The sequence below is a fragment of the Carcharodon carcharias genome, chromosome 20 (genome assembly GCF_017639515.1).
Source record: "Carcharodon carcharias isolate sCarCar2 chromosome 20, sCarCar2.pri, whole genome shotgun sequence".
Lineage (NCBI taxonomy): Eukaryota > Metazoa > Chordata > Chondrichthyes > Lamniformes > Lamnidae > Carcharodon > Carcharodon carcharias.
Genome location: NC_054486.1, coordinates 110,598,007 through 110,881,052, shown reverse-complemented (window position 1 = coordinate 110,881,052; position 283,046 = coordinate 110,598,007). Strand labels below are relative to the sequence as shown.

The 283,046-nt window shown below is 49.9% G+C and overlaps 2 protein-coding genes across 2 annotated transcripts; one reads left to right on the top strand and one right to left on the bottom strand.

Moving 5' to 3' along the window:
- Positions 1–73,764: 73,764 nt before the first annotated feature.
- On the bottom strand, positions 73,765–124,740 carry LOC121292383 (coiled-coil domain-containing protein 170-like). The gene is made up of 13 exons (XM_041214232.1): positions 124,687–124,740; positions 124,381–124,457; positions 123,392–123,443; positions 118,319–118,575; positions 117,072–117,216; positions 115,028–115,213; positions 111,891–112,208; positions 103,780–103,980; positions 90,203–90,229; positions 88,227–88,400; positions 83,017–83,256; positions 79,917–80,153; positions 73,765–74,049 (listed from the first exon to the last, which is right to left on the bottom strand). Exons 1-13 carry the CDS (start codon positions 124,738–124,740, stop codon positions 73,765–73,767), a joined length of 2,253 nt encoding a protein of 750 aa, XP_041070166.1.
- Positions 124,741–144,485: 19,745 nt separating this feature from the next.
- On the top strand, positions 144,486–217,943 carry mthfd1b (methylenetetrahydrofolate dehydrogenase (NADP+ dependent) 1b). Its single transcript, XM_041214792.1, has 28 exons — positions 144,486–144,586; positions 157,806–157,890; positions 159,286–159,345; positions 160,994–161,047; positions 162,391–162,527; positions 163,799–163,899; positions 169,567–169,703; positions 171,049–171,160; positions 172,592–172,719; positions 174,463–174,560; positions 178,905–179,078; positions 179,187–179,323; positions 180,664–180,710; positions 181,510–181,617; positions 181,705–181,779; positions 182,397–182,499; positions 183,701–183,777; positions 186,291–186,431; positions 194,534–194,602; positions 196,342–196,453; positions 198,154–198,293; positions 200,818–200,859; positions 201,260–201,360; positions 201,763–201,940; positions 204,364–204,471; positions 205,022–205,174; positions 214,292–214,402; positions 217,655–217,943. The coding sequence occupies exons 1-27, from the start codon at positions 144,549–144,551 to the stop codon at positions 214,379–214,381; spliced, it is 2,805 nt and encodes a 934-aa protein (XP_041070726.1). The 5' UTR covers positions 144,486–144,548; the 3' UTR covers positions 214,382–214,402; positions 217,655–217,943.
- The last annotated feature ends 65,103 nt before the right edge of the window (positions 217,944–283,046 follow it).

Below are 283,046 nucleotides of genomic sequence, written 5' to 3'. Positions count from 1 at the left end.
GTGTGTGAGGGAGGAGTGTTTGAGGGAGGAGTGTTTGAGGGAGTAGTTAGCAGGAGGAGTGTTTGAAGGAGGAGTGTGAGGGAGTAGTGTTTGAGTGAGGACTGTGTGAGGGAGGAGTGAGAGATGCAGGAGTTTGAGGGAGGAGTGTGTGAGGGAGGTGTGTGAGGGAGTTGTGTGAGGGATGAGTGTGTGAGGGAGGATTATGAGAGGGAGGAGTGTTTGAGGGAGGAGTGTGTAAGGGAGGAGTATGAGGGAGGAGTGTGATGGACGAGTGTGAGCGAGAAGTGTGTGAGGCAGGAGTGTGAGGGATGAGTGTGAGGGACGAGTGTGAGCGAGGAGTGTGTGAGGGAGGATTGTGGGGGGGATGAATGTGAGAGGTGGAATGTGAGGGACGAGTGTGTGAGGGAGGAGTGTGTGAAGGAGGAGTGTGTGAGGAGGAGTGTTTGGGAGGAGTGAGCGAGCATTGTGAGAGGTGGGAGTGTGTGAGGGAGGAGTGTGTGAGGGTCAAGGGAGGAGAAGTGTGAGAAGGAATAGTGTGCAGGAGGAGTGAGGGAGGAGTGTGTGAGGGAGGAGTGCGTAAGGGAGGAGTATGTATGGGAGGAGTGTATGAGGGAGGATTGTGTGGGGGTTGAGTGTGCGAGGGAGGATTGTGAGGGAGGAGTGAGAGGGAGGAGTGAGGGTGGAGTGTGAGAGGGAGGAGTTTGAGGGAGGAGAATGTGAGGGAGGAGTGTGAGGGAGGAGTGTGTGAGGGAGGAGTGTGAGAGGGAGGAGTGTTTGAGGGAGGAGTGTGTAAGGGAGGAGTATGAGGGAGGATTGTGAGGGACGAATGTGAGCGAGGAGTGTGTGAGCGAGGAGCGTGAGGGATGAGTTGAGGGACAAGTGTGAGGGAGGAGTGTGTTGGGGAGGAGTGTGAGGGATGAGTTTGAGTGGGAGGAGTGTGTGAGGGAGGAGTGTGTGAGGAAGGATTGTGAGAGGGAGGAGTTTGAGGGATGAGTTTGAGAGGGAGGATTGTGAGAAGGAGGAGTGTGCGGGAGTAGTGTTTGAGTGAGGAGTGTGTGAGGGAGGAGTGTGTGAGGGAGGTGTGTGAGGAATGAGTGTGTGAGGGAGGATTGTGAGAGGGAGGAGTGTTTGAGGGAGGAGTATGAGAGGGAGCAATGTGAGGGAGGAGCGTGAGGGCGGAGTGTGAGGGAGGAATGTGAGGGAGTAGTGTTCAAGTGAGGAGTTTGTGAGGGAGGAGTGTGAGAGGGAGGAGTGTGTGAGGGAGGAGTGTGAGGTGGAGGAGAGTATGAGGGATGAGTGTGTGAGGAAGGATTGTGAGAGGGAGGAGTGTGCGGGAGGAGTGTGTGAGGGAGGAGTGTTTGAGGGAGAAGTGTTTGAGGGAGTAGTTAGCAGGAGGAGTGTTTGAAGGAGGAGTGTGAGGGAGTAGTTTTTGAGTGAGGACTGTGTGAGGGAGGAGTGAGAGATGCAGGAGTTTGAGGGAGGAGTGTGTGAGGGAGGAGTATGAGAGGGAGCAATGTGAGGGAGGAGCGTGAGGGCGGAGTGTGAGGGAGGAATGTGAGGGAGTAGTGTTCAAGTGAGGAGTTTGTGAGGGAGGAGTGTGAGAGGGAGGAGTGTGTGAGGGAGGAGTGTGAGGTGGAGGAGAGTATGAGGGATGAGTGTGTGAGGAAGGATTGTGAGAGGGAGGAGTGTGCGGGAGGAGTGTGTGAGGGAGGAGTGTTTGAGGGAGAAGTGTTTGAGGGAGTAGTTAGCAGGAGGAGTGTTTGAAGGAGGAGTGTGAGGGAGTAGTTTTTGAGTGAGGACTGTGTGAGGGAGGAGTGAGAGATGCAGGAGTTTGAGGGAGGAGTGTGTGAGGGAGGTGTGTGAGGGATGAGTGTGTGAGGGAGGATTATGAGAGGGAGGAGTGTTTGAGGGAGGAGTGTGTAAGGGAGGAGTATGAGGGAGGAGTGTGATGGACGAGTGTGAGCGAGAAATGTGTGAGGGAGGAGTGTGAGGGATGAGTGTGAGGGACGAGTGTGAGTGAGGTGTGTGTGAGGGATGAGTGTGTGAGGGAGGATTGTGAGAGGGAGGAGTGTTTGAGGGAGGAGTGTGTAAGGGAGGAGTGTGTGAGGAGGAGTGTTTTGGAGGAATGAGCGAGCATTGTGAGAGGTGGGAGTGTGTGAGGGAGGAGTGTGTGAGGGTCAAGGGAGGAGAAGTGTGAGAAGGAATAGTGTGCAGGAGGAGTGAGGGAGGAGTGTGTGAGGGAGGAGTGCGTAAGGGAGGAGTGTGTATGGGAGGAGTGTGTGAGGGAGGATTGTGTGGGGGTTGAGTGTGCGAGGGAGGATTGTGAGGGAGGAGTGAGAGGGAGGAGTGAGGGAGGAGTGTGAGAGGGAGGCGTTTGAGGGAGGAGAATGTGAGGGAGGAGTGTGAGGGAGGAGTGTGTGAGGGAGGAGTGTGACAGGGAGTAGTGTTTGAGGGAGGAGTGTGTAAGGGAGGAGTATGAGGGAGGAGTGTGTTGGACGAGTGTGAGCGAGAAGTGTGTGAGGGAGGATTGTGAGGGATGAGTGTGAGGGACGAGTGTGAGTGAGGTGTGTGTGAGGGATGAGTGTGTGAGGGAGGATTGTGAGAGGGAAGAGTGTTTGAGGGAGGAGTGTGTAAGGGAGGAGTATGAGGGAGGAGTGTGATGGACGAGTGTGAGCGAGGAGTGTGGGAGGGAGGAGTGTGAGGGATGAGTGTGAGGGACGAGTGTGAGCGAGGAGTGTGTGAGGGAGGATTGTGGGGGGGATGAATGTGAGAGGTGGAATGTGAGGGACGAGTGTGTGAGGGAGGAGTGTGTGAAGGAGGAGTGTGTGAGGAGGAGTGTTTGGGAGGAGTGAGCGAGCATCGTGAGAGGTGGGAGTGTGTGAGGGAGGAGTGTGTGAGGGTCAAGGGAGGAGAAGTGTGAGAAGGAATAGTGTGCAGGAGGAGTGAGGGAGGAGTGTGTGAGGGAGGAGTGCGTAAGGGAGGAGTGTGTATGGGAGGAGTGTGTGAGGGAGGATTGTGTGAGGGTTGAGTGTGCGAGGGAGGATTGTGAGGGAGGAGTGAGAGGGAGGAGTGAGGGAGGAGTGTGAGAGGGAGGAGTTTGAGGGAGGAGTGGGTGAGGGAGGAGTGTGAGGGTTGAGTTTGAGAGGGAGGATTGTGAGAGGGAGGAGTGTGCGGGTGGAGTGTGTGAGGTAGGAGTGTGAGGGAGGAGTGTTTGAGGGTGGCGTGTGTGAGGGAGGAATGTGAGAGGGAGGAGAGTGAGGGAAGAGTGTTTGAAGGAGGAGTGTTTGAGTGAGGAGTGTGTGAGGGAGGATTGTGGGGGGGATGAATGTGAGAGGTGGAATGTGAGGGACGAGTGTGTGAGGGAGGAGTGTGTGAAGGAGGAGTGTGTGAGGAGGAGTGTTTGGGAGGAGTGAGCGAGCATTGTGAGAGGTGGGAGTGTGTGAGGGAGGAGCGTGTGAGGGTCAAGGGAGGAGAAGTGTGAGAAGGAATAGTGTGCAGGAGGAGTGAGGGAGGAGTGTGTGAGGGAGGAGTGTGTAAGGGAGGAGTGTGTAAGGGAGGGGTGTGTAAGGGAAGATTGTGAGAGGGAGGATTGTGTGAGGGGTGAGTGTGTGAGGGAGGATTGTGAGAGGGAAGAGTGTGCGGGAGGAGTGTGTGAGTTGGGAGTGTGAGGGAGGAGTGTTCGAGGGTGGAGTATGTGAGGGAGGAGTGTGAGAGGGTGGAGAGTGAGGGAGGAGTGTTTGAAGGAGCAGTGTTTGAGTGAGGTGTGTGTGAGGGAGGAGTGTGAGAGGGAGGAGAGTGAGGGAGGGGTGTGTGAGGGAGGTGAGTGTGAGGTAGGAGTGTGAGGGAGGAGTGTTTGAGGGTGGAGTGTGTGAGGGAGGAATGTGAGAGGGAGGAGAGTGAGGGAAGAGTGTTTGAAGGAGGAGTGTTTGAGCGAGGAGTGTGTGAGGGAGGATTGTGGGGGGGATGAATGTGAGAGGTGGAATGTGAGGGACGAGTGTGTGAGGGAGGAGTGTGTGAAGGAGGAGTGTGTGAGGAGGAGTGTTTGGGAGGAGTGAGCGAGCATTGTGAGAGGTGGGAGTGTGTGAGGGAGCAGTGTGTGAGGGTCAACGGAGGAGAAGTGTGAGAAGGAGTAGTGTGCAGGAGGAGTGAGGGAGGAGTGTGTGAGGGAGGAGTGTGTAAGGGAGGAGTGTGTAAGGGAAGATTGTGAGAGGGAGGATTGTGTGAGGGGTGAGTGTGTGAGGGAGGATTGTGAGAGGGAGGAGTGTGCGGGAGGAGTGTGTGAGGTAGGAGTGTGAGGGAGGAGTGTTCGAGGGTGGAGTATGTGAGGGAGGAGTGTGAGAGGGAGGAGAGTGAGGGAGGAGTGTTTGAAGGAGCAGTGTTTGAGTGAGGTGTGTGTGAGGGAGGAGTGTGAGAGGGAGGAGAGGGAGGGAGGGGTGTGTGAGGGAGGTGAGTGTGAGGGAGGAGTGTGAGGGAGGAGTGTGAGGGAGGATTGTGAGAGGGATGAATGTGAGAGGTAGAATGTGAGGGACGAGTGTGTGAGTGAGGAGTGTGTGAGGGAAGAGTGTGTGAGGGAGGTGTGTGAGGAATGAATGTGTGAGGGAGGATTGTGAGAGGGAGGAGTGTTTGAGGGTGGAGTGTGTAAGGGAGGAGTATGAGGGAGGAGTGTGATGGACGAGTGTGAGCGAAGAGTGTGTGAGCGAGGAGTGTGAGGGATGAGTGTGAGGGACAAGTGTGAGGGAGGAGTGTGTTGGGGAGGAGTGTGAGGGATAAGTTTGAGTGGGAGGAGTGTGTGAGGGAGGAGTATGTGAGGGAGGATTGTGAGAGGGAGGAGTGTGCGGGAGGAGTGTGTGAGGTAGGAGTGTAAGGGAGGAGTGCTTGAGGGTGGAGTGTGTTAGGGAGGAGTGTGAGAGGGAGGAGAGTGAGGGAAGAGTGTTTGAAGGAGGAGTGTTTGAGCGAGGAGTGTGTGAGGGAGGAGTATGTGAGGGAGGAGTGTGAGGGACGAGTGTGAGCGAGGAGTGTGTGAGGGAGGAGTGTGAGGGACGAGTGTGAGCGAGGAGTGTGTGAGGGAGGAGTGTGAGGGATGAGTGTGAGGGACGAGTGTGATTGAGGTGTGTGTGAGGAATGAGTGTGTGAGGGAGGATTGTGAGAGGGAGGAGTGTTTGATTGAGGAGTGTGTAAGGGAGGAGTATGAGGGAGGAGTGTGATGGACGAGTGTGAGCGAAGAGTGTGTGAGGGAGGAGTGTGAGGGATGAGTGTGAGGGACAAGTGTGAGGGAGGAGTGTGTTGGGGAGGAGTGTGAGGGATAAGTTTGAGTGGGAGGAGTGTGTGAGGGAGGAGTGTGTGAGGGAGGATTGTGAGAGGGAGGAGTGTGCGGGAGGAGTGTGTGAGGTAGGAGTGTAAGGGAGGAGTGCTTGAGGGTGGAGTGTGTTAGGGAGGAGTGTGAGAGGGAGGAGAGTGAGGGAAGAGTGTTTGAAGGAGGAGTGTTTGAGCGAGGAGTGTGTGAGGGAGGAGTATGTGAGGGAGGAGTGTGAGGGACGAGTGTGAGCGAGGAGTGTGTGAGGGAGGAGTGTGAGGGACGAGTGTGAGCGAGGAGTGTGTGAGGGAGGAGTGTGAGGGATGAGTGTGAGGGACGAGTGTGATTGAGGTGTGTGTGAGGAATGAGTGTGTGAGGGAGGATTGTGAGAGGGAGGAGTGTTTGAGGGAGGAGTGTGTAAGGGAGGAGTATGAGGACGGAGTGTGATGGACGAGTGTGAGCGAGGAGTGTGTGAGGGAGGAGTGTGAGGGATGAGTGTGAGGGACGAGTGTGAGCGAGGAGTGTGTGAGGGAGGATTGTGGGGGGGATGAATGTGAGAGGTGGAATGTGAGGGACGAGTGTGTGAGGGAGGAGCGTGTGAAGGAGGAGTGTGTGAGGAGGAGTGTTTGGGAGGAGTGAGCGAGCATTGTGAGAGGTGGGAGTGTGTGAGGGAGGAGTGTGTGAGGGTCAAGGGAGGAGAAGTGTGAGAAGGAATAGTGTGCAGGAGGAGTGAGGGAGGAGTGTGTGAGGGAGGAGTGTGTAAGGGAGGAGTGTGTATGGGAGGAGTGTGTGAGGGAGGATTGTGTGAGGGTTGAGTGTGCGAGGGAGGATTGTGAGGGAGGAGTGAGAGGGAGGAGTGAGGGAGGAGTGTGAGAGGGAGGAGTTTGAGGGAGTTGAATGTGAGGAAGGAGTGTGAGGGAGGAGTGTGTGAGGGAGGAGTGTGAGAGGGTGGAGTGTTTGAGGGAGGTGTGTGTAAGGGAGGAGTATGAGGGAGGAGTGTGAGGGACGATTGTGAGCGAGGAGTGTGTGAGCGAGGAGTGTGAGGGATGAGTTGAGGGACAAGTGTGAGGGAGGAGTGTGTTGGGGAGGAGTGTGAGGGATGAGTTTGAGTGGGAGGAGTGTGAGAGGGAGGAGAGTGAGGGAGGGGTGTGTGAGGGAGGTGAGTGTGAGGTAGGAGTGTGAGGGAGGAGTGTTTGAGGGTGGAGTGTGTGAGGGAGGAATGTGAGAGGGAGGAGAGTGAGGGAAGAGTGTTTGAAGGAGGAGTGTTTGAGCGAGGAGTGTGTGAGGGAGGATTGTGGGGGGGATGAATGTGAGAGGTGGAATGTGAGGGACGAGTGTGTGAGGGAGGAGTGTGTGAAGGAGGAGTGTGTGAGGAGGAGTGTTTGGGAGGAGTGAGCGAGCATTGTGAGAGGTGGGAGTGTGTGAGGGAGGAGTGTGTGAGGGTCAACGGAGGAGAAGTGTGAGAAGGAGTAGTGTGCAGGAGGAGTGAGGGAGGAGTGTGTGAGGGAGGAGTGTGTAAGGGAGGGGTGTGTAAGGGAAGATTGTGAGAGGGAGGATTGTGTGAGGGGTGAGTGTGTGAGGGAGGATTGTGAGAGGGAGGAGTGTGCGGAAGGAGTGTGTGAGGTAGGAGTGTGAGGGAGGAGTGTTCGAGGGTGGAGTATGTGAGGGAGGAGTGTGAGAGGGAGGAGAGTGAGGGAGGAGTGTTTGAAGGAGCAGTGTTTGAGTGAGGTGTGTGTGAGGGAGGAGTGTGAGAGGGAGGAGAGGGAGGGAGGGGTGTGTGAGGGAGGTGAGTGTGAGGGAGGAGTGTGAGGGAGGAGTGTGAGGGAGGATTGTGAGAGGGATGAATGTGAGAGGTAGAATGTGAGGGACGAGTGTGTGAGTGAGGAGTGTGTGAGGGAGGAGTGTGTGAGGGAGGTGTGTGAGGAATGAATGTGAGGGAGGATTGTGAGAGGGAGGAGAGTTTGAGGGAGGAGTGTGTAAGGGAGGAGTATGAGGGAGGAGTGTGATGGACGAGTGTGAGTGAAGAGTGTGTGAGGGAGGAGTGTGAGGGATGAGTGTGAGGGACAAGTGTGAGGGAGGAGTGTGTTGGGGAGGAGTGTGAGGGATAAGTTTGAGTGGGAGGAGTGTGTGAGGGAGGAGTGTGTGAGGGAGGATTGTGAGAGGGAGGAGTGTGCGGGAGGAGTGTGTGAGGTAGGAGTGTAAGGGAGGAGTGCTTGAGGGTGGAGTGTGTTAGGGAGGAGTGTGAGAGGGAGGAGAGTGAGGGAAGAGTGTTTGAAGGAGGAGTGTTTGAGTGAGGAGTGTGTGAGGGAGGAGTATGTGAGGGAGGAGTGTGAGGGACGAGTGTGAGCGAGGAGTGTGTGAGGGAGGAGTGTGAGGGATGAGTGTGAGGGACGAGTGTGATTGAGGTGTGTGTGAGGGATGAGTGTGTGAGGGAGGATTGTGAGAGTGAGGAGTGTTTGAGGGAGGAGTGTGTAAGGGAGGAGTATGAGGACGGAGTGTGATGGACGAGTGTGAGCGAGGAGTGTGTGAGGGAGGAGTGTGAGGGATGAGTGTGAGGGACGAGTGTGAGCGAGGAGTGTGTGAGGGAGGATTGTGGGGGGGATGAATGTGAGAGGTGGAATGTGAGGGACGAGTGTGTGAGGGAGGAGTGTGTGAGGGAGGAGTGTGAGGGATGAGTGTGAGGGACGAGTGTGATTGAGGTGTGTGTGAGGGATGAGTGTGTGAGGGAGGATTGTGAGAGTGAGGAGTGTTTGAGGGAGGAGTGTGTAAGGGAGGAGTATGAGGACAGAGTGTGATGGACGAGTGTGAGCGAGGAGTGTGTGAGGGAGGAGTGTGAGGGATGAGTGTGAGGGACGAGTGTGAGCGAGGAGTGTGTGAGGGAGGATTGTGGGGGGGATGAATGTGAGAGGTGGAATGTGAGGGACGAGTGTGTGAGGGAGGAGTGTGTGAAGGAGGAGTGTGTGAGGAGGAGTGTTTGGGAGGAGTGAGCGAGCATTGTGAGAGGTGTGAGTGTGTGAGGGAGGAGTGTGTGAGGGTCAAGGGAGGAGAAGTGTGAGAAGGAATAGTGTGCAGGAGGAGTGAGGGAGGAGTGTGTGAGGGAGGAGTGTGTAAGGGAGGAGTGTGTATGGGAGGAGTGTGTGAGGGAGGATTGTGTGAGGGTTGAGTGTGCGAGGGAGGATTGTGAGGGAGGAGTGAGAGGGAGGAGTGAGGGAGGAGTGTGAGAGGGAGGAGTTTGAGGGAGGAGAATGTGAGGAAGGAGTGTGAGGGAGGAGTGTGTGAGGGAGGAGTGTGAGAGGGCGGAGTGTTTGAGGGAGGTGTGTGTAAGGGAGGAGTATGAGGGAGGAGTGTGAGGGACGAATGTGAGCGAGGAGTGTGTGAGCGAGGAGTGTGAGGGATGAGTTGAGGGACAAGTGTGAGGGAGGAGTGTGTTGGGGAGGAGTGTGAGGGATGAGTTTGAGTGGAAGGAGTGTGTGAGGGAGGAGTGTGTGAGGGAGGATTGTGAGAGGGAGGAGTGTGCGGGATGAGTTTGAGAGGGAGGATTGTGAGAGGGAGGAGTGTGCGGGAGGAGTGTGTGAGGTAGGAGTGTGAGGGAGGAGTGCTTGAGGGTGGAGTGTGTTAGGGAGGAGTGTGAGGGGAGGAGAGTGAGGGAAGAGTGTTTGAAGGAGGAGTGTTTGAGTGAGGAGTGTGTGAGGGCGGAGTGTGAGGGAGGAGTGTGAGGGATGATTGTGAGAGGGATGAATGTGAGAGGTGGAATGTGAGGGACGAGTGTATGAGGGAGGAGTGTGTGAAGGAGGTGTCTGTGAGGAGGAGTGTTTGGGAGGAGTGAGCGTGCATTGTGAGAGTTGGGAGTGTGTGAGGGAGGAGTGTGTGAGGGTCAAGGGAGGAGAAGTGTGAGAAGGAGTAGTGTGCAGGAGGAGTGAGGGAGGAGTGTGTAAGGGAGGAGTGTGAAAGGGAGGAGTGTGTAAGGGAAGAGTGTGTGAGGGAGGCTTGTGTGAGGGGTGAGTGTGTGAGGGAGGATTGTGAGGGAGGAGTGAGAGGGAGGAGTGAGGGAGGAGTGTGAGAGGGAGGAGTTTGAGGGAGGAGAATGTGAGGGAGGAGTGTGAGAGGGAGGAGTGTGACATGGAGGAGATTGAGGGATGAGTGTGTGAGGGAGGATTGTGAGAGATAGAAGTGTTTGAGGGAGGAGTGTGAGAGGGAGGAGTGTGAGGGAGGAGTGTGTGAGGCAGGAGTTTGAGAGGGAGGAGTGTGAGGGAGGAGTGTGTGAGGGAGGAGAGTGAGGGAGGAGTGTGAGGGAGGAGTGTGTGAGGGAGGAGTGAGAGAGGGTGGAGTTTGAGGGATGACTGTGAGAGGGAGGATTGTGAGAGGGAGGAGTGTTTGAGGGAGGAGTGTGAGAGGGTGGAGTGTGAGGGAGGACTGTGAGAGGGAGGAGTGTGCAGGAGGAGTGTGTGAGGTAGGAGTGTGAGGGAGGAGTGTTCGAGGGTGGAGTATGTGAGGGAGGATTGTGAGAGGGAGGAGAGTGAGGGAGGAGTGTTTGAAGGAGCAGTGTTTGAGTGAGGAGTGTGTGAGGGAGGAGTGTGAGAGGGAGGAGAGTGAGGGAGGGGTGTGTGAGGGAGGTGAGTGTGAGGGAGGAGTGTGAGGGAGGAGTTTGAGGGAGGATTGTGAGAGGTATGAATGTGAAAGGTAGAATGTGAGGGACAAGTTTGTGAGGGAGGAGTGTGTGAGGGATGAGTTTGAGGGAGTAGTGTTTGAGTGAGGAGTGTGTGAGGGAGGAGTGTGTGAGGGAGGTGTGTGAGGAATGAGTGTGTGAGGGAGGATTGTGAGAGGGAGGAGTGTTTGAGGGAGGAGTATGAGAGGGAGCAATGTGAGGGAGGAGCGTGAGGGCGGAGTGTGAGGGAGGAATGTGAGGGAGTAGTGTTCGAGTGAGGAGTTTGTGAGGGAGGAGTGAGAGAGGGAGGAGTGTGTGAGGGAGGAGTGTGAGGTGGAGGAGAGTATGAGGGATGAGTGTGTGAGGAAGGATTGTGAGAGGGAGGAGTGTGCGGGAGGAGTGTGTGAGGGAAGAGTGTGAGGGAGGATTGTGAGCGGGAGTGTGTGAGGGAGGAGTGTTTGAGGGAGGAGTGTTTGAGGGAGTAGTTAGCAGGAGGAGTGTTTGAAGGAGGAGTGTGAGGGAGTAGTGTTTGAGTGAGGACTGTGTGAGGGAGGAGTGAGAGATGCAGGAGTTTGAGGGAGGAGTGTGTGAGGGAGGTGTGTGAGGGAGTTGTGTGAGGGATGAGTGTGTGAGGGAGGATTATGAGAGGGAGGAGTGTTTGAGGGAGGAGTGTGTAAGGGAGGAGTATGAGGGAGGAGTGTGATGGACGAGTGTGAGCGAGAAGTGTGTGAGGCAGGAGTGTGAGGGATGAGTGTGAGGGACGAGTGTGAGCGAGGAGTGTGTGAGGGAGGATTGTGGGGGGGATGAATGTGAGAGGTGGAATGTGAGGGACGAGTGTGTGAGGGAGGAGTGTGTGAAGGAGGAGTGTGTGAGGAGGAGTGTTTGGGAGGAGTGAGCGAGCATTGTGAGAGGTGGGAGTGTGTGAGGGAGGAGTGTGTGAGGGTCAAGGGAGGAGAAGTGTGAGAAGGAATAGTGTGCAGGAGGAGTGAGGGAGGAGTGTGTGAGGGAGGAGTGCGTAAGGGAGGAGTGTGTATGGGAGGAGTGTATGAGGGAGGATTGTGTGGGGGTTGAGTGTGCGAGGGAGGATTGTGAGGGAGGAGTGAGAGGGAGTAGTGAGGGAGGAGTGTGAGAGGGAGGAGTTTGAGGGAGGAGAATGTGAGGGAGGAGTGTGAGGGAGGAGTGTGTGAGGGAGGAGTGTGACAGGGAGTAGTGTTTGAGGGAGGAGTGTGTAAGGGAGGAGTATGAGGGAGGAGTGTGATGGACGAGTGTGAGCGAGAAGTGTGTGAGGGAGGAGTGTGAGGGATGAGTGTGAGGGACGAGTGTGAGTGAGGTGTGTGTGAGGGATGAGTGTGTGAGGGAGGATTGTGAGAGGGAGGAGTGTTTGAGGGAGGAGTGTGGAAGGGAGGAGTATGAGGGAGGAGTGTGATGGACGAGTGTGAGCGAGGAGTGTGTGAGGGAGGAGTGTGAGGGATGAGTGTGAGGGACGAGTGTGAGCGAGGAGTGTGTGAGGGAGGATTGTGGGGGGGATGAATGTGAGAGGTGGAATGTGAGGGCCGAGTGTGTGAGCGAGGAGTGTGTGAAGGAGGAGTGTGTGAGGAGTAGTGTTTGGGAGGAGTGAGCGAGCATTGTGAGAGGTGGGAGTGTGTGAGGGAGGAGTGTGTGAGGGTCAAGGGAGGAGAAGTGTGAGAAGGAATAGTGTGCAGGAGGAGTGAGGGAGGAGTGTTTGAGGGAGGAGTGTGTAATGGAGGAGTATGAGGGAGGAGTGTGATGGACGAGTGTGAGCGAAGAGTGTGTGAGTGAGGAGTGTGAGGTGGAGGAGAGTATGAGGGATGAGTGTGTGAGGAAGGATTGTGAGAGGGAGGAGTGTGAGGGAGGGGTGTTTGAGGGAGGAGTGTTTGAGGGAGTAGTTAGCAGGAGGAGTGTTTGAAGGAGGAGTGTGAGGGAGTAGTGTTTGAGTGAGGACTGTGTGAGGGAGGAGTGAGAGATGCAGGAGTTTGAGGGAGGAGTGTGTGAGGGAGGTGTGTGAGGGATGAGTGTGTGAGGGAGGATTATGAGAGGGAGGAGTGTTTGAGGGAGGAGTGTGCAAGGGAGGAGTATGAGGGAGGAGTGTGATGGACGAGTGTGAGCGAAGAGTGTGTGAGCGAGGAGTGTGAGGGATGAGTGTGAGGGACAAGTGTGAGGGAGGAGTGTGTTGGGGAGGAGTGTGAGGGATAAGTTTGAGTGGGAGGAGTGTGTGAGGGAGGAGTGTGTGAGGGAGGATTGTGAGAGGGAGGAGTGTGCGGGAGGAGTGTGTGAGGTAGGAGTGTAAGGGAGGAGTGCTTGAGGGTGGAGTGTGTTAGGGAGGAGTGTGAGAGGGAGGAGAGTGAGGGAAGAGTGTTTGAAGGAGGAGTGTTTGAGCGAGGAGTGTGTGAGGGAGGAGTATGTGAGGGAGGAGTGTGAGGGACGAGTGTGAGCGAGGAGTGTGTGAGGGAGGAGTGTGAGGGATGAGTGTGAGGGACGAGTGTGAGTAAGGTGTGTGTGAGGGATGAGTGTGTGAGGGAGGATTGTGAGAGTGAGGAGTGTTTGAGGGAGGAGTGTGTAAGGGAGGAGTATGAGGGAGGAGTGTGATGGACGAGTGTGAGCGAGGAGTGTGTGAGGGAGGAGTGTGAGGGATGAGTGTGAGGGACGAGTGTGAGCGAGGAGTGTGTGAGGGAGGATTGTGGGGGGGGATGAATGTGAGAGGTGGAATGTGAGGGACGAGTGTGTGAGGGAGGAGTGTGTGAAGGAGGAGTGTGTGAGGAGGAGTGTTTGGGAGGAGTGAGCGAGCATTGTGAGAGGTGGGAGTGTGTGAGGGAGGAGTTTGTGAGGGTCAAGGGAGGAGAAGTGTGAGAAGGAGTAGTGTGCAGGAGGAGTGAGGGAGGAGTGTGTGAGGGAGGAGTGTGTGAGGGAGGAGTGTGAAAGGGAGGAGTGTGTAAGGGAAGAGTGTGTGAGGGAGGATTGTGTGAGGGGTGTGTGTGAGGGAGGATTGTGAGGGAGGAGTGAGAGGGTGGAGTAAGGGAGGAGTGTGAGAGGGAGGAGTTTGAGGGAGGAGAATGTGAGGGAGGAGTGTGAGGGAGGAGTGTGAGAGGGAGGAGTGTGAGAGGGAGGAGATTGAGGGATGAGTGTGTGAGGGAGGATTGTGAGAGGGAGAAGTGTTTGAGGGAGGAGTGTGAGAGGGAGGAGTGTGAGGGAGGAGTGTGTGAGGCAGGAGTTTGAGAGGGAGGAGTGTGAGGGAGGAGTGTGAGGGAGGAGTGTGTGAGGGATGAATGAGAGAGGGTGGAGTTTGAGGGATGACTGTGAGAGGGAGGATTGTGAGAGGTAGGAGTGTTTGAGGGAGGAGAGTGAGAGGGAGGAGTGTGAGGGAGGAGTGTGAGAGGGAGGAGTGTTTGAGGGAGGAGATTGAGGGATGAGTGTGTGAGGGCGGAGTGTGAGGGAGGAGTGTGAGGGAGGAGTGTGTGAGGGAGGAGTGTGAGGGATGAGTGTGAGGGAGGAGTGGGTGAGGGAGGAGTGTTTGAGTGAGGAGTGTGTGAGGGCGGAGTGTGAGGGAGGAGTGTGAGGGAGGATTGTTAGAGGGATGAATGTGAGAGGTGGAATGTGAGGGACGAGTGTGTGAGGGAGGAGTGTGTGAAGGAGGAGTGTGTGAGGAGGAGTGTGTGAGGGTCAAGGGAGGAGAAGTGTGAGAAGGAGTAGTGTGCAGGAGGAGTGAGGGAAGAGTGTGTGAGGGAGGAGTGTGTAAGGGAGGAGTGTGTAAGGGAAGAGTGTTTGAGGGAGGCTTGGGTGAGGGGTGAGTGTGTGAAGGAGGATTGTGAGGGAGGAGTGAGAGGGAGGAGTGAGGGAGGAGTGTGAGAGGGAGGAGTTTAAGGGAGGAGTTAGCAGAAGGAGTGTTTGAAGGAGGAGTGTGAGGGAGTAGTGTTTGAGTGAGGAGTGTGTGAGGGAGGAGTATGTGAGGGCAGTGTGTGAGGGATGAGTTTGTGAGGGAGCATTGTGATGGGAGGAGTGTTTGAGGGAGGAGTGTGTAAGGGAGGAGTGTGAGGGAGGAGTGTGAGGGACGTGTGAGGGAGGAGTGGGTGAGGGAGGAGTGTGAGGGTTGAGTTTGAGAGGGAGGATTGTGAGAGGGAGAAGTGTGCGGGTGGAGTGTGTGAGGTAGCAGTGTGAGGGAGGAGTGTTTGAGGGTGGTGTGTGTGAGTGAGGAATGTGAGAGGGAGGAGAGTGAGCGAGGAGAGTTTGAAGGAGGAGAGTTTGAGTGAGGAGTGTGTGAGGGAGGAGTGTGAGGGAGGATTGTGAGAGGGATGAATGTGAGAGGTGGAATGTGAGGGACGAGTGTGTGAGGGAGGAGTGTGTGAAGAAGGAGTGTGTGAGGAGGAGTGTTTGGGAGGAGTGAGCGAGCATTGTGAGAGGTGGGAGTGTGTGAGGGAGGTGTGTGTGAGGGTCAAGGGAGGAGAAGTGTGAGAAGGAGTAGTGTGCAGGAGGAGTGAGGGAGGAGTGTGTGAGGGAGGAGTGTGTAAGGGAGGAGTGTGTAAGGGAAGAGTGTGTGAGGGAGGACTGTGTGAGGGGTGAGTGTGTGAAGGAGGATTGTGAGGGAGGAGTGCGAGGGACGAGTGTGAGGGAGGAGTGTGTGGGGGAAGAGTGTGAGGGATGAGTGTGAGTGGGAGGAGTGTGTGAGGGAGGAGTGTGTGAGGGATGAGTGTGTGAGGGAGGATTGTGAGAGGGAGGAGTGTGCGGGAGGAGTGTGTGAGGGAGGAGTGTGTAAGGGAGGAGTGTGTAAGGGAAGAGTGTGTGAGGGAGGCTTGTGTGAGGGGTGAGTGTGTGAGGGAGGATTGTGAGGGAGGAGTGAGAGGGAGGAGTGAGGGAGGAGTGTGAGAGGGAGGAGTTTGAGGGAGGAGAATGTGAGGGAGGAGTGTGAGAGGGAGGAGTGTGACAGGGAGGAGATTGAGGGATGAGTGTGTGAGGGAGGATTGTGAGAGATAGAAGTGTTTGAGGGAGGAGTGTGAGAGGGAGGAGTGTGAGGTAGGAGTGTGTGAGGCAGGAGTTTGAGAGGGAGGAGTGTGAGGGAGGAGTGTGTGCGGGAGGAGTGTGAGGGAGGAGTGTGAGGGAGGAGTGTGTGAGGCAGGAGTGAGAGAGGGTGGAGTTTGAGGGATGACTGTGAGAGGGAGGATTGTGAGAGAGAGGAGTGTTTGAGGGAGGAGTGTGAGAGGGTGGAGTGTGAGGGAGGACTGTGAGAGGGAGGAGTGTGCGGGAGGAGTGTGTGAGGTAGGAGTGTGAGGGAGGAGTGTTCGAGGGTGGAGTATGTGAGGGAGGATTGTGAGAGGGAGGAGAGTGAGGGAGGAGTGTTTGAAGGAGCAGTGTTTGAGTGAGGAGTGTGTGAGGGAGGAGTGTGAGAGGGAGGAGAGTGAGGGAGGGGTGTGTGAGGGAGGTGAGTGTGAGGGAGGAGTGTGAGGGAGGAGTTTGAGGGAGGATTGTGAGAGGTATGAATGTGAAAGGTAGAATGTGAGGGACAAGTTTGTGAGGGAGGAGTGTGTGAGGGATGAGTTTGAGGGAGTAGTGTTTGAGTGAGGAGTGTGTGAGGGAGGAGTGTGTGAGGGAGGTGTGTGAGGAATGAGTGTGTGAGGGAGGATTGTGAGAGGGAGGAGTGTTTGAGGGAGGAGTGTGAGAGGGAGGAATGTGAGGGAGTAGTGTTCGAGTGAGGAGTTTGTGAGGGAGGAGTGTGAGAGGGAGGAGTGTGTGAGGGAGGAGTGTGAGGTGGAGGAGAGTATGAGGGATGAGTGTGTGAGGAAGGATTGTGAGAGGGAGGAGTGTGAGGGAGGGGTGTTTGAGGGAGGAGTGTTTGAGGGAGTAGTTAGCAGGAGGAGTGTTTGAAGGAGGAGTGTGAGGGAGTAGTGTTTGAGTGAGGACTGTGTGAGGGAGGAGTGAGAGATGCAGGAGTTTGAGGGAGGAGTGTGTGAGGGAGGCGTGTGAGGGATGAGTGTGTGAGGGAGGATTATGAGAGGGAGGAGTGTTTGAGGGAGGAGTGTGCAAGGGAGGAGTATGAGGGAGGAGTGTGATGGACGAGTGTGAGCGAGGAGTGTGTGAGGGAGGAGTGTGAGGGATGAGTGTGAGGGACGAGTGTGAGTGAGGTGTGTGTGAGGGATGAGTGTGTGAGGGAGGATTGTGAGAGGGAGGAGTGTTTGAGGGAGGAGTGTGTAAGGGAGGAGTATGAGGGAGGAGTGTGATGGACGAGTGTGAGCGAGGAGTGTGTGAGGGAGGATTGTTAGAGGGATGAATGTGAGAGGTGGAATGTGAGGGACGAGTGTGTGAGGGAGGAGTGTGTGAAGGAGGAGTGTGTGAGGAGGAGTGTGTGAGGGTCAAGGGAGGAGAAGTGTGAGAAGGAGTAGTGTGCAGGAGGAGTGAGGGAAGAGTGTGTGAGGGAGGAGTGTGTAAGGGAGGAGTGTGTAAGGGAAGAGTGTTTGAGGGAGGCTTGGGTGAGGGGTGAGTGTGTGAAGGAGGATTGTGAGGGAGGAGTGAGAGGGAGGAGTGAGGGAGGAGTGTGAGAGGGAGGAGTTTAAGGGAGGAGTTAGCAGAAGGAGTGTTTGAAGGAGGAGTGTGAGGGAGTAGTGTTTGAGTGAGGAGTGTGTGAGGGAGGAGTATGTGAGGGCAGTGTGTGAGGGATGAGTTTGTGAGGGAGCATTGTGATGGGAGGAGTGTTTGAGGGAGGAGTGTGTAAGGGAGGAGTGTGAGGGAGGAGTGTGAGGGACGAGTGTGAGGGAGGAGTGGGTGAGGGAGGAGTGTGAGGGTTGAGTTTGAGAGGGAGGATTGTGAGAGGGAGAAGTGTGCGGGTGGAGTGTGTGAGGTAGCAGTGTGAGGGAGGAGTGTTTGAGGGTGGTGTGTGTGAGTGAGGAATGTGAGAGGGAGGAGAGTGAGCGAGGAGAGTTTGAAGGAGGAGAGTTTGAGTGAGGAGTGTGTGAGGGAGGAGTGTGAGGGAGGATTGTGAGAGGGATGAATGTGAGAGGTGGAATGTGAGGGACGAGTGTGTGAGGGAGGAGTGTGTGAAGAAGGAGTGTGTGAGGAGGAGTGTTTGGGAGGAGTGAGCGAGCATTGTGAGAGGTGGGAGTGTGTGAGGGAGGTGTGTGTGAGGGTCAAGGGAGGAGAAGTGTGAGAAGGAGTAGTGTGCAGGAGGAGTGAGGGAGGAGTGTGTGAGGGAGGAGTGTGTAAGGGAGGAGTGTGTAAGGGAAGAGTGTGTGAGGGAGGACTGTGTGAGGGGTGAGTGTGTGAAGGAGGATTGTGAGGGAGGAGTGCGAGGGACGAGTGTGAGGGAGGAGTGTGTGGGGGAAGAGTGTGAGGGATGAGTGTGAGTGGGAGGAGTGTGTGAGGGAGGAGTGTGTGAGGGATGAGTGTGTGAGGGAGGATTGTGAGAGGGAGGAGTGTGCGGGAGGAGTGTGTGAGGGAGGAGTGTGTAAGGGAGGAGTGTGTAAGGGAAGAGTGTGTGAGGGAGGCTTGTGTGAGGGGTGAGTGTGTGAGGGAGGATTGTGAGGGAGGAGTGAGAGGGAGGAGTGAGGGAGGAGTGTGAGAGGGAGGAGTTTGAGGGAGGAGAATGTGAGGGAGGAGTGTGAGAGGGAGGAGTGTGACAGGGAGGAGATTGAGGGATGAGTGTGTGAGGGAGGATTGTGAGAGATAGAAGTGTTTGAGGGAGGAGTGTGAGAGGGAGGAGTGTGAGGTAGGAGTGTGTGAGGCAGGAGTTTGAGAGGGAGGAGTGTGAGGGAGGAGTGTGTGCGGGAGGAGTGTGAGGGAGGAGTGTGAGGGAGGAGTGTGTGAGGCAGGAGTGAGAGAGGGTGGAGTTTGAGGGATGACTGTGAGAGGGAGGATTGTGAGAGAGAGGAGTGTTTGAGGGAGGAGTGTGAGAGGGTGGAGTGTGAGGGAGGACTGTGAGAGGGAGGAGTGTGCGGGAGGAGTGTGTGAGGTAGGAGTGTGAGGGAGGAGTGTTCGAGGGTGGAGTATGTGAGGGAGGATTGTGAGAGGGAGGAGAGTGAGGGAGGAGTGTTTGAAGGAGCAGTGTTTGAGTGAGGAGTGTGTGAGGGAGGAGTGTGAGAGGGAGGAGAGTGAGGGAGGGGTGTGTGAGGGAGGTGAGTGTGAGGGAGGAGTGTGAGGGAGGAGTTTGAGGGAGGATTGTGAGAGGTATGAATGTGAAAGGTAGAATGTGAGGGACAAGTTTGTGAGGGAGGAGTGTGTGAGGGATGAGTTTGAGGGAGTAGTGTTTGAGTGAGGAGTGTGTGAGGGAGGAGTGTGTGAGGGAGGTGTGTGAGGAATGAGTGTGTGAGGGAGGATTGTGAGAGGGAGGAGTGTTTGAGGGAGGAGTGTGAGAGGGAGGAATGTGAGGGAGTAGTGTTCGAGTGAGGAGTTTGTGAGGGAGGAGTGTGAGAGGGAGGAGTGTGTGAGGGAGGAGTGTGAGGTGGAGGAGAGTATGAGGGATGAGTGTGTGAGGAAGGATTGTGAGAGGGAGGAGTGTGAGGGAGGGGTGTTTGAGGGAGGAGTGTTTGAGGGAGTAGTTAGCAGGAGGAGTGTTTGAAGGAGGAGTGTGAGGGAGTAGTGTTTGAGTGAGGACTGTGTGAGGGAGGAGTGAGAGATGCAGGAGTTTGAGGGAGGAGTGTGTGAGGGAGGCGTGTGAGGGATGAGTGTGTGAGGGAGGATTATGAGAGGGAGGAGTGTTTGAGGGAGGAGTGTGCAAGGGAGGAGTATGAGGGAGGAGTGTGATGGACGAGTGTGAGCGAGGAGTGTGTGAGGGAGGAGTGTGAGGGATGAGTGTGAGGGACGAGTGTGAGTGAGGTGTGTGTGAGGGATGAGTGTGTGAGGGAGGATTGTGAGAGGGAGGAGTGTTTGAGGGAGGAGTGTGTAAGGGAGGAGTATGTGGGAGGAGTGTGATGGACGAGTGTGAGCGAGGAGTGTGTGAGGGAGGAGTGTGAGGGATGAGTGTGAGGGACGAGTGTGAGCGAGGAGTGTGTGAGGGAGGATTGTGGGGGGGATGAATGTGAGAGGTGGAATGTGAGGGACGAGTGTGTGAGGGAGGAGTGTGTGAAGGAGGAGTGTGTGAGGAGGAGTGTTTGGGAGGAGTGAGCGAGCATTGTGAGAGGTGGGAGTGTGTGAGGGAGGAGTGTGTGAGGGTCAAGGGAGGAGAAGTGTGAGAAGGAATAGTGTGCAGGAGGAGTGAGGGAGGAGTGTGTGAGGGAGGAGTGTGTAAGGGAGGAGTGTGTATGGGAGGAGTGTGTGAGGGAGGATTGTGTGAGGGTTGAGTGTGCGAGGGAGGATTGTGAGGGAGGAGTGAGAGGGAGGAGTGAGGGAGGAGTGTGAGAGGGAGGAGTTTGAGGGAGGAGAATGTGAGGAAGGAGTGTGAGGGAGGAGTGTGTGAGGGAGGAGTGTGAGAGGGCGGAGTGTTTGAGGGAGGTGTGTGTAAGGGAGGAGTATGAGGGAGGAGTGTGAGGGACGAATGTGAGCGAGGAGTGTGTGAGCGAGGAGTGTGAGGGATGAGTTGAGGGACAAGTGTGAGGGAGGAGTGTGTTGGGGAGGAGTGTGAGGGATGAGTTTGAGAGGGAGGATTGTGAGAGGGAGGAGTGTGCGGGAGGAGTGTGTGAGGTAGGAGTGTGAGGGAGGAGTGCTTGAGGGTGGAGTGTGTTAGGGAGGAGTGTGAGAGGGAGGAGAGTGAGGGAAGAGTGTTTGAAGGAGGAGTGTTTGAGTGAGGAGTGTGTGAGGGCGGAGTGTGAGGGAGGAGTGTGAGGGATGATTGTGAGAGGGATGAATGTGAGAGGTGGAATGTGAGGGACGAGTGTATGAAGGAGGAGTGTGTGAAGGAGGTGTCTGTGAGGAGGAGTGTTTGGGAGGAGTGAGCGTGCATTGTGAGAGGTGGGAGTGTGTGAGGGAGGAGTGTGTGAGGGTCAAGGGAGGAGAAGTGTGAGAAGGAGTAGTGTGCAGGAGGAGTGAGGGAGGAGTGTGTAAGGGAGGAGTGTGAAAGGGAGGAGTGTGTAAGGGAAGAGTGTGTGAGGGAGGCTTGTGTGAGGGGTGAGTGTGTGAGGGAGGATTGTGAGGGAGGAGTGAGAGGGAGGAGTGAGGGAGGAGTGTGAGAGGGAGGAGTTTGAGGGAGGAGAATGTGAGGGAGGAGTGTGAGAGGGAGGAGTGTGACATGGAGGAGATTGAGGGATGAGTGTGTGAGGGAGGATTGTGAGAGATAGAAGTGTTTGAGGGAGGAGTGTGAGAGGGCGGAGTGTGAGGGAGGAGTGTGTGAGGCAGGAGTTTGAGAGGGAGGAGTGTGAGGGAGGAGTGTGTGAGGGAGGAGAGTGAGGGAGGAGTGTGAGGGAGGAGTGTGTGAGGGAGGAGTGAGAGAGGGTGGAGTTTGAGGGATGACTGTGAGAGGGAGGATTGTGAGAGGGAGGAGTGTTTGAGGGAGGAGTGTGAGAGGGTGGAGTGTGAGGGAGGACTGTGAGAGGGAGGAGTGTGCAGGAGGAGTGTGTGAGGTAGGTGTGTGAGGGTGGAGTGTTCGAGGGTGGAGTTTGTGAGGGAGGATTGTGAGAGGGAGGAGAGTGAGGGAGGAGTGTTTGAAGGAGCAGTGTTTGAGTGAGGAGTGTGTGAGGGAGGAGTGTGAGAGGGAGGAGAGTGAGGGAGGGGTGTGTGAGGGAGGTGAGTGTGAGGGAGGAGTGTGAGGGAGGAGTTTGAGGGAGGATTGTGAGAGGTATGAATGTGAAAGGTAGAATGTGAGGGACAAGTTTGTGAGGGAGGAGTGTGTGAGGGATGAGTTTGAGGGAGTAGTGTTTGAGTGAGGAGTGTGTGAGGGAGGAGTGTGTGAGGGAGGTGTGTGAGGAATGAGTGTGTGAGGGAGGATTGTGAGAGGGAGGAGTGTTTGAGGGAGGAGTATGAGAGGGAGCAATGTGAGGGAGGAGCGTGAGGGCGGAGTGTGAGGGAGGAATGTGAGGGAGTAGTGTTCGAGTGAGGAGTTTGTGAGGGAGGAGTGAGAGAGGGAGGAGTGTGTGAGGGAGGAGTGTGAGGTGGAGGAGAGTATGAGGGATGAGTGTGTGAGGAAGGATTGTGAGAGGGAGGAGTGTGCGGGAGGAGTGTGTGAGGGAAGAGTGTGAGGGAGGATTGTGAGCGGGAGTGTGTGAGGGAGGAGTGTTTGAGGGAGGAGTGTTTGAGGGAGTAGTTAGCAGGAGGAGTGTTTGAAGGAGGAGTGTGAGGGAGTAGTGTTTGAGTGAGGACTGTGTGAGGGAGGAGTGAGAGATGCAGGAGTTTGAGGGAGGAGTGTGTGAGGGAGGTGTGTGAGGGATGAGTGTGTGAGGGAGGATTATGAGAGGGAGTAGTGTTTGAGGGAGGAGTGTGTAAGGGAGGAGTATGAGGGAGGAGTGTGATGGACGAGTGTGAGCGAGAAGTGTGTGAGGGAGGAGTGTGAGGGATGAGTGTGAGGGACGAGTGTGAGGGAGGAGTGTGTGAGGGAGGATTGTGGGGGGGGATGAATGTGAGAGGTGGAATGTGAGGGACGAGTGTGTGAGGGAGGAGTGTGTGAAGGAGGAGTGTGTGAGGAGGAGTCTTTGGGAGGAGTGAGCGAGCATCGTGAGAGGTGGGAGTGTGTGAGGGAGGAGTGTGTGAGGGTCAAGGGAGGAGAAGTGAGAGATGCAGGAGTTTGAGGGAGGAGTGTGTGAGGGAGGTGTGTGAGGGATGAGTGTGTGAGGGAGGATTATGAGAGGGAGGAGTGTTTGAGGGATGAGTGTGTAAGGGAGGAGTATGAGGGAGGAGTGTGATGGACGAGTGTGAGCGAGAAGTGTGTGAGGGAGGAGTGTGAGGGATGAGTGTGAGGGATGAGTGTGAGTGAGGTGTGTGTGAGGGATGAGTGTGTGAGGGAGGATTGTGAGAGGGAGGAGTGTTTGAGGGAGGAGTGTGTAAGGGAGGAGTATGAGGGAGGAGTGTGATGGACGAGTGTGAGCGAGGAGTGTGGGAGGGAGGAGTGTGAGGGATGAGTGTGAGGGACGAGTGTGAGCGAGGAATGTGTGAGGGAGGATTGTGGGGGGGATGAATGTGAGAGGTGGAATGTGAGGGACGAGTGTGTGAGGGAGGAGTGTGTGAAGGAAGAGTGTGTGAGGAGGAGTGTTTGGGAGGAGTGAGCGAGCATTGTGAGAGGTGGGAGTGTGTGAGGGAGGAGTGTGTGAGGGTCAAGGGAGGAGAAGTGTGAGAAGGAATAGTGTGCAGGAGGAGTGAGGGAGGAGTGTGTGAGGGAGGAGTGCGTAAGGGAGGAGTGTGTACGGGAGGAGTGTGTGAGGGAGGATTGTGTGGGGGTTGAGTGTGCGAGGGAGGATTGTGAGGGAGGAGTGAGAGGGAGGAGTGAGGGAGGAGTGTGAGAGGGAGGAGTTTGAGGGAGGAGAATGTGAGGGAGGAGTGTGAGGGAGGAGTGTGTGAGGGAGGAGTGTGAGAGGGAGTAGTGTTTGAGGGAGGAGTGTGCAAGGGAGGAGTATGAGGGAGGAGTGTGATGGACGAGTGTGAGCGAGAAGTGTGTGAGGGAGGAGTGTGAGGGATGAGTGTGAGGGACGAGTGTGAGTGAGGTGTGTGTGAGGTATGAGTGTGTGAGGGAGGATTGTGAGAGGGAGGAGTGTTTGAGGGAGGAGTGTGTAAGGGAGGAGTATGAGGGAGGAGTGTGATGGACGAGTGTGAGCGAGGAGTGTGTGAGGGAGGAGTGTGAGGGATGAGTGTGAGGGACGAGTGTGAGCGAGGAGTGTGTGAGGGAGGATTGTGGGGGGGATGAATGTGAGAGGTGGAATGTGTGGGACGAGTGTGTGAGGGAGGAGTGTGTGAAGGAAGAGTGTGTGAGGAAGAGTGTTTGGGAGGAGCGAGCGAGCATTGTGAGTGGTGGGAGTGTGTGAGGGAGGAGTGTGTGAGGGTCAAGGGAGGAGAAGTGTGAGAAGGAATAGTGTGCAGGAGGAGTGAGGGAGGAGTGTGTGATGGAGGAGTGTGTAAGGGAGGAGTGTGTAAGGGAAGATTGTGTGAGGGAGGTGTGCGAGGAATGAATGTGTGAGGGAGGATTGTGAGAGGGAGGAGTGTTTGAGGGAGGAGTGTGTAAGGGAGGAGTATGAGGGAGGAGTGTGATGGACGAGTGTGAGCAAAGAGTGTGTGAGGGAGGAGTGTGAGGGATGAGTGTGAGGGACAAGTGTGAGGGAGGAGTGTGTTGGGGAGGAGTGTGAGGGATGAGTTTGAGTGGGAGGAGTGTGTGAGGTAGGAGTGTAAGGGAGGAGTGCTTGAGGGTGGAGTGTGTTAGGGAGGAGTGTGAGAGGGAGGAGAGTGAGGGAAGAGTGTTTGAAGGAGGAGTGTTTGAGCGAGGAGTGTGTGAGGGAGGAGTATGTGAGGGAGGAGTGTGAGGGACGAGTGTGAGGGAGGAGTGGGTGAGGGGGGAGTGTGAGGGTTGAGTTTGAGACGGAGGATTGTGAGAGGGAGGAGTGTGTGAGGTAGGAGTGTGAGGGAGGAGTGTTTGAGGGTGGAGTGTGTGAGGGAGAAGTGTGAGAGGGAGGAGAGTGAGGGAAGAGTGTTTGAAGGAGGAGTGTTTGAGCGAGGAGTGTGTGAGGGAGGATTTTGAGGGGGATGAATGTGAGAGGTGGAATGTGAGGGACGAGTGTGTGAGGGAGGAGTGTGTGAAGGAGGAGTGTGTAAGGGAGGAGTGTGTAAGGGAGGAGTGTGTAAGGGAAGAGTGTGTGAGGGAGGATTGTGTGAGGGGTGAGTGTGTGAGGGAGGATTGTGAGAGGGAGGAGTGTGCAGGAGGAGTGTGTGAGGGAGGATTGTGAGGGAGGAGTGTTCGAGGGTGGAGTATGTGAGGGAGGAGTTTGAGAGGGAGGAGAGTGAGGAAGGAGTGTTTGAAGGAGCAGTGTTTGAGTGAGGTGTATGTGAGGGAGGAGTGTGAGAGGGAGGAGAGTGAGGGAGGGGTGTGTGAGGGAGGTGAGTGTGAGGGAGGAGTGTGAGGGAGGAGTGTGAGAGGGAGGAGTGTGAGAGGGAGGAGATTCAGGGATGAGTGTGTGAGGGAGGATTGTGAGATGGAGAAGTGTTTGAGGGTGGAGTGTGAGAGGGAGGAGTGTGAGGGAGGAGTGTGTGAGGCAGGAGTTTGAGAGGGAGGAGTGTGAGAGAGGAGTGTGTGAGGGAGGAGTGTGATGGAGGTGTGTGAGGGAGGAGTGTGTGAGGGAGGAGTGAGAGAGAGTGGAGTTTGAGGGATGACTGTGAGAGGGAGGATTGTGAGAGGGAGGAGTGTTTCAGGGACGGGTGTGAGAGGGTGGAGTGTCAGGGAGGATTGTGAGAGGGAGGAGTGTGCGAGGAGTGTGTGAGGTAGGAGTGTGAGGGAGGAGTGTTCGAGGGTTGAGTATGTGAGGGAGGAGTGTGAGAGGGAGGAGAGTGAGGGAGGAGTGTTTGAAGGAGCAGTGTTTGAGTGAGGAGAGTGTGAGGGAGGAGTGTGCGAGGGAGGAGAGGGAGGGAGGGGTGTGTGAGGGAGGTGAGTGTGAGGGAGGAGTTTGAGGGAGGAGTGTGAGGGAGGATTGTGAGAGGGATGAATGTGAGAGGTAGAATGTGAGGGACGAGTGTGTGAGGGAGGAGTGTGTGAGGGAGGATTGTGAGAGGGAGGAGTGTTTGAGGGAAGAGTGTGTAAGGGAGAAGTATGAGGGAGGAGTGTGATGGACGAGTGTGAGCGAGGAGTGTGTGAGCGAGGAGTGTGAGGGATGAATGTGAGGGACAAGTGTGAGGGAGGAGTGTGTTGGGGAGAAGTGTGAGGGATGAGTTTGAGTGGGAGGAGTGTGTGAGGGAGGAGTGTGAGAGGGAGGAGTGTGCGGGATGAGTTTGAGAGGGAGGATTGTGAGAGGGAGGAGTGTGCGGGAGGAGTGTGTGAGGTAGGGGTGTGAGGGAGGAGTGTTTGAGGGTGGAGTGTGTGAGGGAGGAGTGTGAGAGGGAGGAGAGTGAGGGAAGAGTGTTTGAAGGAGGAGTGTTTGAGCGAGGAGTGTGTGAGGGAGGATTGTGAGGGGGATGAATGTGAGAGTTGGAATGTGAGGGATGAGTGTGTGAGGGAGGAGTGTGTGAAGGAGGAGTGTCTGAGGAGGAGTGTTTGGGAGGAGTGAGCGAGCATTGTGAGAGGTGGGAGTGTGTGAGGGAGGAGTGTGTGAGGGTCAAGGGAGGAGAAGAGTGAGAAGGAGTAGTGTGCAGGAGGAGTGAGGGAGGAGTGTGTGAGGGAGGAGTGTGAAAGGGAGGAGTGTGTAAGGGAAGAGTGTGTGAGGGAGGATTGTGTGAGGGGTGAGTGTGTGAGGGAGGATTGTGAGAGGGAGGAGTGTGCGGGAGGAGTGTGTGAGGTAGGAGTGTGAGGGAGGAGTGTTCGAGGGTGGAGTATGTGAGGGAGGAGTGTGAGGGAGGAGTGTGAGGGAGGATTGTGAGAGGGATGAATGTGAGAGGTGGAATGTGAGGGATGAGTGTGTGAGGAAGGAGTGTGTGAAGAAGGAGTGTGTGAGGAGGAGTGTTTGGGAGGAGTGAGCGAGCATTGTGAGAGGTGGGAGTGTGTGAGGGAGGAGTGTGTGAGGGTCAACGGAGGAGAAGTGTGAGAAGGAGTAGTGTGCAGGAGGAGTGAGGGAGGAGTGTGTGATGGAGGAGTGTGTAAGGGAGGAGTGTGTAAGGGAAGATTGTGTGAGGGAGGATTGTGTGAGGGGTGAGTGTGTGAGGGAGGATTGTGAGAGGGAGGAGTGTGCGGAAGGAGTGTGTGAGGTAGGAGTGTGAGGGAGGAGTGTTCGAGGGTGGAGTATGTGAGGGAGGAGTGTGAGAGGGAGGAGAGTGAGGGAGGAGTGTTTGAAGGAGCAGTGTTTGAGTGAGGTGTGTGTGAGGGAGGAGTGTGAGAGGGAGGAGAGTGAGGGAGGGGTGTGTGAGGGAGGTGAGTGTGAGGGAGGAGTGTGAGGGAGGAGTGTGAGGGAGGATTGTGAGAGGGATGAATGTGAGAGGTAGAATGTGAGGGACGAGTGTGTGAGTGAGGAGTGTGTGAGGGAGGAGTGTGTGAGGGAGGTGTGTGAGGAATGAATGTGTGAGGGAGGATTGTGAGAGGGAGGAGTGTTTGAGGGAGGAGTGTGTAAGGGAGGAGTATGAGGGAGGAGTGTGATGGACGAGTGTGAGCGAAGAGTGTGTGAGCGAGGAGTGTGAGGGATGAGTGTGAGGGACAAGTGTGAGGGAGGAGTGTGTTGGGGAGGAGTGTGAGGGATAAGTTTGAGTGGGAGGAGTGTGAGAGGGAGGAGTGTGTGAGGGAGTATTGTGAGAGGGAGGAGTGTGCGGGAGGAGTGTGTGAGGTAGGAGTGTAAGGGAGGAGTGCTTGAGGGTGGAGTGTGTTAGGGAGGAGTGTGAGAGGGAGGAGAGTGAGGGAAGAGTGTTTGAAGGAGGAGTGTTTGAGCGAGGAGTGTGTGAGGGAGGAGTATGTGAGGGAGGAGTGTGAGGGACGAGTGTGAGGGAGGAGTGGGTGAGGGGGGAGTGTGAGGGTTGAGTTTGAGAGGGAGGATTGTGAGAGGGAGGAGTGTGCGGGTGGAGTGTGTGAGGTAGGAGTGTGAGGGAGGAGTGTTTGAGGGTGGAGTGTGTGAGGGAGGAATGTGAGAGGGAGGAGAGTGAGGGAAGAGTGTTTGAAGGAGGAGTGTTTGAGCGAGGAGTGTGTGAGGGAGGATTGTGAGGGGGATGAATGTGAGAGGTGGAAAGTGAGGGACGAGTGTGTGAGGGAGGAGTGTGTGAAGGAGGAGTGTGTAAGGGAGGAGTGTGTAAGGGAGGAGTGTGTAAGGGAAGAGTGTGTGAGGGAGGATTGTGTGAGGGGTGAGTATGTGAGGGAGGATTGTGAGAGGGAGGATTGTGCAGGAGGAGTGTGTGAGGGAGGATTGTGAGGGAGGAGTGTTCGAGGGTGGAGTATGTGAGGGAGGAGTTTGAGAGGGAGGAGAGTGAGGAAGGAGTGTTTGAAGGAGCAGTGTTTGAGTGAGGTGTATGTGAGGGAGGAGTGTGAGAGGGAGGAGAGTGAGGGAGGGGTGTGTGAGGGAGGTGAGTGTGAGGGAGGAGTGTGAGGGAGGAGTGTGAGAGGGAGGAGTTTGAGGGAGGAGAATGTGAGGGAGGAGTGTGAGGGAGGAGTGTGAGAGGGAGGAGTGTGAGAGGGAGGAGATTCAGGGATGAGTGTGTGAGGGAGGATTGTGAGATGGAGAAGTGTTTGAGGGTGGAGTGTGAGAGGGAGGAGTGTGAGGGAGGAGTGTGTGAGGCAGGAGTTTGAGAGGGAGGAGTGTGAGAGAGGAGTGTGTGAGGGAGGAGTGTGATGGAGGTGTGTGAGGGAGGAGTGTGTGAGGGAGGAGTGAGAGAGGGTGGAGTTTGAGGGATGACTGTGAGAGGGAGGATTGTGAGAGGGAGGATTGTGCGGGAGGAGTGTGTGAGGTAGGAGTGTGAGGGAGGAGTGTTCGAGGGTTGAGTATGTGAGGGAGGAGTGTGAGAGGGAGGAGAGTGAGGGAGGAGTGTTTGAAGGAGCAGTGTTTGAGTGAGGAGAGTGTGAGGGAGGAGTGTGCGAGGGAGGAGAGGGAGGGAGGGGTGTGTGAGGGAGGTGAGTGTGAGGGAGGAGTTTGAGGGAGGAGTGTGAGGGAGGATTGTGAGAGGGATGAATGTGAGAGGTAGAATGTGAGGGACGAGTGTGTGAGGGAGGAGTGTGTGAGGGAGGATTGTGAGAGGGAGGAGTGTTTGAGGGAAGAGTGTGTAAGGGAGGAGTATGAGGGAGGAGTGTGATGGACGAGTGTGAGCGAGGAGTGTGTGAGCGAGGAGTGTGAGGGATGAATGTGAGGGACAAGTGTGAGGGAGGAGTGTGTTGGGGAGAAGTGTGAGGGATGAGTTTGAGTGGGAGGAGTGTGTGAGGGAGGAGTGTGTGAGGGATGAGTGTGTGAGGGAGGATTGTGAGAGGGAGGAGTGTGCGGGATGAGTTTGAGAGGGAGGATTGTGAGAGGGAGGAGTGTGCGGGAGGAGTGTGTGAGGTAGGGGTGTGAGGGAGGAGTGTTTGAGGGTGGAGTGTGTGATGGAGGAGTGTGAGAGGCAGGAGAGTGAGGGAAGAGTGCTTGAAGGAGGAGTGTTTGAGCGAGGAGTGTGTAAGGGAGGATTGTGAGGGGGATGAATGTGAGAGGTGGAATGTGAGGGACGAGTGTGTGAGGGAGGAGTGTGTGAAGGAGGAGTGTGTGAGGAGGAGTGTTTGGGAGGAGTGAGCGAGCATTGTGAGAGGTGGGATTGTGTGAGGGAGGAGTGTGTGAGGGTCAAGGGAGGAGAAGTGTGAGAAGGAGTAGTGTGCAGGAGGAGTGAGGGAGGAGTGTGTGAGGGAGGAGTGTGTAAGGGAGGAGTGTGTAAGGGAAGAGTGTGTGAGGGAGGATTGTGTGAGGGGTGAGTGTGTGAGGGAGGATTGTGAGAGGGAGGAGTGTGCGGGAGGAGTGTGTGAGGTAGGAGTGTGAGGGAGGAGTGTTCGAGGGTGGAGTATGTGAGGGAGGAGTTTGAGAGGGAGGAGAGTGAGGGAGGAGTGTTTGAAGGAGCAGTGTTTGAGTGAGGTGTATGTGAGGGAGGAGTGTGAGAGGGAGGAGAGTGAGGGAGGGGTGTGTGACGGAGGTGAGTGTGAGGGAGGAGTGTGAGGGAGGAGTGTGAGGGAGGAGTGTGATGGACGAGTGTGAGCGAAGGAGTGTGTGAGGGAGGAGTGTGAGGGATGAGTGTGAGGGATGAGTGTGAGTGAGGAGTGTGTGAGGGAGGAGTGTGTGAGCGAGGTGTGTGAGGAATGAGTGTGTGAGGGAGGATTGTGAGAGGGAGGAGTGTTTGAGGGAGAAGTGTGTAAGGGAGGAGTATGAGGGAGGAGTGTGATGGACGAGTGTGAGCGAGGAGTGTGTGAGGGAGGAGTGTGAGGGATGAGTGTGAGGGACGAGTGTGAGGGAGGAGTGTGTGGGGGAGGAGTGTGAGGGATGAGTTTGAGTGGGAGGAGTGTGTGAGGGAGGAGTGCGTGAGGGATGAGTGTGTGAGGGAGGATTGTGAGAGGGAGGAGTGTGCGGGTGGAGTGTGTGAGGGAGGAGTGTTTGAGGGAGGAGTTAGCAGGAGGAGTGTTTGAAGGAGGAGTGTGAGGGAGGAGTGTTTGAGTGAGGAGTGTGTGAGGGAGGAGTGAGAGATGCAGGAGTTTGAGGGAGGAGTGTGTGAGGGAGGTGTGTGAGGGATGAGTGTGTGAGGGAGGATTGTGAGAGGGAGGAGTGTTTGAGGGAGGAGTGTGTAAGGGAGGAGTATGAGGGAGGAGTGTGATGGACGAGTGTGAGCGAGGAGTGTGTGAGGGAGGAGTGTGAGGGATGAGTGTGAGGGACGAGTGTGAGTGAGGAGTGTGTGAGGGAGGAGTGTGTGAGGGAGGTGTGTGAGGAATGAGTGTGTGAGGGAGGATTGTGAGAGGGAGGAGTGTTTGAGGGAGGAGTGTGTAAGGGAGGAGTGTGAGGGAGGAGTGTGAGGGATGAGTGTGAGGGAGGAGTGGGTGAGGGAGGAGTGTGAGGGATGAGTTTGAGAGGGAGGATTGTGAGAGGGAGGAGTGTGCGGGAGGAGTGTGTGAGGTAGGGGTGTGAGGGAGGAGTGTTTGAGGGTGGAGTGTGTGAGGGAGGAGTGTGAGAGGGAGGAGAGTGAGGGAAGAGTGTTTGAAGGAGGAGTGTTTGAGCGAGGAGTGTGTGAGGGAGGATTGTGAGGGGGATGAATGTGAGAGTTGGAATGTGAGGGATGAGTGTGTGAGGGAGGAGTGTGTGAAGGAGGAGTGTGTGAGGAGGAGTGTTTGGGAGGAGTGAGCGAGCATTGTGAGAGGTGGGAGTGTGTGAGGGAGGAGTGTGTGAGGGTCAAGGGAGGAGAAGAGTGAGAAGGAGTAGTGTGCAGGAGGAGTGTTTGGGAGGAGTGAGCGAGCATTGTGAGAGGTGGGAGTGTGTGAGGGAGGAGTGTGTAAGGGTCAAGGGAGGAGAAGTGTGAGATGGAGCAGTGTGCAGGAGGAGTGAGGGAGGAGTGTGTGAGGGAGGAGTGTGAAAGGGAGGAGTGTGTAAGGGAAGAGTGTGTGAGGGAGGATTGTGTGAGGGGTGAGTGTGTGAGGGAGGATTGTGAGAGGGAGGAGTGTGCTGGAGGAGTGTGTGAGGTAGGAGTGTGAGGGAGGAGTGTTCGAGGGTGGAGTATGTGAGGGAGGAGTGTGAGGGAGGAGTGTGAGGGAGGATTGTGAGAGGGATGAATGTGAGAGGTGGAATGTGAGGGACGAGTGTGTGAGGAGGAGTGTTTGGGAGGAGTGAGCGAGCATTGTGAGAGGTGGGAGTGTGTGAGGGAGGTGTGTGTGAGGGTCAAGGGAGGAGAAGTGTGAGAAGGAATAGTGTGCAGGAGGAGTGAGGGAGGAGTGTGTGAGGGAGGAGTGTGTAAGGGAGGAGTGTGTAAGGGAAGAGTGTGTGAGGGAGGATTATGTGAGGGGTGAGTGTGTGAGGGAGGATTGTGAGGGAGGAGTGTGAGGGCGGAGTGTGAGAGGGAGGAGTGTGAGAGGGAGGATATTGAGGGATGACTGTGTGAGGGAGGATTGTGAGAGGGAGAAGTGTTTGAGGGAGGAATGTGAGAGGGAGGAGTGTGAGGGAGGAGTGTGTGAGGCAGGAGTTTGAGAGGGAGGAGTGTGAGGGAGGAGTGTGAGGGAGGAGTGTGAGGGAGGAGTGTGAGATGGAGTAGTGTGAGAGGGAGGAGATTGAGGGATGAGTTTGTGAGGAAGGATTGTGAGAGGGAGAAGTGGTTGAGGGAGGAGTGTGAGGGGGAGGAGTGTGAGGGAGGAGTGTGTGAGGCAGGAGTTTGAGAGGGAGGAGTGTGAGGGAGGAGTGTGTGAGGGAGGAGTGTGAGGGAGGAGTGTGAGGGAGGAGTGTGTGAGGGAGGAGTGAGAGAGGGTGGAGTTTGAGGGATGACTGTGAGAGGGAGGATTGTGAGAGGGAGGAGTGTTTGAGGGAGGAGTGTGAGAGGGTGGAGTGTGAGGGAGGACTGTGAGAGGGAGGAGTGTGCAGGAGGAGTGTGTGAGGTAGGTGTGTGAGGGAGGAGTGTTCGAGGGTGGAGTATGTGAGGGAGGAGTTTGACAGGGAGGAGAGTGAGGGAGGAGTGTTTGAAGGAGCAGTGTTTGAGTGAGGAGTGTGTGAGGGAGGAGTGTGAGAGGGAGGAGAGTGAGGGAGGGGTGTGTGAGGGAGGTGAGTGTGAGGGAGGAGTGTGAGGGAGGAGTGTGAGAGGGAGGAGTTTGAGGGAGGAGAATGTGAGGGAGGAGTGTGAGGGAGGAGTGTGTTTGAGGGAGGAGTGTGAGAGGGAGGAGATTGAGGGATGAGTGTGTGAGGGAGGATTGTGAGATGGAGAATTGTTTGAGGGTGGAGTGTGAGAGGGAGGAGTGTGAGGGAGGAGTGTGTAAGGCAGGAGTTTGAGAGGGAGGAGTGTGAGAGAGGAGTGTGTGAGGGAGGAGTGTGATGGAGGTGTGTGAGGGAGGAGTGTTTGAGGGAGGAGTGTGAGAGGGTGGAGTGTGAGGGAGGATTGTGAGAGGGAGGAGTGTGCGGGAGGAGTGTGTGAGGTAGGAGTGTGAGGGAGGAGTGTTCGAGGGTGGAGTATGTGAGGGAAGTGTGTGAGAGGGAGGAGAGTGTGGGAGGATTGTTTGATGGAGCAGTGTTTGAGTGAGGAGAGTGTGAGGGAGCAGTGTGAGGGAGGATTGTGAGAGGGATGAATGTGAGAGGTAGAATGTGAGGGACGAGTGTGTGAGGGAGGAGTGTGTGAGCGAGGAGTGTGTGAGCGAGGAGTGTGAGGGATGAATGTGAGGGACAAGTGTGAGGGAGGAGTGTGTTGTGGAGGAGTGTGAGGGATGAGTTTGAGTGGGAGGAGTGTGTGAGGGAGGAGTGTGTGAGGGATGAGTGTGTGAGGGAGGATTGTGAGAGGGAGGAGTGTGCGGGATGAGTTTGAGAGGGAGGATTGTGAGAGGGAGGAGTGTGCGGGAGGAGTGTGTGAGGTAGGAGTGTGAGGGAGGAGTGTTTGAGGGTGGAGTGTGTGAGGGAGGAGTGTGAGAGGGAGGAGAGTGAGGGAAGAGTGTTTGAAGGAGGAGTGTTTGAGCGAGGAGTGTGTAAGGGAGGATTGTGAGGGGGATGAATGTGAGAGGTGGAATGTGAGGGACGAGTGTGTGAGGGAGGAGTGTGTGAAGGAGGAGTGTGTGAGGAGGAGTGTTTGGGAGGAGTGAGCGAGCATTGTGAGAGGTGGGAGTGTGTGAGGGAGGAATGTGTGAGGGTCAAGGGAAGAGAAGTGTGAGAAGGAGTAGTGTGCAGGAGGAGTGAGGGAGGAGTGTGTGAGGGAGGAGTGTGTAAGGGAGGAGTGTGTAAGGGAAGAGTGTGTGAGGGAGGATTGTGTGAGGGGTGAGTGTGTGAGGGAGGATTGTGAGAGGGAGGAGTGTGCGGGAGGAGTGTGTGAGGTAGGAGTGTGAGGGAGGAGTGTTCAAGGGTGGAGTATGTGAGGGAGGAGTTTGAGCGGGAGGAGAGTGAGGGAGGAGTGTTTGAAGGAGCAGTGTTTGAGTGAGGTGCATGTGAGGGAGGAGTGTGAGAGGGAGGAGAGTGAGGGAGGGGTGTGTGAGGAAGGTGTGTGAGGGATGAGTGTTTGAGGGAGGATTGTGAGAGGGAGGAGTGTTTGAGGGAGGAGTGTGTAAGGGAGGAGTATGAGGGAGGAGTGTGATGGACGAGTGTGAGCGAGGAGTGTGTGAGGGAGGAGTGTGAGGGATGAGTGTGAGGGACGAGTGTGAGTGAGGATTGTGTGAGGGAGGAGTGTATGAGGGAGGTGTGTGAGGAATGAGTGTGTGAGGGTGGAGTGTGTGAGGGAGGAGTGTGAGAGGGAGGAGAGTGAGGGAAGAGTGTTTGAAGGAGGAGTGTTTGAGCGAGGAGTGTGTGAGGGAGGATTGTGAGGGGGATGAATGTGAGAGTTGGAATGTGAGGGATGAGTGTGTGAGGGAGGAGTGTGTGAAGGAGGAGTGTGTGAGGAGGAGTGTTTGGGAGGAGTGAGCGAGCATTGTGAGAGGTGGGAGTGTGTGAGGGAGGAGTGTGTGAGGCTCAAGGGAGGAGAAGAGTGAGAAGGAGTAGTGTGCAGGAGGAGTGAGGGAGGAGTGTGTGAGGGAGGAGTGTGAAAGGGAGGAGTGTGTAAGGGAAGAGTGTGTGAGGGAGGATTGTGTGAAGGGTGAGTGTGTGAGGGAGGATTGTGAGAGGGAGGAGTGTGCGGGAGGAGTGTGTGAGGTAGGAGTGTGAGGGAGGAGTGTTCGAGGGTGGAGTATGTGAGGGAGGAGTGTGAGGGAGGAGTGTGAGGGAGGATTGTGAGAGGGATGAATGTGAGAGGTGGAATGTGAGGGACGAGTGTGTGAGGGAGGAGTGTGTGAAGAAGGAGTGTGTGAGGAGGAGTGGTTGGGAGGAGTGAGCGAGCATTGTGAGAGGTGGGAGTGTGTGAGGGAGGTGTGTGTGAGGGTCAAGGGAGGAGAAGTGTGAGAAGAAGTAGTGTGCAGGTGGAGTGAGGGAGGAGTGTGTGAGGGAGGAGTGTGTAAGGGAAGAGTGTGTGAGGGAGGATTGTGTGAGGGGTGAGTGTGTGAGGGAGGATTGTGAGGGAGTAGTGTGAGGGAGGAGTGTGAGAGGGAGGAGTGTGAGAGGGAGGATATTGAGGGATGAGTGTGTGAGGGAGGATTGTGAGAGGGAGAAGTGTTTGAGGGAGGAGTGTGAGAGGGAGGAGTGTGAGGGAGGAGTGTGTGAGGCAGGAGTTTGAGAGGGAGGAGTGTGAGGGAGGAGTGTGAGGGAGGAGTGTGTGATGGAGGAGTGAGAGAGGTTGGAGTTTGAGGGATGACTGTGAGAGGGAGGATTGTGAGAGGGAGGAGATTGAGGGATGAGTGTGAGAGGGTGGAGTGTGAGAGGGAGGAGATTGAGGGATGAGTGTGTGAGGGCAGAGTGTGAGGGAGGAGTGTGAGGGAGGAGTGTGTGAGGGATGAGTGTGAGGGACGAGTGTGAGGGAGGAGTGGGTGAGGGAGGAGTGTGAGGGAGGAGTGTTTGAGGGTGGAGTGTGTGAGGGAGGAATGTGAGAGGGAGGAGAGTGAGGGAGGAGTGTTTGAAGGAGGAGTGTTTGAGTGAGGAGTGTGTGAGGGCGGAGTGTGAGGGAGGAGTGTGAGGGAGGATTGTGAGAGGGATGAATGTGAGAGGTGGAATGTGAGGGACGAGTGTATGAGGGAGGAGTGTGTGAAGGAGGAGTGTGTGAGGAGGAGTGTTTGGGAGGAGTGAGCGAGCATTGTGAGAGGTGGGAGTGTGTGAGGGAGGAGTGTGTGAGGGTCAAGGGAGGAGAAGTGTGAGAAGGAGTAGTGTGCAGGAGGAGTGAGGGAGGAGTGTGTGAGGGAGGAGTGTGTAAGGGAGGAATGTGTAAGGGAAGAGTGTGTGAGGGAGGCTTGTGTGAGGGGTGAGTGTGTGAGGGAGGATTGTGAGAGGGAGGAGAGTGAGGGAGGAGTGTTTGAAGGAGCAGTGTTTGAGTGAGGAGTGTGTGAGGGAGGAGTGTGAGAGGGAGGAGAGTGAGGGAGGGGTGTGTGAGGGAGGTGAGTGTGAGGGAGGAGTGTGAGGGAGGAGTTTGAGGGAGGATTGTGAGAGGGATGAATGTGAGAGGTAGAATGTGAGGGACGAGTTTGTGAGGGAGGAGTGTGTGAGGGATGAGTTTGAGGGAGTAGTGTTTGAGTGAGGAGTGTGTGAGGGAGGAGTTTGTGAGGGAGGTGTGTGAGGAATGAGTGTGTGAGGGAGGATTGTGAGAGGGAGGAGAGTGAGGGAGGGGTGTGTGAGGGAGGTGAGTGTGAGGGAGGAGTGTGAGGGAGGAGTGTGAGAGGGAGGAGTTTGAGGGAGGAGAATGTGAGGGAGGAGTGTGAGGGAGGAGTGTGTTTGAGGGAGGAGTGTGAGAGGGAGGAGATTGAGGGATGAGTGTGTGAGGGAGGATTGTGAGATGGAGAATTGTTTGAGGGTGGAGTGTGAGAGGGAGGAGTGTGAGGGAGGAGTGTGTAAGGCAGGAGTTTGAGAGGGAGGAGTGTGAGAGAGGAGTGTGTGAGGGAGGAGTGTGATGGAGGTGTGTGAGGGAGGAGTGTTTGAGGGAGGAGTGTGAGAGGGTGGAGTGTGAGGGAGGATTGTGAGAGGGAGGAGTGTGCGGGAGGATTGTGTGAGGTAGGAGTGTGAGGGAGGAGTGTTCGAGGGTGGAGTATGTGAGGGAAGTGTGTGAGAGGGAGGAGAGTGTGGGAGGAGTGTTTGATGGAGCAGTGTTTGAGTGAGGAGAGTGTGAGGGAGGAGTGTGAGGGAGGATTGTGAGAGGGATGAATGTGAGAGGTAGAATGTGAGGGACGAGTGTGTGAGGGAGGAGTGTGTGAGGGAGGATTGTGAGAGGGAGGAGTGTTTGAGGGAAGAGTGTGTAAGGGAGGAGTATGAGGGAGGAGTGTGATGGACGAGTGTGAGCGAGGAGTGTGAGAGCGAGGAGTGTGAGGGATGAATGTGAGGGACAAGTGTGAGGGAGGAGTGTGTTGGGGAGGAGTGTGAGGGATGAGTTTGAGTGGGAGGAGTGTGTGAGGTAGGAGTGTGAGGGAGGAGTGTTTGAGGGTGGAGTGTGTGAGGGAGGAGTGTGAGAGGCAGGAGAGTGAGGGAAGAGTGTTTGAAGGAGGAGTGTTTGAGCGAGGAGTGTGTAAGGGAGGATTGTGAGGGGGATGAATGTGAGAGGTGGAATGTGAGGGACGAGTGTGTGAGGGAGGATTGTGTGAAGGAGGAGTGTGTGAGGAGGAGTGTTTGGGAGGAGTGAGCGAGCATTGTGAGAGGTGGGAGTGTGTGAGGGAGGAATGTGTGAGGGTCAAGGGAAGAGAAGTGTGAGAAGGAGTAGTGTGCAGGAGGAGTGAGGGAGGAGTGTGTGAGGGAGGAGTGTGTAAGGGAGGAGTGTGTAAGGGAAGAGTGTGTGAGGGAGGATTGTGTGAGGGGTGAGTGTGTGAGGGAGGATTGTGAGAGGGAGGAGTGTGCGGGAGGTGTGTGTGAGGTAGGAGTGTGAGGGAGGAGTGTTCAAGGGTGGAGTATGTGAGGGAGGAGTTTGAGCGGGAGGAGAGTGAGGGAGGAGTGTTTGAAGGAGCAGTGTTTGAGTGAGGTGTATGTGAGGGAGGAGTGTGAGAGGGAGGAGAGTGAGGGAGGGGTGTGTGAGGGAGGTGAGTGTGAGGGAGGAGTGTGAGGGAGAAGTGTGAGGGAGGAGTGTGATGGACGAGTGTGAGCGAGGAGTGTGTGAGGGAGGAGTGTGAGGGATGAGTGTGAGGGCTGAGTGTGAGTGAGGAGTGTGTGAGGGAGGAGTGTGTGAGGGAGGTGTGTGAGGAATGAGTGTGTGAGGGAGGATTGTGAGAGGGAGGAGTGTTTGAGGGAGGAGTGTGTAAGGGAGGATAATGAGGGAGGAGTGTGATGGACGAGTGTGAGCAAGGAGCATGTGAGGGAGGAGTGTGAGGGATGAGTGTGAGGGACGAGTGTGAGGGAGGAGTGTGTGGGGGAGGAGTGTGAGGGATGAGTTTGAGTGGGAGGAGTGTGTGAGGGAGGAGTGCGTGAGGGATGAGTGTGTGAGGGAGGATTGTGAGAGGGAGGAGAGTGCGGGTGGAGTGTGTGAGGGAGGAGTGTTTGAGGGAGTAGTTAGCAGGAGGAGTGTTTGAAGGAGGAGTGTGAGGGAGGAGTGTTTGAGTGAGGAGGTTGTGAGGGAGGTGTGAGAGGGAGGAGTGTGTGAGGGAGGAGTGTGAGGTGGAGGAGAGTATGAGGGATGAGTGTGTGAGGAAGGATTGTGAGAGGGAGGAGTGTGCGGGAGGAGTGTGTGAGGGAGGAGTGTGAGGGAGGATTGTGAGCGGGAGTGTGTGAGGGAGGAGTGTTTGAGGGAGGAGTGGTTGAGGGACTAGTTAGCAGGAGGAGTGTTTGAAGGAGGAGTGTGAGGGAGTAGTGTTTGAGTGAGGAGTGTGTGAGGGAGGAGTGAGAGATGCAGGAGTTTGAGGGAGGAGTGTGTGAGGGAGGTGTGTGAGGGATGAGTGTTTGAGGGAGGATTGTGAGAGGGAGGAGTGTTTGAGGGAGGAGTGTGTAAGGGAGGAGTATGAGGGAGGAGTGTGAGGGATGAGTGTGAGGGACGAGTGTGAGTGAGGAGTGTGTGAGGGAGGAGTGTATGAGGGAGGTGTGTGAGGAATGAGTGTGTGAGGGTGGAGTGTTTGAGGGAGGAGTGTGAGAGGGAGGAGAGTGAGGGAAGAGTGTTTGAAGGAGGAGTGTTTGAGCGAGGAGTGTGTGAGGGAGGATTGTGAGGGGGATGAATGTGAGAGTTGGAATGTGAGGGATGAGTGTGTGAGGGAGGAGTGTGTGAAGGAGGAGTGTGTGAGGAGGAGTGTTTGGGAGGAGTGAGCGAGCATTGTGAGAGGTGGGAGTGTGTGAGGGAGGAGTGTGTGAGGGTCAAGGGAGGAGAAGAGTGAGAAGGAGTAGTGTGCAGGAGGAGTGAGGGAGGAGTGTGTGAGGGAGGAGTGTGAAAGGGAGGAGTGTGTAAGGGAAGAGTGTGTGAGGGAGGATTGTGTGAGGGGTGAGTGTGTGAGGGAGGATTGTGAGAGGGAGGAGTGTGTGGGAGGAGTGTGTGAGGTAGGAGTGTGAGGGAGGTGTGTGAGAGGGTGGAGTATGTGAGGGAGGAGTGTGAGGGAGGAGTGTGAGGGAGGATTGTGAGAGGGATGAATGTGAGAGGTGGAATGTGAGGGACGAGTGTGTGAGGGAGGAGTGTGTGAAGAAGGAGTGTGTGAGGAGGAGTGTTTGGGAGGAGCGAGCGAGCATTGTGAGAGGTGGGAGTGTATGAGGGAGGTGTGTGTGAGGGTCAAGGGAGGAGAAGTGTGAGAAGGAGTAGTGTGCAGGAGGAGTGAGGGAGGAGTGTGTGAGGGAGGAGTGTGTAAGGGAAGAGTGTGTGAGGGAGGATTGTGTGAGGGGTGAGTGTGTGAGGGAGGATTGTGAGGGAGTAGTGTGAGGGAGGAGTATGAGAGGGAGGAGTGTGAGAGGGAGGATATTGAGGGATGAGTGTGTGAGGGAGGATTGTGAGAGGGAGAAGTGCTTGAGGGAGGAGTGTGAGAGGGAGGAGTGTGAGGGAGGAGTGTGTGAGGCAGGAGTTTGAGAGGGAGGAGTGTGAGGGAGGAGTGTGAGGGAGGAGTGTGTGAGGGAGGAGTGAGAGAGGTTGGAGTTTGAGGGAAGACTGTGCGAGGGAGGATTGTGAGAGGGAGGAGATTGAGGGATGAGTGTGAGAGGGTGGAGTGTGAGAGGGAGGAGATTGAGGGATGAGTGTGTGAGGGCAGAGTGTGAGGGAGGAGTGTGAGGGAGGAGTGTGTGAGGGACGAGTGTGAGGGACGAGTGTGAGGGATGAGTGGGTGAGGGAGGAGTGTGAGGGAGGAGTGTTTGAGGGTGGAGTGTGTGAGGGAGGAATGTGAGAGGGAGGAGAGTGAGGGAGGAGTGTTTGAAGGAGGAGTGTTTGAGTGAGGAGTGTGTGAGGGCGGAGTGTGAGGGAGGAGTGTGAGGGAGGATTGTGAGAGGGATGAATGTGAGAGGTGGAATGTGAGGGACGAGTGTATGAGGGAGGAGTGTGTGAAGGGGGAGTGTGTGAGGAGGAGTGTTTGGGAGGAGTGAGCGAGCATTGTGAGAGGTGGGAGTGTGTGAGGGAGGAGTGTGTGAGGGTCAAGGGAGGAGAAGTGTGAGAAGGAGTAGTGTGCAGGAGGAGTGAGGGAGGAGTGTGTGAGGGAGGAGTGTGTAAGGGAGGAATGTGTAAGGGAAGAGTGTGTGAGGGAGGATTGTGTGAGGGGTGAGTGTGTGAGGGAGGATTGTGAGAGGGAGGAGAGTGAGGGAGGAGTGTTTGAAGGAGCAGTGTTTGAGTGAGGAGTGTGTGAGGGAGGAGTGTGAGAGGGAGGAGAGTGAGGGAGGGGTGTGTGAGGGAGGTGAGTGTGAGGGAGGAGTGTGAGGGAGGAGTTTGAGGGAGGATTGTGAGAGGGATGAATGTGAGAGGTAGAATGTGAGGGACGAGTTTGTGAGGGAGGACTGTGTGAGGGATGAGTTTGAGGGAGTAGTGTTTGAGTGAGGAGTGTGTGAGGGAGGAGTTTGTGAGGGAGGTGTGTGAGGAATGAGTGTGTGAGGGAGGATTGTGAGAGGGAGGAGTGTTTGAGGGAGGAGTGTGAGGGGGAGGAGTGTGAGAGAGGAGTGTGTGAGAGAGGTTTTTGAGATCGAGGAGTGTGAGGGAGAAGTGTGTGAGGGAGGAGTGTGAGGGAGGAGTGTGGGGGATGAGTGTGTGATGGAGGACTGTGTGAGGGAGGTGTATGAGGAATGAGTTTGAGAGGGAGTAGTGTGTGAGGGAGGTGTGTGTGAGGGATGAGTGAATGATGGAGGATTGTGAGAGGGAGGAGTGTGCGGGAGGAGTGTGTGAGGTAGGAGTGTGAGGGAGGGGTGTTTGGGGGAGGAGTGTTTGAGTGAGGAGAGTGAGAGGGAAGAGTGAGGGAGGGAGGTCTGTTTGATGGAGGAGTGTGTGAGAGAGGTGAGAGTGAGGGAGGCGTGTGTGAGGGAGGAGTGTGTGAGGGGTGAGTGTGTGAGGGAGGATTGTGAGGGAGGAGTGAGAGGGAGGAATGAGGGAGGAGTGTGTGAGGGAGGAGTGGGAGGGAGGAGTGTGAGGGAGTAGTGTGTGAGAGAGGAGAGTGAGGGAGGAGTGTGAGAGGGTGGAATGTGAGAGGGTGGAGTTTGAGGGAGGTGTGTGAGGGCGGAGTGTGAGGGAGGAGTGTGAGACGGTGGAGTTTGAGGGAGGTGTGTGTGAGGGAGGTGTGTGAGGGATGAGTGTGTGAGGGAGGATTGTGAGAGGCAGTAGTTTGAGGGAGGAGTGTGTGAGGGAGGAGTGTGAGGGAGGAGTGTGTGAGGGAGGAGTGTGAGGGAGGAGTGTGTGAGGGAGGAGTGTGAGGGAGGATTGTGAGGGAGGAGTGAGTGAGTGAGGAGTGTGAGTGAGGAGTGTGAGGGATGAGTGTGTGAGGGAGGATTGTGAGAGGGAGGAGTGTTTGAGGGAGGTGTGTGAGAGGGAGGAGTTTGAGGGAGGAGTGTGAGAGGGAGGAGTTTGAGGGAGGAGTGTGTGAGGGAGGAGTGTGAGGGAGGATTGTGAGGGAGGAGTGAGTGAGTGAGGAGTGTGAGTGAGGAGTGTGAGGGAAGAGTGTGTGAGGGAGGAGTGTGAGAGGGTGGAGTTTGAGGGAGGAGTGTGTGAGGGAAGTGTGTGAGGGATGAGTGTGTGAGGGAGGATTTAGAGAGGGTGGACTGTTTGAGAGCGAGGAGTTTCTGATGGAGGTGTATGGGAGGAAGGAGTGTGAGGGAGGAGTGTGTGAGGGAGGAGTGAGGGAGGGAGGTCTGTTTGAGGGAGGAGTGTGTGAGAGAGGTGAGAGTGAGGAAGGAGTGTGTGAGGGAGGAGTGTGTAAGGGATGAGTGTGTGAGGGAGGAGTGTGTGAGGGGTGAGTGTGTGAGGGAGGATTGTGAGGGAGGAGTGAGAGGGAGGAGTGAGGGAGGAGTGTGTGAGGGAGGAGTGGGAGGGAGGAGTGGGAGGGAGTAGTGTGTGAGAGAGGAGTGTGAGGGAGGAGTGTGAGAGGGTGGAATGTGAGAGGGTGGAGTTTGAGGAAGGTGTGTGTGAGGGAGGTCTGTTTGAGGGAGCAGTTTGTGAGAGAGGTGAGAGTGAGGGAGGAGTGTGTGAGGGTGGAGTGTGTAATGGAAGAGTGTGTGAGGGAGGAGTGTGTGAGGGGTGAGTGTGTGAGGGAGGATTGTGAGGGAGGAGTGAGAGGGAGGAGTGAGGGAGGATTGTGAGAGGCAGGAGTGTGAGGGAGGAGTGTGAGGGAGGAGTGTGAGAGGGAGGAGTGTCAGGGAGGATTGTGAGAGGGAGGAGTGTTTGAGGGAGGAGTGTGAGAGGGAGTAGTGTGAGGGAGGAGTGTGAGAGGGAGGAGTGTTTGAGGGAGGAGATTGAGGGTGGAGTGTGTGATGGAGGAGTGTGAGGGAGGATTGTGAGGGAGGAGTGTGTGAGTGAGGAGTGTGAGTGAGGAGTGTGAGGGAGAAGTGTGTTAGGGAGGAGTGTGACAGGGTGGAGTTTGAGGGAGGAGTGTGTGAGGGAAGTGTGTGAGGGATGAGTGTGTGAGGGAGGATTTAGAGAGGGTGGAGTGTTTGAGGGAGGAGTGTGAGAGGGAGGAGTGTGAGGCTGGAGTGTGTGAGGGAGGAGTGTGAGGGAGGAGTGTGAGGTATGAGTGTGAGGGAGGAGTGTGTGAGGGAGGAGTTTGAGAGCGAGGAGTTTCTGATGGAGGTGTATGGGAGGAAGGAGTGTGAGGGAGGAGTGTGAGAGGGAGGAGTGTTTGAGGGAGGTCTGTTTGAGGGAGCAGTTTGTGAGAGAGGTGAGAGTGAGGGAGGAGTGTGTGAGGGTGGAGTGTGTAATGGAAGAGTGTGTGAGGGAGGAGTGTGTGAGGGTGAGTGTGTGAGGGAGGATTGTGAGGGAGGAGTGAGAGGGAGGAGTGAGGGAGGATTGTGAGAGGGAGGAGTGTGAGGGAGGAGTGTGAGGGAGGAGTGTGAGAGGGAGGAGTGTCAGGGAGGATTGTGAGAGGGAGGAGTGTTTGAGGGAGGAGTGTGAGAGGGAGTAGTGTGAGGGAGGAGTGTGAGAGGGAGGAGTGTTTGAGGGAGGAGATTGAGGGTGGAGTGTGTGAAGGAGGAGTGTGAGGGAGGATTGTGAGGGAGGAGTGTGTGAGTGAGGAGTGTGAGTGAGGAGTGTGAGGGAGAAGTGTGTTAGGGAGGAGTGTGACAGGGTGGAGTTTGAGGGAGGAGTGTGTGAGGGAAGTGTGTGAGGGATGAGTGTGTGAGGGAGGATTTAGAGAGGGTGGAGTGTTTGAGGGAGGAGTGTGAGAGGGAGGAGTGTGAGGCTGGAGTGTGTGAGGGAGGAGTGTGAGGGAGGAGTGTGAGGTATGAGTGTGAGGGAGGAGTGTGTGAGGGAGGAGTTTGAGAGCGAGGAGTTTCTGATGGAGGTGTATGGGAGGAAGGAGTGTGAGGGAGGAGTGTGAGAGGGAGGAGTGTTTGAGGGAGGTCTGTTTGAGGGAGCAGTTTGTGAGAGAGGTGAGAGTGAGGGAGGAGTGTGTGAGGGTGGAGTGTGTAATGGAAGAGTGTGTGAGGGAGGAGTGTGTGAGGGTGAGTGTGTGAGGGAGGATTGTGAGGGAGGAGTGAGAGGGAGGAGTGAGGGAGGATTGTGAGAGGGAGGAGTGTGAGGGAGGAGTGTGAGGGAGGAGTGTGAGAGGGAGGAGTGTGAGGGAGGAGTGTGTGAGGGAGGAGTGTGAGGGAGGAGTGTGAGAGGGTGGACTGTGAGGGAGGAGTGTGAGGGAGTAGTGTGAGGGAGGACTGTGTGAGGGATGAATGTGAGGGAGGCGTGTGAGAGGGAGGAGTGTGAGAGGGAGGAGTTTGAGGGAGGTGTGTGTGAGGGCAGAGTGTGAGGGAGGAGTGTGAGAGAGTGGATTTGGAGGGAGGAGTGTGTGAGGGAGGAGTGTGAGGGATGAGTGTGTGAGGGAGGATTGTAAGAGGGAGGAGTGTTTGAGGGAGGAGTGTGAGAGGGAGGAGTGTGAGGGAGGAGTGTGAGAGGGAGGAGTGTCAGGGAGGAGTGTGAGAGGGAGGAGTGTGAGGGAGGAGTGTGAGAGGGAGGAGTGTGAGAGGGAGTATTTTGAGGGAGGAGTGTGTGAGGTAGGAGTGTGAGGGAGGAGTGTGAGGGAGTAGTGGGAGGGAGGAGTGTGTGAGGGATGAATGTGAGGGAGGCGTGTGAGAGGGAGGAGTGTGAGAGGGAGGAGTTTGAGGGAGGTGTGTGAGGGAGTAGTGGGAGGGAGGAGTGTGTGAGGGATGAATGTGAGGGAGGCGTGTGAGAGGGAGGAGTTTGAGAGGGAGGAGTGTGAGAGCGAGGAGTGTTTGAGGGATGAGTGTGAGAGGGAGGAGTGTGAGGGAGGAGTGTGTGGGAGGAGTGTGTGATGGAGGATTGTGAGAGGGAGGATTGTTTGAGGGTGTAGTGTGAGAGGGAGGAGTGTGAGGGAGGAGTGTGTGAGGGAGGAGTGTGAGGGAGGAGTGCGAGGGAGGATTTTGAGAGGGAGGAGTGTCAGGGAGGAGTGTGTGAGGGAGGAGTGTGAGAGGGAGGAGTGTGAGGGAGGAGTGTGTGAGGGAGGAGTGTGAGGGAGGTGTGTGAGGAATGAGTTTGAGAGTGAGGAGCGTGTGAGGGAGGAGTGTGTGAGGGATGAGTGTGTGAGGGAGGAGTGTGAGAGGGAGGACTGTGTGAGGGAGGAGTATGAGGGAGGAGTGTGTGAGGGAGGAGTGTGAGGGAGGAGTGTGAGGGACGAGTGTGAGGGAGGAGTGTGTGAGGGAGATGAGAGCGAGGTTTTTCTGATGGAGGTGTATGGGACGAAAGAGTGTGAGGTAGGAGTGTGAGAGGGAGGAGTGTTTGAGGGAGTTCTGTTTGAGGGAGCAGTTTGTGAGAGAAGTGAGAGTGAGGGAGGAGTGTGTGAGGGTGGAGTGTGTAATGGAAGAGTGTGTGATGGAGGAATGTGTGGGGGTGAGTGTTTGAGGGAGGATTGTGAGAGGCAGGAGTATGAGGGAGGAGTGTGATGGAGGAGTGTGAGAGGGAGGAGTGTGAGAGGGAGTAGTTTGAGGGAGGAGTGTGTGAGGGAGGAGTGTGAGGGAGGATGTGAGAGAGTAGTTTGAGGGTGGAGTGTGAGGGAGGAATGTGTGAGAGAGGAGTGTGAGGGAGGAGTGTGAGGGAGGAGTGTGAGGGAGGAGTGCGAGAGGGAGGAGTTTGAGGGAGGACTTTGTGAGGGAGGTGTTTGAGGTATGAGTGTGTGAGGGAGGATTGTGAGGAGGAGTGTTTGAGGGAGGAGTGTGAGAGGGAGGAGTGTGACGGTGGAGTGTGTGAGGGAGGAGTGTGAGGGAGGAGTGTGTGAGGGAGGAGTATGAGAGCGAGGAGTTTCTGATGGAGGTTTATGGGAGGAAGGAGTGTGAGGGAGGAGTGTGAGAGGGAGGAGTGTTCAAGGGAGGTCTGTTTGAGGGAGCAGTTTGTGAGAGAGGTGAGAGTGAGGGAGGAGTGTGTGAGGGTGGAGTGTGTAATGGAAGAGTGTGAGGGAGGATTTTGAGAGGGAGGGGTGTGAGGGAGGAGTGTGTGAGGGAGGAGTGTGAGGGATGAGTGTGAGGGAGGAGTGTGTGAGGGAGGACTGTGTGAGGGAGGTTTGTGAGGAATGAGTTTGAGAGGGAGGAGAGTGTGAGGGAGGATTGTGAGAGGGAGGAGAGTGTGAGGGAGGATTGTGAGAGGGAGGAGTGTGCGGGAGAAGTGTGTGAGGTAGGAGTATGAGGGAGGAGTGTGAGGGAGGAGTGTGAGGGAGGAGTGTTTGAGGGAGGAGTGTTTGAGTGAGGAGTGTGTGGGGGAGGAGTGTGAGAGGGAGGAGTGAGGGAGGGAGGTCTGTTTGAGGGAGGAGTGTGTGAGAGAGGTGAGAGTGAGGGAGGAGTGTGTGAGGGAGGAGTGTAAGGTAGGAGTGTGAGAGGGTGGAGTTTTGGGGAGGAGTGTGTGAGTGGGGAGTGAGGGAGGAGAGTGAGAGGGAGGTGTGTGAGGGATGTGTGTGTAAGGGAGGATTGTGAGAGGGAGGAGTGTTTGAGGAAGGAGTGTGAGAGGGAGAAGTGTGAGGGAGGAGTGTGTGAGGGATGATTTTGAGAGGGAGGAGTGTGAGGGAGGAGTGTGAGGGACGAGTGTGAGGGAGGAGTGTGTGAGGGCGAACTGTGTGAGGGAGGTGTGTGAGGAATGAGTTTGAGAGGGAGGAGTGTGTGAGGGAGGAGTGTGTGAGGGATGAGTGTGTGAGGGAGGATTGTGAGAGGGAGGAGTGTGCGGGTGGAGTCTGTGAGTTAGGAGTGTGAGGGAGGAGTGTTTGAGGGAGGAGTGTTTGAGTGAGGAGTGTGTGGGGGGAGTGTGAGAGGGAGGATTGAGGGAGGGAGGTCTGTTTGAGGTAGGAGTGTTTGAGAGAGGTGAGAGTGAGGGAGGAGTGTGTGAGGGAGGAGTGTGTGAGGGGTGAGAGTGTGAGGGAGGATTGTGAGGGAGGAGTGAGAGGGAGGAGTGTGAGGGAGCATTTTGAGAGGGAGGAGTGTCAGGGAGGAGTGTGTGAGGGAGGAGTGTGAGAGGGAGGAGTGTGAGGGAGGAATGTGTGAGGGCAGAGTGTGAGGGAGGTGTGTGAGGAATGAGTTTGAGAGTGAGGAGGGTGTTTGGGAGGAGTGTGTGAGGGATGAGTGTGTGAGGGAGGAGTGTGAGGGAGGATTGGGAGGGAGTAATGTGTGAGGGAGGAGTGTGAGGGAGGTGTGTGTGAGGGAGGAGTGAGGAAGGGAGGATTGTGAGCAAGGAGTGAGGTAGGATTGTGAGAGGGAGGAGTGTGAGGGAGGAGTGTGAGAGGGAGGAGTTTGAGAGAGAAGTGTGTGAGGGAGGAGTGTGAGGGAGGAGTGTAAGGGAGTAGTGTGTGAGGGAGGAGTGCATGAGGGAGGAGTGAGGGAGGGAGGAGTGAGAGCGAGGAGTGAGGGAGGATTGTGAGAGGGAGGAGTGTCAGGGAGGAGTGTGAGAGGGAGGAATGTGAGGGTGGAGTGTGTGAGGGAGGAGTGTGAGGGAGGAGTGTGAGGGACAAGTGTGAGGGAGGTGTGTGAGGGAGGAGTATGAGAGCGAGGAGTTTCTGATGGAGGTGTATGGTAGGAAGGAGTGTGAGGGAGGAGTGTGAGAGGGTGGAGTGTTTGAGGGAGGTCTGTTTGAGGGAGCAGTTTGTGAGAGAGGTGAGAGTGAGGGTGGAGTGTGTGAGGGTGGAGTGTGTAATGGAAGAGTGTGTGAGGGAGGAGTGTGTGAGGGGTGAGTGTGTGAGGGAGGATTGTGAGGGAGGAGTGAGAGGGAGGATTGAGGGAGGATTGTGAGAGGCAGGATTGTGAGGGAGGAGTGTGAGAGGGAGCAGTGTGAGGGAGGAGTGTGAGGGAGGAGTGTGAGAGGGAGGAGTGTGAGAGGGAGGAGTTTGAGGGAGGAGTGTGTGAGGGAGGAGTGTGAGGGAGGAGTGTGAGGGAGCATTTTGAGAGGGAGGAGTGTCAGGGAGGAGTGTGTGAGGGAGGAGTGTGAGAGGGAGGAGTGTGAGGGAGGAATGTGTGAGGGCAGAGTGTGAGGGAGGTGTGTGAGGAATGAGTTTGAGAGTGAGGAGGGTGTGAGGGAGGAGTGTGTGAGGGATGAGTGTGTGAGGGAGGAGTGTGTGAGGGAGGAGTGTGAGGGAGGATTGGGAAGGAGTAATGTGTGAGGGAGGAGTGTGAGGGAGGTGTGTGTGAGGGAAGAGTGAGGAAGGGAGGATTGTGAGCAAGGAGTGAGGTAGGATTGTGAGAGGGAGGAGTGTGAGGGAGGAGTGTGAGAGAGAAGTGTGTGAGGGAGGAGTGTGAGGGAGGAGTGTAAGGGAGTAGTGTGTGAGGGAGGAGTGCGTGAGGGAGGAGTGAGGGAGGGAGGAGTGAGAGCGAGGAGTGAGGGAGGATTGTGAGAGGGAGGAGTGTCAGGGAGGAGTGTGAGAGGGAGGAGTGGGAGAGGGAGTAGTTTGAGGGAGGAGTGTGTGACAGAGGAGTGTGAGGGAGGAGTGTGAGGGAGGAGTGTGAGGGATGAGTGTGTGAGGGATGAATGTGAGGGAGGCGTGTGAGAGGGAGGAGTGTGAGGGATGAGTGTGTGAGGGAGAATTGTGAGAGGGAGGAGTGTTTGAGGGAGGAGTGTGAGAGGGAGGAGTGTGAGGGTGGATTGTGTGAGGGAGGAGTGTGAGGGAGGAGTTTGAGGGAGGAGTGTGTGAGGGAGGGGTTTGAGAGCGAGGAGTTTCTGATGGAGGTGTATGGGAGGAAGGAGTGTGAGGGAGGAGTGTGAGAGGGAGGAGTGTTTGAGGAAGGTCTGTTTGAGGGAGCAGTTTGTGAGAGAGGTGAGAGTGAGGGAGGAGTGTGTGAGGGTGGAGTGTGTAATGGAAGAGTGTGTGAGGGAGGAGTGTGTGAGGGTTGAGTGTGTGAGGGAGGATTGTGAGAGGGAGGAGTGTGAGGGAGGAGTGTGAGGGAGGAGTTTGAGAGGGAGGAGTGTCAGGGAGGAGTGTGCGGGAGGAGTGTGAGGGATGAGTGTGAGGGAGGATTGTGTGACGGAGGAGTTTGAGAGTGAGGAGTTTCTGATGGAGGTGTATGGGAAGAAGGAGTGTGAGGGAGGAGTGTGAGAGGGAGGAGTGTTTGAGGGAGGTCTGTTTGAGGGAGCAGTTTGTGAGAGAGGTGAGAGTGAGGGAGGAGTGTGTCAGGGTGGAGTGTGTAATGGAAGAGTGTGTGAGGGAGGAGTGTGTGAGGTATGAGTGTGTGAGGGAGGAGTGTGTGAGTTATGAGTGTGTGAGGGAGGAGAGTGAGGGAGGAGTGTGTGAGAGAGGAGTGTGAGGGAGGAGTGTGAGAGGGAGGAATGTGAGAGGGTGGAGTTTGAGGGAGGTGTGTGATGGCGGAGTGTGAGGGAGGAGTGTGAGACGGTGGAGTGTGAGGGAGGTGTGTGAGGGATGAGTGTGTGAGGGAGGATTGTGAGAGGGAGGAGTGTTTGAGGGAGGAGTGTGAGAGGGAGGAGTGTGAGGCTGGAGTGTGTGAGGGAGGAGTGTGAGGGAGGAGTGTGAGGGACAAGTGTGAGGGAGGTGTGTGTGAGGGAGGAGTATGAGAGCGAGGAGTTTCTGATGGAGGTGTATGGGAAGAAGGAGTGTGAGAGAGGAGTGTGAGAGGGAGGAGTGTTCGAGGGAGGTCTGTTTGAGGGAGCAGTTTGTGAGAGAGGTGAGAGTGAGGGTGGAGTGTGTGAGGGTGGAGAGTGTAATGGAAGAGTGTGTGAGGGAGGAGTGTGTGAGGGGTGAGTGTGTGAGGGAGGAGTGTGTGAGGTATGAGTGTGTGAGGGAGGAGAGTGAGGGAGGAGTGTGTGAGAGAGGAGTGTGAGGGAGGAGTGTGAGAGGGAGGAATGTGAGAGGGTGGAGTTTGAGGGAGGTGTGTGATGGCGGAGTGTGAGGGAGGAGTGTGAGACGGTGGAGTGTGAGGGAGGTGTGTGAGGGATGAGTGTGTGAGGGAGGATTGTGAGAGGGAGGAGTGTTTGAGGGAGGAGTGTGAGAGGGAGGAGTGTGAGGGTGGAGTGTGTGAGGGAGGAGTGTGAGGGAGGAGTGTGAGGGACGAGTGTGAGGGAGGAGTGTGTGAGGGAGGAGATTGAGAGCGAGGAGTTTCTGATGGAGGTATGGGAAGAAGGAGTGTGAGGGAGGAGTGTGAGAGGGAGGAGTGTTTGAGGGAGGTCTGTTTGAGGGAGTAGTTTGTGAGAGAGGTGAGAGTGAGGGAGGAGTGTGTGAGGGTGGAGTGTGTAATGGAAGTGTGTGAGGGAGGAGTGTGTGAGGGTTGAGTGTGTGAGGGAGGAGTGTGAGGGAGGAGTGAGAGGGAGGGGTGAGGGAGGATTGTGAGAGGGAGGAGTGTGAGGGAGGAGTGTCAGGGAGGAGTGTGTGAGGGAGGAGTGTGAGGGAGGATTGTATGATGGAGGATTGTGAGAGGGAGGAGTGTTTGAGGGAGTAGTGTGAGAGGGAGGAGTGTGAGGGAGGAGAGTGAGGGAGGAGTGTGTGAGAGAGGAGTGTGAGGTAGGAGTGTGAGAGGGTAGAATGTGAGAGGGTGGAGTTTGAGGGAGGTGTGTGAGGGCAGAGTGTGAGACAGTGGAGTTTGAGGGAGGTGTGTGTGAGGGAAGTGTGTGAGGGATGAGTGTGTGAGGGAGGATTATGAGAGGGAGGAATGTTTGAGGGAGGAGTGTGTGAGGGAGGAGTGTGAGGGAGGAGTGTGAGGGAGGAGTGTGAGGGACGAGTGTGAGGGAGGAGTGAGGGAGGATTGTGAGAGGCAGGAGTGTGAGGGAGGAGTGTGAGGGATGAGTGTGATGGAGGAGTGTGTGAGGGAGGACTGTGTGAGGGAGGTGTGTGAGGAATGAGTTTGAGAGGGAGTAGTTTGTGAGGGAGGCATGTGTGAGGGATGAGTGTGTGAGGTAGGAGTGTGAGGGAGGAGTGTGTGAGGGAGGAGTGTGAGGGAGGAGTGTGTGAGGGAGGAGTGAGGGAGGGAGGTCTGTTTGAGGGAGGAGTGTGTGAGAGAGGTGAGAGTGAGGGAGGAGTGTGTGAGGGAGGAGTGTGTAAGGGATGAGTGTGTGAGGGAGGAGTGTGTGAGGGGTGAGTGTGTGAGGGAGGATTGTGAGGGAGGAGTGTGAGGGAGGAGTGTGAGAGGGTGGAATGTGAGAGGGAGGAGTGTTTGAGGGAGGAGTGTGAGAGGGAGTAGTGTGAGGGAGGAGTGTGAGAGGGAGGAGTGTTCGAGGGAGGAGTTTGAGGGTGGAGTGTGAGGGAGGAGTGTGTGAGGGAGGAGTGTGTGAGGGAGGAGTGTGAGAGGGTGGAGTTTGAGGGAGGAGTGTGTGAGGGAAGTGTGTAAGGGATGAGTGTGTGAGGGAGAATTTAGAGAGGGTGGAGTGTTTGAGGGAGGAGTGTGAGAGGGAGGAGTGTGAGGCTGGTGTGTGTGAGGGAGGAGTGTGAGGGAGGAGTGTGAGGTATGAGTGTGAGGGAGGAGTGTGTGAGGGAGGAGTTTGAGAGCGAGGAGTTTCTGATGGAGGTGTATGGGAGGAAGGAGTGTGATGGAGGAGTGTGAGAGGGAGTGTTTGAGGGAGGTCTGTTTGAGGGAGCAGTTTGTGAGAGAGGTGAGAGTGAGGGAGGAGTGTGTGAGGGTGGAGTGTGTAATGGAAGAGTGTGTGAGGGAGGAGTGTGTGAGGGGTGAGTGTGTGAGGGAGGATTGTGAGGGATGAGTGTGTGAGGGAGGATTGTAAGAGGGAGGAGTGTTTGAGGGAGGAGTGTGAGGGAGGAGTGTGAGGGAGGAGTGTGAGAGGGAGGAGTGTGAGGGATGAGTGTGTGAGGGAGGATTGTAAGAGGGAGGAGTGTTTGAGGGAGGAGTGTGAGGGAGGAGTGTGAGGGAGGAGTGTGAGAGGGAGGAGTGTCAGGGAGGAGTGTGAGAGGGAGGAGTGTGAGGGAGGAGTGTGAGAGGGAGGAGTGTGAGAGGGAGTATTTTGAGGGAGGAGTGTGTGAGGGAGGAGTGTGAGGGAGGAGTGTGAGGGAGTAGTGTGAGGGAAGAGTGTGTGAGGGATGAATGTGAGGGAGGCGTGTGAGAGGGAGGAGTGTGAGAGGGAGGAGTTTGAGGGAGGTGTGTGTGAGGGCAGAGTGTGAGGGAGGAGTGTGAGAGAGTGGCTTTGGAGGGAGGAGTGTGTGAGGGAGGAGTGAGGGATGAGTGTGTGAGGGAGGATTGTAAGAGGGAGGAGTGTTTGAGGGAGGAGTGTGAGAGGGAGGAGTGTGAGGGAGGAGTGTGAGAGGGAGGAGTGTGAGGGAGGAGTGTGAGAGGGAGGAGTGTGAGAGGGAGTATTTTGAGGGAGGAGTGTGTGAGGGAGGAGTGTGAGGAAGGAGTGTGAGGGAGTAGTGTGAGGGAGGAGTGTGTGAGGGATGAATGTGAGGGAGGCGTGTGAGAGGGAGGAGTGTGAGAGGGAGGAGTTTGAGGGAGGTGTGTGTGAGGGCAGAGTGTGAGGGAGGAGTGTGAGAGAGTGGATTTGGAGGGGGAGTGTGTGAGGGAGGAGTGTGAGGGATGAGTGTGTGAGGGAGGATTGTAAGAGGGAGGAGTGTTTGAGGGAGGAGTGTGAGGGAGGAGTGTGAGGGAGGAGTGTGAGAGGGAGGAGTGTCAGGGAGGAGTGTGAGAGGGAGGAGTGTGAGGGAGGAGTGTGAGAGGGAGGAGTGTGAGAGGGAGTATTTTGAGGGAGGAATGTGTGATGTAGGAGTGTGAGGGAGGAGTGTGAGGGAGTAGTGGGAGGGAGGAGTGTGTGAGGGATGAATGTGAGGGAGGCGTGTGAGAGGGAGGAGTGTGAGAGGGAGGAGTTTGAGGGAGGTGTGTGTGAGGGCAGAGTGTGAGGGAGGAGTGTGAGAGAGTGGATTTGGAGGGAGGAGTGTGTGAGGTAGGAGTGTGAGGGATGAGTGTGTGAGGGAGGATTGTAAGAGGGAGGATTGTTTGAGGGAGGAGTGTGAGAGGAAGGAGTGTGAGGGAGGAGTGTGCGAGAGAGGAGTATGAGAGAGGAGTGTGAGAGGGAGGTGTGTGAGAGGGAGGAGTTTGAGGGAGATGTGTGAGAGGGCGGAGTGCGAGGGAGGAGTGTGAGGGAGGAGTGTGTGAAGGAGGAGTGTGTGAGGGAGGAGTTTGAGGGAGGAGTGTGAGGGCGGATTGTGTGATGGTGGATTGTGAGAGGGAGGAGTGTTTGAGGGATGAGTGTGAGAGGGAGGAGTGTGAGGGAGGAGTGTGAGGGAGGAGTGTGTGATGGAGGATTGTGAGAGGGAGGATTGTTTGAGGGAGTAGTGTGAGAGGGAGGAGTGTGAGGGAGGAGTGTGAGGGAGGAGTGTGTGAGAGAGGAGTGTGAGGGAGGGCTGTGAGAGGGAGGAGTGTGAGGGAGGAGTTTGAGGGAGGAGTGTGTGAGAGAGGAGTGTGAGGGAGGGGTGTGAGAGGGAGGAGTGTGAGGGAGGTGTTTGAGGTAGGAATGTGTGCGGGAGGAGTGTGAGGGAGGATTGTGAGGGAGGAGTGTGTGAGGGAGGAATGTGTGAGGGAGGAGTGTGAGAGGGTGGAGTTTGAGGGAGGTATGTGTGAGGGAGGTGTCTGAGGGATGAGTGTGTGAGGGAGCATTGAGAGAGGGAGGAGTGTGAGAGGGAGGAGTTTGTGAGAGGAGTGTGAAAGGGAGGACTGTGTGAGGGAGGAGTATGAGGGAGGAGTGTGTGAGGGAGGAGTGTGAGGGAGGAGTGTGAGGGACGAGTGTGAGGGAGGAGTGTGTGAGGGAGGAGTATGAGAGCGAGGATTTTCTGATGGAGGTGTATGGGACAAAAGAGTGTGAGGTAGGAGTGTGAGGGAGGCGTGTGAGAGGGAGGAGTGTTTGAGGGAGTTCTGTTTGAGGGAGCAGTTTGTGAGAGAAGTGAGAGTGAGGGAGGAGTGTGTGAGGGTGGAGTGTGTAATGGAAGAGTGTGTGATGGAGGAGTGTGTGGGGGTGAGTGTTTGGGGGAGGATTGTGAGGGAGGAGTGAGAGGGAGGAGTGAGGGAAGATTGTGAGAGGCAAGAGTGTGAGGGAGGAGTGTGAGGGACGAGTGTGATGGAGGAGTGTGAGAGGGAGGAGTGTGAGGGAGGAGTGTAGGAGGGAGGAGTGTGAGAGGGAGTAGTTTGAGGGAGGAGTGTGTGAGGGAGGAGTGTGAGGGAGGATGTGAGAGAGTAGTTTGAGTGTGGAGTGTGAGGGAGGAGTGTGTGAGAGAGGAGTGTGAGGGAGGAGTGTGAGAGGGAGGAGTGTGTGGGGGAGGAGTTTGAGGGAGCACTGTGTGAGGGAGGAGTGTGAGGGAGGATTGTGAGGGAGGAGTGTGTGAGGGAGGAGTGTGAGGGAGGAGTGTGAGGGAGGAGTGTGAGGGAGGATTGTGAGGGAGGAGTGTGTGAGGGAGGAGTGTGAGGGAGGAGTGCGAGAGGGAGGAGCGTGAGGGAGGAGTGTGTGAGGGAGGACTTTGTGAGGGAGGTGTATGAGGTATGAGTGTGTGAGGGATGATTGTGAGGAGGAGGAGTGTTTGAGGGAGGAGTGTGAGAGGGAGGAGTATGACGGTGGAGTGTGTGAGGGAGGAGTGTGAGGGAGGAGTATGAGAGCGAGGAGTTTCTGATGGAGGTGTATGGGGGGAAGGAGTGTGAGGGAGGAGTGTGAGAGGGAGGAGTGTTCAAGGGAGGTCTGTTTGAGGGAGCAGTTTGTGAGAGAGGTGAGAGTGAGGGAGGAGTGTGTGAGGGAGGAGTGTTTGAGTGAGGAGTGTGTGGGGGAGGAGTGTGAGAGGGAGGAGTGAGGGAGGGAGGTCTGTTTGAGGGAGGAGTGTGTGAGAGAGGTGAGAGTGAGGGAGGAGTGTGTGAGGGAGGAGTGTAAGGTAGGAGTGTGAGAGGGTGGAGTGTTGGGGAGGAGTGTGTGAGTGGGGAGTGAGGGAGGAGTGTGTGAGGGAGGAGTGTAAGGTAGGAGTGTGAGAGGGTGGAGTGTTGGGGAGGAGTGTGTGAGTGGGGAGTGAGAGAGGAGAGTGAGAGGGAGGTGTGTGAGGGATGTGTGTGTAAGGGAGGATTGTGAGAGGGAGGAGTGTTTGAGGAAGGAGTGTGAGAGGGAGAAGTGTGAGGGAGGAGTGTGTGAGGGATGATTTTGAGAGGGAGGAGTGTGAGGGACGAGTGTGAGGGAGGAGTGTGTGAGGGAGGACTGTGTGAGGGAGGTGTGTGAGGAATGAGTTTGAGAGGGAGGAGCGTGTGATGGAGGAGTGTGTGAGGGATGAGTGTGTGAGGGAGGATTGTGAGAGGGAGGAGTGTGCGGGTGGAGTCTGTGAGTTAGGAGTGTGAGGGAGGAGTGTTTGAAGGAGGAGTGTTTGAGGGAGGAGTGTGTGGGGGGGAGTTTGAGAGGGAGGATTGAGGGAGGGAGGTCTGTTTGAGGGAGGAGTGTGTGAGAGAGGTGAGAGTGAGGGAGGAGTGTGTGAGGGAGGAGTGTGTGAGGGGTGAGAGTGTGAGGGAGGATTGTGAGGGAGGAGTGAGAGGGAGGAGTGAGGGAGTTGTGTGTGAGAGAGGAGTGTGAGGGAGGAGTGTGAGAGGGAGGAGTTTGAGGGAGGTGTGTGAGGGCAGAGTGTGAGGGAGGAGTGTGAGGGATGAGTGTGTGAGGGAGAATTGTGAGAGGGATGAGAGATTGAGGGAGGAGTGTGAGAAGGAGGAGTGTGAGGAGGAGTGTGAGGGAGGAGTGTGAGGGAGGTGTATGAGAGGGAGGAGTTTGAGAGGGAGTAGTTTGAGGGAAGTGTGTGAGGGCGGAGTGTGAGGGAGGACTTTGAGGGAGGTGTGTGTGAGGGAGGTGTGTGAGGGATGAGTGTGTGAGGGACGATTGTGAGATGGATGAGTGTTTGAGGGAGGAGTGTGAGGGAGGTGTGTGAGAGGGAGCAGTGTGAGAGGGAGGAGTTTGAGGGAGGAGTGTATGAGGGAGGAGTGTGAGGGAGGATTGTGAGGGAGGAGTGTGCAAGGGAGGAGTGTGAGTGAGGAGTGAGAGGATGGAGTGTGTGAGGGAGGAGTGTGACAGGATGGAGTTTGAGGGAGGAGTGTGTGAGGGAAGTGTGTGAGGGATGAGTGTGTGAGGGAGGATTGTGAGAGGGAAGAGTGTGAGGGAGGAGTTTGTGAGGGAGGTATGTGAGGGATGAGTTTGTGGGGAGGAGTGTTTGAGGGAGGAGTGTGAGAGGGAGGAGTGTGAGGCTGGAGTGTGTGAGGGAGGAGTGTGAGGGAGGAGTGTGAGAGACAAGTGTGAGGGAGGTGTGTGTGAGGGAGGAGTATGAGAGCGAGGAGTTTCTGATGGAGGTGTATGGGAAGAAGGAGTGTGAGAGGAGTGTGAGAGGGAGGAGTGTTCGAGGGAGGTCTGTTTGAGGGAGCAGTTTGTGAGAGAGGTGAGAGTGAGGGTGGAGTGTGTCAGGGTGGAGAGTGTAATGGAAGAGTGTGTGAGGGAGGAGTGTGTGAGGGGTGAGTGTGTGAGGGAGGATTGTGAGGGAGGAGTGAGAGGGAGGAGTGTGTGTGGGAGGAGTGTGAGGGACAAGTGTGAGGGAGGAGTGTGAGGGAGGAGTGTGTGTGGGAGGAGTATGAGAGCGAGGAGTTTCTGATGGAGGTGTATGGGAAGAAGGAGTGTGAGAGAGCAGTGTGAGAGGGAGGAGTGTTTGAGGGAGTTCTGTTTGAGGGAGCTGTTTGTGAGAGAGCTGAGAGTGAGGGAGGAGTGTGTGAGGGTGGAGTGTGTAATGGAAGAGTGTGTGAGGGAGGAGTGTGTGAGGGGTGAGTGTGTGAGGGAGGATTGTGAGGGAGGAGTGAGAGGGAGGATTGAGGGAGGATTGTGAGAGGCAGGATTGTGAGGGAGGAGTGTGAGAGGGAGGAGTGTGAGGGAGGAGTGTGAGGGAGGAGTGTGAGAGGGAGGAGTGTGAGAGGGAGGAGTGTGTGAGGGAGGAGTGTGAGGGAGGAGTGTGAGGGAGGATTTTGAGAGGGAGGAGTGTGAGGGAGGAGTGTGTGAGGGATGAGTGTGTGAGGGAGGAGTGTGTGAGGGAGGAGTGGGAGGGAGGATTGGGAGGGAGTAATGTGTGAGGGAGGAGTGGGAGGGAGGTGTGTGTGAGGGAGGAGTGTGAGAGGGAGGAGTGTGAGGGAGGAGTGTGTGAGGGAGGAGTGTGAGGGAGGTGTGTGAGGAATGAGTTTGAGAGTGAGGAGGGTGTGAGGGAGGAGTGTGTGAGGGATGAGTGTGTGAGGGAGGAGTGTGTGAGGGAGGAGTGGGAGGGAGGATTGGGAGGGAGAAATGTGTGAGGGAGGAGTGGGAGGGAGGTGTGTGTGAGGGAGGAGTGAGGAAGGGAGGAGTGTGAGCAAGGAGTGAGGTAGGATTGTGAGAGGGAGGAGTGTGAGGGAGGAGTGTGAGAGGGAGGAGTGTGAGGGAGGAGTGTGAGAGGGAGGAGTTTTAGAGAGAAGTGTGTGAGAGAGGAGTGTGAGGGAGGAGTGTAAGGGAGTAGTGTGTGAGGGAGGAGTGTGTGAGGGAGGAGTGAGGGAGGGAGGAGTGAGAGCGAGGAGTGAGGGAGGATTGTGAGAGGGAGGAGTGTCAGGGAGGAGTGTGAGAGGGAGGAGTGTGAGAGGGAGTAGTTTGAGGGAGGAGTGTGTGACAGAGGAGTGTGAGGGAGGAGTGTGAGGGAGGAGTGTGAGGGAGGTGTGTGTGAGGGATGAATGTGAGGGAGGCGTGTGAGAGGGAGGAGTGTGAGAGGGAGAAGTTTGAGGGAGGTGTGTGTGAGGGCAGAGTGTGAGGGAGGAGTGTGAGGGAGGAGTGTGTGAGGGAGGAGTGTGAGAGTGTGGAGTTTGAGGGTGGAATGTGTGAGGGAGGAGTGTGAGGGATGAGTGTGTGAGGGAGAATTGTGAGAGGGAGGAGTGTTTGAGGGAGGAGTGTGAGAAGGAGGAGTGTGAGGAGGAGTGTGAGGGAGGAGTGTGAGGGAGGTGTATGAGAGGGAGGAGTTTGAGAGGGAGTAGTTTGAGGGAAGTGTGTGAGGGCGGAGTGTGAGGGAGGACTTTGAGGGAGGTGTGTGTGAGGGAGGTGTGTGAGGGATGAGTGTGTGAGGGACGATTGTGAGATGGATGAGTGTTTGAGGGAGGAGTGTGAGGGAGGTGTGTGAGAGGGAGCAGTGTGAGAGGGAGGAGTTTGAGGGAGGAGTGTATGAGGGAGGAGTGTGAGGGAGGATTGTGAGGGAGGAGTGTGCAAGGGAGGAGTGTGAGTGAGGAGTGAGAGGGTGGAGTGTGTGAGGGAGGAGTGTGACAGGATGGAGTTTGAGGGAGGAGTGTGTGAGGGAAGTGTGTGAGGGATGAGTGTGTGAGGGAGGATTGTGAGAGGGTAGAGTGTGAGGGAGGAGTTTGTGAGGGAGGTATGTGAGGGATGAGTTTGTGGGGAGGAGTGTTTGAGGGAGGAGTGTGAGAGGGAGGTGTGTGAGGGATGAGTGTGTGAGGGACGATTGTGAGATGGATGAGTGTTTGAGGGAGGAGTGTGAGGGAGGTGTGTGAGAGGGAGCAGTGTGAGAGGGAGGAGTTTGAGGGAGGAGTGTATGAGGGAGGAGTGTGAGGGAGGATTGTGAGGGAGGAGTGTGCAAGGGAGGAGTGTGAGTGAGGAGTGAGAGGATGGAGTGTGTGAGGGAGGAGTGTGACAGGATGGAGTTTGAGGGAGGAGTGTGTGAGGGAAGTGTGTGAGGGATGAGTGTGTGAGGGAGGATTGTGAGTGGGAAGAGTGTGAGGGAGGAGTTTGTGAGGGAGGTATGTGAGGGATGAGTTTGTGGGGAGGAGTGTTTGAGGGAGGAGTGTGAGAGGGAGGAGTGTGAGGCTGGAGTGTGTGAGGGAGGAGTGTGAGGGAGGAGTGTGAGGGACAAGTGTGAGGGAGGTGTGTGTGAGGGAGGAGTATGAGAGCGAGGAGTTTCTGATGGAGGTGTATGGGAAGAAGGAGTGTGAGAGAGGAGTGTGAGAGGGAGGAGTGTTCGAGGGAGGTCTGTTTGAGGGAGCAGTTTGTGAGAGAGGTGAGAGTGAGGGTGGAGTGTGTCAGGGTGGAGAGTGTAATGGAAGAGTGTGTGAGGGAGGAGTGTGTGAGGGGTGAGTGTGTGAGGGAGGATTGTGAGGGAGGAGTGAGAGGGAGGAGTGTGTGTGGGAGGAGTGTGAGGGACAAGTGTGAGGGAGGAGTGTGAGGGAGGAGTGTGTGTGGGAGGAGTATGAGAGCGAGGAGTTTCTGATGGAGGTGTATGGGAAGAAGGAGTGTGAGAGAGCAGTGTGAGAGGGGGGAGTGTTTGAGGGAGTTCTGTTTGAGGGAGCTGTTTGTGAGAGAGCTGAGAGTGAGGGAGGAGTGTGTGAGGGTGGAGTGTGTAATGGAAGAGTGTGTGAGGGAGGAGTGTGTGAGGGGTGAGTGTGTGAGGGAGGATTGTGAGGGAGGAGTGAGAGGGAGGATTGAGGGAGGATTGTGAGAGGCAGGATTGTGAGGGAGGAGTGTGAGAGGGAGGAGTGTGAGGGAGGAGTGTGAGGGAGGAGTGTGAGAGGGAGGAGTGTGAGAGGGAGGAGTGTGTGAGGGAGGAGTGTGAGGGAGGAGTGTGAGGGAGGATTTTGAGAGGGAGGAGTGTGAGGGAGGAGTGTGTGAGGGAGGAGTGTGAGAGGGAGGAGTGTGAGGGAGGAGTGTGTGAGGGAGGAGTGTGAGGGAGGTGTGTGAGGAATGAGTTTGAGAGTGAGGAGGGTGTGAGGGAGGAGTGTGTGAGGGATGAGTGTGTGAGGGAGGAGTGTGTGAGGGAGGAGTGGGAGGGAGGATTGGGAGGGAGTAATGTGTGAGGGAGGAGTGGGAGGGAGGTGTGTGTGAGGGAGGAGTGAGGAAGGGAGGAGTGTGAGCAAGGAGTGAGGTAGGATTGTGAGAGGGAGGAGTGTGAGGGAGGAGTGTGAGAGGGAGGAGTGTGAGGGAGGAGTGTGAGAGGGAGGAGTTTTAGAGAGAAGTGTGTGAGGGAGGAGTGTGAGGGAGGAGTGTAAGGGAGTAGTGTGTGAGGGAGGAGTGTGTGAGAGAGGAGTGAGGGAGGGAGGAGTGAGAGCGAGGAGTGAGGGAGGATTGTGAGAGGGAGGAGTGTCAGGGAGGAGTGTGAGAGGGAGGAGTGTGAGAGGGAGTAGTTTGAGGGAGGAGTGTGTGACAGAGGAGTGTGAGGGAGGAGTGTGAGGGAGGAGTGTGAGGGAGGTGTGTGTGAGGGATGAATGTGAGGGAGGCGTGTGAGAGGGAGGAGTGTGAGAGGGAGAAGTTTGAGGGAGGTGTGTGTGAGGGCAGAGTGTGAGGGAGGAGTGTGAGGGAGGAGTGTGTGAGGGAGGAGTGTGAGAGTGTGGAGTTTGAGGGTGGAATGTGTGAGGGAGGAGTGTGAGGGATGAGTGTGTGAGGGAGAATTGTGAGAGGGAGGAGTGTTTGAGGGAGGAGTGTGAGAAGGAGGAGTGTGAGGAGGAGTGTGAGGGAGGAGTGTGTGAGAGAGGAGTATGAGGGAGGAGTGTGAGAGGGAGGAGTGTGAGAGGGAAGAGTTTGAGGGAGGTGTGTGAGAGGGCGGAGTGTGAGGGAGGTCTGTGAGGGAGGAGTGTGTGAGGGAGGAGTGTGTGAGGGAGGAGTTTGAGGGATGAGTGTGTGAGGGAGGAGTGTGAGGGAGGATTGTGTGATGGAGGATTGTGAGAGGGAGGAGTGTTTGAGGGAGGAGTGTGAGAGGGAGGAGTGTGAGGGAGGAGTGTGAGGGAGGAGTGTGTGATGGAGAATTGTGAGAGGGAGGAGTATGACGGTGGAGTGTGTGAGGGAGGAGTGTGAATTGTGAGGGAGGAGTGTGCAAGGGAGGAGTGTGAGTGAGGAGTGAGAGGGTGGAGTGTGTGAGGGAGGAGTGTGACAGGATGGAGTTTGAGGGAGGAGTGTGTGAGGGAAGTGTGTGAGGGATGAGTGTGTGAGGGAGGATTGTGAGAGGGAAGAGTGTGAGGGAGGAGTTTGTGAGGGAGGTATGTGAGGGATGAGTTTGTGGGGAGGAGTGTTTGAGGGAGGAGTGTGAGAGGGAGGAGTGTGAGGCTGGAGTGTGTGAGGGAGGAGTGTGAGGGAGGAGTGTGAGGGACAAGTGTGAGGGAGGTGTGTGTGAGGGAGGAGTATGAGAGCAAGGAGTTTCTGATGGAGGTGTATGGGAAGAAGGAGTGTGAGAGAGGAGTGTGAGAGGGAGGAGTGTTCGAGGGAGGTCTGTTTGAGGGAGCAGTTTGTGAGAGAGGTGAGAGTGAGGGTGGAGTGTGTGAGGGTGGAGAGTGTAATGGAAGAGTGTGTGAGGGAGGAGTGTGTGAGGGGTGAGTGTGTGAGGGAGGATTGTGAGGGAGGAGTGAGAGGGAGGAGTGTGTGTGGGAGGAGTGTGAGGGACAAGTGTGAGGGAGGAGTGTGAGGGAGGAGTGTGTGTGGGAGGAGTATGAGAGCGAGGAGTTTCTGATGGAGGTGTATGGGAAGAAGGAGTGTGAGAGAGCAGTGTGAGAGGGAGGAGTGTGAGGGAGGAGTGTGAGAGGGAGGAGTTTTAGAGAGAAGTGTGTGAGGGAGGAGTGTGAGGGAGGAGTGTAAGGGAGTAGTGTGTGAGGGAGGAGTGTGTGAGGGAGGAGTGAGGGAGGGAGGAGTGAGAGCGAGGAGTGAGGGAGGATTGTGAGAGGGAGGAGTGTCAGGGAGGAGTGTGAGAGGGAGGAGTGTGAGAGGGAGTAGTTTGAGGGAGGAGTGTGTGACAGAGGAGTGTGAGGGAGGAGTGTGAGGGAGGAGTGTGAGGGAGGTGTGTGTGAGGGATGAATGTGAGGGAGGCGTGTGAGAGGGAGGAGTGTGAGAGGGAGAAGTTTGAGGGAGGTGTGTGTGAGGGCAGAGTGTGAGGGAGGAGTGTGAGGGAGGAGTGTGTGAGGGAGGAGTGTGAGAGTGTGGAGTTTGAGGGTGGAGTATGTGAGGGAGGAGTGTGAGGGATGAGTGTGTGAGGGAGGAGTGTGTGAGAGAGGAGTATGAGGGAGGAGTGTGAAAGGGAGGAGTGTGAGAGGGAAGAGTTTGAGGGAGGTGTGTGAGAGGGCAGAGTGTGAGGGAGGTCTGTGAGGGAGGAGTGTGTGAGGGAGGAGTGTGTGAGGGAGGAGTTTGAGGGATGAGTGTGTGAGGGAGGAGTGTGAGGGAGGATTGTGTGATGGAGGATTGTGAGAGGGAGGAGTGTTTGAGAGAGGAGTGTGAGAGGGAGGAGTGTGAGGGAGGAGTGTGAGGGAGGATTGTGTGATGGAGAATTGTGAGAGGGAGGAGTGTTTGAGGGAGGAGTGTGAGAGGGAGGAGTGTGAGGGAGGAGTGTGAGGTAGGAGTGTGTGCGGGAGGAGTGTGTGAGGGAGCATTGTGAGGGAGGAATGTGTGAGGGAAGAGTGTGTGAGAGAGGAGTGTGAGATGGTGGAGTTTGAGGGAGGAATGTGTGAGGGAGGTGTGTGAGGGATGAGTATGTGAGGGATGATTGTGAGAGGGATGAGTGTTTGAGGGAGGAGTGTGAGAGGGAAGAGTGTGAGGGAGGAGTGTGAGGGAGGAGTGTGTGAGAGAGGAATGTGAGGGAGGAGTGTGAGGGAGGAGTGTGAGGGAGGAGTGTGAGGGACGAGTGTGAGGGAGGAGTGAGTGGGGGGTGTGAGGGAGGATTGTGAGAGGCAGGTGTGTGAGGGAGGAGTGTGAGAGGGAGGAGTGTGAGGGAGGAGTATGAGGGAGGAGTGTGAGAGGGAGGAGTGTCAAAGGGAGGTGTTTGAGGGAGGAGTGTGTGAGGGAGGAGTGTGAGGGAGGAGTGTGTGAGGGAGGAGTGTGTGAGGGAGGAGTGTGTGAGGGAGGAGTGTGAAGGAGGCGTGTGAGAGGGAGGAGATTGAGGGAGGAGTGTGTGAGGGTGGAGTGTGAGGGAGGATTGTGAGGGAGGAGTGTGTGAGGGAGGTGAGAGTGAGGGAGGAGTGTGTGAGGGAGGAGTGTAAGGTAGGAGTGTGAGAGGGTGGAGTGTTGGGGAGTAGTGTGTGAGGGGGAGTGAGGGAGGAGAGTGAGAGGGAGTTGTGTGAGGGATGTGTGTGTGAGGGAGGATTGTGAGAGGGAGGAGTGTGAGGGAGGAGTGTTCGAGGGTGGAGTATGTGAGGGAGGAGTGTGAGAGGGAGGAGAGTGAGGGAGGTGTGTGAGAGGGAGGAGTGTGAGAGGGAGGAGTGTGAGAGGGAGGAGTTTGAGGGAGGAGTGTGTGAGGGAGGATTGTGAGGGAGGAGTGTGTGAGGGAGGAGTGTGAGGGAGGAGTGTGAGGGAGGAGTGCGAGAGGGAGGAGTTTGAGGGCGGAGTTTGTGAGGGAGGTGTGTGAGGGATGAGTGTGTGAGGGAGGATTGTGAGGGGGAGGAGTGTTTGAGGGAGGAGTGTGAGAGGGAGGAGTGTGAGGGTGGAGTGTGTGAGGGAGGAGTGTGAGGGAGGAGTGTGAGGGAGGAGTGTGTGAGGGAGGAGTATGAGAGCGAGGAGTTTCTGATGGAGGTGTATGGGAGGAAGGAGTGTGAGGGAGGAGTGTAAGAGGGAGGAGTGTTCGAGGGAGGTCTGTTTGAGGGAGCAGTTTGTGAGAGAGGTGAGAGTGAGGGAGGAGTGTGTGAGGGAGGTCCATGTAATGGAAGAGTGTGTGAGGGAGGAGTGTGTGAGGGGTGAATGTGTGAGGGAGGATTGTGAGGGAGGAGTGAGAGGGAGGAGTGAGGGAGGATTGTGAGAGGCAGGAGTGTGAGAGGGAGGAGTGTGAGAGGGCGGGGTTTGAGGGAGGAGTGTGTGAGGGAGGAGTGTGAAGGAGGCGTGTGAGAGGGAGGAGTGTGAGAGGGTGGAGTGTGAGGGAGGAGTGTGTGGGGGGAGTGAGGGAGGAGTGTGTGAGGGAGGTGTGTGAGGGATGAGTGTGTGAGGGAGGATTGTGAGAGGGAGGAGTGTTTGAGGGAGGAGTGTGAGAGGGAGGAGTGTGAGGGAGGAGTGTGAGGGAGGAGGGTGTGAGGGAGGAGTTTGAGGGATGAGTGTGAGGGAGGAGTGTGTGAGGGAGGACTGTGTGAGGGAGGTGTGTGAGGAATGAGTTTGAGAGGAGAAGTGTGTGAGGGAGGAGTGTGTGAGGGATGAGTGTGTGCGGGAGGATTGTGAGAGGGAGGAGTGTGCGGGAGGAGTGTGTGAGGTAGGAGTGTGAGGGAGGAGTGTTCGAGTGTGGAGTGTGTGAGGGAGGAGTGTTTGAGGGAGGAGTGTTTGAGTGAGGAGTGTTTGAGGGAGGAGTGTGGGAGGGAGGAGAGTGAGGGAGGAGTGTGAGGAAGGATTGTGAGAGGGATGAATGTGAGAGGTGGAATGTGAGGGACGAGTGTGTGAGGGAAGAATGTGTGAGGGACGAATGTGTGAGGGAGGAGTGTGTGAGGCTCAAGGGAGGAGGAGTGTGAGAGGGAGTAGTGTGCAGGAGGAGTGAGGGAGGAGTGTGAGATGGAGGTGTGTGAGGGATGAGTTTGTGAAGGAGGATTTTGTGAGGGAGGAGTGTGTGAGGGAGCAGTGAGCAGGAGGTGTGTTTGAGGGAGGAGTGTAATAGGGAGGAGTGTGTGAGGGAGGAGTATGAGAGGGAGGAGTGTGAGAGGGAGGAGTGAGGGAGAGAGGTTTGTTTGAGGTAGCAGTGTGTGAGAGAGGTGAGAGTGAGGGAGGCGTGTGTGAGGGAGGAGTGTGTAAGGGAAGAGTGTGTGAGGGAGGAGTGTGTGAGGGGTGAGTGTGTGAGGGAGGAGTGTGAGTGGGTGAGTGTGTGAGTGAGGAGTGTGTAAGAGTTGAGTGTGTGAGGGAGGAGTGTGAGAGGTAGGAGTCTGTGAGGGAGAAATGTGTGAGGGAGGAATGTGTGAGGTAGGAATGTATGAGGTATGTGAGAGGGAGGAGTGTGAGAGGCAGGAGTTTGAGGGAAGAGTGTGAGGGAGGAGTGTGTGAGGGAGGAGTGTGAGAGGGTGGAGTTTGAGGGAGGAGTGTGTGAGGGAGGAGTGTGAGGGAGTAGTGTGTGAGGGAGGAGTGTGTGAGGGAGGAGTAAGGGAGGGAGGAGTGTGAACGAGGAGTGAGGGAGGATTGTGAGAGGGAGGCGTGTCAGGGAGGAGTGTGGGAGGAGTGTGAGTGGGTGAGTGTGTGAGTGAGGAGTGTGTAAGGGTTGAGTGTGTGAGGGAGGAGTGTGAGAGGTAGGAGTCTGTGAGGGAGAAATGTGTGAGGGAGGAATGTGTGAGGTAGGAATGTATGAGGTATGTGAGAGGGAGGAGTGTGAGAGGCAGGAGTTTGAGGGAGGTGTGTGTGAGGGCAGAGTGTGAGGGAGGAGTGTGAGGGAGGAGTGTGTGAGGGAGGAGTGTGAGAGGGTGGAGTTTGAGGGAGGAGTGTGTGAGGGAGGAGTGTGAGGGAGTAGTGTGTGAGGGAGGAGTGTGTGAGGGAGGAGTGAGGGAGGGAGGAGTGTGAGCGAGGAGTGAGGGAGGATTGTGAGAGGGAGGAGTGTCAGGGAGGAGTGTGGGAGGAGTGTGAGAGGGAGGAGTTTGAGAGAGGAGTGTATGAGGTAGGAGTGTGAGGGAGTAATGTGTGAGGGAGTAGTGTGTGAGGGAGAAGTGTGTGAGGGAGGAGTGAGGGAGGATGGAGTGTGAGGGAGTAGTTTGAGGGAGGAGTGTGAGGGAGGAGTGTGTGAGGGAGGAGTGTGAGGGAGGATTGTGAGGGAGGAGTGTGTGAGGGAGGAGTGTGAGGGAGGAGTGTGAGGGAGGAGTGCGAGAGGGAGGAGTTTGAGGGAGGAGTTTGTCAGGGAGGTGTGTGAGGTATGAGTGTGTGAGGGAGGATTGTGAGGGGGAGGAGTGTTTGAGGGAGGAGTGTGAGAGGGAGGAGTGTGAGGGTGAAGTGTGTGAGGGAGGAGTGTGAGGGACGAGTGTGAGGGAGGAGTGTGTGAGGGAGGAGTATGAGAGCGAGGAGTTTCTGATGGAGGTATATGGGATGAAGGAGTGTGAGGGAGGAGTGTGAGAGGGAGGAGTGTTCGAGGGAGGTCTGTTTGAGGGAGCAGTTTGTGAGAGAGGTGAGAGTGAGGAAGGAGTGTGTGAGGGAGGAGTGTGTGAGGGGTGAATGTGTGAGGGAGGAGTGTGAGGGAGGTGTGTGTGAGGGAGGAGTGTGAGGGAGGAGTGTGAGAGGGTGGAGTGTGAGGGAGGAGTGTGTGGGGGGAGTGAGGGAGGAGTGTGCGAAGGAGGTGTGTGAGGGGTTAGTGTGTGAGGGAGGATTGTGAGAGGGAGGAGTGTTTGAGGGAGGAGTGTGAGAGGGAGGAGTGTGAGGGATGAGTGTGAGGGACGAGTGTGAGGGAGGAGTGTGAGAGGGAGGAGTGTTTGAGGGAGGAGTGTGTGAGGGAGGAGTGTGAGGGATGAGTGTGAGGGACGAGTGTGAGGGAGGAGTGTGAGGGAGGAGGGTGTGAGGGAGGAGTTTGAGGGATGAGTGTGAGGGAGGAGTGTGTGAGGGAGGACTGTGTGAGGGAGGTGTGTGAGGAATGAGTTTGAGAGGGAGGAGTGCGTGAGGGAGGGGTGGTGAGGGATGAGTGTGTGAGGGAGGATTGTGAGAGGGAGGAGTGTGCGGGAGGAGTGTGTGAGGTAGGAGTGTGAGGGAGAAGTGTTCGAGTGAGGAGTGTGTGAGGGAGGAGTGTTTGAGGGAGGAGTGTTTGAGTGAGGAGTGTGTGAGGGAGGAGTGTGGGAGGGAGGAGAGTGAGGGAGGAGTGTGAGGAAGGATTGTGAGAGGGATGAATGTGAGGGGTGGAATGTGAGGGACGAGTGTGTGAGGGAAGAATGTGTGAGGGACGAGTGTGTGAGGGAGGAGTGTGTGAGGCTCAAGGGAGGAGGAGTGTGAGAGGGAGTAGTGTGCAGGAGGAGTGAGGGAGGAGTGTGAGATGGAGGTGTGTGAGGGATGAGTTTGTGAAGGAGGATTTTGTGAGGGAGGAGTGTGTGAGGGAGCAGTGAGAAGGAGGTGTGTTTGAGGGAGGAGTGTAATAGGGAGGAGTGTGTGAGGGAGGAGTATGAGAGGGAGGAGTGTGAGAGGGAGGAGTGAGGGAGAGAGGTTTGTTTGAGGTAGCAGTGTGTGAGAGAAGTGAGAGTGAGGGAGGCGTGTGTGAGGGAGGAGTGTGTAAGGGAAGAGTGTGTGAGGGAGGAGTGTGTGAGGGGTGAGTGTGTGAGGGAGGAGTGTGAAAGGGAGGAGTGTGTGAGTGAGGAGTGTGTAAGGGTTGAGTGTGTGAGGGAGGAGTGTGAGAGGTAGGAATGTGTGAGGTATGTGAGAGGGAGGAGTGTGAGAGGCAGGAGTTTGAGGGAGGTGTGTGTGAGGGCAGAGTGTGAGGGAGGAGTGTGAGGGAGGAGTGTGTGAGGGAGGAGTGTGAGAGGGTGGAGTTTGAGGGAGGAGTGTGTGAGGGAGGAGTGTGAGGGATGAGTGTGTGAGGGAGGATTGTGAGAGGGAGGAGTGTGCGGGAGGAGTGTGTGAGGTAGGAGTGTGAGGGAGAAGTGTTTGAGTGAGGAGTGTGTGAGGGAGGAGTGTTTGAGGGAGGAGTGTTTGAGTGAGGAGTGTGTGAGGGAGGAGTGTGGGAGGGAGGAGAGTGAGGGAGGAGTGTGAGGAAGGATTGTGAGAGGGATGAATGTGAGAGGTGGAATGTGAGGGACGAGTGTGTGAGGGAAGAATGTGTGAGGGACGAGTGTGTGAGGGAGGAGTGTGTGAGGCTCAAGGGAGGAGGAGTGTGAGAGGGAGTAGTGTGCAGGAGGAGTGAGGGAGGAGTGTGAGATGGAGGTGTGTGAGGGATGAGTTTGTGAAGGAGGATTTTGTGAGGGAGGAGTGTGTGAGGGAGCAGTGAGAAGGAGGTGTGTTTGAGGGAGGAGTGTAATAGGGAGGAGTGTGTGAGGGAGGAGTATGAGAGGGAGGAGTGTGAGAGGGAGGAGTGAGGGAGAGAGGTTTGTTTGAGGTAGCAGTGTGTGAGAGAAGTGAGAGTGAGGGAGGCGTGTGTGAGGGAGGAGTGTGTAAGGGAAGAGTGTGTGAGGGAGGAGTGTGTGAGGGGTGAGTGTGTGAGGGAGGAGTGTGAGAGGGAGGAGTGTGTGAGTGAGGAGTGTGTAAGGGTTGAGTGTGTGAGGGAGGAGTGTGAGAGGTAGGAATGTGTGAGGTATGTGAGAGGGAGGAGTGTGAGAGGCAGGAGTTTGAGGGAGGTGTGTGTGAGGGCAGAGTGTGAGGGAGGAGTGTGAGGGAGGAGTGTGTGAGGGAGGAGTGTGAGAGGGTGGAGTTTGAGGGAGGAGTGTGTGAGGGAGGAGTGTGAGGGATGAGTGTGTGAGGGAGGATTGTGAGAGGGAGGAGTGTTTGAGGGAGGAGTGTGAGAGGGAGGAGTGTGAGGGTGGAGTGTGTGAGGGAGGAGAGTGAGGGAGGAGTGTGAGGGAGGAGTGTGTGAGGGAGGAGTATGAGAGCGAGGAGTTTCTGATGGAGGTGTATGGGAGGAAGGAGTGTGAGGGAGGAGTGTGAGAGGGAGGAGTGTGAGAGGGGGAGTGAGGGAGGAGTGTGAGAGGGAGGAGTGTGAGCGAGGAGTGAGGGATGAGTGTGAGAGTGAGTAGTGTGTGAGGGTGGAGTGTGTGAGCGAGGTATGTTAGAGGGACGAGTATGAGAGGGAGGAGTGCGAGGGAGGATTGTGGGAGGGGGTAGTGTGTGAGGGAGGAGTGTGTGAAGGAGGAGTGAGAGGGGATGGAGTGTGATCAGTTCCGAGGGTGAATGGAGTGAGGGTCTCCTCTCTTTGCCAGTTCAGGTTTTGAAGGTCTGGATTGCGTTGGGGAAAGTTAATGTTCCTCCTGCTGGTTTCCCGGTTTCAGACACTGAGTAAAAGTTCCGGTTTGTTGTGTATTTTTCTGTCAGGAGAAATTAACTGGGGTTTGTTCAGAAAATGGAATGAGGGGATGTCTCTGTGGGGAGGTGAGAGGCTCAAACTCCACCGGGACACAAGAGGGGATCAGGCAGGCTGCTGGTGACAGGTTTATTGCAGCAGTTGGTTCTCTGATGTTAAAGTGATGTTTGGTTTGTCTTGTGGCCGTTCTTACCCCTCACGTTTCATCTTGTATAAAACAATCAGATGCTGCAGTGAAACTGCGAATCTCGGTGCTGCGGAATAGTTTACACAATGAGCACTTTGCACCTCACAGCGAGGGGCCTTTTGATGTGTAGTCGCTGTTGCACCAGTCGCAGAAACCAGCCTGTGCACAGCAAGATGCCAGAAACCGCCATCAGATAATGCCTGGATAATCTGTTAGTGGTGTTGGTTTTAGAGATAAATATTGGCTAGAAAACTGGGGTGGGGGAGGAGCTCCCCTGTTCTTGTTCTAATATTGCCATGGGATCCTTCACACTCATCTGGGACGGCAGGCGGAGTCTCTGTTTAGCCTAAAATCAAAGGACTGCGGATGCTGGAAATCCAAAACAGAAACAGAAATACCTGGAAAAACTCAGCAGGTCCGGCAGCAGAGACCAGCAGAGACCTGCTGAGACCAGCAGAGACCTGCTGAGACCTGCTGAGACCAGCAGAGACCTGCTGAGACCTGCTGAGACCAGCAGAGACCTGCTGAGACCTGCTGAGACCAGCAGAGACCTGCTGCCAGACCTGCTGAGACCAGCAGAGACCTGCTGAGACCTGCTGAGACCAGCAGAGACCTGCTGAGACCTGCTGAGACCAGCAGAGACCTGCTGAGACCTGCTGAGACCAGCAGAGACCTGCTGCCAGACCTGCTGAGACCTGCTGAGACCAGCAGAGACCTGCTGAGACCTGCAGAGACCAGCAGAGACCTGCTGAGACCTGCTGAGACCAGCAGAGACCTGCTGCCAGACCTGCTGAGACCAGTAGAGACCTGCTGCCAGACCTGCTGAGACCAGCAGAGACCTGCTGAGACCTGCTGAGACCAGCAGAGACCTGCTGAGACCTGCTGAGACCAGCAGAGACCTGCTGAGACCTGCTGAGACCAGCAGAGACCTGCTGCCAGACCTGCTGAGACCTGCTGAGACCAGCAGAGACCTGCTGAGACCTGCTGAGACCAGCAGAGACCTGCTGAGACCTGCTGAGACCAGCAGAGACCTGCTGCCAGACCTGCTGAGTTCTTCCAGGTATTTCTGTGTTTGTCTCAGTTTAGCCTCTCAGTTGAAAGCGGGCAGCCTCTCCGACACAGCAGCAGCACCGAGCACTCTCACCTGCAGTCCTGAAGGAGTAGCTGGGAAGAGACCCTCTGTGACGCCCTGTCAGTCAAACTGAGAGTGTTCCAGTAGCATTAACATACATACAGGCACAGGCTGACTTCTTGCCCAGTGAGAAACAGCATCCTACTTTTAACCCGGGCTGCTCATCACCCCCACCCCCACCCCCACCCCCACCCCCACCCTCACCCAAATCCGGTCCCATTTTAAAAGCGCAGTCTGGCCTGCCATTGATTATAACAGCATAAAGGGAGCTGCCAATTCACCAGGGCCTGACTTAGACTAGCACCCAGAATCACTCTCTGTGTGCGTGGTCTCAGCCAGCTCCTGGAGGGTTTACCATCAACCCCCACTGAAAATACAGGGTACAGGCTTACTTAGCAAAAGGGCCTGGTAGCTCAAGGTCCAAAACACACTTGGAACTGTGTGTATCTCTGTTCTTGATTTGAAACCTCTATAAAATGATGACAGATGCTGCGATTGCCATTGCGATTGGTTTTTTTTTAAGAGTTTGATTGTAAAATTCACTTAGAATGTTTATAGAGAAAAGCATCAACATACCCAGCACGCAGTTTATGAGCCAGAGACACAGCTAGGTACTTTACTTCTTCGAAACATGGACCTTTAAGATTTTTTTTATTCGTTTGTGGGACCTAGCCTTCGCTGTCTGGTCCAACATTTATTGCCCATCCCTAGCTGCCCTTGAGAAGGTGGTGGTGAGCTGCCTTCTTGAACCGCTGCAGTCCATGTGGTGTAGGTACACCCACAGTGCTGTTAGGAAGGGAGTTCCAGGATTTTGACCCAGCGACAGTGAAGGAACGGCCGATATATTTCCAAGTCAGGATGGTGAGTGACTTGGAGGGGAACCTCCAGGTGCTTGTGTCCCCATCTACCTGCTGCCTTTGTCCTTCTAGATAGCAGTTGTGGGTTTGGAAGGTGCTGTTGAAGGAGCCTTGGTGAGTTGCTGCGGTGCATCTTGTAGATGGTACACACTGTGCATTGTGCATTAGCGCAATATGCCTGAGGCTGCTTGATCTTTGACACCCATCTCTCAAACTCTTCACCTGAACGAGTCCTCACCCATGACAATGATCCTGTCACTGAGTCTCCAACACAGGCATCCTTTTCACCCCTCTCCTTATATTCACTTAGTTCTGTTGAAGGGTCATGAAGACTCGAAACGTCAACTCTTTTCTTCTCCACCGATGCTGCCAGACCTGCTGAGTTTTTCTAGGTAATTCTGTTTTTGTTCAGGCATCCTCATGTTGCACTTACTCTCGACCACATACCGGATTTCCAGTGACAGCTGGAAAAGTCATTTTGAGCTTTTCTTTTAACTTATACTCATTGAAAACGCTTCACTATGTTCGGTTTAGTTGATTTTTTTTGGTGTTAGCCACTTTAAAACTGATAGCTGGCTCTTTAACATGCTGGGCCTAACTGATAGATAAACGAGTTGAAACTTCAATGTGTTCCAACCTAAGAGAAATCAACATTGCGAATTAGTCAGTTTCCTGAGGCTCCAGATGTTCACGCTGATTTTAAACTGGCTGTATTCTAATGAGATTGGGGAGGAAACGAGCAGGTAAAGCATCTCATTTTAAAATTTTTTGGGGATATGGGTGTTGCTGGCAAGGCCAGTATTTATTGCCTGTCTCCAATTGCCCTTAAGAATTAAAATGCAGAATGTTCAGCTCCTGGCCCTGCTGAAGATGCCAGAGTTTCTCAATCTCAACTGTGCTGCCAGCAAAGACTGTGTGAATAAAAGTGCGAGGCACAACAGTCACCCCTTGTGCCTGTTAGTCCCTGATTACAAACCCACTCCGTCGATGGAAAAGGGACAGAGGGAGGTGAGGCTACTGACAGGGAAAGGGGAGAAACACACATACACACACACACATACACACACATGTACACACACACGTACACACACACATACACACACACACACACACACACACATACACACACACACATAAACACACACACGTACACACACACACAGACACACATACATACACACGTACACACACACGTACACACACACACGTACACACACAGACACACACACACATACACACACACACGTACACACACACACACACATACACACACACACATACACACACACACACAAACAGACACACACAAACATATACACACACACACATACACACACACGTACACACACACGTACGTACACACACACACATGTACACACACAAACATACACACACTCACGTACACACACGTACACACACATACACACACAATCGTACACACACACATACACACACAGACACACAAACACACACACATATACACACACACACATACACACACATACACACACACAGACACACACAAACATACACACACACACACATACACATACACACACACACACACACATGTATACACACACACATACACACACACACAGGCACCCACACAGACTTACGCACATACACACACATATACACAAACACACACACAAACACGTATATACACAAACAGACACACACAAACACAAACACATATACACACACACACGTACACACACATGTACACACACACACAAACACACACAGGCACCCACACAGACTTATGCATATACACACACGTATACACAAACACACATACAAACACGTACACACACACACGTACAGACAAACACATACACACACACACATACACACACATATAGACACACGTGTACACATGCATGCACACACACATATATACACACACATGTGTACACAAACACATATAGACACACAAGTACACACACGTGCATACACACACATGTACATGCACATACACATACACAAACACATGCACACACAGAGACACACAGACACATGTGCACACACAGACACATGCACACACATACACACTCTCTCTCACTCACACACACATGTACATGTACAGAAACACATGCACATATACACACACAGAAACAAACAGACATATGCGTACACGCACACTCAGACAAACACACACACACACACACACACACATAGACACACGTAGGGTAAAATGTTTAGCTGAGTGGGCTGGTGCACACTGACCTGCTCGAGTGCTAAATGACGCATGTTGACGTCAGGTGAGTGTCCCGACATCAATGTGCAATCGTGCGATATTTCAGTCAGTGGGAGCAGGAGGAGCGGGTGGGAGCGGTGGGAGCACCCGGGAGTGGGTGGGAGCGTGGGGAGCAGGGGGGGAGCGGGGGGGGGGAGTGGGCAGGAGCAGGCGGGGGCGGGGGAAGAGTGTGGGAGCGGGGGGAGGGGAGCAGGTGGGAGTGGGCAGGAGCGGGGGAGAGCGGGGAGAGCGGGGGGAGCGGGTGAGAGCAGGCGGGGGCGGGGGAAGAGGGTGGGAGCGGGGGGAGTAGCAGGTGGGAGTGGGCAGGAGCGGGGGAGAGCTGGGGGAGCAGCGGGGGGAGCGGGTAATGCGCCCACCAACAATTAAAAGGCCTGTTAAGGCCACTAAAGGATCAATTAAATAGAATTTTTCATTGCCCGTCCAATCTTACAGATGGTGGACAGGCTAAAAGGCCACATGGCCTTTGCACTTATTAGGAAACCACATCCACGGGTGGGATGAGGTTTCTTAAAGCAAATAAAAATAAAATAAAAAATTAAAATTGAATTAATAACATGTCCCTGTTCATGTGAGAGATGTTTGGGGGGGTAGGGACTTCCATTTGCTGTACAAACCCATTGTATTTCTCTCTTTCCTCTCCTGACTCTTGCTGGGACACAGCCCCACAGGTTCCTGCTGTCCTCCAATACCTCACCCTAGTCGCTATTCTTATCTGTGAGCTATTCAACCCCATGAGGCATCAGTGACTCCAGCCTCTCCCGATGATCAGTGACAGGAACCCTGCTGGATCTGAACTCATCTCTCCAGACCATTAAATCCAAGCTGCTAAGTTAGAATTCCACATTGGTGCCCTTCCCAGACCGAATAAGCTGAATGGGATAAGGTTAAGCTCAGTGAGATAGGATCAGGGTGCTTTTTTAAAAATATTTTTGGGATGTGGGCGTTGTTGGCAAGGCCAGGATTTATTGCCCATCCCTAACTTCCCTTGAGAAGGTGATGATGAGGCAGCACCTTCCAAACCCACGACCGCTACCATCTAGAAGGACAAGGGCAGCAGAAACATGGGAACACCAGCACCTGGAAGTTCCCCTCCAAGTCACTCACCATCCTGACTTAGAAATCAGCCGTTCCTTCACTGTCGCTGGGTGCAAATCCTGGAACTCCCTCCCTAACAGCACTGTGGGTGTACCTACACCACATGGACTGCAGCGGTTCAAGAAGGCAACTCACCCCCAACTTCTCAAGGGCAACTAGGGATGGGCAATAAATGCTGGTCCAGCCAGCGAAGCCCACATCCCATGAATGAATAAAGAAGAGGAAAGAGCCCCAACCTTTCCTGATAGTTACAACCTTTCAGTTCTGGCATCCTCCTTATAAATCTCTTCTGCACCTTCTCCAGAGAGACAATAGTCCATTGTCGACTGTCTGTTACTCAATGTCCTTTGTAAAGATTACCATAATCCCTCTGCCCCCTTTCCATGCCCATTCTGGTACTGAGTCACACCCACCAGCAAACTCCCAGCTTGGATGCCCGGTCTGTGTTGAGGTAACTGAGCTCAGAGAGGAGCTTTAAAATGGCCCTCAATTGCCTCTGCTGAAGGCTGGAACGGTCAACCAGGATTCCAGCCATTGACCGCCTTCCAGTGAGCGCTACTGGACATGTGGGTGTCAGCAGAGGGGAGGACTTGGTTCAGTGGTGATCCACAGTCCAAAAGTCTCACTGGATGGACAAAGGTGAAGAACTGAGACATATTACACAAACTGACAGATTTCTTTCAAAAAATAACATTTTGGGGTTCAGTATGTCAGTAATTGGAAGTTGGAGATGAGGAACTTCTTCCCTCAAAGAGAATCAGTCTGTGGAATTCTCTTCCCCAGAGAGCAGTGGAGGCTGGGTCATTGTTCATGGCTGAGATAGACAGATTTTTGATTGACAAGGAAGTCAATGGTTATTGGGATAGGCAGGAAAGTGGTGCTGAGACCAGATTCGAATCAGCCATAACCTTATTGAATGTTGGAGCCGGCTCAAAGGGTCAAATTGTCTGCTCTTCCTCTTATTTCTCTTGATCTTCTGATCATTATGATTGTATCCATGTGATACCAGTATGGAAGATGGTGAATTAAATGGACCTTGATTCTTTTATTATTGGCAATGCCTACATTAACATGCACTCACAAGGACACTTGCAAAAATCTGTATACATGTGATGACCATGGACACACACTTATCCACTCCCACATATATCAGGGGAGTGTTTGGAGGGGAGGAGGGGTTTGGGGGGGGTTGAGAGTGTAGCTGGGGGTACAGGGGCTTTAAACTATGTAGGAGGGAAATTCACCGGGCAGCCCTGCTGTAGTTCCTGAGCAGAGAGCTGGGTTGAGACCTGCGCTGGTCCCAGTCGGAAGGAGGGCTGGGTGCGGGCTGGAAGCCTACGTATCTGACTCCGATTCCATCGCTGCTGCCTCGCAGCGAGTTGTCCGAGTGGAGCGGTTTTGGGCTGCGGCTTCGCTGAGTCTGTACGAGGCTCTTCAACTGAAGATAGATCCTCTCGTCGGGAACAGCCATGCTGTTTGTGTCAAACCCCAGAGCTCTTGTTACAAACTCACGGAAATCCACCAACTGCAAAAACAAACATCGACATCAGACTTGGCTGAAGGTCACCAATCATCATTACTGTTTCCAATTCATTCTCAGATGTGAGCGTCACTGGAAAAATTGGCATTTACTAAGAGAGGCCAGTGATGTCCTTCATCTTGAACTGCTGTAGTCCGTTTGGTCCTGTCACTCTTTGCAACATCTTTTCTCAGTACAATGGAATGCACAGGCACGTTGCTGTGAATCTAGAGTCACATTGAGGCCCAGACCGAGTAACAGTGGCAGATTTGAAACAAACAAGATTCTGAGGGGGTGGGGGGGTGGGGGTTGACTGTGTAGATACTGAGGGGATATTTAGGATGTTTTCCCCTCACGGGGGAATCTAGAACTAGGGGGCGTAGCTTCAAAATTAAGGCAGAGATAAGGAGGAATTTCTTCTCTCAGAGGGTCGTTAATCTGTGGAATTCTCTTTCCAGAGAGCAGCGGAGGCTGGGTCATTGAATATATTCAAGGCTGAGTTAGGCAGATTTTCAATTGACAGGGGAGTCAATGGTTATGGGGGGGCAGGCAGGATATGGATTTAAGACAACAATGGCGGAGCAGGTTCGAGGTGCCAAATTACCGATTTCAGCTCCTATTCCTGATGATCTAATGCTCTTATTTCCTTTCCTAAAGGACATTAATTGCCCAACGCGTTAGTTGAGTGGAGTGTAAATTTGAACAGAGTGCTGGGAGTTGGGTGAGTGAGGGAGTCTTAATCTCTTTCTAAAAATCTAATTTTGTTTGTGTTTAACGTCTCACTTGAAATTTACTGTTTAAATTCTAAATTTCACCTAGGCTTAAGCTCTCCACTGGAGAGCAGCTGAAGTTAGTTGATTAAGGAAACTAACTTAAATTTGTATTTTCTGTACCTGGGCCTGAACTAACTCTTTCAGAGTCTATAAATACAGGTGTCTCGGTGCTCCCTAGCTCTAGAGTGCAATGTGAACAGAGTGCTGGGAGTTGGGTGAGTGAGGTGGAGAGGGGAAGGAGATAGACTCATAGACGTTTACAGCACAGAAGGAGGCCATTCAGCCCATCATGTCCACGCCGGTCAACAAAGATCTGACTACACCAACCCCATTTTCCAGCCCTTGGCCCATAGCCCCGGAGACTATGGCAATGGAAGTGAATATCTAAATGCTCCTTAAATGTTACAAGGTGCTCCTTTGCCTTTTCTAAATTTTTCACCCTGTAGGAATTGGTTCTTACTCTATTACAGGGGAAGAAGCTCACTGTTTGGTGATTATCTGGTGAGCGGTTAAGGTCTATTCTATTCCTAAGATTTAAAATAGTACAGGAGCTGGTGGAATGGTTAAGAAAACATATTAAAAAGGAAAACAAATAACTGAATGATATAATTAAGCAGCTCATTAAAAAACACATTAAGAATGGGCAGGACGGGTGATGTATCACAGCTGCAGCATGTGGAGCTCCAGGAAGTCAGTGTGATTCAGGGCAAACACGTCTGCAGTCAATGTTTGCAGCTCAAGCAGCTTCGGCTCAGAGTCAGTGAGCTGGAGGCTGAGCTGCAGACAGTGTGATGCAGCAGGGAGGGGGCAAGTTACCTCAACGCTTTGTATCAAGAGGCGGTCACACCCCTTAGGATAGGGTCTTCTGATTTGGTTAGTGGTCCGGGACAGGAGGGTGTGACTGTGAGTGAGGCAGGAGTGCAGGAGCCTCAGCCCTTGCAAATGTTTGACAAGTTTCAGGCTCTCTCAGCTTGTTTGGATGGGAGTGGGAGCTGCAGGATGAATGAGCAAACTGACCATGGCACCGCGGTACAGAAAGCCTTTCGAGTAGGGGGATGTCAGGAAAATGAAATAATTTTCATAATGTTATTGGAATTTATTGTAAGGATAGGAAGTGTGTGTGTGTGTGTGTGTGTGTGTGTGTGACTTAATTGAATTAAGGGCAGCTAGTCTGAAGGTTTTGATGTGTCAGAGGAGAAGCTAGATTTGAAATGTTAAATGGGTAAAGATGGTTAAGGTTGTAGAATGTGAGGTGTAAAAAGGAAAATTTGCATCTTTAGATAGACCCAAGTAGTGAATTTCAAAGAGGTGGAATGGTGTTATACCTGGCCAACAGAGGCTAAGCCAAACAGTGTGTTTATTTTTCCCAAAGCTTACTGATAAAATTGGTACAATGAAAGGTTTTTATTATTAGAAAAGTAGAGTTGAAAAGACACATTGGGACAATGGGATTTACATTAAAAAGGGAGAAACCTGTATAAAAGAGATGAGGTTATGTGTAAGGAAAGAAGGCGTTTTTAAGATCTGACACATGTGTGAAAAGCCTCCAGCATCTAAGCCTCAAGCTGCTGTCTACTAAGAACTGAATCTGAGAAAAACTCACTTTGAACTCGACTATTGAGGATATCGTGTTTCTTTGCCTGACTCATTTAAAATCTGTGTGTTTTACTGTTGCCTTAATGGGGCTGTAACTGGGAGTTAGATTAATCAGGGGAGCTGGGAGTTATCATAGTAGTAATTTGCAGACCTATGTATTGGCTTAAAATCATTTCTTCTATTAACAAAGGTTTAATTTAGTTTTGTAAGAAACCTATAAGACTCGGTGGCCTTATTGCTACTGAATTCAAGACATGCATCTCAAAATAAATACAACTTGTAAAATAGTTGTGGCAGTTGTTTCAAGTTTCCCTCTGGGATTTGAACAGCTCAGCATTTACCATCCGCTGTGGCATAACAGCGGAGCAAAAGAGAATGTAGTTTAGTAGGAGAGAGTATAGTGAGGAGGATTGACACTGTTCTCTGCAGCAAAGAGCAAGTCCAGACAGCTGTGTTGCCTGCCTGGTGCCAGGGTTCAGGACATCTACTCAGGGCTGGAGAGGAGCTTGGAATGGGAAGGGATGGGGGATTCAGTTGTCACAGTCCATGTAGGTACCAATGACATAGGCAGGACAAGGAAGGAGGTTCTACATTGTCAGTATGAGAAGTTAGGCACCAAATTAAGAAGCAGAACCTCAAAGGTAATAATATCCGGATTATTACCTGGGCCACCTGCAAAGTGGCATAGGGCAAATAAGATTAGAGAGATGAATGTGTGGCTTAAAGATTGGTGTGGGAGAAGTGGCTTCTGCTTCATGGGGCATTGGCACCAGTGCTGGGGAAAGTGAGATCTGTACCGTCGGAGCGGTGCTGGGAAGGTTTTAAACTAAGCAGTGGGGGCAAGGGATCAAATTTGGGAAGCTGTGGTAAATCAAAGAGTAGAGACAAGGCAAGAGAGACAAGTATTAATATGGTAAATTATAACAAACCATCACAGGAAGGGGCAAAGAGTATAAATCTTAGAGGAAGTCAGCAAATAAGGCTTGACGCTACAAAAATAACAGAAAGGACAAAACTAAAGGCTCTGTATCTGAATGCATGTAGCATTCGAAATAAAACAGGTGAACTGATAGGGTAAATAGAAATAAGTAAGTACGATCTAATAGCCATTACAGAGACATGGCTACAGAATGACATAGACTGGGACCTGAAAATCAAAGGACACATAATATTTAGGAAGGACAGGGTGCTATGAAAAGGTGAAGGGGTGGCTCTGTTAATTAATGATGGTATTAGCACATAGGGAAAATCACAGAATCACAGAATGTTAGAACTATTATTAAAGACATTATAGCAGGGCACTTAGATAAATTCAAGGTAATCAGGCAGAGTCAACATGGTCTTATGAGAGGGAAATCATGATTAATCCATTTATTGGAGTTCTTTGAAGAAGTAGCATGTGCTGTGGATAAAGGGGAACCAGTGTATGTGCTGTACTTAGATTTCCAGAAGGCATTTGATAAGGTGCCACATCGAAGGTTATTGCAGAAAATAAAAGCTCATGGTATAGGGGGTAACTTATTGGCACGGATAGAAGAGAGTAGTAGGCATAAGTGGATCATCTTCTGATTGGCAAGATGTAATGAGTGGTGTGCCACAGGGATCAGTGCTGGGGTCTCACTTTTTATAATTTATATAAATCGCTTGGATAAAGGAACTGAAGGTATGAGTGCTAAATTTGCAGATGACACAAAGAAAAGAAGTAAATTGTGAGGAGGACATAAGGAGGCTACAAAGGGATATAGGGAGGTTAAGTGAGTGAGCAAAGATCTGGCAAATGGACTATAATGTGGGAAAATGTGAAATTGTCCATTTTAGGAGGAAGAATAAAAATGAAGCTTATTACCTAAATGGTGAGAGATTGCAGAGCTCTGAGATGCAGAGGGATCTGGGTGTCCTAGTGCATGAATCACAAAAGGCTGGTATGCAGGTACAGCAGGTAATTAGGAAGCTCATAGAATGTTATCATTTATTGCGAGGGGAACTGAATACAAAAATAGGGAGCTTATGCTTCAGTTATACAGGGCATTGTTGAGACCACATCTGGAGTATACCATACAGTACTGGTCTCCTTATTTAAGGAAGGATGTAAATGTGTTGGAAGCAGTTCAGAGAAAGTTTACTGGACTAATAGCTGGAATGGGTGGGTTGTCTTATGAGGAAAGGTTGGACAGGTTAGGCTTGTATCCGCTGGAGTTAAGAAGCATAAGAGGCAACTCGGTTGAACCATATAAGATCCTGAGGAGTCTTGACAGGGTGGATGTGCAGAGGATGTTTCCTCTTGTGGGAGAATCTAGAACAACGGGTCACTGTTTAAAAATAAAGGGTCGTCCATTTAAGATGGAGATGAGGAGAATTTTCTCTCAGAGTGTTGTGAGTCCTTGGAACTCTCTTCCTCAAAAGGCGGTGGAAGCAGAGCCTTTGAATATTTTTAAGGCAGAGCTAGATAGATTCTCGATAAGCAAGGGGGCGAAAGGCAGGCAGGAGGTTACAATCAGGTCAGCCATGGTCATATTGAATGTGGAGCAGGCTCGAGGGGCCAAGTGGCCTATTCCTGCTCCTAGTTCATATGTTAGTTTGTTCTTATGAAAATTCGATAGTTTCATGGGCAGTTCTGCTGACCCCAGCTTCTCATTTCTCCTCTCAGCAAAATCCAACCCTTTGATGTCTAGTCTCATCAACAACAACAACAGCTTGTATTTATATAGCCCCTTTTACATAGTAAAACTTTCTAATTAGGTGCTTCACAGGAGCTTTATCAAACACAGTTTGACTCTGAGCTGCATGAGGAGATGTTAGAAGAGTGGACTTTTGTAGTATTGGGTGATGGGCTGTGGGTGTCACTGGCAAGATCAACATGTGTTGCCCATCCCTAATTGCCCTTGAACTGAGTTGCTTGCTAGGCTATTTCAAAGGGTGGTTAAGAGTCAACCACATCACTGTGGGTCTGGAGTCACACGTAGGCCAGACCAGGTGAGGATAGCAGATTTCCTTCCCTAAAGGGACATTAGTAAATCAAATGGGTTTTTAATGACAATTGATGATAGTTTCATGGTCACCATTAGTGAGACTAGTGTTATATTCCAGATTTATTAATTGAATTCAAATTCCACCAGCAGCTGTGATGGGATTTGAACCCATGTCCCCCAGAGCACTTTGAATTACTCACCCAGTGACAATTTGTCTAAGCCACCATCTTTCCCCCAACACCCAAAGCTTCATGAAAGAGGCAGGTTTTAAGGAGCATTTTAAAGGAGGAGAGAGAGAGAGAGCCGGAGACAATGGAGAGATTTTAAAACAAGGATGAGAATTTTAAAATTGTAGCTTTGCCACATCAGGAATGAGGACAGGTTGAATGCAGGGACTTGGTGTCAGTTAGGAAGTAGACAGCAGAGTTTTGGATGAGCTGTTGTTTACAGAGGCTGGGATGTTGACCAGGAGAGCATTGGAATAGTCGATTCTTGAGGAAATGAAAATAATACAAACTCCCCCTCGCAAACTCACCTGTCTCTCTCTCTGTGCTACCTCGTGCAGCGCTCTCTTTGTAGAACGGAGTTCATTACCTAGAGCTGTCAGTGTGTTCTGTGTCTGCTCATTCCTGTCCCAGGCCCCGTGTTCTGCCTGGTCCAGCTCCGATCTAAGGGTCACCACCTTCTGAGCTGCTTTTTCCTTTATGGCCTCCAGTTTTTCTAGGGATTCACTCAACTTCTCGATCGTCCTGCTCTGTTCCTTGGTCGTTGCCTTTGGGAAGATTACCAGTTGACAGGATTTATTTGGAACCCAGCTTCCCCTCCAGGGGTACAGTGGGTGAATATCCCTCCCTTGCCCAGTGGGTTACTCAACCACACAGATTACAAAGGTTGCTGATTCACTGTGGCAACACAGGCTGGATAAAGTTGTATAACATTTGGTGATCACCTCTGACCCTTGGTTGGTGTGTGTGTGTGTGTGTTTGTGTGTGTTTGTGTGTGTGTACATGTACATGTGAGTGTGTGTGAGTGAGTGAGTGTGTGTGTGTGTGTGAGAATGTGTGTGAGAGAGTGTGTGTGCACCTGTGTGTGTGAGTGAGTGTGTGTGTGTGTGTGTGTACCTGTGTGTATACCTCTGTGTGTGTATGTACCTCTTGCATGTGAGTGAGTGTGTGTGTGTGAAACTGTGTGTATACCTGTGTGTGTGTGTGTGTGTGTGTGTGTACCTCTGTGTGTGTGCATGTACCTCTGTATGTGTGTATGAGAGAGAGAGAGTGTGTGTGTACCTGTGTGTGTGTACCTGTGTGTGTGTGTGTGTGTGTGTGTGTGTGCGTACGTGAGTGTGTGTACCTCTGTGTGTGTGTGTGTGTGTGTGTGTGTGTGTGTGTGTGTGCATACGTGAGTGTGTGTACCTCTGTGTGTGTGTGTGTACCTCTGTGTGTGAGTGAGTGTGTGTGTGTACCTGTGTGTGTACCTGCGTGTGTGTGTGTGTGTGTATGTGTGTGTGTGAGAGAGAGAGAGTGTGTACCTCTGTGTGTGTTTGTGTGTGTGCATGTACCTCTCTGTGTGTGTTTACCTCTGTGTGTGAGTCAGTGTGTGTGTGTGTGTATGTACCTGCGTGTATACCTGTGTGTGTGTGTACCTCTGTGTGTGTGTGTGTGTGTGTGTGTGTGTGTGTGTGTGTGTATGTACCTGTGTGTATACCTGTGTGTGTGTGTATACCTCTGTGTGTGTTTGTGTACGTGTGTGTGTGTGAGAGAGAGAGTGTGTGTGTGTACCTCAGTGTGTTGCGTGCATCTTTGTGAACATGTGTATTTTTTAAAATTCTTCCATGGGAGGTGGGTGTTGCTGGCAAGGCCGGCGTTTACTGCCCATCCCTAATTGTCCTTGAACTGAGTGGCTTGCTGGGCTATTTCAGAGGGCAGTTAAAAGTCATCCACATTACTGTGGGTCTGGAGTCACATGTAGGCCAGACCAGGAAGAGGCAACAGATTTCCTTCCCTAAAGGGTATTAGTGAACTGGATGGGTTTTTACAACAATCAGTGATTGTATCACTGAGACTACTTTTAATTCCACCAGCTGCTCCTGTGGGATTTATGGCATTAGCCTGGGCCTCTGGTTTACCTGTCTAGTGAGATTACTCGCTCTGTCACTATCTCCTCCCCACACCCCCATCAACATGTTTACACAAGTGTCTGATGATATAAAATAATAGTTTGCATTTCTATAGCAACTTTCACACCCTCAGGGCACCCCAAAGCACTAGTCAATTAGGTATATTTATTAAAGTGTAGTCATTGTTGTAATGTAGAAAACACAGCAGCCAATTTGTGCACAGCAAGATCCCACACACAGCGATGTGATAATGATCAGATCAGCTGTCTTAATGATGTTGATTGATGGATATATATTGGCAAGGACACTGAGGAGAACACCCCTATCCTTCTTCAAAAGAATGGCCTTGGGATCATTTACAGCTGAGGGGACAGATGGGGCCTCAGTTTAGCATTTCATTGGAAATACAGCACCTCCAACAGTGCAGCACTCCCCTCACAACTGCATTGGAAGGACCAGTCTGTATTTCTGTGCTCAAATCTCTGGGATGGGACGAGAGCTCACGACCTCTGACACGTGTACATGAATGCGTGGGATCATGGAGAGAAGCCAGATCCAAAAAAACTCAGTAGGATCCCATCTCCCTGCAGGATCCCTTCTCCCTGCAGGATCCCCTCTCCCTGCAGGATCACCTCTCCCTGCAGGACTCCCTCTCCCTGTCAGATCCACTCTCCCTGCCTGATCCCCTCTCATTGCAGGATCCCCTCTCCCTGAAGGATTCCATTTCCCTGCAGGATCCCTTCTCACTGCAGGAACTCCTCCCAACGTTGGATCCCCTCTCACTGGAGGATCTCCTCTTCCTGCAGGATCCCATCTCCCAGTCAGATCACCTCACCCTGCAGGATCACCTCTCCTTGCAGGATCACCTCTCCCTGCAGGATCCCCTCACTTTTCAGGATCCCCTCCCCTTGTCAGATCTCCTCTCACTGTTGGATCCCCCTTCCTGCAGGATTCCACCTCTCCACAAGATTCCCTCTCCCTGCAGGATCCCCTCCCCTGGAGGATCCCCTCTCACTGCAGGATCCCCTCACACCAGAAGATACCCTATCCCTGCAGGATCCCAAATCCCTGTTGGATCCCCTCTCATTGCAGGATCTCTGATCCCTGCAGGATTCTGCCTCCCTACAGGATTCCCTCTCCCTGCAGGAACCCCTCTCCCTGTTGGATACCCTCTCCCTGTCAGATCGCCTCTCCCTGCAAGATTCCCTCTCCCTGCAGGATCCCCTCTCCCTGTTGGATCCCCTCTCCCTGTCAGATCGCCTCTCCCTGCAAGATTCCCTCTCCCTGCAGGATCCCCTCTCCCTGTTGGATCCCCTCTCCCTGTCAGATCGCCTCTCCCTGCAAGATTCCCTGTCCCTGCAGGATCCCCTCTCCCTGCAGGATCCCCTCTCCCTGTTGGATCCTCTCTCACTGTCGGATCCCCTCTCCCTGCAGGATCCCTTCTCCCTGTTAGATCCCCCCTCCCTGCGGGATCCCCTCTCCCTGCAGGATCCCCTGATCACATTCAGACGATGCTCACTTTAAGGGTGGTGATTTCCATACACTTTGCTCTCAGATTCCGGTTGGTGATCTTTGCCTCGTTCAGCTCCTCCTGCAGCCTCTGCATTCTCTGCTGCAGTTTTGAAAGTGCCTTGTCCTTTACCCCATGTCCAGCCACACCCTCCAAGCTGGGTGTCCTTGCCTCCAGCTGGTCCAGTTTGGCAGTGAGGACTTCAACCTGACGTTTGCTGCTCACCAGCTTCTCTCTTTGAACAGTCACCTGTCAGACAGAAAGGTGATGATGTGACTGAGACAGGCACAATGTTTTCAAAATTAACAACACAGAAACTAGCCACTGGGCACAACCAGTTCATGTTGGCTCAAACAAAAACAGAAAATACTGGAAAAACTCAGCAGCTCTGGCAGCATCTGTGGAGAGAGAGAGAGACAGAGTTAACGTTTCGAGTCCGTATGACTCTTCCTCAGTTCATGTTGGTATTTATCCTACACATGAACAAATAATCTCGATTAAGTTTACCCATGTTTCTATTCTTTTGCAGGATGTGGGCTTCGCTGGCTGGGCCAGCATTTATTGCCCATCCCTAATTGCCCCTCAAGATGGTGGGGGTGAGTTGCCTTCTTGAGCCGCTGCAGTCCATTTGGTGTAGGTACACCCACAGTGCTGTTAGGGAGGGAGTTCCAGGATTTTGACCCAGCGACAGTGATATATTTCCAAGTCAGGATGGTGAGTGACTTGGAGGGGAACTTCCAGGTGGTGGTGTTCCCATGTGTCTGCTGCCCTTGTCCTTCTAGATGGTAGTACCTGTGTGTTTGGAAGGTGTTGTCAAAGGAGACTTGGTGAATTCCTGCAGTGCATCTTGTAGATGGTACACACTGCTGCTACTGTGCATCGGTGGTGGAGGGAGTGAATGTTTGTGGATGTGATGCCAATCAAGTGGGCTGCTTTGTCCTGGATGGTGTCAAGCTTCTTGAGCATTGTGGGAGCTGTGCTCATCCAGGCAAGTGGAGAGTATTCCATCACACTCCTGACTTGTGCCTTGTAGATGGTGGACAGATTTTGGGGAGTCAAGAGGTGAGTTACTCTCTGCAGGATTCCCAGCCTCTGACCTGCTCTTGTAGCCACAGTGTTTATATGGCTAGTCCAGTTCAGTTTCTGGTCAATGGTGACCCCCGGAAGCTGATAATGGGGGACTCAGCGATGCCATTGAATGTCAAGGGGAGATGGTCATTGCCTGGCACTTGTGTGGCATGAATGTTACTTGCCACTTGTCAACCCAAGCCTGGATATTGTCCAAGTCTTGCTGAATTTGGACATGGACTGCTTCAGTATCTGAGGAGTCATGAATGGTGCTGAACATTGTGCAATCATCAGCAAACATCCCCATTTCTGACGTTATGATGGAAGGAAGGTCATTGATGAAGCAGCTGAAGATGGTTGGGCCAAGGACACTGACCTGAGGAACTCCTGCAGTGATGTCCTCGAGCTGAGATGACTGACCTCCAACAACCACCACCATTTTTATATGTGTTAGGTATGACTCCAACCAGCGGAGAGTTTTCCCCCTGATTCTTACTGACTTTAATTTTACTACTGTTCCTCAATGTGGCCTTGATGTCCAGGACAGTTACTCTCACCTCACTTCTGGAGCTCACCTCTTTTGTCCAATTTTGGACCAAGGCCGTAATGTGGTCAGGAGCTGAGTGGCCCTGGTGGAACCCAAGTTGGGCGTCAGTGAGCAGGTTATTGATGAGCGAGTGTCACTTGAAAACACTGTTGATGACCCCTTCTATCACTTTGATGATGCTTGAGAGTAGATTGATGGGCCAGTAATTGGCCATGTTGTAGTTGTCCTGCTTTTTGTAGACACAACATACTCTCTGGGCAGTTTTCCACATAGCCGGGTAGATGCCAGTGTTGTAGCCATCCTGGAACAGCTTGGCTAGGGGTGCAGCAAGTTCTGGAGCACAAATCTTCAGCTTGACAGCTGGAATATTGTCAGGGCCCATAGCCTTTGCAGTATCCAGCGCCTTCAGCCATATCTTGATATCACGTGGAGTGAATCGAGTTGGCTGAAGACTGGCATCTGTGACCTCAGAAGGAGGCTGAGTTGGATCATCCACTCGGCACTTCTGGCTGAAGGTACTTGCAGATGCTTTATCTTTATCTTTTGCATTGATGTGCTGGGCTCCCCCATCATTGAGGATGAGGATATTTGTGAAGCCCCCTCCTCCTGTTAGTTGTTCAATTGTCCATCACCATTCATGACTCAATGTGACAGGACTGCAGAGTTTAGATCTGATCCGTTGGTTGTGGAATCACTTCACTTTATCATTTGCTGCTTATGCTGTTTGGCACACAAGTTGTCCTGTGTTGTAGCTTCACCAGGTTGACACTTCATTTTTAGGTATGCCTGGTGCTGCTCCTGACGTGCCCTCCTGCACTCTTCATTGAACCAGTGTTGATCCCCTGGCTTGATGGTAATGGTAGAGTGGGGGATATGCTGGGCCATGAGGTTACAGATTGTGTTCAAGTACAATTCTGCTGCTGCTGATGGCCCACAGCACCTCATGGATGCCCAGCCTTGAGTTGCTAGATCTGTTTGAAATCTATCCCATTTAGCACGGTGGTAGCGACACACAACACGATGGAGGGTATCCTCAATGTGAAGACATCTTCTCCATAAAAAACTGTGCGGTGGTCACTCCCACCAATACTGTCATGGACAGATGCATCTGCGACTGATAGATTGGTGAAGGTGAGGTCAAAGAAGTTCTTTTTATCTCTTGTTGGTTCCCAGTCTGTCAGCTCCGTCCTCCAAGACTTAGCCAGATGTGTCAGTAATGGTGTTACTGAGCCTATTCTGGTGATGCTTCTTCCGAGCAGTTTTCAGGTGAGTGACGGTGATGATCAGCAGCAGTTTCCTTACAAAATGTTTGACCTGATCCCATGAGACCTCAGTGTCCAGAATCAATACTGAGGAGTCCCATAGCCACTTCCTCCTGTATTGCCACCTTGGGATACTGTCTGTAAGGTATAATTCAGTGAGTATGACTTTCTGTTTGAGTTGGCTGCGGGACAACTCCCCCCAAGTTTGGCACAAGCCCCCAGATGTTTGTAAAGACTGGGTTGAGCGAGTTGAATGTGTACCTGTCCTGTCCAGTGCCTGGGTTGATACTGGGTAGCACATCCCAACTTATTCTTATTAGATTTTTTTCACGGCAATTTGATATAAACTGAATGGCTTCCTGAGCCATTTCAGAGTAAAGCCCATTGAGTGGGTCTGGAGTTAGAGACAGGACAGATTGGGTAAGGTTGGCAGATTTCCTTCCCTCAAGGACAGGAGTGAATGAGCTGGGCCTCACACTCAGAGCCTCACTCTCTCTGGTCCAGATCCAAAACAGTTTCCTGAAAACTTTCATCTTTATGCGAGAAAAGCTTTGCTTCTTCAAACCTTGATGCCTGTTCCTCCCCCAAAGGTCAGAGTTATTACTGAACCCCAGCAACAACAACATTAAAACTGTTATTTACCTCATCACAACTAGTGACTTGATACACCTGATTACTATGGATTTAGAAAGCAGGGGCCTTTATCAGTGACATCTATCCTCTGCCCACAAATTACTCAGAAAATGTAATGACATTTTCCTTCTGTGCTCAAAAGTGTATTAAATATCACACCTGCAGCTGTCGCACTGAGTGTGACCCTTTCACCAAGGAGCCCCTGCTCTCCATACAGCTGGGGACCAGGCAGTGGAAAAGGAATCAGCTCAAATCTGGAATAGCCGTGTTCTAACTACCCAGGAAGACTTGAAAATGAGAGACTGTACTGAGGAGGATGGAGGAGGGATATGGTTATTTTTAAAAAGTACTCAATGTTCTTGTGTAACAACGTAGTTGTTAAGGAGAAGATTGAATCTTACTAGGAGGCTACAGCACATTTTACCAAACGGATCATCTATTGCCTCCTGTCGGTTAGAAAATGAACAAAATGATCTCCAGCATTTTGTTCTTTACACACCAGCGAACTGCTGTGGAGTCTGTACACTGGTTGGGATTTTTCTCTCTTACCTCAAGGCTTTGCTTAGATTGTCCGGGTGAACCCTCTGCTCAGCCAACTGTGGGTTGAAAATCACCCAAACCGACACAATGCCCTGAATTTTACCTTTGGCAGGTGCGTGCGATTGGTGGGCTTCGGAGCGTCCAGGAACCGGCCATCAACCACCACCCCCATCTCCTGCAATTGGACACCCGATCAGGGCGAGAGCGAACCCACCCAGGGGAGTAACATTCTGCCCATTCTGTGATCCATTGGACAGTTAATAGAGATGCTTCAGGATCTGAGCAGAAAGATGTAATTCCATATAGCTGATAATGCCAAGGGAACTGGGCTCCTTCCTATTTCATCAAACACTCCCAGGACAGATACAACACAGGGTTAGATACAGAGTAAAGCTCCCTCTACACTGTCCCCATCAAACACTCCCAGGGCAGGTACAGCACAGGGTTAGATACAGAGTAAATCTCCTTCAATACTGTCCCCATCAAACACTCCCAGGACAGGTACAGCACGGGGTTAGATACAGAGTAAAGCTTCTACTATACTGTCCCCATCAAACACTCCCAGGACAGGTACAGCACGGGGTTAGATACAGAGTAAAGCTCCCTCTACACTGTCCCCATCAAACACTCCCAGGGCAGGTACAGCATGGGGTTAGATACAGAGTAAAGCTCGCTCTATACTGTCCCCATCAAACACTCCCAGGGCAGATACAGCACGGGGTTAGGTACAGAGTAAAGCTCCCTCGACACTGTCCCCATCAAACACTCCCAGGACAGGTACAGCACGGGGTTAGATACAGAGTAAAGCTCCCTCTACACTGCCCCCATCTAGCACTCCCAGGACAGGTACAGCACGGGGTTAGATACAGAGTAAAGCTCCCTCTACACTGTCCCCATCAAACACTCCCAGGACAGGTACAGCACGGGGTTAGATACAGAGTAAAACTCTTGCTGAATGAGTCTAAATCTATGCACAAACTTTAATCCAGTTTGGGATCACATTTTTGATGTGATTCTGATTGGAATTAAGAGAAACATTTCATGCTGCTCTTTTAAGCAGTTAGAGTGTGGAATATTCTGTAAGTTCTCAGGTCCTCACTATGTTCTAGTACTTTCTAAAGCTTCACTTTACAGTGAAACCCATGCCATAGGTTACAACCAACACAAACCTTCTTCTGTAGAATGTGCAGGAGCTCCTGGTTGTCACCGAGACTCTTGGCCTCTAACTCGGTGAGCTGCTGAGCCCTGGCCAACAGCTGCTGGCTCTGAGACTCCCAGCCATCCAGCAACATGTCCTGTTCAACCTTCATCCTCTCTGCCAGCTGCTGCAGGAAGTTCATGCGCTGAAATGGAACAAAATACTTGAAATAAAAACCAAAACTGCTGGAAATACGCAGCAGGTCAGGCAGCATCTGTGCAGAGAGAAACACAGAGTTATTTTACAGATCAATGACTTTTCATCAATTCCAGCATTTCCTGGTTTTACTTCAGATTTCCAGGATCTGCAGCATTTTGCCTTGACATCAGTGGCTCAGTAAAACATTTCCGAGACAAAGAGTAGAGATAAATAAACAGCGAGAGGAGTTGGTGGGCCATGTTTCAGTCCAATGTGGTGTTACAAAATACTCACAGCACAGAAACAGGCCATTCAGCCCACAGGTTCAAGCCAGTGAGTCTGCTCACACCCCCTCTTCATGTCACTCCATCAGCATATCCTTCCATTTCCTTCTCCCTCATGAGTCTTTCCGGCTTCCTCCATAACATGTCAATGCTATTTAACACCCTGCACCCTTCCACATTGTAACCACTCTCTGGATGAACTTACCCCTTAATTCCCTTTTGGATTTATTGGTGACCATCTCACATTTATAGCTCAGCTCTTCTTCCGGTCCATCCTTGGACATCTTTCTCTGCAGCTTTTGGCAGTGACTCCATGGGCAGAATTGTGCCCGCGGTTGGGGTTGCTCGGCGGGGGGGGGGGGTGAGGGCGAGGGTGGTCAGGAAGCTGACCACCGCCCGCGATCGGCACCGGACTGCAATTTCACGCTGTGGTCAGTGCTGCCTGTGTGGTTGTGTGTGGGGTGGGGGAAAAGGGCGAGCGGGCCCAGTGCGAATTTCAGGCACGCCGGCGAGTAGGCGCTGCATAACCTCTCCCTGAGGCACGGAGCTGTGCGTCAGGGAGATGGAGAGAAATGACAAAAAAGTAAAAAATAAAAATGTACTGAAACATGGGTCCCCTCTGTCAATGAGCGGCTGACATGTTATTAATGAAAAATAAAAGTATTTTGGTTTATTTTTATTTGCTGTTGGAAACCTCATCCTGCCTGTGGATGAGGTTTCCAAAAACCTTTTCGCCCGCCCGCCGCCTGTAAGGTTGGACAGGCAGCAAAACATTCATTTTAATTACTTAATGGCCTTAACAGGCCTCTTAATTGTCACCGGGTGCACCGCCAGCTCTGGCGCTCGCCCGTCAACTGAACGATCGCGTGACAGCGTGTTGACATCGGTACACTCGGACAACATCAACACGCGTCATTTCATGCTCGATGTGGGTCAGGCGCGTGCACACCCACTGGTTGAAAATTTCTGCCCTATGTCTTTTTTTGTAAAATGGAGAGGAGAGATGTGCAAAGTCCCTCCAGCGTGGTCCAACTAAGGTTCTATACAAGTCTAAGCTGCCTTCTCAGTTATACTGCACTAGAAATGAACCCCAGTTACTGAAACACTCAAGAGCAAAGGGTCTAGAAGAGGTCAGCAACCTGTGACTCTGGAGCCTGAGGCTCATTGAGCACTCGTGTACAGTTCCTGACCTTGATACATCGGACCCATTATTTCTCATTGTCAATTTTTAGCTAAGAGTTTTCTAAACATGTTTATAATTTTAAAAGAATGTCAGCTGTCTAAAAACCTCCTTGGCAATGGACATTTTAACAGATAACATCTAGAACTGGTGGAATGTTAAACACAAAAATATTGAATTTTATTGAAATCTTGCTCAGATTAAAAAGTCATAAGTTAAAGTTGCACTGTTTTGCAAAGCAAAATTATGTCATGGGCCAGCGTGTTAATGGCTTACGGATCACCCACTAGCTTGATTACACAAGTCACTTGCAGACATGGATGTATACATCCGGAAAGGAATTACCTGCGGCTCCAGTTTTGGGCTGTTTTGCTGTGAAAAAAAAAAAATTACTTCTTGGAGGAAACATTCATCAGTGGTGCTGTGTGGAATATTATGGTCAAGACAAATTCGCCTTTGAATCTAATTTGAAAAAGATTGACATAACCAAAGGGGTTGAAATGACTACAAAGAGAAGGAAAAATATATTTCCAAAAGGCATTGCATAGAAATCTATAAATCTGTTCTGTTTTTCTTCCTGATTGAGCAACAGCTTTGCAGCACTTAAGCTGCTTTAAACCAGTGAAATACCTTCTGAAATGTGGTCACTGTTATAGTCAGAAGTATCATAGAATGATGCAGCACAGGAGGAGACCTCCCCTACCTTGAACAAATTTGTGCTGATTTTCATTCATTAGTCTGTATTTTTCCAAGTGTCAATTAATTTTGTCCCAGATTGTAGTGCCCGCAGGTTTCTCCACACTCATGTCAGGCTGACTGGCCTGTAGGTGTCGTGTTGTTTTGTCCTCTCCTGTCCTCTCTCCATTTTTGAAGAGAGGTGTAACATTTGCATCTTCCAGTCCACTGGCACCACCCCCAAATCTACAGAGAACCCGTAAGATTGTGGTCAGCGTGGAGTATAAGGGTCTGGCACATATAGGGTTAATGTGGGGCTGAGTACAGTACCACCCACATAGTGATGTAAGTGAACACATGACCCAGACCCACGGTCAGTTGTGGTTTTGAGCACAGAGACGTGTATAGACCTAAGCATGGAGACAGCTGCTAGCCTGTACCCTTCAGCCAGAAGATACCTGCCAGTGACCACAAGTAAACAGATCCACCAGGAGCAAATGCTCAGTGAGGATTGTGCCTGCATCCCAGATACTGTCAATAAGAATGGCCCCAACAGAGACAGAACAGAGAGACCACAGAAACCTGGTTCGAGCAGCAAGAACACTTTACCGTTATGGATGACCTCCTGGTGCGGGATGAGCAGCTGATCATCCCAGTCTCCCTGCAGCCAGAGATCCTTCAAAAAATACACCAGGGTCACGTGACCATCACTAAGTGCAGAGCACGGCCCAATCCGCTGTCTGGTGGCCAGGCATTTCCAAGGCAGGTGAGGACACCATTGCAAATTGCCGCTTGTGTGCATTGCACAGACAGGACCAAGGAGAGTCCCTCATCCCCACACAATTCCCCACTGTGGGAGAGGCTGGCTGTGGACCTGTTCATCTGCACCAGCAAATCCTTCCTTATAGTGGTGGACGACTTCTCCAGATGGATTGAGGTGAAGCAATGATATAAAACTACCACAGAGGCAGTAATTAAGGCAGTAAAAGAGATGCTCGCGAGCCAAGGCATTCCGGACAAGATCATGTCTGTTAACGGCCCACAATTTTCCAGAGAATACTCTGCCCACTTCCTCCACCACACCCAGCTTCTGCTACTGTCCCAGCTCCCTGAGATACCCACAGTTAAATGGAGAAGCTGAAAGAGGGATCTGTACGGTAACAGCCCTCCTGATAAAGGATGAGGACTTTCCCACATCGCTGCTCACAGCGTCCACCCCTTTACATTGTGGCCTGTCCCCATCCAAACTCCTGATGGATAGAAAACTCGACACACAACTTCCAATCTTATCGGAAAAACTCATACCAGGGTTGGTGACCAAGGGTTAGCAGGACATCCAAGCAAGAGAGCAGTCGTACAGACAGAAGCAAGCCTCCACCTACAACAGAAGGTGCCGCACTAGACCCTCGCCACTATTACAGCAAGGTGACAAGGTCTGGATTAAAGACCTCGAGAGAGAAGGAACCGTCATTAGAAAGAGTGAGGACCAACCTCGCTCCTACCTGGTTGGCACCACAATGGACCCAGTCAGGAGAATCAGGAGGAGTCTCCTCCTCATCCCTAGACAGCCCATCGCCACTGTGCAGTAGAGAGATATCGGGGGACATACCCAGGTGTCAGAACAACCTCCAAACCAACAAGAACCAGCAACGACAGAGTCTGCAACTCCTCCGACAGAACTACGAACGAGACATGGAAGGGTTATTGGGCCTCTAGACTGCCTGAACATTTAAGTTCAAGGATTTTAAGGGGAAAGATGGGGTAATGATAATGTAGTAACAACAATGTAAATGAATGGGACTGATAACAATGTAAGACATGAAGTAAACTAGTAAAACTCCAAATGTAATGTGGAACTAATTACAGTACCACCCACACAGTGATGTAAGAAGGCACATGATCCAGACCCAGGGTCAGTATGGTGTTGAGCAGAGACGTGTATAGACCTAGGCATGGAGATAGCTGTTAGCTTGTGCCCTTTACTGTATGTGTAAATAGTTCCAGTAATTAATAAAGACTTCAGTTAACCTACAGAAGCCTACAGAGACTTCTTTAACACATACCAATCTGTAACCAACACCCTCACAACAAGGGCCTCTGCAGTTTCCACTCTTGCTTCCCTCAGTAACCCAGGATGCATCCCATCCAGACCCGGTGACTTATCTACTTTGAGCCCTATCTACACTTAAAGTACCTCCTCTTTACCAATTTTTATTCTGTCCAATATCATTACTGCCTCCTCCTTTACTGTGACATTGGCAGCAGTGAAGACAGATGTAAAATTCTTCTTTAATACCTCAGCAACATCCTCTGTCTCCACAAAAAGAGCTTCTTTCTGGTCCCTAATCAGCCCCATCCTTTGACTCTCCGTTTATGTTTTATATGTTTGGGTTCACTTTTATTTTAGCCAATAAACTGTTCTCATGCTCTCCCATTGCCACCCATTCACTTTTTAAGATCTCTTAGTTCCTCTATGTATTCAGCTTCTCATAAGCCTCCTTATTCTGTTTTATTTTAATCTCTATATCATCAGCCATACAGGGAGCTCCAGCTTTGGATGGTCTTCCTTCCCCCCTTTGTTTGGGAATGTTTCTCCTCTGTACCTGAACCATCTCCTTTTTACACTCTCCATCTGATGGAAAAGGGGACAGAGTCACTGAAAAAGAGGCAAGAAAGCTACACAAGGACGACACTGGGAGTGAAAGGTTATAAGCATCAGGAAAGGCTGAACAGGCTCGGGAAGTTTCCTTGGGCTAAGAAAAGGCTGAGGGATGATGTTCCCACTTGTGGGGAAGACCAGAACTGGTCATAAATTATAAAATAGTCATTAATAAATATAATTACTATTTTGCCAACCAATTTCTGATTCCAATCCACCAGCAACAAATCCCTTTCCAACTCTAAAATTAGTCCTCCTACTAGGGGAGTGTTTTCACGTTTGATTTTTTTTCTTGTTCTTTTCCATAACTATTCTAAACCTGGTCAATTTGCACAGTTACAGCATGGATTAGATACAGAATAAAGCTCCCTCTACATGTCAAGAAGATGTAATAATCCTCACAATGTTATTGGAATTTATTGTAAAATAGAGTAATAGCGGGATGTGCCTATTTGTCTATATGTGTGTGTGTGTCTGTGTGTGTGTGTGTGTGTGTGTGTGTGTTTGTGTGATTAATTGACTCAGTCTGGGTGTTTTCATCCAAGAAAAGGGGATAGGTTTGAAATGTTAATTAGATAAACAGGGGGAAGCTTAGAAACATAAAATAAACCAGACTAGATTGTTTTTGAAGGAGGGGTGAAATGTGTCACCTGACCAGGTGAAGTTTAGAAATGGTGTGTTTATTTTTCCCAAAGATTGCTGGTAAAACTTAGTGCTATGAGACATTTTTATTATCAGAAAGATAAAGTCCAAAGAGATAGTGAAACAATGGGTATTTGCATTCAAAGCGGAAGATATGTATAAAGAAAAGAAGAACTGTTTGTAAGGGAAGGCATTTTTAAGATCTTACAAGTATGAAAAGCCTTCAGCATCAATGCCTCAAGATGCTGTCTCCAGGGACTGAAGTTAAGAAAACTCACTTGGAATTCAACTGATTCAGGCTATTGTGTGTCATCTTGCCTGGGTCTTTCAAAATCTATGTGTCTTCTTGTTGCCTTAACGAAAGTATAACTGGGAGTTAGATTGATTATGGGATTTAGCGGTTTTCATAGTAGTAATTTGTAGATCTGTGTATGTATTTAAAATAATTTCTCTTATTGGTAAATGCTTAATCTAGTTTTGTAAAAACCTATAAGACTTGGTGGTCTTATTACTACTGAAATCAAAGCATGCAGCTTGAAATTTAAACAAATTGAAAATTAGTTGTGACAGTTGTTTCAAGTTTTCCTCTGGGATTTGAACACTCAGCATTTACCATCTGCTGTGTCATAACAGTCTCCATTAAGCACTCCCAGGGCATGTACAGCACGGGGTTAGATACAGAGAAAAGCCCCCTCTACACTGTCCCCATCAAACACTCCCAGGACAGGTACAGCACGGGGTTAGATACAGAGTAAAGCTCCCTCTACACTGTCCCCAGCAAACACTCCCAGGGCAGGTACAGCACGGGGTTAGATACAGAGTAAAGCTCCAGCTACACTGTCCCCAGCAAACACTCCCAAGGCAGGTACAGCACGGGGTTAGATAGAGAGTAAAGCTCCCTCTATACTGTCGAACAAGTTAACTAGTTATTGTCTGATTGATGTTAATACTGTGTTTCACAACATATTTGTGCTGCACTTGTCACTAACACTGCTTCAGGATGTCCTAGAATTGCTTTGAGGTGTCCAATGAATGTGAATGGAGCTGTATAAATGCAAAGATAAAAACAAAAAAACGCGGATGCTGGAAATCCAAAACAAAAACAGAATTACCTGGAAAAACTCAGCAGGTCTGGCAGCATCGGCGGAGAAGAAAAGAGTTGACGTTTCGAGTCCTCATGACCCTTCGACAGAACTTGAAAAAAAACAAAAGGAAGGGGGAAACAGAAAGGGGGTGGGGATGGAGGAGGGGGGTAACAGAACTTCGCCGATGCTGCCAGACCTGCTGAGTTTTTCCAGGTAATTCTATTTTTGTTTTGGATTTCCAGCATCCACAGTTTTTTTGTTTTTATCTCTGTGTTTAATTGACTGCCACTGCTCTTCAAGAAATGCCTCTCCTTGAAGAAGTTCTGTTACCTCCCTCCTCCATCCCCACCCCCTTTCTGTTTCCCCCTTCCTTTTGTTTTTTTTCAAGTTCTGTCGAAGGGTCATGAGGACTCGAAACGTCAACTCTTTTCTTCTCCGCCGATGCTGCCAGACCTGCTGAGTTTTTCCAGGTAATTCTGTTTTTGTTCTGTATAAATGCAAGTTCATTCTCATCCTTTAATGGATACAGAAAAGTCCAGAATTCAAACTACCTCAGAAACCCTTGAAAGCTCTTATAGTTTTCTGGAATCTCACCCTGGATTTTGCATCCCCACTCAAGGTAATGACTTTTCGTATATTATTCTTGATTTGTTTACAGTGGGAGCAATCAAAAGGCAAGAAGGTTCAACTTAATAAAAGAGGAAGTGGATTAGTACATTTTAAAAACAGGATTTCAATATTTTCCAGGAATTAATTTTAAAAGAAAAACACCGGTTAATGTACGTAGGCGTGCAATAAAGCTCTGTCTGAGAGCCAGTCCTTTAATACTTGCACGTTGATAAGAATCAGACAGCTACTTATATTTGTGTTAGGATCAGCTTCACTGTCTGCAACAGAACGAGGGTGTCCTAACTCACCCAGCATTCAGAGAATCTCGCAGCACAGAGGAGACCATTCAGCCCAGGAATCTGCAAACTGTGGTTCTGGAGCCACATGCAACTCTTTAACATCCCACTTGCAGCTCCCTACCTTTCTCAGATGGATTGTATTCGCATGAAAAAGTCGGGGGAGAAAAATTAAGTCAAGAAAACTGAAAGCTATGGGCACATAAAAACCAATCATAATGCTGCACTTGATGGATTTGAATGACCATTTTAACAAGCAATAGCAATTGTGCTCTATGTAAACCTGTTTGAGTGATATAACTACACCCTGGTTACAGATAATGCATTCGGTTCGAGAAACAGGCTCATGGTTGCAACCATTAGTATTTCTAATATATCTGAGGTGATAAATGATTTTGATTCTGCTATTAGAAGCTATTTCTAATCACAAGAATCAATAACCGAAGTAAATTGTCTTAATTCTACACATCAAGCATAGTGTCATTTACAGCATAGAAGGGAGTCATTTGGCCCATTGAGTCCATGCCAACTCCCCAAGGAGAAATCCAGTCCCTTTGCCCCGCTCTATCCCTGTGATCCTGCAGTTTTATTTCCCTCAAGTGCCCGTCCAGTTTCCTTGTGACATCATTGCTGGTCTCCACTCCTACCACCCTCGGGGCAGTGAGTTCCAGGTCATTACTGCACTCTCCCTCTCTCTGCAGTCTCTTCAGGTCCCAAGCCTTAAGATGGTGTTGATGACCATGGACTTAGTCCATGATTATGCTCAGCAAGGTGCTGCAGTCTTTGTCATTGTCTTTTTCAGGTTCTGGCTGACCAGGGAACACTCCCACTCTTACCACCTGCCATCAGCCTATTGGAAGGATTCCCAGGCTGATAATCAGCCTGTTTGGCCCCATTATGAACACACCTTCCTTGGCCATCAAGGCCTGAAGCGGGACTTAAACCCAGAGCTTCTGGCTCAGAGGTAGGGACAAGACCCACTCAACCCAAGAGTCCCCCACATTACTTGATGTGTAAAAAATTTCTTCCTCACATTCACCCTGAATCTCTTGCCCAAAATCTTAAATCTGTCTCCCCTGCTCCTTGTACCATCAGCTCATTAGAACAGTTTTTCTTTGTCTACCTTATCCAAACCTGTCATCATCTTGTGCACCTCGAACAAATCTCCCCTCAATCTCCAAGGAGAACAACCCCAGCTTCTCCACCCTAACCTGGTGACTAAAATCCCCCATCTCCTGGAACTGTTCTGGTGAATCTCCTCTGCACCATCTCAAGGACCCTCACATCCTTCCTAAGGTGTGGTGACCAGAATCGGACACAATACTCTAGTTGGGATCTAACCAGAGCTTTATAAAGGTTCAGTATAACTTCCCTGCTTTGTACTCAGTGCCTCTATTTATGAAGCCCAAGATCCCATCTGCTTTGCTAACCCCTCTCTCAATGTGTCCTGCCACCTTCAAAGATTGATGCACATGCACCCCTAGGTCCCTCTGTTCCTGCAAACTCTTTAGGATGTTAAGTCTATATTGTTCCTCTCCATCCCTGCTGCCAAAATGCATCACCTCACATTTCTTAAATTCTATCTGCCTCTTGTCAGCCCATTCAGCTAGCCTAGCTATGTCCTGTTGCAAACAACTGGTATCATCCTCATTGTTGGCCACCCTCCAAGTTTGGTATCATTGGCAAATTTTGAAATTTGACTCCGTTTTCCAAGATCCAAGTCATTTATACATAATGAGAAAAGTACTGATCCCAGCACTGACCCCTGGGGAACACCACTGCCTACCATCCTCCAGTCTGAAAAACCACCATCTACTACAACTCACTGCTTTCTGTCCTTAAGCCAATTTTTTATCCAACTGGATAAAACTCTGGTTGAGGCCTAACTAGAGCCTGTTCCATGAGCCATTTTGTTAACCAGCCTTTTATATGGAACTTTGTCAAGAACTTTCTTGAAATCCATATGGAGAACACCCATTCCATTCTCTTCCTCAACCTTCTCCATTACTTCTTCAAAAAATTCAATTAGTTTAGTTAAACAGGATCTGCCTTTTACAAATCCGTGCTGCCTCTCCTTAATTAACTCAAATCTCTCCAAGTGCCAGTTCATTTTTTTCCCCCTGATTATTGTTTCTAAAACCTAACCCACCACCGATGTTAAATTGTAGCCTATAGTTGCTAGGATTGTCCTTGCACCCTTTCTTGAATAAGGATAAACATTTACCACTCTCCAATCCTCTGGTACCCCCTCATACCTCAGGAAGAGTGGAAAACTGTGACAAGCCCTCCTCCTATCTCCATCCCCACTTCCTTTAGAACCTGGGATGCAAGCTGTCTGCACCAGGTGACTCAGTCACTCGAAGCATAGCCAACCTTTCCAATACCTTCTCCCTTTCACTTTTCACCCCATCCATTTCATCCATTATCTCCGCTTCTGTCAATATTTTGTCAGATTCCTCTTTCTCAGTAAACACCAATATAAAGAACTCATTAAGCATTCCAGCCTCTAAGTATATATATCACCCTTTCTGTTTCTAATAGGACCCATTCCACCTTGCACTACCCACTGACAATTTACAAGCTGATAGATGATTTTTGGCTCCCTTTTATATTAATTGACATTTGATTCTCATATTATCTCTTTGTCAGTCGTGTTTTCCTTTTTGGACCCTCTCTCCACCTATTGAATTTAACCTGGTTCATGCGTCAGCCACCCTCCAGTGTCTCTGCTGACAATATTACAGTTTAAAAACCCATCAAAAACTGTGAGAATTCCATTAGATGTATTTTAATTTTGATTATTTCTTTCTATAATTAAATGAATTCACTTGCATTTATTTTTTATCCAAATTATGCCTCTGCCAGCGACACTTGGCAATCTGCTAAGTATTTGGTTCAGAAATGCTGAGTTTTTTGTCTTGCCATTCTCAATAATTTTTTACTTAAGGCAATGTTTGATAAAAGCTCCTCGGGTTAGAGAGGTTGTCAACCCCCTGAGCTATCCAATTGGTCCCACTCACCCCTAACTTTTACCCATAGACCATCAAAGCTTCCCCCCTTCAAGTATTTATTAAAGGGGAGGAAAGTGGATTCAGCAGACAGTTTAGAGGAAGGATCCCCCTCCTCTGAACCCCATTGAGAACTGAGACTTGGCTGACACTCAAGTGCAGGACTGAGGTCCTTTGCACTGTCAGAGGCATTTTTTTGGATAAGGAGCTAAAGGCCTGTCTGCCCCTCAAAAAGGGGTAAAAAATCCCATCCACTATTGGAAGGAGCACAGGGGGGTACTGCCTGGTATCGTGGCCACTATCTATCCCACAACAATATCACTTATTATCCGGTCATTATCATTGTTTGTGGAATCTTGCTGTGCGCAAATTGGTTTCTGTGTTTCTTATATTACAATAGTGACCATATGTCCATAGTATTCATCAAATGTAAATGTCCTGAGGTTGTAAAAGGCGCTACAGAAATGCAAGTTCGCTCTTCCTTGAAGGTTAATGGGAGATTTAATGGTGTGATACATCTCACTCAGAGAGTCCGAGTTGCTGTGGCAACATACACTTTTACATGGATGTTGTAGTCAGGATAGTGATGGTAGAGGCTCCAATATCTTTCCATCACATGGCTGCCAGCAATCTTTCCCACTCTTGCCACCTGTCATTGGTGTGTGTGTTGGAAGGATTTGTGGATTGATACTCAACCTGTTTGACCGTGGTAGGAATACACCTTCTTGGCCATCAAGTCCTGGAGTGGGACTTGAACCCAGAGCTTCTGACTCAGAGGCAGGGTCAAGAACATAAGAACACAAGAAATAGGAGCAGGAATAGGCCATTCGGCCCCTCAAACCTACCCCGCCACTCAATAAGATCATGGCTGATCTGCCCCAGGCCTCAGCTCCTCTTTCGTGCCAGCTCCTCATAGCCCTCAACTCCCGGATATTTCAAAAATCTATCCACTTGCTCTTTAAATACTTGCAGTGATTTAATCTCCACAACTCTCTGGGGTAGAGAATTGCAGACATTCACTGCCCTCTGAGAGAAGAAATTCCTTCGCTTCTCAGTTTTAAATCAGTGCCCTCTCATTCTGTAACCAAATCCCCTAGTTCGAGATTCCCTCACTAATGGAAACATCTTCTCAACATCTACCCTGTCAAACCCCCTCAGAATCTTGTACATTTCAATAAGATCACCTGTCATTCTTCTAAACTCTAATGAATAAAGGCCTAACCTGTTTAGCTGTTCTTGATAAGTCAACCCCTTCATCCCAGGAATCAGCCCAGTGAATCTCTTTTGAACTGCCTCCAATGCCAGTATATCCTTTCTTAAATACAGGGACCAAAACTGTACTCAGTACTCCAGGTGTGGCCTCACCAACACCCTGTACAGTTGTAACAAGACTTCCCTATTTTTAAACTCCAACCCCCTAGCAATACAGGCCGAAATTCCATTTGCCTCCTTAATTACTTGCTGAACCTGCATGCTGGCTTTTTGTGTTTCATGCACAAGAACACGCAGATCCCTCTGTGCTGCACTTTTTTGGAGTCTCTCTCCATTTAAATAATAGTCTGTCTTTTGATTTTTCCTGCCAAAGTGCATGACCTCAAACTTTCCTACATTAAACTCCATCTGCCAAGTTTTTGCCCACTCACTCAACCTGTCTATATCCCCTTGCAGATTCCTTATGTCCTCATCACAACATGCCCTCCCACCTGTTTTTGTATTGTTAGCAAGCTTGGATACATTACACTCTGCCCCCTCCTCCAAGTCATTAATGTAGATTGTAAATAATCGAGGCTCTAGGACTGATCCTTGTGGTACTCCACTAGTCATGTTTTTCCAAACTGAGAAAGACCCATTAATCTCGACTCTCTGTCTTCTGTCTGTTAACCAGTCCTCAATCCCTGATAATACATCACCCTGATTACCGTGAGCTCCTATCTTGTGCAATAACCTTTTATGTGGCACCTTATCGAATGCCTTCCGGAAATCCAAATACATTACATCTACCAGTTCCCCTTTATCAACTCTGCTTGTTATATCCTCAAAGAATATCTAGCAAATTTGTCAAGCGTGATTTCCCCTTCACAAAACCATGCTGGCTCTGTTCAATTGCGTTAGGCTTTTCTAAATGTCCTGCTATTTCTTCCATAATAATGGACTCTAGCATCTTCCCAACGACAGATGTTAAGCTGACTGGCCTATAGTTTCCTGCTTTTTGCCTCTCTCCCTTCCTTCTTGAACAGGGGCATCACATTAGCACTCTTCCAATCCGCTGGGACCCTCCCGGAATCCAGTGAGCTCTAGAATATTTCGACCAATGCCTCCACTATCTCTGCAGCCACTTCCCTTGGATGCAGGCCATCAGGTCCTGGTGACTTGTCTGCCTTTAGTCCCTTTAGTTTGTCAAATGCTTTGCCCATCGTGATTGAGATTGTTACAAGATCTTTCCTTCTTCAGCCAGCGTGAAATCGCAGTTGGGGGCCGTTTCCCAGCCACTCCCCGGCCGGCCAACTGCACCCACACACTGAACTCCAAATCCTGCCTGAGAAGTTGGTAGTGGTATTACACGGTCGGAGAAGTTGGTAGTGGTATTACACGGTCGGAGAAGTTGGTAGCGGTATTACACGGTTGGAGAAGTTGGTAGCGGTATTACGTGGTTGGAGAAGTTGGTAGCGGTATTACGTGGTTGGAGAAGTTGGTAGCGGTTTTACACGTTTGGAGAAGTTGGTAGCGGTATTACATGGTCGGAGAAGTTGGTAGTGGTATTACACAGCTGGAGAAGTTGGTAGCGGTATTACGCGGTTGGAGAAGTTGGTAGCGGTATTACACAGCTGGAGAAGTTGGTAGTGGTATTATACAGCTGGAGAAGTTGGTAGCGGTATTACACGGCTGGAGAAGTTGGTAGCGGTATTACACAGCTGGAGAAGTTGGTAGCGGTATTACAGGGTAGGAGAAGTTGGTAGCAGTATTACACAGCTGCAGAGGTTGGTAGCGGTATTATACGGTCGGAGAAGTTGGTAACGGTATTACACAGCTGGAGAAGTTGGTAGCTTTATTACACGGCTGGAGAAGTTGGTAATGGTATTACATGGTCGGAGAAGTTGGTAGCGTTATTACACGGCTGGAGAAGTTGGTAGTGGTATTACACAGCTGGAGAAGTTGGTAGCGGTATTACACGGCTGCAGAAGTTGGTAGCGGTATTACACAGCTGGAGAAGTTGGTAGCGGTATTACACAGCTGCAGAAGTTGGTAGCGGTATTACAGGGTAGGAGAAGTTGGTAGCGGTATTACACGGTCGGAGAAGTTGGTAGCGGTATTACACAGCTGCAGAGGTTGGTAGCGGTATTACACGGTCGGAGAAGTTGGTAGCGGTATTACACAGCTGCAGAAGTTGGTAGCGGTATTACACGGCTGGAGAAGTTGGTAGCGGTATTACACGGTCGGAGAAGTTGGTAGCGGTATTACATGGCTGGAGAAGTTGGTAGCAGTATTACACAGCTGGAGAAGTTGGTAGCGGTGTTACACGGCTGGAGAAGTTGGTAGCGGTATTACACGGCTGGAGAAGTTGGTAGCAGTATTACACGGTCGGAGAAGTTGGTAGCGGTATTACACGGCTGGAGAAGTTCGTAGCGGTATTACACAGCTGGAGAAGTTGGTAGCGGTATTATACAGTTGGAGAAGTTGGTAGCGATATTACACTGTTGGAGAAGTCGGTAGCGCTATCACACAGCTGGAGAAGTTGGTAGCGGTATTACGCGGTTGGAGAACTCATGCACATGTGTGAACTGAGAGCTTGCTCAGGACATACTGAGACTAAGTCTGAATCACATGATGCATTGCATCCTTTCCTCTCTGGTAATGCATATGGAAAACATAACCACCCCCACTGAAAGGTGTAAAACAACACACAAAGCACTGCAAGTCCTCCTCGGAGATTTAATAGAGGGTGTTCAAAATTATCAGGACTTTTAAATATGCAGAAACTGATGCCAGTGACAGGAGAATTGATTTCCTGAGAAATAACATAAACAGCAAAAGAACATTAAGAGAGGGATTGGGGGCGTTTTGTTGTGATCTGGAGTGCCCTTCCTGAAGGGTGGTGGTCCAATAAGAGCTACCAATGTGGAACTGGATAAATAGGTTAAAGAGGAAGTATTTACAGGACAATGGGAAAGAGCAGGAGAGTGGGATTGGAAACATTCAGAGACCTGGCACGGAAACAACGGGCCAAATAGCCTCCTTCTCCACCGGAAGAACCTATGGTTTAATGGGACAAAGCTAAGCTTGGTTCCAGTTGTGACCCAATAGCCCGTTGATAATCGGCACCACAGGAGCTGAGGAATTTAAATTCAGTTAACTAAATAAACCTGGAATGAACAGCTTGTCTCACTGGTGATGACCAGGTTACGTCATGTCCCTCGGGGGAGGAAATCTGCCATCCTAACCTGGTCTGGTCTAGATGCGACTCCAGACCCTTCAGCAATATGGGTGTCACTTAAGTGCCCTCTGAGGGTGCCTACCAAACCACTTTGTATCCAAAAAAACTACATGAAAATAAAGCTATAATCCACACAGGCTGCAGCAGTTCAAGAAGGTGATCCATCAAAACCTTCTCAAGGGCAGGTAGGGATGGCAAGAAGTGTTGGCATTGCCAGTGACACCCACATCCCAGGAATAAATAAATAAGCTCCGCCACCAGAGGAAATAATTTCTCTCCATCTATCCTATCAAACCCTTTAATAATGTTAAACATCTCAATTAGATAGCCCCTTAACTCGAAGAAATTCAAATCTAGTCAATGCTAAACTCTGCTCATAATTTAACCCTTTTAGTCCTGGTGCTGCTCCGGTGAATCTGCACTGCACTCTCTCTCTCCGAAGCCGATATATCCTCCCTGAGGTGCGGTGCCCAGAACTGAACCGGCTTTGATGAGAAAAGCCTCACGTCAGCTCACCTTCTGCCGTTCAAGCTGGCGGCCACCTCTCAGCAGGTCCTCGGCGGTGAGCTGTCCTTCCAGGTGCCTGAGGGCATCTTCCCGCTCGTTTAGCTTCTCTTCCGCCCTTCGAGCGTGGCTCAGCATCTGGTGGTAGGTTTCGCTCTGTTGCTCTAACTGTTTGTTCACCTGAGTGATCTGCTCCTCCAGCTCCTTCACTTTCTTTCAACCAAAAAAACAACTTGCATTGATATAGCACCTTTAAAATTGTAAAATATCCCAAGCATTTCACAGGAGCATTACCAACAAAATTTGACACAAAGCCACATAAGCAGATAATAGGATGGGTGACCAAAAGCTGAGTCAAGGGCTGGGGTTTTAAGCAGCGTCTTCAAGGAGGAGAGAGAGGTGGAGAGGTTCAGGGAGGGCATTCCAGTGCTTAGGGCCCAGGCAGCTGGAGGCATGGCCACCAGTGATGAAGCAATTAAAACCAGGTCTACTTAAAAGGCCAGAAATAGAGAAATGCAGATATCTGGAGGTTGGGGGGTGGGGGAGAAGGCAGTGGGACTGGAAGGGACAACAGAGATAAGGAGAGGAAGGAGCCAGGGAGGGACTTAAATACATGAAAGAAGAATTTTAATTTGTGTCATTTGGAGACTGGAGGCAAAGGTAGGTCGGATGAAATGAGAAAGCAAGAGAGGTGCAGGATAAAGGCAGCAGCAATAAAGAGATCTCTCTTTTATATCTTGGGTAAGTGAGTTCATTGGCTAACTGAACTCTAACTGCACGTCTTCCTATGTTCTCTGTAATTGCTGCTTACAATCAATAACGGGGAGAGACTGATGCAAGAATAAACAGTGATGGTTTATTGAGACACAAGGCAAACCACCAGATCATACGTGTTCACTCAGAAACCTCCAAAACTAGACTTACAGTTCCCAGTTGCTCGTGTTGTACAGTGATTCATCAGTGCTGTCACATGATCAGTACACTTGTATTATCTTAACGGGATAGAGGAGCTCACTTTACCACACACCCCAAACCCCTCGATTAGATTCCAGTCTGTAACTGACTCCCGGGTATCTGTTATTCTATATATAAACCACCCCCAAACCCCTCGATTAGATTCCAGTCTGTAACTCACTCCCGGGTATCTGTTATTCTATATATAAATCACCTGAACCCCTCGATTAGATTCCAGTCCGTAACTCACTCCCGGGTATCTGTTATTCTATATATAAACCACCCCCAATCCCCTCGATTAGATTCCAGTCTGTAACTCACTCCCAGGTATCTGTTATTCTATATATAAACCCTCCAAACCCTTCGATTAGATTCCAGTCTGTAACTCACTCCCGGGTATCTGTTATTCTATATATAAACCCTCCAAACCCCTCGATTAGATTCCAGCCTTTACCTCACTCTGGGGTGGAATTTTCCGTTCTGGAGAGTAAGTTTGGTGGCGGGGGGGATAAGCTGTGCTTTTTGCGTTGGGTGGCAGGCTGTGTTCTTAAACCCAATTGTACAGTTGGAACCTCATGAATTATGCATCAGCGAGCAGCTCGCCCAATCGCATGGTGGGGCTGGCACTGATTCACCCGCCCTGCTGTGACCTTATGGGGTCAAAGGTCCTGACACCATACTGAAACGCCGCACGGACACACATATTCACTCTCTGCAGCCCAACTGTGTGGTCTGCAGCTCCTGAGATAGCACCAGGATAAAGAAACCATGCGCCCCAAGCTTCAGCCACAACTCCCTGGTGGTCCTACTCAAAGTCATCCGCAAACACACGGATGTCCTCTTCCCAAGGGATGGAACCAGAAGGTCCAACAACCTCCCATCTCTGGGACAGGGTCGCAGTGGAGTTCAGTGCCATTGGGGCTCAAAATAGAAATGCCCTACAGTGCAGGAAGAGGATGAATTATCTAATTTGCTCCACCGGGGTAAGTCAACCTTTAGCTCAGTCTAAACTCACACTCTCAGAACGGCATCAGGCACTCAAAGGGTCACGCTCTTCAGGGATCTCACACATTATTAGTGGAGGAGACATCAGCACTGATAGTCTCACACACACTTTAACATCACCAATATCTCATCTATCATGCTGCACTAACTCCATCCCCAGCCCTTACTGGGGAGCGCTCAGCACACACAGCCGGCATCCACGCTTCCCAGCCTCTCCTCCAACTCTTCTCATCACGCTCCATCCATTTGTCTTCATGCAGATCGAGCTGGCCCACAACGGGAGGGAGAGATCCCAGGCGGGAGGAGGGCCAGTGGACGTCCAGGAGCTCACTCCCTTCGAGGAGGAGGAAGCCAAGTTGGCACGGGGGACAGGGTGGAGGTGAGATTGTCCTCTCCCAGCCCGGCAGTACCGATGAGGCCTTCCTGAGTTGATCACATCCTGACATTCACAGTGAGTGACATGTAATGTTGTATTCTGTCTGCTCATGAACTAAAGCTATTTTCTCTCTCTTACAGGCACCAGCAGGCCCAAACACAGGCCCAGCCAGACCATCAGCCCCAGGCTACCTCAGATGAGGATCCGTTTGACGAAGACCTGTCACAGCGTTCACCTGCACCCTCTGCCAGCCCAGAGACATACATTTCAGCTTGATGACAAATGGACTTCAGTGGGTCCTAAATCAGTCTCGGGGTCACTTTCTGAAGAACACCTCACTGACATGTCTCCAGAGTAGTTGGAGGCAGCGACAGCCCATGTCTGGGCCTCAGGCGACTGCTGGAGAACAGGAACCTGCTGAGTCTGAATCTGATGATGAGCCTCTGGAAATGGCTATTACCCACATGCTGGAGATGCAAAGACAGGCAGTGGAACATCAGGCAGACTTGTGGGAGGCAGCTAACAGACTAGAGTGAATAAATTATAATATTCTATTAGCCTTCGTAATTACCTGCTGTATCTGCCTAGTAACCTTTTGTGAGTTATGCACTAGGACACCCAGATCCCTCTGAATCTCAGAGCTCTGCAATCTCTCACCATTTAGATAATAAGCTCCTTTTTTATTCTTCCTGTCCAAATGAACAATTTTGCATTTACCCACAGTATACTCCATTTGCCAGAGCTTTGCCCATTCACTGAACCTATCCATGCCTCTGCTATATATGTGCCCTGCTATAACATCTTTAATAATAGCTACTGACATTTTCCCTATGACATTTGTTAAGCTAACTGGCAAATAGTATCCTGCTTTCTTCTCCCTCCCTTTTTGAATAAAGGAGTTACATTTGCTATTTTCCAATCTAATGGAGCCTCCCTGAATCCCGGGAATTTTGGAAAATTAAAACCAGTGCATCAACGATCTCACTAGCCACTTCTTTCACGACCTTAGGGTGAAGTCCATCCAGACCTGGGGATTTGTCAGCCCAAACCCCAACAATTTGCTTAATACCACTTTCCTGGTGATTGTAATTTTCCAGAGTTCCTCTCTCCTTTCCATTTCCTGATTTATAGCTACATCTGGAATGTTACTTGTGTCCTCCATAGTGAAGACCAAAGTAAAATACCTGTTCAATTCATCCGCCATCTTCCTACTTTCTATTATTAATTCCCTAGACGCACTTTCTAGAGGACCAACACTCACTTTGATAACTCTTTTCTTATTTAAATATCTTTTGAAACTCTTACTATCTGTCTCTATATTACCAGCTAGCTTTCTCTTGTACTCTAATTTTTCCAGCCTCATTAATCTTGCCATTCTTTGCTGTTCTTTACATTCTTTCCAGTCTTCTGACCTGCCACCCATCTTTGCGTAATTATATGCTTTTTCCTCTATGTTTGACACTGACTTTAACTTTTTAGTTAACCATGGATGGTGGGACCTCCCCTTCGAATTTTTCTTTCTCATTAGATTCTGTGTATTCTGAAATACCCTTTTAAATATCTGCCACTGAACCTCTATTAACCTATCCCTTAACCTCATTTACCAGTTCACTTTGGCTAGCTCTGCTGTCATGCCCTCATAATTGCCCTTATTTAAGTTTAAAATACTAGTCTTGGACGCACTCGTTTCTCCTTCAAAATGAATGTAAAACTCAATCATATTATGATCACTGCTACCTATGGTTGCCTTCACTAGGAGGTTATCAATTAATCCTATCTCATTGCTCAACACCAGGTCTAGTATAGTCTGCTCTCTGGCTCCAGAATCTGCTGTTCTAAGGAACTATACTGAAAACATGATATGAAATCTTTGCCCATCTGATTTTTCCAGTCTAGATGTAGATTAAAATCCCCCTTGATTATCGCTGGACCTCTCTAACAATCTCCCATTATTTCTTCCTTTATGCTCTGTCCTACCGTGTAGTTACAATTAGTTGACCTGTACCCCACTCTCACATGTGACTGCTTGCTTTTAACATTTCTCATCTCTACCCAAACCTCTTTTACATCCTCGTTTCCTGAGCTTAGGTCATCCTTCTCTAAAGCGCTAATACCATCATTAACTAACAGAGCCACCCCTCCACCTTTTCCTAACTTCCTGTCCTTCCTAAATGTCACATTCCCTTCAATATTCAGGTCCCAATCTATGTCACCCTGCAGCCAAGACTCTGTAATGGCTGTCAGTTCGTACTTATTTATTTCTATTTATGATATCAGTTCATCTGTTTTATTTTGAATACTACTTGCATTTAGATACAGTACAGTTTTGTCCTTTTATTACTTATGTAGCATCCAGCCTTATCTGCTGATTTATTTTTAGATTTGTACTCTTCGGCCCTTCCTGTCATGATCTGTTAATCATTTCCTATATTAATATCTTTCTCTCTTGCCTTGCCTCTACTCCTCCGTTTACTACGTCTTCCCAAATGTGATCCCTCGCCCCCACTATTCACGTTAAAAGCCTCTCTACATCCCTAGTTAGGCAGCTCGCCAGGACACCAACCCCAGCATGGTTCAGGTGTAGACCGTCCCAACAGGACAGATCTCACTTTCCCCAGTTACTGGTGCCAGTGCCCCAAAAACCGGAACCCACTTCTCCCACACCAGTCTTTGAGCCACGCGTTCATCTCTCTAATCTGATTTATCCTGTGCCACTTTGCACGTGGCTCAGGTAATAATCCAGAGATTAGATTCCAGTCTGTAACTCACTCCTCGGTATCTGTTATTCTATATATAAACCCCCCGAACCCCTCGATTAGATCCCAGTCTGTAACTCACTCCCGGGTATCTGTTATTCTATATATAAACCCCCCGAGCACCTCGATTAGATTCCAGTCTGTAATTCACTCCCGGGTATCTGTTATTCTATATATAAACCACCCCGAACACCTCGATTAGATTCCAGTCTGTAACTCACTCCCGGGTATCTGTTATTCTATATATAAACCCCCCCCGAACCCCTCGATTAGATTCCAGTCTGTAACTCACTCCCAGGTATCTGTTATTCTATACATAAACCACCCCGAACCCCTCGATTAGATTCCAGTCTGTAAGTTGCCAAGCAATGAAAGCATTTGTTTGATTTTTAATCTCACATTACTATGGTAGGAATGATTTTAGACTCAGAAGGTGATTGAGTCACTCGATAATAAACTTGCTGAATTTGTCACAAGTGTCTATTGCATTCCTGATCCTGTGCTGTTTCCTTGGTTACTTGTCAATTTGCCTCTTGCAGCCATTAACCTGGTTAGACACCGAACGCTTTTGGTCTTTTTAAGAGCTTTCAACAGTTCTAAAACTGAGACCCCAAAGCTGCAACAACATTGAGATTATTTAACATGTGTGGTAAGTGGCATTAGAAGCTTCTAGATGTGTGAACTTTTGTGTTTTGAGGCCATTCCATAATCCTGAGTTTGAAAAGAGGATAAAAATTAAAGTTCTGGGCTATGAGGAGCTGATAGAGAAATGGCTTGATTAACACTTCACTGGAGGCCATTCAACATAGTCCTCCTGTACATTACCAGTGCTCATTGCTTCTATTCAGGAAGGTTAGTGCATTGCCAATACCTTCATTGTGTTGTGTGAGATTCCTGATATTGTCTTGAGCCAACTATCTGCAGAGTGGTTCCTGCTGATAGGACTCAGCCCACTACAACATTGGCAGCTACAAGCTTAGCTGAGGGGGTTTTTTTTGGATTGGCACAGAATGACATGATTGAATAGTCCATGAGAGGGTACTCGTTGTCTGTTGAGGGCAGCAGAGAGTACAGATGTGAGAATGGAGGAATATTCTGAAGGTCTCTTCAAATAAGGAATATAACAAGATAGAAGTAAGATAAAGGAGTACTTCATGGTGAGTGCCATTGGGTGAGTAGAGTCCATGTTAGGGGAGAGTGTGCATGGGCTGAGGAAGGAGATTGAATGGAGATTAATTCTGCTGATTTGAATAATTTCAAATTTGTAAATCCTCTTCAAAATCTTGAAAACTTCAGTCATGTTACCTTGAGGTGATCCCTTTTTCAAAGAAATCAAACCCCTCATCTTTAATCTTCCCTCTGAACTGAAAGTGACACCTGGAATCAGCTCCTCCCTGTTACAACTAGGGACAATGCTATACTAGACCTCTGAAGATTATTTGGCCAGAACAGCACGTAATTCTCTGAATGGGAGACCAAAACTAGAGATTCGAAAGCCTTTGAGAGCCTCATGGCAGTTTCCCTATTGGAGAGGGTGGTGGGGGAAGTGCAGGGTTGGAATCAGCAGGCCTCATAGATCCCCGGAATTGGGGCTCGGGCTGATGAGCTGCAGGTGGTACCAGGCAGCTCTCCAGTGGATCTAAATAGAAGACTGGGCCACGTGCAGCAGTTAGAGGGGGGTCAATTGGGCTGAGGGTGAGGGTGGTGGGACTGGGTATAGTGGCGGCAATTGGGGAGGAGGGGACGGAGACTGGTAGTGGCCCCAGTAAAATTTTACCACATTCAGGTAAGTTTACATTAAGCATTTAACTGCTGGTAGAAGCCTGCACTGTCGCTTTGAAGGATCGATGTTGGCCCACATGCCAACCTCCCCCTGGATGCAGCGCATGGTTTTCTCTTTGTGAGCCATAGGAGCCCAATATAGGCATTAACCTTCTTATTTCCAAATGAAACAGATTTAAGAACTGGTCACTGCATGTCCATTTTGTGACCTATACCGACATGGAAGTGAGTTCACTTCTGTTTCGTAATGAACGCCTGCTTCCTGCCCATCACATTTTTGATTTTGAGACCGATTACTTTTCAATACTTTTTTGTGCGTAGGCTTCACCAACTCTTGCTGAATTCTGGAAATTTCAATCCACCCCCCCAGCTCATAAAGTAAAGCAGTTCCGTCCTGCCAATAACCAATAAATGAAAGTGTTCAAAGCAGTTGAAAAGAAAATATATTTTTAGAATCCTCCAATAATTCTTCTCCTCCTATTCGCTGGCAGCTGCAGAAGGGAAATGAATCATCAATTGTTGAAGACTCCTGGATAATTCAGGGGTGAGAGACTTCAGTTTTGTTGAGAGATTAGAGATTAGTTTGCTGATGACACAAAGCCTGGTGGGAATGTGAGTGGTGAGGAGGCTTCAAGGAGATTTAGTCAGGCTGTGAGTGGGCAAGAACGTGTTGGATGGAATATAGTATGAAGTTATTCACTTTGGTAGGAAAAACAGAAAAGCAGAGTATTTCTTATATGGTGAGAGATTGAGAAGTGTTGATGCCCAACGGGGCCTGGGTGTCCTTGTTCATAAATCACTGGAAGCTAACATACAGGGCAGATGTAGCAAGCAATTAGGAAGGGAAATGGCATGTTGGCCTTTATTGCGAGAGGTCTTGAGTACAGGAGTAAAGAAGTCTTGCTGCAATTGTATAGAGACTGCACCCGGATTATTGTGTCCAGTTTTGGTCTCCTTACCTAAGGAAGGATATACTTGCCATAGAGGGAGAGCAACAAAGGTTCACCTGACTGATTCCTGGGATGGCGGGATTGTCGTAGGAGAGATTGAGGAGGATGGGTCTGTATTCTCTAGAGTTTAGAAGTTTGAGAGGTGTTCTCATCGGAATATACAAAATTCTTACATAGCACGAAAGGGGTAGATGCAGGAAGGATGTTTCCTCTGGCTGGGATGTCTAGAACCAGGGTTCACAGTCTCAGAATAAGGGGCTGTATCCTGGGAACCCTTAATGTTATCCTATTGGTACTCACCGCTGTTCGGGTCTGATCATTCCTGCAGATTTCCTTCACTTTGCTTTTGATTGCTTCTTCTTTGGCCGGAACACTGACAAAACCATTACTCAGCAAAGCTGCCAGCTGGTCAATGAAACTCTGGTGCAACACATTGGCAGCTTTTGTTTGGTAGGTGCTGCTGCGCAGACAGTCATCCAGGTCACTCACTTGTTTCTCACTGAGGGCCTGTGCCTGGCAAGCGGTGCCCAAAGCTCGCTGGCAGTCCTCCAACCTTTCGTGAAGGAGCGTGTTCTCCTGCTCCATCCTCTTCTTCTGGAGTAAAGCTTCATCCCTCTCCTAAACACAGAGGACAAAGAACAAGTGTCAGGCGTAGCTCAGTAGGTTGTGGATTCATGTCCCACTCTACAAGTTAGACAAAAAAAAATCCAGGCTGACACTTGCAATGCAGGACTGAGGGAGTACTGCACTGTCAGAAATGTGTCTTTCAGGTGAGATGTCAGCCCAAGGCCTCTGTCAGGTAGGCTGTATTTGAAGAAGGGCACGGGTGTTGTCCAATAACTCTCCCCCAATCAACATTCGCTAAAAAAAAACACAGGTTATCTGGTCATTATCACGTTGATGTTTTTGGGAGCTTGCTGTGCACAAAGTGGCTGCTGTATTTCCTGCATTATAAGGACATGCGAAATAGGAGCAGGAGTAGGCCATTCTGCCCATCGAGCCTGCTGACCATTCAATGTGACCATGGCTGGTCTCCAGCTTCAACTCCACTTTCCTGCCTGTTCCCCATATACATTATTCCCAGAGAGCCCAAAACCCTGCCTTTCCCAGCCTTAAATAACCCTCTGGGGTAGAGAGTTCCAAAGAATCGCAACACTTTGAGTGAAGAAGTTTCTCCTCATCTCAGTACTGAATGATCGGCCCCTTATCCTGAGACTGAGCCCCCATGTTCTAGATTTCCCAGGGAAACAAGCTCTCAGTATCTACCCTGTCAGACCCCTTCAGAATTGTGTATGTTTCAATAAGATCCTCTAAACTCTGGAGAATGTAGACCCAATTTACAGAGCCTCTCATTACACAACAGTGACTACAGCTTACTTCATTGGCTGTAAAGGTGCTGAACGAGGTCATGAAAGGTGCTACATAAATGCAAGTCTTTCCTTCGTTGTGAAGTTAAGACCGTCACCAAAAGGACAATAGGAGAGGCTGGGAAAAAAAATACACCGCATACGCAGCACAGAAACAGGCCATTTAGTCTAACTATTTCATATACAGAGGGCCATTGGGACATGGAATATGTGAACAGCGTTAGAAGCAGAGTCCACAATAGCTTTTCAAAAGGAACAAGGTAAGCGCTTGAGAAAGGAAACAGAGAAGGGAAGGGGCCTAATTGGATCGCTCTCTCAGAGAGCTGGCACAGCCAACAGGGGTCAACTGTCCCGACTCTCCTAGTGTGCTGTGAATGTCTATTAACAGATGAAATTCAAGCAGAAAACCATTCAGGAAGCAGGGGGTCTTTCTTGGATGTAATAGGAATGCTTTGCTCTGTTTGAATTAGAAAGTCAGTTTGACAATCTCTGAGAAAAAGAATCAGTCAGCTTGGACAACTAAGAGTTAATGGTCTCTCTCCTCAGCCCTATCTCCTCTGTCAATTGGTAAGAAATTTAAGCAAAGAAAAACTGCATTACATAAAAGTTACTTACAAAAGTTTCGCTTATTTCTGTCATGTTTTTCATCTTGATGTGTTTGAAAGGATATCTACTGTAAATATATAACTATTTTGCATTACTTAATAACCTTTTTTTAAATAAATGTCTTTCTCAGCTTTGAAAGATGCTTCATAGAGGCAAGGTTCTATTCACTCATCAAAGGGATAAAAAGTCAGATGAAAATATAAGTCCAGTAGCAAAACATAATGAGCAGACAGAGTTATTTCTTATCGCAGATGCTTCATGAACTACATCTCAAGGCTAGGTTACATTCTCTCAAAGGGAGTCAGGAGGTGAGTTACTCTCCACAGGATTGCCAGCCTCTGACCTGCTCTTGTAGCCACAGTATTTATATGGTTAGTCCAGTGCAGTTTCTGGTCAATGGTAACCCCCCCCCAGGGTGTTGACAGTAGGGGATTCAATGATGGTAATGCTGTTGAACATCTAGGGGAAGATGCTTAGATTCTCTCTTGAACAGTTCTGATCTCCATACTATAAAGAAAAAGAGTCTTTGGAGAAGGTACAAAAAAGATTTACATGGATGATGCTAGAACTGAGAGGTTATACCAATCAGGAAAAATTGAACAGACTGAGGGTGACATCATAGAGGTCTTTAAGGTAATAAAAGGATTTGATAGGGTAGATGTAGAGAAGATGTGAGGGAGTCCAAAACCAGGGGACAGAAATATAAGATGGTTACGAGTAAACCCAATAGGGAATTCAGGAGAATTCTTTAAGCACAGAGTGATGAGAATATGGGACTTGCTAACTCAAGGAATAGTTGAGATGAATAGCAGGGATACATGTAAGGGAATACTGGATAAACACATTAGCGAGACGGGAATAGGATATGTTGTTAGGTTAGGATGTCAGTGCAGTGGAGGGGACTTGTGTGAAACAATTACACTGACATAGACCTGTCAGCTAAATGGCCTGCTTTTTTTTATTCATTCACAGGATGTGGGCTTCCCTGCCAAGACCAGCATTTATTGCCCATCCCTAATTGCCCTTGAGAAGGTGGTGGTGAGCTGCCTTCTTGAACCGCTGTAGTCCATGTGGTGTAGGTACACCCACAGTGCTGTTAGGGAGGGAGTTCCAGGATTTTGACCCAGCAACAGTGAAGGAACGGCCGATATATTTCCAAGTCAGGATGGTGAGTGGCTTGGAGGGGAACTTCCAGGTGGTGGTGTTTCCATGTGCCTGCTGCCCTTGTCCTTCTAGGTGGTAGTGGTCGAGGGTTTGGAAGGTGCTGTCTAAGGAGCCTTGGTGAGTTCCTGCAGTGCATCTTGTAGATGGTACACACTGCTGGTACTGTGCGTTAGTGGTGGAGGGAGTAAATGTTTGTGGATGGGGTGTCAATCAAGCAGGGCTGTTTTTCCTGGATGGTGTCAGCTTCTTGAGTGTTGTTGTAATTCTATGTACAAAGAGTTTCAAAAAGTCTTTTTTTACCTTTCTGAAGGCTCCCATGTCCTCACCATATGAGGCTGCCACCTGCTGTGCTTTGCCTGCATCAGAGACCAGCTTCATTAGTGTTTGACGACTGGCCCTGAACTCCAGCTCCTGATTGGCCAGTGTTTTCTCCAGCGTGGCTATCCTTGTCTCCCACAGGAGGTGTTCCTGGAACAGCTCGGAAGCCTGGATCCAAAACATATCCACACCATTTGTTAAAATCATGAAAGGTCCAGCACAGAAACAGGACATTCGGACTCAGAGTCTGCAAAAGGTCATTGGCAAAGCGTTGAAGTCCGCTGGGACCAGAGGCATTGCAACTCATATTGCGCATGGTCCCATTCCAACTGGGTCATAGGTCCAAGTGTGAAGCGCCTCAGAACGTTTTAAAACAGTAAAGGCACTATATAAGTTCAAGTTGTTGTTGTAAAGCAATGTGACTCTGACAAACGAAACATGGTCGTAATTTCTTATTGCGTTTCACCAAATCTTTGACACACACCATGGTCCCAGTATTGGCAGCGGCAGGTTTTTTGATTCAGGGTTTGGTGGGGCGGGGGGGGGGGGGCAGAGGGGTGGTGGGGGGGGGTCAGTGCGTCAGTGCGGGGTGATGTGGACAGAACGCAGTCGGGTTTTGATGGTGTTTTGGGGCGTGTGTACATTATTTTGACAGGATCTTGGCATGAAAGGGAGGCTGCAGCTGCTGGTCAAATAATGAGGAGGGGGCTCCATTCCTGATCCCAAGCTTGGGGTGATCTTTGGATGGGGAATGTCTGATGGGGGCTGGGGGGAGGGGTGTATGTGGCATCCCGATCCAGGAAGCAGCAGCTTAGCTTGGAACTCCAGACAGAAGCACTGCAGCTCCTCCTGGTCCCTAGACAGTGGTCAAAGGCCAATTCCCTTCCTCCCTTCAGTTACCGTGTTCCCACTACCCATTCCAGTGTGACAGGATCGAGAGGCTGAATGGCCTCCTCCTATTCCTGAAGGGATCTGTGCTGGGTCCCCTATTATTTGTCATTTACGTAAACGACATAGATGACTATGTGGAGAGTAGGATTAGTAAGTATGTGGGTGACACAAAGATTGGCCGGGTGGTTAACAGTGAGGTTGAGTGTCTTGGGCTACAGGAAGATATAGACGGGATGGTCAAATGGGCAGATAAGCGACAGGTAGAATTTAACCCTGGAAAGTTTGAGGTGATACACTTTGGAAGGAGTAATTTGACAAGGAAGTATTCTATGAACGGCAGGACACTAGGAAGTTCTGAGGAACAAAGGGACCTTGGCATGTGTGTCCATAGATCTCTGAAGGCAGAGGGGCATGTTAGTGGGGTGGTGAAAAAGGAATATGGGACACTTGCCTTTATCAATCAAGGCATAGATTACAAAAGTAGGGAGGTCATGTTGGAGTTGTATAGAACCTTGGTGAGGCCACAGCTGGAGTACTGTGTGCAGTTCTGGTCGCCACATTATAGGAAGGATGTGATTGCACTGGAGGGGGTGCAGGGGAGATTCACCAGGATGTTGCCTGGGATGAAACATTTAAGTTATGAAGAGAGGTTGGATAGACTTGTGTTGCTTTCGTTGGAGCAGAGAAGGCTGAGGGGGCGACCTGATCGAGGGTGTACAAGATTATGAGGGGCATGGACAGGGTGGATAGGGAGCAGCTGTTCCCCTTAGTTGAAGGGTCAATCACAAGGGGGCATAAGTTCAAGGTGAGGGGCAGGAGGTTTAGGGGGGATGTGAGGAAAACCATTTTTACCCAGAGGGTGGTGACGGTCTGGAATGCACTGCCTGGGAGGGTGGTGGAGGTGGGTTGCCTCACATCCTTTAAAAAGTACCTGGATGAGCACTTGGCACATCATAACATTCAAGGCTATGGGCCAAGTGCTGGTAAATGGGATTAGGTAGGTAGGTCAAGTGTTTCTCACGTGTCGGTACAGACTCGATGGGCCGAAGGGCCTCTTCTGCACTGTGTGATTCTGTGATAGCTCTGCCAGAGGCTGGTGCACTGTTATATCATTGCACTAAATTTTCTGGCTTACCTTGCTAGTCAGGTAGTCAAGTGGATCACGCTGGCCCTCAGGGTCTGTGTTCAGGCTCTGGGCAAGTTTCTCGATGCCAGTGCTCAGTCTCCTCTCCATACTCACTGCCTTCTGCTCGCTCTGCTCCCTCTCTCGCAGGTGCAGCCTGTGCAGGGAATCAGCAACAGTGTCACGTTGGTGGGTGCGCCCACCTTACATACTGGCACTGGAGCCTGGGTCATGAGCCCCTTCCTTCTCAAAACATCTGTGTCCAAATTCCCACCCCACACTTGAATCTCACTGATTCCAAGACCCAGATCTCGATAATGAACTCCCGTGAGAGGCACGAGACTGTCTGAGGGAGGAGGAAAGGCTTTAAAGACTTAAACCCAGCACCCACAGTGCTCAGGAAGACAGGCAGTGAAAGGGATGAGGGAGTTGCTCGCTCCAGAGGGTAAGTGATTTTCCAGCGCTCCTTGTGGGTCTACAACAGAACACCTGTACCCCAGTGAGAGTCAGTACCTTCAGGAGAGGAGGGGACCTGTACCCCAGTGAGAGTCAGCACCTTCAGGAGAGGAGGGGGACCTGTACCCCAGTGAGAGTCAGCACCTCCAGGAGAGGAGGGATACCTGTACCCCAGTGAGAGTCAGCACCTTCAGGAGAGGAGGGATACCTGTACCCCAGTGAGAGTCAGCACCTTCAGGAGAGGAGGGGGACCTGTACCCCAGTGAGAGTCAGCACCTTCAGGAGAGGAGGGAACCTGTACCCCAGTGAGAGTCAGCACCTTCAGGAGAGGAGGGGGACCTGTACCCCAGTGAGAGTCGGCACCTTCAGGAGAGGAGGGAGATCTGTACCCCAGTGAGAGTCAGCACCTTCAGGAGAGGAGGGGGACCTGTACCCCAGTGAGAGTCAGCACCTTCAGGAGAGGAGGGGGACCTGTACCCCAGTGAGAGTCAGCACCTTCAGGAGAGGAGGGGGACCTGTACCCCAGTGAGAGTCAGCACCTTCAGGAGAGGAGGGGGATCTGTACCCCAGTGAGAGTCAGCACCTTCAGGAGAGGAGGGGACCTGTACCCCAGTGAGAGTCAGCACCTTCAGGAGAGGAGGGGGACCTGTACCCCAGTGAGAGTCAGCACCTTCAGGAGAGGAGGGGGACCTGTACCCCAGTGAGAGTCAGCACCTTCAGGAGAGGAGGGGGACCTGTACCCCAGTGAGAGTCAGCACCTTCAGGAGAGGAGGGGGACCCTGTACCCCAATAAGAGTCAGCACCTGAGTCGTTCTTCCAGTTCAGATATCCTGTCTCTCAGCTCCTGGTTCTCGGCCTGTAGGCTGTGGATGCTGTGGTTCATCTGAGACTTCACGCTGGCCACAGTGCCTGACGATTCCTGGGATGGTCTCATGCGATTGTTCAGGGGCTGGATGAGCGAGGCTTGTTGGGCATCACTCTTCATGTATCTGTCCAGTTCCCCTCTCTGCTGCAGCGATGAAACCTCTTTTGCTGTCAGTCTGTCTCGAAGCTCTGTGACCTGCACCAGACATTGAATAGGAGTCAATCAGCCTTACAATCATCTAGCACCCAGCAGAGACTACACTTCACAAAGTGCTTGTGTGGCTGTGATATCCTGAGGTGCACCCTTTTACTGTTTATATGCCTAAAGAAGACTTTTGTGTTTCCTTTTATAATGGCTGTCAGTTTCTCCTCATACTCTCTCTTTCCTTCTCTTTGTTGCTTTTTCAAATCCCCTCTGAATCTTCTGTATTCTCACTTGTATTATCCACCTGACATCCGTCATGTACACTCAATTTCTGCTTCTTCATACTCTCGATCTCTTGTCATCCAGGGAGGTCTGGATTTTTTTACCCTACCTTCCTACCTCATGGGAATGAACCCTTGGCAGTCCCCGAACTCTCTCTTCCTCCAAGGCAGCCCATCGTGCAGGTCGTGTTGGTTTGTCAATCTTTGCTTCTGATTTATCTAGCCCAGATCCATTCTCACCACACAGAGGTCGGATTTCTTCCAATTATTTATTCTTACTTTGGATTGCTCCTTGTCCTTTCCCACAGCCAACGTAAACCTTTTGACATAATGGTCACTGTCCTCTAAACGTTCCCTGACTGACACGCGATCCACTTGACCCACCTCATTCCCAAGAACCAGGCCTTAGCAATGTCTCCTTTCCCATTGGACTGGTAACATACTGAAGAAATTTTTCCCTGAACACACTCTAAGAACTCTGGTCCCTCTCTGCCTGTTACATTAATACTAATTATTACTGAACAAAGATATTAAGGTTTATGGGGCAAGGTTGGATATATGAAGTCCGGTTATGGATCAACCTTGATCTCTTTGAACGGAGGAACAGGCTTGATGGGCTGAGTGGCCTCCTCCCCTTCCTCAGTTACCAGACAAAATTTGATACCAAGGCAGAGGAGATGACAGGTGATAAAACTTGGTCAAACAGGTAGGTTTTAGGAGCGCTTGAAAGAGATGGAGGGGTGTAAGGAGGGAATTCTAGAGCTTAGGGTCCAGGGGGCTGAAGGCACAGCCGCTAATGAGCCAATTAAAATGAGAGCTGCACAAGATGGCCGGGAGCAGAGGGTTGTGCAGAGTCCGCTCTGGGTGACTTGCTCTCCTTGAGTTGGAGCGAATGTATGTCATTGTTCCTCTTTTACCACAGTCCTGTTCTGATGAAAGGTTATCAATGCCCTCAATTATAAATCACTGCCTGAGCCTCAGCCGGGGTATTGTGTCCAATCTGGGCACCGCACATAAGGAAAGGAGTTAAGGTTTGGAGCAGGTGCAGAGGGCATTCACCAAGATGGTACCAGTAACGAGGAACTTCAGTTATGAGGAGGGACTGGAGATGAACACAAGGAATAGCAGCAGGGATAGGCCATTCGGTCCCTCCTGTCTGTTCCCCCCATTCAAAGGGATTAAGGCCGAACTTCCACCTCATCTCCACCTTTCCACATTATTCCCATATCCCTTAATTCCCTCTGTGTCCAAAAACCCGTCAACCTCTCTCTTGATTGTACCCAGTGACTGAGCATCCGCAGCCCTCTGGGGTAGAGAATTCCAGATACAGTGAAGTCCCGCCGTTCGGGACTCCCTGGTTCACGTTATCCTTTACCCGCGCACTTTGTACTTTGCACACACAGAATCGCGCATCGTGCGACCAATGTTCCCTCATCCCCGGTTTCTTCTCCCGCTCTCTTTTTTTCCCCGGGGAGACAACAGCCATAACGGAGCAGAGAGCGGAACGCTTGCAACTGAAGTGCAGCCCGAGTGAAGGGATTGACACGGAAATGTCCGAATGGCACTGTAATAACGGCTGTGTTCGTTTTGAAATCTTCACCGATGTGATGCTCAGAGGCTCCCCCCCACCACCCGCTCCCGTCTGTCGGACGCAGGTACTGCACCACAATTCAGAGCAGGGTAACTGACCACCACACCGATGCTTTGCTCGCATGGCTGGAACCTATTTAACTCAGCCTCGTGGAAAAGCATGTTGGCTGTTAGCGATTTGGCTGTTTGTGAGGTTTCGCGGGGAGGTGACCCCTGCGAGCGGCCGGACTTTACCGTATTCACAACCCTCCAAGCGAAAAACATTCTCCTGGTCTCTGCCCCAGATGGCTGGCCCCTTGTCCTGACACTGTGACCCCCATGTTCGAGATTCCCCACACTGTGGAAACACCCCCTCAGCTATCAGGCCCCTTCAGTGACATCGCCTCTCTCATTCTTCTAAACTCCAAGGAATATAGGCCGAGTCTACTCAGTCTCTCCTCATGGGGCAAACCCCTCATCCCAGAGAACAGCCTAATGAACCTATAGAGCCTAGGACCTAGAGTCAGTACCTTCAGGAGAGAAGGAGACTGAGAAACAAAGGGAAGGGAGATGAGAAAATCATTTTAGGGAGAATTAATCACACCAGTGAACATCTCACTGGTGTTTGACTGGGATTGTACAGAGTGATGCAGTGTGATCCATCAGGATCCTGATCCTGCCTTCAGCATGTTTCAGTTTGTATTTGGAATTGAAGATTGACCCGCAGAGCACGTTTCCATAGGAATGCTGCGTGTGTGGATCTACTTCTGATGGCACAGCATCTCCTGGTGGTGAAAGTGGAAAAAAGCTGCTCAAAATTGGGGCTCGTTTTTATTCTGTTTGTTCTATTTCTGTTGCGTTCCAGCTACCCCTCAAATCTGGTCCTGCCTCCAGCTGTTCTCTTCGTACAGATAGTGCAGTGATTCTCAGGTTACAGAATGATCAAAGACATAATTGGGGATCCTGACGATGAGGTGAGATTCTCTTAGCTGGCACTTACAATCAACAATGCGGCAGGGACCATTGTCAGAGCTCCCTCTGATGAAGGGTCATTCGGACCCGAAATGTTAATTAGCTGTGTTCCTCTCCACAGATGCTGTCAGACCTGCTGAGTTTTTCCAGGTATTTTCGCTTTTGTTTCGGATTCTCAGCATCCGCAGTATTTTGCTTTTATCCCTTTATGGATAGTTCATTCTGAGGAAGCTGATCCCACACGTGAGGCAGGGTTTAATGGGGTGGGTGGAAATAGCAGTTTCTGCTGTGTTTCAGGTGTTAGCAGTGACCCAGCAACACTCACACCTGTGAGTCAGAAGGCCCGACAATGAGGGCCTGGGACTCACTGCCTGATGATTCTATGTTACTGGCTGGAATGTGCAACACCCACCCACGACCACCCAGGGAAGTCAAAGAAGCATTCAGGAGAAAGACTGTTTAGACAGTGAAGCATTTTATGCTCTGGCTGGGACCCACACCCTCTAGGAACTGATCCAACAGTGTGGGCCTTCTCAACATCTCTTCATTCTCAGTCCCAGGCCCATCCCAATTTGCTGGGTCCCCAGTAAATGTGCACAGGGGGTTTCACAGCTCTCAAGTAGGAAGCCTGCTAGTGCATCATGGAGCATGTATGCAGAGATAAGGCAAATAAGGTAAGAAATAGGAGCACGAGTGAGCCCTAGGTGCATCGAGCCTACTCTGCCATTCAGTACGATTATGGCTGAAATTCTACATCTACTCTGCTTCCCTGACCTAGCCCCATATCCACCAACCCCCAAAAATCTATTGACTTCTGACTTGTATATACTCAGCAACCGAATATCCACAGTTCTCTGGGAGAGAAAATTCCAAAGATTCACTACCCTCCGACTGAAGAAATTTCTCCTCATCTCAGTCCTAAATGATCGACCTTTTATCTCAGAATATGGCTGATAGTTCTTGGCTCTCCAGCCAAGGGAAGCATCCTTTCAGCATCTACCCTGCCAAGCTCCTGAATGAGAACTTAATCTTCTTCATTAAGATCTAACCCTCTTAAACTCTAGAGAATACAGGCGAATGTCAAACTGGAGGGTAGAGCTGGAGGATCTGGAGAATTCGGTAGCAGGAGCAGGGAGGCTGAGCCAAGAGGTGAAGGGGCCCAATATTGGAGATCTTTGCAATGGGTCTGAAGCCCAGTTTGGAGTTGAATGGACCTCCGAGACAGGGAGCCACAGTCAGGGAGGGCAACAAAATCAGTCAAGAGGGAACGGAATATGGAGCAGGAGCAAAAGAGCAGAGCTTTGGTCCTCTCAGTGCTAATCTACAGAAAGACTGTGCTTAAGGATTCTTTGTATCCTGCAAGCTCGGGGCCAAGTGTTCTGACACAGGCATGATGGGCAGAATGGCTGTATCATTCTATCAAGCGCTATGAAGTAATGTATTTTAAAAAATCAGACTGGTATTTATGCAGCATCAGATCACATCTCCCAGAAATGGTTCATAGTGCTCAGACCCAGTGAATCAAGTTATAGTGCAGTGACTGTTATAATCTATAACAGGGAACTGGGGGTCATTCCAATGGCACAGCTCCACTCTCTGTGCTTTCCTCTCGTGGGAAGAACTCACTGCCGAAATATTTCAGATCGCGCTCCTTATTCACCGGTGGGTGAGTCTGACATTCCGACGCAGAGCCAAACCTCAGGTCAAAGGTGGGTGTGGGGGAGTGGCATCAGAGGGGGGAGGCATCACAGGCACAGGGTGGAAATGATGTCATGGGGCGGAGTCTCAGACTGTGCTTTAGTGGTTAGCTCAGTTGGCCAGAATGGTACGCAGGATGATGCCAACACTGCGGGTCCAATCCATGTACTTGCTGGCTTCGTTCTTGGAGACTACATCCTTGCCTTGCTCCATAGTGAATGCTTGATGTGGATTGGTGCCTCTCTAGCTATAACCACTTGTCTCTCTCTCTCTCTAATAGAGAGGGAGAGATATCTATGGCTAATTATGGATGGACATTCTAGTGATGTCACTGAATTGACACATACCTTTGATGAACCCAGTTTACTTGTAATACCTGAGGGTGACTCATCAATTCCTCTGTGAAGAGAAACAGACAAATCATTAATGTTGACACCTTGAGAACATTGAAGGGTAATCTCTGGATTTATGCTCGACGGTGACTATATCAACATGGTTCTCCCACTATTTATCACCCTCCCTCCAAGACAATGATCCTTTACTTCATCAGACATCTGGAAAATGTCACAGCCCTGAAACATTAACTGTTTCTCTCTCCACGGATGCTGCCAGACCTGCTGAGTGTTTCTAGCATTTTCTGTTTTTATTTCATCAATGACTTTCCTTCCATCATAAGGTCAGAAGTGGGGATGTTCGCTGATGATTGCCCGATGTTCAACATCACTCATGGTTCCTCAGATACTGAAGCAGCCCATGTCCAAATGCAGCAAGACCTGGACAATATCCAGGCTTGGGCTAACAAGTGGCAATTAACATTCATGCCACACAAGTGCCAGTCAATGACCATCTCCAACAAGAGAGAATCTAACCATCTCCCCTTGACATTCAATGGCATTACCATCACCGAATCCCCCACTAACAACATCCTGGGGTTAGCATTGACCAGAAACTGAACTGGACTAGCCATATAAATGCTCTGGCTTACAAGAGCAGGTCAGAGGCTGGGAATCCTGTGGAGAGTAACTCACCTCCTGACTCCTCCAAGCTATTCCAGGATCGAGGAACTTAGCCTGGGTGAGCCGTGGACACTAACACTGCCTTGACTGAGATTCACCACATCATCACAGGGTGAGTATGGAATCTGGGATCTCCTCAGCTCTGAAAGTTCAGTTATACCATGACCAGGCAGTACAATAAACTCTCAGCCCAGAACCACACCCTCTGCCTGGCAGGCTAGGCAGTGGGGTGTGGGGGTGGGGGTGGGAGTGTTGGGAGTGCTGCCTGGGAGTGTATTTATGGATAAGGGCCGACTCATTGGGAGCTCTCTGATTCTCACCTCAACTGGGTCAGTGTTCTGATAACCTTATCCTTCTTCTCCAGCTCCTCCTGGTAGATCTTCAGTTGTTCCTCTAGCTGTGAATGGAAGAAAAATATATTCAGCTGCTGCCATCTGGCGTGTATTGCAGTGGGAAATAGCACCTCCTTGGATCTCCCCGTGCAACACGCTACACTGCACGCCGAGGTCTCACCCAGGACACTTGTATTATGCCAATAAATTAAGATACTTGAAGGTGTTGTGGTGGAGACAAAGATCGATGAGAAGGGTTATTAATTTGCGGATAAAATTACTGTCAGCACTTACATCCATTAGCTTCACACTGGTTGAATAATCCAATGATCTACAGGTGTTTGACATTATGGGTTTCACCTTTAGAAGAGGGAAATATATATTCAAACATCAAGGTTACGTTTCAACCCAGACCCACCACAGTCTGTATCTGCAGTCGCTAGTAACTGAACTCCAATGCTACTAACTACCTGCTACCTCCCAGATACATCATCTCACCCCGACCCCCAACCTGCCCCTCCCTGGAGCTCACCCATAGGTGCTAGCCACTGTGTCCAGGACAAACAAATGGCTCTCTGAGATGCCAGTCAGAGAGTCTCTGTGCAACAGAGGCTTTCTGAAGGTGTTGCTGATACGGGGGTGGGGGGGGAAGTGTTTGCTCATGTCGCTACAGGAACTGCACAAACAGACCGTCACCAGAGAGCTGGGGAATTATCCTAACAAAGGGCAGGCTTTACCTGTGCACACTCACCGCCCACACCTTGAAAGCCCGGTGGTTAATGACGCTTCAGTGATATTTAATGAAGATTAGTTAGGTTGCACACAGAGGCTCTCAACTTCAGTGAAAATTGGGGAAAAGTTGAAGCTTGCTGTGTGAATGTGATTCCATCCCCATTTCAGAGTCATGCTTTCTTTTCTTATTTTAATCATCATAACTTCATCTTCCTTCATTGTAATTGTAATAATACCCACCTACAGCCCCTCCCTTGGCAGGAGGGTGTAATTGCAGTGTGACTTGTTTACATGGGGAGTTATGTGCGTGTGTGTGTGCGTGTGTGGGTGTGTGCTTGTGTATGTCTGTGTGTGCGCACACGAGAACATGTGTGTGTGTGCACGCATATGCTACAGTTCACTCAGAGTCTGAGTTGCTAAGGCAACATGCACTTTTACACACTTGCTGTAGTCTGGAGCAATGGATCGCGATGGTAGAGGCTCCAATTTTCTTTCCATCACATGGCTGACCAGGAACATCTCGCGCTCTTACCGCCTGACATTCGTGTGTGTTGGAAGAATTTGAAAGTTGATATCTGCTTGGTCACATTATGAACACACCTTCCTTGACCATCCAGTGCTCAAGTTGGACTTCAAGCCCAAGCTTCTGACGCAGAGGCAGGGACATTACCCACTGCATCAAAAGACCTCCTTACATAAGGAGCTGACATTAACAATATGAATGTCGGAACTTATAATGGAAAATTGAACAGGAAGTGCATAAGATTTAGATGTAACTCAGAGAATGTGGTTTCTCTTTTATCTGCCTCTGCAGTCTTCATTTCACTCCATACTTTTCCTTTAGCCTTTTTTTTATACATTCACGGGATGTGAGCTTCGCTGGCTGGGCCAGCATTTATTGCCCATCCCTAGTTGCCCTTGAGAAGGTGGTGGTGAGCTGCCTTCTTGAACCGCTGCAGCCCATGTGGTGTAGGTACACCCACAGTGCTGTTAAGGAGGGAGTTCCAGGATTTTGACTCAGCGACAGTGAAGGAACGGCCGATATATTTCCAAGTCAGGATGGTGAGTGACTTGGAGGGGAACTTCCAGGTGGTGGTGTTCCCATCTATCTGCTGCCCTTGTCCTTCTAGATGGTAGTGGTCATGGCTGTGGAAGGTGCTGTCAAAGGAGACTTGGTGAATTCCTGCAGTGCATCTTGTAGATGGTACACACTGCTGCTACTGTGTGTTAGTGGTGGAGGGAGCGAATGTTTGCGGATGTGGTGCCAATCAAGGTGGCTGCTTTGTCCTGGATGGTGTCAAGCATCTTGAGTGTTGTGGGAGCTGCACTCATCCAGGCAACTGAAGAGTATTCCATCACACTCCTGACTTGTGCTTTGTAAATGGTGGACAGGCTTTGGGGAGTCAGGAGGTGAGTTACTCACTGCAGGATTCCTAGCCTCTGACCTGCTCTTGTAGCCACAGTATTTATAAGGCTAGTCCAGTTCAGTTTCTAGTCAATGGTTGATAGTGGGGGATTCAGTGATGATAATACCATTGAACATCAAGGAGCGATGGTTGGATTCTCTCTTGTTGGAGATGGTCATTGCTTGACCCTTGTGTGGTGTGAATGTTACTTGCCATTTGTCAGCCCAAGCCTGGATATTGTCCAGCTCTTGCTGCATTTGGACGTAAACTGCTCCAGTGTCTGAGGAGTCACGAATGTTGCTGAACTTCTAACCTTATGATGGAATGAAGGTCATTGATGAAGCAGCTGAAGGTGGTTGGACCTAGACCATTACCCTGAGGAACTCCTGCAGTGATGTCCTGGAGCTGAGATGACTGACCTCCAACAACCACAACCATCTTCCTTTGTGCTAGATATGACTCCAACCAGTGGAGAGTTCTCTCCATGATTCCCATTAACTCCAGTTTTGCTAGGGCTCCTTGATGCCACACTCGGTCAAATGCTGCCTTGATGTCAAGGGCAGTCACTCTCACCTCACCTCAGGAGTCCAGCTCTTTTGTCCATGTTTGAACCAAGGCTGTAATGAGGTCAGGAGCTGAGTGACCCTGGCGGAACCCAAACTGGGCATCAGTGAGCAAGTTATTGCTAAGCAAGTGCTGTTTGATAACACTGTTGATGATCCCTTCCATTACTTTACTGATGATGGGGAGTAGACTGATGGGGCAATAATTGGCCGGGTTGAATTTGTCCTACTTTTTGTGCACAGGACATACCTGGGCAATTTTCCACAGTGCTGGATAGATGCCAGTGTTGTAGCTGTACTGGAATAGCTTGGTTAGGGGCGCGGCAAGTTCTGGAGCACAATTCATCAGTACTATTGCCGGAATATTGTCAGGGCCCATAGCCTTTGCACTATCCAGTGCCTTCAACCATTTCTTGATATCACGTGGAGTGAATTGAATTGGCTGAAGACTGGCATCTGTGATGCTGGGGACCTCCGGAGGAGGCCGAGATGGATCATCCACTTGGCACTTCTGGCTGTAGATTGTAGAAAATGCTTCAGCCTTATCTTTTGCACTGATGTGCTGGGCTCCTCCATCATTGAGGATGGGGATATTTGTGGAGCCTCCTCCTCCAGTGATTTGTTTAATTGTCCACCACCATTCATGACTGGATGTGGCAGGACTACAGAGCTTAGATCTGACCCATTGGTTGTGGGATCGCTTATCTCTGTCTATTACTTGCTGCTTATGCTGTTTGGCACACAAGTAGTCCTGTGTTATAGCTTCACCAGGTTGACACTTCGTTTCTAGGTATGCCTGGTGCTGCTCCTGCACTCTTCATTGAACCAGGGTTGATCCCCTGGCTTGATGGTAATGGTAGAGTGGGGGATATGCCAGGCCATGAGGCTACAGATTGTGTTCGAGGACAATTCTGCTGCTGCTGGTGGCCCACAACGCCTCATGGATGCCTAGTCTTCAGTTGGTAGATGTTCAAAATCTATCCCATTTAGCACAGTGGTGGTGCCACACAACACGATGGAAGGTATCCTCAATGTGAAGGTAGGACTTCATCTCCACAATGACTGTGTGGTGGTCACTTCCACCAATAATTTCATGGACAGATGCATCTGCAGTAGGCTGGTTGGTGGGAATGATGTCAAGTTTGTTTTTCCCTCTTGTTGGTTCCCTCATCACCTACCGCAAACTCCGTCTGCACGTGATATCAAGAAACGGTTGAAGGCACTAGATACTGCAAAGGCTATGGGCCCTGACAATATTCTGGCAATAGTACTGAAGACTTGTGTTCCAGAACTTGCCATGCCCCTTTAGAACTCGGCCAGCTTGGTCAGTAGTGGTGCTACCAAGATACTCTTGGTGATGGACATTGAAGTTCCCCCACCCAGAGTACATTCTGCGCCCTTGCCACCCTCAGTGCTTCCTCCAAGTGATGTTCCACATGGAGGAGCACTGATTCATCAGCTGAGGGAGGGCGGTATGTGGTAATCAGCAGGAGGTTTCCTTGCCCATGTTTGACCTGATGCCATGAGACTTCATGGGGTCTGGAGTTGATGTTGAGGACTCCCAGGGTAACTCCTTCCTGACTGTATCCCACTGTGCTGCCACCTCTGCTGGGTCTGTCCTGCTGGTGGGACAGGACATACCCAGGGATGGTGACGGTGATGGTGGTGTCTGGGACATTACTTGTCAGGTATGATTCCGTGAGGATGACTATGTCAGGCTGTTGCTTGACTAGTCTGTGAGACAGCTCTCCCAATTTTGGCACTAGCCCCCAGATGTTAGTAAGGAGGACTTTGCAGGGTTGACAGAGCTGAGATTGCCGTTGTTGTTTCCGGTGCCTAGGTCGATGCCGGGTGGTCTGTCCTTTTTGTGACTTTGTAGCAGCTTGTTACAGCTGAGTGGCTTGCTGGGCCATTTCATCGGGCACTTAAGAGTCAATCACATTGCTGTGGGCCTGGAGTCACATGTAGGCCAGACCAGGTAAGGGCAACAGGTTTCCTTCCCTAAAGGGCATTAGTGAATCAGATGGGTTTTTACAACAATCGTTTCAGACTTTTAATTCCAGGTTTTTATTAAATTCAAATTCCGCCATCTGATCAGTGGTCCAGCAACAATAGCACTACACCATCCTCTCCGAAGTCCTTCCTCAGATGGGAAGTGCAGTGCGGCAGGGAAAGGAGTCACCTGTTGTTTCAGACTGCGTTTGAGGTGAGGGTTGTTGGGGGAGAGAGCTTGGGGTTGTGAGAGGTGGGGGGGTGTGGTCCTTTCCCCTTCTCTCTCCAGTCACCTGCTTCTCCCACCTACCTCACTCCCCTTCTATCCGCTACCCCTTCCTGCCATGACCTCACTATGACTGCTGCCTCTAGACATTTCCCTCCGAGCAGCCCATTCGAACCCTTTTCCTTGCTTCTGCTGTCATTCACCTCACCCTTAATCCATTATTCGCCCTAAACCACCACCATCTAGAAGGACAAGGGCAGCAGATAGATAGGAACACCACCACCTGGAAGATCCCATCCAAGTCACTCACCATCCTGACTTGGAAATATATCACCGTTCCTTCACTGTCGCTGGGTCAAAATCCTGGAACTCCCTCCCTAACAGCACTGTGGGTGTACCTACACCACATGGACTGCAGCGGTTCAAGAAGGCAGCTCACCCCCACCTTCTCAAGGGCAACTAGGGATGGGCCAAAGACATTCACACCTCATGAACAAATAAAAAACAATGGCTGTTCCCACAGGAAGGAGAGAAGTGACATGAGCCTAAAAACCTCCTTTCCCTTGACCCATTTCCCTCCTCCTCGCTCTCCACCTTCCTTTCGAATCCTTTTTCCTTCAAAAAAAGTTTGAAATTTCAAACCCTTCATTTTAAAAAAATCTCAGAACTGAGAAAGAAATGTTCTGTCTGCCTTTCTATTTGTATCTTTCTCTCTGTCTCTCTTTCTCTCACATTTGAAGTTAGAACCTCAAGCTCATAGCCTGAAGCTATTGTCATTGATATTTTCAGCCAAACAAAAGCAAGTGGAGGTGATCCTACATTATAACAACAACTTGCCTTTCCATAGTGCCTTTAATATTGTAAAATGTCCCATGGGGCTTCCCAGGGGTGTTATCAAACAGCAATTTGACACCTTGCGATACATCAGGAGCACACTGACTACACCCCGACAGTATTTCATTGGCTGTCAGGTGTTTAGTGATGTCATGAGTTTGCAAAAGGTGCTAGAGAAACGCAAGTTCCTTCTTTATAGAATCAGACAGCGCAAAAGCGGTCTATCATTCGGCTCGGACCTCCTAGGCCACCATCTTCGGTAGATATATCCAATTAGTCCCATATTTTGCTCTTTCCTCATAGTTCTGCAACAGTTTTCCCATTTTTTTGGAGCTATGGAACTGCCTTCCCCAGAGGGAGAGACCGAGACAGAGTCAATGAATAGCGATAGATAAGCTCTGGACTAACGAGGGAGTCAAAGGTTATTGGGGGTAGGCAGAAAGTGGAGTTGAGGCTACAATCAGTTCGGCCGTGATCGTATTGAAGGGTGGAGCAGGCTCGAGGGGGCCCCAGTGGCCTACTCCTGCTCCTAATTCTTATGTTTGCCTGATCATCAAGTATTTATCCAATTCCTTTTTGAGAGTTACTACCGAATCTGCCTCCACCGCCCTTTCAGATGGCGTGTTTCGGGTCACAACGATTGGCTGTGTAAAAAAGATTGCCCTCATGTCGCCTCTGGTTCCTTTGCCAATCACATTCAATCTGTGTCTCTCCTCTGGCTACAACAGAAGAAAACTCAGCAGGAATATTTGCACAATGGATGTTCCTAATCAAAAAATGCAGCAGTGCCAGGCTTGGTCTACAGACAGGAGCCTCAAATGTAGAAATATTGCAGTTAATTAACTTTATCTTTCAACTTTAATGTGTTATGTACATGTTAACAATATAAGTACTATGCAAATTTCTTATTGTCTGGGGGTTGGGGTTGGGGTTGCGTGGGGGGGAGGGGGGGGTAGGCGTTGAAGGGGGGGGCGGATTTGGAATTTGAGTGAAATATAATTCTTTTCCAGGCCTGGATGGTGTCAATGCCCTTGAAGTTTTGACTCACAGCAGGTTGATTAGGGCATTTTATGGCCTTTTGGAATCTACTTTAATTCTGCTTTTCAGACCAACAGTTGTGTCCCTTGAAAGTTACAGGGTTTTTTTTAAGATTAGTTGATATAAGTAGTTGGCAACACTTCATTGCAACATTCCTGGGGCTTTTATTGGTTATCCATCACAGATACAGCACGCTAATTTGGGAAAAGAAATCTTTCAGTATATGTATTGTCAAAGAATAAATCAGCAACTGCAGGTTATTTCAGGAAAAAGTACAATTTGTTTAGCGCTGAACAGTACAATGGCCATTGGGAGCAGATCACAATGAATCTGCTCAACGATACAGCATTCAACAAGTAATATTTATACAATTACGTGACTCCTACATATTCACACAGTGATCTTATTAACTTAAAAGCAAAAAAACTGCGGATGCTGGAAATCCAAAACAAAAACAGAATTACCTGGAAAAACTCAGCAGGTCTGGCAGCATCGGCGGAGAAGAAAAGAGTTGACGTTTCGAGTCCTCATGACCCTTCGACAGAACGAAGGGTCATGAGGACTCGAAACGTCAATTCTTTTCTTCTCCGCCGATGCTGCCAGACCTGCTGAGTTTTTCCAGGTAATTGTTTTTGTTTTGGATCTTATTAACTTGCCCTTCTTTATTCTCTTATAATTAGGTTAGCTAATTGATTTTGGTTTACCCGTAGTTTTCTTGATCATCACTTATCTCTTCTAACAATGTACTATTCATTCCATGAGATAACATCTGATCCTTTTTATCTGAGTTATAATCTTGTAACAATCAGGTAGTTATGCATCAACCGTTATCAGTGCATCCAGTTATTTCTCACAATAGGTCAGGTAGTCAGTAAGTTAACTAGGTGATTACATCAGATGCAAGACAGACAGTTTTACAAAGACAGACAGTTTATAAGACATAAAATAAAAAATAAAAAATACTTCCTGTTGAAGGGTCATGAGGACTCGAAACGTCAACTCTTTTCTTCTCCGCCGATGCTGCCAGACCTGCTGAGTTTTTCCAGGTATTTCTGTTTGTGTTCTCTATGAATATTTTCCTGGTTTTCCCACAAAGCTTACAATTTCATTTTCACATTTATCTGCAGGCACATAAGGTACAAGTTAAACATAGTCAGGATTGTTAACATTTCATGTCTTCCTCCTTCTTGTCCATGGTGGGTTTGGGTAGGCTACAGGACAACTGGGCCATTTTCTTAGCTTACTTCCTCTTACCTGTCTATTTCCTATCCTGTAATATCTTCTTTCTCAGTATCTACATTCACAAGATAACGTTGCCCTGTATCACGTCAGGCCTTGTTCCAGACTCTGTTGAATCAACCGTTCAAAATAAACATTATTTATTTTTAAACCTTTCAGCAGGGTGAAGGGTGAGGCAACACCATCACAAAGAACTCAAGGATCAAGGTCCAGTGTATACAACTCACAAAAGTTTAGACAACCATCAAGATGGTTCCAACACTGAGACAATTATAGACAATTACAGCATTAAAGGATAAATAAGCATAAATTCAGCCCATTGAATCTGTGCCGGCCAAATTACATCTATCCAGTCTAATCCCATTTGCCAGTCTTAATCTGCAGGCTGTAGGTTACCACACTCCAAGTGCATATCCAAGTATTTTTTTTCAAAAGTGGTAAAGGCTTCTCCCTCCATCTGAGTTCCAGATTCCCACCACCTTCTGAGAAAAAAAATTCTCCTCAACTCACCTCTAGTCCTTCTACCAATAACATCTATGCCCCTGATTATTAACCTCAGTGCTAACTGAGAAAGGTCCTTCCTATCCACTCTATGTAGGCCCCTCATTATTTTCTACACCTCATTTTAATCTCCCGCTAGCCTCCTCTTTTCCAAAGAAAACAAGCCCAGCCTAACCAATTTCTCCCCACAGATAAAATTCTCCATGTGTGTCAACATCGCTGCAAATCTCTGTACCTTCCCCGATGAGATCACATCCTACCTGTATTGTGGTGAGCAGAATTTTACCCAGTGCTCTAGCTGTTTGCCTAGCTCATGTTTTATACTGTTCTAGCATAACCTTCCTGCTCTAATATTGTTCCTTGTTCTTTTCCATTACCAATCTAAACCTTATGATACGATGATCACTCTTACCAAGTGTTCTGCCAAGCCCCCCCCACCCCACCCCCGCAACAGACACATGGCGCACTTAAGCCACCTCATTCCTACATCACCTATGTCAGGGGCAATGAGGGATGGGCAATAAATGCTGGGGTAGCCAGTGATGCCCACATCCCATAAATGAATTTAAAAAATCATGACCATCCTACATCCTCCTTCTTACATCTGCAAATAATTCCATATTCAATGTCCTTGTACTGACCGTTACAGGACCCTATTATTGACGGATACTGTGCAGTCTTGGAGACTGATAACATAAAGACATAAAAGGGCAAATGGGGCCCGAATTTAATGGTGAAGATGGAATCTCTGACAGTGCAGCACTCCCTCATTACTGCACTGGCAACATTTCCCTAAATCTTGTGTTCAGGTGTCTGGAGTGGGACTTTGCAGAAATAAAGCGAAGGGTCATGAGGACTCGAAACGTCAACTCTTTTCATCTCCGCCGATGCTGCCAGACCTGCTGAGTTTTTCCAGGTAATTCTGTTTTTGTTTTTTATAAAGGTTTATCCTGCTTTCTACCCTTAATTAGCACATTCCTTAGATAATATCACCACCGTCAACACCTCTTTGTCCTTTTGTCTGTGACATCTTTTGGTTATCTCCACCTATCACTGGCCCTCTATCCAGCTCTACCTGTCCCCCCCCCCCCCACCTCTTAAACCAGCTTATATTTCACCTCTTTTCTATTTTTCCTTAGTTCTGTTGAAGAGTCATACAGACTCGAAACATTAACTGTGTTCCTCTCCGCAGATGCTGCCAAACATGCTGAGTTTTACCAGGTATTTTTGTTTTTGTCTTGGATTTCCAGCGTCCGCAGTTTTTTGCTTTTAATTAAAGGTTAGGAAGGTCTTGCAAAAGTGAAAAGTGAGGACTAGACTCCCACGATGGTATTTGGTGCAGACAGCTGATGGCTCTATGGCACAGGAACATGGAGAAATCGACAATTCGTCCAAGCATTGTTCAAAGGGAAATGGGGCTGGCCAAGATTAGGAGTGATGTACCAGGTGAATCAGACGTGAGGATGCCACTGTTTGGGTGTCATCTACTAATCATGTGTTTTAACTACACCAATGGCAGAAGCAGTGTTTAAACATCTAGTTTCTGGTTCATATTAATATTTTGGAGGTAATTTTTAGTTCTGGGAAGATTAAAGGTTGATTGAGGAAAATGGGATAAATGTAATGAAAGCAGCTTGAAGATTATTACGCAGAAACAGTTGGGACCATGTTTACTTAACAGGTTAACAGCTAAAAAGGTAAAGGTCATAAAACAGAGAGCATGTTTACTTAGATAAAAGCAAAAAACTGCGGATGCTGGAAATCCAAGACAAAAACAAAAATACCTGGAAAAACTCAGCAGGTCTGACAGCATCTGCCGAGAGGAACACAGTTAACGTTTCGGGTCCGAATGACTCTTCCTTAGCTGGAGAATTGGAGACCAGCTGCCTACACTCCTTGCAAAGAAATGCAGCCCAGGGACTATTATTTTGGGAGTTAGAGCAACAATGAATTTAAAAGCATCCAGTGAGCCCTGGAAGGCTAGGTCATCATGGAGATGGGTGGTGCTTCAGAAAGTCCTAGGGCAGGTGTCATGCATGTCAAAGGTGGCACGTCAGATGATTTTGAGGGGCGCTCTCACTGCTAGTTGAAATAATGGCACAGAACGTTCGAAAGAAAAAAAATTAAATTGGCATTTACTTATTCCAAGAAGGTATGTGACATTGATAAAAGATGTACAGCATTTAAATACTAAACGCTTATGTTTTATTCATTACTGGAATATTTTGAAGTCCCAATTTGCTGCTTACATCAGAATCCCAGCATGTGGAATAGCGCGCTGCGTTTATCATCTGTTGTGATTTATTTTCACTATGAGTTGAGGTTTACGGTTGACAAAATGTCAGTTTTGAAGGAAGCCAAGTTAGATGTCCACTCATTTCAGCCTCCTTGGACAAATGGATTTGGACTTATTCAAAGGGAGTGCTCTCCGCGCTCTCTGTTGTGAAAGTGTGGTTGGTCGCACATCAAGTGTTCGACAACATTTTCAAACAAATCACAAGAAAAGGAGCAGACGAGACTGAATCGATCAAAAAGGCAGTAGCAGGATATGAGAATCAAAGCTACATTTTTAAACTCTTAACTGTCAGTAAAAATCAAACCACATCAGGAAATTACAAAATTGCACATGGCGTTGCAAAATAATGGAATCTGTTTACAGGTGGGGAATATATAAAAGAAACTTTCCTTAGCTGTTCAGAGGTTTTGTTCATTGATTTGCCAAATAAATTATTCTCTTAGCAAGTGTTTTGAATCTCAAAATTTGTCAACTTTAAAGTAAAAGTGATTGGTCCCTCACCAGGTTGTACCAAAAATTTGGGGGTCCATCCTAGGCTCATAACACGAGCGAAACCTGACAGTGCAAAACTTCTAACGGTGAGATTGTGCAGAAAGACAAGTATTAATGAGATTAGTGACAACAAACTAGCACAGAGTAGAATAATCTTCCAGTGGGTTTGTACTGCTTGGGCCAGGAGCCTAGTGGCCAGGGTTCAGTCACCTCCTTGACAGCAGGAGTTCACAGGTTTTCAAATTGGAAAACTTACTTTAGTAAGAGGACCCTGTGAAGGTTTACTGTCTCCCTCCCATGAGTTAATCTCATACAGAATCTGGCACATGCCCACTTTGGACAGCAGAGCCAACACACTACGCATTGCTTTACTCGCCCCGGTCCACCCATCAGCAGAGTACTGCTGTTCAACCTGGCTCAGGAACCAGCCCACACATGTGGTAGATATCCACCTCTGGGAAGTCATGAGGATTATTTCTGGGATGTTGAGACCCAACACAGCTGGAGTGGCATCCTGTGCTAGCACATGTTGAGCCTCCTGATGCCCACAGGGAAAACATACTCCTCAAAGATCACCATTGGCTGTAAGCTAATGAAGCACTTTCATTGACTCAGAACCTCAAAAAGAAAAGCCCATGTGCTTGCCTGAAACCCCTAGCCTATACTGTAACACACTCTGCACCCTACATACTGACCACAACCCCACATCTTGATGGAAAACCTCTGGTTGACTACAAGCATAACCAACTGCAACCTGGTAACTGATCCGAGTGGTGAAGTTCCAGGTTTTAATCTCCCACAGAAAGCCACAACAGCTTGAGGGCCAGTCAGGGAAAATATGGCCACTTTCTCCACAAGCGAAACATGAGGAACAGCTTGGATTGTGACTGTGGCCATTCAAGTCAAACTATCAGCCAAATACTGAACTCCTGTCTTGAGAAATCCATTCCTGGTGGCATCTCAACCATTCACACAATGTCACCTGTTAATCTCGACACCGAACTGTAACTGCTTCGCCAGACATTGTCAGAACTAAGGCAATTTTTTTTTTATCCTTTGACCCAGTGACAGTGAAGGAACAGTAAAATACAGGTACCAGACCCCTTATCCAGCATCCCATAACCTGTAGGACCCGAAAATGGGGTCCTGCGCTGGAAATTACAACGACCTTTTTTGAAGTACATAGATCAGTCAACATCTGCTCAGGGAGTAAAACAGGTCATAACATTTCAGATGTAACCTTCAGCTGAACTGATGATTATGAGAAAACATGTATCTTAATAAGAAATAAAGACAGAAAAATGTAGGAATGGTTGTTTTAGGCCGCAGGACCCAAAATCCGGTGTTCCATGTATCTACTGCCCTTGTCCTTCTAGATGGTAGTGATCATGGGTTTGGGAGCCTTAGTGAGATTCTGCACTGCATCTTGTAGATGGTACACTGCTGCTACTGTGTGTCAGTGGTGATGGAGTGAATGTTTGTGGATGTGGTGTCAATCAAGTGGGCTGCTTTGTCCTGGATGGTGTCAAGCTTCTTGAGTGTTGTTGGAGCTGCACTCATCCAGGCAAGTGGTCAGTATCCCATCACATTCCTGACTTGTGCCTTGTAGATGATGGACAGGATATGGGGAGACAGGAGGTGAGTTACTCACCGCAGAATTCCCAGCTAAAGGCAAAATCCTGCAGATGCTGGAAATCTGAAACAAAAACAAAAAGTACTGGAAAAACTCAGCAGGTCTGACAGCATCGGAGGAGGGAAAGACAGAGTTAATGGTTCGAGTCCATATGACTCTTCTTCAGAACTAAAGAGAAGTAAAAATATGGTGAAATATAAGCTGCTTAAGGGGGTGGGACAGGTGGAGCTGGATAGAAGGCCAGTGATAGGTGGAGGCAAAGGAGAGATTGCCAAAGATGTCATAAACAAAAGGACAAAGGGGTGTTGATGGTGATACTGGCTAAAGGAAGTGTTAATGGTGACATTAAGAGTAGAAAGCAGGATGAGCAAGTGACAGATGGCCCTAGTGGGGCTGGTGTGGGGGGAGGGGGCACTGTGGGAGAAAAGATCGAAATAGGCTAAAAGACGGGGATAAAACAATGAATAAAAATGGAAATAAATTTAAAAAATAATAATAATAAAAATAGGTAGGAATAAATATATATATAAAAATTTAAAAAATAAATATTTGAACCAAGAGGACCAAAAAGGGGTGGGGATGGAGGAGAGAGTTCATGATCTGAAGTTGTTGAACTCAGTGTTAAGTCCGGAAGGCTGTAAAGTACCTAATCGGAAGATGAGGTGCTGTTCCTCCAGTTTGCGTTGAGCTTCACTGGAACAATGCAGCAGGCCAAGGACAGACATGTGGGCATGAGAGCAGGGTGGAGTGTTGAAATGGCAAGCGACAGGGAGGTCTGGGTAATGCTTGTAAACAGACCGAAGGTGTTCCGCAAAGCGGTCACCCAGTCTGCGTTTGGTCTCTCCAATGTAGAGGAAACCGCATTGGGAGCAGTGAATGCAGTAGACTAAATTGAGGGAAGTGCAAGTGAAATGCTGCTTCACTTGAAAGGAGTGTTTGGGCCCTTGGACGGTGAGGAGAGAGGAAGTAAAGGGGCAGGTGTTGCACATTCTGCGGTCGCATGGGAAGGTGCTCTGGGAGAGGATTGAGGGGTAGGGGGTGATGGAGGAGTGGACCAGGGTGTCCCGGAGGGAATGATCCCTGCAGAATGCCGCCGGGGGAGGGGGGGGGGGGGGGTTGAAGGGAAGATGTGTTTGGTGGTGGCATCGTGCTGGAGTTGGCGGAAATGGCGGAGGATGATCCTTTGAATGCGGAGGCTGGTGGGGTGATAAGTGAGGACAAGGGGGACCCTGACATGGTTCTGGGAGGGAGAGGAAGGTGTGAGGGCAGAGGTACGGGAGATGGGTCAGACACAGTTGAGGGCCCTGTCAACCACCATGGGTGGGAAACCTTGGTTAAGGAAGAAGAAGACATGTCAGAGAAACTGGTTTTGAAGGTAGCATCATCAGAACAGATGCGACGGAGGCGAAGGAACTGAGAGAATGGGATGGAGTTCTTACAGGAAGTGGGGTGTGAGGAGCTGTAGTCGAGGTAGCTGTGGGAGTCGGTAGGCTTGTAATGGATATTGGTGAACAGTCTATCACCAGAAATTGAGACAGAGAGGTCAAGGAAGGGAAGGGAAGTCAGTGATGGACCATGTGAAAGTGATGGAGGGGTGGAAATTGGAAGGAGTCTTTCTCTGTCTTTGTCAGTCTGTCTTTCTCTCCACAGATGCTGTCAGACCTGCTGAGTTTTTCCAGCACTTTTTGTTTTTGTTACAGAATTCCCAGCCTCTGACCTGCTCTTGTAGCCACAGTATTTATATGGCTGGTCCAGTTCAGTTTCTGGTCAATGGTAACCCCCAGGATGTTGATGGTGGGGGATTCAGTGATGGTTGTTTTCTGGATGGCAAACTGTAACTAGTGGACTGCCACAGGGTTCGGTCCTTGGGCCCCAACTATTTACAGTCTATATTAATGACTTGGATTCAGGGATAGAAGGTACTGTAGCTAAATTTGCAGATTACATCAAAATAGGTGGGAAAGTAAGTTGCAATGAAGAAATAAGAAATTTACAAATGGATATGGACAGGTTAGGTGAATGGGCCAAAATTTGGCAGATGGAGGTTAATGTGGATAAGTGTGAGGTTATCCATTTTGGCTGGAAGAATAAAAAGATGATTTATTATTTAAATGGAGAGAAACTTCAGAATGCTTCAATGCCGAGGGATCTGGGTGTCCTCGTGCATGAATCGCTGAAAGCTAGTATGCAGATACAGCAGATAATAAGGAAGACAAATGGAATTTTTGCATTTTTTGCTAAAGGAATAGAGTATAAAAATAGGGAAGTGTTGTTGCAACTGTACAAGGCATTGGTGAGACCGTACCTGGAGTACTGTGCACAGTTTTGGTCCCCTTACTTGAGGAAGGATGTAGTTGCATTGGAGGCGGTTCAGAGGAGGTTCACTAGATCGATTCCAGAGATGTGGGGCTTGTCTTGTGAGGAGAGATTGAGCAGGTTAGGCCTATACTTGCTAGAGTTTAGAAGGATGAGAGGAGATCTAATTGAGGTATATAAGATACTAAAGGGGATAGACAAAGTAGATGTGGAGCAGATGTTTCCCTTTCTGGGTCATTCTAGAATGAGAGGCCATAGTTTTAGGCTAACGGGTGGTAGATTTAAATCAGAGATGAGGAGGAATTACTTTTCTCAAAGGGTGGTGAATCTGTGGAATTCACTACCTCAGAGTGCAGTGGATGCCGGGACACTGAATAAATTTAAGGAGGAGATAGACAGATTTTTAATTAGTGACGGGTTGAAAGGTTAAGGGGAGAGGGCGGGAAATTGGAGTTGAGGCCGAAATGAGAACTGCCATGATCGTATTGAATGGAGGGGCAGGCTCGAGGGGCTGAATTGCCTGCTCCTGCTCCTAGTTCTTATGTTCTTATGTAATGCCATTGAATGTCAAGGGGTGATGATTAAGTCTCTCTTGTTGGGGATGGTCATTGCCTGGCACTTGTGTAGCACAAATGTTACTTGCCACTTGTCAGCCCAAGCCTGGATATTGTCCAGGTCTTGCTTCATATGGACACAGGCTGCTTCAGTTCAATTTACCCGAAGTCCAGTTGGGTTGTGTTTGCTTCATTAGTTGGAATGAAAGGAGATGTAGTTGCACTTTAAGAAAAAAAATCTTACGATTCTTTACACAAGGAGTTGCACAATTCTGGAGACTGGCCACTACAACAACTAGCAGCAGTGCTGTAAACAATAAGCCTTAGTGTAGTCGTATGATGCCCACATGGGCCCCTGCACCCCATTGTCTATCTCTCTCAGCAATTTGCTCAGACCCTTCTTGAAGGCTTGTAGCCTTTAAGATGTGATGTTAAACCGAAGCCCCAAATGCCCTCTCATATGAACATAAAAAATCCCAAAGCACTATTTGAAAGAAGAGTAGAGGAGTTTGTATACAAAAGTAAAATACTGCAGAAATCTGAAATAAAAATGCTGGAAATAATCAGCAGGTCAGGCAGATTATCTGGTCAATATCTCATCACTGTTTGTGGGAGTTTGCTGTGCACAAGTATAGGCTGTTGCATTTCCTGTATTGCAACAGTGAATGCTAGTCTGTGAAATTCTCTTCCCCAGAGAGCAGTGGAGGCTGGGTCATTGAATGTATTTAAGGCTGAGTTAGATTTTTGATTGACAAGGGAGTGGAGGTTATGGGGGAGGGGACAGAATAGTGGAGTTGAGACCACAATCAGATCAGTCATGATCTGATCGAATGATGGAGCAGTCTTGAGAAGCTGAATGGCCTACTCTTGCTCCTAATTCTTTGTTCTTGCTCTTGACTACACTTTAAAAGTACTTCATTGGCTGTAAAGCGCTTTGGGACATCCTGGGCTCATGAAAGGTACTATATAAATGCAGGTTCCTCCTTCCTTTTGTACCTATCCCTCACTTACCATGATCACCATTCAACAGTTGATAACCCTCTGTAACGCATACCTGCTTCCTGGTATCCAGCCTAGCTCATGTATTTTACAAGCAAGTCTTTTAGTTTTATTAATCATTGCCACTTAGAATATGGCTGTGGAATTGGACTCCATAGCACCGGCAGCACCAATGTTACAGAAAACCCAAAGTGAAATAATGGCAGCCAGAAGGGTGTGGCACACCGTGACTGACAGTTTATGGGATTGCCAGAACCATGTAGGGTGGTGGATTTACAGAGTTTACAGGAAGAGCTAATCAGGAAGCGAGCATAGATCTCATGACCTGTCTGTGCAGCACTCTGACACTGGGAGGATTCTGCCTGTACTGCAATGGAAGCCGAGACATACACAGGCTCTCCAGTACGGGTGCTGGATTTGCCACCATTCTACACTGGAAAGGCTGCTCCCCAAGATCTGCCTGAAATCCACAGCCAAGCTGGTGCCAGATTCCTCCATGACAGCGATAACAGAACTCTGAAGGGTCCTACGGACTTGAAACGTTAACTTTGTTTCTCTCTCCACAGACGCTGCCAGGCCTGCTGAGTTGTTCCAGCATTTCCTGTTTTTATTTCAGATTTCCAGCATCTGCAGTATGTTACTTTTATTACAACAGATTGTCTGGCAGGTCAGACCAAGCATGTTAGTTTTCATGTCCCAACAGCCTTTTCCTGTAGGCTGCCCCATCCAAGTCCTTATCTCAATGCAGTGTCCTGCAGCAGACCCTGTGTGCAAACTCACTCTCCAGTCAGCTAGCACACAAACTGCTCATTCTCCCAGCTTTGCTGCAGCCCCCCTCACATCCGGGGACTCAGCACTTGTGTCATGCGTGTTTTTGCCTTTTGAGTGTGCAACCTGTTCCACACTGAGACGAGGACACAGCATGGAGTTTGCATGCTGTCTGCCCCAATGGGACCTCGACAACCCATCCCTCCTCCAAATCTGCCAGATGAAAGCCCCCAGTTATACCAGGATGATGTAAAGGCAAAATAATGCAGATGTTCTAAATCTGAGATAAGAACAAAAAAAATGCTGGAAATGCTCAGCAGGACAGGCAGCATCCGTGGAGGGAGGGAGAGGGAGAGAGAGAGAGAGAGAGACAGGGAGGGAGGGAGAGAGAAAGACAGAGGGAAAGGGAGAGGGGAGAGAGAGAAGAGGGAGGGAGAGGGGGAGAGGGAGAGGGAGGGGGAGGGGGAGAGAGAGGGGGAGGGAGGGGAGAGGGAGGGGCAGGGAGGGGGAGGGGGAGAGGGAGGGGGAGGGAGGGGAGAGGGAGGGGCAGGGAGGGGGAGGGGGAGAGGGAGGGAGGGGTGGGGAGGGGGGAGAGGGAGAGGGGTGGGGGGAGAGAGGGAGAGGGACGAGGGGGTGGAGGGAGGGGGAGGGGGAGGGGAGAGGGAGGGTGGGGGAGAGGGAGGGAGGGAGGGAGGGGGAGAGAGGGGGAGAGGTAGGGAGAGGGAGGGAGGGAGGGGGGAGAGGCAGGGAGAGGGAGAGAGGGAGGGGGGAGAGAGGGAGAGGGACGAGGGGGTGGAGGGAGGGGGAGGGGGAGGGGAGAGGGAGGGGGAGGGTGGGGGAGAGGTAGGGAGAGGGAGGGAGGGAGGGGGAGAGAGGGGGGAGAGGTAGAGAGAGGGAGGGAGGGAGGGGGAGAGAGAGGGGGAGGGAGAGGGAGAGGGAGGGGGAGGGGGAGAGAGAGGGGGAGGGAGGGGAGAGGGAGGGGCAGGGAGGGGGAGGGGGAGAGGGAGGGAGGGGTGGGGAGGGGGGAGAGGGAGAGGGGTGGGGGGAGAGAGGGAGAGGGACGAGGGGGTGGAGGGAGGGGGAGGGGAGAGGGAGGGGGAGGGTGGGGGAGAGGTAGGGAGAGGGAGGGAGGGGGAGGGGGAGGGGAGAGGGAGGGGGAGGGTGGGGGAGAGGTGGGGAGGGGGGAGAGGGAGAGGGGTGGGGGGAGAGAGGGAGAGGGACGAGGGGGTGGAGGGAGGGGGAGGGGGAGAGGGAGGGAGGGGTGGGGAGGGGGGAGAGGGAGAGGGGTGGGGGGAGAGAGGGAGAGGGACGAGGGGGTGGAGGGAGGGGGAGGGGGAGGGGAGAGGGAGGGGGAGGGGGAGGGAGGGAGGGAGGGGAGGGAGGGGGGAGAGGTAGGGAGAGGGAGGGAGGGAGGGGGAGAGAGGGGGGAGAGGTAGGGAGAGGGAGGGAGGGAGGGGGAGAGAGGGGGGGAGGGAGGGGAGAGGGAGGGGCAGGGAGGGGGAGGGGGAGAGAGAGGGGGAGGGAGGGAGGGAGGGGGAGAGAGGGGGGGAGGGAGGGGAGAGGGGGGGAGGGAGGGGAGAGGGAGGGGCAGGGAGGGGGAGAGAGGGGGGAGAGGTAGGAGAGGGAGGGAGGGAGGGGGAGAGAGGGGGGGAGGGAGGGGAGAGGGAGGGGCAGGGAGGGGGAGGGGGAGAGAGAGGGGGAGGGAGGGAGGGAGGGGGAGAGAGGGGGGGAGGGAGGGGAGAGGGAGGGGCAGGGAGGGGGAGGGGGAGAGAGAGGGGGAGGGAGGGAGGGAGGGGGAGAGAGGGGGGGAGGGAGGGGAGAGGGAGGGGCAGGGAGGGGGAGGGGGAGAGAGAGCGGGAGGGAGGGGAGAGGGAGGGGCAGGGAGGGGGAGGGGGAGAGGGAGGGAGGGGTGGGGAGGGGGGAGAGGGAGAGGGGTGGGGGGAGAGAGGGAGAGGGACGAGGGGGTGGAGGGAGGGGGAGGGAGAGGGAGGGAGGGAGGGGGAGGGGGAGGGAGGGGGGAGAGGCAGGGAGAGGGAGGGAGGGAGGGGGAGAGAGAGGGGGAGGGAGAGGGAGGGGGAGGGAGGGGGAGGGGGAGAGGGAGGGAGGGAGGGAGGGGGAGGGAGGGGGGAGAGGCAGGGAGAGGGAGAGGGAGGGGGAGGGGTAGCTAATGCTTCAGGGCCAGGTGACCTTTCACCAACCCCAGGGTGGGCAGTGATTCTCCAGCTGTTACTGCAGGACCTGCCTGTGACGCTGCAAAAACTCATGGGGAGTGATTGGGAAATAAAAGTAGGTCAACATCTGGAAAAGGGCCATGAGGCCATTACTGAGGGGCGCGGCCTAGATTGGGGGCGGGGCTGAAAGGGGCGGGGCCTACACCAGGGGGCGCGGTTGGCTCTTCTGGGATGGGACGCGCTGGACAGTGATTGGACGCAGCCGAAGGGGTGGGGGGGGGGGTGGGGTTGGCTCCCCTGCGCGGTGATTGGTGGAGAGCTGAGTGGGTGGGGTCTGGCTGTGCGCGGGCGGCCTTGGTTCTTTGGCGCTCAGTCCTGGCGGCAGCGCAATCCGAGATGGCAGCGACAGTCTTGAGGGGCAAGGAACTGGCGGCGTAAGTGTGGAATGGAGCAGGGGGAATAATCGGGGGCGAGGGTTTAAATCAGACTGGTCTTCCCCCTCCCCCATTACTTTCACTGTGATGAATGTAGAGTTTTACCTCAGCGGAAAGTCCAGCTCGTGCAGGTGCTCCGCTCTAACTACTACAATTTAGTTGCCTCCTCCCCGCCGCCATGGGGCGCTTTGTGGGGTCTCGCGCGGTCGGCACGTGACTGGCTGACAGGAGTTCGCGCCCGACCCCGCCACCTGGCACTGACCCCGCCCCCTGGCATGAGGCCCTGCCCCTTTTCTGCCCGGTCCCGCCCCTTTGCCCCTGGGCATGCGCATCAGCCTGGGTGCATTTAGATTGCGCCTTTCACATCCCCAGAACGTCGTAAAGCGCTTTACAGTATCTAATAAATTGCATTTGAAATGCTGCCACTTTTTCTTGTTCCAACCAGCCAAATTGTGCAGAGCAAGATCCCACAAACAGCCAAATGAGTTGAGCTGATCTGGTGTTGGTTGGAGGAGGTGGGGGGTGGGGGTGGAATGTTGTCCGGGGGGATGTGGTCAAACCTTTGCATCCCACTGTCTGGGCAGAAGGTGCTCCTGGCACTGCAGCACCCTCCTCTTTACTGCAGCAAAGAAGCCAGCCTGGATTCTGGAGTAGGGCTTATCCCTCACTGTGTTTGGATGCAGAGCTGGGAGAGTAAGTGCCGAGTCCAGCCCACACATCCTAGGAATGGTTGCAGCTCCAACTTGACGACAATGCAAAGCATTCCCCCCATAAGTATTGGTAGAAAGGGATAGAATAATTTATAAAAACAAAAAACTGCGGATGCTGGAAATCCAAAACAACAACAATTACCTGGAAAAACTCAGCAGGTCTGGCAGCATCGGCGGAGAAGATAAGAGTTGACGTTTCGAGTCCTCTGTTCTGTCGAAGGGTCATGAGGACTCGAAACGTCAGCTCTTTTCTTCTCCGCCGATGCTGCCAGACCTGCTGAGTTTTTCCAGGTAATTCTGTATTTGTATAGAATAATTTATTACTGCTCAGAATCCAGTTTGAGGTCAGAGAACCTGAGGAGCGACATAAAAGGAGACATGATGGCAGGAGAGGGGGTTCTAGAAAAGGCCATGGTAGTGATGGGCCCAAGATCTGGAGCAGCAGTCAAAAGGTGCTTGAGTGGTCGATCCGGTTACATCAACCTGATTACATTAGCGAGATAAGGATAGAAATGCCCTGGTAATAAACAGGAGATAGAGGGAAACCATGAGGAGCGAGGCAGTGGTGGGATACACTTGACATAAGCAAAGTTGAGTCGGCTTGGAACACTCATGGGCTGATGTGCAAGTTTAGAGGCAGGAGTGGAAGGCGAGTGAGTCTAGAAGCTATCAGAAACACACTGCTGGGCATACGCCCAATAGAACGAAGAGCAAGGAGCCGGACAGGCTCCGCTGGGGAGCCGAGCAGTGGTTGCGAAGTGGGTTACCATAAATTCCCAGAGCGATGGAGAAACAGGTTATGGCCCACAGTGGGAACCAGACTCTAAGTGAAGCAGAAAATCCAGGAGGATAGTCACATGGTTAGCAGATAATAGCAATAGGGTAGACAAAGTCAGACTCACAGCAACAATGTCTTGCGTTCATATAGCCCTTGAGTAAAATATTACGAGGTTTTTCACAGGAACGATTATCAAACTGTCATTCACTGATCCACGTGAGGAGATATTAGTGGACAAAAACAGAATTACCTGGAAAAACTCAGCAGGTCTGTCAGCTTCGGCGGAGAAGAAAAGAGTTGACGTTTCGAGTCCTCATGACCCTTCAACAGAACTGGGAGAATCCAAGGACAGGGGTGAAATATAAGCTGGTTTAAGGTGGTGGGGGGAGAGAATGGGGGGGGGGCTGTGGTTGTAGGGACAAGCAAGCAATGATAGGAGCAGATAATCAAAAGTTGTCACAGACAAAAGAACACAGAGGTGTTGAAGGTGGTGATATTATCTAAACGAATGTGCTAATTAAGAATGGATGGTAGGGCACTCAACGTACAGCTCTAGTGGGGGTGGGTTGGAAAGACTAGCGGGGCATAAAAGATTTAAAAATAATGGAAATAGGTGGGAAAAGAAAAATCTATATAAACTATTGGAAAAAACAAAAGGAAGGGGGAAGAAACAGAAAGGGGGTGGGGATGGAGGAGGGAGTTCAAGATCTAAAATTGTTGAATTCAATATTCAGTCCGGAAGGCTGTAAAGTGCCTAGTCGGAAGATGAGGTGCTGTTCCTCCAGTTTGCGTTGGGCTTCACTGGAACAATGCAGCAAGCCAAGGACAGACATGTGGGCAAGAGAGCAGGGTGGAGTGTTAAAATGGCAAGCGACAGGGAGGTTTGGGTCATTCTTGCGGACAGACTGCAGGTGTTCTGCAAAGTGGTCGCCCAGTTTATGTTTGGTCTCTCCAATGTAGAGGAGATATTAGGGGAGATGGCCAAAGGATCAGTCAAAGAGGTAGATTTTACGAGCATCTTAAAAGAGGAAGGAGAAGCAGAGAGATCTAGGGAGATAATTCCAGAGTTTAGTGCCCAGGCAACTGAGTTTAACAGTTTGGTTCTGTGGAGAAACAGTCCTGAAGTCCAGAGAAGTTTAGGAATTTCAGAGTCAAATTTGAACAGAGATTCTGTGCTCACTGATTGGAGCAGAGAGCAGGTGTGGTTGACAGCAGGGCAATGGGCTCAGGTAACATAAAACCCGCAGCTTGAACCTGTCGTTCAGGATAAAATGCACTCACTATTTAAGCCAGGTAAACTGAAAAGGCTGGAAGGGATGAGACTTGGGGGAGAGAGGGCAACTGATCGCCAAGGATCTGACCAGGGAACTACCAGCGTAGGAGCCATTTTGTAATCCAGGGTTTTACAGGAGACTCCACAGTGCATATCTGATGTGTCTTCCTCCAGCAGGCAGCCAACACCATCACATTGAGATGTGTCAGCCACGTTCTCTGAAATGTCTTACACTTTGCTCTCTGCAATACAGGCACTCCTTACACCAAGATGAAGTCAAATTACGAGGAGCACTTACACAAAGTAGGGCTGTATTCCCTGGAATTTCGAAGGTTATGGGGTGATTTGGTCAAAATTTTCACAACATTAAGGGGAACAGATAGTTTCTCTCTATCGATCCTATTTCCGCTGATTGTGGAGTCTGTGACTAGGGGACAGTGTCTTAAAAATGAGAGCCAGACATTTCAGGAGTGGAATTAGGAAACATCTCTTCACACACAGACTGCGAGAAGTTTAACTTCTGCAAATGGGAATTGATGGTCTATCAATTGTTAATTCTGAATCTGAGATTGATAGATTTTTGTTACCCAAAGGTTGGTATATGGAGTTAGGTGGCAAATCAGTCACGATCTCACTGGTGGAAAAGGCTTAAAAAGCTAAATAACCTCCTTCTGTTCCGAATTTCCAAGTCACCCGCTCCTAAGCTCTGGTGTTTTCTCGATGCCTCTGCGAAAGGCGGAGGGTATTTTCCTGTGTTTCTATAAACGTGATGAGCAACGTGTTGAATGACACCAGGAAGAACTCTGCTGCTCTTTAGTACTCTGGGATCTCTAACATTTAGTTCGATGGACCTCTGTTTAACTTCTCCTCTGAAAGACAGTGCAGTCTCCACCAGTTGCACTGTGTCTATATTGGGCAAGTGACACAGAGGTTTTGCTATTACTGTACCATTGGGATCGATTACAAAGGAGCTACTTAAACCATGTTAAACATATCAGCTCTCTTGGGCAGTTCAGAGTAACCCTCCATCTTCCTGTGGCTGTTACTGTGTACCCTGCAGCACTGTTTGTAATTCAGAAACTTTAAAATTAGCAAGGGCAGGGTTCGTTGGATTATTTTAATGTCATTCCGTTGAGTGAAATTAAGACACTAGTTAGTAACGTGGTTAAAAATAAACTTAAAATGCAAGCTTGCCGATCCCTTGGATTGTGAACCAAGAACTGTTAGCCCAACAAATATCAAACCGTTTCTTCCCAGAAAAATAGTATTTTTGTTGAGGATTGATCAATTAAGAAATTAGTCAGTGAAGAACCCAACCAGCCCAATTCTTTCACATGACTTTGGAGGGAGCAGATTACTCTTACAAAACTTATCAGGGTTCACTACAGAAAGCGGGCAACTTTAACACCAACGGATGTTAATACAACGGATGACACGAACATTGGTGGGGTGGTAAACAGTGAGAAGGATAGCCTTAGATTACAGGAGGATATAGATGGGCTGGTCAGATGGGCTGATCAGTGACAAATGGAATTTAATCTGGAGAAGTGTGAGGTGATGCACTTGGGCAGGACAAACAAGGTACGGGAATACACGATGAATCGTAGGACCCTGGGAAGTACCGAGGATCAGAGGGACCTTGGTGTGCATGTCCACTGGTCCCTTAAGTTAGCAGGACAGGTGGATAAGGTGGTTAAGAAGGCATATGGGATACTTGCCTTTATTAGCTGAGGCATAGAATATAAGAGCAGGGAGGTTATGCTGGAACTGTATAAAACGCTGGTTAGGCCACAGCTAGAGTATTGCGTGCAGTTCTGGAATCCACATTATAGGAAGGATGTGATTATACTAGAGAGAGTGCAGAGGAGATTTACCAGGATGTTGCCTGGGCTGGAGAGTTTTAGTAATGAGGAGAGATTGGATAGACTGGGGTTATTTTCCCTGGAGCAGAGGAGATTGAGGGGTGATATGATTGAGGTGTATAAAGTTATGAGGGGCATAGAAAGGAACTTTTCCCCTTGGTGGAGGGATCAATAACCAGGGGGCATAGATTTAAGGTAAGGGGCAGGAGGTTTAGAGGGGATGTGAGGAAGAATTTTTTCACCCAGAGGGTGGTGGGAATCTGGAACTCTCTGCCTGAAAGGGGTAGAGGCAGAAACCCTCATAACATTTAAGAAGTATTTGGGTGTGCACTTGCGATGCCATGGTATACAAGGCTACGGGCCTAGTGCTGGAAAATGGGATTAGAATAGTCAGGTACTTGTTTGTCCGGCGCAGAGTTGATGGGCCGAAGGGCCTTTTTCTTTGCTGTAGGCCTCTATGACCAACGCTCCTGCTATATGTACTGGGAACTATACCTCAATAACCCAGCACCCCCAGCCCAGGTTACATGCCTGGAATTGATTTTTGAATCCACAACCTTCTAAGACAGCAACAAGTACGGCGAGTTTACCCCAAGTGACAGAATGTACCCCTCCGCGGAAACAGAGCAGACAGAAGGATAGAATCCTGGTTAGACTTCAGGCCTTCCTGTTTTTGTGACACCGGGGTGAATCTTTGCAGGTGGGCAATGCTGCAATGGGTTAAAGGTAACACTCTTTCAGCCCCGGATCAGAAAGCGTGGATTCTGGCCTCATCCCAGAGACTTGATTACATAATCCAGGCTGACGCTTCCAGTGCGACACTGATGGAGTGCTGAACTGTCAGAGGTACATCTTTCAGATGATATGTTCAACCCCATCCAGCCTCTTGGGAGGATGTAAAAGATTTCATGGCACTATTTTGAAGAAAAACAGTTCTTGTGCCCTGGCTAATATTTGTACCTCTACCAAGACCACGAAAACAAATGTATCACATTGCTGTTTGCGGGATCTTGCTGTGCGCAAATTGGCTGCTGCATTTCCTACATTAGAACAATGACGGCATTCCAAAAGTAATTCATTGACTGTAAAGTGCTTTGGGACATCCTAAAGCCATGAAAGGTGCTGTCGAAATACTCTTTCGTACCAAGTTGGTCTGAGCTGATTTGGCTGAATCAGTGTAGATGAGGAGGACTCTGAGATGGCTCTTTGTTTCCACACGTATCCTGCGCGCTGGATCGAGCCGTGTCACGTGAAGAGTGAACGCCGGGTTGAGGCGCTGCAGAGAAAACAAAGAGCCATAATCCAGCAAAAAGTCCAACTCTGAGAGTGAGGAGAGGAGGAAACTTCATGTGAACAATTCCAAAACTGCCTTCACAGAGCTGGTGTTTTATGGAGAATGAACTTTGAAGTTATTTTTCTTTTCTTTGCCTGGTGCTGGTGTTAATTTTTCCATGCTTAGTCCATAACATGTCTTTTAAACAGTTTGGGATAATGTTTTTGTAAGATTACAAAGTTGATCTTTTACCTCGATCTGTGGGTCTCGCTGTTTACTGAAGTTGCCTTTCACATATGGGTCTGTTCACCCACCTAGGGGAACAAAGCAGCCAGAGCAGAGTGTCCCATGTCTGTCAGAAATACTTCACTCAGCCTGGTTGTGCTCCTGGAACCTGGCAGATTTAATTTTTCAAAACTACTATCATGCAAACCCACTGACGCCACGTTTGACTGGTCCAATCATGTTTCATTAAGCACAGGATCCCAAAAAGCTGATGAACTGCAAAAAGGGAACAAGGAGAGTATAGAAAATATAGGGGACAATAACAAAAGAAAGAGAATTTGCATATGGCGCCTTTGACAACCTCAGGATGTCGCAAAGCACTTTACAGCCAATGAAGCGCTTTTTGAAGTGCACTTGCTGTTGTAATGTAGGAAACGTGGCTGCCAATTTGCACACAGCAAGATCCCACTAACAGAAATGTGATCATGACCAGTGATGTGGATTAAGGTATATATATTGACCCAGACGTGGGGGATAACTCTTCTCTGGTACATTAGCCATGGGCGGGTGTAAAAGATCCCGAGAGGACACACGGGGCCTCAGACAGAAAGCTGGATTAGTATTCATTAAATTAGGGGAGATGGTGGTATAGTGGTAATGTCATTGGATTAGTAATCCAGAGACCCAGGTTAATGCTCTAGGGACCCAGGTTCAAATCCCACCACGGCAGCTGGTGGAATTTGAATTCTGTTAAGAAATCTGGAATATAAAACTAGTCTCGGCAATGGTGAAACTATCATTGATTGTTGTAAAAACCCACCTGGTTCCCGAACATCCTTCAGGGAAGGAAATCTCCTGGCCTGGCCTACATGTGGACTCCAGATCCACAGTAATGTGGTTGATACTTAACTGCCCTCTGCAATGGCCTAGCAAGCCACTCCATTCAAGGGCAATTAGGGATGGGCAATAAATGTTGGCCTTGCCGGTGGCACCCACAGCCCATGAAAGAATAAAGAAAAAAATATATATTGTTGTGATCCCAGCTGACCTTACCCCCGTCAAGCCTGATTCCAGAGTGGAACCCAGCTTGATAGATCCTAACTTTTAATTTAAAAGCAAAAAACTGCGGATGCTGGAAATCCAAAACAAAAATAAAAATACCTGGAAAAACTCAGCAGGTCTGGCAGCATCTGCGGAGAGGAACACTGTTAACGTTTCTAGTCCGTATGACTCTTCAACAGAAGGGACTCAACGTTAACTGTGTTCCTCTCCGCAGATGCTGTCAGACCTGCTGAGTTTTTCCAGGTATTTTTATTTTTTTTTTCTAACTTTTAATTTGTTTGTTTAGAAATGTGGAGAGTAGCTACTGAGCAGAGTCACAGGAGTCAGCTGATGAACTTTTAACAAAAGCATAAAACATTTATTGAACAAGAAGAGATGAACTATATTACAATATTGCTTCACCCACAATGATACCTTTACAGATTTGTAAGGATAACACAAGTTACAAAAGCTATCTTCTTCTCTAATGTTCACAGTAAGTACACAGTCCATGTCAACCAATAGGCACTCCATGGTCATACACACCACATTCTGAAATCAAGTGACAGATGCCACCTCAACTAGATACAATAGATCTCTGATCAACTCCACCCCCGCCCCTCCCTCCAAACTCCACTTTCTGAGAACTCACCTTGGAATCTTCTCCCTAACTGATGTTTTCTCTCCGCAAGGATTCACCTCCAGGGTTTCGAACTCTCCTTCCAATGTTCCTCTTCCCTGGGTCACCACATGCATTCAAGCTGTCTTCCACACACACTCTCTCGCTGACTCAGCTGTCAATAGTACACCACTGCTTCACATGCCCTTACCAAAGAATCACAGACCTTAGTTGTCTCTTTGGACCTTCTTGCCTTTTGCAAGCTGTTCTCACTTTAAATCTGTTTTCTGCAGCTTTTGTCTCTTTAAATCTGAAGCTTGGAGCCTTTCTGCTCCTCGCTCTTAACTTCACTTAACAGGATCTTTTTCCAGGTTCCTGTCCTTCCTTCACTAGAAGGTCTGCATGGGACTTTCCCCTGTTTCTGTCTCATTCCTTTGGCCGTGGACCTTTTTGGTTCTTTTGGGAAATCTGCTCTCACTCTGCAGTTCCTTCTCCCAGTGTCCAGTCTCTCTGCAGTCCTAGCTTCAAACTGAACTCAAAACTGCTGTTTCTTTAGTTCTTTTGTGTGTGTCTGTAGGAGGGACCTGCCTCTCTGGACTCTTGCTAGGCAACAGCCCAGTTTCTCTACTCTTGTTTGTTTAACTTAGCTGGCACGGTCGTAAAACTCATTAGAGATACAGGCACCTTTTTAAAGTGAAACTAAAACTCAATTTGTCTTTCCTTAACACACACACAGAAATTCAAATCAAACTTAGACATTAAAGCTAAACCTCATTCCTAACACCTACAAATACCAATATAACTTACTTAAACTATCTCTATTTCCTAACAATATCTGGAGCAAAAGATATGTGTGGTGGGATGTTGGAGTATGGACTAGTGAGGAGAACAGGGAAGCAGCAGGATTGCCATGTGGTTTATTTGTGATTATTTTGACCAGTTGAATGGTAATGGATGAGTTGAGAAAGGAGTGTGAGGTAGATGAATGCTAAAGTATGCTCACAGCTTAAGGGAAGTATGAAGGATGTAGACAGAGTTGCAGTAGCCACTGGATTTAGGGATAGAATTCCAAAGTGTGGGATCTAAATAGGATGGAGAATAGTCATTTGGTAGTACATAACTTGAGCATTGCTGAAAAAAGAGACCTGTTGAAGCTTTTTGTCTTGCATTCATCAGGACACTTTGCAAAAATGTCCATATAAGGGGAAAACAACAATTTATACTGCATGTGAAGAGAGTGCTGATTGGTTGGCAAGTGGACTCTGATTGGTAGAGGCATTACCATGGAGAATGCACCAGAGATCATGACTGACAGTTAACTGCCAACCATTGTTTGAAATGTAAACCAGGCAGCTTGATCCTGATTTTTTTAACTGTAGAATTTTTTGCACATTTTAATGATGGAGGCACAGCTTCTCCATAGTGCTGAGTAAGGATGAATCTGCTCTGTAGGTGGACTCCACCATCGGTAGGACAGAATTAACTCCTCATGAAATTGTATTAGTTGCAGGCTCCTGATGTGTTTTCAGTGATAGTGTTGACAGTTGAATGTTTTGCCTGACATACATGATGACAGTTATGAGTTCTTGTTATGCTCTCCAGGACTTCTTTGTCACCAAGATCATGACCATTCAGTCAGCCCTCTGTCATTTTCCTCAATTCCTCTAGCCCACCAGACCAAACTTCCTCTAAATGCCCTACCCGAGCCGTGAACTCTCATCTTTCTCTACTTTCTCTCCTATCTCCCCATCATACTCCTCCTGAGCTCATCTTGTCCATCAGACTCATCTCCTGTTCTCGCAATCCTACTCCCCACTAAACTGCTGACCACCCAATTTCCCCTCCTGGTCCTCATGTTAGCCGATATCGTTCATGGTTCTCTCTTTTCAGGCGTTGTCCCTCTCTCATTTTTAAATCTGCTATTATCATCCCTCTCCTGAAATAAATCTAATCTTGACCTCCACCCACTTTGCAAACTATCATCTCCTCTCCAACCTGCCCTTTCCTCTTCTTGAACATGTCATCACCTCCCAAATCTGTGCCCATCTTTCCTGGAATTCCATGTTTGAATCCTTCCAATCAGGTTTCTTCCCTGCCATAGTACCAAAATGGGAGTGTGCAGAGCACAGACTGATCAGGATCTGGCTGCTTTGTTTAATTGACTGCTAAAGTTGGAATTTAGTGCTAATGGGGGGGATGGGGATGTTGCTTATTCTTTTTGTTTTACCTCCAGTAGTTGGTTGAGTGTTTTTCTTTCCTTCCAAAGTGAGGAGACTGTAACTGGCGCTTACTAAGTTAGTAACTAATTAAATAAGGAAGTTTAAACAGACATGGCAGGGCAGGTGACATGCCATATCTGCAGCAGACTCGAGAAACAATTCCAAATGTTCACCCAAAATACATGCCATTAACAAACAGCTCAGCAAGAGGGATGCATCCATAGCTCATTCGGGAAGTTATGGATAGTATTAGATTAAAAGAAGATGTTTTTAATGTGACAAAGAATAATAGTAAGTCTGAGCACTGGGAGTGATGTAGAAAGCACCAAAGGGTGGCTAAAAAGTTGATAAGAATGGAAACAATCAGAAATGAGAGTAAATGGTGCTTCCTGCTCCTGAGCTGATTTTTGGATCCAACTTGTCAATTTTCCTTGGATCCCAGGGGCTTTTACTTTTCGATCAGTCGACCATGTGGGTCATTGTCAAAAACCTTGCTAAGTTCCATGTAGACTACGTCAAACACGCTACCCTCATCGACCATCGTTGTTCAATCAAGTTAGACAGACATGATCTTCCTTTAACAAATCCATATGGATTTGATTATCTTGATTAACCTGTGCTTTTCTGAATGACCGCTTTTCCTGTCCCTTAGACGTTTTCCAATGATTTGCTCACCAAGACTCGGCTGACTGGTCTGTAATTACTTCGTCTATTCCTTCCTCCCTTTTTAAACAGAGGTACAATGTCAGCAGTCCTCCAACCTCACATCTGGAGCTAGAGAAGATTGGAAAATGATGCTCATTGCCCCTTGCTGTCAGCATGGGATTTGGATGCAACATGGGGTCGTGTTTTAAGATGGGGTGAGCGGGAGGCAGTGGGGTTATATTATCGTTATAATGTGTTAACAGTGCTCAGTCAGTACCATTCAGGGACCATACAGATTTGAATGCCAGGACTCTGTGTTCACTGTTAGTTTGTGTAGAGTCAGTCCTCCAAGAGGTGTCTGTAAGTTGGGAGAAGCCAGACAGCAGGACTTTTATTGAGCAGCAACTTATTCAGTAGTTAAGATCTTTCTCATGACTTGAGGACATGGTTATTTGTTAACAGCTTGTTTAAGCTCACCTGATTTATGATCAAGTGAGTATGGTGTGACTTTACTCTGTCTGTCAAAAGTCCCAACTCTGCTGCAGACAGGGAATTAACTCATTCAAGCATTGTGTGTGTGCATGTGCGTCTGTTTGCGCCTGTGTGTTGGTTACAGTAGGACTACAATGTCCATCTCTTGGCAGATTGTGGGAGGTGCCTGGAAGCATCATGGTGGTTCTTTGTTTGAAGTTTGTACACGTCATGTTAGTGCAATGGGTGCTTGGCTTTGGGATGAATGCAGGTGAATAACATTGCCCTGGAGCATTGGCCACGCAGAGTTGCTGCACTCTGGGATTATATCGCAGGTCACAGGGATTTTTTTAAGGGATGACCTTGAGTTGGTCAGTGGTGCAAAGGAGATTGGGAGCAGTCACGAGTAAGCTAGAGTCAAGAGAGACCTCGAGAGACAATGTATCGCCTCTTTATGGGGTAGGGGTGCATTCTCAACACACAGTCCAATCCTTGTTTTCCTGAAATTTAATGATAAAATAGTCACATGATGCTTCTAAAATTACATCAGCAAATATAATTATAAATTTGTAATTTTCAGATCACCATCTAGTCATGTTTTATTAACTTACTGCTTCATTTGATAGCATTTAAAATTCCTAAATTTTAAAATCCTTGGTCTGTTCCCCTCCTTCAAAGACTGGACACCACACAGCCTTGTCCCATCTCTAGTTTTCTCCCTATTCTTCCTGAAGAGATTGACTCTTGCTGTGTCTTTTCACTCATGTGTGACCATGCTCGTGAGAGTGCAGACAGAGCAGCCCCTGCCTGAGATCAGTCAGCGTGGCACTGACGGTAATCAAACCCCTGCAACTTGCATGAGCTGATTGCCACCAGACAGGTGAATTGAAAGAGATGAGCTTGTATTGTTGTTTCAGTAAAAAGAAAGACTTGCATTTGGGACGTCGCAAAACACTTTACAACCAATGAAGTACTCTTTGAAGCACAGTCACCTTTGTAATGTAGGAAACTCTTTTTTGTGGTGTTGGTTGAGGGGTCACGATTCGTCAAGGCACCGGGGAGAACACACACACACACACACACGCCCCCCCCCCCCACCCCCCCGGCTCTAATTCAAAATGGTGCCATAGGATGTTTTCTGTCCACTCAAGAAGACAGATGGGGCCATGGTTAAATGTCTCATCTGAAAGATGCAGCAGTGCCGCACTCCCTCAGTACTGCACTGGAGTGTCAGTGTAGATTTTTGCACTCAAACCCCGGAGTGGGATTTGAACCCAGAGCCTTGTGATTCAGAGGCGAGAGTGTTGCCCAACTGAACCACGGCTGACACACACCAGACAGATTATCTTTCCCGTCCCCTACAGAGGAAGGGTCATGAAATTCTCCCCCTTTTCCTCTCTTCCATCTGAAATGTCTCTGAATGAAGATGTTTGTTTTATTGCTAGTCTGTTAAAGTTCAACCCCCATTAGTTCAGTTGTAATAGTGGAATTTGGACCTAATGCCCGTTGGGTGGCCTTGACTGTGCAAAACTTCATTAAGAGACATAAAGTAATCCTGAAATGTACAGGCTTTTGACTTACACTGAAGTATTCCTTGTGCTGTAATCAATGGTGCGATAGGCTGCTGAAGGATTTATGTGGGAGGACAGCGGGGGCATGGAAGAGAGGAACACATCTGAAAATTGCTACTGAATTCACAGGCAATGACCAAGCAAATAAGTAATGCTGTCGCAGTTCCAACAAGCTCCCCAGGCCAGTACACTCCGGCCTTCGAGCTGAACATCGGCACATTTCACCGTTCTACTCCCGGTGTCATTCTCTGTCGTTTCCTTTGGAAATGCACAGGGGGACTCGCTCGTTCTCTCTTGCTGCCCACCTTTGCTGGCACCCCAGGCTGGTTGAAGCGCTTTTCTACCCAGTAAACCTGTTGAAAAGTTTGAATACAGTGAGGACAGTAGCGAGTGTTGTGTCCGGAGCTAAAACTTCAGCGTAAGGACTGCAGTGTTCATACATGTTTTATTTTGCTTTTGAGTCCTGTCTTAAGAGGTTCAGCGTTTAAACCTCCAGTGAGCAAGTGAGTGATCATCATTTTCCTCTCCACAGACAAGTCAGGGAACGATTGAAGAATGAAGTGAGTCAGATGAAGGAACAGGTTCCTGGCTTTCGGCCCGGGCTGGCTATTCTGCAGGTGAGTATCAAATCTCAATTACTTGGGGGGGTGGGAACAGTTTTATTCTTCTCCGTTTCAGTCTGCCAGATGTGTGTTGAATTGGTTTTGCAGAGTACAGCGGGTGTGCCAATCAGCTTTGAAAGCTGCACTGTCAAACTCAAGACAGCTGCTAACATGCCATTTGTCAGTAAAACTATCAAAGGTTTAACCGGGGCATAAGGAATCCTTGGAAAAGGAGCAAAGCTTCTGGACGAGGAGCGTGTTAGAAGGCGAGGGAGTCAACCGCAAAGAGAGAATCAGCCTGGCTGGCTGGGATGGGATATGTTACTGTAACACTGAAACTCAGCTCCCAATCCGTGCAGTGAATTGAGCTGCCATATGCCAGCATTCTGTTCACAATTCTGAATCACTTCATTCTTCACAGTTGTGATATTGCATGCCAGCATTAATTTGATGCAGCCCTATTTTGAATTAAAGCAGTGATCAGTGGGAGATCTACGAGGTCTCATTTCCATTGGTTCCAGGTGAAGGAAAGAAGGATTTGTATTGATAACGTGCTTCGAGCACCCCAGAGTACATCACACGACAAATGATATTGTGCCATCGTTGTCGCTATGTGGGTAAAATGCTAGCAACATTGCAATGAAATGAACAAGCAGCTGTCATTTTTCTTTTGATCTTTGAGGTGGTGGGTGGCGGAGTGGATGTCGTTGTCAAGTACACCATAGGAGCTGGCAGTGAGCTGCTTTAGAAACCATAACCACCCATTCTTTCTATCGCTGCAGTAAATGCAATTAGTAGATCCCACGCAGGGAGGGCCTGCTTTGAAGTATTGGCACCAAATCTCTGCCTGGATCCTGAGAGTTTGCAGCATTTTCTGTCCCGGTGCAGGTGCCTGTCCCGAGCTCTGCCCAGGATGGTCAGGTTGAACCTGCCTTTGCCGTGTTGACTGCTTGCGGACGGACAGCAGAATCAGTGGGTTTGCCTCTTGGGATGCAGTGTTTAAACATTTGCTGAGATTTTTGTTTGTGAACTATGGAGGTGCCAATCCAGGGCCACCCACTCGCAGCGCCAAACTATTCCCGTTCAGATGCAGTACGGTTGGATGCTGTGGGGGAGAAACCAGCTTGAGACTCCAAATCTTCTTTCATATAGGACGTAACAGACATAGGAACTTTTATCCTATCAACGCGCCCTTGATTTGAACTCAGGTTCTGATGGTGAAGAGCCAGTGGCACCTTTGAGTCCCATCACCATGCTCTTTAAAGGTCTTTTTTTCAGATTCTGATTAATATCTCTCTTCCTTTCAATTCCTTCCTTCTCATCTCTCTCTCCCTCCCTCCCCTCCCCCCCTTCCCCACTTTCGGCCTCTCTTACCCTCACCCACTGCCTTCTCTCTTCTTCCCTTTCCAGGTTGGAGACAGAGATGATTCTAACCTATACATCAGTATGAAGCTTAAAGCTGCAGCTGAGGTAGGAACCTGTATTAATGCTGTTACACATGTTACACATAACCAGCTTTAATTAGTGTATTTGCTGTTTAATGAAAGCAAAAGCAACTGATATGAAATATGTATACCGGTGCCAATAAGCTTCCTCTGCGTGTATGAATCCCTATTTTTTTTTCCCCCTACCTCTCTGGATCCTGCTGCCACATAATCCAGTTCCCCCTCCTGTAAATCTAAGTTAAAAAGCAGAGAAGTAATATTAAACTTTTGGTTGGACCACACTTAGAGCACTGGTCTCCAGATTATGAAAAGGACGTAGAGGTACTGGAGAAGGTTCAAAAACATAAATGATACCAGAGCTGAGAGTTATACCTATCAGGAAAGATCAGACAGGCTGGGGCTGAATAGAGGTCTTTCCAACTAAGACTGAGTTTGATAGTGTAGACGTAGAAGGAGACACCCAGAATGATCAGAATGTGAAATTCGTGACCTTGAGCATTTGAGGGAGGAGGTGGTAATGTAACTGGACTAATAATCGAGAGACCTGGGCTAATGGTCTGGGACCCTGCTACAGACACTGATATAGAATTTAAATTAAGTTAATACATCTGTAATATAAAGCTAGTCTTGGTTATGGTGGCCATGAACCTGTCATTCATTGTTGTAAAAGCCCATCTGGTTCACTAATGTCTCTAGAGAACGAAATGTGCCATTCTTACCTGGTCTGGCCTACATGTGACTCCAGACCCACAATAATGTGATTGCCTCTTAACTGCCCTCTGAAATGGCCTATCAAGACACTCAGTTCAAGGGCAGTTAGGGATGGAAATAAATGCTGGTCTTGCCAGCAATACCTACGTCCCATGGAAGAATAAAGGGGGAAAAAGTTGAGGTGAATAGCATAGATGCATTTAAAAGGGGAGGCTAGATAAGTACATAAGGGAGAAGGGAATGGATGGTTATATTGACAGGGTGAGATGAAGTAGGATGGGAAGAGGAATAAAAACAGAAAATGCTGGAAAAACTCAGCAGGTCTGGCAGCATCTGTGGAGAAGCAGAGTTAATGTTTCGAGTCCGTATGACTCTTCTTCAGAGGTAAAGAGAAGTAGAAATGTTCTGATGAAGAGTCATACGGACTCGAAGCGTTAACTGTGTTCCTCTCCGCAGATGCTGTCAGACCTGCTGAGTTTTTCCAGGTATTTTTATTTTTATTTTTATTTTTGTTTTAGAAACGTGATGAATTTTATACAGTTTGAGGGGTTGGAGCAGGTGGAGGAAGGTCAGGGTTAGGTGGGAGCTCAGGCTTGTGTGGAACTTAAACACTGGCATAGTCCAGTTGAGCAGCATGACCTTCAGCGCTGGAGATTTGATGTCATCCCTGAATGCTTCTACTCAGCTGACATAGTTGGAGGTGTGTGACAGAAACCCAGCCAGTGACTGCCTGTTCTATTCCCCTCCCCCAGCCTCTATGCAGTGTTTATCCAAGTGCTGAGGCTGGGTGATGGCTACCTGGGTGGACCCTTGAGTGCAAAACCCAGGCTCTGCTGTTGTGTGATGCTGTGTGTTGAGATGGTCTTAAAGGCACCGTGCAGCGTTTGAGTTTTATTATCAGTAACGTTTCACTGTTCTCTCTTACTGTTTGTTCTGGCGTTGATGCTTATTTCTCCCTGTAGATTGGGATGAATGCCAACTGCGTGAAGCTGCCAAAAACTGCCACCGAAGACGAGGCAAGTATAACTCCTACTATCTTTCTCCCCAACAAATGTTTCTCTCTCCACACCCTGAAGGCACCGACTTTTGCTGGGGTAGGGGCACCCCAGCCTTGACCCCTTCCCTGTCCCTCCACAGCATGTTTTATGAGTGGTCCCTTTTCATGTGTGAATTCAGATATTGAGCATCAGCAGTATATTTAACCTGGGAAGCCTGGTTCCATCCTCACTCCCCCAACAATAGATTATCAAACAGCGGCAGGACCTAGGTCTGGTTTAACTTCTCCCTAATCCAGGAGGCCACAAAACAAATTGCACCCCAGTGAAGATCGGCTAACTCAGTACAAACTGTGGAACCTTTTTTTTTCCAAAACTAAAAAGGTGGTTCTGCACAAAGGTCACTCCAAGATCACATCACCAAAGGGTTTCACTTTGTCTTCCTCAACTCAGACAGTAAGTGGGTTAAGTGTCTGCTCCAGCCAATTGTGGGACTCCTTTTTATTTATTCATGGGACATGGGCGATGCTGGCTGGGTCAGCATTTGTTGCTCATCCCTAATTGCCCTTGAGAAGGTGTTGGTGAGCTGCATTCTTGAACCACTGCAGTCCATGTGATGTAGGCACACCCACAGTGATGTTAGGAAGGGAGTTCCAGGACTTTGACCCAGCGACAGTGAAGGAACGGCGATATATTTCCAAGATGGTGAGTGACTTGGAGAGGAACTTCCAGGTGGAGGTGTTCCCATCTATCTGCTGCCCTTGTCCTTCTAGATGGTAGAGGTCACAAGGCTAGAAAGTGCTGTTGAAGGAGCCTTGCCAAGTTGCGGCAATGCTGCTTGTATATGATGCACACTGCTGCTACTGTGTGCCTGTGGTGGAGGGAGTGAATGTTTGAGGTGGTGGATGGGATGCTGATCAAGTGGGCTGCTTTGTCCAGGCTGCTGTCGAGCTTCTTGAGTGTTGTTGGAGCTGCACTCATCCAGAGAAAATGGAGAGTGGTCCATCACACTCCTGACTTGTAGATGGTGGACAGGCTTTGGGTTGTCAGGAGGTGAGTTACTCGTCGCACGATTCCTAGCCTCTGACCTGTTCTTGTAGCCACGGTATTTATATAGCTGGTCCAGTTCAGTTTCCGGTCAATGGCGACCACACACTACCGCCGCCGCCACCCCCCCCCCCCCCCAACAGGATGTGCAGGCACTCTGGGGAATGTTAGAGTAATCCTACGGGCCGGTGATCCTGTTCGGAGTGTGTTTGAGAATCCTTTGGGTCAGTGATGCTGTGGGAGTGTTTTCCAGATGTTTTGCTGCGTTGCCTAGATTTGGGTCATCTTACTAATTGGCCTGTTCTTGACATGTACAGGTGCTGAGTAACATCACCCACATTAATGAGGATCCCACTCTGCATGGACTCATTGTTCAGCTCCCACTGGACTCCATTAACCCAATTGACATTGAAAAAGTAACAAATGCAGTTACCCCCGAGAAGGACGTTGATGGGTAAGGATTAAGTGGATTTGTGTCAGTCATTGGGTTCACTCTAGCTTGTGAGCTTTCCAGTAGGGGGTCAGTGAACAGTGACCCAGAAGTGGACTCCCTGAGTCCAGGGCCATCTGTTGTTCCTCAGTGACCGGGGTCAGTCAACCTGAGCGAAACTGGGGATTGAACCAGGTTCGCTCTTTTCTCTCTGGCTGTGTGGCCAGGCTGGACGGTGCAGTTGTTGTCCGAGCTAATCGATAAAGAGGAAGCGAAATCCTAGTTTGTGGGTGCGAACTTGCGGTTGGGAAATCATTTCTGGTACAAAGAGCTCCCGATTCTTAGAGAAAACTTGCAAGAATCCAGGTTTTTATTTCTTTTAAAACTAGGCTGCTCCATTATAGAGAAAAGGAAGGTATGTATTCTCTGCAGCCTTTCATGGTCAGAGGATGCCCAGAAGCGCTAGACAGCCCATTTGAAATGTAGTCACATTTATAATGTAGAAAGCACAACAGCCAATTTGCACACAGCAAGTTTCCATAGACTGCAATGTCATAATGACCAGATTATCTGGCTTTTTTTTTTACTGATATTGATTGAGGGACAAATGTTAGTCTAAATCAGGATGAGATCACTTCTGCCCACCTGAGCAACAAGGGCCATGACTGTGGTCCTGAGTTGAAATTTTTGGCAGAAGGCTTTCGAACTGAATCAGCTCTCAGACCCGATTAAAGTTGTGGTTACTATTGCTTAAAAGAGCAGAGGCAGGACATTTCCTAAGATAAAAGCAAAATACTGCAGATGCTGGAAAGTTGAAAGAAACATAGCTGGAAAAGCTCAGCAGGTCTGACAGCATCTGTGGAGAGGAAGACAGAGTTAACGTTTCAAGTCCGTATGACTCTTCTTCAGAACGTTTCCTGATTGATTGAATGTTTCTGATGAACTGACTGGCTTAAATTCATTCTCAGTATACGAATACCTGAGGCAAGGTTGGCATTTATTGACTATCCCCTAGTTGCCCCAAGAAGTGATATTGGGGGTCCGTCCTCTACACAGCATAATATGTTTTGGAAAAAGAGAGAAGGTAGCGCGTGTGCCTGAATTGTGATCAGGCACCCGAGTGCATTACTGAGCACTTTAGACTCTCTCAACAGGGTTAGATGCCACATGTTGTGAGTGTCCTTGTACAATGGGTATTTTGTGGAGTGTTTTTAAGGTGGCCCTAATGGACTGGATTCATAGCTGTAGTTGTTGATTTTCAACACTGTATTAACCAGTGTTCTGGTTCTTTTCAGATTAACCAGCATTAATGCAGGGAAACTGGCTCGAGGAGACCTGGATGCTTGCTTCATACCCTGTACTCCCAATGGCTGCTTGGAGCTGATTAAACAGACAGGTAGGAACAGTGTTTGCTACATCAGAAATGGGAGCAGGAGCAGGCCTCTCATCTCGACGAGCCTGCTGTGACATCCGCTAAGATGGTGGCTGAATTTCCACATCAACCCCCACTTTCCCACCCAAACCCCAGATCCCTTGATTCCTAAGTCTCCAAAAATCTGTCGACCTCAGTCTTGAATATTTTCAACAACCAAGGAGCTACAGCACTCTGGAATGAACAATTCCAGAGATTTGAAACGGAGTGAAGATATTTCTCCTTATCTCAGTCTCAGGATAAAGAGTCAGCCATTGAGGGACTGTCATCCCCTATTCCAGACTCTTCATGTTGGTGTTTATGCTCCACATGAGCTTTGTCCCATCCTCCCTCATTAGCTTGATCAACATAACCCTCTATTTCCTTCTCCCTTATGTGCTGATCTGGTCTCCCCTTAAATGCATCTATGCAATTTGTTTCAATTACTCTGTGTGGCAGCTTGTTCCATATTCTAACCACTCTGTGTAAACAGTTTCCTTCTGAAATCCCAATTGGATTTATTAGTGACTATCTTATACTGATGACTCCTAGTTTTTAATTCCCTCACCTGTGGAAACATCTCTAAATCTGCCCCATCAAACCCTTTCATAATTTCGAGAGAAAAGAGCCCATCCTGTTCACCCTTTTACTGATAGGTATTACTTCTCTGTTCTGGTATCGTCCTTTCATTTTTTTTTTACACCTTCCCTGTTGCCTATGTATCCTTTTTATAATGGAGGAAGCCTGAAGTGTTCACAGGGAACTTTAATGAGATTGGGACAATCCAGTGTCATCTCATTATTTGTTAAGAAAAGGCATATTGCTTCAGGTTAATGATCTCTCAAATCTTTTCGTGTCCTCAGCTCCTCTTTCCTGCCTGCCTCTATAACCCTTGACTCCCTTGTCGATCAAAAATCTGTCTAACTCAGCCTTGAATGTTTTCGATGACCCAGTCTCCACTGCTCTCTGGGGAAGAGAATTCCAAAGATTAATGACCCTCTGAGAGAGGAGACTTCCTCATCTGTCTTAAATGGGAGACCTCTTATTTTGAAACTGTGCCCCCTAGTTTTGGACTCCCCGACGAGGAGAAACATCCTCTCAGCATCCGCCTTTATCAAACTCCTCACAGAAAGCTCCCACAAACAGCAGTAATCATACAAAAAGTAATGGAGATCTCTCCCAAAAGAGCTGTTGAAACTGAGAGTCAATTACAATTTTTCAAACTTACATTGATAAATTTTTGGTTAGTCGAGAGTCTTAAGGATTACCAGGTGGGTCTGGAATTCGGATACAGATCAGCCATGATCTAATTCAAATGGCAGAACAGACCCTCGGGCTGACTAGCCTCTTTCTAGGGGTGGAATTTTATGCTGGTGGGATTTTACAGTCCCGCCGAAGTTGATGGACTTTTGAACGCCTTGGCAAATTTAATGGCCCCGCGTTCACTGTGACAGGGCTGTAAAATTTCACCCTGTGTTCCTGATGTGTGATGCTGGATGGTGCACAGACCATTCAAAGCTGCGGCCAATTACTCTAGCCCAGTCCTAACCTTGCCGGTTGCCCACGTGGGTACTTTGCAGCAGAGGAGATGGGACAGTGGTGACTGTAGTTTGTTATTTACACTTCCTCAACCCTTATTAAATCTGAGCCTAAAATAATACAAGTAAATGTTTAATGTTGACAAGAGTACAATTCCAAGCACATGAGACAAAATTAAAAAAGAACAACTTGGAAGTATCTTGCACCCAACGAAATACTTTATAAAGAGCAGTCACTGTTATAATCTAAGGTTAAGCAAAGGACATGTCACATTTACTGGAAAATCACTTTCCTAATAAACTGGTAAAAAAAAACCTGCTAAACCTGTAAACTTAAGAATTAGGAACAGTAGACCACTCAGCCCCTCAAGCCTGCTCCATCACTCAATAAGATCGTGGCTGATCTGATTGTAACTTCAACCCCACATTCCTGCCTATCCCCGATAACCTTTCACTCCTTGCTTATCATGAAATCTATCTAGCTCTGCCTTAAAAAATATTCAAAGGCCCTTCTTCCACCGCCTTTTGAGGAAGAGTTCCAAATATTCATGACCCTCAGAAAGAAAAAAATTCTCCTCATCTCTGTCCTAAATGGGTGACCCCTTATTTTTAAACAGTGACCCCAAGTTCTAGATTCTCCCGCAAGAGGAAACATCCTTTCCACATCCACCCTGTCAAGACCCCTCAGGATCTTCAAGGTTTTACTCATGTCACCTCTTACTCTTCTAAACTCCTCTGCACCTCAGAGCTCTGCAGTATCTCAGCATTTAGATAATATGCTTCTTTTTTTATTCTTCCTGCCAAAATGGGACAATTTTACATTTGCCCACATTATACTTCATTTGCCACATCTTTGCCCACTCACGTAACCTGTCTAAATCCCTTGTGAAGAGGACATAAGGTGGCGTCAAACTTACCTTCCTACCTGTCTTTGTGTCATCAGCAAATTTAGCAATCATACCTTCGACCCCTTCATCCGAATCATTTATGTAAATTGTAAAAGGTTGAGGCCCCAGCATTGATCCCTGTGGTACACCATTCATCACATTTATATAAGATCCATTGCGCACAAGGGGACGCTTGAGAATATTTCTAAATTGCTTTACCTCAAAGCTCCATGTTTTTACTTAGGATCAATGCTGTTTGCACGAGCCAGTAATGTCCAGTTAGAGCTCTGATAGTTGTCTCAAGATTTACATAAGGATTATTGAAACTATTTGAAACAGCTTCGATGCTGAGACTAAGCTCGGTGATGTTGGTCTGGCAGTCACTTGTAAAACAGTCGTTTGGTGGTACAGAACTTGAATATTGCTGAAAAAAGAAATGTGTAAGCTTTTTGTCTGGCACGCATCAGGACACTTCGCAAGAATACCAATATAAGGGGAAAACAACAATTTATACTGTATGTGAAGAGAGTGCTGATTGGTTGGTAATTGGTGTTGCCATGGAGAAAGCCTAGTGATGGTGACTGACAGTTAACTGCCAACCATTGTTTGAAATTTAAACCAGGCAGCTTGACCCTGATTGGCCAAGGCCCTGAGGAATGAGTCAGTGAATGGCTGTCACGTATTTTGTTTAGCTGACACAGGTGCAATGTGTGTACGTGTTCTTTCTGTTTGCAAAGAACAGGGCCCTGTTTCCAGTGAAAAAAATAAAATGAAAGTTGCCAGAAGACTGTAGGCTGCTCCCTCATTTGGGAGAGATGACTGCCAGTGAATTTAGCCTGGGTGTCACCACACCTCGGACGAGGGGCGAGGTTGAGAAGGTGGGGCCTTCCTGGATTACCTCAGCCAGTGCGGGAATTGAACCCGCGCAGTTGGCATCACTCTGCATCACAAACCAGCCATCCAGCCAACTGAGCTAACCAACCCCTTAGCTTCCAGTACATGCAAATGCGCCACACTCCGAGCCTGACTGACAATCTTAAATTAGTTGCCAGCGTAATTCTTAGCACACTGAGGATTATTTAGTGCGTGTTATCCAATTGCAGAATCACATCTAATGTTGGACATTGTGTTTTGAGTTTTGCAAGCACGGGCTGGTTGGGTACAGTCTGTATGTTGCCCATTGTGAACAGTGGCTGGGACATGCTGTTTGATACGATCCACCAGTCATTGGGATGTACAGCCTACATACCCAGCATCACGCTGGCACTGAGATTCATACACCACATTACTCATTTGTGTCTTTTAAGTTTGACAGCAGCATCTGTGAGTGGTGAATGCCACTCGTGTTGCCACTGCATAGTAGCTTAGATATGTCTCTTTTTTTCAGCAATACTCAACTTATAAAATCGCGGGCATATACCTAGAAAAGTTTGGATTGTTTTATTGGCATTATCAGACCACGGTTTGTAAGTATTGGTAGTCTGAGATGTATGCAAGTTAATAAGAGCTCTCACCCCAACTTTTGGTATGTGAATCACAGAACTCCATGATGTGTACCATCTAAAAGGTGCACTGCAGGAACTCACCAAGTCTCCTTCAACAGCACCTTCCAAACCCACGACTGCCACCATCTAGAAGGACAAGGGCAGCAGACACATGGGAACACCACCACCTGGAAGTTCCCCTCCAAGCTGCTCACCATCCTGACTGGGAAATGTAATGGCTGTCCCTTCATCGTTGCTGGGTCAAAATCCTGGAACTTCCTCCCTAACAGCACCATTAGGGATGGGCAATAAATGCTGGCCTAGCCAGAGACTCCCACATCCCATGAATGAATTTTTAAAAAATCACTGGTAAGGCAAGTACTTAATGCTCATCCCTAGCTGCGCATTCAGAAGCTGGTGGTGAGCTGCCTTCTTGAACCGCTGCAATCCATGTGGTGCAGGCACACCCACAGGGAGGAAGTTCCAGGATTTTGACTCAGCAACAATGAAGGGACATAGCCATTACATTTCCAAGTAAGGATGTTGTGTGACTTGCACCTTGTGACTTTGTCCTCCTAGCTGGTGGGAGTTGCAGGTTTAGGAGATACTGCCAAAAAAATATCCTTGGCAAGTTTGTGCAGTGCATCCTGTGGATAGTACACACGGTGCACCAGTGTGAGTGTTTAAGGTGGGGAATGCATAGGGATTAAGCGGACTGCTTTGCCCTGGATGGTGTTGAGCTGCTTGAGTATTGTCGTACCTGCTTTCGTCCAGCACATTCCTGAATTGTGCCTTGAAGATGTTGGAGGAACTTTGGGGAATCACTTGCTGCGGTGCACCCAGCCTCTGACCACCTCTTCGTAAATCCGGTCTTTATATTCTTAAACTTGGGCAGCCTTACAGGACTAAGCGGTGTGTGATCAAAGCCATTCAACTATGGCCTCCAGTGGGGGTTTCAGGTTTACTTGGAGTGTCAGTGGGTGACAGAGATGAGAGTGGGGCTGGAATAACCTTTGTCTCTTTACTGCACTCATTACCATTCTCTTTGGCTGCTGCATAATGAAATCCTTTGTTTGATCTCTCCTACCCTGCTCCCTATCTGTTTCCCTTTTGTTCATCGTGATCCCATCCCCCTCCCGCTGGCTTAAAAACCCTCACACTCCTATCTTTCCTCAGTTCTGATGAAAGATCTTCGACCTGAAACGTTAACTCTTTGTTTCTCTCTCCACAGATGCTCCTGGCCTGCTGAGTATTTCCGGCATTGTTTTTTGGGTTTTATATATGCTGGAATAACTAGATTAGGGGGGGAATTTAATGGGAATGACGTGAAAGGTTTTTTTCCTGGAATAGATAGAGAGGAACTGTTCCCACTGGCAGGCGAGGGATTGGTAGTGAGAGGACACAGTTTTAAGATCATTGGCAAAAAAAAAATGCAGAGAGAGAGAGAGATGAGGAGAAATGCTTTTATGCAGCAAGTTGTTGTGACCTGGAATGCACTTTTTTAAATGGAAGCAGATTCAACTTTCAAAAGGGTATTGGATAAATATTTAAAAAGGAAAAATTTTCAGGGAAGTGGGATTAATTGGATATCTCTTTCAAAAAGCTGGCCCAGGCACGCTAAGGCTGAATAACTGTGTGCTGTGCTGTGTGATTCTAAACGTTTAGACTTTGATTCCAAAATGCAGTAGGAATTTAAGACGGCTGGGGTTTTTTTTTTAAACGCTGAATGCTTTGTTGCTGCAGGTGTGAAGTTGGCGGGCGCTCGGGCTGTCGTTATCGGGAGGAGCAAGATCGTTGGTGCTCCCATGCGTGACCTCCTGGTGTCAAACCATGCCACCGTGACCACGTGCCATTCTAAGACGGCTGACCTCCAGGGAGAGGTAAGGGCGCCTGCTGCCATTGGCGCTAACCGGGACCAACTAAACTTGCTGGGACAAAATATTCCCTTTCTTAGCTGAGGGGGCTTGGGGAGGGAGATGGAGTGCGACTTGAAGAGTCTTGCCTTGGATGTGCCGCTGAGGTGGTCACTGACACTGATGGGCTTGTAGGGCTAAGTGTTTCAAAGAAAGAAAGGTTGTGGATGATGCAGGCCATCTCTCATGCCCATTGCTGGTCGACTTGAGGAGGCGGCGATCTGCTTTCTTGATCCACTCCTATCTTTGCAGTCATGTGCTGTTCGGTAGAGAAATTTGCAGTGAAATTTAATGTCATAGAATCACAATCATTATGGTACAGAAGGAGGCCATTCGGCCCATCTTGTATGCACCAGCTCTCCAAATGAGCATTACAACTTTTTGCCATTCTCCTGCCTTTTTCCAGTAACCTTGCACATTCTTCCTTTTCACATTACAGTCTAATTCCTTTTTGAATGCTTCAATTGAACTTGCCCCCGTCACACCCTCAGGTGGTGCATTCCAAACCCCAGCCACTCGCTGTGTTTAAAAAAAAAGTTTCTTCCTGAATCACTTTTTTGCTTCTTTTACCAATTACTTTAAATATGTGCCCTCTCGTTCTCAATCCTTTCACAGCCTGGAGAACTAGTGGGAACCCCATATTGCTTGTGAGGGGAAAGTCCGACCAGATTAAGTGCCTATCAGACGCTTAGCTAGCCAGCGTCAGGCCCTCCCCGGGATTCAGGACGACAGGGACTGGAATGCCATTCCATCCCAAGAGCTGCCAGCCAATTAGAATGCCTCCTCTTGCACCGTAACAGTTCTGTGATTCCGAAAACTGGGATTTCTTTGCTGTTTATGTGGGTGTAACGTTGTGTTTTGTTTTTCAAACTTGGTGCAGTGTCCATTGACAGCAACATCCTGTCTCTGATTGCTGGGCACATGTATAGAATTTCCATTCATCCCAACCAGAGCTCTTTCTCATCCATCAACATACCCTTCCATCCCCATAAGGCTTCTTAAATGCACCAATATATCATTCACCTCAGCTATGAGTTCCACATTCTCCCCACTCTCAGGGGAAAGAAATTCCTTCTGAATTCCCTACTGGATTTTTAAATGACTATCTTATATTTATGGCACCGAGTTCTCCTCTGCAAGTGGAAACACCTTTTCTATGTTTACCCTAATGGACGCCTTCACAATATTAAAGGCTGCTCTAGGCTCACCTTTTCAGCCTTCTTTTACTGCAAGAGTTGAGCTTCAGCTGTGGGTTTTTAAATCTCATGCCTCAATGCCGATGTCAATCTCAAGGCACTTTCTTTGTCTTTAGGTTGGGAGAGCCGACATTCTGGTGGTTGGAGCTGGCAAAGCCGAGATGGTAAAAGGAAATTGGATCAAACCTGGAGCTGTCGTCATCGACTGTGGAATAAACCACATTCCCGGTGAGGGGAAACTGCAATTGGAAAATGACTTTTTCTTCTCTTTGCTTCCTCCCTTTGGTCACCGTCATCAGTCCCTCGAAACGAGGATGACGTCTGCTGAGGTTCATGATGTGTGTGTTCTCAGGTGACCCAGCAGGCCAGTCCTGGAGCTGCAGGTCTTTGGGCAGAGAGGACAAGAGTTGCTCTGAGAAAAGGGGGTTCTCAAGCCAGGGTTCTGTTCCCCCTCCCAGGGTCAGTGAGCTCTCTCGCTAAACTACCTCAACCCCTCTCTTCATAGCACTCGCAGAAAGATTGAGCCTACATATCTATAATGGAAACAGGGCACCTCAAAGTGCTTTCCAGCCAATTGAGCATGTGTTGTAGAAAGCGCAGCAGCCGATTTGTACATCGAAAGCTCCCACTAACAACAGTTAAGTAATGACCATATAATCTGTTTTAGTGATGTTAATTGAGAAATTCACCAGGATACTGGGAGGATAACCCCTGCTCTTCACAAATAGTGGCCAAGGAAACTCTTGCATCCATGTAACCCTCGTCCATGCATTTGTTATCTCTATGTTTGAGCTCATCTCAGCTGCCAATGTTCTAAGTTGCAGCAAGTCCCATTCACCCATCACTCTGTGTTCACTGACCAACACTGGCTTCCGGTCCAGCAACGCCTCATTTCAAATTTGCATCTTTGTTCTCAAATCCCTCCATTCCATCACCTCTATGATCTCCTCCAGCCTGATAGTCTTCTGAGATATCTGCCTCTCGAACATCCCTGTTTTTAATCACTCCACCCAAGGTGACCATGCCTTCTGCTGCCTGGCCCTAAACTCTGGAGTGCCCTCCCTAAGTCTCTCCACCTCACTGTCCACCTTTTAGACACTGCTTACAACCTCTTTGGCTGAGCTTTTGGTCATCTGACCCAATAACTTCTCTGAAATTCTTTTTGATAGTCACTCCCATGAAGCACTTGGAAAGTTTTACTAAGTTAATGGCACCATATAAATACATGTCAATGTTAAATAGAATTACACAGAAACAGGCCATTCAGCCCATCTGGCCCATGCTGGTGTATATGCTCCACATGAGCTTCCTCCCATTCCTCACCACCTACAGTTCCTATTCTTTCCCCCTCATCTATTTATTAAGCTTCCCTTTAAATGTCCCTCAGCTCTTGTTGCCTGCCATTGGCGTGTGTTGGAAGGATATGCAGGGTGATACTCACTCTGTTTGGCCACATTATGAATGTCCATCAAGTCTTGGGGTGGGTCTTGAACCTGGAGCTTCTGGTTTGGAGACAGGGACGCTATCCATTGCACCACAAGACCTCCATACAGGTTGAGTGTCAGTTATTCTTTATATGAATCCTGTAAGTCCTGGGTATCTTCTGTCTCACTAATAGCAATGTTTGTGCTGCTGTAATTTTGCCCACTTCTGTTTCAGACGACACAAAGGCAAGTGGAAAGCGTGTGGTTGGCGATGTGGCTTACAGTGAGGCCAAGCAGGTAGCTTCGTACATCACCCCTGTGCCTGGTGGAGTGGGACCAATGACTGTCTGTATGCTTATGTCGGTGAGTTTGCTCATCTTAGCAAACTGTAACTCCTCTTTTGGGAGAGATTGGTTCAGTGAGAGAATTGCCCATCTTTGCGAGGACCTTTGAGCTGGAGTGCACATCCAGAATGAAATTCATGGTTTACTCATGTAACCACGTAGACTCTAGCTCCTTCACGGAGACAATATGGGACACAGATTAAAAACTTTATCCAGAGAATGGTGAGAATGTGAAACTCGCTACCACAAGGAGTGGTTGAAGCAAATAGCACGGATACACTTAAGGCAAAGCTGGATAAACAGATGAGTCAGAAAGGAATAGAAGATTCTGCTCTAGAGATTAGATGAATCAAATAGATTGCAGGGGGAGGGGTCTTATGAGGAGCATAAACACTCATAGACCAGTTGGGCCAAGTGATCTGTTTTGGTGCTGTACATTTAATGAAAGTCAATAAAAGCCATGCAAGTGAAGTTCCCTGTACCCTACAACAGTTTGTCCCAAGTAAAGTCATACCTATTCTAAACATTATCTTGCAGGACATCTTCTGATTACCCCACTATTCTCTAGAGTATCCAGTATTTGTGCTGTAACAACCCAGGGCACCGTCTAATGAGCCGCTGATTCCCCATGATTTTCCGGCTAACTCTGTTCCCTCTCCTGTGGTGCAGAAATCGCCACTGCCCTGCGGAGTGCTAAACACGTACCTGCCTGGCACGGAAATTCGGTCGCTGTGGTCAGTGGACAGCGCCAGTGCAAATACAAGCGTGCTGGCACAGTTCAAGATGTTTATTGTTTCTCTTCCCCACTCAGTCCTCTCTCTCTCCTTCCCCAGCCTAGAACAGCTGCGTGCTTCCAATACAGTCCATACCTACTAACTAGCTGTGAGTCCGGTGACTTGAATCATTCTGGCTAGAGCTAGTTATGTAGTTGTCTATTTGGATTAGGTACCAGAGTGCACAGGGCACCTTTGAATACATCCAGCAACAAGGTGCAATAGCTGAGGAGGACGATAGGGAAATATTCATAGCTGATTCAGCCCATCGTGCCTGTGCCAGCTCTTTGAAAGAATATTCAATCAGACCCACTCCCTGCTCTTTCCCTAGAATCCTGCACATTTTTCCTTTTCAAATATTTATCCAGTTCTCGTTTGGAAGTTACTATTGAATCTGCTCCCACTGCCCTTTCAGGCAGCGTGTGCCAGATTGTAATAACTTGCTGCATTTTTTTAAAACGTCACGGCATTTTTCCTCTCTGGCCTTTTGGCAGTTATCTTATCCCTCTGACTGTCAACTCTCCTGCCAGTGGAAATCCCTATCCTGTAAATTGGCAGGAAGAAATAAGTTCCCTTTGGCAAATCTGAGACTCCAGTCAAAGAGAAGTACTTGTACCTGCTCTGTTCATTGAGTGATTGAGCACACTGCTTGTTGCAGTTTTGAGCCTATAGTGTAGGATAGTCCCAGAAATGATCCCTTGTGTAAAGCTGATAGTTGAGCCTGCGGAGGGAGGTGGTGATGAGAAATCAGATGGTGTGTCTTCTCCTGAAGATATCCAGTGAACCCCATTGTAAGCTGTGTCTCTATAATGTGTCTGGCTCACAAGACGAATGGGCTTCGGGGTGAGGTATGGGGAAGGCTGCTGCTTCCTGTGGAACCAGTTGACACCATTAGAAGAGGAAGATTGTAAAGTAGAGACCTTAACAAAAGAAAAGACCAAAGTGCTGATGGAAATGTGATTCTTAACTTTTATCATTCTCTGTGACAGAACACTGTGGAAGCTGCAAAACGCTATTTGGAGAGCAACAAGCCAGGCAAGTGGCCCATTCACTACACCAAGCTTAACCGTGTGGATCCCGTCCCCAGGTAGGTGTGTGAGCGCTCTGCATTCTTATTTATTTTATTCTTCCATGCGATGTGAGTGTCGCTGGCTGGGCCAGCATTTATTGCCCATCCCTAATTACCCCTTGAGAAGGTGGTGGTGAGCTGCCTTCTTGAGCCGCTGCAGTCCATGTGGTGTAGGTACACCCACAGTGCTGTTAGGGAGGTTTTGACCCAGCGACAGTGAAGGAACGGCCGATATATTTCCAAGTCAGGATGGTGAGTGACTTGGAGGGGAACTTCCCGGTGGTGGTGTTCCCATGTGTCTGCTGTCCTTGTCCTTCTAGATGATGCAGATCTACATGTCTGACCAAAATTAAAGTGGAAACAATGAATTCTGTACAAGCAAAGACATCTATATATTTACCAGTGAGTCGCATGTGCTCCCTCTCCTTGAACACTGAGGGATCTAGACAGAGGAGATGGGGAGAAACTGTTCCCCTTGGCAGAAGGATTAAGGACCAGAAGACACCAATTTAAAATAATTGGCAAAATGACCGAAGGCGACTTGAGGAAATACTTTTTCACACAGCAAGTGGCTAGGATCTAGAATGCACTGCCTGAGAGTGTGGCGGAGGCAGATTCAACTGAGTCTTTCAAAAGATAATTGGATAAGCACCAGAGAAGAAAACATTTGCAGGGCTATGAGGAAAGGGCCGGGGAGTGGAATTAACTAAACTGCCCTTGCAGAGAGCTGGGGTGGATATGATGTGCCAAGTGGCCCCTCTCTGTGCTGTAACTATTCTATGATCCATGTGGAATCCTTGGTTAGAGGCATGATTGAAGCAGATATTTTGTGTAGAACTCTTTCCTGCTTTCCCGTTCCCAGTGTGACAGGCAGTGACACTCTGATGTTATCAGGGGATTGGTTAGCTCAAAAACAAACATACCTGGAAAAACTCAGCGGGTCTGACAGCATCTGCGGAGAGGGATACAGTTGACGTTTCGAGTCCGTATGACCCTTCATCAGAACTAAGACATATAGAAATGAGGTGAAATATAAGCTGGTAGAAGGGGGTGGGACAGATAGAGCTGGATAGGGGGCCAGTGATAGGTGGAGGCCAAGAAGAGATTGCCAAAGATGTCATAGACAAAAGGACAAGGGGGTATTGACAGTGGTGATATTATCTAAAGGATGTGCTAATGGGGACGTTAAGGGTAACAAGCTAGTGGCAGATGGCCCTAGTGGGGGTGGGGTAGGGGGAAGGGATTGAAATGGGCTAAAAGGTGGAGATGAAACAATAGATCGAAACAAATTTAAAAATAGGTGGGAAAAGAAAAATATATTGGTAAAAAAATTATAAATTGTTGGAAAAGGGGGGATCGGAAAGCGGGTGGGGATGGAGGAGAGAGTTCATGATCTGAAGTTGTTGAACTCGGTATTCAGTCCGGAAGGCTGTAAAGTGCCTAGTCAGAAGATGAGGTGCTGTTCCTCCAGTTTGCGTTGAGCTTCACTGGAACATTGCAGCAGGCCAAGGACGGACATGTGGGCATGAGAGCAGAGTGGAGTGTTGAAATGGCAAGCAACAGGGAGGTCTGGGTCATGTTTGCAGACAGACCAAAGGTGTTCCGCAAAGCGGTCACCCAGTCTGTGTTTGGTCTCTCCAAAGTAGAGGAGATCGCATTGGGAGCAGTGGATGCAGTAGACTAAATTGAGGGAAGTGCAGCTTCACTTGAAAGGAGTGTTTGGGCCCTTGGATGGTGAGGAGGGGGGAAGTAAAGGGGCAGGTGTTGCACCTTCTGCGGTTGCATGGGAAGGTGCCGTGGGAGGGGGTTGAGGTGTAGGGGGTGATGGGGAGTGGACCAGGGTGTCCCAGAGGGAATGATCCCTGCGGAAAGCCACCGGGGGTGTGAAGGGAAGATGTGTTTAGTGATGGCATCATGCTGGAGTTGGCGGAAATGGCGTAGGATGATCCTTTGAATGCGGAGGTTGGTGGGGTGATAAGTGAGGACAAGGGGGACCCTATCATGGTTCTGGGAGGGAGAGGAAGGAATGAGGGCAGATGCACTGGAGATGGGCCAGACACAGTTGAGGGCCCTGTCAACCACCGTGGGTGGAAAACCTCAGTTAAGGAAGAAGGAAGACATGTCAGAGGAACTGTTTTGGAAAGTGGCATCATCAGAACAGATGCGACGGAGACGAAGGAATTGAGAGAATGGGGTGGACACCTTACAGGAAGCGGGGTGTGAGGAGCTGCAGTCGAGGTAGCTGTGTGAGTCGGTAGACTTGTAATGGATATTAGTGGACAGTCTAACACCAGAAATTGAGACAGAGAGGTCAAGGAAGAGAAGGGAAGTGTCAGATGGACCACATGAAAATGATGGAGGGGTGGAAATTGGAAGCAAAATTAATAAATTTTTCCAGATCCAGACGAGAGCATGAAACGGCACCAAAGCAGTCATCGAGTTGTGGGAGGGGGCCTGAGCAGGACTGGAACAAGGAATGTTCCACATACCCCATAAAGAGACAGGCATAACTGGGGCCCATGCGGGTACCCATAGCCACACCTTTTATTTAGAGGAAGTGAGAGGAATTTAAGGAGAAATTGTTCAGTGTGAGAACAAGTTCATCCAGACGGAGGAGAGTAGTGCTGGATGGAGATTGCTCAAGCCTCTGTTCGAGGAAGAAGCTGAGAGCCCTCAGACCATCCCAGTAGGGAATGGAGGTGTAGAGGGATTGGACGTCCATGGTGAAGAGGAGGTGGTTGGGGCCAAGGAACTGGAAATTGTTGATGTGATGTAGGGGGTCAGAGGAATCGCGGATGTAGGTGGGAAGGGACTGGACAAGGGGAGAGAGAATGGAGTCAAGATAGCAAGAAATGAGTTCCGTGGGGCAGGAACAGGCTGACACGAACGGACTGCAGGGACAGTCCTGTTTATGGGTTTTAGGTCAGGTTAACTTAGTCAACTGGACGGCTGGTGTGTGATGCCAACGGCACGGGTTCAATTCCCACACCAGCTGAGGTCACCCATGAAGGCCCAGCCTCCTCAGCCTCGCCCCTCGCCTGAGATGTGGTGACCCACAGGTTACTCTCACCACCAGTCATCTCTCTCTAATGAGGGTGCAGCCAATGGTCCTCTGGGACTACAGCGACTTTCATTAAGGGGAGGTGGTGGCGTACTGGTATTGTCGCTGGGTTGGTATTTCAGAGACCCAGGGTAATGCTCTGGGGACCTGGGTTCCAATCCCACCCTGGCAGATGGTGGAATTTGAATTTTTTTTTAAAAATTAAACATCTGGAATTAAAGGTCTGGCGATGACCATGAAACTATTGCCAACTGTCATAAAAACCCACCTGGTTCACTAATGTCCTTTAGGGGAGGAAATCTGGTCTGGCCTACATGTGATTTCACACCCACAGCAATGTGGCTGACTCTTAAATGCCCTCTAAATAAGGGCAATTAGGCCTAGCCAGTGACACCCACATCCCAAGAACGAATATTAAGAAAATCCCAGTAGTGCGAGGCCCACTGTTGCAATTTGTCTAAAAGAGGCATTCAGTCTTCTATTCTAACTCTCTGAACGGTGTGCTTGATAACTGCACCATTCAATGTGATACTCACACTAACGATGGCAGATTCTGGGTGTGGTTCCTCATTTCTGCTGTGTTAGCTCCACCTCCAGGTTGGTGTTCTTGTTCCTGATAATTATACAGGCCTCTGCTGAAATATGGGCACGCCTGTCAATCAGCCATGATTTCATTGAATGCACAACCGTCTCAGAGGGCTGAATGGCCTTCTGCTCCTGTGACCTATCTAATGAGTCTTGCTGTTTAAAGCTTATATAGCGCCTTTCACAGCCCCAGGATATCCCAAAGCACTTTACAGCCATTTAAGTCACAGTTACAATGAGGGAAATGACAGCCACTATGTGCAAATCAAGGTCCCACAACAGCAGTGTGATATTTGCCAGATAAACATTCCTAAAAAGAGGTTAATGGAGATAAATATTGGCCAGGAAACCAGGGAGAGCTTTCGTACTCTTCCAATAGCAGCCATGGAATCTTTTGTATCTACCTGAGAGGGAAGACAGAGCCTCGGCTTAACGTCTCACCCGAAAACTGGCACCTCCGACAGAGCAGCGCTGCCCTGGGGGGGTCAGTCTTTAGAGTGGGTCTTCAACGGCCTTCTGACTCGGAGGTGGGAGAGTTACCCACTGAACCGTGGTTAGTTATAAATTCTATCACTTGGGTGATAAGCTGGAGGACAGCCAGTACCCATCAGCACATGTCAGGGTCTTGAGAATGAGGTTAATGCAGTGGTGCTGGGTGCCTTGCGTGCTAGATGTTTGGGTTTATTCTAATTCAAAAGTACATTATTTCCCACCAGTGACATTGTGATTTCACGGTCTTGCACACCGAAGCACATCAGCCGCGTGGCTAAGGAGGTGGGTTTGTTATCGGATGAAGTGGAACTCTACGGCAAGTCAAAGGCAAAGGTGCTTCTGTCCACACTCGAACGGCTGAAGGACCAACCGGACGGGAAATATGTCGTCGTCACAGGGTATGCTGACCTTTCTTAAAATCTCCCTGAGTCAAACCTTTGTTGTGGAGGTGGGGTAGGGGAGGAAAGATATTGAGTGTCTTTTTAAAATAACGGTTTATATTGCAGCATTACCCCCACGCCGCTTGGTGAAGGCAAGAGCACAACCACGATCGGCCTGGCTCAGGCCATTGGCGCTCACCTGGACATCAATGTTTTTGCTTGTGTTCGACAACCATCACAGGGCCCAACCTTTGGGATCAAAGGTAACCGTCATTGTTATCTTCCTCAACCACCTCCTCCTCCTCTTCTTCCTCCTCTTCCTCATTTGACCCTCAGGTTCGAGGGTGACAGACTTCACTGTGGTTCAGTGGGTTCTTAGATGGCTGCTGAGTTCAGTGCCTGACCTGCAGACTCTGCCAGGGGGTAGATGTGTCTTTTGGAGGTTTGTCCGCTCCCTCTGTTGCCTCGACTTCACCTCTGCACATTCTTGCCAAAGCCCCCCGATGTGTCTGTGCCTTCCTGAATGAGCATTCCCCATTTTGGTCAGTCACAAGCCAGGGTCTCTCAAGAGTCAGTGGGGATGCTTGATATCTTCAGGGGACGCTTTGAGGGAAATCCGTAACGCATTTCCATTGTCCTCCTGGGAGCCTCCGAAGGGGTTCGGAGTAGAGCAGCTGCTTCAGGAGTCTGGTCTCAGGCATACGAACGATGTGTCCTGCCCGACAGGAGCTTCTTCATCTTCCATTCCGATTCTGACCGGCGATTAAATGTGAATGTGCCGAGCGTCTGTCAGATTATTCCAAGCGCAGTGTGTGTTACTCCCGTAACTTACATTGTTAATGGGTTATGTGATCAGAAGCAGCTTCTGGGTTCCTGACCCAGTCTTGGGACATTCTAAAAGAAGGAGACTTGCAAACTCACTCAAGCCTTTCACTCACCCTTTGAGCCAGTTTTCATGACACCTCTGTGAACCGCTTTGGGATGCTTTTCTACAATAAAGGCTCAACAGTAATTGTTACAGAGTTGGCGTGGGTTGCGGGGGAGGCGGAATCTCCAGTGCTTGACATGACCTTTCACTCCAGCATTGTTTTAACTGGGGAAGTTCCACTTGGCCTACGTTATCAAATGGAGATCCACCTGAACCCTAGGCAGCCCATGAGGGGATTCCAGAGAATCTGTAAGATCATAGGAACAGGAGTAGCCCATACAGCCCCTCAAGTCTGCATCACCATTCAGCGAGTTTGTGGTTAACCTGCGTCTAGTAAGGATAAGGGATCATCCATTTAGGACTGGGATGAGGAGAAAGTGTGTCACTCACAGGGTTGTGAATCTTTGAAATTCCCTACCCCAGAGAGCTAGAGCTGCTCAGTTATTATGTTAAAGATAGATGATATATTTTTGTATACTAAGTGAATTAATGTATAGGGTGGGATAGTGGTGGTGTGGTGCATGAGCCATGGTGTTATTAAATGGCAGAGCATCCTGTTCCTATTTCTTATGATCTTATAAATACAAATCCTTTCCTTTTAATCTAATATTCTCAGGGCGACGAAACCCCGATTCCATTTGCAGTGACTACAGTCTGTCTGTTGCTATGTTACAGGTGGAGCAGCAGGTGGTGGCTATTCCCAGGTTATCCCGATGGAAGAGGTACGATGTCCCTGTGCTAGGCTGCGGACTCGGAGCTTTTCCTCATCTTGTGCTCGTGAAGCCACCCTGCCTAGAACTGGCAAAAATTCATGATTCAATTTCATATTTTATTCCAAATATTTTTGTTATTTTAAAGACTTTCGATTGTTACATTCTCCATATTTTCAAAATTTGTGTCTGTGTTTCTCGCATAGTTGTAACTCCTTTCCTTTTTGCTTTTCATCCCCCGTTTCAGAGTCCAGCAGATGTTAATGATCGATCCTGGTTGCAGGTGTTGTCCTGGTCTAACTCTGAATAACCCCTGGGAGAATTGTTCTTCCTTCATCCTTATTTGGGGGAGGGTTGGGGATGTGAATTGAGCTCCTCTTGTGGCCAGTGTGAGGTTGCTGTGTAATCCCAAGCCTGTAACTGGTGCCAATCCTGAAGTAACCTCAACTCTGTCTCCTGATTTTTCCCTGCTATGGGCTCACCTGACTCTTCATCTCACCACTGAATATTCTCCCTGAATATTGTCTCCTTGCTATTAGTCTCCATGTTTTTCCCTCTTTGCTATCCCATCCTTCAAATTTTGTGCTTTTTTTTAACACATCCCCCCCCCCCCTCCCTTCAGCTTTTTAACTTGCCAAGTGCTGGAAAATGTTTATGGTTGAGGAACACTCCTAACACTGCCCCCCACCCCCAGCAGCTAGTATAACTGAGATCAGGAACACCATTAAAGGGAGGGAGGGAGGGTGGAGAGATGACCTGTCTCGTGTACGCTTCCTGCCAAAGCTGTCTGATGGTGCTCTTGTTCTTGCAGTTCAACCTTCACCTGACGGGTGACATCCACGCCATCACTGCAGCCAACAACCTGGTCGCTGCTGCCATCGACGCTCGTATGTTCCATGAGGCCACGCAATCTGACAAGGTATCGGCACCTTCGAAGATTCTGTCTGTCTGTCCACAGTGTGGCTGGAAGTGAATAACCTGACGATCTCCCTTTCTTTTCTTGCAGGCTCTGTTTGACCGTCTGGTTCCTGCCAATAAAGGAGTCAGAACGTTCAGCGCGATTCAACTGAGGAGATTGCAGGTACACGTCTAATCTAACACAGGAACGGGAGGAGGCCATTCAGCCCCTCAAGCTTGTTCTGCCATTGAACGAGATCGTGGCTGATCTGTGAACTAACTGCATATCTTTGTCCCATGTCCCTTAATACCTTTGCTTAACAAAAATCTATCAACCTTAGATTTAAAATTAAAAATTGACTTAGCATCAGATTCCAAACTTGTGTGATTCTGTTTGTGTAAAACCTTTTCCTAATTTCACTCCTGAAAGGCCTGTCTTCCGTTTAGGTTTTGTCACTCCGTGCTAAACCTAGTTGTAGACTCCCCAGCCAATGGATCTTCAACCTCAGCTGCACTTTCCCACAGTGACCCCAGATTCCTCAATGTCGTAATCTAAAATACATCGATCTCTGACTTCATATTCTCGATGTCTGAGCTGTGGGATAGAGAATGCCAAAGAAGAAATCTCTCCCCATCTCAGTCCAGTCGGACAGGGTACTGCCAGGCACAGCCTCCTGCGCTCGGGCAGTTGTCCCTTCTTGAACTGAACCTTCGCTGAGACTCACCGCCTGTCCAGCTCAGCTGGTTATCTGTGACTTGCGGTTCTCAAATCTGCGATTTTTTTTTTTTTTCTTCCCCCAGAAACTAGGAATTAATAAAAGTGAGCCCACTGCACTGACCGACGAAGAAAGAGATCGCTTTGTGAGGCTGGATATTGAACCTGATACTATTACTTGGCAACGAGGTATTAAAACCGCTTTTAATCTGCAGTGTGTTAAAGTGCAACCTTATGGATGTGGTTTATGTTACAATGAATACGATGGCCTCGTAGGCAGCCTCTACTGAACCCTTCCTTAACTGTGGGCAGTATTTTGACAATACTCTGTGCTGACCCCACCCTACCTGCCTCATCGCCATGGGAGTTCTGACTGTGACTCTGCACTCCTGTCTATTGCCTCCTCTCTATTTTGCATTTACTATCAGGTTTTTATGTATCCTTGTCTTTTTAATGTCGCTCGGCCTGTATAACTTGAGCATTCCCTGTATCCAATCACAAATGCGTCGTGGCTCCCATTCAGAGTCCATCACTTGCATTTTTCTGTAGTGGTAAGGGAAGTGGAACTAGCGAAATGGTTCTTGCAGAGAGCTGGTGCAGATTCGACAGGCCAAATGACCCCCTGTGCTCTGACCATTCCAGGCCTGAGTCCTAAACTCTGGAATTCCCTCCCTCAACCTCCCCACCTCACTTTCCTCCTTGAAGACGCTCCTTGAAATCTACCTCTTTGACCAAGCTTTTAGCCCACCTGACCCAATGTTTTAATAAATTTAAAGCGCTGTAAAAAATTACAAGTTGTTGTTGATGCCAGAGCTGAGGTTTGGGAATTAATCACAGAAATTTAACCAGGATTTTGTTGTCACTGCGTTCGCTCAGTAATCTGTGTGCCCTGTGTAAACCCCAGACGCGCACACCCCCTCCCACCCCGCTGTGACCCCCCCTCCCACCCCGCCGTGACCCCCCTCTCCCACCCCGCCGTGACCCCCTCTCCCACCCCGCTGATCCCCCCCACGCAACCCCCACCCCGCTGTGACCCGCCCTCCCACCCTGCTGTGACCCCACCCCTTCCCACTGTGATGTGGGCAAGCGCCCACACTGCACCACCATTCCCCCCCGCCACCCTGTAAAGCATCCCTCTTCTCGATATAATCCTGCTTCCCCCTAAAGTGTGACTTCGCTGTCCCAGGCATTAGCTACAAATCGGCTGCTGATTCTGTCTGACAGTAAGGGATGTTCATTTATAAATACAAAGAGGAAATAATCAGCAGCTCCAGCAGCGCCTGTGGTGAGAGAAACAGTTAATGTTTCAGTTCAGTGACCTGCTGTCAGAACTGAGACGTGTTTGTTCACCGTGTTAGTGTCTCTCACACGCAGATTTTATGTTTTAAAGTGATGGATACAAACGACAGGTTCCTGAGGAGGATAACGATCGGCCAGTCCAGTACTGAAAAGGGATACACCAGAACAGTAAGCCTTTTATTTCATTGCCTCTTTCTCCTTATCCTCCTCACTCTTAGAGCCAGGCTGAAGGGAGACTAAGCTGTTCCTTGGGTCAGCAGCCATATCCCTAACTGCAAGGCACCCAAATTGTCTTATTTCTATCTGGTTGAGTTATGGATGGAGCATTTCATGAAGTCCCATTAGAAATCGCATCATTCAGCACAAGAGACTGGTCATCCAGCCCAGCGGCTGCATGTCAGCATTTATATTCTCCATGTGAACCTCCTGCAGCACCCCCTTCACCTTACTCTTTCAGAGTATTCTTCTGTTCCCTTCACCCTTGTGTTTATTGAGCTTCCTCTGATATACGGGGAGATGGTGATATGGTGGCAATGTGACTGGACCAGTAATGCATGGGCCCACGTTCAAATCCCACCACGGCAGCTGGTGGAATTTCAATTCAATTACTTCATTTAAAAAAATTGATTGTCACCAAAACCCACCTGGGTCACGTCCTTTAGGGAAGGAAATCTGCTGTCCTTGCCTTGTGTGGCCTACACGTGACTCCTGACCCACAGCTTAACTATTAACTGTTCTCCGCAACAAATGCTGGCCCTGCCAGCGAAGTCTGCATCCCAGGAATGAATTAAAAAAAAAAAAATACGTTTGTGCTATTTGCCTCAACTGCATTCTGTGGTAGCGAGTTCCACATTCTCACCACTCTCTGTGTAAAGAAGTTTCTCCTGAACTCGCCATTGGATTTATTAGTCACAATCTTATCATTATGGCCCCTCGTTTTGGTTTCTTCCAAAAGTGATAATATTTCCTCCAAATCTACTGTTTCAGCTCCGTTCATAATCTTAAAGATCACTCTCAGGTCACCCCTTTTTCTAGAGAAAGGAACTGCCACCCTATTCAGTCCCTGAAAGGTATAAGCTCTCAGTGTCACGGGTGAAAGTGACATAATGAGAGGGAGAACATGCACTAATAACCTTCGCCATGTAGAACTGTATCTGCCACCCTTCCAGCCTGATGGAGATCTGCATAGTTGCCTGTGGCATCATTTAGGAGGGCGATAAAGGACATTGGAACTTCCACTAGGTTTAATTAGTCTCTAGCTTTATACCTGGGTTATTACATCACATCAGATTTGGAGTTAACTAGTAATTGTCTCTGGCCACTCAGTAGCAATGCTTGTATGAATGTACTCTGTGATGTAGCCAAAAAGTGTTGTATTATTAGTGTGGCTGCAGTCCGCAGCTTCTACATGGGTAGCACCCATCCCTACCTCATGCCTTTTAAAAATCTAGTTTAGAAAAAGCGATTGATCTTGTTAGCACCGTGCTTTCACAAGGTCAGTCAGAAAGTGGAAATTACCTATTGATGATGCTTTATCAAGAATTGGGATTGAAGTGCACTGGGACAGTGTAGAGGGAGCTTTACTCTGTATCTAACCTGTACCTGCCCTGGGAGTGTTTGATGGGGCATTGTAGAGGGAGCTTTACTCTGTATCTAACCCCGTGCTGTACCTGTCCTGGGAGTGTTTGATGGGGACAGTGTAGAGGGAGCTTTACTCTGTATCTAACCCTGTGCTGTACCTGTCCTGGGAGTGTTTGATGAGGACAGTGTAGAGGGAGCTTTACTCTGTATCTAACCCCGTGCTGTACCTGTCCTGGGAGTGTTTGATGGGGACAGTGTAGAGGGAGCTTTACTCTGTATCTAACCCTGTGCTGTACCTGTCCTGGGAGTGTTTGATGGGGACAGTGTAGAGGGAGCTTTACTCTGTATCTAACCCTGTGCTGTACCTGTCCTGGGAGTGTTTGATGGGGGCAGTGTAGAGGGAGCTTTACTCTGTATCTAACCCCGTGCTGTGCCTGTCCTGGGAGTGTTTGATGGGGACAGTGTAGAGGGAGCTTTACTCTGTATCTAACCCCGTGCTGTACCTGTCCTGGGAGTGTTTGATGGGGACAGTGTAGAGGGAGCTTTACTCTGTATCTAACCCCATGCTGTACCTGTCCTGGGAGTGTTTGATGGGGACAGTGTAGAGGGAGCTTTACTCTGTATCTAACCCTGTCCTGTACCTGTCCTGGGAGTGTTTGATGGGGGCAGTGTAGAGGGAGCTTTACTCTGTATCTAACCCCGTGCTGTACCTGTCCTGGGAGTGTTTGATGGGGACAGTGTAGAGGGAGCTTTACTCTGTATCTAACCCTGTGCTGTACCTGTCCTGGGAGTGTTTGATGGGGGCAGTGTAGAGGGAGCTTTACTCTGTATCTAACCCCGTGCTGTACCTGTCCTGGGAGTGTTTGATGGGGGCAGTGTAGAGGGAGATTTACTCTGTATCTAACCCCATGCTGTACCTGTCCTGGGGGTGCTTGACCCTGACACAAATTAGAAAGTGTTCACTTGAAAATAAAAATTTGCTCCAAGAAAATTAGGAGGTGTAGGCTTATTGTGATAAAGTTATTGTGCAATTTTTTTTTGTCCTGCCTAAGGAACTTGTGTGTAATGAAATATTGGTTTGTTTATATTACTAATTTTAGACACAGTTCGACATCACAGTGGCAAGTGAGATAATGGCAGTGCTGGCATTGACCAATAGTTTGAAGGACATGAGAGAGCGGCTGGGCAAGATGGTGGTTGCTTCCAACAAGAAAGGAGAGCCAGTAACCACGGACGATTTAGTAAGTCGACACTTGATGCCATTCATTGGATCAGAAACTGGTCGTCCTCCTGTAATAATCTTTCAGCATTTTACATACAACAAATTACTTTGAAGCAGAGTAACTGTGATGTGGGGAAGTCATTTTACACACAAGGTCTTACAGACAGCCAGACAATACATGATCAATTAACCAGGTTTAGTTGTTGGTTGAGGGAAGAATGTTAGCCAGGACACTGGAAGAGGTTTGTCCTCCTCAAGCAGTGCTATGGAAGCTTTAATGTGAGATCTTGGATTAACCTTCCTTCCAAAGGCCAGTATCTCCATTAAAGCATCAGTCGCGTAGTCCACGTTCCGGGAGAGCCTGGCAGCCCCCATCCTGTGAGGAGCACATCCTTGGGAAAGACAGAAGAGAAATCGGAAATGAGCTGGGGGTCCAACAGTTGCTGCCAATTCATCTCCACTGTGACGATCCCCTGTGGGGACCAATAACGTTGAAAAATAAATTTGAACTTCCAGTTAATAACTGAAAGGCTAACCTGACATGATTTCACATTTTAAGACTTTTACTGTAACAAACAGACTAAAATCACTTTTGACTAAATATTATTTTTGTAGGTAATTTATACTTTAAATTACCAAGCAGAACGTTTCCCTTTTAACACCACTGAGAAACCCATTCACAGTTACACTTTACATACCCCTTAAATAGACATTCAGTTTTCTCCAAGCCAGTCCCTTCTTGGCTCTCAACAGTTTACTTACGTTCCTTTCCTTTCCTTTCCCAGTCTGGTAACTTTTAACCCCAGAACTGTCTTTCACAGTAAGTTTTTTTCCTGGAGATCATCCCTCTAGAGCAAGCTGGGTGAATCTACCAGCCTTGTTTCAAACCCTCACAAATTTGGTCTTTTCACTCCGAGCACGAGCTCCTACCCACAATCCTGTGTGGTGAACCATGGAGATGTTCAGCCTCCAGCTGCTCCCTCTCCCGGACCTTGTTAGATTGCCTGTGAATTTCAGGGATATCCTAGAAACCCTTCCCCTCAACATCCATCTCCATGGCAAATTGAATCATGTGGGCCTAGTACCATGGAAAAACTGCTGATTAGCTATTCCTTAGACTCCATTCTTGCTTTAAAACTGTCCATTTAATTCCATGTTACTGCAATTGTCTCCAAATGTGAACGCCTTACACTTCCTTCCCAGCAAAGGAAGCTGAGCCTTCCTTTAATATTTAACAGCGCTGAATGGGGTGCAAGAGTTGAAAGCAGTTCCCTCGCCTGCCTTCTCCTGGTCATTTGGGTAGGTGTTAGTGTTGCAAATCATGTGGGGGAAGGGAGAGGTAAGGCAAGAAGATAAAGCATAGATTCTAGACTGACAGGGATTGATGAGTTGAATGGCCTGTTATTTGCACAAACGTTGTGCCCATCTCCCCCAATTGCTCTCACCCTCCCTAAAAATATTCACTCTCCTATACCCTCTTTGTGAAGGATCTGACGTCCTACGCCTGCTAGCTACTCCAGAGTTATTGATTGCGTGGAACATTTTGAGAGAACTGATAGCACATTATCATCAATTCTGGTCTGTCTGCCTGACATCTTATTTGAAGGATGTGGGGATTGGGGGCTGTGGGGTTTAAGGTCCCCTATTTTGATCTCGGTTCTGTTCACCCACTGCTGTTGATGGGGTAGGTATTTAAGACACAGTCAAACTTGTTCTGCAATAGCAGAATTGATATATTATGGCTACCGCATCTCAATTGTTTGATTTGACGTATGCGTTTGCAGCTTTTCGTGTTGAGAGAGAGGAAAGGAAACAGTCAAAACCAATTATCTTTGACAAAATGTAATCTTGGGCCACATACTGATGTGTGAGGTTTGTGTAGGCTTTAGGAAATCAATTACGTTGTCTCTCAGTGAGCAGAAAATGAACATAATTGAAAGCCGATGTATTCAGTACGCAGTGATATCTTATAACACGGTTCTTTCTCTGATGTATTTGGAAAATTGTTATTTTTTTTTGTGGAGTTAAAACTTCATTACAAAGCAGCAGCTAAGACCTGTGCAAAAAGGCTGCTAAATAACTGACTCAACTATCTGTCTAAATATGCATGTGCACGTATAGATTGTGAAATGGCAGAAATTTTACACCATGCTCCCCACTCTATCCTACAACATTTTTTTTTCTATAAAAATTAGCAACTTACAGCACAGGAGGCCATTCAATCCATTGTACTGTGCTGGCTCTTTGAAAGTGTGGTCATGCTGAGCCCCACATACCCACCTTTCTTTCCTCTTAAATGCTCCGACTTCATGATTTGCACAGGCACCAAGGCTCCAATGGGTAAGAGCTGGGCTGTGATGCCACTGGCAAAGGAATAGCCACTTTGTGTTTACTGTCCTTGGTTCACACATGAAGACCAGGCCATGAGGAGAGGCACATGCGTGTACCAACAGGAGATGAGAGGAGAAAGTAGAGAATAGGTTTCTCCATGTTGAAGCTGGTTGCACGCCTGGACCTAAGAGGCAGATTGTTTTGTAAAACAAAAACAGAAATACCTGGAAAAACTCAGCAGGCCTGGCAGCATCGGCGGAGAAGAGCAAAGTTGACGTTTTAGGTCCTCATGACCCTTCAACAGAACTAAGTAGAAATAGGAAAGGAGTGAAATATAAGCTGGTTTGTGGGGGGGGTGTTGTTGGGACAAGTAACCAGTGATAAGAGGAGATAACCAAAAGATGTCACAGACAAAAGAACAAAGAGGTGTTGAAGGTGGTGATATTATCTAACAGAATGTGCTAATTAAGATTGGAGAGCAGGACAAGCAAGGTAGCTCTAGTGGGGGTGGGGTGGAATACATTTAAAAATAATGGAAATGGGTGGGAAAAGAAAAATCTATATAAATTATTGGAAAAAACAAAAGGGAGGGTGAAGAAACGGAAAAGGGTTGGGGATGGAGGAGAGAGTTCATGATCTAAAGTTGTTCAACTCAATATTCAGTCCGGAAGGCTGTAAAGTGCCTAGTTGGAAGATGAGGTGCTGTTCCTCCAGTTTGTGTTGAGCTTCACTGGAACAATGCAGCAGGCCACGGACAGACATGTGGGCATGAGAGCAGGATGGAGTGTTAAAATGGCAAGCGACAGGGAGATCTGGGTCATGCTTGCGGACAGACCAAAGGTGTTCTCACGCAAACTGGAGGAACCTCTGCTGTACGTTGCTTGTCCTGCTATCCAATCTTACTTAGCACATTCTTTTAGATAATACCACCACCTTCAACACCTCTTTGTTCTTTTGTCTGTGACATATTTTGGTTATCTCCTCCTATCACTGCTTGCTTGTCCCAACAACTCTCCCCCCACCCCCACCAAGCCAGCTTATATTTCACCCTTCTCCTATTTCTAAATAGCTCTGTTGAAGGGTCATGAGGACTCGAAACATCAACTTTGCTTTTCTCCTCAAATGCTGCCAGACCTGCTGAGTTTTTCCAGGTATTTCTGTTTTTGTTTTGGATTTCCAGCATGCACAGTTTTTTGTTTTTAGATTGTTTTGTTTGTTGGTCACGAGGCCTATCTTGAGTAACTCTGGTCTGACTCAGGAAGGTTATTTCAAACTACTTTATTTAAGCTGTATACAGTATATACATGATGAGCTGCAAGGTAGGCACATCTCTCTTGGGTACAGACTATTTCATTTGTTCTACAGAGTCTCTAGCACATGACTGCAATATCACTGTTACATCATGATACACATCACTAACTCATTACAATAACTATTAAACCATCATACTACACGTTCCCCAAGTATAATGTCAACTTCTTTAATAACAATGTAAAACTATTTCTTAAACCAATTTACATTACATTTACACCACCATTACCTCCCCCCCAGCGTCCACAAAGTTCACAGGTTAAGCTTTTACGTTGCCTTCACAACTCTCCCTGATCTTGTGACTGTCAAGTGGGGGGAGGTGGGATGGCTGGTGATGATCTTGAACTGGTTCACTGGATGAGTCAACATTCTGTGAGTTGATTGACATATTCTTCAGACCTTCATCCCAAAGCATATGGCAATCAAACACATGTCTTCATGTGGGCACTAAGAAGATCAGGACTTTCCTGAATCTTTTGAAAATGCGCAATGGGTGTTTGGATGAGATAAGAACATGGTTGTTCTGCTCATTGAAGGACTGTGCCTTCAGATTTTCAATCTTGAATCCAGACCTTCTGTCCTGGTATTAAGGGGGCTAGAGTCTTGCCTCTATGCCTTGAGTTATTACCAGTTCTTCTGCTTTTCATGTAGGCTGTTCTCTAAGTTCATCGCTCTTTTATGGTTGGCTGCTGTAATGTTGGGTTGCAGGTTCTGTTGCAACAAAGGGATTTGTGTCTCCAGCCATTGGCCAGTTCTGCTGGTGAAAAACCATTAGTTAATGGTGTAACTCTGTAATTCAGTAGAGCTGAATCCCGGTCAGAATTCATGGTCACTAACTTTTTGATGGTTTTCTCAGCTCTTTCAGCCTCTCCATTCACCTGTGAGTGGAGAGGAGAACTAGTAACATGAGTGACCCCATAGTTGTAATTTTTTTGAAGTGTTCATTCACGAATTGTGGCCCATCATCCGAAATGATTTTGTCCAGAAACCCATGCACGGAGAATATGTTCCATAATGCCCATATCACAACCTCAGCCATCGTAATGTGGAGTCTGGTAGCTTAGCTTCCAGCCACCTGGAATACTAACCAACGGTAATAAGGTATGCTTTGCCATGAAAGTCTACCTGGGAACTGGATGATAATAAAGGCTCTGTGGGTGTTTGGTTATTGATTGCACAAATGTGGCAGGACAAGATAAAATCTTGAATTGCTTTTGAAATGCCTGGCCACCACACAGATTGATGTGCACGTGCTCTACACTTCGTTATTCCCAAATGGCCAGCATGGATTCTATGAAGAATCTCCTCTCTCATAGTCTTGGGTATTACCAGGCGGTGTTTTTTTCCCACTCTTGGGATGTGTATGTCACTGGCTGAGCCAGCATTTATTGCCCACTCCTAGTTGCCCTTGAGAAGGTCGTGGTGAGCTGCCTTCTTGAACCACTGCAGCCCATGTCGTGTAGGTACACCCACAGTGCTGTTAGGAAGGGAGTCCAGGATTTTGACCCAGTGACAGTGAAGGAACAGCGATATATTTCAAAGTCAGGGTGGTGTGTGGCTTGGAGGGGAATTTCCAGGTGCTGGTGTTCCCATCTGTCTGCTGCCCCTGTCCTAGATGGTAGTGGTTGTGGGTTTGGAAGGTGCTGTCGAAGGGGCCTTGGTGAATTATTGCAGTGCGTCTTGTTGAAGACCAGAAGATCATCCACTATTGTTAGGAGCTGGTCAGTCGGACTGTATTTTGACCAACCTGCTTGGCAAAATTTCCTGATCTGGGTACACTCCATCTTTCTTCTGTGCTTTCCGATCCTCTTGCAGCTTTCATCCAGAGGCTGGTGGGGAATTCATTATGATTGATGTGAATACTTCCACCTCGGAAACAAGTGTGAAGTCCTGGGGTAACGCCTGGATCCACCATAGCTCTGGATAAGGCTGTGGTCTGCAGTTTTCCTGACACATACACAGCTGCATACCGGTAACGCATCAACCGAAGCATAAATCATTGGATACATAGGGGCATTTTATACAATCTCTCTGGAATCCAAGAGGGTGATCAGCGGTTTATGGTCAGTGTGAATTTGAAAAAGCAAACCCATCAAGTAATCTGAGAATCCCTCTGCTGCCCAAGCCACTGTCAGTGCTTCCTTTCCTATGGTTGCGTAGCATTGCTCTGTTTCTGTCAACGCCCCGGAGGCAGGTTTTCTGTTGCTATTCTCCTGGACCTGATTGAATATAGCTCCAAGGCCTGTTGAGGAAGCATTGGCAGCTACCACTGTGGGTAGTGCGATCTGGGGCATTGAGCAAATAAAGGACAAAGTCTTATCTTTTCAGATGTGCAGAATGCCAGTGGCCTGCATACAGTTCCACTCAGTAAAGAAATGCTTTGATTGTGCACAAGATAGAGGGTCTCTGTAATTCGTTGCCCCTTGTAGTGAAGGGTGGCAATAATATGCCCTTTCACTTGTAGACTCGTACCACCCGGACCTTAGAGTTTAAGTTTGATGGCTGGATGAGAATTGTTTTGAGCCATGCAAATTGGTCAGCCAGTATTGTAACACCAGCTCCTGTGTCAAGTTGTCAGTTTTAAAATATTTAACTTCCAAAGTGACCAGAAGTCTTGTTCATGATCCTGTGATGTCATTTCTTTGCTTACGCCCAATATTTTGAGTGATCTGTATGTCATAGATATTCTGTTGTTTTCTTCCCTTTTGATGGAATTTTTAAATTTACAGAACCACTTGCAGTCTCTTGTCTTTCCGCATGGGACGCACTCGGCACCCGCTGCTGGGCAATCTTGCCATCTGTGCTGCTTTTTGGGGCTGCAGCGAATGTGGCTGGTGTGGTGTGGGTCTTTTAGCCGTTTTGAGTGGGTGGGACTGCCGTCTTCGGTCTTAAGTGACGAGCAGACTTGTGGACTAGAGGCCAATTTCACTCCCTACGTTTATCCAGACTCTAATATACTGAAGGGTTGGATTGAGTGTGAGGCTGTCAGAAAGAAAAAATCTGACAGCTTTTTGTTGCAGACTCTGATGTCAACGTGGTTGCGAATAAGTTTGTCTTTCAATGTCACATCCTCGCAACAATGACCAAACCTGCACAGGTCAGTAAGAAAAGATTCAACGGCTTCCCCTGGTCTTTAGGATTCCTGGATCGCGCTCGCTTGAAAACAAAGTTTCGTCTTGTACTAAAATATGCCGCGAATACTTTTAGGATAGTTTCAAAGTCTGCAAAGGTCTCTTCCACCCCCTGTCTCAGGATGACCTTGTCAACGATAGGCCCTACTGCGCGGAGGGATGAACTGTCCTGGTGTTCCTGCTCTTTGGTCGATGCTGCTCCACACTTTAGGAAGCTTCCTTCCGTAACTCCCAATGCTGACCTCTCTGTGGGCCCTGGAGACTGTTAAACAGCTGCAGAAGGTGCAGAGACTGCTCGCCTGCTGCTGACATCGCCACCGCGTTCCAGTGTGCCTCCCTCTTGGGTACGTTTCCCAATTCTTGCTTGTAGCAGGGTTTCCTTCCATTTTATCGTCGTGGGTCTCCTGTCGATGGCACCAACCTGTCCTTAGATTGGTGTCACCGCCACTGCTACCATGACTCACATGTTTGTCGCGGGGCCTATCTTATCTTGAGTAACTCTGCCCTGACTCGGGTAGGTTACTTCAAGTGACTTTATTTACACTGTACACGTGACGAGGAGCTACTGGGTAGGCACATCTCTCTTGGGTATAGACTATTCCGCCCGCCCGATAGGGTCTCGAGCACATGACTGCTGATGTCACTGTTACATCACGATTCACCTCACTCACTCATCACCATAACTATTACCCATTATACTACACCGATAGATGTGTTTAGGAAGAGGAGGCAGCCATTCATTCCTTTGAGCCTGTTCTGCCATTCAGGAGGACGTGGCTGATCTGTAGCTTGGCTCCATCCACCCATCTTGGCTCCATAACCATTTGTACTAAAAATCTATTGTTTTCAAAACAGGGGGAGGCTCGAGGATCCTCTAGCTCCTGAAAGATGGTTAAACTGAACTCCACTTTTCCCACCTCCTGTTTGTCACAGCTGCTCACTCAGCTGTCACGGATAATGTTTCCATGGTGCTGACAGGAGATACTGATTTCTGTGAAATATTTGTTCATTGCTGCCTGTCCATGTCCCTGTAACCTGGGATCCCATTCCTAACGAGACATTGATCCAGCGAATGGACTGCTTCCGTTCCACGTACCCACTACTCTGACCTCGACGCTCACAATCCAAGTTAAATAGCCTGCTTGTGTTTGCATGACCTGTGGCTCGAGTTGTTAAGTTGGCTGTTGGTTGTTCCTTACAGCTTTGGAATTGGAGGCTCCGTCATATGAAGAAGTAAATCTTTTTTTCTAAGTAGCAGTGGAAGTTAGTCACACCGCATTCCTCCCTGTTGTGAATCTGACTCGTACTAATGAAGATCTTGATCAGTTATTGTTATTTTTCTCTCTAGGGCATCAGTGGAGCTTTAGCTGTGCTGATGAAGGATGCCATTAAACCCAACCTCATGCAGACACTGGAGGTTTGTGCTGTTTCCTTCATATCCGTTAACACATTTATGTCTTGTTAAACCTGCTAACTTCACGTTGATGGGGAGAGGATGAGGGTTACATTTAATTAAAATTCCAAGTTATGTGTGACTTTCTCTGTTAGTGTAGCTCTTTTTTTTTCTCTTTTTTTTATTTGTTCATGGGATGTAGGTGTTGCTGGCTGGCCCAACATTCTTATTGCCCATCCCTAGTTGCCCTTGAGAAGCTGGTAGTGAGCTGCCTTCTTGAGCCGCTGCAGTCCGTGCGGTGTAGGTACACCCACTGTGCTGTTAGGGAGGGAGTTCCAGGAACTTGACCCAGCGACAGTGAAGGAACGGCCAACATATTTCCAAGTCAGGATGGTGAGCGACTTGGAGCTGCTTTTAAAGAGTGAATATTAAATGGATAGAAAACGCAAATGGGACCTTTGATCAATGTGGAATAATCCTTTAACGATTGTTTGTTGAGACGGAGGTCCAGGACTGAACTAATATTACTAATAAAAGAAAGAACCTACATTTCTATACTATCTGTCAGAACTTCAGAATGTCCCAAAGTGCTTTACAGCCAATGAACTGCTTCTGAATTGTAGTCGCTGTTGTAATGTAGGAAGCATGGCAGTCAATTGCACACAGCAAACTCCCACAATCAGCAATGCAAACGATCAGGTGAGGGATAAATATTAATCAGGGGGAACTCCCCTGCCCTTTTTCAAAGTAGTGGCTGTAGGATCTTTTGCTTACACTGGAGAGGTCAAACAGAGCTCGGTTTAACACCCCCTCTGTCCTTGCAGCACTCCCTCAGTACTGCAGGGGGAGTGCCAGCCTAGATTACTGCTCAAGTCTCTGCGGTGAAACTTCAACTCTCAACCTTCCAACTCGGGTGAGAGTGTTACTCCCTGAGCCACAGTTCACACCAGGAGCATAAAGTAATAACAGGATACTTGAACCCACAACCCCTTGACACGCTGTATAAGTTAATCATGCATCGCATCTTTCATGGATAGGGTAGATGGACCAGAGGGTCTTTCCCTGTCATTTCCATAGTTCATTGCATCGCCGTTTGAAATGGTCAGTTAAAAGCTTCTAATGATGAGAGTAGTTGGTTAACTAGTTTTGGTCCACTTGATTTTAAAATTGTCATTCTTGTTTTCAAATCCCTCCATGGCCTCATCCCTCTCTATCTCTGTAACCTCCTCCAGCCCTACCATCCTCCCAAGACCTCTACATTCTTTTATTTCTGGTCCCTTGTCATCCCGATTTTTAAATCACTTCACCGTTGGTGGCTCCGTGCCTTCAGTAGCCTAGCTCTGCCTACACCTCTCCATCTCTCTCTATCTCTCTCTACCTAGCTTTCCTCCCTTCAGACACTCCTTCAAACCTTCCTCATTGTCCAAACTCTTTTGGTTATCTTGTCTAATATCTCCTTACATGGCTAAGTGACCTACTTTGCTTTATAACTCCCCTGTGAAGCACCTTGGGACATTTTATTATGTATAAATATAAGTTGTTCATTTCACAGCACTGCCTGTGTTTGTTGTCAATGTTCTGGATTTCTGGGTTAATTGTGGGAATAACCCTTCACCTGGTCAGTGATGTGTCGCCTAATTTACAGCGCAGAAACAGGTCATTCGGTCCTCTGGTGGTTTGTATGTCGTAGACATGGCTATCTGTGCTTCCAGTCCAGACATGACCACTGACTGATTGATTTTGTGTGTGTGTGTTATTCACAGGGGACCCCCGTGTTTGTTCATGCTGGACCTTTTGCCAACATCGCACATGGAAACTCCTCCATCCTGGCTGACGAAATAGCTTTAAAACTTGTCGGGCCTGGTGGTTTTGTAGGTGGGTAAAGGGATATTTTTTGCACTCACGTTTTGATTCTTTACAAAATGATTTGAAACCCGTCCCCTGCCGAGTACTCCAAGACTGCCAAAACAAACAAAAGCTTCAGCGAGAGCTCTCCTTGACCAATCAGGGCTCTCCTTGACCAATCAGGGTCAAGCTGCCTGGTTTAAATTTCAAACAATGCTTGGCAGTTAACTGTCAGGCACTATCAGCTGTGCATTCACCATGGCAATGCCACTTGCCAGCCAATCAGCACTCTCTTCACATGCAGTGTAAATTGTTGTTTTCCCCTTTATATTGGTGTTCTTGTGAGTGTCCTGTTGAGTGTAAGACGAAAAGCTTCGACACGTCTCTTTTTTTCCCAGCAATAACCAAGTTCTCCTTGAGTTACCTCAGGCTTCTCACAACAAGAACATAAGAAACAGGAGCAGGAGTAGGCCATTCAGCCCATCGAGCCTGCTCCACCATTCAGTGAGACCATGGCTGATCATCTACCTGAAAACCATTTTCCTGCACTACCCCCATATCCCTTGAAGTTTTTAGTATGTAGAAATCTCACACCCACAGCAATGTGGCTGACTCTTAACTGCCCTCTGAAATGACCTAGTAAGCCACCCAGTCCAAGGGCAGTTAGGGCTGGGCAACAAATGCTGGCCTTGCCGGTGATGCCCACGTCACATGAAGGAATAAATTAAAGAAAAGATGGGCTGAATGGCTCTGTGCTGTAAAATCCTATGTACTGTGTGCAGTCCTGGTCGCCACATTATAGGAAGGATGTGATTGCACTGGAGGGGGTGCAGAGGAGATTCACCAGGATGTCGCCTGGGATGAAACATTTAAATTATGAAGAGAGGTTGGATAGACTTGTGTTGCTTTCGTTGGAGCAGAGAAGACTGAGGGGCGACCTGATCAAGGGTGTACAAGATTATGAGGGGCATGGACAGGGTGGATAGGGAGCAGCTGTTCCCCCTTAGTTGAAGGGTCAGTCACAAGGGGGGCATAAGTTCAAGGTGAGGGGCAGGAGGTTTAGGGGGGATTTGAGGAAAAACTTTTCTACCCAGAGGGTGGTGACGGTCTGGAATACACTGCCTGGGAGGGTGGTGGAGGTGGGTTGTCTCACATCCTTTAAAAAGTACCTGAATGAGCACTTGGCACATCATAACATTCAAGGCTATGGGCCAAGTGCTGGTAAACGGGATTAGGGAGGTAGGTCAGGTGTTTCTCACATGTCGATGCAGACTCGATGGGCCGAAGGGCCTCTTCTGCACTGTGTGATTCTGTGATTAGCAAACCTCTGCAGGGGGGTGGAGGGGGAACATTCAGTTTTGTAGGGTGGCAGCAGTTGGCCCCTGCACTTTTCCTCCCCTTGGCACTGGGTTAGAGAGGGGAAAACCAGCCAATGCCAGTTCCCATGTACTTTACAGTCAGTTTCACTCTGCAGGTCCCAATCACCAGCATTCCCGATCCTCAGCTCGTCACCCAACCAGCTCCACATGGTGGCAGGAAACTGTCACTGCAGCATTGCCACCTGCCCTATAGGCCTGCGACATCAGCACAAGGAGCCTTTTACGCATGGATATTGGTTTACAAACACCTGAACTACTGTCCACAAATGTATCGCCCCATTTCCGTTTCAGTTTGGTGTATTTCTCGCTGTCCGTGGACCTCTTTAATTTTCCGTCCTGTTTTAAATGTAGTTACGGAGGCAGGATTTGGAGCAGACATCGGAATGGAGAAGTTCTTCAACATTAAGTGCAGGTACTCGGGCTTGCGTCCCCATGTGGTCGTGCTGGTTGCCACTGTGAGGGCTCTGAAAATGCATGGCGGGGGCCCTACGGTAAGAACAACAAGCGAGACTCGTTTTTGCAGCGCCTTTTAACGCTTGAATAATGAACGTCGTCGAGGTGTAAGGGAAATATTTGTCAGTGCTACCGGAGATACTGACCATGACACTCAATCTCTTACAGGGCAGAGTCATGTCAGGCAGCTTCAAGACAATTTAGACAGGTTGAGTGAGTGGGCAAATACATGGCAGATGCAGTATAACGTGGATAAGTGTGAAGTTATCCACTTCGGTAGGAAAAACAGAATGGCAGAGTATTATTTAAATGGTGATAGATTGGGAAATGTTGGTATACAAAGGGACCTGGGTGTCCGTGTACACCAATCACTGAAAGTAAGCGTGCAGGTGCAGCAAGCAGTTAAGGAGGCAAATGGTATGTTGGCCTTCATTGTGAGAGGACTTGAGTACAGGAGCAAGGATGTCTTACTGCAGCTGTACAGGGCCTTGGTGAGACCACACCTGGAGTACTGTGCACAGTTTTGGTCTCCTTACCTAAGAAAGGATATATTTGCCAGAGAGGGAGTGCAGTAAAGGTTCACCAGACTGATTCCTGGGATGGCAGGATTGTTGTATGGGGAGAGATTGGGCTGACTGGGCCTGTATTTAGAAGAATGGGCCTGGTGTTAAGAAGAATGAGAGGGGATCTCATTGAAACGTATAAAATTCTGGCAGGGATGGACAGACTGGATGCAGGGATGATGTTTCCTCTGGCTGGAGGGGTCTAGAACAAGGGGTCACAGTCTCAGGATGTGGGGTAGACCATTTAGGACTGAGATGAGGAGAAACTTTTTCACTCAGAGGGTGGTGAACCTGTGGAACTCTCTACCACAGAAGGCTGTGAGGGCCAAGTCATTGAATATATTTAAGAAGGAAATAGATTTCTTGACTCTAAAGACATCATGGTTACATGGGGAGAGAGCAGGAGTATGACATCGAGATAAGAGGATCAACCATGATCATGTTGAATGGTGGAGCAGGCTTGAAGGGTCGAATGACTTATTTCTGCCTCTATTTTTCTATGCATCTACTTGAGAGCACTGTAACATCAGCCAGGTAGCAATGCGAACCTGCTTACTCCAGCTCCTTTTACAGTTGAGCAGCCCAATTCAGAAATTTCGACACGGCAGCAGGAGCAGGGCCATGCAGATTTATAGGTTTGCTGGCTTTACCCCTAGATCAGGCAACCACACAAAGCCTGGTCGCAGAGGGTGTGTTTTAAATTAAAAAGCGGGCAAGGGAGCTGAAGGGGCTAGAAGAGGGGAATGCCCGTGTGTGGAGCTAGGCACAGCCACCATGGGTGAGCTGAGGGGAGCATGGTGGGGTGTTCACGGTGCAGAATTCAGAGGAGTAGAGAATTTGGGGGTATTGTAGGGCTGGATGGAGGAGTCCACAGGGGAAGAAAGGGAATGAGGCAATGGAGGGATTGAAACTGGAGATTGAATCTTTTAAAATCAAGGCATTGCCAGGCCAGCAGCCCGTGGGGCAGTGAGCACTGAGGATGATAGGTGCAGGGTAGCAGAGCTTTGGATGAACTGAAGTTGACGGGGGGATAAAGCTGAGAGACTTGCCAGGAAAGCATGGGTTACAAAGATGTGAATGAGGATTTCAGTGGGGGTGAGCTGGGACAGAGGCAGATGACAGGTGATTATTATTGAGATGAAGGTTGGTGATCTTTGTAACGGAGGCTAGATAGTGAGTTTGGGATTTAATAGAACACTTGGGCTAGTGAGCAGCCTGCGAGCTCAGTGGTGAAGGTATAAAATTAATGACTTTGAAATGCCTCTTTTCTCCAAAAGACGATTTTAGTGGAGCTTATAGAAGGCACCAGCTTTAGCTCAGTGGATAGCGCTCTTGTCTCAGAGTCAGGAGGTCGTAGGTTAAAGTTCCACTCCAGAAACCTGAGCACAAAATCTAGGCTTCGGTGCAGTACCGAGGGAAGGCTGTACTGTCAGAGGTGCTGACTTTCAGATGAGACATCATAGATTCCAACCCACTATTTCAAAGAAGAAACAGAGGGAGTGCTCGCCAGTGTTCTGGCCAAAGTTTATCCCTGAACATCACCAGAAGCCGGGTGACCTGGTTACCGCCTCATTGCTGTTTTCGGGAGCTGGTTATGCTCAAATTGGCTGCTGTTTTTCCTACAGCAGCGAATACGTTTCGAAGAGTTCTTTCATTGCCTGAGATAAAAACAAAAAAAACTGCGGATGCTGGAAATCCAAAACAAAAACAGAATTACCTGGGAAAACTCAGCAGGTCTGGCAGCATCGGCGGAGAAGAAAAGAGTTGACGTTTCGAGTCCTCATGACCCTTCGACAGAGAAGGGTCATGAGGACTCGAAACGTCAACTCTTTTCTTCTCCGCCGATGCTGCCAGACCTGCTGAGTTCTTTCATTGCCTGCTCTGTACTCTGGGGTGTTTTGGGCTTTAGTGATGAAAGGCTGGTAGAAATGTAAGCCTTTCTTTCATGGCCATATTTCAAAACAAGTTTTAACATTTCCTTTTCACGATTTTATTATAGGTGACAGCAGGTGTTCCTCTGCCGAAGGAATATATTGAAGAGGTAAATTCTGATGGGTTATGTTTCCCTGTGTCATGTGTTTGATATGTCTCTGCAGATGGGGTGAATGAATTGGAGTTTCTTGGGCTGGGCAAAGGGAATTGAGACAGTTTGAAGTGGGAATGGGTTGAAGTGTTTAAACATTCTTGAGGTTATACTATCATTATATTGTATTAGGATAAACAAGAGGGTTGAACCTTAAACAGACTCTGGAATAATCAAGGATTGCAAACAGCCACAGAATTGCTGATAAATTCACTCTTGATCATGTTCTGAGCAACACAATTACTTGATGAATGTGTTGTGCTGGTTTTGGTTTGACTAAGTTGCACATTACAGTTGCCTGCTCTGTGTGTTTGTTGATACTTGACCCAGACTGTGATCTCTCCTCTGTTTTTTGTAGAACCTGGACTTGTTGGGGAAGGGTTGCAGTAACCTCCGTAAACAGATCGAGAACGCAAACTTGTTCGGAGTTGCAGTGGTGGTAGCTGTCAATGCCTTCAAGTAAGCAGTCACCCCTTAGTCAGCGCATCACGTCACAGACAAGGCGTTGGGCGGGTATTTGAGACTTGCTCTAGAACTTGAGCAGTAATCTAGATGGACTCTCCATTGCAGCATTGAATGAGTTGCTGCATTGATAGAGGCGCTATCCCTCAAATGACATGTTAAACCGTGGCCTTGTCTGCTGTCCTAGTTTAACTTACAGCTGTGAGCAGTGAACTCGTACGTAACTCTGGGGAGTGAACCCTGTGTGTGCTGCTACTGTGGTGAGGGGTGCACTGTTGTTCTGTGTAGGTCATGTTCATTGGTATCTTGCTATGACAAGACTAGTCGGATGTTTATTTGGAATATCCAGTTCTGAGTCGCCTGGGTTGGCCTGTGTTACCAGCTGTTCCTGTCCTACAGAACAGATACAGAGGCTGAGCTCGAGCTGGTGTGCAGCACAGCCAAGGAAATGGGTGCGTTCGATGCTGTGAAGTGCACCCACTGGGCTGAAGGTGGTCTGGGAGCTGTTGAATTGGCCAAAGCTGTACAGAGAGCTTCTCAGCAGGAGAGTGACTTCAAGTTCCTCTACCCTTTGGAGGTAAGAATTCATTTTGCTGCCTCTTGTTGTCTATGGGCAAAGGTCACCTTGCTACTGAGAGTATCCGGGTAGAATTTTAATAGGAACATACAAAAATAGGAAGAAGTAGTTATTCAGTCCCTTGAGCCTGTAGCAACATTGAGTTAGATCATTGATGACCTGTATCTTAACTCCATCTACCTGCCTTGGTTCCACAACTCTTAATACCCAACAAACCCTGTCAATCTCAGTTTGGAAATTTCATCTGACACCCCCCCCCCCCCCCCCCCCACACACACACACACACACACACACACACACACACACACACACACACACACACACAACCACAACCCGTGCCCTCCAGCCTCAAAAGCATTTTTTTTGTGGGGATGGAGAAAGAGTTCTGGATTTCCACTACTCTTTGTATGAAGAAGTGCTTCCTGACATCATCCTTGGATGCCCCTAGCTCTAGTTTTAAGTTTAAGCTCCTTGTTCTGGAATCCCCATCAGAAGAAGTAGTTTCTCTCTCTCAACTCCTTTAATCATCTTTAAAAATGTCTGTTAAATCACCCCTTAACCCTTTAGTTGATATTTAGCCTTGATTGTCCTATTCCAGAAAGCCAGTTGGCAAAAGATAGAACTGGAGCCAATCTTGACACACTTTCATAGATATTTATTTACAAAAGTTACACATTACAAGCACACACCTCGTAATCCAACAACCACAGCCTGTGTATATTTATAAGAGCACAAGTGAATCCCCAACTAATTCCCACCACCTGCGGATAAATAAACACAATTAATATGCAATTAACATGGATTTGATCATGGAACAATTATTTTTATGTTAAAAGCAAAATACTGCGGATGCTGGAAATCTAGAACAAAAACAAAAATACCTGGAAAAACTTAGCAGGTCTGACAGCATCTGCAGAGAGGGATACAGTTGAAGGGTCATATGGACTTGAAATGTCGTTAGAACTAAAAAATATAGAAATGAGGTGAAATATAAGCTGGTAGACGGGGGTGGGACAGGAGAGCTCAATAGGGGGCCAGTGATAGGTGGAGGCCAAGAAGAGACTGCCAAAGATGTCATAGACAAAAGGACAAAGGGGTGTTGACGGTGGTGATATTACCTAAAGGATGTGTTAATGGGAACATTAAGGGTAACAAGCAGGACAAGCTAGTAGCAGATGGCCCTAGTCGGGGTGGAGTGGGGGGAAGGGATCGAAATGGGCTAAAAGGTGGAGATGAAACGATAGATCGAAATAAATTTAAAAATAGGTGGGAAAAGAAAAATATATTTGTTAAAAAATGATATTATTGGAAAAGGGGGTGAGAAGGGAGGAGAGAGTTCATGATCTGAAATTGTTGAACTCAATATTCAGTCCAGAAGGCTGTAAAGTGCCTAGTCGGAAGATGGGTTGCTGTTCCTCCAGTTTGCGTTGAGCTTCAGTGGAACAATGCAGCAGGCCAAGGATGGACATGTGGGCAAGAGAGCAATTTTTATGTTTATTTGTCCCCTGGATATAAACAATAGGGAGCTTAGAGGCAGCACTTGTACTAACTATTCAGCCTGGGATGGTGCTATGCTGCTTCAGTGTTGCAGCCACACCCATCTAAGCAAGAGAACAAGTTTAAATTATTTGGGAAGGTAAAGAAAAATAGAAATGCTGATATTTGTTGAATATTCCATCCGTGATGTGATAAAACCAGGCAGCTGTGCCCAAAAGGAACAAAACAGCTCTAATAGCAGGAAGGTCATCGAAATAATCTCCTCCTTCTTCGATGATTCAGATCCATGATTCTTCTGATTCAATCCCAATTCAAACCTCTCCCAAACAAAAAAAGGGTGAGTATTCCATTGCACTCCTGACCTGAGCCTCGCAGATGGGTGGAGAGACCTTGAGGCGGTCAGGAGATGGGCCACTCATCACAGAGTACCCGGTCTCTTAACATGATCTTTCCCAGTTAAACTCCCAAGACATGGGTTGGGTGGGGTTGGGCGATGGTATCGATACTGCTGAAGATCAAGAAAAAGTGCCTGGATTTTCACTTCATTCAGACCACGTCCCACTAAATATTGACAAGGCCGGTGCGTTGGCTTTGCTTCTCGTCATTAAAAGTTGTGTTTGTTGTTAAAATGGGGAAGATAGGAGTAAGGCACGAAGTTATGGGGAAATTTTTCAGTCAGAAGTAAAGGAATGCCGATTTAAGTTACTGGGGAAGATCTGTATATTTGCAGCAGGCAGAGCAGAGACTGGCCCGCTGCTGGTTTCTTTAGCCCCAACAAATAGGTACTCAACGTTGTTTTTGTATTCAGCACCCTGGCAGAAGAAGTTGTCAGAGGTGTTCACTCATCCCTGTCTCTCTTGAGTATTTTAAAATCTGTATATTTTTTTCGGGAGGGTCTTTGACTGTGATCCATTTGTTTTATATAGCTCCCCATTGTGGACAAAATCCGAACCATTGCCCAAAAAATCTATGGTGCGGCTGATGTGGAGCTCAGCCCCGAGGCACAGCACAAACTGGAGGTTTATACCAAACAGGTAAGAAAGCTGGTCATGTATTGCCAATAGCCACCAGGAATGTGATAGGCTGGTCGAATGTGCTACCAGTTGCAGAACCCAACCGTTGGTGAAATTTCCTCACAGCCCAGGAAAGAGTCCCTGCGCTAAATTAGCAGCGTTCTGCATCTCCGGTGATTGATTCTAGTCTGTCTGTCCCATAGCTGATCCAAGCCAGTGTAATGTTTATCAGAGGGAATGGGAACAGCGAAGGCTATGGATGGACCAAATGGCTTCCAGTTCAACACCTGTGATTACAGCTCGATCGATTAAACTGTTTATTGGCAGCACATCTCTTTTAACACAGACATGGACGCTGCCTGAAATAGCTAATGTGCTTCATGTGTTACAAGTGGCACCGTTGTAATTGAATCCTATGGCTCTGGCAAATGGTTAGTGCCATTTATTTAATTGGTGGCTGCCTATGGTGAACATGGATAGTGTAAATGGTGTAGTTAGATCAGCAGTGAGTGAATGAAAGCGATTCCACCTCCCTCCTGCTGTTAACTGGCCTTTTGTCCTTCTCACTCAGGGATTCGCTGATCTGCCGATCTGCATGGCCAAGACTCATCTGTCCTTATCTCACATGCCAGAGAAGAAAGGAGCACCAACGGGATTCATTCTGCCGATCCGGGACATCCGTGCAAGTGTTGGTGCAGGGTTCCTGTACCCGCTAGTGGGCACGGTGAGTGTGGAATGGGGTTAAAGGGTTAAATCATGAGGGCGGGTGGCTGATGTGTGGCATTTATTCCCTCAAGTTTAAGAGTTTGAGGGGTGATCTATTTGCGATATTGAAAATGTGCAAGGGGATTTGACAGGGTGGATAGAGCAGGATTATTTCAAACCAGGGGGAACAACCTTAAAAATAGAGCCAGGTTGTTCAAGCGAGATGTCAAGAAGCACTTTGTGCACAAAAAATGTACAGGGTACAGGTGAGACCACATCTGGCACACTGTGTACAGTACTAGTCTCCTTATTTAAAGAACAACGTAAATACATTACAAGCTGTTCAGAGAAGGTTTACTAGACTAATACCAGGAATGGGCGGGTTGTCTTATGAAAATAGGTTGGACAGGCTGGGCTCGTATTCACTGGAGTCTAGGAGAATAAGAGGCGATTTGATTGACACATCTAAGTTCCTGAGGGATCTTGACAGGAAGATGTGGAGAAGATGTTTCCTCTTGTGGAAGAATCTAGAACTAGGGGCCACTGTTTAAAAATAAAGGGTCACTCCTTTAAGACAGAGATGAGGAGAAATGTTTTCTCTGAGGGTTGAGAGTCTTTGGAACTCTCTTCCTCAAAAGGCGGTGGAAGCAGAGTCTGAATATTTTTAAGGCAGAGCTAGATAGATTCTTGACTAACAAGGGGGTGATAGGTTATCGGGGGTAGGCAGGAATGTGGTGCTGAGGTTACAATCAGATCAGCCATGATCTTATTGAATGACGGAGCAGGCTCATGGGGCTGAGTGACCTACTCCTGCTCCTAATTCATATGTTTATATGTTGAAGATAGTGGATGTGGTGCCAATCGAATGGGCTGCTTTCTCCTGGATGGTGTCAAGCTTCTTCAGTGTTGTGGGAGCTGCACTCATCCAGACAAGTGGGGAGAATCCCATCACACTCCTGACTTGTGCCTTATAGATGGTGGACAGGCTGTGGGGAGTCAGGAGGTGAGTTACTCACTGCAGAATTCTCAGCCTCTAACCTGCTCTTGTAGCCACAGTATTTATATGGTTGGGTTTCTGGTCAATGATAACCCTCGGGATGTTGATAGTGGGGGATTCAGTGATGGTAATACCATTGAATGTCATGGGGCAATGGTTGGACTCTCTCTTGTTGGAGATGGTCATTGACTGGCACTTGTGTGGCACAAGTGTTACTTGCCACTTGTCAGTCCAAGCCTGGATATTGTCCAGGTCTTGCTGCATTTGGACGTGGGCTGCTTCAGTATCTGAGGAGTTGCGAATGGTGCAATCATCAGTGAACATCCCCGCTTCTGACGTCATTCATGAAGCAGCTGAGGATGGTTGAGGCCGGGAAAAGCAACAGCCTTGAGCAGCTAGCTTAATAAAATCAAATAAATGGTTGTCGACCTTTCAGACATGAACAGAGATCTTTCCCATGAGCTGAGCTGCTCAGTTCTGGGGAACCCTGCAGATTTTTCATGTGGGTTATACCTAGGCGTGATGGTATGCTGATCATTATGAATTGATACATAATTATTCATTTTGGTAGGAAGAATAGGAAAGGAGAATATTCTTTAAAGGGTAAAAGACCAGTAAATGTTGGTATCAGAAGGATTTGGGCGTCTTTGCTCATGAATCGCAGAAAGTTAACTTGTAGATGCAGCAAGTAATTAGCAAAGTAAAAGGTATGTATGTCTTTATTGCAAGTATAAATGGGTCCTGCTGCAATTGTATAATTGTATTGAGACCAAATCCTGAATGCTGTGTACAGCTTTTGGTCTCCTGACCGAAGGAAAGATTGGAAATGGTACAATAAAGGTTGATTCTTGGGATGAGAGGGTTGTGCTATGAGGAGTGATTGAATAGAAATGGACCTATATTCTCTAGGAGTTTAAAAGAATGAGGTGATCTCATCAAAGGATATAAAATTCTTAACATCTGCCCTGTGGCCCCTAGCTGGGGAGTGTTGGACTGTGCTCATAGTCATAAAATGAGGGGTTGACCATTTAGGCTGAGATGAGGAAAAATTTCTTCACTCGAGGGGTGAGAATCTTCAGAGTTCTCTACCCCAGAGAGCTGTGGATGCTCGATCATCGAAAATATTCGAGACTGGCATCGATAGATTTTGGGACTTTAAGGGAAACGGGAATGTGAAGATGGGTGGAGTAGAGGGAGAAGATCAGCCATGACCTCGTTGAATGGCAAAGTGATCTCGAGGGGCTGAATGGCCTACTGCTGCTCCTGATTCTCACTCCTTTATGTATGCACTGTACCAGGAAACAGAGTATAGTACCAGCAGCGCATCATCTCTCTTCAGTCTGCCCTTGTTTGTTCTACTACCTGTCATAAACGTTTAAATCATGGAAAATGGTTCATCTTCAAAGGCTAAGAACATTCTGGAAGAATTTGTTTATTAAGAGACACTGTCCCCGAAAGGGTTAATGCAAGGACTCTGGCTGCTGCTGTTCCTGGAAACGACAGCATTTTACAAGCAAAGGTAATTAAGTAGTTTTAAAGGAACTGGAAACCTCTTGCCCCTGGGGGTGGGTGGGTGTGTGTGCAGGCGTGCGTGCCTGCCTTCGCCGTTCTACTTGACAAAGTCTGTCTTTATATTAAACTAATAATGTTGTTGTGTTATGACACAGCTGATGGTAAAGGCTGAGCTGTTCAAATCCCAGAGGAAACTTGAAACAACTGTCATAACCCATTTTTTAAATTTGAATGTTTCGAGATGCGAGCTTTGAATTCAGTAGTAACCACCAAAAGGCTTTTTATAAAGCTAAATTAAACATTTATTAATACAAGCTAGATTGTAAATGCGTACATACACCTACAAAATTACTACTATAACAACTACAAAAATCCCCTAATTAATCTGACTTTCACTTACACCCCCATTAAGGCAACAGTAAAACCCATAGATTTAAACAGACACCTGGCAAAGCACACCTTGGACAGTCACATTCAAAGTGAGTTTCTTTCAGCTCTGGGCCCTTGCAGACAGACTTGAAGCTTAACAGGCTGGAGGCTTCTCACACTTTGTTGGATCTTAAAATGCTTCCACCTTACACCCAATCTCCTTTCTCCTTTATACATACCTTTCTCTTTGAATGTACATTTTCCATCGTATCACTCGGCTTTTAACTTTACCTCTTCTAACAATATCATCCTTTCATTCCACTAATTTTATTAGTAAGCTGAAAAAAAAACACATTGCTTGGTGTCTTCTAGCTAGGTGTAAGATTTCACCTGCAGTCTTGAATGGTTTGTTTCAACAAGTGCAAATTTACACTTTACCTTCTACCCTCCTTACGTTTATCTAATTAACATCTCAAAACTACTTTATATCAAAGCACCCAGACTAGCTGGCTTTAATCCAGTTAAGACACACGCATAGACATGGACCCCACTGGAACCCTAGTTTAAAATAATTTCCAATATATTATTATATCTTCTTGACAGCATTTCATTGATGAAACCTGGGCATTAGTCATTCTGAGATTAATAGGTAAGGCACGTATTTGGCCGAATAACCGGAAAATAACTTAATTATATGTTGTGACTCATGGAGAAGTGAATCTAGAGACAGACGGTGCACTCCTCCCATCCTAGTCGTGACACACCTCATTGTTCTTCATTGCACCACAACCCTCCTCCTGCCCACCCCACTGAACTCTGTGCAGTCTAAGAAAAGTAGCTGCTGAATTGCAGATGCTATTGTTATACTGGGTAGGCCTTTTGTTTTTGTGTCATCTTTAGATGCAGAGAAACATGCAACTCAGACAGAATACCCGGCAACTGATGGTGTTGATTGATAACCCGGTCCTCGACATCTAGATAGCTGAGTAAAACAGAGACACCAGCAGCCTGTTATGTGTTCCTGGTTAATTATGTATAGAATGGATGTGGTGGCACAAGGTCAGAAATAGCAGCTGATGGGCGTGCAGAGGAAACAGTCACACAGCTCGCCACCACCTTCTCAAGGACAATTAAGGATAGGCAACAAGTGCTGGCCTTGCCAGCAACGTTCACATCCCAAGAGCGAGTTAAACAAAAACCTGATCAAACAAGTCCCCTCTTAACTCTAATGTGTCCCTGGCAGTTTTGTGGCTTAATGCATGGGTATGTCTGAGGACTGCCCTTTGTAGAGGTTTTGCATGTCCATGAGTAGGATTTATGCAAATATACATAGAAGCCTGTGGTATTCTCCCTGTGTCTACAACCAAAAGCCTATTTTCCTATCCCTGAGAGGAGATTTGATAACAGTATTCAAAATCATTAGGGGTCTGGACAGAGTAGATACGGAGAAGCTGTTCCCACTGGTGAAAGGATCGAGAACAAGAGGGCACAGATTTACATTAATTGGCAAAAGTGATTTGAAGAGAAATTTTTTCACACAGCAAGTGGTTAAAGCCTGGAATGCACTGGCTGAAGTGTAGTGGAGGCAAGTTCAATCAAAGCATTCAAAAGTGAATTAGACTGTTAGCTGAAAAGGAAGAATGTGCAGGAGAAGATGGGAAATGGCAATAGGTGAATTGTTCATTCGAAGAGCCGGTGCAGGCATGATGGGCTGAATGGCCTCTTTCTGCACTGTACCAGTTCTGTGATTCCTTCCCTCTCCCCTTGAAGGCACAGACTCCTGTGATTTGCGACTGACAGTAACTGGGACCAATTAACGTCGTGATGGCTCTGTTATGTTTACACGTTACACATCGAGGCAAGCACATCAGGAAGGCCTCAGGCTTGAGCGGTGGCCCCCGCTGGGATCTCAGCTCGTCTGTACTGGGGAAAGGTTGGAATAATCCTTTGTCCCGGTGGGGAGGGAATCGAGCAGAGTCCCTGTTCCTGAACACTCTGAACTCTGGGTTGGCGCTCATGTTACCTCCCGCAGTTGGAATATGCTGCTGATCGTCGCTGTCTCAGTTCACGTAGGAATAGCCTGTGAAGGAGACGGTTGTGCACTGTTTCCGTTACTAGACTAATAATCCCCAAAACGTGAGCTCAAAATCCCAGTGGGAAGTTTGAGAATTTGAATTTGCCTTGAAAGAAAATCTGGAGGTGAAATCTGCTGTCAGCGAAAGTGACCCTGAAGCTGCTGGATTCTCACAAAACCCCAACTGGTTCATTCATGTGCTTGAGGTAAGGAAACTGCTGTCCCTACCCAGTCTGGGCCTAGACGTGACTCCAGTCCCCACAACACGGCTGACTCTTAGCTGCCCTCTGAAGTGGCTGAGGATGCCAACAAGGGATGGGCAATCATTGCCAGTGACATCCACAACCAATTCAAAATAAAAGTTGTTTGTGTGAATTAGTGAAGGATGGCTGGAGAAATTCTTACTCCGCTTTGCTGAACGAGGGGGTGCACAGAGCCACATTTTTTAAATTGAATTTGATTCATATTTGAAATTATTATTAGAGGGCATTTTTTAGATTGTTTGCCCAGTGTCTTTTTTTTTGTGAAGTCTGTTTAAGTTTCATTGTTCTCCGATCCCTACGTTTAATGGCGAGCTGCCATTTCATGGAATCTTGGCTTTTTGTGACATATCACAGGCCATAATGGCAACTTTTAGGAAGACCCACGCTCTGAGTACCTTGTCTGTTTGCTTTTCGAGGTTTCTGTCCTTCCACATGTGGTTCCGTTGGGTTTCCCTGCCTGTGAAGAAGGCTCACTGGGATCTCACAATGGCTCTGTGTATTTGGATGGGTGGTTGCAATTTTGGGCTGGTGCAGAGCTCCCCAAACCCGGAAGGTTGGGGTGGGGTTTGTTGGGTTGGAGGAGTACATGACACACAAATCTAACTTATAAGCTTTTCTCTTGTAGCTTGGGAACTGTATTTTCTTCTCTGTACTTGGGGAGTGGTACACCTGCTCTGCTGTTGGTGGATCCCACAAAGACAGATTAAGTTGATTTGTCTTTTATTCATTTCTCCCGGTTGTTTCCTCCACCCACGGCCCTGTCCCTTCTGTCTATCCTCCTAAAGTCAGTGGCTTATGCTTCAGATATGAAGCTCAATTGGCTGTTCGATCCATAGATGATGGAGGCAGAGTAACTCAACCTGTCCTGTTAGGATGGTGGCCGGAACCTGTAAATACTGCGCCTCTCCTTCCTTATCCACACTACTCCAAACTGTGTGCAATCCAAGAGACCATAGGTGGGACTCTCCTTGATGTTAAGGCTTCAAAACCCATGTTACAAGATCCCCAATATCATTTGTCTCCATCCCTGCTTCAACTCATCTGCTGTTCAAACCCTTCTCCGTAACTTTGTCACCTCCAGACTCGACTATTCCAGTGCTCTCCTGGATGGTCTCCCATTTTCCATTCTCCATAAACTTCAGCTTATTCAAAACTCTGCTGTCTGTGCCCTAACTCGCACCAAGTCCCTGTTCACCCACCACCTCTGTGCTCGCGGGTGTACACTGGCTACTGATCCAGCAATGCCTCAATTTTAAAATCCTGAAGAATAAAAGCAAAATACTGTGGATGCTGAAAATCTGAAACAAAAACAAAAGTTGCTGGAAAAACTCAGAACTCTGAAGATGAGTCATACGGACTCGAAACGTTAACTCTGTCTTCCTCTCCACAGATGCTGTCAGACCTGCTGAGTTTTGCTAGCAGTTCTTGTTTTTGTTTAAAATTCTTATCCTTCTTCTCGAATCCCTTCATGACTGCACGGCTCCCTACCTTTGTAACCTCCTCACCATCGGAGGCCATGTCTTCAGCTGTTTAGTGTCCTTCCTTAAACTTCTTTCCTCCTTTAAGACACTCCTTAAAACTTTAAATTATCTTTTGGTAATCTGTCCTAATATCTCTTTGTGATTTCCTGATTACACTCCTGTGAAACACCTTAAAAATGCTATATAAATGCAGGTTGTTGTACTGAGTTTTTATTGAAAGCAGTGACTGTGAGGGATGAGCTGACTCAATGGACCGTGGCCAGAGTGGGCGGTTTGGGAGCTGAGTTCTGTACTGCTATCACTTTTATAATTAACACAAAACAGAAGAGAAACTTGTTAATTGGGCTAGCACAGTGCTGGACCCCCCCCCCCCCCCCAGGGCGGGTGGGAGGTGGTGGAGAGAGAGCTGCAAATTAGATGACACAAAACATGGGGTTAAGTTGCAGTATAAATGTGGCCGCGCAAATAGATCTGAATTGAGGCTCCTGTTGCACAGTGACAGACAGGTAGTGGCTCGTGCAGAGTTGCTGAAAGGCTTGCTGATTCCATTGCTCAAGCGATTGACGGCTATTGTTGAATTGCGAGCCAGCCAGCTGCCTGGACAGTGACATATTCCACACAAATCATTTAGAGCCTGGGTGTCCTCTTACTTACAATTTGATCAGGAATGTCATGCTGTCTGTTTAAGAGTGGAGGTGTAACTTAAACCGGATGCCACTTATTCCGCACGAGATTCCCTATTCATCCCAGGCTCAGCCCAGGGAAACCAGATCCACTGTTCAGAACTGTCTTTGTACTTTTTAATTTTTCATCAGACATAGGCAGAACTAATTGTATAATGGACTCCTTGCTGTGTCTCTATTACATAGCATAGTGCTTTTCAATGTCCAGTTCTGTTCCTGTGTCTAACCCATACTAATGCAACCAAAGGTGTGGAACACTTGAAGTGATGATTTGACAGGTGAGGCGAAGATTACAAGATGTGGGGTGTGTGTTGGATTTTTGATTCCCTATTTACTGCTGCCTTTGTTACATTGAGACTAGAGGTATATCTGTACCCCCCCCCCCAATCCCACAGTAAGAAGTGGGGGAGAATCACCCCAAGACAATGTTGAACATGAACAATTTGCTGGCTGCTAGTATTGACTGACTGGACGGATTACCTGCCTTTACCTTCGTCTGTGCCTCTGGCCTCCCAACTTCGACATGGAGTCGAATCAGCACCTCTGCCTCCATCAAGAAAAATACATGGAGGCAGGGGAACAAGGGGAGAGAAGCAGGGCGGTACGCGGGGGGCGACATGAGGGGAGAGAAGCAGGGGGGTAACGAGGGGAGAGAAGCAGGGAGGTAACGAGGGGAGATAAGCAGGGAGGTAACAAGGGGAGAGAAGCAGGGGGGTAACGAGGGGAGAGAAGCAGGGCGGTACGCGGGGGGGGCGACATGAGGGGAGAGAAGCAGGGGGGTAACGAGGGGAGAGAAGCAGGGAGGTAATGAGGGGAGAGAAGCAGGGAGGTAACGAGGGGAGAGAAGCAGGGGGGTAACGAGGGGAGAGAAGCGGGGGGAACGAGGGGAGAGAAGCGGGGGGAACGAGGGGAGAGAAGTGGGGGGAACGAGGGGAGAGAAGCAGGGGGGTAACGAGGGGAGAGAAGCAGGGGGGTAACGAGGGGAGAGAAGCAGGGGGGTAACGAGGGGAGAGAAGCGGGGGGAACGAGGGGAGAGAAGCAGGGGGAACGAGGGGAGCGAAGCGGGGGGGATCGAGGGGAGCGAAGCGGGGGGTAACGAGGGGAGAGAAGCGGGGGGACAAGGGTAGAGGAATGGGGGTAATGAGGGGAGCGAAGCAGGGGGGTAATGAGGGGAGAGAAGCATGGGGGTAACGAGGGGAGAGAAGCAGGGGGTAACGAGGGGAGCGAAGCAGGGGGTAACGAGGGGAGCGAAGCAGGGGGCAGTGAGGGGAGAAGAGCAGGACGACATAAAATGTTTGGTTTTGTTACCTCTTATTGGTTGAGGAGCATATGTAAAGAAGTATCTAGTGATGATGCTCCAGCCATTATGGTATGTGCAGGCTTTTGCTTTTTATTCTTTCATGAAATTTGGGTGCTGCCCACCCCTAATTGCCCTTGAGAAGGCGATGGTGAACTGCCAGACTCGCAGAGGGCAGTTAAGAATCAACCACATTGTTGTAGATCTGGAGTCACTTGGCAGCTGAACCAGATGGTATTTGCAACAAATGGTGATAATTTCATGCTCACCAGATTTTAAATTCCACCAGCTGCAGTGGGATTTGAACCCATGTCCCCAGAGCTTTAGCCTGGGTCTCTGGATTACTCATCCAGTGACATTACCACTACACCTCCACTTCCCTTTGATAAACCACTGAGCTTTTTATGTTTGTACCCAATTATTTACTAAGTCTGTGTGTGTGTGTGTGTGTGTGATGCAGATGAGCACCATGCCAGGATTGCCAACCAGACCCTGCTTTTATGACATTGATTTGGACCCAGAAACAGAAGAAGTGAATGGACTCTTCTAACCACTGAAACCATGATGACAGGTAAGTGTTAATTCCTTGAAACCCACCCCCACTCCCACTCCTTGCTCCTGATGGCACCTTTGACAATGTTGCACTCCCTGAGAATCACACTGAAACATGGATCAAGATTATTCACTTAAGCCCTGAAATGGGTCTTGAAAGGCACATCATGAAACTTCAGAAACAAAAGTCCAAACCAAGCAGGTAACATAAAGGTTGCATTCACCTCTCCTGATCCAAAAGAATCTTTACTTGTCCTGTTGTAGAGGCCCCCTCAGCAGTTCTTCACTGTGACCAGAGAGAATATCGGAGATAACCATCCGGATATCTGATTGAAGCAATGCTGTGGAGAGCATTGAGGCCAGTGGGTGAAAGGGGTAGTAGTTGTGGTATTTTATCTGCCCAAGCACAAGGCCTCTACTCGTTACTCTTTCCTCATACAAACCTTCCATTTCCAACTTCAATGAGCGACATGACTCGGAAAGAATACGAGGTGGTTTCCTTATCTATGCTTAAAGGAGACACATCGTATGTCTCTGTCCCCTTCCTGACAAATCCTCCACCTGGAAACATTTGTTGTCTCTCAAAATTCTCGCTCTTCAAAAATTCTCTGGTTCTGTTGTTGGCCGTAGCTCATGACCCTTACCTGGGCCCGAGTGTGACCCTTAACCTGGGCCCGAGTGTGACCCTTAACCTGGGCCCGAGTGTGACCCTTAACCTGGGCCCGAGTGTGACCCTTAACCTGGGCCCGAGTGTGACCCTTAACCTGGGCCCGAGGGTGACCCTTAACCTGGGCCCGAGGGTGACCCTTAACCTGGGCCCGAGTGTGACCCTTAACCTGGGCGAGGGTGACCCTTAACCTGGGCCCGAGGGTGACTCACAGTTGGGCAGGGACGACCACCCTAACTGAAGTTTGAAATGACCCTGCTAACCTGGGAAAGGGTGATAGTGGGTTGGTTTACGATCAGATCATTTTAGTTGCCACCTTTGACTTGCTGGCTTTCTTGGACAGGGGTGTCAAACCTGTATTTTTAGTTTTTCTTTTTGGGAAGTAGGTGTCACTGGTCAGGGTTGGCATCTTCTTGCCCATCCCTACATGCCCCTAAGAAGGTGGTGGTGAGTCACCTGCTTGAACCACTGGCCGCAGGTTTGATGCAAACGGAGTGGTTTGCTGGGACACCTCTGAGGATGGTTAGGAGGGCTAGCAGAGAATGGTGTTGGGTCTGGAGAACCAGGTGGGGTTAAGGATAGTGCGTTTCCTCCCCTGATGTGCAGTAGTGACCCAGTTGGGTTTTTAACAACAACCCAGCAGCTTTTCATTTCCAGATTTATCAAAACGGAATTCCGATTCTCTCTGTCACCGTGGGACATGCTCTCCAGGTTAATAGTTCATGAGAGCAATGGGAAATCAGCAGACCGCTGCTTTCAGTTCCTTCCCAACTAAGAGCAGGAACATTTTTTTTTTCTTTTTTTAGATATGGGTGTTGCTGGCAAGGCCAGCATTTGTTGCCCGTCCCTAACTGCTGGGCAATTTCAGAAGGCGGTTAAAAGGCTGTGGGTCTGGAGTCACATGTAGGCCAGACCGGGGAAGGAGGGCAGACTTCCTTCCCTAAAGGACATTAGTGACCCAGATGAGTTTTTACAACAATTGATGATAGTTTCATGGTCACCATAACTGAGACTAGCTTTATATTCCAGATTTATTATTTGAAGTTAAAGCTGCCTTTGGTGGGATTTGAACCCATGTCCCTACAGCATTAGCCTGGGCCTCTGGATTACTAGTGCAGTGACATTACCACAGTGCCACTGGCTCCACCGAACTTAATTGTGCCCTGCAATGTGTTAATAACCACACTGAGCTCCCTTTGCCGTACTTGGAATTCTTCTCTGCTTGCCCCAATATACACAGCTTCCTCAGCCAATAGCACAGGCTGTTTCCAGGTTAGCCTGTAGATGGTGCCCAATTATGGATTGCTGGTGAAACACCATCTGGCTGACTGACTTTTTCTTTCCCTCTGTCTGGGGTCCTCACTGGAACAGTGCAGTTGAGAGGGGAATTAAATCCGTAGACGTCCCCCTTCTCTACCCTACCCTAGCACCGTACATCAGTCCGGCCAAAGCAGGGCCCCCACTGTCCTTTGAAAAGGAATCTATAGTAGAGAAAGCAAGGCAATACTTTCAGTTTCAACAAGGCTACTAAACACACAGGCACAGATTCAAGTATTGTGAAGGCTGCAGACCGGTTGTCTGGTAAACTGAGCTCACTGGAGGAGCAGTGAGATGCCGGAATGGGGAGATTGGGAGAATTGAAATTCTGGAGCCATGCGATGGAATGGTCCAGCACAGGAGGGGGTTATTGGACCATCTTGCCTTCTGCTGGCCCTTTGATATAAGGGGCCTTTTGCCTCCAAGCCAATCTTTTGGGTTAAGTATCGAATGTTGCAATAAGGGTCAGCTTGCCTCAGTTGAAATGTTGTGGGTTCAAGCCCCACTCAAGGACACGCACTTGACAACTGGGCGAACACTTCAGAAGAGTGGTAAGGGAGCACTGCACTGTCGGAGGCACTGTCTTTCAGATGGTACATTAGCTCAGGTCCCATTCCAGTAATTGGAGTGCATATTTAATATTCCATGGCACTATTCAACCATTCATTCCTGAACCAACATCACTAGAAACCTTGAGGCCACATTTCAAAAAATAAGTCATTGGTCTATGAAGTGTCCTGGGACTTCGGGATTTGTGGAATGATACAGCACAGAAAGAGGCCCATTGTACCTGTACGGGATTGTTGGGAGGGACAGCTCATTAATCCAACTCCCCTGCTCTCTCCCCATAGCCCCCTAGAGTTTTTACCTTTTCAAGATTTATGCAATTCTTTTTAAAAGTTACGATTGAATCAACTTCCAGATGACAACTCCAACTGATACTTGAGCAAAAGCCTCTCCCTTATGTCTGCCTCTAGCTCTTTCGTTAATACATTAAGCCTGTGTCCTCTGGCTACTGACCCTTCTGCTCTTGCAAACAGTTTCTCCTTATTTTACTGTTACAAAAAGCCTTCATGATTCTGAACACCTTTTATCCAGACTCCTCTTAACTTTCTTCACATTAAGGAGACCGAATACAAATGCAGTTTGTTAATCTACCGTTTTATTTGAAGTGTCATCCCTTCTATGATATGAAAGAAAAATCAAATAGCGAAACTCTGAAGCTCTCGATAGGCCAGCTGTTGCTGCTGTAGCTAATAATTCTCATGCTCTTTCTCTACCTCACAGTATCCAGAAGGTTTATAATCCTCCAATGGTGAGAAGGACTGCAGCAAGACCAGAGGGCAAGTGATTTATTTGACAGATATCTGCATTGAGATCATATCTGCGGCACAAGACATATGGTACCCGACTCTCTGCCTTACCATGTTGCTTCTGACTGATCTTATGCAAAGTCAGGAACAGAAATTTTAAATCTCACACTGACAATCAATATGTTGCGAGTAAAATTCATGTTACTGTTCTAATTTTTCTAACTCAAAATAAATAATTGGTTACATTGCCTCCAAACCCCCCACCCATAATTGCGTTTTGTTTTTTGTTTCAAAGCTGATAGTGTTTAGAGCAGGCTTGTCCAACCCACAGCTCCTGGAGCAATTGTCCAAAATGCCGGTAAGACTGGTAAGTGAAGTTGAAGCAGTGAATACCAGCGGCAACAAGTGTGCTGGAGAGAGGGGGCACATTTCAGTGTTGGCTGGGGTGGGGGAGGAAACTAGATGGAAGGGGCTGCGGGGACTGGAGCAGAGAGAGGCTGCGGGGGGGTGCAGAGAGAGGCTGCGGGGACTGGGGCAGAGAGAGGCTGCGGGGGGGGGCACTGGGGCAGAGAGAGGCTGCGGGGGGGGCACTGGGGCAGAGAGGCTGTGGGGGGGGCACTGGGGCAGAGAGAGGCTGTGGGGGGGGCACTGGGGCAGAGAGAGGCTGTGGGGGGGGGGGCACTGGGGCAGAGAGGGGCTGTGGAGGGGGCACTGGGGCAGAGAAAGGCTGTGGGCACTGGGGCAGAGAGAGGCTGTGGGGGGGGCACTGGGGCAGAGAGAGGCTGCGGGGGGGGCAGAAAGGGGCTGCGGGGGGGGATTGGGGCAGAAAGGGGCTGTGGGGGGGACTGGGGCAGAGAGGGGCTGTGGGGGGGAAGAGAGAGGCTGCGGGGGGGGATTGGGGCAGAGAGAGGCTGCGGGGGGGGATTGGGGCAGAGAGGGGCTGCGGGGGGGGATTGGGGCAGAGAGAGGCTGCGGGGGAGACTGGGACAGAGAGGGGCTGCGGGGGAGACTGGGACAGAGAGGGGCTGCGGGGGAGACTGGGACAGAGAGGGGCTGTGGGGGAGACTGGGACAGAGAGGGGCTGCGGGGGAGACTGGGGCAGAGAGAGGCTGCGGGGGGGGATTGGGACAGAGAGGGGCTGCGGGGGAGACTGAGACAGAGAGGGGCTGCGGGGGAGACTGGGGCAGAGAGGGGCTGCGGGGGAGACTGGGGCAGAGAGGGGCTGCGGGGGAGACTGGGGCAGAGAGGGGCTGCGGGGGAGACTGGGGCAGAGAGGGGCTGCGGGGGAGACTGGGGCAGAGAGGGGCTGCGGGGGAGACTGGGACAGAGAGGGGCTGCGGGGGAGACTGGGACAGAGAGGGGCTGCGGGGGAGACTGGGACAGAGAGGGGCTGCGGGGGAGACTGGGACAGAGAGGGGCTGCGGGGCCCAGGTAGCGGGAGGCAAAGCTCTACTGGGTTTGTGTGTCTCTGATTCACCCCGTCACGGGGTTCTCAATCACTCACCCTCACACCAATACACACTCACCCTCACACCAATACACACTCACCCACACACCAATACACACTCACCCACACACCAATACACACTCACCCACACACCAATACACACTCACCTACACACTCACCCACACACCAATACACACTCACCTACACACCAATACACACTCACCCACACACCAATACACACTCACCCACACACCAATACACACACCCTCACACCAATACACACTCACCCACACACCAATACACACTCACCCACACACCAATACACACTCACCCACACACCAATACACACTCACCCACACACAATACACACTCACCCACACACCAATACACACTCACCTACACGCTCACCCTCACACCAATACACACTCACCTACACACTCACCCTCACACCAATACACACTCACCTACACACTCACCCTCACACCAATACACACTCACCCACACACCAATACACACTCACCCACACACCAATACACACCCACACCAATACACACTCACCCACACACCAATACACACTCACCCACACACCAATACACACTCACCCACACACAATACACACTCACCCACACACCAATACACACTCACCTATACACTCACCCTCACACCAATACACACTCACCTACACACTCACCCTCACATCAATACACACTCACCTACACACTCACCCTCACACCAATACACACTCACCCTCACACCAATACACACTCACCCACACACCAATACACACTCACCCTCACACCAATACACACTCACCCACACACAATACACACTCACCCACACACCAATACACACTCACCTATACACTCACCCTCACACCAATACACACTCACCTATACACACACCCTCACACCAATACACCCTCACACCAATACACACTCACCCACACAACAATACACACTCACCCACACACCAATACACACTCACCCACACACTCACCCACACACCAATACACACTCACCCACACACCAATACACACTCACCCTCACACCAATACACACTCACCCTCACACCAATACACACTCACCTACACACTCACCCTCACACCAATACACACTCACCCTCACACCAATACACACTCACCTACACACTCACCCTCACACCAATACACACTCACCCACACACCAATACACACTCTCACCCTCACATCAATCCACACTCCCACACACCAATACACACTCCCACACACCAATACACACTCTCACCCACACACCAATACACACACACCCACACACCAATACACACTCTCACCCTCACACCAATACACACTCACCCACACACCAATACACACTCACCCTCACACCAATACACACACTCACCCTCACACCATTACACACACTCACCCTCACACCAATACACACTCTCACCCACACACCAATACACACTCACCCTCACACCGATACACACTCTCACACACACAGCGATACACACTCACCCTCACACCGATACACACTCACCCTCACACCGATACACACTCTCACCCTCACACCGATACACACTCTCACCCTCACACCGATACACACTCTCACCCTCACAGCGATACACACTCTCACACACACAGCGATACACACTCTCACACACACACCGATACACACTCACCCTCACACCAATACACACGCTCACCCACACACCAATACACACTCACCCTCATACCAATACACGCTCACCCACACACCAATACACACTCTCACCCTCACACCAGTACACACTATCACCCTCACACCAGTACACACTCTCACCCTCACACCAGTACACACTCTCACCCTCACACCGATACACACTCTCACCCTCACACCAATACACACTCACCCTCACACCGATACACACTCTCACCCACACACCGATACACCTCTCACACACACACTGATACACACTCTCACCCTCACACCGATACACACTCTCACCCTCACATCGATACACACTCTCACCCACACACCGATACACAGTCTCACCCACACACCGATACACACTCTCACCCTCACACGATACACACTCTCACCCACACACCAATACACACTCTCACCCTCACATCAATACACACTCTCACCCACACACCAATACACACTCTCACCCTCACACCAATACACACTCACCCTCACATCGATACAACCTCTCACCCACACACCGATACACACTCTCACCCTCACACCGATACACTCTCACCCTCACACCGATACACACTCTCACCCTCACACCGATACACACTCTCACCCTCACATCAATACACACTCTCACCCACACACCAATACACACTCACCCTCATACCAATACACACTCACCCACACACCAATACACACGCTCACCCACACACCAATACACACTCACCCTCATACCAATACACACTCACCCACACACCAATACACACTCTCACCCTCACACCAGTACACACTCTCACCCTCACACCAGTACACACTCTCACCCTCACACCGATACACACTCTCACCCTCACACCAATACACACTCACCCTCACACCGATACACACTCTCACCCACACACCGATACACTCTCTCACACACACACTGATACACACTCTCACCCTCACACCGATACACACTCTCACACACACAGCGATACACACTCACCCTCACACCGATACACACTCACCCTCACACCGATACACACTCTCACCCTCACACCGATACACACTCTCACCCTCACACCGATACACACTCTCACCCTCACAGCGATACACACTCTCACACACACAGCGATACACACTCTCACACACACAGCGATACACACTCACCCTCACACCAATACACACGCTCACCCACACACCAATACACACTCACCCTCATACCAATACACGCTCACCCACACACCAATACACACTCTCACCCTCACACCAGTACACACTATCACCCTCACACCAGTACACACTCTCACCCTCACACCAGTACACACTCTCACCCTCACACCGATACACACTCTCACCCTCACACCAATACACAGTCACCCTCACACCGATACACACTCTCACCCACACACCGATACACACTCTCACACACACACTGATACACACTCTCACCCTCACACCGATACACACTCTCACACACACAGCGATACACACTCACCCTCACACCGATACACACTCACCCTCACACCGATACACACACTCACCCTCACACCGATACACACTCTCACCCTCACACCGATACACACTCTCACCCTCACAGCGATACACACTCTCACACACACAGCGATACACACTCTCACACACACAGCGATACACACTCTCACACACACAGCGATACACACTCACCCTCACACCAATACACACTCTCATACACACACCAATACACACTCTCACCCAGTCCCTGAGGATTAGTGAGTTACCACCCTCTGACTGGGAATGAGCTGGACACACACACACGCACTCACCTTCTTCCATTCTAATGGCCATTTTTATTAATAAGTCTATTTTTAAAAATTATTGATCTGTTGCTTTGACATTGGGTTTGTTTCCTTCATACTCAACTTCTTTTTGAAATCCATCTATCTCTCTGAAATCTGCTTATGGTGAGAAAAAAATAGAAATGTGCACACGCACCTCGCCAAACCCCACTGCCCCACCTCAAGCAAAAAGATTGAGCAATCGCGGTGTAGAGTAAATATGTTCGATCTGATCCCTGCATCTCAGGAAGTACAGAGAGGTCACAGAGAGGGTGCAATGCAGATTCACGAGAATGAAACCGGGGCCAAAGGGGTTGAATTGTGTAGACTGAGCCTGGATTCCCTCAACTTTAGATTTAAATGAGGTGTTTAAGATGGTTTAGGGAATCGACACAAACTATTTTCCTCTGGTGGAGGAATCCAAGTCTGGGGGGGGCGGGTGGGGGGGCGCGGTGTCTTAAAGTTTGAGCCAGGTCGTTTAGGGGTGATGTCAGGAAGCACAAAGGGGAGTGGAAATCCAGAACTCTCTCCCCTAGAAATCCTGTTGAGGTCGGGGATTAATTGAAGATTTCAGAACTGAGATTGATAGATTTTGTTAGCCAAGGGTATTAAGGGTAACAGAATGAAGGTGGGTAGATGGAGTTAAGATATAGATCAGTCATGATCTAGTTATGGAGGAGCAGGCTTGAGGGCCGAGTGGCCTCCTCCTGTTCCTGTGTTCCAATAGCAATTTGTATCTCTTAGAGCCCTCCCAGCCACTGTGGCCTATGTAATGATCCCTCCCTGCCTCACGGTGGGTCGGTTCTGTACAGTGGGCTGAATCCACCCATTGAGGAAACACTCGTTTTGGGTGTGAAGAGAAGGAAAGGAGTAGATAATGAAGAAGTATAGAATTGTTTTTATATTTGTTTGTAGGAAGTGAGTGTTGCTGGCAAGGCCAGTATTTATTACCCATCTCTAATTGCTAGCACAGGTTAACACAGGTGCAAAAGGAGCCCAAGACAACAGGATGCAGGATCATCCAAGGCTGGAAGAGATCACTAATCTGTCTAATCAATCCCAGAGTTCAACAAAAGCTATTCCACCACTCAGAACCTTGGCTCTCTTTATCCTTAAGTGTGTATACTAGCTGCTGCAGTCCTCATGGTGGTCTTCAACACAATGGAAAGATGTGGGGAATAACAGTCTGTGACGTTCCAGGATCTTCGTGTCATAGATATCGAAAGGTCCAATGCTATGTAGCAGATGCCCTCACCATTGTCTGCTTTATCCAGATCCTCGCCTGAGTGTCTTCTGGCATTGAGCTGTGCCCAGATTGAGCCTGTTTACAAATATTCAAAAAAGACCTCTCCTTCCCCGCAGCTACCTCTCCTTCCCTGCAACTACCTCCCCTTCCCCACAGCTACTGCCCCTCCTGTCATACAGCTGGATGTTACCAGAACCATAAGGCCATAGATCTAGGAGCAGCAGGAGGCCATTCAGCCCATCGAGTCTACTCCGTCATTCAATGAGATCATGGCTGATCTGATAATCTTCAACTCCACTTTCTTGCCTTTTCCCCATAACCCTCGTTTCCCTTACTGCACATCCTAGATAAAATCCTATAGTTGACCACACGTGCTCTTCAATTTTGTGTAAAAAAACAAACTTGCATTTCTGTAGCACCTTTTACAACCTCAGAAAGTTCCGAGGTGCTTTAGTCAATCAAATTGGTTACTCTTGTAGTCCCCATTGTAATGTAGGAAACGTGGCAACCAATTTGCACACAGAAACCTCCTATAGACAGCCATCAGATAATGGCTAGTTTTTTTTTTAAGTGCTGTTGGTTAAGGGACAAGGTCATGACACTAGGGTGAAGCCTCCTGCTCTTTTTCAAATAGTGCTGCGGAGTTTTAATTCCAGGGAAATGGGTTAACGTCTCATCTGAAAGGCAGTGACTCAGAAAGTGCAATGGCTTCTCTTCCTGCTCCATTATCCATGGTGTCGCCAAGGGTCTATCCAGGAATCCTCCTGCTTCCTGTCTGCAGCTGTCCCTCTGCGTCATCACCCAAAAGCACAGCATCCATTTTCACGTGTACTCCGACCTCCCCACCACCTCCCTCAACTCCCACTCTCGCTGAATTGCCAGGCCTGCCTTTCCAGCATCCAGTACTGGATGAGCTAGAAGTTTCCTCCAGTTAAGTATTGGGAAGACTGAAGCCCATCGGGCTGAATTTTGCCCCCGTTAGGGGGGGATGTTGATGGGCGGGCGGGTGCGCTTCCGATTGGCGCCCCCCTCGATCGGAGGCACAGCGCCATTTTACGTGGGTGGGCCAGTTACGGCCTGCCCAGCATGACGTCCGCACAGAAGCGCCAAGAACTCCCCGTGCAGGCGGGGAGGGGGATTCCTAAAATCGAGAGTGCGCTCTTTCGCATATGCGCACGATAGAGCGCATTCATCTCCCTGAGGCTAAGGGAGATCGCTGACACTTTCAAAAATAGAGAAAAAAAATTCCCTTACATGTCCCCTCACATGAGTTGGGACATGTCCGTAATTCTTACAAAACCTTTATTAAACTTTTTAAAACCCTACATGAAACATCACCCCGCCACTGGATGAGGTTTGATATTTTCTCCATTTGCCGCTGGAGCTCCTGGCCGACCCGCTGACTTAAGGTTGGATGGGCAGGTCCTTTAATTGTTTTAATGATCCTGTCAATGGCCTCAATTGGCCACTGACAGGTCAGCGGGCCCACAGCTGACTTTGCTGTGCACCACTCCCACCACACACACACACCGCGCCCCCCCGCCTTCCTGAAGATTTAAATGGCGGTGGGGATGAGGTCGGGGGTTCCATCCAATGACACCACGCGTCGTTTTACATGGCGAGCAGGCACCCCCCCACCCCGCTCGCCGACTCGTAAAATTCTGCCCACTGTTTTTGGTCCCTGCTCCAAACTCCTTTCCCTAGATACCGACTCCGTCCCTCTCCCTAGCAACAGTCTGAGATTAAGTCGGTCTGTTTGCAGCCCTGGTGTGTCACACTTGACCCCAAAGTGAGCTTCTCACGTCATATTCGCACGATCACTATTTCCACCTCTGTAACGCTGCCGGACTTTAATCCTGTCTCAGCTCTCATCTGCTGCTGAAAGCCTCATTCACGGCTTTGTTACCTCCAGGTTCGACTCTGCCAACGCTCTCCTGGCTGCTGTCCCACATTCTACTCTCCGTGAACTTGAGGTCATCCAAAACTCTGCTGCCTGTGTCTTAACTCACACCAAATCCCGTTCCCCAATACCCCTGTGCTCACTGACCTAAGTTGGCTCTTGGTAAAGCAATGTCTTGATATTAAAATTCTCATCCTTGTTTACAAATCCCTCTGTGGCCTTGTCCCTCCCTCTCCCTATCTCTGCAATCTCCCCCAGCCCCACAACACTCTCCGATCTCTGCACTCCTCTCATTCTGATCTCTTGAACATCCCCAATTTTAATTGCTCCATAATTGGCGGCCGTGCCTTCAGCTGCCTGGGCCCCAACCTCTGGAATTCCCTCCCTAAACCCCTGCCCCTCTCTACCTCACTTTCTTCTTTTAACACACTCCCTAAAACATACCTCTTTGACTAAGATTTTGGTCATCTGATATGATATTTCCTTATGTGGCCCAGTGTCACATTTTGTTTGATAAGGCTCCTGTGAAGCACCCTGGGGCGTTTTGTTATGTTAAAGGTGCCATATAAGTATAAGTTGTTGTTGTTGTTGCAGCCCTCCCTCGGTATTCCACTGTTTCATTTCTATTTGTGGGACCTCGTGTACAAATTGGCCGCTGTATTTCTGACATTACAGCACTTCATCAAGTACCAAACAGTGCTTTGGGATGTCCTGAGCTCCTGGAAGGTGCTTTCTAAATACAAGTTTTTCTTTTGGTTCTAACAAACCGGCTGCTTGGTGGCAACTTCTTTTTTATAATATAAATGGTCATGTTTTCTGGAAAGTCTGACTCATTGACTTGCATTTCACACAGTGTGGATCCATGTGAAATGTTCCAAGTCACACCCAGAAAACACAGCTGTCTCAGGTTCTGATTGTTCCAAGTAACTAAAGCCTTTCATTTAACCCCCATTAAACTATCCAAATGCAGTTATTCTCTACACCGCTTGAGAATCTAGCTCAATCTAGCCGCTTGAAAGTGATGTTGACAGTAGCTCCCTCATGCCTGCTCCCCCATTCAATGTGATCATGGTGGATCTGTCTCAAACCCACTTTCCTGTCCGCTCCCCATATCCCTTCATTCCCCAAGAGATCAAAAACCTGTCTATCCCAGCCTTAAATGTACCCAACGATGGAACATTCACAACCCTCTGGGGTAGATCATTCCAAAGATTCACCACCCACTTGAGTGAAGAAATTTCTCCTCACCTCAGTCCTAAATGACCAGGCCCCTTATCCTGAGACTGAGTCCCCCGTGTTCGAGATCCCTCAGCCCAGAGGAAACAGCCTCTCAGTATCTACCCTATCGAGCCCCTTCAGAGTCTTGTAGGTTTCAATGAGATCACCTCTCGTTCTTCTCACCTCCAGAGTTTACTCAGCCTCTCATCATAGGACAACCCCCTCATCCCAGGGACCAATTCAGTGAACCTTCACTGTCCCGTCTCCAATGCAAGTATGTCCTTTTTTAGATTTGGAGACCAGAGCTGTGTGCAGTAATCCAGGGGCAGTCTCAGCAAAGCCATTTACAATTGTAGCAAGACTTCCTTGTTCTTGTACTCCAGTCCCCTTTACAATAAAGGCCAAGGTGCCTCTCTGTACCTGCATGTTAACTTTCTGTGTTCCTTGTTACAGGTACACCCAAGTCTCTTTGAACATCAACATTTAGAAGCGTCATGCCTTTTAAAAAATATTCTGGCCAGGTTTTTATGGTCCTGCCACGGCATGTCTCTTCCCCACCCCCCCCCCCCCCCCCCCGCAACCTCCTTCCCGGTCTCCATGATGAGGGGGTTGTCCTATGATGAGAAACTGAGTAAACTGAGTTTATATTCTCTGGAGGTTAGAAGAACAAGAGGCGATCTCATTGAAACCTACAAGACTCTGAAGGGGTTTGACAGGGTAAATACTGAGAGGCTGTTTCCCCCGGGCTGGGGAATCTCAAACACGGGAATACAGTCTCAGGATAAGGGGGAGATGTGACGAGCCATCTAAATCTCCATTAAGTTCAGTAGGACCGTAATATCCCACTGTAAAATCCTGGCCTCTGTTTTTCTATTCTTACCAAAGTGAATAACCTCCTACTTACTGAGTCCGGACATTGGGGGTCTTCTTACCAAGGTGAGGCATTCCACCCCCTTCCCCCACTGACCCAGGATAGTGACTGAGCTCAGACTCTGCTCCGATTTGGATTCGGATTTTCCCAAATGCATTTTGTGACATGCAGTGTCTGCCATTTCTTGTTAAAGTTTTAGCATTCAACTACACGTTGGGTTTTCACCTGAGATAATATCATGAATTTTAAACTTGCTTCATTCACTATTGGCAATTAATCATCGACCTTCGGTCTACTCCTGTTGCTATGATCCTAAGAAGGGTTATTTTATACAGGTTTTGCGGTGGATGTTTGCTGTCTATTGTTAAAGAGACAGATGGTCTCTTTTCCACCATATGCAGCCTTTTTGTATTTTTCTATTCAATTCTCATCTTACATGTACATTTCTGCAGTACCTCAAAACCATAGCAACAGAAGGAGGCCATTCAGCCCATTGGACCTGTTCCACCATTCTACTGAATCATGGCTGATCTGTAGCCCAACTCTAATTATTTATCTGTGTTCCATATCACTGATTCCTGTCTGAAAATTCAAGTTGCCCCCAACATCCACAGCCTTTTGGAGAGTGAATTCCAGGTTTCCCCTACCCTTTCTGTTTCCTAATTTCACTCCTCAATAGCACAGCTCTAATTTCAAGACTTTGGACCCTCATCCTAGAGCCCCCCATCAGTGAAAGTAGTTTCCCTGTTACACAAACAGTCACTTGGTATTCGCTTGAATATTGCTGAAAAGAGAGACATTTTGTCGAAGTTTTTTGTCTTGCGCTCATCAGGACAAACACAGGAATGCCAAATTTCAAACAACCACAACAATTTGTACTACAGGAGTAAAGGTGCTGATTGGTTGGCAAGTCTACTCTGACTGGCCGAGGCATTCCCATGGCCTGTAGTTCTGCATTGCTTTCTCCATGGCAATTCCTTAGCCAATCAGCGTTGACTTGCCAACCGATTGACATCCTTTTCTCCTGCAGTACAAATTGTTGTGATTGTTTGAAATTTGGAATTCTTGTGTTTGTCCTGATGAGTACAAGATGAAAATATTTGGCAACATGTCTCTGTTCAGCAATTTTCTAGTTTTTCTGTATTTAGAAAGATTTGCCTTTATGTAGTGTTATGGACAGGAGGGGCTTTAACTTAAACAGCCCTGATTTCTCCTCTTGCCACCAGTCCGTAAACAGAAAGGTATTTCTGACTTGCTCCCCCCTTTATAAGCGGTGGCATATTTCCCAACCGCTCAGTTTTGGTGTGATCCAATTTCTATTAATAACCCCACAGCAAACTCAGGATAGGATGAACTCAAAGGGTTAGTTTATTTTCACACTCTCAGATGCATGAGGAGGGTCGTTACGTTGCCTCTTGTGCACTCATACAGTAAAAGAGGGATGTAGAAAAGAAAGATTTACACTGCAAAGACCACAGAGAAAAGAATTATTGTTTCACGTGTGTCCAGAATCAAAATCCAATGAGGTATTCCTTCACAGAGGTTGGCAGGCTGAAAACTAATGCTGTATAACTCATTTTTCAAGTAGAGTTGACTTCCACAATGAGATAGGCACACAGAGATGAATTAGTCTTGTAGGCAAGGGTACAGAAGTTCCAATAGAAACAATGTAGTTGGGGCCAGATTTTCAAACCTGGGCAGAGCCCCTTCTCGGTGCTACTGCTACATAGATGGTAAAATATCAGACTGAGCTTTGCAGCTCCACAAGGCAATATTACTGGATCTACAAGCTAGGCCCCTGTCACACGACTCCCACTTCTCCACATTGTCTTTGGCAAGGGATGTGTACCCTTCATCGGGGTTCCCGGGAGGGTTAAATGTCCCAGATATTAAGAATTGAAGGGGATGTTACAGGAACCTTTGCCCTAGCACACTGGTAGACTCTGGCCAACCAGGGTTCTGAAATGCAGATGGCCCTTGTATAGTTCTCTTTGAATTTGGTCACTGCAGCCCACAGAGGAGTCGGTAGTGTCTCTTCAGAGATAACGAGTGCAAGTTTCTTCGATACTGCCATGATAGCTCCTTTTGTTTGGGGGTCACAGGCAGACATAGCTTCAGCCATTTTAAAAAAAACCTTTGATAAAAACTAAAAAACTGCGGATGCTGGAAATCCAAAACAAACAGAATTACCTGGAAAAACTCAGCAGGTCTGGCAGCATCGGCGGAGAAGAAAAGAGTTGACGTTTCGAGTCCTCATGACCCTTCGACAGAACTAGTTCTGTCATGAGGACTCGAAACGTCAACTCTTCTCCGCCGATGCTGCCAGACCTGCTGAGTTTTTCCAGGTAATTCTGTTTTTGTTTTAAAAAAACTTTTGCCCAGCTTTTAAAATTTTAGAAATAGCCATGAGCATATCTATATCTATTTTATAAAAAATATACAGAGTAAAGTCTTGATCCTGTGGCAATAATGTCTTACACCATGTCAGACCATCCCAAGGCATTTTACAGCAATTAAGTAGGTTTGAGGTCTAGTGATTGTTATAGGCAGTGTACTCTGTAGATTGAAGACGGCTGCCAACATAGCTTCATTTCCTCTCTGAGTTGCGAGTGTAATTTCCTCTAAATGTGATGAAATGATGGAACACCGAAAAAGGCTAATCAGCCCATTGTGCCTTTAACAGTTCGCTGGTACCTTACAGATTTTAGTACACTGCCGACGAGAATGTGCCAGTTTCGTTTCATCCCTGAAGTAGAACAGCAGGCAGGCTGCTGTATTTCCTTAGAATCCATTGCTACTTTGAGGTAAATCAGCCAGCATTTCCACTCCCCAGTGATTTTTGTCAGAAAAGTTCCAAAGTGAATGGCTGGTGTGGACTCAGATCTGAAGCCCTTCGTGGTCAACCAGGTTGATGACACTCACCACCCAGAGAGATTAAGAATGGTCAATCTGGTGGGGAAGCCAGCATCAGTGAAACCATACCCCAGTGAGAGTCAGCACCTTCAGGAGAGGAGGGGATCTGTACCCCAGTGAGAGTCAGCACCTTCAGGAGAGGAGGGGAACTGTACCCCAGTGAGAGTCAGCACCTTCAGGAGAGGAGGGGAACTGTATCCCAGTGAGAGTCAGCACCTTCAGGAGAGGAGGGGACCTGTACCCCAGTGAGAGTCAGCACCTTCAGGAGAGGAGGGGACCTGTACCCCAGTGAGAGTCAGCACCTTCAGGAGAGGAGGGGAACTGTATCCCAGTGAGAGTCAGCACCTTCAGGAGAGGAGGGGACCTGTACCCCAGTGAGAGTCAGCACCTTCAGGAGAGGAGGGGATCTGTACCCCAGTGAGAGTCAGCACCTTCAGGAGAGGAGGGGGACCTGTACCTCAGTGAGAGTCAGCACCTTCAGGAGAGGAGGGGGACCCGTACCCCAGTGAGAGTCAGCACCTTCAGGAGAGGAGGGGACCTGTACCCCAGTGAGAGTGAGCACCTTCAGGAGAGGAGGGGGACCTGTACCCCAGTGAGAGTCAGCACCTTCAGGAATGGAGGGGGACCTGTACCCCAGTGAGAGTCAGCACCTTCAGGAGAGGAGGGGGACCCGTACCCCAGTGAGAGTCAGCAACTTCAGGAGAGGAGGGGACCTGTACCCCAGTGAGAGTCAGCACCTTCAGGAGAGGAGGGGACCTGTACCCCAGTGAGAGTGAGCACCTTCAGGAGAGGAGGGGACCTGTACCCCAGTGAGAGTCAGCACCTTCAGGAGAGGAGGGGGACCTGTACCCCAGTGAGAGTCAGCACCTTCAGGAGAGGAGGGGGACCTGTACCCCAGTGAGAGTCAGCACCTTCAGGAGAGGAGGGGTCCTGTACCCCAGTGAGAGTCAGCACCTTCAGGAGTGGAGGGGGACCAGTACCCCAGTGAGAGTCAACACCTTCAGGAATCGGCATTATTTCATTGTCTATGGACTCACTGGATTCTGTTCCATCGACAAAAGTGCCCATTAACATCTACAGCTGAGACATGCAAGAATCAAACACTTAACAACAACCAATTCCTGAACAACCCCCACACCTCCACCAAATTGCCAATTAACAGTGGTTAATTAAGTGTAGGATTTGTTACGTAATCTTCGCTTAGGCTGCTAATGACATTTAAAAATGGTGTGAACTTGTGAGGGTGAAAATGAAGCACTGACTGTTCCAAAGAATGGACTTGATAAAATCCATGGCTTCAGTTCCTGGATCAGAACGACGAGAACTTTCATTTCTATGGCGCCTTTCACAACCTCGGAGTGTCTCAGGGTGATTTTCAGTCATTGATGTACCCCTGAAGTGCAGTCGTTTTCGGAAACACAGCAGCCAACTTGTACACGGCAAGATCCCAAAAACAACCTTATGACAATGAGCACAGAATCTGCTTTAGTGATCTTGGTTGAGGGATAAATATTGGACCAAGACAAAGGGAATGACCCCCCCCCCCCCCCCCGCCCTTTTCACATAGCGCAGTGGGATGTTGAATGTCCACCCAGGAGGGCAGGCACGATGTCAGTTTAAGATAGTGCCGCACTTCCTCACTACTGCACTGAGTGTGTCAGCCTCGGCGTTGTCCTTAAGTCTCAGGTACGGCCTGACCCAATCATCGACTGAGTGTGAGGCGAGAGGAGACATGGGTCATGTGTGTCCCAAGAGTGTGTCCAATGATTGGCACTGTGGCCTTTGGAGGCGTGGGCCATATCCCTGTAAGACTGGGCTGTGCGCTGTGACCTTTTACAGTGCTATGGTTCCAGGCAATTGTTTAGGTGCTCATGATTGTAGTTTTAAATGATCAGGCCAGACCATGTTAGGAAGTTTTCTTTGGTCGATTTCTGGGGTTTACCATAACATAGGAGCAGAGTTAAGATGTGGAATGCTTGGCTCTATAACTGGTTCATTCAGTTCCAAGGCACTTGAACAATCCTCCTTCATCTTTAACTTGTAGCATTGGCAACGTAGGGACTGGGAAAGGCCATTTGGTCCATCAAACTCATTCTACCTTTTAATTGTTACTGTTAACCCATCTCTAACTTTGTTTACCTGCCTTGGTTATGTAACTGTTAATATTATGATCTTACAAAAATTGAACAAACTTTGGTTTTGAAATTTCCAATTGACCTCCAGTATCATCAGTTTCTTTTTAAGGGCGAGAGTTCCAGATTTCCATTCTCCTCTGTGTGAATCATAGAATCATACACATACCACCCTGTAGGAGGCCTTTCAGCCATCGTGCCTGTGCTGGATCTTTGAAAGAGCTGTGGATTTAACCCCACTCTCCCTGCTCTTTCCCCAAAGCAGTGTAAATGTTCCTTTTTCAAGTATTTATCCAATTCTCTTTGAAAGTTCCTGTTGAATCTGCTTCCACCGCCCTTTCAGGCAGCGCCTTCCAGATCACAACTCGCTGGGTTAAAATTTCTTTGCTTTCATTTCCACTTGGGATCTTCTGCCAATTACGTTTAATCTGGATACCGACCCTTTAGCCACTATTTATTCAATCAAAACCCTTTACGATTTTGAGCACCCTCTATCAAATCTCCCATTAAGCTTCTCGGCTCCAAGGAGAACAGTCTCAGTTTGTGACTTTGACACAGACTGTGGCGGGACTGGAAACCTGACTGAAAGGATTTGGACGTGGGGGTTCCAGGAAGAAATTTTGGAGGTGACAACACGTTTGAGAACTTTGGAGAGAGGGAGGTGGTAGTTTGAAAGGAGGGAGGGCCCAAGAGTGAGCTTTGTGAGGATAGGATGGGTGAAAGCAGCTTTGAAATAGGGAGGGAGTACAAGAGGAGAGAGAAGCTGTTTACAGCATCAGCTTAAAAGATACTCTCTCCAACTCCCGAGTTTACCCAAACTGCGTGCAGTTACCTTTAGCCGTCTCTCCCAGAAGCTGTGTCAGTGGCCTTGAGTGCAATGCTGCCCCATTGACTGAGTGAGACAGACTTGATGCGTTTTATCTTGCTCTCTTTCTTTTGCATTTCTTCATAAGGAACACTAGCTGGTCATTCATCTTAGCGCTGGGATCTTGCTGTGTAGGAAGATGGCTGTCACATTTGCTTCCATTTCAGCGATCCTGAATTTCAGACAAATTCATTGGGTATAGGAGGGGCTTTAGGCCGTCTCTGGGATGTGGTAAGAACCTATATAAATGCAAGATGTTCTTGAGTGCTTTGGAAAGAATTTCTTGCAGCAGAGTATCTGAATAGAATTGTTTTTTAAATAAACATTGACGGTACAGAACACAAAGTTACTTAACACAGCCACCATATTCAAGACTTACACAGCGCATAATTAACAGGTTTTAATTTGTGTGCGGTTTTGCAGATTTGCTCCAGTTAAAGTGATGATATTTCACAGAACGTTGATAAGTGAGCTTCTTTGCTGAAGATGTGACCATCCGCTCACAGAGATCTGACCAGACACCAACTGCCTCAAACATAACAGCAGTCGGATTATTTAACTGTCTGTGGCACAGTGTCGAGCACAGCAAAAGCTTAACCACCGAGTGTTAATACTCCCTGCTCCTCCTCCTGGGAATTAAAATTCATTGATGGTATCTTGCAAAGTTGTCTTTTCCCCTTTCGGCCTGGACCTGAGAGCTACATCTGTACCTCACTCGAGCTTTCTGCTTGTGCGCAGCTCCCCTGACTAAATGCTGGTGGGTAGCACCACTGCTGGAGTCAGAGGTTCGTAGGTTCAAGCCCTACTCCAGAAACTTGAATGTAATAGAATGCAGGCTGACACTCCTGGTGCAGCCCTGAGGGAGTGCTGCAATGTCAGAGGCGCTGTCTTGTGGACCTCTGCTGGACTATTTCAAAGGAGAACAGGGGAGTTTTCCTTGGTGTCCTGGCCAATATTTATCCCTCAATCAACGTCACATTTCTATATGAGAGATCTTGCTGTGAGCAAATTGGTTGTCATGTTTCCTATGTTGCAGCAGTGACTACTTAATGAGTGTAAAGTGCCTTCTCAATAATGGCTGCTTGGTTAAATTTCAGTGTACCAAGGTATGAAACAAGGAGGGTCCCAGGATTCATCCCTAACTTGTATCAGGTTGAGCGGCAAAATGTGCGCAGGGAAGTTGCAGGTTAAAGTAATAGCTGGTGCACCCATTCCAAATTCCATGTTGAGCTAGAGAACAGCTTGTGATGCCTATCACAGTGGAATTTCCAATACCATTGACTGCTTGGATTCACTTGAAGAAAGTATCACCTGAGTTGGTCAGTGCCTGTGGAACTGTATTGCAGCACCTTCAGGGGAGGGGGAGAGAGAGAATCAGCACCTTCAGGGGAGGGGGGAGAGAGAATCAGCACCTTCGGGGAGGGGGAAGAGAGAGTCAGCACTTTCAGGGGAGGGGGAGAGAGAGTCAGCCCCTTCAGGGGAGGGGGAGAAAGTCAGCGCCTTCAGGGGAGGGGGGAGAGAGAATCAGCACCTTCGGGGAGGGGGAAGAGAGAGTCAGCACTTTCAGGGGAGGGGGAGAGAGAGTCAGCCCCTTCAGGGGAGGGGGGAGAGAGAATCAGCCCCTTCAGGGGAGGGGGAGAGAGAGAGTCGGCACTTTCAGAGGAGGGGGAGAGAGAGTCAGCACTTTCAGGGGAGGGGGAGAGAGAGTCAACACCTTCAGGGGAGGGGGAGAGAGAGTCAGCGCCTTCAGGGGAGGGGGAGAGAGAGTCAGCACCTTCAGGGGAGGGGGAGAGAGAGTCAGCACCTTCAGGGGAGGGGGAGAGAGAGTCAGCACCTTCAGGGGAGAGAGAGAGAGTCAGCACCTTCAGGGGAGGGGGAGAGAGAGTCAGCACCTTCAGGGGAGGGGGAGAGAGAGTCAGCACCTTCAGGGGAGAGAGAGAGAGTCAGCACCTTCAGGGGAGGGGGAGAGAGAGTCAGCGCCTTCAGAGGAGGGGGAGAGAGAGTCAGCGCCTTCAGAGGAGGGGGAGAGAGTCAGCACCTTCAGGGGAGGGGGAGAGAGAGTCAGCACCTTCAGGGGAGGGGGAGAGAGAGAGTCAGCACCTTCAGGGGAGGGGGAGAGAGAGTCAACACCTTCAGGGGAGGGGGAGAGAGAGTCAGCACCTTCAGGGGAGGGGGAGAGAGAGTCAGCACCTTCAGGGGAGGGAGAGAGAGAGTCAGCACCTTGAGGGGAGGGAGAGAGAGTCAGCCCCTTCAGGGGAGGGAGAGAGAGAGTCAGCACCTTCAGGGGAGGGGGAGAGAGAGTCAGCACCTTCAGGGGAGGGAGAGAGAGTCAGCCCCTTCAGGGGAGGGGGAGAGAGAGAATCAGCCCCTTCAGGGGAGGGGGAGAGAGAGTCAGCACCTTCAGGGGAGGGGGAGAGAGAGTCAGCACCTTCAGGGGAGGGAGAGAGAGAGTCAGCACCTTGAGGGGAGGGAGAGAGAGTCAGCACCTTCAGGGGAGGGGGAGAGAGAGTCAGCGCCTTCAGGGGAGGGGGAGAGAGAGTCAGCCCCTTCAGGGGAGGGGGAGAAAGTCAGCGCCTTCAGAGGAGGGGGAGAGAGAGTCAGCCCCTTCAGGGGAGGGGGAGAGAGAGTCAGCCCCTTCAGGGGAGGGGGAGAGAGTCAGCGCCTTCAGGGGAGGGGGAGAAAGTCAGCACCTTCAGGGGAGGGGGAGAGTGTCAGCATCTTGAGGGGAGGGGGAGAGAGAGCAACTTCAGGGGAGGGGGAGAGAGAGTCAGCACCTTCAGGGGAGGGGGAGAGAGAGAGAGTCAGCAACTTCAGGGGAGGGAGAGAGAGAGTCAGCACCTTGAGGGGAGAGAGAGAGTCAGCGCCTTCAGAGGAGGGGGAGAGAGTCAGCGCCTTCAGAGGAGGGGGAGAGAGAGTCAGCACCTTCAGGGGAGGGGGAGAGAGTCAGCGCCTTCAGAGGAGGGGGAGAAAGTCAGCGCCTTCAGGGGAGGGGGAGAGAGAGTCAGCACCTTCAGGGGAGGGGGAGAGAGAGAGTCAGCCCCTTCAGGGGAGGGGGAGAGAGAGTCAGCCCCTTCAGGGGAGGGGGAGAGAGTCAGCGCCTTCAGGGGAGGGGGAGAGAGAGAGAGTCAGCGCCTTCAGAGGAGGGGGAGAGAGAGTCAGCACCTTCAGGGGAGGGAGAGAGAGAGTCAGCACCTTCAGGGGAGGGAGAGAGAGAGTCAGCACCTTCAGGGGAGGGGGAGAGAGAGAGTCAGCACCTTCAGGGGAGGGGGAGAGAGAGTCAGCACCTTCAGGGGAGGGGGAGAGAGAGAGAGTCAGCACCTTCAGGGGAGGGGGAGAGAGAGTCAGCACCTTCAGGGGAGGGGGAGAGAGCACCTTCAGGGGATTCACCAAGGCTCCTTAGACAGCACCTTCCAAACCCACAACCTCTACCATCTAGAAGGACAAGGGCAGCAGACACTTGGGAACACCAGCACCTGGAAGTTCCCCTCCAAGCCACTCACCATCCTGACTTGGAAATATATCACCATTCCTTCACTGTCACTAGGTCAAAATTCTGGAACTCCCTCCCTAACAGCACTGTGGGTGTACCTACACCACATGGACTGCAGCGGTTCAAGAAGCTCACCACCACCTTCTCAAGGGCAACTAGGGATGGGCGATAAATGTCAGCCCAGCCAGTGACACCCACATCCCGTGAATGAATAAAAATAATTGGGAGGGGAAGGAACAACATAGGAACAAATGTCCTGTTAAAAGTATGAAAGCAAATTAGTAATTAATTGAATCCAACGTGGCAGTCCTGAAAGCATCTACATCACAGATTACATCTAAATGAACTTGTATTCATGATCATGCTTCTTATTAATTGTAAATTGCCTACACATGCGTCAAGATAATTTGCAGCGAGTTTGTCAGAGTTGTGTTCTGAAGGCACAGGTCACTGTTCATCAGTGAATTGTAAATCAGCCAGCTCTGGGTCATGTAATATTAATATTATTCGAGCCACTTTGGTGCGATAGTGAGCTGTTTGATGCTGTCTGTCATACGCGGTTGCTACAGGAAACCGAGCTGCCTGTGCGCTGCCAGGGTAGTGGGGGGTTTGTGGGGTTGGGGGGAGAGGGGCGTGTGTTTAGTTTCTACTGAAAGAAGGCACTTGGCATCAAAAGTGCCCGTCACAGCCACACTGCGCTCAGTGTGTGAACAAGCTGCTCACTGTGAGGACCAGATCAGATGGTGAGTTATAACAAGATAACAAATATCTCATTTAAATCAGTAATTTGATTACATAGTCTGGTAATTATATACAGTTTCTCTATAACCTCTACATAGTCTATGTATACATTTCTTGTATACATTCTGTGTTTGGTCTTTATATTCATCCACTGCCAATAAATTCTCAACATATGCATTCTGTGTACAGCTTGATATATACATGCTTTTTCTACACATCTTCCTTATATACGTTGTCTCGTGTTACATTTATATATGTAGTATTTTTATATTTGTCAGACTAAAACATAAGTGTAACATGGAAAATCTGCATTATCTGTAAATGGTGTGTGTCACTTTGAGTCATTTTTATGTCTCTATCTCTATAGTAATCTCTCATTCTCTGTGAATATGTGTGCGTTTTGTCTCTCTCACATTCCAATTTCTAATTAATTTCTAGCTGTAATTTCTCTACCCTTGTCTCTTCTCTAAATGCATTTCTATCTCTCCCTCTCTTGTCTCTTGCTGTACCTTTTCTCTGTCTCTCTCTCTCTCCTTTCACTATCTCGGCCTGTCTTTATCTCACTCTCTACATCACGATTGTGATGGTGGGTTGATCAGTGTTTATTCTGTTAGTTTCTGAGTATTTGAAAGTTCAGTTGAACACAGGAGAGTGCGAATGTGACCAGTTGGATGGACTGGGGTAGTTGTATAGTTCATACAGGAGTCCCCCTCATCCACAACAACCATTAGTTGTTAGTGACACCATTTTGTCTACTTTTGAGTGATCAGACTCTTGTGTTCTTTCTGTAGCAAATACTAATTTCTCTGTGACCAGGTTGTTAGCCTAACGGGAGGGTGAGGGTGGATAGGAATGGCATTGATCCCATCAGAGGCTAGAATCCCTCTGGAGAGGTGACCTTATTGAAACATGTAAGATTCTGAGGGGGGCTTGACAGGGTGGATGCGGAAGTTGGATCATTGAGTATGTTCAAGGCTGAGTTAGATCTTTGATTGAAAAAGGGGTCAAGGATTATTGGGGGGGTGCCAGATGGCAAAGTGGAGTTGAGATCATGATCTGATCAGCCATGACCTTATTGAATGGCGGAGCAGGCTTGAGGAGCCGAATGGTTTACTTCTGCTCCTATTTCTTGTGGGTGTCCACCCAGTGTTCAGGGACAATGGGGTGGGGATTACAGTGGATGTCCACACAAGTACAAGGATCAGTGCGTGCTGTGATGCCATCAGTGGTCGAATGCCCTGCCTACCCTCATCCACAGTCCCACAGGTGAGATTCTGGAATATAACTTGCCTCTGTGTCCCAGTGAGAGAGGGAGCAACTTGGGGGTGGGGGCCATGGTGGGTAAGTACCCGGCTTGTTCACCTTAGAGCAGAGAAAGTTAAGGGGAGATTTGATAGAGGCTTAAAATCAAGAAAAGTTTAGATTGTATAAATCACAGAATTGGTGTAGTGCAGGAGGAGGTCATTGGCCCATCATGTCTGTACTGGCTGTCCAAATGAGCAACTCCTTTAGCATCTAGCCTGTCAAGCCCCCTCTGAGTTTTATATGTTTCAATAAGGCCATTCTCCACCCCCCCCCACCCCCGCCAACCCACCTTCTCCCCCTCCACCTTCTCCCTGTAACCCTGCACATTCTTCCTTTTCAGATAACTGTCTCAGAAATTGCTTCAAGGAAATTGTTACCACTGAGGGGGGGAGGTGGTCAGTAACCAGAGTGACAATATCGTAAGATAATTGGGAAAGAGCATTGGAGAAATACTTCAAAAGGAGGAATTTGCAGGGCTGTGAGGAAGAGTAGGAGTGGGACTAACTGGATCGCTCTTTCTCTCAGCAGGCACTAGCACAGAGGGCTGAATGGCCTCCTGTACTCTATCATTCAACAATAGAATATTGTAACTCCCTTTTAACTGTTCTTTTAGTGTTGTTTTTATTGTCAATGTTGCTCGTTTCACTCGTCTCTCATCCAGGGACAAGACTGTTTTAGTAAATCCTCTCCGATTAAAAATCTCAAATATTTCCAAATCCCAATTGCAAAGTTGCTCTGAATTAACTCTCGGTGCCCAGTGGGAGGACGAGACACATTTCAGCTTTTTCTGTGACCAGTGTTAATGGATTTAAAGCAACTTAAACCCCTCGGCATTAATGAATTACATTGAGATTCTGGAGGTGAGCTGTGAGCTCCTGTACCTGGAGTGAATTCAAAGTGTACCAGCAGAGGGAGGCTGGACTCACATTACATCTTAAACTCATCCCTCCGACTGCTCCTTGGCTGTTTTAATGGTTGTTTATTCAGGCTGAAATGACAAATATCCATATTCATGCAGCTCCTCCTCCTCCGCAATAGCTCCGAGCATTTTACAGAGGGTTTGTGGGTGGGTTAACCTAGTGGGGTAACTGAGAGCATTGGCACAAAGTGCCTGAAGATCTCACAGACGCCTCTTAAAGGATGGAGCCAGGTCGCAATTGTTACGTGAGTCATAAGGAACTGACGCTGAGACAACCACTGCCTCATGAGGCAGCCGGGGCTTGTAGTAAACTAGATTGTCCATGCCGCAAACTATCAACAAGATGTGCGTTGTCCAGGCATGGGCCAGGTGTTAGTACCGGGCTAGTGTCCATGCCTGCTAGGTGTTGGTGTTTCCCCAGGGTCAGTTGATGTCAATGCTTGTATTGTTTCTGCTGAACAGGCTGGGTCTCTCCTGAAAAAGAGAAGCCTAAGAGGTGACCCAATAGAGGTATTTAAACGATGAAAGGTTTTGATAGAGCAGATAGAGAGAGAATGTTTTCTCTGGTGGGGAAGAGCAGAACTAGAGGCAGTCAATATGATAAATCCAATGGGGAATTCAGAAGCAACTTCACCCAGAGAGCGGTGAGAATGTGGAACTCACTACCACAGCGAGTGGTTGAGGTGAATAGGGGGGGGTTGGGGGAGAGGGTGCAGAGTAATGTTAATGATGCAGTTTGGTAATGTTACACTAGTAATGGAGAGAAACAGCTATAGAATTACCTGGAAAAACTCAGCAGGTCTGGCAGCATGGGCGGAGAAGAAAAGGGTTGACGTTTCGAGTCCTCATGACCCTTCCACAGAACTGAGCGAATATAAGGAGAGGGGTGAAATATAAGCTGGTTTAAGGTGGGGGTGGGGTGGGGGGAGAGAAGTGGAGGGGGGTGGTGTGGTTATAGGGACAAGCAAGCAGTGATAGGAGCAGATAATCAAAAGATGTCACAGACAAAAGAACACAGAGGTGTTGAAGGTGGTGATATTATCTAAACGAATGTGCTAATTAAGAATGGATGGCAGGGCACTCAAGGTACAGCTCTAGTGGGGGTGGGGTGGAAAGATTAGCAGGGCATACAAGATTTAAAAATAATGGAAATAGGTGGGAAAAGAAAAATCTATATAACAGCTACCTGTTTCTGAAGAAGAATCATACTTGACTCGAACCGTTAGATCTGTTTCTCTCTCCACAGACTGACTGCGTTTTTCCAGCACTTTGTTTCTGTTTTAATAAATTCCAGGCTAATGCCCTGGAGACACAGGTTCAAATCCCAGGAAGGCAGCTGGTAGAACTTAAATCCAATTAATTAATTTTTAAAAATTGATTAACAAATCTGGAATTTAAGGCTGTTCTCAGTAACAGTGACCATGAAACTATCATCAATTGTCATAAAAACCCATTTGGTTCACTTTAGGGAAGGGAATCTGCTGTCCTTACCTGGTCTGACCTATGTGTGACTCCAGACCCACAGCAACGTGGTTGACTCGTAACTGCCCCTCTGACATGGCCCCAGCGAGCCACTCAGCTCAAGGGCAATGAGGGATGGGTAACAAATGCTGACCTTGCCAGTGATGCCCACATCCTGTGAACGATAAAATAAATCAGTAGGGATGCATTCAAGGGGAAATTAGACATGCATAAGAGGGAGAAGGGAATAGAGGGTTACCATTGTTTATACTCTTGCATGGGATGTAGGTGTCACTGGCTAAACAAGCAATTTTTTTTTACACTTCCCTAGTTGCCCTTGAGAAGGTGGGGGTGAACTGTCTTCTTGAAACGCTGCAGTCCATGTGGTGTAGGTACACCCATTGTGCTGTTAGGAAGGGAGTTCCAGGATTTTGACCCAGTGACAGTGAAGGAACGGCCGATATATTTCCAAGTCAGGATGGTGAGTGACTTGGAGGGGAACTTCCAGGTGGTGGTGTTCCCATGTGTCTGCTGCCCTTGTCCTTCTAGATGGTAGTGGTTGAGAGTCTGGAAGGTGCTGTCTAAGGAGTCTTGGTGAGTTGCTGCAGTGCATCTTGTAGATGGTACACACTGCTGCTACTGTGCATCGGTGGTGGAGGGAGTGAATGTTTGTGGATGTGGTGCCAATCATGTGGGCTGCTTTCTCCTGGATGGTATCCAGCTTCTTCAGTGTTGTGAGAGCTGCACTCATCCAGGCAATTGGGCAGTATTCCATCACACTCCTGACTTGTGCCATGTGGATGGTAGACAAGCCTTGGGGAGTCAGGAGGTGAGTTCCTCTCCAGAGGATTCCCAGCCTCTGACCTGCTCTTGTAGCCACAGTATTTATATGGCTAGTCCAGTTTAGCTTCTGCTCAATGGTAACCCCCAGGATGTTGATAGTAGGGGATTCAGTGATGGTAATGCCATTGAATGTCAAGGAGAGATGGTTAGATTCTCTCTTGTTGGAGATGGTCATTACCTGACACTTGTGTGGCGCGAATGTTACTTACCACTTGTCAGCCCAAGCCTGGATATTGTCCAGGTCTTGCTGCATTTGGACATGGACTGCTTCAGTATCTGAGGAGTCGCAAATGGTGCTGAACATTATGGAATGATACAAAAGCAAAATACTGCAGATGTTGGGAATCTGAAATAAAAACAAAAAATGCTGGAAATACTCAGCAGGTCAGGCAGTGTCTGTGGAGAGAGGCAGCATTAACACTTCAGGTCGAGGCGAGTTTTCATCAGAACTGAGAGCGTTATGATGATGGATTTAGATGAGAGATGGGAAGGAACTCAAGTGGAGCATAAACAGTGGTATGGGCTGGATGGACTGTTTCTGTACCATATAATCCTGGGTGAACCTGGTGGTATTTGGAGTTTGCTCTTTTCTGTTGCAGGCTTTGAGCACTGATATCGCCTGTAGAGTGGATTGACTGCCCTGAACTCCCTCTATCTCCACAGTCCCAACACCACACAGCATTGACACAGCTTTCCGCCCGCTCTTACCGGTCAGTTCGTGATGCCAAGGGCTAAACCTCAAAAACTATGACCGTGAACAAACACCTTCCTTCAAACTCCATCCTCACCCATTTAGTCTTTATTCCTGGAAGAGCCATAAATATTGACTGGCTGTTTGACTGTAGGGGCATCACAAACAGGAATGGAAAACCCTAGTCAGTCTTAGTACCCCCCGCCCCCTTCAAGCCTGCAACCCAGGAGCATTGAAGCTGGATGTAGATCTAGGCGGAAACCCTCAAGGTGTCTGGATGTTCACCTGAAGTCCGGCAACCTCCAGGGCTACAGACCAAGTGCTGGAAAATGGGATTAGGCTGGGGGTTTGCTTTCTGACTGGCGCAGACACTATGGGCAGAGTGGCCTCCACCTGTGCCATATATTTTTCTGCACGTTTGAAATTTCCGATAGGGGGCACTGTGCAGGGATGTGGGGGAGTGATAATACGTGAATCGCTCCTTAGGAGGGCTAGCATGGACACTGGGCCAAATGGCCACCTTCTGTGCTGTAACAATTCTATGATTCTCTCTTGTACTGTTAATTTTAGTTACCTCAGCAAAGACTATTATTGTATTTTTTATTTTGTTCATTCTCAGGATTGAAGCTCTGGTTAGACCCCAACTAGAGTATTGTGTCCTGTTCTGGTCACCACACTTTAGGAAGGATGTGAGGGTCCTTGAGATGGTGCGGAGGAGATTTACCAGAATGGGTCCAGGGGATGGGGGATTTTATTTACAAGGTTAGGTGGGAGAAGCTGGGATTGTTCTCCTTGGAGAAAAGGAGATTGAGGGGGGATTTGATCGAGGGGTACAAGATGATGACAGGTATAGATAAGGCGGATAAAGAAAAGCTGTTTCAATGATCTGACGGTACAAGGACTGGGGGGACACAGATTTAAGATTTTGGGTAAGAGATTCAGGAGGAATTTGAGGAAGAACCTTTTACACATCGATTGGTAAAGACCTGGAACTCGCTGCCTATGAGGTGGGTGGAAGTGGAGATGATGAATGATTTCAAAAGGAAATTGGATGGGCACTTGAGTGAAATAACTTACAGAACTACAGGGACCGAGCAGGGGTATGGGACTGACTGGATTGCTCCACAGAGAGCCAGCATGGAGTCGATAGGCCGAACAGCCTCCTTGTGTGCCGTAATGACTCTGTGTGGACATCACTGACATCCATTGCCCATCCCTCATTATGCTGAGGTAGTGATTTGATGCAGCTGAGAGATTGGCTCAGACTGGAGTCCCAGATAGACTCAGGCTGGATAAGGACGACAGATTCCCTTCCCTAAAGGACATTGGTGAACCAGATGGGTTTTTACAGCAATCCAACAGCTTGTACAGACTCTTTACAGGGATAAGAGACATGATGTTAATGAAAACAGGAGTTGATGGTTGAGAGCGACACTGCAGTGTTAGTAGATCTAGGGGGCCACAGTTTAAAAATAAGGGGTCGCCTATTTAAGACAGAGATGAGAATTTTTTCTCTCAGATGGTTGTGAGTGTTTGGAACTCTTCCTCAAAAGGCAGTGAAAGCAGAGTATTTGAATATTTTTAAGGCAGAGCTAGATAGGTTCTTGATTAACATGGGGGTGAAAGGTTATTAGGGGTAGGCAGGAATGTGGGGTTGTGGTTACAGTCAGATCAGCCAGAATCTTATTGAATGATGGAGCGGGCTAGAGGGGCTGAGTGGCCTCCTCCTGCTCCTAATTCGTATAAAATGGGGAGGGAGGAATGAGTTGGGGGAAGAATATCAGAGAATTGAGTTTAATGCCATATTTAATAGAAGCTGCTGAAAATCATGAAGAGTTTTGATAAAATAAGGGGACAATGTTTCTAGGAGCATCGGGGCTGTAAGCAGAGCGCACAGGTCAACAATGGTCAACTAGGTTAGAGCTGAGATGAGAATGTTTTTTTACACTGAGTTCTTATGATCAGGAACAAGCTGTCTGAAAGGGTCTTCACTGACTTCTTTCCATCTATGGAAGATGATGGACATGCAGCAGACAATCCATTTCAGGTGGGGTGTCCTCACACGGTGCACCTTTGCTGATGCCTGAAGAGGCCAATCCTCGAGAGGCAGGTTCTTCCACAAGCGCCGCACAGGAAGCTACCGAGTGTCGTTGTGAATTGTTGCTTTTGGTATAGGAGTCTGTTGCCAAAGCCACCACAGGCCCTGGTCATCGAGGGGGCACATGCCAGCCCACACCCTGATAGGGCAGTGGAAGCAGAATAATCACTTTCAGAAGGAATTGAATTAATCCTTGAAAGGGCTGAAATTAGCAGGGGTCTGGGTGAAGAGCTGGGGGGAGGAATGGGGACTAATTGAATAGCTCTTTCAAAGAGCTGGCACAGGCTCAGTGGGCCAAACGACCTCCTTCTGTGCTGTAAGATTCTATGACATCATAGGTTGATATAGCCAGACTGCTAACTGTCTTAATGATATTCTGATAAAAGACCATTAACCTGAAACGTTAACTCTGTTTCTCTCGCCACAGATGCTGCCAAACCTGCTGAGTATTTCCAGCATTTTCTGCTTTTACGTCAGATTTCCAGCATCCACAGTATTTTGTTTTTGTTTTAATTTTGTAATGACTTGCCATTTTTTTTTTTTGATTGCAGATCTTAGATTCAATGGCAAGCAATCATTGAGATGTTAACTTGGGTGTCGGAGGAAGATAACAGAACCCACGATGTAGCCATAAGCTGAACAAGGTGACTGACTCCCAAACTGTCGTACAAGTGGTGAAGATAGAAACCAGATTTTAACCAGCAACATGGATGTGACCATCTCATCAGCTTCGACTGAAGAGGGAGATCTGTTCCCTCACCCCAAGAGCAAGGGCAAAATTGGCTTAGTGAGGAAACTAACCAAAGGAGGTCCTCCCAAGTTATTCCTCATGAAAAATAAGAAGGCGAATAATCCAAAGGGAAGCAAAGTCGGACAGTCAGGAAGTCGCGGAGTTCTGAGGTATCAGGCTGGAGTTGCTGCCTCAGATGTTCTTCAAGAAGATGAGGAAACGGCTGCTGCTGGAGGCTGGGAGAAGAGAAGCTGCTCTGAGAATCCCAAGAGCTCACCATGGGCTACATCGCCAGGGATTGATGAGGCTGTCTTTGAAGACAACACAGCCAGCGGCGGCGGAGACAGTCGGTACGCCGGTGAGGAAAATGAAGAAATGCGGCCTCGTTCCTCACTGAATCTGAATGGCTCACCGCCGGAGACCACAGGACAAAGCTCCCTGTCAAACAAGGTGCCTGTGGAAGGCAAAATAAAACCAAGGAAAGAAGCAAGACAAAAAAGTGAGAGGCAGCGGAAGGAGACAAAGGGGTCAAGTGTCACTTGGGGATCTCTGATCTGTGTCAAAAAAACCAGAAAAAACAGAGTGAACGAGGTGGAGGAAAGATCTCCAAATTATGGCGCAGTGAGTCACCCAGAGACAAAAGGTGAAAGCCAGAGACATGGCTGCCTTGCTGCTCCGCTATGTGAGGCTCAGAGTGAAGACTCTGCTGGGCCTGGGAACAGGACTGAAGGCCCTGGATGGAACCTCTCATTGTCCAGAAGTTCTGGCCTCAGTGCCCATGGAGAGGAGGATGCCACTGAGTCCAGTGTAGCCGCCATGGAAGGAGAACCTGAGGTTTGTAGATCTGACAGTCGAGGAAAGCTGAGAAAGAAATCATCTGGCTGGGCATCCTTCAGGTATCTGATGAAATCGAAAAAGGAGTGGAGAAGTTTCACTGAGAGGAACATGGATTTCTCAGGTAGCCAGTCCCAGCAGGGTGAAAGTGCAGAGACGGGAATGCTGCAGGATTCCCAGGAATCAGAAGCAACTGCATTGTCCAACTCAAAACTGCCTCTCAAAGAGCAGATCAGAGGCCAGAAGAAGGAAGTCGAGAGTCCAAGTAAAGGCCCGGAGAGAACTGCAGAGCCAGCGAGTCATGTTCTCAGAGATTCTGAAACCCTGCACCCAGAAACTGTGGGTGCATCACTGAACAGAGACCAAGCTCTTTGTTTACCAGGTGTCTGGAAAAGTTGTCAGCCTGAGATCCATTCGAAGACTGGAGAAAGAGCAGGCATTGGAGGAATTCTCCCAGCAACACTCCAGGACCAGATGGGACTTTCCGAGGACAATGTTCAAGCTATGTGGGTCAATGGCATGAAAGAGAGTGACCAGCACTCATGTGACTTTGGACTTATGCCATCAGAGTTGATGCTTTCCTTTCAGACAACACCACAGGGACAGCAGTGTGACATTGGCACAGGAAGGATGAACCCATCTCACACCCCGGAGACTCTACAGAATAGGTTCATTCAAGCAGTGATCAGTGAATCTGAGAGATTAGGGCTGGCAAAGGGAAGTCCAGAGGAGCCTGAACACTCTCTAATGGGAAGTGGTGATTTGCAAAAACCAAGCACAGTTTTGGTGCAATCAACCCAATTGCCAGAGGGAGATAATGCAGAAAAACTTCCAGAGCCATTGGCCATTGAAGAACCTCAAGAGACACCAACCCAGGAGCCAGGCAAACATGATCGTTCCAGTGAATTAAACAGTAAGAATGCAAACCCTGTCTGCTACTACCCAAAGTACAACACCGAGCGAGCACAAGGTTCACAAGAAAGCACAAACGGGACAAGGTTGGATATTATTGAACAAGAAGCTTTATCAGAAAGAACGAATGTTGAGCTCCACAACGCTGCTGCATCAGATCCCAGCTGTTTCTCCATCCATCGGTCAAGCTGTTCTGAGGAAGGTGCTTCTTGTGAATGGGCGAATTGGAATCACTTGTCAGAAGAGGGGAGATGTGAATGCGCTGGCGAGTGGGAAGGTGACCCTCTGAGTGATGTTGTCGCTGGCCTTCAGTTGCCTGACCTCCATGGAGGACCAGAGATGCGGGAGGCAGTGTTGGTTCAGACAGCTTCCTGTATCGTGCAGTCAGCCATGAGGGCAGCCTTGGAGCAGGTGACCGGGGAAGCAACCATGCAGCATGTTCCTGGAAACCCTCCCACGTCAGAGATTTTGGACTCAGAGTAGGTGCACGAGGAATTGCGAGTCAGGAGACAACGCAAGCATGAGATTGGAGAGGGAACTCAAAACTCAACTCCTGGTTTTTAGCTTTGCAGCTTCTGCTCCCACGCTGCCCGCCTCTATTGCACTGTCTTTGTGCTGTCACTATCCTACTCTCTAGAAAGCTCAGCTGGGCAGGGAGGCCAGCTCCCTCTTGTCTCTGTGGGACCCCGTTCTCAAACCAGCTGCAAGGCTGAGCAAGATGACCTCGGAGGTGCCTCTCTCCCCGATCCTCCCCACAACATGAGTGACGGTCCCTGAGCACCACGGCGTCACTCTCCCCCACACCCTGTAACATGACCGATACCTGGGAGTAAATGGTGAGAGAGCTGGGTGTAGGTGAAATATTGGGAGTAGTTTTAACATTAGTCTTTACAGGGTAGGAGGTGACATAATGGTGTTGTCACTGGACTGGTGTTCCAGAGATCCAGGGTAATACTCCGGGGACCTGGGTTTGAATCCTATCACGGCAGAAGGTGGAATTTGAATTCAATAAAAATCTGGAATTGAAAGCCTGACAATGGATGTGAAACTGTTGTTGTAAAAACCCATCGGGTTGAGTAATGTGCTTTAAACAAGGGCCATGAGGGATGGGTAATAACAAATACTGGCTGCCCATGTCCAATGAATGAATTTTTATTTTTAAATAACTTCTGGGTGTGGTATATAATGAACAGCCAATTTTTAAAATAATCCTTGGGATGTGGGCAGCACTGGTTAGGCCAGCCCAGCCTTAATTGTAGTCAACCACATTGCTGTGGAGTCTGGAGTCACATGTAGGCCAGACCAGGTAAGGATGGCAGATTTCCTTCCCTAAAGGGAACGTGAACTAGATGGGTTTCTACAACAATCAGCAATGGTTTCATGGTTACCATCAGACTTTAATTGAATTTAAGTTTCACCACCTGCCATGGTAGGATTTGAACCCAGGTCCCCAGAGGATTACCCTAGGTCTGTGGAATATTAGCCCATTAACAATGCTACTGTACCACCACCTCCCCTCATATAAATCCATATGGATTTTAACTGTCACCACAAACCAAAGTTAAAATGACCCTCGCTGACCTTTCGCCTGACACCATCCTCGGACTGTTCCCACTGTCAATAAAATGGTAACCATGGCAACAGAGGAATTTGCAAGAGAGAAAAAGACCAAGATCCATCTAATTCACCTTCTACCATCCTGATAATCACATGATTCGATGAGAATGGAATTATTGACCAATCACAGTGATCAGTCTCTGCCAATGAGTGTATAACAGGCCCAGACAGGAGTGGGAGGGAAATCCCCCAGTGCTGATGGACTAGCTGTGGGAACCATGGGTCCAAAGTCACCTGTTCCTCCTGAGTATGTTAGAGTCACCACGCGCCATGTCTCAAAATACTCACATACTGAACCCCAAAATGTTAGTCTCTGAAAGAAATCTGTCCAATTGACATTTGTAAGAATTGACACCAGCTGCTTCCACAATGTCCCTAGGTTTAGGGTGTAAGGATTATACCTTCAGTCTCACAGTGTCGCTGTTACACATCAAAGATATACAAAACATTGACAGTGTTTACCATGGTAGCTGCTGCTTCCCAAACATATTCTCAGGAAGTGGGCATCACTGCCAGGACCAACATTTATTCCCCATCCCTAATTACCCCTTGAGAAGGTGGTGGTGAGCTGCCTTCTTGAACCGCTGCAGTCCATGTGGTGTAGGTACACCCACAGTGCTGTTAGGGAGGGAGTTCCAGGATTTTGACCCAGCGACAATGAAGAAACGGCCAATATATTTCCAAGTCAGGATGGTGAGTGACTTGGAGAGGAACTTCCCGGTGGTGGTGTTCCCATGATCAATAAAAGCAAAACAGAATTTAAATAATTTGAGGGCGATTTCAAAATATAAATCTTATCCCACTGCTAGTGGGATGTATTGTAGAATGAGACCCCTTTCCTATCAGGATTGTCAATAACAACAACCTGTATTTATAGAGCACCTGGAATGAAACAAAACATCCCAAGTTGATTCACAAGAATGTTGTAAAGTCACATTTGACCCTGGGCCACTGACGGTGGTATTAAGGCCAGTGGCCTTCCAGAACCAACACTCCACAACATTCTTCCCTTAGCACAACCCCCCCCACTCCATGTACCTCTGTTCCCATTCACCGGCGGTATCTGTGGTGGGGAGAGCTGGTGACCCTTGAACTGAATAATAGGAAGCACAAAAATGACCCGTCTGGAGCCAGTTTAATTCACTCAGCTACGCGGCTAAAATCGGAAACTCAGCCCACAACCTATGTCACACAGTCCAAGGCCCATTACATCCCGGTACAGGGCATTGGTTTTAAACAGGCCCCACGGTGCATCATCACCAAGTTCCAAACTGGATAATGCGATCAAGCCAATCTGGAACGGTGTATTTTTGTGTCATTTTGTGAACATACGTTATTCATAGACAACTCTTTGTAAAATTGTTTTGTGTTTTAACATGTTTAATTACAATTCTTCACATATGATTGCAGAACCTATTTAATTAATTAATTCATTAAGCCAATTATCTTGACGAATGTTAAGTGAGTTGCAGCACACAGTGACAATAAACAAACCATTGTGTATTTTGGGAAGAAAATGTGGGTGTTGATGGGAAGGCTGGCACTTATTGCTGATTTCTAACAGCCCTGCGAACGTGGCAATGAGTCCTCTTCCCGGCAGCTGCTTTCGTACAAACTGGATGTCTCGCTTTAGAGTCAACATCCAGGCCCAGGTTGGGTAAGGACAGCAGGTGTCCTTCCCTAAAGAGCATTTGTGAATCAGTTGGGTTTTTAGAACAATCTGACAGCTTCATGGCCACTTTTACTGGGATCAGGTTTTATAAAAGCTGAATTCAAATGCTCAAACTGACCTGATAAGATGGTGAACCTTCCAATCTCTGGATTAGTAACCCAGAAAGATAACCACTAAGATATTGTCTATTGGAATAATTATATACTGCGTCTTGGCAATTTCATCCATAGGACTTCAGTCAATAACTAATACATACCAAGGCACAATGGTGGTATAGTAGCAATATCACTGGACTAATAATCCAGAGGTCCAGGCTGATGCTCTGGGAACACAGGTTCAAATCCCACCCTGGAAATTGGTGGAATTTAAATCCAGTCTGGATTTAAATCCAATCTGGAATTGAAAGCTAGTCTCAGTAATGGTGACGAGAAGCTATTGTTGATTGTCATTGAAACCCCACCTGGTTCACTAATGCCCTTTGGGGAAAGAAATCTGCTGTCTTTACCCGGTCTGGCCTACATGTGACTCCAGACCCACAGCAATGTGGTTGACTCTTAACTGCCCTCCCTGAAATGGCCCCAGCAAGTAGCTCAATTCAAGGGCAATTAGAGATGAGCAACATTTGAGCCTTCCCAGGTGTTGCAGTATAAGTGGCATTTAAATGCCTTCACTAAGGCAACAGCAGTTTGTGTTTTATTCTTTTGTTAACTCCATATTCCCGTGTCCATCTCCATTCCAGAAGATGGTTTGACTGTCATCTGCACTGCTGCTTCTTCAGCCTGACTGATCTGTGTTCAAACAATGGAGAAACACAACACAATTGTAGAGAAATATCAAACCACCCACTTTCCTCAGAATGGAACAGCTGATTCTTTTTAAATGGTGAGAGACCAGTTGGTTTCAGAGGGTCCTGGTAACCTTGTCTCCTTATCTAAGGAAGGATGTACTTGCCGTAGAGGGAGTGCAACGGAAGTTCACCAGACTAATTCCTGGGATGGCGTGATTGTCTTGTGAGGCGAGATTGAAGAGACTGGGCCTGTATTTGCTAGAGTTTATAAGAATGAAAGGTGATCTCATTGAAACTTATAAAATTCTTACAGGGCATGACAGGGTAGATGTGGATACGGTGTTTCCCCTGGCTGGGGAGTCTAGAACCAGAGGACACAGTCTCAGAATAAGAGGCAGGCCATTTAAGGCTCGGATAAGGAGGAATTCCTTCATTCAGAGGGTGGTGAATCTTTGGAATTCTCTACCCCAAAGGGATGTGGAAGCTCAGTCATTGAGTATGTTCAAGACAGAAATCAATAGATTTCTGGAGACGAATGACATCAAGGGATAGGAGGATAGTGGGGAAAGTGGCATTTAGGTGATCAGCCATGATCTAACTGAATAACAGAGCAGGCTCGATGGGCCAGATAGCCTACTCCTGTTCCTATACTCCTACGACTTACAGAAATGTAACATGTAGGTACAGTATGTAATTAAGAAAGCAAATGGTATGTTGGCCTTTATTATAAAGGGAATGGAGTTTAAGAGTAAAAATCTTGCTGGAATTGAACAGAGCTTTGCTGAGACCACTCCTGGAGTGTTGTGTACAGTTTTGGTCTCCGTACCTAAGGAAGGATATACTCACCTTAGGGGGAGTGCAGCAAAGGTTCACCAGACTGATTCCTGGGACGAGAGGATTATCCAATCAGGAGAGATTGATTGGAATTGGCCTATACTCTCCAGAGTTTAGCAGAATGAATGGCAATCTCATTGAAATGTACAACATTCTTTTGAGGACTTGACAGGGTAGATACTGAGAGGTTGGTTCCCCCTGGCTGGAGGTGGAAAACACAGGGTCACAGTCTCAGGGGTCGGCCATTGGGACTGAGATGCGGAGAAATTTCTTCAGAGGGTGGTGAATCTTTGGAATTGTTTATCCCAGAGAGGTATGGATGCTCGGTCGTTGATTAGATTCAAAACTGAGATTAATAAATGATTGGGATTTAAGGAAACTGGGGATGAGGTGGGAAAGTGGAGTTGAGGTAGAAGATGAGCCATGATCTTATCGATAGTGGGGCAGGCTCAAGGGTCCATCTCCTATTTCTTACGTTCTTAGAGTAATTCATTGCCAATAATCCTTCGTCCCTCAAGACCTAACACAAGATTGAGAAAGCAGCCAGCCAAAGTGCTTGAAAGCCTGGTTTGCTACCTCAGCATTATTATACTTCAGCAATGTAGCTAGCAGTGTTCCAGTCTCACTGATGGCAGTGCCTGATATAATGAACCATAATCAATTCTTCCTGCTACATTTTCAACACTTAATAAACTCTGATTCATCAAATTCACTGGAATGAATGGATTTATTTCAATCTAAAGAGGATAATAAGAGTTCTCAGCATCTGTCGGAACACTGAGCAAGGCCAGGAGTTCAGGACTTACCCATTGTGTTTTTATGTTTGATGTTAGATTTCTACCCACACTCAACGTGACTGACAGCTCGAATAAACCCCATGCTCTCTGGATTTAATGTTCTCCTGCCCACAACATTTGACCCATGGCCTGATGTACAGTTTGTATAAAGTCATTGTTACCTTTTTAATCATGCAACTGCCCCCTCTCCTCTTTAAGTCTGCCATCATCAGCCCCTCCTCAAAAATCCAACCCTTCACCCCCACTATCCTGACAAATTATCGTCCCATCTCCAACCACCCTTTCATCTCAAGATATTGGTTGTAGAAAACCCTGCCACAAATGTTGTAATTTAGTTAACACGCATCCATGAGGCAAGATCTTCCTAGCACAGAGAAGGTGGATCAATTGGATTGCGATCGAAGAATGGGTTATGAACACATGAACTAGGAGCAGGAATAGGACACTCAGCCCCTTGAGTCTGCTCCATCATTCAATAAGATCATGGCTGATCTGATTGTGACCTCAACCCCACATTCCTGCCTACCCCTGATAAACTTTCATCCCCTAGCTTATGAAGAATCTATCTAGTTCTGTCTTTAAAATGTTCAAAGACCCTGCTTCCACCGCCTTTTGAGGAAGAATATTCCAATATTCATGACCCTCTGAGAGAAAAAAATTCTTCTCATCTCTGTCCTAAATGGGTGATTCCTTATTTTTAAGCAGTGACCCCTAGTTCTAGATTCTCCCACAAGAGGAAACATCCTCTCCACATACACACTGTCAAGATCCCTCAGGATCTTAAAGGTTTCAATAAAGTCACCTCTTATTCTTCTAAACTCCAGTGGATACAAGCCTAACCTGTCCAACCTTTCCTTATAAGACAACCTGCCCAATCCAGGTATTAGTCCAGTAAACCTTCTCTGAACTGATTCCAATGCATCTACATCTTTCCTTAAATAAGGAGACCACTACTGTACACAACACTCCAGATGTGGTCTCACTAATGTACCTGGACAACTGAAGCATAACCTCCCTACTTCTGTAATCAATTTCCCTCACAATAAATGAAATATCTTAAACAAAAACAGAATTACCTGGAAAAACTCAGCAGGTCTGGCAGCATCGGCGGAGAAGAAAAGAGTTGACGTTTCGAGTCCTCATGACCCTTCGACAGAACTTGCGTTCGAGTCCAAGAAAGAGTTGAAATATAAGCTGGTTTAAGGTGTGTGTGTGGGGGGCGGAGAGATAGAGAGACAAAGAGGTGGAGGGGGGGGTGGGGGTGTGTGGTTGTAGGGACAAACAAGCAGTGATAGAAGCAGATCATCAAAAGATGTCAATGACAATAGTACAATAGAACACAGGTGTTAAAATTAAAGTTGGTGATATTATCTAAACGAATGTGCTAATTAAGAATGGATGGTAGGGCACTCAAGGTATAGCTCTAGTGGGGGTTTTTTTATATATATAATGGAAATAGGTGGGAAAAGGAAAATCTTTATAATTTATTGGAAAAAAAAAGGGAAGGGGGAAACAGAAAGGGGGTGGGGATGGGGGAGGGAGCTCATGACCTAAAGTTGTTGAATTCAATATTCAGTCCAGAAGGCTGTAAAGTCCCTAGTCGGAAGATGAGGTGTTGTTCCTCCAGTTTGCGTTGGGCTTCACTGGAACAATGCAGCAAGCCAAGGACAGACATGTGGGCAAGAGAGCAGGGTGGAGTGTTGAAATGGCAAGCGACAGGGAAGTTTGGGTCATTCTTGCAGACAGACCGCAGGTGTTCTGCAAAGCGGTCGCCCAGTTTACGTTTGGTCTCTCCAATGTAGAGGAGACCACATTGGGAGCAACGGATGCAGTAGACTAAGTTGGGGGAAATGCAAGTGAAATGCTGCTTCACTTGAAAGGAGTGTTTGGGTCCTTGGACGGTGAGGAGAGAGGAAGTGAAGGGGCAGGTGTTGCATCTTTTGCGTGGGCATGGGGTGGTGCCATAGGAGGGGGTTGAGGAGTAGGGGGTGATGGAGGAGTGGACCAGGGTGTCCCAGAGGGAACGATGCCTACGGAATGCCGATAAGGGGGGTGAAGGGAAGATGTGTTTGGTGGTGGCATCATGCTGGAGTTGGCGGAAATGGCGGAGAATGATCCTTTGAATGCGGAGGCTGGTGGGGTGATAAGTGAGGACAAGGGGGACCCTATCATGTTTCTGGGAGGGAGGAGAAGGCGTGAGGGCGGATGCGCGGGAGATGGGCCGGACACGGTTGAGGGCCCTGTCAACGACCGTGGGTGGAAAACCTCAGTTAAGGAAGAAGGAGGACATGTCAGAGGAACTGTTTTTGAATGTAGCATCATCGGAACAGATGCGACGGAGGCGAAGGAATTGAGAGAATGGGATGGAGTCCTTACAGGAAGCAGGGTGTGAGGAGCTGTAGTCGAGATAGCTGTGGGAGTCGGTGGGTTTGTAATGGATATTGGTGGACAGTCTATCACCAGACATTGAGACAGAGAGGTCAAGGAAGGGAAGGGAAGGGAATTGTCAGAGATGGACCATGTGAAAATGATGGAGGGGTGGAGATTGGAAGCAAAATTAATAAATTTTTCCAAGTCCTGACGAAAGCATGAAGCAGCACCGAATAAGTCATCGATGTAGCGGAGAAAGAGTTGTGGGAGGGGGCCGGAGTAGGACTGCAACAAGGAATGTTCCACATACCCCATAAAGAGACAGGCATAGCTGGGGCCCATGCGGGTACCCATAGCCACACCTTTTATTTGGAGGAAGTGAGAGGAGTTGAAGGAGAAATTGTTCAGTGTGAGAACAAGTTCAGCCAGACGGAGGAGAGTAGTGGTGGATGGGGATTGTTCGGGCCTCTGTTCGAGGAAGAAGCTAAGGGCCCTCAGACCATCCTGGTGGGGGATGGAGGTGTAGAGGGATTGGACGTCCATGGTGAAGAGGAAGCGGTTGGGGCCAGGGAACTGGAAATTGTTGATGTGACGTAAGGTGTCAGAGGAATCACGGATATAGGTGGGAAGGGACTGGACAAGGGGAGAGAGAAGGGAGTCAAGATAACGAGAAATGAGATCTGTGGGGCAGGAGCAAGCTGAGACGATCGGTCTACCGGGGCAGTTCTGTTTGTGGATTTTGGGTAGGAGATAGAAGCGGGCCGTCCGAGGTTGGGCGACTATCAGGTTGGAAGGTGTGGGAGGGAGATCCCCAGAGGAGATGAGGTCAGTGACAGTCCTGGAAACAATGGCTTGATGTTCAGTGGTGGGGTCATGGTCCAGGGAGAGGTAGGAGGAAGTGTCTGTGAGTTGACGCTCAGCCTACGCGAGGTAGAGGTCAGTGTTTCCAGGCCTGTCACTGACCTCATCTCCTCTGGGGATCTCCCTCCCACAGCTTCCAACCTGATAGTCGCCCAACCTCGGACGGCCCGCTTCTATCTCCTACCCAAAATCCACAAACAGAACTGCCCCGGTAGACCGATCGTCTCAGCTTGCTCCTGCCCCACGGAACTCATTTCTCGTTATCTTGACTCCCTTCTCTCTCCCCTTGTCCAGTCCCTTCCCACCTACATCCGTGATTCCTCTGACACCTTACGTCATATCAACAATTTCCAGTTCCCTGGCCCCAACCGCTTCCTCTTCACCATGGACGTCCAATCCCTCTACACCTCCATCCCCCACCAGGATGGTCTGAGGGCCCTTAGCTTCTTCCTCGAACAGAGGCCCGAACAATCCCCATCCACCACTACTCTCCTCCGTCTGGCTGAACTTGTTCTCACGCTGAACAATTTCTCCTTCAACTCCTCTCACTTCCTCCAAATAAAAGGTGTGGCTATGGGTACCCGCATGGGCCCCAGCTATGCCTGTCTCTTTATGGGGTATGTGGAACATTCCTTGTTGCAGTCCTACTCCGGCCCCCTCCCACAACTCTTTCTCCGGTACATCGATGATTACTTCGGTGCTGCTTCATGCTCTCGTCAGGACTTGGAAAAATTTATTAATTTTGCTTCCAATCTCCACCCCTCCATCATTTTCACGTGGTCCATCTCTGACACTTCCCTTCCCTTCCTTGACCTCTCTGTCTCAATCTCTGGTGATAGACTGTCCACCAATATCCATTACAAACCCACCGACTCCCACAGCTATCTCGACTACAGCTCCTCACACCCTGCTTCCTGTAAGGACTCCATCCCATTCTCTCAATTCCTTCGCCTCCGTCGCATCTGTTCCGATGATGCTACATTCAAAAACAGTTCCTCTGACATGTCCTCCTTCTTCCTTAACCGAGGTTTTCCACCCACGGTCGTTGACAGGGCCCTCAACCGTGTCCGGCCCATCTCCCGCGCATCCGCCCTCACTCCTTCTCCTCCCTCCCAGAAACATGATAGGGTCCCCCTTGTCCTCACTTATCACCCCACCAGCATCCGCATTCAAAGGATCATCCTCTGCCATTTCTGCCAACTCCAGCATGATGCCACCACCAAACACATCTTCCCTTCACCCCCCTTATCGGCATTCTGTAGGGATCGCTCCCTCCGGGACACACTGGTCCACTCCTCCATCACCCCCTACTCCTCAACCCCCTCCTATGGCACCACCCCATGCCCACGCAAAAGATGCAACACCTGCCCCTTCACTTCCTCTCTCCTCACCGTCCAAGGACCCAAACACTCCTTTCAAGTGAAGCAGCATTTCACTTGCATTTCCCCCAACTTAGTCTACTGCATTCGTTGCTCCCAATGCGGTCTCCTCTACATTGGAGACACCAAACGTAAACTGGGCGACCGCTTTGCAGAACACCTGCGGTCTGTCCGCAAGAATGACCCAAACTTCCCTGTCGCTTGCCATTTCAACACTCCACCCTGCTCTCTTGCCCACATGTCTGTCCTTGGCTTGCTGCATTGTTCCAGTGAAGCCCAACGCAAACTGGAGGAACAACACCTCATCTTCCGACTAGGGACTTTACAGCCTTCCGGACTGAATATTGAATTCAACAACTTTAGGTCGTAAGCTCCCTCCCCCATCCCCACCCCCTTTCTGTTTCCCCCTTCCTTTTTTTTTCCAATAAATTATAAAGATTTTCCTTTTCCCACCTATTTCCATTATATATATAAAAAAAACCCCACTAGAGCTATACCTTGAGTGCCCTACCATCCATTCTTAATTAGCACATTCGTTTAGATAATATCACCAACTTTAATTTTAACACCTATGTGTTCTATTGTACTATTGTCATTGACATCTTTTGATGATCTGCTTCTATCACTGCCTGTTTGTCCCTACAACCACACACCCCCACCCCCCCCTCCACCTCTTTGTCTCTCTATCTCTCCGCCCCCCACACACACACCTTAAACCAGCTTATATTTCAACTCTTTCTTGGACTCGAACGCAAGTTCTGTCGAAGGGTCATGAGGACTCGAAACGTCAACTCTTTTCTTCTCCGCCGATGCTGCCAGACCTGCTGAGTTTTTCCAGGTAATTCTGTTTTTGTTTTGGATTTCCAGCATCCGCAGTTTTTTTGTTTTTATAAATGAAATATCTTCTCCATTTTCACCCTGTCAAGACCCCTCAGGATCTTATGTTTCAATCAAGTCGCCTCTTACTCATAAATACGCAGTATTTTGCCTTCACTTAGCAACCATTTTGATTCTTGAACGCCTACTCTTGATCTAACAGACTCATTTGTCTTTCTGTCCATCCAGCTGGTTCTGAGCACCCTCCTCCATGCCCACACTTCAAAATCTGTTCTCCTCCTCTTTCTACAGAGTCCAACTCTCACATCGTGTTAACACTCCACACTAGGGATTGGACTAGATATTTTTTCAGCATCATGCTGATGCTTTTGGACTTCCAGATGCTACCTGAGTCATTGGCTATGCCTCCCACTTTAGCTCATTTAACTTGCATTTCATTCTTGGATGCGAAGGTTGAAAGAGGGATTTAATAAAGGTGTTTAACATTGAAGAGTTTGACAGTTTCTCTCTACTTGCTCTATTACCTTTGGCAAGCCAGCCAGTAATGGTCAATCATGGATTTAAAATAAAAGAACTAGACGGGCGAGGAGAACTTTCTTCACAGAGGGATTTTAAATCGGGAATGCACTTTTTAAAATATTCATTCACAGGATGTGGGCGTCACTGGCTAAGCTAGCATTTGTTGCCTATCGCACACAGTGGCACACATTTTGTGATGATAATGACAACTTCAGGAGTCTGCACATACGTAGCAAAGCATGGAAATTGAGAAATTGCTGTCAGTGAGTGTAATCTCCACCATTGGGAGCACTGTAAAGGTTCTACAATCTCCATCACAGCCATTAACACTTAGTCTCACCATAAAACCTCTGAAAAAATTTACACCTCATTAAAACAAAAAACATTGGCAAACCTCAACAGGTCTTGGAGCATCTGTGGAGAGCAACAGATTTAACATTTTGAGTCCAATGTGACTCTTCAGAACTCTTCTTCTTGGAGCCAGATCTTCGTCTTGGAGTTCTGAAGAAGTCAAATTGGACTCAAAATGTTAAACTCTGTTTCTCTCTCCACAGTTGCTGCTACCAGGCCTGCTGAGTTTTTCCAGCATTTTCTGTTTTAATTGCAGCTCATTAAATTTGGTGCAACTGGGTCAACAGTGTACTGTCCATAATTACTTCTGAACAGCCTCTCTAGCCCTGAAAAACAAATTTTAGCTTTGTGGAATTTCAATTTATGATAGGGTTTTAAAAAGACAAATTATTTTTTAAAAGTTTGTTCATCTGTATTCTGACTTCTATTTTAACCTATTTATCTATCAGGACTGTTAAATTAAATTAACTTGCTGGATTGCTGTCTATAAAAACTGCAATGTGACTGGTCACTTGTTTGCTGACATCGGCACAGCTGCTCACCAAGATAATCCTTAGGATTGGTGCCAGATTGACACTGTCGTCAGGAAAGGGGAAATTTCACCAGAGATTGTCGGTCTTTGTGGATTGTTTTACTCAAGGCCAGCAGTGAGCTGGAATCCTGGTTAATGTCTCATGAAGAGTGTTGCAAGACTTACTGGCACGCCCCAGTGAGTCAGCACCTTCAGGAGTGGAGGGGGACCCTGTATCCCAGTGAGAGTCAGCACCTTCAGGAGAGGAGGGGACCTGTACCCCAGTGAGAGTCAGCACCTTCAGGAGAGGAGGGGGACCTGTACCCCAGTGAGAGTCAGTACCTTCAGGAGAGGAGGGGTAACTGTACACCAGTGAGAGTCAGCACCTTCAGGAGAGGAGGGGAACCTGTACCCCAGTGAGAGTCAGCACCTTCAGGAGAGGAGGGGGACCTGTACCCCAGTGAGAGTCAGCAACTTCAGGAGAGGTGGGGGACCCTGTACCCCAGTGAGAGTCAGCACGTTCAGGAGAGGAGGTGGACCCTGTACCCCAGTGAGAGTCAGCACCTTCAGGAGAGGAAGGGACCTGTACGCTAGTGAGAGTCAGCACCTTCAGGAGAGGAGGGGGATCTGTACCCCAGTCAGAGTCAGCACCTTCAGGAGAGGAGGGGACCTGTACCCTAGTGAGAGTCAGCACCTTCAGGAGAGGAGGGGGACCTGTACCCCAGTGAGAGTCAGCACCTTCAGGAGAGGAGGTGGACCCTGTACCCCAGTGAGAGTCAGCACCTTCAGGAGAGGAGGGGAGCCTGTACCCCAGTGAGAGTCAGCACCTTCAGGAGAGGAGGGGGACCTGTACCCCAGTGAGAGTCAGCACCTTCAGGAGAGGAGGGGGACCTGTACCCTAGTGAGAGTCAGCACCTTCAGGAGAGGAGGGGGATCTGTACCCCAGTTAGAGTCAGCACCTTCAGGAGAGGAGGGGACCTGTACCCTAGTGAGAGTCAGCACCTTCAGGAGAGGAGGGGGACCTGTACCCTAGTGAGAGTCAGCACCTTCAGGAGAGGAGGGGACCTGTACCCCAGTGAGAGTCAGCACCTTCAGGAGAGGAGGGGGACCTGTACCCCAGTGAGAGTCAGCACCTTCAGGAGAGGAAGGGACCTGTACTCCAGTGAGAGTCAGCACCTTCAGGAGAGGAGAGGACCTGTACCCGAATGAGAGTCAGCGCCTTCAGGAGAGGGGAGGACCTGTACCCCAGTGAGAGTCAGCACGTTCAAGAGAGGAGAGTACATGTCCCCCAGTGAAAGTCAGCATCTTCAGGAGAGGAGGGGACATGTACCCCAGTGGGAACCAACACCTTCCGGAGAGGACGGGATCTGAACCCCAGTGAGAGTCAGCACCTTCAGGAGAGGAGGGGATCTGTACCCCAGTGAGAGTCAGCATCTTCAGGAGAGGAGGGGGACCTGTACCCCAGTGAGAGTCAGCACCTTCAGGAGAGGAGGGGGACTTACCCCAGTGAGAGTCAGCACCTTCAGGAGAGGAGGGGGACTTACCCCAGTGAGAGTCAGCACCTTCCGGAGAGGAGGGGGACCTGTACCCTAGTGAGAGTCAGCACCTTCAGGAGAGGAGGGGGACCTGTACCCTAGTGAGAGTCAGCACCTTCAGGAGAGGAGGGGGACCTGTACCCCAGTGAGAGTCAGCACCTTCAGGAGAGGAGGGGGACCTGTACCCCAGTGAGAGTCAGCACCTTCAGGAGAGGAGGGGGACTTACCCCAGTGAGAGTCAGCACCTTCCGGAGAGGAGGGGGACCTGTACCCTAGTGAGAGTCAGCACCTTCAGGAGAGGAGGGGGACCTGTACCCTAGTGAGAGTCAGCACCTTCAGGAGAGGAGGGGGACCTGTACCCCAGTGAGAGTCAGCACCTTCAGGAGAGGAGGGGGACCTGTACCCTAGTGAGAGTCAGCACCTTCAGGAGAGGAGGGGGATCTGTACCCCAGTTAGAGTCAGCAACTTCAGGAGAGGAGGGGACCTGTACCCTAGTGAGAGTCAGCACCTTCAGGAGAGGAGGGGGACCTGTACCCTAGTGAGAGTCAGCACCTTCAGGAGAGGAGGGGACCTGTACCCCAGTGAGAGTCAGCACCTTCAGGAGAGGAGGGGGACCTGTACCCCAGTGAGAGTCAGCACCTTCAGGAGAGGAAGGGACCTGTACTCCAGTGAGAGTCAGCACCTTCAGGAGAGGAAGGGACCTGTACTCCAGTGAGAGTCAGCACCTTCAGGAGAGCAGGGGGACCTGTACCCCAGTGAGAGTCAGCACCTTCAGGAGAGGAGGGGACCTGTACCCCAGTGAGAGTCAGCATCTTCAGGAGAGGAGGGGACCTGTACCCCAGTGAGAATCAGCACCTTCAGGAGAGGAAGGGGACCTGTACCCCAGTGAGAGTCAGCACCTTCAGGAGAGGAGGGGACCTGTACCCCACTGAGAGTCAGCATCTTCAGGAGAGGAGGGGGACCTGTACCCCAGTGAGAGTCAGCACCTTCAGGAGAGGAGGGGGACTTACCCCAGTGAGAGTCAGCACCTTCAGGAGAGGAGGGGGACTTACCCCAGTGAGAGTCAGCACCTTCCGGAGAGGAGGGGGACCTGTACCACAGTGAGAGTCAGCACCTTCAGGAGAGGAGGGGGACCTGTACCCCAGTGAGAGTCAGCACCTTCAGGAGAGGAGGGGGACCTGTACCCCAGTGAGAGTCAGCACCTTCAGGAGAAGAAGGGGACCTGTACCCCAGTAAGAGTCAGCTCCTTCAGGAGTGGAGGGGAACATGTACCCCACTGAGAGTCAGCACCTTCAGGAGAGGAGGGGGACCTGTACCCCAGTGAGAGTCAGCACCTTCAGGAGAGGAGGGGACCTGTACCCCAGTGAGAGTCAGCACCTTCAGGAGAGGAGGGGGACCCTGTACCCCAGTGAGAGTCAGCACCTTCAGGAGAGGAGGGGGACCCTGTACCCCAGTGAGAGTCAGCACCTTCAGGAGAGGAAGGGGACCTGTACCCTAGTGAGAGTCAGCACCTTCAGGAGAGGAGGGGGATCTGTACCCCAGTGAGAGTCAGCACCTTCAGGAGAGGAGGGGGACCTGTACCCCTGTGAGAGTCAGCACCTTCAGGAGAGGAGGGGGACCTGTACCCCAGTGAGAGTCAGCAAATTAAGGAGAGGAGGTGGACCCTGTACCCCAGTGAGAGTCAGCACCTTCAGGAGAGGAGGGGGACCTGTACCCCAGTGAGAGTCAGCACCTTCAGGAGAGGAGGGGGACCTGTACCCCAGTGAGAGTCAGCACCTTCAGGAGAGGAGGGGGACCTGTACCCTAGTGAGAGTCAGCACCTTCAGGAGAGGAGGGGGATCTGTACCCCAGTGAGAGTCAGCACCTTCAGGAGAGGAGGGGACCTGTACCCTAGTGAGAGTCAGCACCTTCAGGAGAGGAGGGGGACCTGTACCCTAGTGAGAGTCAGCACCTTCAGGAGAGGAGGGGACCTGTACCCCAGTGAGAGTCAGCACCTTCAGGAGATGAGGGGGACCTGTACCCCAGTGAGAATCAGCACCTTCAGGAGAGGAGGGGGACCTGTACCCCAATGAGCGTCAGCACTTTCAGGAGAGGAGGGGACCTGTACCCCAGTGAGAATCAGCAACTTCAGGAGAGGAAGGGGACCTGTACCCCAGTGAGAGTCAGCACCTTCAGGAGAGGAGGGGACCAGTACCCCAGTGAGAGTCAGCATTTTCAGGAGAGGAGGGGACCTGTACCCCAGTGAGAATCAGCACCTTCAGGAGAGGAAGGGGACCTGTACCCCAGTGAGAGTCAGCACCTTCAGGAGAGGAGGGGACCTGTACCCCAGTGAGAGTCAGCATAATCAGGAGAGGAGGGGGACCTGTACCCCAGTGAGAGTCAGCACCTTCAGGAGAGGAGGGGATCTGTACCCCAGTGAGAGTCAGCACCTTCAGGAGAGGAGGGGATCTGTACCCCAGTGAGAGTCAGCACCTTCAGGAGAGGAGGGGGACACTATACCCCAGTGAGAGTCAGCACCTTCAGGAGAGGAGGGGGACCTGTACCCCAGTGAGAGTCAGCACCTTCAGGAGAGGAGGTGGACCCTGTACCCCAGTGAGAGTCAGCACCTTCAGGAGAGGAAGGGACCTGTACCCCAGTGAGAGTCAGCACCTTCAGGAGAGGAGGGGGACCTGTACCCTAGTGAGAGTCAGAACCTTCAGGAGAGGAGGGGGATCTGTACCCCAGTGAGAGTCAGCACCTTCAGGAGAGGAGGGGACCTGTACCCTAGTGAGAGTCAGCACCTTCAGGAGAGGAGGGGGACCTGTACCCTAGTGAGAGTCAGCACCTTCAGGAGAGGAGGGGACCTGTACCCCAGTGAGAGTCAGCACCTTCAGGAGAGGAGGGGGACCTGTACCCCAGTGAGAATCAGCACCTTCAGGAGAGGAGGGGGACCTGTACCCCAGTGAGCGTCAGCACCTTCAGGAGAGGAGGGGACCTGTACCCCAGTGAGAATCAGCAACTTCAGGAGAGGAGGGGGACCTGTACCCCAGTGAGAGTCAGCACCTTCAGGAGAGGAGGGGACCAGTACCCCAGTGAGAGTCAGCATCTTCAGGAGAGGAGGGGACCTGTACCCCAGTGAGAGTCAGCACCTTCAGGAGAGGAAGGGGACCTGTACCCCAGTGAGAGTCAGCACCTTCAGGAGAGGAGGGGACCTGTACCCCAGTGAGAGTCAGCACCTTCAGGAGACGAGGGGGACCTGTACCCCAGTGAGAGTCAGCACCTTCAGGAGAGGAGGGGGACCTGTACCCCAGTGAGAGTCAGCGCCTTCAGGAGAGGAGGGGGACCTGTACCCCAGTGAGAGTCAGCTCCGTCAGGAGAGGAGGAGGACCTGCACCCCAGTGAGAGTCAGCACCTTCAGGAGAGGAGGGGGACCTCTACCCCAGTGAGAGTCAGCACCTTCAGGAGAGGAGGGGACCTGTACCCCAGTGAGAGTCAGCACCTTCAGGAGAGGAGGGGACCTGTACCCCAGTGAGAGTCAGCACCTTCAGGAGAGGAGGGGGACCTGTACCCTAGTGAGTCAGCACCTTCAGGAGAGGAGGGGGACCTGTACCCCAGTGAGAGTCAGCACCTTCAGGAGAGGAGGGGACCTGTACCCTAGTGCGAGTCAGCACCTTCAGGAGAGGAAGGGGACCTGTACCCTAGTGAGAGTCAGCACCATCAGGAGAGGAAGGGGACCTGTACTCCAGTGAGAGTCAGCACCTTCAGGAGAGGAGGGGGACCTGTACCCTAGTGAGAGTCAGCACCTTCAGGAGAGGAGGGGGACCTGTACCCCAGTGAGAGTCAGCACCTTCAGGAGAGGAGGGGACCTGTACCCCAGTGAGAATCAGCACCTTCAGGAGAGGAGGGAACATGTACCCCAGTGAGAGTCAGCACCTTCAGGAGAGGAGGGGGACCTGTACCCCAGTGAGAGTCAGCACCTTCAGGAGAGGAGGTGGACCCTGTACCCCAGTGAGAGTCAGCACCTTCAGGAGAGGAAGGGGACCTGTACTCCAGTGAGAGTCAGCACCTTCAGTAGAGGAGGGGGACCTGTACCCTAGTGAGAGTCAGCACCTTCAGGAGAGGAGGGGGATCTGTACCCCAGTGAGAGTCAGCACCTTCAGGAGAGGAGGGGACCTGTACCCTAGTGAGAGTCAGCACCTTCAGGAGAGGAGGGGGACCTGTACCCCAGTGAGAGTCAGCACCTTCAGGAGAGGAGGTGGACCCTGTACCCCAGTGAGAGTCAGCACCTTCAGGAGAGGAAGGGACCTGTACTCCAGTGAGAGTCAGCACCTTCAGGAGAGGAGGGGGACCTGTACCCTAGTGAGAGTCAGCACCTTCAGGAGAGGAGGGGGATCTGTACCCCAGTGAGAGTCAGCACCTTCAGGAGAGGAGGGGACCTGTACCCTAGTGAGAGTCAGCACCTTCAGGAGAGGAGGGGGACCTGTACCCTAGTGAGAGTCAGCACCTTCAGGAGAGGAGGGGACCTGTACCCCAGTGAGAGTCAGCACCTTCAGGAGAGGAGGGGGACCTGTACCCCAGTGAGAATCAGCACCTTCAGGAGAGGAGGGGGACCTGTACCCCAGTGAGAGTCAGCACCTTCAGGAGAGGAGGGGACCTGTACCCCAGTGAGAATCAGCACCTTCAGGAGAGGAAGGGGACCTGTACCCCAGTGAGAGTCAGCACCTTCAGGAGAGGAGGGGGACACTATACCCCAGTGAGAGTCAGCACCTTCAGGAGAGGAGGGGGACTTACCCCAGTGAGAGTCAGCACCTTCAGGAGAGGAGGGGACCTGTACCCCAGTGAGAGTCAGCACCTTCAGGAGAGGAGGGGGACTTACCCCAGTGAGAGTCAGCACCTTCAGGAGAGGAGGGGGACCTGTACCCTAGTGAGAGTCAGCACCTTCAGGAGAGGAGGGGACCTGTACCCTAGTGCGAGTCAGCACCTTCAGGAGAGGAAGGGGCCCTGTACCCTAGTGAGAGTCAGCACCTTTAGGACAGGAGGGGTCCTGTATCCCAGTGAGAGTCAGCACCTTCAGGAGAGGAGGGGACCTGTACCCCAGTGAGAGTCAGCAACTTCAGGAGAGGAAGGGGACCTGTACCCCAGTGAGAGTCAGCACCTTCAGGAGAGGAGGGGGACCTGTACCCTAGTGAGTCAGCACCTTCAGGAGAGGAGGGGGACCTGTACCCCAGTGAGAGTCAGCACCTTCAGGAGAGGAGGGGACCTGTACCCTAGTGCGAGTCAGCACCTTCAGGAGAGGAAGGGGACCTGTACCCTAGTGAGAGTCAGCACCTTCAGGAGAGGAGGGGACCTGTACCCCAGAGAACGTCAGCACCTTCAGGAGAGGAGGGGACCTGTACCCCAGTGAGAGTCAGCACCTTCAGGAGAGGAGGGGACCTGTACAACAGTGAGAGTCTGCACCTTCAGGAGAGGAGGGGGACCTGTACCCCAGTGAGAGTCAGCCCCTTCAGCAGAGGAGGGGACCTGTACCCCAGTGAGAGTCAGCACCTTCAGGAGAGGAGGGGGACCCTGTATCCCAGTGAGAGTCAGCACCTTCAGGAGAGGAAGGGAACCGTACCCCAGTGAGAGTCAGCACCTTTAGGACAGGAGGGGTCCTGTATCCCAGTGAGAGTCAGCACCTTCAGGAGAGGAGGGGGACCCTGTACCCCAGTGAGAGTCAGCACCTTCAGGAGAGGAGGGGTCCTGTACCCCAGTGAGAGTCAGCACCTTCAGGAGAGGAGGGGGACCTGTACCCCAGTGAGAGTCAGCAACTTCAGGAGAGGAGGGGACCTGTACCCTAGTGAGAGTCAGCACCTTCAGGAGAGGAGGGGACCTGTACCCCAGTGAGAGTCAGCACCTTCAGGAGAGGAGGGAGACCTGTACCCCAGTGAGAGTCAGCACCTTCAGGAGAGGAGGGAGACCTGTACCCCAGTGAGTGTCAGCACCTTCAGGAGAGCAGGGGGACCTGTACCCCAGTGAGAGTCAGCACCTTCAGGAGAGGAGGGGACCTGTACCCCAGTGAGAGTCGGCACCTTCAGGAGAGGAGGGGACCTGTACCCCAGTGAGAGTCAGCACCTTCAGGAGAGGAGGGGGACCCTGTACCCCAGTGAGAGTCAGCACCTTCAGGAGAGGAAGGGACCTGTACTCCAGTGAGAGTCAGCACCTTCAGGAGAGGAAGGGACCTGTACTCCAGTGAGAGTCAGCACCTTCAGGAGAGCAGGGGGACCTGTACCCCAGTGAGAGTCAGCACCTTCAGGAGAGGAGGGGACCTGTACCCCAGTGAGAGTCAGCATCTTCAGGAGAGGAGGGGACCTGTACCCCAGTGAGAATCAGCACCTTCAGGAGAGGAAGGGGACCTGTACCCCAGTGAGAGTCAGCACCTTCAGGAGAGGAGGGGACCTGTACCCCAGTGAGAGTCAGCATCTTCAGGAGAGGAGGGGGACCTGTACCCCAGTGAGAGTCAGCACCTTCAGGAGAGGAGGGGGACTTACCCCAGTGAGAGTCAGCACCTTCAGGAGAGGAGGGGGACTTACCCCAGTGAGAGTCAGCACCTTCAGGAGAGGAGGGGGACCTGTACCCTAGTGAGAGTCAGCACCTTCAGGAGAGGAGGGGGACCTGTACCCCAGTGAGAGTCAGCACCTTCAGGAGAGGAGGGGGACCTGTACCCCAGTGAGAGTCAGCACCTTCAGGAGAGGAGGGGACCTGTACCCCAGTGAGAGTCAGCACCTTCAGGAGAGGAGGGGACATGTACCCCAGTGAGAGTCAGCACCTTCAGGAGAGGAGGGGGACCTGTACCCCAGTGAGAGTCAGCACCTTCAGGAGAGGAGGGGACCTGTACCCCAGTGAGAGTCAGCAACTTCAGGAGAGGTGGGGGACCCTGTACCCCAGTGAGAGTCAGCACGTTCAGGAGAGGAGGTGGACCCTGTACCCCAGTGAGAGTCAGCACCTTCAGGAGAGGAAGGGACCTGTACCCTAGTGAGAGTCAGCACCTTCAGGAGAGGAGGGGGATCTGTACCCCAGTGAGAGTCAGCACCTTCAGGAGAGGAGGGGACCTGTACCCTAGTGAGAGTCAGCACCTTCAGGAGAGGAGGGGGACCTGTACCCCAGTGAGAGTCAGCACCTTCAGGAGAGGAGGTGGACCCTGTACCCCAGTGAGAGTCAGCACCTTCAGGAGAGGAGGGGGACCTGTACCCCAGTGAGAGTCAGCACCTTCAGGAGAGGAGGGGGACCTGTACCCTAGTGAGAGTCAGCACCTTCAGGAGAGGAGGGGGACCTGTACCCTAGTGAGAGTCAGCACCTTCAGGAGAGTAGGGGGACCTGTACCCCAGTGAGAGTCAGCACCTTCAGGAGAGGAGGGGACCTGTACCCTAGTGAGAGTCAGCACCTTCAGGAGAGGAGGGGGACCTGTACCCTAGTGAGAGTCAGCACCTTCAGGAGAGGAGGGGACCTGTACCCCAGTGAGAGTCAGCAGGTTCAGGAGAGGAGGGGGACCTGTACCCCAGTGAGAATCAGCACCTTCAGGAGAGGAGGGGGACCTGTACGCCAATGAGCGTCAGCACTTTCAGGAGAGGGGAGGACCTGTACCCCAGTGAGAGTCAGCACCTTCAGGAAAGGAGAACCCCTGTACCCCAGTGAGAGTCAGCACCTTCAGGAGAGGAGGCGTCCTGCACCCCAGTGAGAGTCAGCACTTTCAGGAGAGGAGAGAACATGTAACCCAGTGAGAGTCAGCACCTTCAGGAGAGGTGGAGACCTGTACCCCAGTGAGAGTCAGCACCTTCAGGAGAGGAGGGGACCTGTACCCCAGTGAGAGTCAGCACCTTCAGGAGAGGAGGGGGACCTGTACCCCAGTGAGAGTCAGCACCTTCAGGAGAGGAGGGGGACACTGTACCCCAGTGAGAGTCAGCACCTTCAGGAGAGGAGGGGGACCTGTACCCCAGTGAGAGTCAGCACCTTCAGGAGAGGAGGTGGACCCTGTACCCCAGTGAGAGTCAGCACCTTCAGGAGAGGAAGGGACCTGAACTCCAGTGAGAGTCAGCACCTTCAGGAGAGGAGGGGGACCTGTACCCTAGTGAGAGTCAGAACCTTCAGGAGAGGAGGGGGATCTGTACCCCAGTGAGAGTCAGCACCTTCAGGAGAGGAGGGGACCTGTACCAAAGTGAAAGTCAGCACCTTCAGGAGAGGAGGGGATCTGTACCCTACTGAGAGTCAGCACCTTCAGGAGAGGTGACGACCTGTACCCCAGTGAGAGTCAGCACCTTCAGGAGAGGTGGGGGACCTGTACCCCAGTGAGAATCAGCACCTTCAGGAGAGGAGGGGGACCTGTACCCCAGTGAGCGTCAGCACCTTCAGGAGAGGAGGGGACCTGTACCCCAGTGAGAATCAGCAACTTCAGGAGAGGAGGGGGACCTGTACCCCAGTGAGAGTCAGCACCTTCAGGAGAGGAGGGGACCAGTACCCCAGTGAGAGTCAGCATCTTCAGGAGAGGAGGGGACCTGTACCCCAGTGAGAATCAGCACCTTCAGGAGAGGAAGGGGACCTGTACCCCAGTGAGAGTCAGCACCTTCAGGAGAGGAGGGGACCTGTACCCCAGTGAGAGTCAGCATCTTCAGGAGAGGAGCGGGACCTGTACCCCAGTGAGAGTCAGCACCTTCAGGAGAGGAGGGGGACACTATACCCCAGTGAGAGTCAGCACCTTCAGGAGAGGAGGGGGACTTACCCCAGTGAGAGTCAGCACCTTCAGGAGAGGAGGGGGACTTACCCCAGTGAGAGTCAGCACCTTCAGGAGAGGAGGGGGACTTAACCCAGTGAGAGTCAGCACCTTCAGGAGAGGAGGGGACCTGTACCCCAGTGAGAATCAGCACCTTCAGGAGAGGAAGGGGACCTGTACCCCAGTGAGAGTCAGCACCTTCAGGAGAGGAGGGGGACCTGTACCCTAGTGAGTCAGCACCTTCAGGAGAGGAGGGGGACCCTGTACCCCAGTGAGAGTCAGCACCTTCAGGAGAGGAGGGGACCTGTATCCTAGTGCGAGTCAGCACCTTCAGGAGAGGAAGGGGACCTGTACCCTAGTGAGAGTCAGCACCATCAGGAGAGGAAGGGACCTGTACTCCAGTGAGAGTCAGCACCTTCAGGAGAGGAGGGGGACCTGTACCCTAGTGAGAGTCAGCACCTTCAGGAGAGGAGGGGGACCTGTACCCCAGTGAGAGTCAGCACCTTCAGGAGAGGAGGGGACCTGTACCCCAGTGAGAGTCAGCACCTTCAGGAGAGGAGGGAACATGTACCCCAGTGAGAGTCAGCACCTTCAGGAGAGGAGGGGGACCTGTACCCCAGTGAGAGTCAGCACCTTCAGGAGAGGAGGTGGACCCTGTACCCCAGTGAGAGTCAGCACCTTCAGGAGAGGAAGGGACCTGTACTCCAGTGAGAGTCAGCACCTTCAGTAGAGGAGGGGGACCTGTACCCTAGTGAGAGTCAGCACCTTCAGGAGAGGAGGGGGATCTGTACCCCAGTGAGAGTCAGCACCTTCAGGAGAGGAGGGGACCTGTACCCTAGTGAGAGTCAGCACCTTCAGGAGAGGAGGGGGACCTGTACCCCAGTGAGAGTCAGCACCTTCAGGAGAGGAGGTGGACCCTGTACCCCAGTGAGAGTCAGCACCTTCAGGAGAGGAAGGGACCTGTACTCCAGTGAGAGTCAGCACCTTCAGGAGAGGAGGGGGACCTGTACCCTAGTGAGAGTCAGCACCTTCAGGAGAGGAGGGGGATCTGTACCCCAGTGAGAGTCAGCACCTTCAGGAGAGGAGGGGACCTGTACCCTAGTGAGAGTCAGCACCTTCAGGAGAGGAGGGGGACCTGTACCCTAGTGAGAGTCAGCACCTTCAGGAGAGGAGGGGACCTGTACCCCAGTGATAGTCAGCACCTTCAGGAGAGGAGGGGGACCTTTACCCCAGTGAGAATCAGCACCTTCAGGAGAGGAGGGGGACCTGTACCCCAGTGAGAGTCAGCACCTTCAGGAGAGGAGGGGACCTGTACCCCAGTGAGAATCAGCACCTTCAGGAGAGGAAGGGGACCTGTACCCCAGTGAGAGTCAGCAACTTCAGGAGAGGAGGGGGACACTATACCCCAGTGAGAGTCAGCACCTTCAGGAGAGGAGGGGGACTTACCCCAGTGAGAGTCAGCACCTTCAGGAGAGGAGGGGGACTTACCCCAGTGAGAGTCAGCACCTTCAGGAGAGGAGGGGGACTTACCCCAGTGAGAGTCAGCACCTTCAGGAGAGGAGGGGGACCTGTACCCTAGTGAGAGTCAGCACCTTCAGGAGAGGAGGGGGACCTGTACCCCAGTGAGAGTCAGCACCTTCAGGAGAGGAGGGGACCTGTACCCTAGTGCGAGTCAGCACCTTCAGGAGAGGAAGGGGACCTGTACCCTAGTGAGAGTCAGCACCTTTAGGACAGGAGGGGTCCTGTATCCCAGTGAGAGTCAGCACCTTCAGGAGAGGAGGGGACCTGTACCCCAGTGAGAGTCAGCACCTTCAGGAGAGGAGGGGACCTGTACCCCAGTGAGAATCAGCAACTTCAGGAGAGGAAGGGGACCTGTACCCCAGTGAGAGTCAGCACCTTCAGGAGAGGAGGGGGACCTGTACCCTAGTGAGTCAGCACCTTCAGGAGAGGAGGGGGACCTGTACCCCAGTGAGAGTCAGCACCTTCAGGAGAGGAGGGGACCTGTACCCTAGTGCGAGTCAGCACCTTCAGGAGAGGAAGGGGACCTGTACCCTAGTGAGAGTCAGCACCTTCAGGAGTGGAGGGGACCTGTACCCCAGAGAACGTCAGCACCTTCAGGAGAGGAGGGGACCTGTACCCCAGTGAGAGTCAGCACCTTCAGGAGAGGAGGGGACCTGTACAACAGTGAGAGTCTGCACCTTCAGGAGAGGAGGGGGACCTGTACCCCAGTGAGAGTCAGCCCCTTCAGCAGAGGAGGGGACCTGTACCCCAGTGAGAGTCAGCACCTTCAGGAGAGGAGGGGGACCCTGTATCCCAGTGAGAGTCAGCACCTTCAGGAGAGGAAGGGAACCGTACCCCAGTGAGAGTCAGCACCTTTAGGACAGGAGGGGTCCTGTATCCCAGTGAGAGTCAGCACCTTCAGGAGAGGAGGGGGACCCTGTACCCCAGTGAGAGTCAGCACCTTCAGGAGAGGAGGGGTCCTGTACCCCAGTGAGAGTCAGCACCTTCAGGAGAGGAGGGGGACCTGTACCCCAGTGAGAGTCAGCAACTTCAGGAGAGGAGGGGACCTGTACCCTAGTGAGAGTCAGCACCTTCAGGAGAGGAGGGGACCTGTACCCCAGTGAGAGTCAGCACCTTCAGGAGAGGAGGGAGACCTGTACCCCAGTGAGAGTCAGCACCTTCAGGAGAGGAGGGAGACCTGTACCCCAGTGAGTGTCAGCACCTTCAGGAGAGCAGGGGGACCTGTACCCCAGTGAGAGTCAGCACCTTCAGGAGAGGAGGGGACCTGTACCCCAGTGAGAGTCGGCACCTTCAGGAGAGGAGGGGACCTGTACCCCAGTGAGAGTCGGCACCTTCAGGAGAGGAGGGGGACCCTGTACCCCAGTGAGAGTCAGCACCTTCAGGAGAGGAAGGGACCTGTACTCCAGTGAGAGTCAGCACCTTCAGGAGAGGAAGGGACCTGTACTCCAGTGAGAGTCAGCACCTTCAGGAGAGCAGGGGGACCTGTACCCCAGTGAGAGTCAGCACCTTCAGGAGAGGAGGGGACCTGTACCCCAGTGAGAGTCAGCATCTTCAGGAGAGGAGGGGACCTGTACCCCAGTGAGAATCAGCACCTTCAGGAGAGGAAGGGGACCTGTACCCCAGTGAGAGTCAGCACCTTCAGGAGAGGAGGGGACCTGTACCCCAGTGAGAGTCAGCATCTTCAGGAGAGGAGGGGGACCTGTACCCCAGTGAGAGGCAGCACCTTCAGGAGAGGAGGGGGACTTACCCCAGTGAGAGTCAGCACCTTCAGGAGAGGAGGGGGACTTACCCCAGTGAGAGTCAGCACCTTCAGGAGAGGAGGGGGACCTGTACCCTAGTGAGAGTCAGCACCTTCAGGAGAGGAGGGGACCTGTACCCCAGTGAGAGTCAGCACCTTCAGGAGAGGAGGGGACCTGTACCCCAGTGAGAGTCAGCACCTTCAGGAGAGGAGGGAACATGTACCCAGTGAGAGTCAGCACCTTCAGGAGAGGAGGGGGACCTGTACCCCAGTGAGAGTCAGCACCTTCAGGAGAGGAAGGGACCTGTACTCCAGTGAGAGTCAGCACCTTCAGGAGAGGAGGGGGACCTGTACCCTAGTGAGAATCAGCACCTTCAGGAGAGGAGGGGGACCTGTACCCCAGTGAGAGTCAGCACCTTCAGGAGAGGAGGGGACCTGTACCCCAGTGAGAATCAGCACCTTCAGGAGAGGAAGGGGACCTGTACCCCAGTGAGAGTCAGCACCTTCAGGAGAGGAGGGGGACCTGTACCCTAGTGAGTCAGCACCTTCAGGAGAGGAGGGGGACCTGTACCCCAGTGAGAGTCAGCACCTTCAGGAGAGGAGGGGACCTGTACCCTAGTGCGAGTCAGCACCTTCAGGAGAGGAAGGGGACCTGTACCCTAGTGAGAGTCAGCACCTTCAGGAGAGGAAGGGACCTGTACTCCAGTGAGAGTCAGCACCTTCAGGAGAGGAGGGGGACCTGTACCCTAGTGAGAGTCAGCACCTTCAGGAGAGGAGGGGGACCTGTACCGCAGTGAGAGTCAGCACCTTCAGGAGAGGAGGGGACCTGTACCCCAGTGAGAGTCAGCACCTTCAGGAGAGGAGGTGGACCCTGTACCCCAGTGAGAGTCAGCACCTTCAGGAGAGGAAGGGACCTGTACTCCAGTGAGAGTCAGCACCTTCAGGAGAGGAGGGGGACCTGTACCCTAGTGAGAGTCAGCACCTTCAGGAGAGGAGGGGGATCTGTACCCCAGTGAGAGTCAGCACCTTCAGGAGAGGAGGGGACCTGTACCCTAGTGAGAGTCAGCACCTTCAGGAGAGGAGGGGGACCTGTACCCCAGTGAGAGTCAGCACCTTCAGGAGAGGAGGTGGACCCTGTACCCCAGTGAGAGTCAGCACCTTCAGGAGAGGAAGGGACCTGTACTCCAGTGAGAGTCAGCACCTTCAGGAGAGGAGGGGACCAGTAGCCCAGTGAGAGTCAGCATCTTCAGGAGAGGAGGGGACCTGTACCCTAGTGCGAGTCAGCACCTTCAGGAGAGGAGGGGGACTTACCCCAGTGAGAGCCAGCACCATCAGGAGAGGAGGGGGACCTGTACCCTAGTGAGTCAGCACCTTCAGGAGAGGAGGGGGACCCTGTACCCCAGTGAGAGTCAGCACCTTCAGGAGAGGAGGGGACCTGTACCCTAGTGCGAGTCAGCACCTTCAGGAGAGGAAGGGGACCTGTACCCTAGTGAGAGTCAGCACCATCAGGAGAGGAAGGGACCTGTACTCCAGTGAGAGTCAGCACCTTCAGGAGAGGAGGGGGACCTGTACCCTAGTGAGAGTCAGCACCTTCAGGAGAGGAGGGGGACCTGTACCCCAGTGAGAGTCAGCACCTTCTGGAGAGGAGGGGACCTGTACCCCAGTGAGAGTCAGCACCTTCAGGAGAGGAGGGAACATGTACCCCAGTGAGAGTCAGCACCTTCAGGAGAGGAGGGGGACCTGTACCCCAGTGAGAGTCAGCACCTTCAGGAGAGGAGGGGACCTGTACCCTAGTGCGAGTCAGCACCTTCAGGAGAGGAAGGGGACCTGTACCCTAGTGAGAGTCAGCACCTTTAGGACAGGAGGGGTCCTGTATCCCAGTGAGAGTCAGCACCTTCAGGAGAGGAGGGGACCTGTACCCCAGTGAGAGTCAGCACCTTCAGGAGAGGAGGGGACCTGTACCCCAGTGAGAATCAGCAACTTCAGGAGAGGAAGGGGACCTGTACCCCAGTGAGAGTCAGCACCTTCAGGAGAGGAGGGGGACCTGTACCCTAGTGAGTCAGCACCTTCAGGAGAGGAGGGGGACCTGTACCCCAGTGAGAGTCAGCACCTTCAGGAGAGGAGGGGACCTGTACCCTAGTGCGAGTCAGCACCTTCAGGAGAGGAAGGGGACCTGTACCCTAGTGAGAGTCAGCACCTTCAGGAGAGGAGGGGACCTGTACCCCAGAGAACGTCAGCACCTTCAGGAGAGGAGGGGACCTGTACCCCAGTGAGAGTCAGCACCTTCAGGAGAGGAGGGGACCTGTACAACAGTGAGAGTCTGCACCTTCAGGAGAGGAGGGGGACCTGTACCCCAGTGAGAGTCAGCCCCTTCAGCAGAGGAGGGGACCTGTACCCCAGTGAGAGTCAGCACCTTCAGGAGAGGAGGGGGACCCTGTATCCCAGTGAGAGTCAGCACCTTCAGGAGAGGAAGGGAACCGTACCCCAGTGAGAGTCAGCACCTTTAGGACAGGAGGGGTCCTGTATCCCAGTGAGAGTCAGCACCTTCAGGAGAGGAGGGGGACCCTGTACCCCAGTGAGAGTCAGCACCTTCAGGAGAGGAGGGGTCCTGTACCCCAGTGAGAGTCAGCACCTTCAGGAGAGGAGGGGGACCTGTACCCCAGTGAGAGTCAGCAACTTCAGGAGAGGAGGGGACCTGTACCCTAGTGAGAGTCAGCACCTTCAGGAGAGGAGGGGACCTGTACCCCAGTGAGAGTCAGCACCTTCAGGAGAGGAGGGAGACCTGTACCCCAGTGAGAGTCAGCACCTTCAGGAGAGGAGGGAGACCTGTACCCCAGTGAGTGTCAGCACCTTCAGGAGAGCAGGGGGACCTGTACCCCAGTGAGAGTCAGCACCTTCAGGAGAGGAGGGGACCTGTACCCCAGTGAGAGTCGGCACCTTCAGGAGAGGAGGGGACCTGTACCCCAGTGAGAGTCAGCACCTTCAGGAGAGGAGGGGGACCCTGTACCCCAGTGAGAGTCAGCACCTTCAGGAGAGGAAGGGACCTGTACTCCAGTGAGAGTCAGCACCTTCAGGAGAGGAAGGGACCTGTACGCCAGTGAGAGTCAGCACCTTCAGGAGAGCAGGGGGACCTGTACCCCAGTGAGAGTCAGCACCTTCAGGAGAGGAGGGGACCTGTACCCCAGTGAGAGTCAGCATCTTCAGGAGAGGAGGGGACCTGTACCCCAGTGAGACTCAGCACCTTCAGGAGAGGAAGGGGACCTGTACCCCAGTGAGAGTCAGCACCTTCAGGAGAGGAGGGGACCTGTACCCCAGTGAGAGTCAGCATCTTCAGGAGAGGAGGGGGACCTGTACCCCAGTGAGAGGCAGCACCTTCAGGAGAGGAGGGGGACTTACCCCAGTGAGAGTCAGCACCTTCAGGAGAGGAGGGGGACTTACCCCAGTGAGAGTCAGCACCTTCAGGAGAGGAGGGGGACCTGTACCCTAGTGAGAGTCAGCACCTTCAGGAGAGGAGGGGACCTGTACCCCAGTGAGAGTCAGCACCTTCAGGAGAGGAGGGGACCTGTACCCCAGTGAGAGTCAGCACCTTCAGGAGAGGAGGGAACATGTACCCAGTGAGAGTCAGCACCTTCAGGAGAGGAGGGGGACCTGTACCCCAGTGAGAGTCAGCACCTTCAGGAGAGGAAGGGACCTGTACTCCAGTGAGAGTCAGCACCTTCAGGAGAGGAGGGGGACCTGTACCCTAGTGAGAATCAGCACCTTCAGGAGAGGAGGGGGACCTGTACCCCAGTGAGAGTCAGCACCTTCAGGAGAGGAGGGGACCTGTACCCCAGTGAGAATCAGCACCTTCAGGAGAGGAAGGGGACCTGTACCCCAGTGAGAGTCAGCACCTTCAGGAGAGGAGGGGGACCTGTACCCTAGTGAGTCAGCACCTTCAGGAGAGGAGGGGGACCTGTACCCCAGTGAGAGTCAGCACCTTCAGGAGAGGAGGGGACCTGTACCCTAGTGCGAGTCAGCACCTTCAGGAGAGGAAGGGGACCTGTACCCTAGTGAGAGTCAGCACCTTCAGGAGAGGAAGGGACCTGTACTCCAGTGAGAGTCAGCACCTTCAGGAGAGGAGGGGGACCTGTACCCTAGTGAGAGTCAGCACCTTCAGGAGAGGAGGGGGACCTGTACCGCAGTGAGAGTCAGCACCTTCAGGAGAGGAGGGGACCTGTACCCCAGTGAGAGTCAGCACCTTCAGGAGAGGAGGTGGACCCTGTACCCCAGTGAGAGTCAGCACCTTCAGGAGAGGAAGGGGACCTGTACTCCAGTGAGAGTCAGCACCTTCAGGAGAGGAAGGGGACCTGTACCCTAGTGAGAGTCAGCACCTTTAGGACAGGAGGGGTCCTGTATCCCAGTGAGAGTCAGCACCTTCAGGAGAGGAGGGGACCTGTACCCCAGTGAGAGTCAGCACCTTCAGGAGAGGAGGGGACCTGTACCCCAGTGAGAGTCAGCACCTTCAGGAGAGGAGGGGGACCTGTACCCTAGTGAGTCAGCACCTTCAGGAGAGGAGGGGGACCTGTACCCCAGTGAGAGTCAGCACCTTCAGGAGAGGAGGGGACCTGTACCCTAGTGCGAGTCAGCACCTTCAGGAGAGGAGGGGACCTGTACCCTAGTGAGAGTCAGCACCTTCAGGAGAGGAGGGGACCTGTACCCCAGAGAAGTCAGCACCTTCAGGAGAGGAGGGGACCTGTACCCCAGTGAGAGTCAGCACCTTCAGGAGAGGAGGGGACCTGTACCACAGTGAGAGTCAGCACCTTCAGGAGAGGAGGGGGACCTGTACCCCAGTGAGAGTCAGCACCTTCAGCAGAGGAGGGGACCTGTACCCCAGTGAGAGTCAGCACCTTCAGGAGAGGAGGGGGACCTGTACCCCAGTGAGAGTCAGCACCTTCAGGAGAGGAGGGGGACCCTGTATCCCAGTGAGAGTCAGCACCTTCAGGAGAGGAAGGGAACCGTACCCCAGTGAGAGTCAGCACCTTTAGGACAGGAGGGGTCCTGTATCCCAGTGAGAGTCAGCACCTTCAGGAGAGGAGGGGGACCCTGTACCCCAGTGAGAGTCAGCACCTTCAGGAGAGGAGGGGTCCTGTACCCCAGTGAGAGTCAGCACCTTCAGGAGAGGAGAGCACATATCCCCCAGTGAGAGACAGCAACTTCAGGAGAGGAGGGGACCTGTACCCTAGTGAGAGTCAGCACCTTCAGGAGACGGGAGGACCTGTACCCCAATGAGAGTCAGCACCTTCAGGAGAGGAGAGAACATGTCCCCCAGTGAGAGTCAGCACCTTCAGGAGAGGAGGGGACCTGTACCCCAGTGAGTGTCAGCACCTTCAGGAGAGCAGGGGGACCTGTACCCCAGTGAGAGTCAGCACCTTCAGGAGAGGAGGGGGACCTGTACCCCAGTGAGAGTCAGCACCTTCAGGAGAGGAGGGAGACCTGTACCCCAGTGAGAGTCAGCACCTTCAGGAGAGGAGGGAGACCTGTACCCCAGTGAGTGTCAGCACCTTCAGGAGAGCAGGGGGACCCTGTACCCCAGTGAGAGTCAGCACCTTCAGGAGAGGAAGGGACCTGTACTCCAGTGAGAGTCAGCACCTTCAGGAGAGGAACGGACCTGTACTCCAGTGAGAGTCAGCACCTTCAGGAGAGCAGGGGGACCTGTACCCCAGTGAGAGTCAGCACCTTCAGGAGAGGAGGGGACCTGTACCCCAGTGAGAGTCAGCATCTTCAGGAGAGGAGGGGACCTGTACCCCAGTGAGAATCAGCACCTTCAGGAGAGGAAGGGGACCTGTACCCCAGTGAGAGTCAGCACCTTCAGGAGAGGAGGGGACCTGTACCCCAGTGAGAGTCAGCATCTTCAGGAGAGGAGGGGGACCTGTACCCCAGTGAGAGGCAGCACCTTCAGGAGAGGAGGGGGACTTACCCCAGTGAGAGTCAGCACCTTCAGGAGAGGAGGGGGACTTACCCCAGTGAGAGTCAGCACCTTCAGGAGAGGAGGGGGACCTGCAGCCCAGTGAGAGTCAGCACCTTCAGGAGAGGAGGGGACCTGTACCCCAGTGAGAGTCAGCACCTTCAGGAGATGAGAGCACCTGTACCCCAGTGAGAGTCAGCACCTTCAGGAGAGGAGGGAACATGTAACTCAGTGAGAGTCAGCACCTTCAGGAGAGGAGGGGACCTGTACCCCAGTGAGAGTCAGCAGCTTCAGGAGAGAAGAGAACATGTAACCCAGTGAGAGTCAGCACCTTCAGGAGAGGAGGGGGACCTGTACCCCAGTGAGAGTCAGCACCTTCAGAAGAGGAGAGCACATATCCCCCAGTGAGAGTCAGCACCTTCAGGAGAGGAGGGGACCTGTACCCCAATGAGAGTCAGCGCCTTCAGGAGAGGAGGGGACCTGTACCCCAGTGAGAGTCAGCACCTTCAGGAGAGGAGGGGGACCTGTACCCTAGTGAGTCAGCACCTTCAGGAGAGGAGGGGGACCTGTACCCCAGTGAGAGTCAGCACCTTCAGGAGAGGAGGGGACCTGTACCCTAGTGAGAGTCAGCACCTTCAGGAGAGGAGGGGACCTGTACCCTAGTGAGAGTCAGCACCTTCAGGAGAGGAGGGGACCTGTACCCCAGTGAGAGTCAGCACCTTCAGGAGAGGAGGGGACCTGTACCCTAGTGAGAGTCAGCACCTTCAGGAGAGGAGGGGACCTGTACCGCAGTGAGAGTCAGCACCTTCAGGAGAGGAGGGGACCTGTACCCCAGTGAGAGTCAGCACCTTCAGGAGAGGAGGTGGACCCTGTACCCCAGTGAGAGTCAGCACCTTCAGGAGAGGAAGGGGACCTGTACTCCAGTGAGAGTCAGCACCTTCAGGAGAGGAAGGGGACCTGTACCCTAGTGAGAGTCAGCACCTTCAGGAGAGGAGGGGATCTGTACCCCAGTGAGAGTCAGCACCTTCAGGAGAGGAGGGGACCTGTACCCTAGTGAGAGTCAGCACCTTCAGGAGAGGAGGGTGACCTGTACCCCAGTGAGAGTCAGCACCTTCAGGAGAGGAGGTGGACCCTGTACCCCAGTGAGAGTCAGCACCTTCAGGAGAGGAAGGGACCTGTACTCCAGTGAGAGTCAGCACCTTCAGGAGAGGAGGGGACCAGTAGCCCAGTGAGAGTCAGCATCTTCAGGAGAGGAGGGGACCTGTACCCTAGTGAGAGTCAGCACCTTCAGGAGAGGAGGGGGACCTGTACCCCAGTGAGAGTCAGCACCTTCAGGAGAGGAGGGGACCTGTACCCTAGTGAGAGTCAGCACCTTCAGGAGAGGAGGGGACCTGTACCCCAGTGAGAGTCAGCACCTTCAGGAGAGGAGGGGACCTGTACCCTAGTGAGAGTCAGCACCTTCAGGAGAGGAAGGGGACCTGTACCCTAGTGAGAGTCAGCACCTTCAGGAGAGGAGGGGACCTGTACTCCAGTGAGAGTCAGCACCTTCAGGAGAGGAGGGGGACCTGTACCCTAGTGAGAGTCAGCACCTTCAGGAGAGGAGGGGGACCTGTACCCCAGTGAGAGTCAGCACCTTCAGGAGAGGAGGGGACCTGTACCCCAGTGAGAGTCAGCACCTTCAGGAGAGGAGGGACCTGTACCCCAGTGAGAGTCAGCACCTTCAGGAGAGAGGCGGACCTGTACCCCAGTGAGAGTCAGCACCTTCAGTAGAGGAGAGAACATGTACCCCAGTGAGAGTCAGCACCTTCAGGGGAGCAGAGGACCTGTACCCCAGTGAGAGTCAGCACCTTCAGGAGAGGGGAGGACCTGTACCCTAGTGAGAGTCAGCACCTTCAGGAGAGGAGGGGACCTGTACCCCAGTGAGAGTCAGCACCTTCAGGAGAGGAGGGGGACCTGTACCCCAGTGAGAGTCAGCACCTTCAGGAGAGGAGTGGGACCTGTACCCCAGTGAGAGTCAGCACCTTCAGGAGAGGAGGGGACCTGTACCCCAGTGAGAGTCAGCACCTTCAGGAGAGGAGGGGACCTGTACCCCAGTGAGAGTCAGCACCTTCAGGAGAGGAGGGGACCTGTACCCCAGTGAGAGTCAGCACCTTCAGGAGAGGAGGGGACCTGTACCCCAGTGAGAGTCAGCACCTTCAGGAGAGGAGGGGGACCTGTACCCAGTGACAGTCAGCACCTTCAGGAAGAGAGAGGAACCTGTACCCTAGTGAGAGTCAGCACCTTCAGGAGACGGGAGGACCTGTACCCCAATGAGTGTCAGCACCTTCAGGAGAGGAGAGGACATGTCCCCCAGTGAGAGTCAGCACCTTTGGGAGAGGAGGGGACCTGTACCCCAGTGAGAGTCAGCACCTTCAGGAGACGAGGGGGACCTTTACCCCAGTGAGAGTCAGCGCCTTCAGGAGAGGAGGGGTCCAATACACCAGTGAGAGTCAGCACCTTCAGGAGAGGAGGGGGACCTATACACCAGTGACTGTCAGCACCTTCAGGAGAGGAGGGGGACCCTGTACCCCAGTGAGAGTCAGCACCTTTAGGAGAGGAGGAGGACCTGTACCCCAGTGAGAGTCAGCACCTTCAGGAGAGGAGGGGACCTGTACCCCAGTGAGAGTCAGCGCCTTCAGGAGAGGAGGGGACCTGTACCCCAGTGAGAGTCAGCACCTTCAGGAGAGGAGGGGACCTGTACCCCAGTGAGAGTCAGCACCTTCAGGAGAGGAGGAGACGTACCCCAGTGAAAGTCAGCACCTTCAGGAGAGGAGGGGACCTGTACCCCAATGAGAGTCAGCACCTTCAGGAGAGGAGGGGACCTGTACCCCAGTGAGAGTCAGCACCTTCAGGAGAGGAGGGGGACCTGTACCCCAGTGAGAGTCAGCACCTTCAGGAGAGGAGGGGGACCTGTACCCCAGTGAGAGTCAGCACCTTCAGGAGAGGAGGGGACTGTACCCCAGTGAGAGTCAGCGCCTTCTGGAGAGGAGGGGGACCTGTACCCTAGTCAGAGTCAGCACCTTCAGGAGAGGAGTGGACCTGTACCCCAGTGAGAGTCAGCACCTTCAGGAGAGGAGGGGACCTGTACCCCAGTGAGAGTCAGCACCTTCAGGAGAGGAGGGGACCTGTACCCAGTGAGAGTCAGCACCTTCAGGAGAGGAGGGGGACCTGTACCCCAGTGAGAGTCAGCACCTTCAGGAGAGGAAGGGACCTGTACCCCAGTGAGAGTCAGCACCTTCAGGAGAGGAGGGGGACCTGTACCCCT

Excerpts from the sequence above, each read along its gene's own strand:
- mthfd1b (XM_041214792.1), top strand. The coding sequence starts at position 144,549 with ATGGCAGCGACAGTCTTGAGGGGCAAGGAACTGGCGGC. Across the intron at positions 172,720-174,462 it reads CTGTCTGTATGCTTATGTCG|AACACTGTGGAAGCTGCAAA; the intron begins GTGAGTTTGCTC and ends TCTCTGTGACAG. Across the intron at positions 180,711-181,509 it reads AGGTTATCCCGATGGAAGAG|TTCAACCTTCACCTGACGGG; the intron begins GTACGATGTCCC and ends TTGTTCTTGCAG.
- LOC121292383 (XM_041214232.1), bottom strand. The coding sequence starts at position 124,740 with ATGTCAAACACCTGTAGATCATTGGATTATTCAACCAGTGTGAAGCTA. Across the intron at positions 124,458-124,686 it reads CCAGTGTGAAGCTAATGGAT|CTAGAGGAACAACTGAAGAT; the intron begins GTAAGTGCTGAC and ends TTCCATTCACAG. Across the intron at positions 74,050-79,916 it reads TAGCACAGAGAGAGAGACAG|TTGGTGGATTTCCGTGAGTT; the intron begins GTGAGTTTGCGA and ends TTGTTTTTGCAG.